Source organism: Enhydra lutris, unplaced genomic scaffold (genome assembly GCF_002288905.1).
Source record: "Enhydra lutris kenyoni isolate GAN:26980312 unplaced genomic scaffold, ASM228890v2 scaffoldscaffold78, whole genome shotgun sequence".
NCBI lineage: Eukaryota > Metazoa > Chordata > Mammalia > Carnivora > Mustelidae > Enhydra > Enhydra lutris.
This window is the reverse complement of record NW_019154162.1, coordinates 3,993,011-4,279,645: the sequence shown is the minus strand read 5'-3', so window position 1 is coordinate 4,279,645 and position 286,635 is coordinate 3,993,011. Positions and strand designations below refer to the sequence as shown.

Below are 286,635 nucleotides of genomic sequence, written 5' to 3'. Positions count from 1 at the left end.
TATCTGGCTTTTTTCACTTAATATAATGTATTTAAGCAGTTCTTTTTTTTTTTTTTTTTAAAGATTTTATCTACTTACTTTAGAGAGAGAGGGAGACGGAGGGGGTAGAGGGAGAGGGAGAAAATCTCAGGCTGACTCCCCACCGAGCCTGGAGCCCGATGCAGGGCTCAATCTCACAACCCTGAGTTGAAACCAAGAGTGGACACTAAACTGAGTGAGCCACACAGGTGCCCCCTTAACATAATGTATTTAAGATTTATCCATGTTGTAGCATGTATCAATGTTATACTCCTTTTTTTTTTTTTTTTTTTTTGCTAAATAAATTTTTTTTTTAAAGATTTTATTTATTTGAAAATGAGAGACAGAGATATCAAGAGAGATCCTGAGTGGGGAGGAGAGGGAGAAGCAGGCTCCCCACTGAGCAAGGAGCCTGATGTGGGACTTGATCCCAGGACTGTGGGAATCATGACCTGAGCTGAAGTCAGAAGCTTAACTGACTGAGCCACCTAGGTGTCCCTGGCTGAATAATTTTTTTTTAAAATTCTATTTATTTATTTGACAGAGATAGAGATCATAAGTAGGCAGAGACAGGCAGAGAGAGGCTTTACCCACTGAGCCACACAGGCGCCCTCTGGCTGAATAGTTTTTAAGCCTCTTTTGTTACGTGTAACTATGTGGTTTTTTTGTTTTGTTTTGTTTTTTGTTTTTTAAGTAGGCTCCATGCTCAACGTGGGCCTTGAACTCAAGACCCTGAGATCATGAGTCAGATTCTCTACTGACTAACCCCTTAAGTAAAAAAACTTAATTCTCATTTGATATCAGTAATGTTAGAAAGTAGATTACTAGGATGATTTTATTCTAATAAAGTTAGAAATTTGATGGTTGTAAAGGGAAAAAAATAATTTTAGGATATACTTTTCAAAGCTGTGTCTTTTTATTTATCTATTTTTAAAAATTTTATTAAAAATTTTTTTTAAGATTTTGTTTATTTATTCGTCAGAGATCACAAGTAGGCAGAGTGGCAGGCAGAGAGAGAGAGGGGGAAACAGGCTCCCCGCTGAGCAAAGAGCCAATGCGGGGCTCGATCCCAGGACCCTGGGATCATGACCTGAGCCAAAGGCAGAGGCTTAACCCTCTGAGCCACCCAGGTGCCCCTAAAAATTTTATTTAAGTAATTTGTACACCTCAACCATGGGGCTCTAACTCATGACCCTGAGATCAAGAGTCGGATGTTCTTTGACTGAGCCAGCCAGGAGCCCCAAAGCTGCATCCTTTTGGAATTACTGGCCTAGATATCTGAATTGAAGCCATTTGTTGAAATCTGGATGCTGAAACTTAGTTGGATTCATGGGATAGCTGAGTAAACAGACACCTTATTATTATTCTTCACCAACATTATGAGGCAAATGCTGAGTGCAGTTTGTACATTCTAATTTAATTCACACATAGCCCTAAAAGAAAGAAAGAATGCTTATCTCATTATAAATTAACATTTATGTGAAACCTTCTGGGATTGTTCCAGAGTAGTGGAAATAATATGTATTAAATGTATATTTTATCACACGACTTAATTTTGTTGTTTATTTCTCCTGTCTCCCCCCCCCACCCCCAATCCTATTATCATTATTAAATGGTTTCAGGAGAGACTAAAGTGACAGGATGAATGTAGTTAGTAGTACTAAGAATATATTCATCAAAGGAAATCATAAATTTTGTTCAGGTCCTTATTTAGTGTCTTGAATGAGGAAAGGCAAATATAAGACTATAGAAAAATAATGCAGAGTACAATCTCTCCTGCTGTCAAAACAAAAACAATTGCGGAAATTGCTTTTAACAAACACCATTTATGTGCTTTTTATCATCTGATTTTTATTTTTATTTATTTTTATTTTTTATTTTTCAAAGATTTTGTTTATTTGACAGAGGGAGACAGAGAGAGGGCATACAAACAGGGGGAGTGAGTGGGGAAGGAGCAGGTTCCCCACTGAGCAGGGAGCTCAATGCAGGGCTCCATGCCAGGACCCTGGGATCATGACCTGAGTCGAAGGCATACGCTTAACAACTGAGCCACCCAGGTGCCCCATAAGTCCGACTTTTTTTTTTTTTTTTTAAAGATTTTATTTATTTATTTGACAGAGATCACAAGTAGACAGAGAGGCAGGCAGAGAGAGAGAGAGAGGGAAGCAGGCTCCCCGCTGAGCAGAGAGCCCTACGCGGGACTCGATCCCAGGACCCTGAGATCATGACCCGAGCCGAAGGCAGCGGCCTAACCCACTGAGCCACCCAGGCGCCCCCCCCTTTTTTTTTTTTTTTAAATTTTATTTATTTATTTGAGAGAGAATGAGTGAGAGAGACCATGAGAGAGGAGAAGGTCAGAGGGAGAAGCAGACTCCCCAAGGAGCTGGGAGCCCGATGCGGGACTCAATCCCAGAAGTCTGGGATCAAGCCCCAAATCGGGCTCCTGCTCAGCAGGAAGCCTGCTTCTCCCTCTCCCACTCCCTGCTTGTGTTTCCTCTCTCGCTGGGTCTCTCTCTGTCAAATAAACAAAATCTTTTAAAAAAATGTGGTTTTCTGTCATGCATTTTTGTGTTATTGGAATATAAATTTAATTAGAGTTGAAAAATTGTAAGCTTTTGATATTTTTTCTGTTACGATTGTAGCTTAATGTTGCCTGTATAAATATATAAATATACATACTGAAAAATATGGTTCTGTGGTAATTTGATCCTGAAATTATATCTGTATACTTCTTAAAAATTTTTTTCTTCTTTTTAAAGATTTTGTTTGGAGAGCGGGAGTGTCAGTGGGAGAGGGGGCAGAGGGAGGGAGACAATCTCAAGTGGACTCTGTGCTGAGCACAGAGCCAGATGCATGGCTCCATCTCATGACCTTGAGATATATGACCTGAGCCGAAATAAAGAGTGGGATGCTTAACTGATTGTACCACCCAGGCACCCCTGGATATACATACTTCTAGCATTCATATGAAGTAGGATAGTTTATTCCTTTTTCTGCCCTATTCCTAGGAAAGTTAAATTAAAGGACAAAAAAGTCAGATTTAAAATTTTTGTAGCGACTCTTGCATAAATGAAATGAGATCTAAAACTAAGCTTAAAATTAGTTTTACCATTAAACATCTAATGAAAACTTCATTTAAAAAATGTGAAGAGGGGACGCCTGGGTGGCTCAGTTGGTTGGGCGGCTGCCTTCGGCTCAGGTCATGGTCCCAGCGTCCTGGGATCGAGTCCCGCATCGGGCTCCTTGCTTGGGAGGGAGCCTGCTTCTCTCTTTGCCTCTGCCTGCCTCTCTGTCTGCCTGTGCTCGCTCACTCTCTCTCCCTCTGTCTCTGACAAATAAATAAAATCTTTTTAAAAAAAAGTGTGAAGAGGTTTCAGTGATTCTGCCCTACCCCCTCAACACACAGAGTACATAGCACATTCACCCCATGTTATAAATTGTGTTTTTTCCCTCTACCAGGCTGAATTTTACCAAAATCTCATTAGCACTTATTTTGTGAATTGGCCTTTATCAAATGTCTAACTGGTCTCTACCATTAAATCTAATAGTTTGGGATGCCTGGGTGGCTCAGTCAGTTAAGTGTTGACTCAGGTCATGATCCTGGTGTCCTGGGGTCCAGTCCCGCATCAGGCTCCTTGCCCGGCAGGGAGCTTGTTTCTTCTGCCTGTTGTTCGCTCTGCTTCTGTGCTCTCTCTCTCTCTGACAAATAAATAAAATCTTAAAAAAATAATAGTTCATTTTGTAAATATGTAGACTAAAAGCTGGAAATGATACTTACTAGAAAATGGAAGAGAAGTATAAAAAATGTTCATTTTAAAATATTTTCAAGTAATGTTGCAGTGCTGATACTTGTAGTGAAAGTACGTTTTCCTTACTCTAGACTCCTAGAACGAATACATCACCATGGCTACAGAAATTGGTTCTCCTCCTCGTTTTTTCCATATGCCAAGGTTCCAACACCAAGCACCTCGACAACTATTTTATAAGCGACCTGATTTTGCGCAGCAGCAAGCAATGCAACAGCTCACCTTTGATGGAAAACGGATGAGAAAAGCAGTAAACCGAAAAACCATAGACTATAATCCGTCTGTAATTAAGTATTTGGAGGTAAGTCCAGTTAATGTGCTTCTGATGACCAGACTTTAGCTTTTTCAGAAGAAGAAAGTTTTTAGAATGCAGGGTAATAAGTATAACTGTGTTTCTTGAATTAGTGGGGTGAAGTGGAATTTCAAATGAGGCCAGTCACTAGTACTTTGTTTACTTTCTGCATGTATGAATCATCTTCTCAAAAATTATAAAATTTAAGCTCTGATTTACAGTTTAAACTTTTATTTTTTTAAGACATTTATTTATTTATTTATTTGTCAGAAAGAGAGAGCGCGCGCGCGAGAGAGTGAGTGAGTGCGCGCATGAAAGCACAAGAGCCACAAGCAGGGGAATACCAGGCAGAGGGAGAAGGCTCCCCATGGAGCAAGGAGCCAGAAATGGGACTTGATCCCAGGACCCTGGGATCATGACCTGAGCAAAGGCAGAAGCTTTACCAGCTGAGCCACCCAGGCATCCCATAGTTTAAACTTCTAGAGCAAAGTTCATAGCAGATCTCAGAAAATGGTACTTTAATCCCAAGGCCAGCCTTAAAACACTTGTTAAACTCACAGGATATTTGAAATGTTAAGAGACTACCAACATAGGACCGTTTCTGTGAGAACACATGTTCAGAATAGCAGTTTTGTGTGTCCAAGACACTGGCTGAAGGAACACTGATTTTCCAAGCTCCTAGTGGTGGATCACTCTGTCAGAGAAAAGGGCTCCACTTCCTTGACATTCAAGCATTTTAGGGGAGAGCAACCCTGACATGGCAACTAACGGCCAAGTAGGCATCTGTCTAAATCTCTGCTTGATATTTCTCCCTTTTGAGTTCTTTGTTTACTTGTCTTCACCTAGGAATTAGCCTCTGCAATTTGCTTTCATTACTAACGCTATTACTTTAATCAGGTTTTGATCTGCTCTGGCCTGCTATGAAGAAAATTTGTTTGCTTTTTCTTACCTGAGACTGTTGTTAAAGACCTGTTTGCATATTGGATAATTAGTATGTTGCAAACAACATAAGAGAAAAATATTCAGAGATGAAGACAAACTTAGGTTTTTCCAGGTAATTCAGGTGGAAAACTAATCTAGGAGAGGTTGAGAGGAATTAAGAAAACCAAAGGCAGGATACCAGGAATTGTTTCGTACTGAGGACTTTTTATTTATTTATTTTTTTCCCTGAGATTTTATTTCTTGATTTGACAGAGAGAGACACAGCGAGAGAGGGAACACAAGCAGGGGGAGTGAGAGAGAGAGAAGCATGCTTCCTGCTGAGTAGGGAGCCTGATGTGGGGCTCGATCCCAGGACCCTGGGATCATGACCTGAGCCAAAGGCAGACGCTTAACGACTGAGCCACCCAGGCACCCATGTGCTGAGGATTTTGAAGGAATTGGGAGACGTGTGCCTATCACTTATCCTTTTTCTTTTTATCAGAGCATGGTCAGTGAGAATGTGTTGGGGTCAGCAGTATCTTGGGTGATTGGTTGGGGATAAGGTGAGTAAAGAGAGAAATTCTAAATAATGTCAGTAGGATATGGTCTTTTTAAGATACCCACTGTTACCTTTGTTTTAGAACATAATGAAAAAGTTTTAATCCTGTTTTCTCCCCATTTGATAGTAGCTTACATTTTATTAATATTTACTTTAGTTTCCAAACAGAGTATAATTAGACCACATTAATTAATTTGTTTATTTTTAAACAGAATAGAATATGGCAAAGAGACCAGAGAGATATGCGGGCAATTCAGCCTGATGCAGGTTATTATAATGATGTAAGTATTAAGATATGTTATACTAGCTTAAGTTTGCTTGGACATTTGAATGTAAACGTCTTTGCTTGGATATTTGAATGTAAAACTGTGTGATCTCAAATGCAGACGTGGACGTTTCTTTTTCTTTCTTTCTTTTTTTTTAAAACATTTTATTTATTTATTTGACAGACAGAGATCACAAGTAGGCAGAGAGGCAGACGGGGTGGGGGAAAAGCAGGCTCCCTGACGAGCAGAGAGCCCGATGCAGGGCTCGATCCCAGGACCCTGAGATCATGACCCGAGCCGAAGGCAGAGGCTTTAACCCACTGAGCCACCCAGGCGCCCCTCTTTATATACATTTTTATAATTAAAACAAAACATTCCTAAAGAGAGAAAATAACATCTCTGTACTCCATGGGTTGTTATTATTTTTTTAATCTCAGAATTTTTCTTTTACTTTAATGGTGTAAGAACTTTTGATTTGGGGCTTAAAGAAATGTCCAACAGAAGATTGCACTGCCTCAGAGTCTGGAATAGGAAAGTTAATTTTAAATTTGGTTCATCGTGAACATGTTGTATTGTGTTGACCTTGAGAAGTAATTGGAGATATTGCATATTTGATTTTGTTGTTTGTTTAGTAATAATGGACATTTAACTGTCCTGCATCTCAGTTTTCTTCATTTAATTAATACAGACTGATTATAATCTATAATAATAGTTTTTTCAAAGTCATGTGTAGTCCTGAATTTGTCTTTAAATGTTGAAATAACTATCTTGTTCTTTCTCTGGTTTATGTCCTGTGTGTAGTCAGAAGCTCTTCAAATCCAATTTTCTCTTTTTGTAGCTGGTCCCACCTATAGGGATGTTGAATAATCCTATGAATGCAGTAACAACAAAATTTGTTCGAACATCAACAAATAAAGTAAAGTGTCCGGTATTTGTTGTTAGGGTAAGTATTCTGTTGGATATTTTTTTGAAAAATTAATCCTGAGTTAGTCTATACATATTTAACAGGACAAAATTAAATTATTTTAAGTTTATATCTGGGATAAAAATTGGTATGTTTGCTAATAATTTTATTTTGGAATACCCCACCATTTATCCGTTACATTCACATTTAGTAAGGTATTGATTTTTGGATTGTTCTTCATGATGCAATTTCCATAGAATTCTCTGAGCAGGCCATGGATCTATATTGTAGTAGGGCTCAGGCTCACTTTTGAATAGTAGGGTGGCTTTTGCTGCTGTTCGGAAAGCAGTATCTCAAAGTTAATGAAAACTGTTTGGTGTCACTAATAAGGAAAACACCTGAAAAGACCTAAGGCCAGTGGTTGACCATACTTTTTTTAGCTTCATAAAGGTACATAGTAGGTACTCAATACATTAGCATGAAAAAAAAATTTTTTTTAAAAAAGATTTTATTTATTTATTTGACAGAGGGAGAGAGATCACAAGTAGGCAGAGAGGCAGGCAGAGGGAGAAATGGGCTCCCTGCCGAGCAGAAAGCCCAATGCAGGGCTTGATCCCAGGACCCTGAGACCGTGACCTGAGCCGAAGGCAGAGGCTTAACCCACTGAGCCACCCAGGCACCCCCCAAAAGTTTAATTTTTAAATAAATAGATTAGCATGGTTTAAAATTGGAAAATTTGAAGGGGTTTGCAATAAAAGGCCTTCCCATTTTCATCTCCCAGGCGTTCAGTTAGTATTACCATTTGTGATAATATAAGCATTTTCTTTGTGGTTTGCTAAGAATATACTTGTTGGTTAGCAGTATTTCAAGTCTAGAAATGTAGGATGGAGTTAATAGATTTAAGCAAATAAAAATTGAAAAAAAATGGGACAGAGGAAAGATAATAATGGTAAACCTTGTGGCAAATGAGCAAAATAGGCAAGTCCTCGATATTAGGAAGGTACGGTAGAGAGCAGGGAGAACCAAAGGTCTGGGGGAAATATTGCAGTTTTAGGTCTCCTGTTTGCTTCAGAGGCCTAAAGCAGTAGAAACATTAGTAAAGAAACACTGGTTCTTGGTAGAACCAACCAGTATATAGTGTAATTTTGTTTACCAGGGAATTTGATTAAAAGGGTTGGTGTGCAGCTAATTTTTTATCTTCTTAGCATAATAAAGTTGTTTTGAAATGTATAAAATCTGAGCATTTTGTATCATAATACAGAAGGATAAAATTGTATTTGTTATAGTTCATTTGGTAAATTTCTCATTTGGGGATCAAACTGTAAGGTATCAGGAGACATTTGCACACAGTGGAGACAATAGTCCAAATTACAAGGTATCAAGATACAAAGACACAGTTCTGTTGCCTGTAGTATTTACTTGGTTGGGATCTATAGCAGATAACAAACTAGGAAAGTAGGAGGATTTTATTCATAATAATAAAAAATCATGTTGTGCAAGTAAGCAATAAAAAGTCAGGTTTTCCAAATAGTCTTCATTTACATATCTCATCCTGCTATTCCTATAACCACACTTGTATTTTTCAACTGTGTATGTCATAATTTTTAGTTAAATATATTTAGTTGCCCGGAAAAGTTTGATAACCTTGATGTCTTTAAATTGGTACTCAACTTTTTTCATAAAACACCAGTAACTTTTCTGCCTTAATTGGTCCAATAGCAAATGTAATCTTCCTTTGAGTTGTTTTGATGATTCACCATTTTATTTATGTTAGTCTGCTGTGTATTCTTAGAAAATACGGTCTTTGCATATTTTGCTTTTAAAGGTTTTTTAAAGTGTGTAGATGTGTGTAACTCCAACAGGTACTTTTAATGCATTTACTGTTTTTTTTAACGATTTATTTATTTTGAGAGAGAGAACACTTGAGGGCTGTGAAGGGAGGGGCAAAGGGAGAGGGAGAGAGAGAATCCCAAGCAGACTCCATGCTGAGCATGGAGCCTGACATGGGGCTTGATCTCACTCATGACCCTGAGATAAGGACCTGAGCCTGAAACCAAGAGTTGGATGCTTAAATGACTGTGTCATCCAGGAGCCCTGTGCATTTACTATTTTTAATTTAGTTAATGAGCTAAAATACTAATACAGGTTCTTTTCTGACAAAGTACTTGCTTTTAAGTCTGGACTGTGCTTAAGTGGAAGTCAGTATTGTCTGTTGAATGTTGATTATTGGATTATTTTATAAATACTTTCTAAGTGTTTTAACAATTAGCTAAGATTCTTTTTTTTCCTTCCCTAGTGGACTCCAGAAGGAAGACGATTGGTCACTGGCGCTTCTAGTGGAGAATTCACCTTGTGGAATGGACTCACCTTCAATTTTGAAACAATATTACAGGTAACAGTAATCATCAGAGGGTAGCATCCTCCTGTGGTACTATAAAGAACTAGAGAGATACAGTTACTTTATTGGCATCTTAAACTTAAAATTGGACAAATCATTCTTGTGAGTTAATATATGCTCCTGTCAAGCCTTCTGTCATATATTCTTTTACATAATGTTTACAAATGTTTTAATGTTTTCACAGGCTCATGATAGCCCCGTGAGGGCCATGACTTGGTCACATAATGACATGTGGATGTTGACAGCAGACCATGGAGGATATGTGAAATATTGGCAGTCGAACATGAACAACGTCAAGATGTTCCAGGCACATAAGGAGGCGATTAGAGAGGCCAGGTTTATACACAATATACCATTTTCTGTAGTCCCTATTGTCATGGTTAAATTATTCTCTAAGTGTATTCTGGGTGCAGAGATGCATGGGCTCTGTCAGATTCTGGGATACTTTCTGCACCCTATAAACACAATATTTTTCTTTGTTTTCACACACTCACCATTTCGCTGGCACTTTTCTGAAGTAGTGTTGTCCCGGTATCAGCCTTTGCAATATGTTAGAGATGTATTGTCTGCCGCATTTTGCACTGGTTTTCTCTTTCATTTTTGGTTAATAATGTGTATACGTTATTCCTTTTTACTACCTACTGTGTAAGACAAGAATCTTTCATTCCAAATAAAGAATTCAGTCTTTAATTATACAACTGAATAAAATCTAAAGCCTGCAGAAAACACCTTCAGAGTTCACACAAAATACAAGAAAAAAAGGCTTAAGTGAAGACCTGGTTGGCTTGGTTATGCCACGACTTCGAAAGGAAAGTATAGTAGGACTAAAAGCTCACAAGTAACTCTGGATGTGGCAAACATTAATGGAATAATGAATGGGTTCTTCAAGCTTTGAAACTGTAAGCAAACCACTGTCAAGAAGACTCTAGGACTTCTGATTCACTGTTGAGAACATCAGTTATGCAAATGTATAATAAGTGGAGTTTAAAATATTTTCAGTGAGTTGTATATTTTTACATATCAGTGAGATATGTATAGTAAAACTGGAAAAAAAAATCTTGAAAGCAAGCCTGAAGAATTGCTGCAGCCTCAGAATAAAGCTAAGCAGCATTCTTTACGGGTGTACCGCCCATGCGTGGAAGGAGGTTGACATCTTTATAGAAACATCATCCACCGCAGTCACTTGTTTCTACTTCCAGAATCTTAACAAAAATTGTTGGATAAACATGCTTCTGCAAAAACAGTGCTTTAGTGTCCTGCCCGTACATTGAGTTTCATAGTTGGTTCTTTGTTAGTTACAGGACTCCAAAGTTCAAGAGAGTTCTTAGAGATAGATGAGAAACTTGATGGTTTTTCATGACAGGGAGGGAAAGATGGCAAAAATCCTTTGCAGTAGATTATCTCTGGCTTCAAACACAGTCTGAATGTCTCTGTGTTCAAGTTTTCCCAAAAAGGTGCAACATCCATGGAGTAGCTTGTCAGGGAGAATGTGTGAGAGTTTCCCACAGACCATTCAAATAAATGAAAAACATTGTATGTAGGGTGTTTAGCAACTAGTCTTAAGTAGCTTGTCCAGAATTTTTTAGCTTATCATTTCATGAAGCATCTGAGGTAGAAGCTGATGCTCATTTTTTGAGTGGTATTCCTATGTGATTTAAAAGTGTTTAAGGAGTATTGCAAAACTACAATTCATTTAGTTTCTACACTAGTTCCACGTTTTCTGTTGGTAAGACAGGAAATACTGTACTGTGGGGAGTGTGGGAAGCATTAGTACTAATAATACATTTGTAAAGTTTTGGACTATTGTTGATTGAAAACTAAGAAGCAACTACTCTGTTGAATTCTTCTTTTGATGAGATGCATTTGTTAGCTGACAACGTTCTCTTTAAGGGCTTCTTCACTGTTGGAATACTTCCCTCTCCTGTTTATAACGCAGCACAGTGTTTTTATTTTTCCCTGTCTGAGAAGCACAGATAATCTGTTAAATGCTGACTTCTTTCCCCTGCTGTGTGTCTTCATGTAACAGTTTCTCACCCACGGATAATAAATTTGCTACATGCTCTGATGACGGCACTGTTAGAATCTGGGACTTTCTTCGTTGCCATGAGGAAAGAATTCTCCGAGGTACGTGTACTAACAGTACTGATTGGAATATTTAAATAGGGAAGGCATTTGTGGTTAAATCATCACAATACCACAATACCAGCTTACATCTCCATTCAGTTTTTTTACATATACACTGTCTCAGTCAGGCTCTTTAAAAAAAACCTGAACACTTCTGGTTCACAATCATTTTGTAGATTTTTACTACTACTGCTATCTTTGAGTTAGGTTATAAATTACATAAAAGTATTCCTCTTCTCTTATCCTGCCACCCCTGCAAATTACTTGCTTACCTGTACTGATCCATTAGGGCCATATTCTTTTCCTGTCTTATAGCCAGCATAGCTTTCTCCAACATAGTGGCACTATAATTTTATTTAGATAGCTCACATTCTCCCGGCAGTCCTTTTACAATATGGTTAACTGAGGTAGCAATAACTACACTTCTCATTATTGCTGTTTCTGAAAGCAGGTGTTGTGTTTTTGTTTTTGTTTTTTAAACAGTATACCACATTTGTGTACTACATGGCCCACTAGTTACTAAATTTTTTCTTGTTTGCTTTTATCAATTTCATAATTATAAACTAATGTCTATCAGTTACTCCCTCCTACAAAAAAATCCGTATTTTTTACTTGGATTAACTTAGTTTCAGACTTCATTAAGTGGAGCTGTTGAAAAACTAACAGTTTATCTCTACCGTTTATGTAAAGTCAGTGGGTGCTAGAGTTAGGGAATTACCTCTGTTTATATATGTAATACAAACATTGAAACAGACATTTACATTAATAAAAACATTTAATCTCATTAGTTCATTGTTAACTAGGAAGGTAGTGTTCTCAACTGCTTAATTTGAACTTGTACTGATTTAACAAAGAGTATATTCTACTCCATACTCTTGATTCCAGTATCCCATAAGAGTAACATCTTCCTCTCATATAAATGCTGGGTAGGCACATGGGTGCCACAGACACTGGGTGTCAAGTAATTACTATTCAGAGATTTCCCTTTCTATTCAAGAGAGTTGGTTGAATTTTTACAACATTCCAGAGCTTAATTTACAGCCTGTAGTAGTGTTGATGCTTTCTAGATAAGAAAGTAAATGCCCTTAATGTTTAACCCATATTTCAAGCCAGTTTTTTTTTTTTCCTTTTAATTCATGTTTGTTCACATGTTTCTGGCTTTGCACGTTTTGTGTGGGTTCATCCACAGTGCTTTATGATGTTAGCTAGCATAAGGATATAGTACCTGTCATTGAAGGAGTGTACTATGAACATTATAATATTATACAATTCAGAACTAGATGGAGTCTTTAGAATCATTTAGCTGGAATTACTTTATGGATGAGCATCATGACCCAGCGGACTTAAGTGACATGTTCAAGGTAAATAAGTTCAGATCTAGGACTTAGAATCTAGCCTAATGGTATGCTAATATTGCAGCTTTTCTCACTCTCAATGGAAGTCTTAGCTGTTAAGCAGAGATAAGATGGATAACTTTTTCTAGGTTTTGAAAATCCCAAGAAATATAGAGGAAACACAATAATTGTAGTTACTAAAAGCAATTCTAAAGTATCAAGACAATTATTTTTATAGTGGACTATAATAATTATGAAGTCTTATATAAAACTACTATGCATCTTGGATTAAATAAAAGAAAACCTGTTATGTGGTAACATTTTTCACTTCCATGTTCCAGTGAAATATTATTCAATTTTGGTAATGAAACTGTTTCTAGGTAGTACTTAAGAACTTTTCCTCTGAAATTTATGGTAATGAAACTGTTTCTAGGTAGTACTTAAGAACTTTTCCTCTGAAATTTAGAGTCTGTGTGTGATACTCTAGCAGTTAAATATTTTCAGATTTGAGTTGAGGCAAATTTGGATAAGATGAAATGGTTGCTAAAGTATTATTTGTTATTCCTTTGGCTTAAAAAAATAAACCAGCATCCTGCCTATGTTATTCAATAGCTGAATTTTATTTTTTATGTGGGGGGCTCTTTTTATTTTAATTTTTGCTATGGAATTTTCAAACATGTACAAAAGTATAATGAATCTCCATGTACTTCTAGGATGCATGTTATAGCTTAGCTTATGATTTTTGCTCCCTTTTTTCTTAGTACCTCAATGGGTATCTGGGACCAATATGAATATATAAGCCAAGTTAGTTATACCACCCAAATAGTAGTTCTAATAGGAAGTCTAGTATAGTAGATGAGTTATTAGATTCCAGTTATCCATTTTCTGTCATTCCTCATTTTTCTAAATTCTCTGAATTTTAGTGGTGATTATAAAACAGTGAAATGGTTGAAATTTTCCTTTCCTTCACTTGTGGATTCCAGTTGTCTCAAGCCTGATCTAAAATTCCTCACATAAAATTTCAAGTAAATTTAGTTGAGCTTTATACATAGAAAATTGGATCACAAAGTCAAACAGGTAAGGATAGGGGCTTCCACTATCTAAAATGTCAGTTGGTCTCTATAAAGGGATGATGTTCAGCTAGCTTACATAGACTTAAACATTGGACAGTTAACCATAGTCTTGCATAATGTTAGTGTTGTACATCAGACCAAAACTTGGGTTTAAGTATTTTTTAAAAGATTATTTATTTATGAGAGAGAGAGAGAGAGAACAAGCAGGGGAAGCAGGAAGGGGAGAGGGAGAAGCAGGCTCCCCTTGATCAAGGAGCCCTACGAGAGGCTTGATCCCAGGAGCCTGGGATCATGACCTGAGCTGAATGCAGACACTTAACCCACTGAGCCACCCAGGCACCCCATCTTGAGTTTAAGTATTAAAATCTAAGAACATTTTATTTTATTTTAATTTTTAAAAAAGATTTTATTCATTTGACAGAGACACAGTGAGAGAGGGAACACAAGCAGGGGGAGTGGGAGAGGGAAAAGCAGACTTCCCTCTGAGCAGGGAGCCTGATGCAGGGCTTGATCCTAGGACCCTTGGGATCATGACTCAAGCCGAAGGCAGGAGCTTAACGACTGAGCCACACAGGAGCCTGAGGAAAATCTAAGAACATTTTAAATGAAGGTGATGTTTATGATCATGTAGTTTAGCTCTTTTATCAAATACTTACCTTTTCTATGTCATTCCTAAAACCCAGTCATCTATTCATAAACATTTTTAGTGTTACAGTATTCACTACCTTAAGTGATTCTTTTTCCAATTTTTAGATAGCTTTAATTTTTAGAAAGTTCTTTCATTATGTCAGAGATCTGCTTCTGTATGACTTTTCCTACCTCAGGAACACAAAAAAATTGAGTTTATTCTTTCTTCATGGCAGCCCTTTAAGTGTTTGAAGATAACTATCATGTCTTCTTTTTTTAGTACGTTTAGTATGCTGAAGCGAGCACTCTGTCATGTCTTCTTAATGTAGACCATCAGCTGTAAGCATACAGGATCCTTGTGCATGGTGGAAGCCATAATACCATACTGTTGACTGCAGAATTTATAGTTGCTTTTTAGCGTCCTTTCTGAGATTGTTTGCGTGCTTTTTGGAAAAGGAAGAAGTTACACAAGAGAAAGTCATCAGTATTTTTTAAGGTTCAAATGAGTACAGATTTATTTTTTAGGAGATTTGCTACTCAAAAGATCTTGATTGGTCCACAGGTATGAAATTGAATATACTGAAAAATTGAGAAGTATTGTGTGCCACTCATTACTAAAACATATGCAGGTCAGCATAATTTATACACAGTTATCCTTTTTTCCCATTATTACTTAGAGCACTTAATTTGTGGGCTGGGAGTGGAAGAACATTTAAGAACCAGAAGTACATGAATCTGAGTGAGCTTCTAATGTATCGATATTTATTGCATTTGACTCTCAGTGAAATGGAGGCATTAAAATCCATTTATTTAATTAATGACCATATGCTATATGTATGCTACCATTAGTAGAAGAATCTTTTTAAGGTACGACACCTTCCCTCATGCTTCTTAAAGTTTAGTAGGGAAGTTATTTTCACACACTGAAGATGGTGGAGAATATGGGAGAAGAGTCTTGATAGTGTTAGAAAGATAGTTTTATCTATATAGAGTTAGAAGCAGATCACTTAAGACTAGCTGAAATGTACATGAGAAAGGTTGAAAACAGAATCAATAAGAAAACTGAAGTAAACTTTAGTGAGAAGCATAATACTCTTCAAAAGAACCCAGTTTACAAAGTTTCAGCATGCTTTCATTTTGTTTTACCTTCTTGGTTTTAACAATAGCTGATAGCTTACACTTGTATATATCAGGCATATTCTAAGAACTTTTTTTTTTTTTTTTTCTTTTACGAGAGAGCATGAGCCAGGGTGGGAGGGTCAGAGGAGGGGTAGAGGAGGAAGCAGAGAGAGAATCTTTTATTTATTTATTTGACAGATTGAGAGCATAAGTAGGTAGAGCAGCAGACAGAGGGAGAGGGAGAAGCAAGGTCTCTGCTGAGCAGGGAGCCCGATGTGGTACTCGATCCCAGGACCCTGAGATCATGACCTGAGCTGAAGGCAGCCTCTTCTTTCTTTCTTTCTTTTTTTTTTTTTTTTTTTAAGATTATATTTATTTATTTGACAGAGATCACAAGTAGCCAGAGAGGCAGGCAGAGAGAGGGGAAGGGAAGCAGGCTCCCTGCTGAGCAGAGAGCCCGATGTGGGGCTCGATCCCAGGACCCTGGGATCATGACCTGAGCCGAAGGCAGAGGCTTTAACCCACTGAGCCACCCAGGCACCCCTGAAGGCAGCCTCTTAACTGACTGAGCCACCCAGGCGCCCCTCAGGGAGAGAATCTTAAGCATGGAACCCAGCGTGGGGCTCTGTCTCATGACCCTGAGATCATGACCTGAGTGGAAATAGAGTCGGATGCTTACCCAGCGGAGACACCCAGGCAGCCCTGTTGTGATAACTTCATTTAATCTTCCTGGTAACCCTATGCTAAATACTGTTTGTTTGACATTTTACAAATGGGTAACCAAGATACAAAAAGTTAAGTAAACTTGCCTTAAGGTCAGGTAGCTTGTAAGAGGTGGGGCTGGGATTTGAACCCAGGTTTTTTAGGGCCAGAGTTGATACTGAACCACTATGTTAAACTGCCTCTTTTCTGTTTGAAAAGTAATATCAGCATGGGTGTAATGATGTCTTTCTGAGCTGTGATGACAGAATTATAGAGTTTTTTGGTGAGAGGAGAAGGGTGTAGGTAGAGGGAACTGATTTAGGCACTCAAGTTCATTTTATCATTCCTCTTTAAATTTGTCCATGTAGGTGGGACACCTGGGTGGCTCAGTCGGTTAAGTGTCTGCCTTCGGTTTGGGTCATGATCCCAGGGTTCTGGGATTGAGTCCTGAACCTTGGGGGGGTATCCTTGCTCAGTGGGGAGCCTGCTTCTCCCTCTTCCTGCTGCTCCCCCTGGTTGTGCTCTCTCTCTTTCTCTCTGATAAATAAATAAATACAGTCTTCTAAAAAAGCCCAAAACTGTCCATGTAGGTTATAGGAGCTCAATGTAGGATATATTTAACAGTAGAAAAATGATACTTCAATGAATAGTTCAAACTAAATGGGTTATAAGATATATGCTAGTTTATGTAAATAGAACATGGGCATAAGGAGTTATACTGAGATTTACTTAGGAGGTAAGGTCTGTTTTCAGTTTTCGGATATACCACTCATGGAGAGGAATTGAACCCCTGAGTATGCACAATTTAAGAAAAAGAATATTTTTAGTACCTTTGGTAAGTCTCTGTGTATCCCTTCCTTATTGCATTGACTGTGGTCTTTAATAAATGAGATCAACCCCTTTGCAAAGATCTTTTGGTTCAGCGGTGTGTTTTGAACTATGTGAAGACATGTTTATGAAGTTGAGTGTTGCAGAAATCTTTGATGCTTTTTACTGAAAATAATTTTACTTATTAAAGTAGAATTGGCAAGAGACATAGTTCATGATTAATGGACCTACTTGTACAGTGTTTACAAAACATCCTACATTTCTCCCTAAGAAAAGCATAGAAATACCCAGCTTCCTTTAAAATAGCCTATGTAGGAATAACTCCTTCCGCTAACATAGCATATATCAATATGAAAAGCTCTTCAAGCACATCTTACTTAATCATCCAAAGAATCATGCATAAACCTATTTTACATATGGATGCTGATTTTCTGTCTGTGTTACCTTATTTTGAGGAAGAGTTTGTTTTAAGGCTCTTTTCCCTCTGCTTTCCTGAGAAGACTGGATTATGGTAGGTTCTCATATGTAAAGAATCATCTGAGTATATTATGAGAAGAAAAAAAGACTTACTAAGTCTTAATAACACCCTGAAGCACATTTGAAGAAATTAGTGTGATAGGGTTCTGAAACGTTCATTTTATATGGTACATCCACATTTTTGCAGGAATTGTTTTAGATTTTTATATTGGGCTTTGTTCTTTCTATCTCAGTATTTATTTTAAATGCTGCACATAATATAGCAAAAACTTGCTGAAAATAGATTTATAGCTTTCTTGGGATGTCAGATCTGCTCACTGCTGCTGTCATAGTGTTTTAGTTAAGAGTCAAGAGCAATTCCCAGACACACTTGTATATAAAGATGCTGGTTTTCTGACAGTTACAAATCACTGTGAATAATAATTCAGGCATTTGATTTTTAGAAAGAGTCTGCATCTTTGCAGTAATTATGATTATCTGCTTCAGTTCATTTTTAGTGAGGCCAAAATTTCCATTTGCTGATGAATTAGTTACCTGGTTATATTTTTAGAGCTTCCCAGCTAACTAAGTTTTTAGTAGTTTTTCTTTTTCCTTAAAGATTTTATTTATTTATTTGACGGAGCACAAGCAGAGGGAGCTGCAGGGGGAGGGGGAGCTGCAGAGAGAGAGGCAGAAGCAGGCTCCCCGCTGAGTAGGGAGCCTAACCTGGGGCTCTATCCCAGGACCCTGGGATCATGACCTGAGCCAAAGGCAGCTGCTTAACCACCCGAGCCACCCAGGCACCCCCTTTGGTAGTTTTTAAAGCTAAAATTCAGAGCTTTGGAAAGAGCCATGAAATTAGATACATATGTAATATGCTTTTGGCTTTTTCATTTTTAGTTGCAACTAAAGTATGGTATCATCAAAAATAGTTACTTCTCGGGGTGCCTGGGTGGCTCAGTGGGTTGAGCCTCTGCCTTCGGCTCAGGTCATGATCTCGGGGTCCTGGGATCGAGCCCCGCATCGGGCTCTCTGCTCAGTGGCGAGCCTGCTTCCTTCTCTCTCCCTCTCTGCCTGCCTCTCTGCCTATTTGTGATCTCTGTCAAATAAATAAATAAAATCTTTGGGGCACCTGGGTGGCTCAGTGGGTTAAAGCCTCTGTATTCGGCTCAGGTCATGGTCCCAGAGTCCTGGGATCGAGCCCCACATCGGGCTCTCTGCTCAGCAGGGAGCCTGCTTCCTCCTCTTTCTCTGCCTGCCTCTGCCTACTTGTGGTCTCTATCAAATAAATAAATAAATAAAATCTTAAATAAATAAATAAATCTTTAAAAAAAAGATTTAAAGAAAAAAAATAGTTACTTGTCAATGAGGGCAGTTAAGTACCAAAACAAAGTGGTTTTTTTTTTTCTTAAGTCAGTTTTTCCCCTTTACTGTATTTTTAAAATTTTTAAAGTATTTTATTTATTTGACAGAGAGATAACCAGAGCAGGAACACAAGCAGGGGGAGTAGGAGAGGGAGAAGCAGGCTTCTCACAGAGCAGGGAGCCTAATGTGGTGCTTGATCCTAGGACCCTGGGATCAGGACCTGAGCCAAAGGCAGATGCTTAATGACAGCCACCCAGGCACCCCTTTCCCTTTACTTTAATGATATACTAGAAAACCATTTTATTTAAGGGGTGCGTGGGTGGCTTGGTTGGGTGTCTACCTTTAGCTCGGGTCATGGTCTTGGGGTTCTAGGATCGAGCCCTGTGTGGGGCTCCCTGCTCAGCAGGGAGCCTGCTTCTCCCTCTCCCTCTGCCTGCTGCTCCCCCTAGTCATATTCTCTGTCAAATAAATAAATAAAATCTTAAAAAAAAATTAAGTTTAAGTCATATCCCAAGAATTCGTAAGAAGCACCTATGGTGCTATGATCTCTTTAGTTACAGAGACCAGAAAAAGAAATTCTATTTAAAGAAAGAAATGGGGGGCACCTGGGTGGCTCAGTGGGTTAAAGCCTCTGCCTTCAGCTCAGGTCATGATCCCGGAGTCCTGGGATCGAGCCCCACATCGGGCTATCTGCTCAGCAGGGAGCCTGCTTCCCTTCCTCTCTCTCTGCCTGCCTCTCTGCCTACTTGTGATCTCTCTCTCCGTCAAATAAATTAAAAAAAAAAAAAAAAAAGAAAAGAAAGAAATGGGGGCTTCTGGGACCCTGGGATTGAGCCCTGTGTCAGGCTCTGCTTGGTGGAGAGCCTGCTTCTCCCTCTCCCTCTCCCTACCACTCCCCTTGCTTGTGCACACTCGCATGTGCGCGTGCTCTGTCAAATAAGTAAATAAAATCTGGGGTGCGTGGGTGGCTCAGTGACTTAAGCCTCTGCCTTTGGCTCCGGTCAATGATCTCAGGACCCTGGATCGAGTAGGGTGTAGGGCTCTCTGCTCAGCGGGCAGCCTGCTTCCCCCCCACATCCCCGCCCCCCGCCTGCCTCTCTGCCTACCTGTCTCTCTCTCTCTCTGGCAAATAAATAAATAAAATCTTTTTAAGAAAAAGTAAATAAAATAAAAAAGAAACGGTAGTCTCTAGGTGATTTATCCTTTTTTTATGGATTGTTTTATAAACTAGTCTTAATTTCTCCCAAGTACACTGATCAGTTTCTCAAAGCCAGTCTGCTGAACCCTCTGTTTTTTCCCCTTTGTAGATACTTTAATATAATTCTCTTTGAGAGAATGTTACCCTTATTAGGATGGTTTTAGAATATGACATGTTACTTGGATTATTAGCCCAGTGAATTGTATCTGCTTTAACTTGCTGATATTTTAAAATATTGTATTAGTCCCTAGGGAGTACCAGGAAGGCACAGCCACCACAGGGGGCCTGTGGTGCTTTTGAATAGGGGTAGGTAGAGTTTCTCCTGCTCAGAACCATCCATCTGTAAACGGAATGCCTTTTGTAATCTTCCTGACAGTTGTCAAGCTAAACCTCCCAATCTGAGCCTAGGAAGGCTTAAGAGCTCATACAACAGCTCTTTCTCTTTTCTTTCTATGAAAGAATTTCCATAATTAAATCCAAATATGATGTCTTAATATCCTCCCTACCCCCTTTATTCTAGATCTGTATACAGTAAATCTAACCATGCCTTTATACATAATCCTTTAAATATTTGAAAATGACAGAATTTCTCTTAAGTCCCTCTTATCCAAGTTGAATACTACATTTCCCTTTACTCTTTTTCATGATTTCCTGATCCTTCACCATTCTGAGCATCTCTCATCAAGAATTAAGGTTCACCATTCTGAATATCCATTCTTACTAAATGAGAGAGGGCACAACACCACATGAATTCATACTAATCCTCAAAAGCCTACATTTGTATTTATGTAAACTCATAAACCATTCTAGTAGGCTATAGAATTGAGATCGAAAACCTAAATACTAGACTTAACATTCGTCTCTGTTTAAAATTGTACGTATTACATTTCTGTTCATTAAATTTAACATCATAGTATCTTCTTGAATCCTAACATCTAGAGAACTCCCAGTCTTGGATCACCTGTACTTTGCCAAGCACGCCATCAAGATTAATTTAAAAATGTTAAATAGGACAGAGGCCAAGTAAAGAACCTTGCAGCTCTCTCAACAGATTTGCCTTACTGGTAACAAACATCCAGTGGAAACTTATGTTGGAAATGGTCTTCAGGTCATGTAGTTATAAAGCCATGATCCTCTGCCATGATCTTCAGACTAGTTCAAAAGATTGCCTATTATGGTTTGGCTGTAATTTTCTTGAACACCCCTCTAGTAGTTCTTTTTAAAAAAATTTTGTTTTAGAATGACTTACTCCAAACCACTGATTTTCAGTGGAGGCAATAATACCCTATAATGAGCATTTTGTAAAGAGTTTTCTCTCAGAGTGTGCACTGGTGTCTGTTTAAAAAAGCTTTATGCAGGTTGCCTGGGTGACTCAGTTGTTAAGCGTCTGCCTTTGGCTCAGGTCATGATCTCAGGGTCAGGGGATGGAACCCTGCACTGGGCTCCCTGCTCTGCGGGAATCCTGCTTCTTCCTCTCCTACTCCCCTGCTTGTGTTCCCTCTCTTTTTGTGTCAAATAAATAAAAATCTTTAAAACAACAACAAAAAAAGCTTTATGCATAGTGGACATTATCAGTGAAGATCTAGAATATTTACAGCACTCTAAAGATTCCTTCATACCTTTTCTCCATCCAACCCTTTTATTAGGTAATTTAGACATTCAAAGATACCTATTTTAATTAATTTCCCTTTTTTCCACTGTTTTTTTGAATTTTCTCTTTTGTCCTTTTGTGGTTTCTTTCATCTTCCTTTCCCTTATGTACAGTTGTCTTAATTTCCTTGACTTGCCTCATTTTTTTAAAATTAAACATCAATTTTTAAAAATTTCCCTTAAAAATCTTATTTATTTATTTATTTATGTAAGTAAGTAAACTCTACTCCCAGTGTGGGCTGTACCTCTAAACCCCATGATCAAGAGTTACATGCTCTATCCACTGAGCAAGCGAGGCACCCTGCCTCTGTTTTCAATGTTTTATTATTTTTTCAGATTAACTTCTTTTACTGGTTTCCTGCTACTTAAAGCAACACAACAAAAGTTAGTATATGAAGAGATAGTATTGTGTATTATTACAGTCACAGGCTCTGGAATCTGGATGTTAGGTCACAGCCCTTAGCAGCCATGGGACATTGGGGCATTACTGTGTCTTTGTTCCCATCTGTGTAATGGGGATTAGTAATAGTACTGACCTTCCTGAGTAGTTGTGAGAATTAAATAGGTTAATCCATGAGAAGCATTTAGTGCCATAAAGAATATTCAATTAATGTCAGCTATTACCTCATTTCCAAAGCTAATTTCAGAGCCTGCTTCCATCTTTCTGCCCATTTAAGGATAAAAGTGGTTTCTTCAGAGGTGTATTTTACTTTTCTCATCTGAATGTTTTTCAGGGGTGCGTGGGTGGCTCAGTGGGTTAAAGCCTCTGCCTTCAGCTCAGGTTATGGTCTCAGGGTCCTGGGATCGAGCCCTGGGATCGAGCCCTGCATCGGGCGCTCTGCTCAGCAGGGAGCCTACTCCCTCCGACCCCAGCTTCTCTGCCTGCTTGTGATCTCTTGCTCTCTGTCAAATAAATAAATAAAGTCTTTAAAAAAAATGTTTTTCAGCCATTATCATTAGTTGTTGCAATTGTACACGTTTCTGTTTTCAGGTAGTCCATAAATATGACCACTTGTTTAAACAAGTTGTCATGATTTTCTAATGTTTTCAGGTGGAAAAAATTCAACACTAAGAATTGGCCTTTTTAAAAAAGATCTCCTATGGAAGCATTTAAGGATTCTATTTTAATTGTTAGATGAATCAATTACTTAATAGTTACCATGTCAATAAAAATTCAAGGCATGGCCTTGTCCCTTAAGCAGCATTTCCAACATTTCCCTAGTTCTTTTATTGCTTCAGATACATTTTGTCAATTGGGCAAGCACCATGGTGAATGGGAATGCTGAATACACTGAAAATCAAGTCTTCACAGCTCATCATACTGCTACAGACTGTGGTCATTGGTGTCTAGACTGTTTCCTAGGGACAGCATTTATTTTTCTCTGGGGGAAGAACAGTTGTTTTCCTATTGACCAAATTTAATCACAGTAATTTCTAAATCCATTTAGTAATAAAGTTGGATTAGCTAGTGATAAGTCTGGTAGAATGTCGTTTCTCTTTGTGATCTTCGGCTAGTGAGGGATCAGTGGTAAATTAGGAATCTTGGGGGAACTGTAATTCTATGTATTTTCTGTCCCAGGGGGTGAGACTTAAGTACAGAAACCTTATATCATATGTTTGGACCTCCTGATCCACCCACTCTGCCCCATCTCATCAAACTTCTCAGCTGACAGCATACTAGCTGGGGTGTAACCTGTTCTAGCTCAAAAATCTTTGGTGGAGGTTGTTGGAGGGTGGGAGCTAAACCCTTACCTAGGATGTAGCAGATATTGGCCCAACTGATAAAGTGATTCTAAGAGCAAATAGGGTGATACTAAAGGAGACATTAGGAATTAAGGAGCACTGTAAGTTTAGTGATTCCTGAACTTAAATTCTGCTTTTTTGAGATCATACAGTATGGTGCCCAGTTGTCATGTTCTCTCTGTAGGCCCTGAATGTTAAATACTGTAGAAGTTGGGTGATACTAATATTTTATGTGTTTTTGGAATGGTGAAATTATCATTTTCTAGAAATTTATGGAAACTATTCCATTTGTATTTTTTAAAATGTATTATCTGATTTTTGAGAACATTTTTAGTTTTATAGATTTAATGTTTTAATGTGTTGTACAAATGTAAATTATTACCAAGGGTCTTCTGGGTAAAAATAAAATGTTTATTAAAAACAAAAATCCTTCACGAGAATTTGCTAGGCATTTTAAATTTGGTTTATTCTAGCAGAGAAGTTATTAAATCAGTTACTATAAAGTACTTCCACTCCTTGAATGGACTATTTTAAATTTAGGTTTCTTTATTTTTTAGTATTTCGGACTTCTGAAGATTTTATTTATTTATTTGAGAGAATGAGCACATGATGGGGCACAGGAACAAAGGGGGGAGAGAGAGGGACAAGCAGACTCTTTGCTGAATGTGGAGCCCAGGATGGGACTTGATTCTAGGACCCTTAGATCCTGACCTGAGCCAAAACCAAACGTCGGTTGCTTCATCAGCTGCGCCACCCCAGGTGCCTCTTGGATTTTTTTTTTTTTTTTTAAAGAAATAGCACATTTGCATTTTGGGGTTAGGGGAGAGGCAAAAAGAGGGAAAGAACCTTAAGCAGGTTCCACACCCGTGCAGAGCCCCTCCATCTCACAACCCTGAGATCATGACTTGAAACCGAAATCAAGTCAGATACTTAACCAGCTGAGCCCCCCAATTGTCCCTGGATCTTTTTTTTTTTTTTCTTAAGCTTTTATTTATTTGATAGAGCACATGAGATGGGGGGTGGCAGGGAGAGGGAGAAGCAGAGACTCCCTACTGAGCAGGGAGCATGACTTGGGTCTCGATCCCCGGACTGCAGGATCATGACCCGAGGTGCAGGCAGACACTCAACTGACTGAACCACCCAAGTGCCCCACCCCTGCACCTTTATTTAAGGGGAAAAAAAGAAAACTGCTGTCCTCCTGCAGTGAGGGAGTAAGAGAATGACACAGTTCTGATTTAGGACCTAGGTATTAGATATGAATGCTTATCAGATGAAAAGTATTTGAAAGAGGAAAGTTTCAGTGCTGAAGGAGGCACGCCATGGACTGTGATTCATCATAAAGGATAAAATTTGGGATTGTTAGGTTTACACTGTAAAGAGTTACCAACATTTTGGTGTTTTTATTATTGTAGAATCACATTTGAATTAAATGTGCGTAAGTTTACTGGGCCATAAAGCTCTTCTAAAAAAGTTGTAGAAGTGATTTACAGAGGGGGCTAGAGTTAGTGGAAAGGTCCTTCTTAACTGGATTACTGCTAATACCCTAATACAAATACAGGTGGAAAGATATATGCCTACTATAAAATGTAACTTAGAATATTTAGTCCATTCTCTGAAAGATCTAACACCTCCTTTACATGGATTCCCGGAGACCACAAACTTTATTTTTCTACTGTAAGTACACAGGCATTACTTGGTATAATATGTATTATCTTTGAACAAGCTTTTACATAATTAAAAAACTGGTTCTCATTGTTACATCGAAGCTATAGTTTTGAATTGCGTGTTGGCATCCCAAGATGAGTTTGAATCATTGCTCCTCCTACTTGTTGGCTAACAAGGTTTTCATGATCCATAAGAAGTAAGTGGTAATACCTATCTTAACAGGGAGATCAGACTGTAATGTATGTAATACTTTATGTGCTATACAGATAGTATAGTAGTGATGAAAATAGGGCAGTGGTAATGAAAATACTTTCTCTCTCAACCAAAACTCCCAAACAGTGCAGGTTCTAAGAAATTAAGTACCTTTGAAGATAATGACTCTTACGTGATGCTCCAAGCTTAACATCTTCCAGGTCCAGGAAGGACACAATAGGTACTTGGGGAAGTGACATATTATACCCCATGTCCTCACCCCCAGACATAAAAGTCTTTCAGTTTTATCTGAAAGGTAGGTAATGGGTACTTTATTTTCTTAAGTTTTTAAAAAGCTGATTATACAGTTGATAGTTAAAAAGGTGTTTTCTGTCTTATCTTTGGGGCAGAAAGGGGCTTTTAAAAAAATATTATTATTCCCCTCAAGTTCTTCAGGACTTTGTTAAACATAAAGTTATGAGTCATACTGGTATCAATAGTAGATTTGTTTGTGTTTTAAAAACTTGTTCGTTCTAAGTTGGCATTCCTTGTTTTTATACCTCTGATATGATTCCTACTTATAAAAATAACATTCAGCTGCTAAGTGGGAGATTTTGCACAGTAAAAAAAAAAGTCTTCAATGAAAGAATGTATACTAAAATCTTGCTTTTCCTTGCATAGCTAGCCTGTTATCCAGATTTTCCAATAGTTACAGTGAACACTATTTAAAGAAAAAGTTATCCTGTTCCACCTTTTCCTTATATCTTTGTCTTTATTTTTGGGTATTTTACTGGAGTCCCTGTTTTAAAATACTTCTCCATCTAGGTATAGTCCATATACTTGAGTATGCTTCCCATTGAAATGACTCTTGGTGAACTCCTCCTGCTCATTCTCCTAATTAACATTGCTAGATGGGCTTTTCCTTTATGCTTTAATGATTTTCAGTGTGATTGTCATTAATGCTTTTTATTTTATCTGAACTTTTCAACACAAATATTTTAGCATAGGTTTGACATTAAAAGCAAAGTGGAAGAAGTCTTGTACCAAAGTTATCCAAAGCTGCCCTCTCTGTGAATTTTGAGATGCGTATTAGTAAGACATATATTACAGTTATTTTGTAACCAATGTCAGCATGTAGTCTGTTTTCATTCCACCATTAGTATTTAAAAGTGTCAGTACCCTTCATTCAGAGACCACCAGGAGCACACTTATAATTGAACAAGATGGATTTATACCCTCTGCAGCGAAGAATTCAGACCATGGAGATTATATTATAGGATTTGGACTTTGGGTAATTTGGGGGAGGGTTCAAGGAAGTGAGGGCTGTCATTCATTTAGTATAAGAGAGATGTTTGGTATTTTGTGGGTTGTACAGTGACCTTGTTTTTGTTTGACTTCATCCTGGTCTCAGAGTTGTCTAGTGGGATCAGGGGAACAAAATGGTTAGCTATAAATGTCAGATCAGTCTGTAATAACATTGAGACTTAACTGTGAGTATCAGATTAGTTCTCAGTGGTCAGGGACTACCTTTTTTTTTTTTTTTTTATTACTATTTTTTTAATCTTTCTTAAAAGCATTTAAATCCAAACTGGCTTCTCACTATATAGGAACCAGTTGGATGGGGGGCAGAGTGAGGTTGGTGTTAGCTCAGGATTCAGTAGCAGTGACGTTGGGCATGTCACTAGAACAAGCTTCAGTGTTACCAGTAGTTATGTTTTTACAAAACGGCAATTGGGAAGCATGTCATGCATACCAGTTTTCAGCTGGCTAGGGCAGTTAATCGGTAAAATATGAGTATGTTCTTTTTTAATAAAAGAAGTAAGATGTGTGAGTTTTTGCGTTAGTCTGGGGGATTCTAGGGTTTATCCCACTAAATTTAGTGTCCAAGGATTGGTTCGTAGTGCTTCAGGAGTTTTTTTTTCATCTGGGAAGAGTCAACTATTCATTTTCTATGTTGTCTATGTTAATACAAGGCAGTAAATACCAAAGAGATTTTAAAGGTTTTAAGACTTAAGAACTCTGTCAGATACTTTGCAATTAAAGATTATAATAATTGTAAAAATTCCTTATGAATTATTAGATTGACTTAAGGCGAACAATGGCCTGTGTTTTCACAGCTCCATTGTCCGTCTTCGTCATGTTCATCAAAGACCATTAAGTGGAAATTTATATTGATTGATTTATTCAAACAGTAGTGTTTATTAAGTGCCAGGCCGTGGATATGGTGGAGGGTGTCAAATAGCCATTCCTGTCTTCATAAGCAGTACTATTGATTGCTGATTTTTGTTTTAAAAACATCAGTTTTAATAGTCTTTTCATTTTATATATATTCTAGAAAAAGCACTGCATTATTGTATTAATAGTACACTGAAGACTGCTCCTATGATTAATAAGGTAGTTTTATAGTTTTTATAACTTTAAAAGTGGTAACTTTTAAAAATCAGATATTTATGGAGCATCTGCTCAGACAAGTCCAGAGATACCTCTAAATGTGAAGGTATTCAGAAAAAAATTGATATGCTAGTAAACTGTAAGATAGGCTTCTTTTGTATCTTCATTTTGAATAGTAAGTTGAGGATATTCTCAATACTGAATCTTTTTATTATTTGGTAAAAATTGAGTAAGTTTTAGAGCCAGAAAAGTTATTTTTGTAGTTAAGACTTAACTATGAGTACTTATCAAAATTCTAGAGCACATTTGGGTAGGATCACAATATAAGAGAAAGCAAAATGTCCAGTTCTGTTAGACAAAATACATTATAGGCAAACCAGTTTTCTCCATGTGATACTACTAGATTTGCCATTGGTCTGTGGAATTTTCCTATAGAAATAAAGAACATAATCATATTTGGTCATGGAAGTCTTCATAGCTATATAATAGATTTGAATGTTTATGAGATGCTTTAAGAAAGGATTTAGACTATAAAACTTTTTACATCTTGGTGCTTTTGGTAGAGCAGTAGTAGCAAATTCTGAGTATGGTTGATTTGGACACAACTAAGGGTGGTAACATTTCAAAATTAGATTTTTCTCCTAAAGACCATTCCACTCAGAAGAATGTATATATTTTAAGTTTTAAACATACTATATTGGACTATCATTTAGATCTTACTTACCAAGTACAGTACATTTTGCATAGGAAAAAGGATTCCAGAGTTATCACAGGTTTCAAGATTAGTAGGGAACTTACCACATAACCATTTTTTATCAGTGTCTAAATTAGTGTAGATGCCAGGACATGTCTTCATATTATTTAGGCATGTAGGTTTGTGGTACCTTCCCTTGGTTAAAGTTCCTGGATAAGGTTTTGTATTTTGAAAGTAAATCTGTGCAGCAGCCCATTTTCATGATCCCCACAGAATTATTTATATATATTATTTATAATAACCAGTAGATTTGTATATATATCTTCTTTATAACTATCCATTTACCAGGAGGATTGATGTAGATTAATACCAGTTTACTATGTCTTTTTATAATTAATGATGACTACAAGTCTATTTGCATTGTCATTTTTTTCCCTATAAAATGGGATGAGTAAATTTTATTTTATATATTGTTACCTTCAAAATTTAATGATAGGAGAATATATTGTAATTGCTGTTTACAGTGGTAAGTGACAAGGAAGCAGAAACTTACTACTATCAAACCTCTTCTCCAGCTGCTCCAGAATTCTAGGTACAGTCGTAGTTTTTACTTGGGGCAGTCATAACTTATCTGAGAGTCAGCAGTTCTGGCTTTGAGTCCCAGCTCTGCCACTGGGCAAGTCAGTCTCTGAGTTTGTGTTTCTTCCTGTCAAGTGGGGCTAATGATACCTACCTCACAGGGTTGTTGTGAGGGTCCCAGAAGAAGTACACAGAAGATGCCACTGCTCACGTGGCAGGCATGAAGTAAATGTGTGTTGCTTAAGTTGCATATGTGCAAGGAAAGCTGGTGTAAAGAAAGTGACGTATTGAAGTGAATTTGACTTAAAAGGAGTTTGGAACTGATTAGGAAAGTTATTATAAAGGGTTTAAGAGGAGATGACTAGATCAAGTGTTGGGATGGGATATTATACACAATCATTCTATTTTCAGTAAGAGTTCTTAGGTTTAGAAGTGTCACTGATAAAATCAATTGTATTGTAAGCCACATTTAAATAAATAACATTGAAATATAACTATGACTTTTTTTTAAAGCTTTATTTGTACAAGTCCGCATACTTTGCTTCCACTGTCATATTCTAGAGCCACCGTATTCCCTGAAGGCAACACTTCACTCCCACCATTCCTCTTGCATTGTCCCCCAAATTCTGTTCTTTTCCTTTGTTTATTGCTTGCTTGTTTGCTTTTTGAATAGCTAACAATTTGAGTCTTCCTGAGAACCACTAGCTTTTTTTTTTGAGTTCTAGTTAGGTCAGTTGATACTCAGTGAGCATAAGTTATACTGCGTTATTCTACAGATCTGTAGCAGAATCTTCCTTTCATTGCTGCTTTTTACTAGGTTTACAGTATCCTGAAAAAATATAAAGGCCAAAAAAAAAATGATACATCTTTGTGGTGTGAGTTGTTTATTTGGGAATTTTTAATAGACCTTTTAAATTTAGATCAGAATCTACTATTTTATTGTTAGAGATATTTATATAACTGGCACTGTGGTCACATTGTAAGTCCTCATTTATTCTGTTGTTTAGTCTTCGATTTTTCTCCTTTTATTGTTGTCTTCTCTAAAAATAAGTAGTGAAAGAAAAACTCTTCAAGCACAGTTAAGTTTGCGAAGCCTTTACCTTGTCACGTGACTGAATTTTTATTCAGTGTGATGGCTGAAGATGGGAATTAACAGAAACTGAGAACGTCGTGGTCCCACACACCCCAACATCACACTACTCCCATAGAGCGTAGACAGGCAGTGTTGCTGCAGATACTTGGCTAACCAGCATTCTCTTTCTGGGAAACATTGATGACACAATTCAGTGACTATGGGCAGTCGACTGGCAAAGAAATGTGTAAACTGTGGTCATACATCTGCGCACATGTGTTCTTCAGAATACAACCATTAGACTGAAGCCCACTATCAGTGTGTTCCCATTAGTTAAAATGGATTTACTTTGTTCTTTCCACATCTTGTCCTGTCCCCAGGAATATGACAAATGATAAAAACAAAAGCAGACTGACCACATAACAAACAGTTAATTGATCTATGTGGGGATATCACTTGCAACCTTCGCTTAATTAGCAATGTCATTCTGTAACCAACCAGGCTGAAGACTAAATGCAGCATTAAGATACATTTTTTTCCCATCACTCATGCATGGCAAGGAGTATATTCTGTGTATCACATGGAAGTAAGATTCGGAGAGTACTGTAAGGTCTGGATTCACACTTTCCCACCATGTGCCGTATGGAAGGCTGAGATCTGTGGTACAACAGTGTTGGGGGAACGGAGGGGTGGAAAGGTAAGGAAAGAACTGGGTGAGATTAATGTGGAAGTTATCTTCTTGAGAATTTTCTTCCTTTATAAAGGTAATTAGTAAACATTCATAAAAAGTTCACACAAATAGAAATAAAAAGTCAGTGTCTCTCTACCCTTTTCCAATCTCACATCCAGAGTTCATCACTATTCTATTAACGGTGTGTTTGTTTCCACAGTTTTTAAACCTATACAAGAAGATACTTAAAAAAAAACAAAAATACATGAAATGGGATTATACCACATACATATATTCTTTGCTGTTTTGCTTTTCTTATAATACAATATATCATGGTCATCTTTTTGTATCATTACTACCCTGGACTTGTTTTGGTAATTACAACATTCCATAGCATGTATCTGCCATAACTTACTTAACCATTCTCATTGACAGACGTTTAGGATTTCCAAGGTTTTTACTAAGAGTTGTATACTAAGCTTTCTATACCTTTGTATTTGCTGCCACTCATGTAAATTTTTCTTTAGGATAGATAGCTGTGAACCTGGTGGATCAAAGAGTATGAACCTTTAAACTTTTGGGAGATACTTTTTAGTTGTCCTTATGGTTCTGGAGTCATTAATGATAAAGCTTAAGGATGTTGTTGTGGTCTAGCCAAAAACTAAAGATAATATAGGATTTTTCCACCACTTAAGAATGTAATCTTATTTTTAAAAATTATAATCTGCTCACATGGTAAAGTGTTTTCTCCAACATCATAACAAGATAGAATTTGAAATGTAAAATCTGCCAATCCTTGACCACTTGCCAGAGATAAGTTTTTAAACTAACTTGTTCTTGTTCCTGTGGTTACCATCAGAATTTAAAATAATATATTTCATGGTATATCTGTATGATTTGGTGTCTCTTTACTTCTTTTCATGAAGGATGAGGAGTTTTGTGTACTTACACCACCAACTGTGCCTTCTGCCTCCTGGGTTTTCTTATTACGAATTGTGGTGGTTTTGATTGTTTCCTATAGCTTTTAATGTTCTTAGTTTGTTAGTTTTTTGGGCCACCAACCTGAGGCAACTTCCCTTGACTTACTACCATTATGGTAATGAAGAAGTCCATGCCCCTCAGTGTCTCTCTAATTCTTTCTCCTCTCCCTTTACTTTTAGACATTGTCAGGAATTTTAGTTTTGCTTTAATTTTCCTTGCAATTTCTAATTACTTCCTCTTTTTTTGTAATGTCACTAAAAACTCTTATCATAGCTTTTATTTTTATTTTTATTTTATTTTATTTTTTTTTAAAGATTTTATTTAATTATTTGTCAGAGAGAGGGAGAGAGAGCAAGCACAGGCAGACGGAATGGCAGGCAGAGGCAGAGGGAGAAGCAGGCTCCCTGATGAGCAAGGAGCCCGATGTGGGACTCGATCCCAGGACGCTGGGATCATGACCTGAGCCGAAGGCAGCTGCTTAACCAACTGAGCCACCCAGGCGTCCCTTATCATAAATTTTAATTTTGCAATTATATTACATGGATTTTTTAAAAATTTTGAAGACATTCTGTAGCTGGTTCTCTGACTTTTTGCTCTGCTTTGAACTGTCTTCTGTGCCAGTGACTGCAGTCATACTGGACATAAAAATATTTCCTTTAAAGAAACAGTGCTTGGAAGTAAATTTCAAAATTCTTATGTGTGGCGAGATGTATAATTTGCGATCGTGCTTGACTGTTAGTTTGTTTGGGTTGTGAATTCTTGGCTCTAAATCCTTTACCTCAGAATTGTGAAGGCCTCCATTATCTATCAATATCAGATGCTGTTCTGATCCTCATTATTTTGTATATATAATCTGGCTTTCCTCTCTGAATGTTTTTGAAATGATCTCTCTACGAACTTCTGTTTTGCTGTCACCCACACTGAGGTGTAAGTATTTTAAACATCTGTCTTTTTCGGCTCGCTTTAATCTACAATTCCAAATCTTTATTTCATTCAAAGGGTTTTCTTTTTTCTTTGATTTTTCAGAATACTATCTTCAGTCACGCCTACCCTGTTATCTAGCCCTTCTGATGAAATTTTTATTTTAGCCACTGTGTGTTTAATTTCCAAGATCTAGTGGTTCTCTGGTATTTTCATTTTTCATAGTGACTTGTTTTGTTGTTTGTTTTAAATGAATATACCCCTTCAAACTTTTAGCATAAGAATTGAGGTCTTTGAGTGGTTTGGTTTGGTCTTGTTCTGATTTGTTTTCCCTTAATCTTTTTCCTGGTCTTTCTCTTTCTTCCTGTTTGACTTTTTTCAAATGTCTAGTGATCCCTGGTTGGTTAAATTTGAATGAAGATTTGTATTGGTAGATAAGTAGCTCTTTCATTTCTTTTACAGTTGAGTAAGGCCATTTACCCAAAAGGCTTTTCCCCTGGATAGTAGCCCTCACCATGGACTCTGTGTGTGTGTGTGTTTTAGTGAGCTGGGTGGGAGGAATATGTGGTAACTGCCACAAGCCACAGTTAAGTGGATTGTATTGTGAGGTGAAATGCTTGGTTTACGTCACTCTCAGATGGGATGGCTTTCTCCCTTCTCCCTCATCTTTCTCTCTACTGTCTCTTCTCTATTGCTCTTTCCTTCTCTTCTTCCTTCAGGTCTTAGCATTGGCACAAGCTTTATGCTGCTTTCTTCTCCAGTCTTAAATCCTATTCTTGGGTTTCTTCCAAGACTTACTTTTGCTTTGTTTAGAAGGCACTTGTCTGGCTTTAGCTGAGGGTAGCTGTTTTATATAAATGAGAAGTCAGCAGGGGCCTGGGCAAGTGGCTTTATGGAGGGTTCTGTAATTATCCTCATTACAACATCACAGCCTTTGTCACTGAGCTGTCATGGAGCTTAGAGCCTCCTCCCCTCCCCCCAAGTTTATCCCTTTTGGGGTTTAAATTCATCACCCTGAGATCAAGAGTCACATGCTTTTCTGATTGAGCTAACCAGGCGCTCCTGTCTTTTTAAGGCCTCTAACAGTCTTCTGTGTGTTTTGGATTTTATTTTTTTCCATTCTGGTTTATTCCTCAGTACTAAGCCCATTTCTTTTTGGAAAATGCTTACATTTGGGTTAAAATTTTTTGAAATTTAGTAAAATGAGTGGTCAGTATCAGTTTTGGGAAATAAGTACATCCACTGTAAACCTTTGAAAGTAACTTAGGAAGGGCCTTGCATACATCATTTCATTTAGTACTAAAATCATGATTTATTTCAAGACATAATTTCTTTTTCACATTAGTGACCTTGAAACAATTTCTGTTACTTTCCTCCTGGTATTCCTACTTGTATCACTTTTCCATTTCTTAAGAAATGATCCATATTTCCTTTTTTTTTTTAAGATTTTATTTATTTATTTATTAGAGAGAGAAAGAGAAAGAGAGCATGAGAGGGGAGAAGTCAGAGTGAGAAGCAGACTCCCCGCTGATCAGGGAGCTGGATGCGGGACTTGATCCTGGGGCTCCAGGATCATGACCTGAGCCAAAGGCAGTTGCTTAATCAACTGAACCACCCAGGTGCCCCTGTATTTAAGTTTTTTTTTTTTTTAAGATTTTATTTATTTGTTAGAGAGAGAGAGAGCATGAGCGCAGGCAGACAGAGTGGTAGGCAGAGGCAGAGGGAGAAGCAGGCTCCCCGCTGAGCAAGGAGCCCGATGTGGGACTCGATCCCAGGACACTGGGATCATGACCTGAGCCGAAGGCAGCCGCTTAACCAACTGAGCCACCCAGGCGTCCCTGTATTTAAGTTTTTAATCATGTATTTGAAGCTTGAAAGAATTCATGACAATGGGTGATTTAGAGGTAAGTAATTAATTAAAGTCACTGAAAGACACTTGAGTTAAACCTCATATCTTTCCTGTAGGTTTCTTTCTCCCTAGAAATGAGTTAATATTCTTTAAAAATAGAAAAAAATGTAGAGGGAATCATTGAACATTTACTCCATAAATATAAAAATAAGTCTGTTTTGGAGACTGCATTTTAGTCTAGTGGAACCAATAGTTACCTGAAAATATTACCCATCTTTCTTAGTTACTTAAAACATAGACAAAGTAATAAAGGCAATGGTCACTCCCATTTTAGATTTTCCAGTTCTGAGAGAGAAACGGCATTAGATCCAGGCTAATCTTGGATGGGTTGGATGTTGGTAGTTAGAGCTCAGTGTTCTTTTCTCAAAGGTCATTTGAAAACTGAAATTTAGCAAAGTCTTAAGAAGTCTTACTTTGTGGGAGTATTTTTAAATCGAGCCATTTTCTGCTTTCCTATCCTCTGTCATCGTAGGAACAGCTCTTGCTGGATAACTAACTATGGAAATATCTGTCCCCATGGTGAAATTTTTGAAGGCAGAGATTGGATCAAAATAAGAGCTTTTATTTATTGTCTATTCAAAATGGGTGCCAGGCATGACACTGAATTATTTATATATCTCATTTAATTTCTGAAACAACCTGTTAGTTGAGTAACCTACATTTTACACTTGAAAATATTAAGACTTAGCAAGGGTTAAATAAATTACAGAAGCCCATAACTGGTTAAATAACATCCAATGTTTAAATAGGTCAGGTTTAGTCCAAATTTTTTACTATCAAGCGTTGTATAGCACATGAGCACTAAACAACATACCAATATGAATTAAAGTATATTGAACATATCCTTTCTTTGATTTCAAATAATACTGTACCTGTGCTCCTATTGGACAAAGCTAATTTCATCTCTTGTTTTTTTCTTCCTATGAGAGGGAAGGTACAGTATAGTAGATTTTATGTAGAAATGAGAATATTTGTGAATCAGTCTTTCTGGTGCTCAGAGAGGAGGGCAGAATTAAACATTGATCTATTTTCCCTAAGAATATAGTTTTGATTTTTAATACAGTGTGCATAGATGTATTTTTTGTTCTTTTGGCTTTTCATTATTCATTCATTCATTCATTCAATAAAATACAAGAAGATGGCAGATTTTAGTCACCTCCACAAGGAAATGCTGGTATTCCTTATAATGTGTCAAGTTTAACTTAAGGTGGCCTGGATTTTCACATTTCCTAGTAAGTATTTATTACTTGGTTTCCATATTTGTAGAATGGTAAAGAGTTCTTTTTTTCTTTCTGAGATCTATGGAGAAATTAAAATATTGTTTATCTTCATTTCATGCTTTTGTTTATAATGAGGCATTGGCTGGGTAGTGAATTCAGTTTCCCCCCACTTTAGCACTGTCAGGATCTTTTTCCAGTCTTCTTGGAGCCAGTGTTTTGATGAGAAATTTTATGGTAGTTTATAGAATGTCATGCAATTGGGATTTATCTGATGTGTATCTCATGATTGGTTTTGGTATTATGGGAGTTGGGGAAGAAGATCACAGAGTAAAGTGTCATTTCATCACATCACAGCAAGGATATACATTATCAACATGATCTGATGACCTTGGTCACCAGGTTGAGGCCGTGTTGGAGTTCTCCAGTGTAAGGCTACTCTTTCCCCTTTTTTCATACTGTACTCTTTGGAAGGAAGTCATGAAGTAGGACCCACACTTAAGGGGTGTTCTGTTCCACATTCTTGAGGGTGAAGTAACTATGTAAGTTATTTGGAATTTTCATGCACAAGAGGCTCAACTCTTTTCCTCCTTCTTACTTGTTTTTATTCAGTTATTTATATAATTGTGAACTAATGGCTATTTATTTATTGTTTTTGCTATGATGGAAGCTAAGTAATATAACCAGCTCCCAGTTAACTTTATTTCTGCTTTGAAACATAAAGGGAAAAAATTGTCAAGATCCAATTAGAGTGTAATGCCATCTCAGATTACTTACGTATAGAAAAAGTTCTTAATAATAGCTTGAAATTACAGTCTTCTGGGAATCATGCGATAGACCCTGCCTCTAGCAGTTATTTAGGGGTTCATGTAACCTTATTCTGATACAGGCAAATTTCTTTAACTTTGCCACTGTTACCTTCCTTAGTAGTAGATGAATAAGATTATATAGGGAGCCACATTTCCCCCAAATGCAAATACACCCAAGTACATTCTGGCAAAACTCAGAGATTCAAAGTATAGTTGTGCATGGCTATGATTACCATGGGGGCTAATTAATTACTTCTAGTTTGGCCAGGATTGTGCGTTGTTTTCATGTATCTAAACCTCCAATTTTTAAAACACAGTGTCCTTATTCTGGCCAACTGAGGGTGATTAACCAGTTTACTGTTTTAATTTTTTTTTTTTTTTTTTCAGAAGGAAGGCTTTCCCTAGAAATGCCCTTAAGTACCATTTAAAATTTCTTGTTTTCCTTTTTGATCCTGCTTTTTCTTCTTTATTAAGGCTTTCTTTCAGTCATGGCTTCTTTTCATTCTTGGCCAAGGAATCTGCTGGCACTGATGACTCTATTGTTAATGTAGCATAGGTACTGCTCTTTTTGGTAGACTTGGTATTGCCAAACCTTCCCATCATTCTTTTAAAGTTTTTTTTGTTTTGTTTTGTTTTTACACTTTCTTTCTAGTTTTTCAAGTGATGATTATATGCTTCTTTTCTTGACTCTTTAAGACTGTTATACCATCTATATATTACTATTGAATTACGAATGTGTGCAGAAATGTTTGCTAGAAAACCTTGGCGTCTGATTACACACACACACACACACACACACTCTCTCTCTCTCTCTCTCTCTCTCTCTCTCGCTCCCACTCCCACCCTGTGCACACTTTCTTATAAAGGACTTTGTAGCTGGTTTCTACCTTGTGTGTGGGATACCATGTATTTCTAACCTCAGACTAATGGCTGATGTGCTCTGTGATACCTGGTTGTTAATATTTGGGACAGTATAATAACAATGAAGGTTGAAAGAACATTCAGTTGTTGCATTCCTTCCCTTTAAATGTCTTTGATGAATATTCTCCAAACTAGCTTTTTAAAAAAATCCTTTTAATGAAATTTTAAAAAAAAGGGCCACAAAGGGTAATTTGCTGTTGGGCAGGAAACATGCTGCAGAGTTAATTCTTTCTGATTATTACAACAGAAGAATATAGAGGATCAGCATTCATTCTATATACTCTCAGGCAATGGGTTGAGAAACAAATGGAGATTTTCCTGTTGTATCAGTCATCTGATTATTTTTCTCCCTTTCATAGTTTTCAAGATTTTTCTAAATACAATTTTAAAAATTGACTCAAATGGAAATTGTGCTTTTCTTTGTTATGTCCTCCCCCCACATTATTGTATAAGTTTAGTAGCAGTCCAAAATGTAAGTTTCGGCAAAACTTAACGGCTGCACATGTTTTTATTGGACTCAGGAATTATTTACATGTCATATATTCATTAAAAGTTTTCACCTTAATGCCAGAAGTAGTTACATGGCATTAATCTTATGAGATGTATGCTTACTTCCAGTTTTTTTTAAAAAAAGATTTATTTATTTTGGAGAGAGAGACAGAGCAGGGGGAGGGGAGGGGCAGAGGGAGAGAGGAGACAGAATCCCAAAACAACTCAGGCTCATCCCAGGACCCTGAGGTCACGACCCAAGCCAAAACCAAGAGTTAGTTGCTTAAGCGATTCTGGCACTCCTTAATTTCAGTTTTTAACCTACTTGACAGTTTCTTTTGGTTCAGCCTTTGTCAGTCTTCTGTGTAAATACATAGTACAGTTAAATAGAAACCATTTACTTGCATACGCAAATTACATGTGTGACTTAAGTAGGAATCTGGCAAATTTATTATGTTTCTACATCCTTGTTTCATTCGAGTTTTTATGTTTGTATACTGGATACTCTTCTGACAGCATACATTTCACATTTTTTTTATAACCTGATAAACACTTTTGTGTTACCACTCAACTGTGTCAAATCCTTACATTTTGCCATGCTTATTTCTGAAATTTTTTAAAAAGAAGAACCCATTACAGATATGGTTAAAAGTCCCTTTATGCACCTCTCCCTAGTGCCTTTCCTCTTTTTACCCAGAGGTGTCCACTCTCCTGGATTTAAGCTCTTCATTGCCAAACAAGAAAATAAGCTAGCATTTAAAAATTTCCCAGATTCATCTTCTGAGGGATTTGGAAGTGCTTTGAGGAAAAAAGACTCATGGTCACATTCTCACCTGCAGATTTGTAATCTATATTGAAAGCACTGAAGGCTCTCAGACATGGAAAAAAAAAAACCTGTTAATTTTTAAAATTCAGCACTGCACAACTCTTTGACCACAGAACCCCTTCACCCAAGATTTCGTGCTCTGTTGTGGCTTTGAACATGCTTCCTGAAAAACACTGCCTAGAGGTATACTGTTCCATGATTGACTTTCCATTTAATTTTATAGATTTTTACTAATGTCACTTTCTAGATTTGGATGACAAATACTAATAATATCACTTTCAGTTGATAATGACTGTTGGATTAAGCTTAAAATCACTTTGCAAAAAAGGGAGGTAAAATGATAATAAATTGCATATTCATTGGCCAGGGTACAAGTTAATTATGCTGTTTCATTTTTTTAAATTCTTGAGTGGGCTAATCTATTGAATACTGAAATGTCTGGCTGTGGACCATGGCAACAAATATCCTTTGCCTTAAACTGATCTGTTACATTTTATGTTTCTGTGGCTGGAAGTAGACCGAATTTGTTGTTAATGTTTGACACATTTTCTTGAATAACAGTTCTTCAACTGTTAATGTACAAGATGGTACTTGAAATCTTTGTTTGCTTTTTTCTTCCTGTATTAGAAAATCTTGGTGCTTTTTGTAAGTTATGTATAAAAGAAATTTTTCTTAAGGTTTGTTCGTATACTGGTCTGATCCAGGAAAAATAAAATGGGAAAATGGACACCATTTTTGACCTTCAAATAAAACTATATATTGGTTTTCAGACTGTTCACCGAGCCTCGGGGTCATATGCATTGTCTTAAGGCAGGACGTTTTACCTCTGTGGGATGATAGGTCCCTTAGGATCTCGTGAGAATGTGGAGGAGAGATGAGGTTCTTGAAAAATACACAGAGGGACACAGTTTTTACATACAATATCGCAGAAACCAGGGAACCTCTTCCTCTGAAGGAAGAGTCCAAAAACAGACCTCTTTCCCTTGCTGGCTTGTAACTCTCACTGCACCTTATGGTTCTGAGATAGGAAATGATAAACAGGAAGCCTCCACTTTCTACAAAAACACATCTGGAACTGTTCACCAAATATCTAAAGACTAAAACATCGGCCCTGTTTTTAGAATTTTAGGGTTTATTAAGGAGTCTCTGCACTTTATTTCTAGGATCTCCCTTAAAACACACACACACACACACACGTATCAAGCAGGTTTTGTTTTCATTAGTTAGGAAAAATTGTTTTGCATTCTGTACCTTGCTATTTTAGGCATAGTTGTGTAAAATTTTTATTTATTTTTTAGTTTTTAAAAAAATACTTTGAGAGTGAGTGAGCACCAGTGAATGGAGGAGCAGAGGATGAGGGAGAAACAGACTCTCTGCTGAGCCGGGAGCCTGATGCAGGGCTCCATCCCGGGACCCTGGGATCATGACCTGAGCTGAAGGCAGACCCTTTTACTTGACTGAGCCACCCAGGCGCCCAGTGTAACATTTTTTAGAAGAGATTTTTCTGTTTTTTTTTTTTTTTTTTTTTTTTTTAAAGATTGTATTTACTCATCTGACAGAGAGATCACAAGTAGGCAGAGAGTCAGGCAGAGAGAGAAGGGGAAGCAGGCTCCCCGCTGAGCAGAGAGCCCAATGCGGGCCTGATCCCAGGACACTGAGGTCATGACCCGAGCCAAAGACAGTGGCTCAATCCACTGAGCCACCCAGGCGCCCCCTGCACTAGTTGTTTTGTTAGCTTAATTCAGTCTTTATTCTGAAAATTTTTATTCCAGGTATTAACTTTCTTAAAAGTTATTGTACCTGGACTATATGATTCTACAAATATTTCCCCAGTGTTCAGTCTTCATTTTGTTTGGTGATCACATATTTTAGAGATCAAGCATCCAAAATAGGAGCCCAATGAAGGTTGCTGTTATGCACACTTATTTTGAATTAATGAGCCAGTGAAAGAGCACATAAATGAGCATGTGAAGGAATGATCAAGTGGAATAAGTAAAATCATTTTCTTCCCATTTGGTATAAATTCTAATGTACAATTAATTGGTTTTTTTTTGCAGTTGATTATTCTGACGTAGTAAGTTAAACAACCCTCAGACAGTCAGATACAGTCCACAAACCAATGCCACCAGCCTCCGAGAGATGCTAATTCTGTTACTATTCATTTAGCTAGGACCAAAGAGAGTGTTAGCTAGCTAAGAAATATGCAAAATTCACTCTCTCCAAAGCTTAATACCTGAAAGTAACCCCATATGGTGAGATTAATTTATAATTTCTTTGGGTGGGGTTGGGGCATGGTTGCCACATTCCTTTCTTCTTTTTTTCTCCTCACATTCCTTTATTTTTAACAAGACCCTGCTCTTCAGAATCAGTCTAATTACTTCTTAGAAAGGTAAAAGAAGTAATTCTTTTTTTTTTTTTTGGTCAATACCATTCAGCTTTATTTATTTATATTTATTTATTTATTTTTATTATTATTTTTAATTAACATATAATGTATTATTAGCCCCAGGGATACAGGTCTTTGAATCGCCAGGTTTACACACTTCACAGCACTCACCATAGCACATACCCTCCCCAATGTCCATAACCCAACCACCCTCTCCCTACCCGCCCCCCGCCCCCGCAACCGTCAGTTTGTTTTGTGATTAAGAGTCTAAAAGAAGTAATTCTTATTTATGTATTTATTTTTAAATTTTACCCCTAAATTCTTTTCTTATGTAGTTCTGAGACTTGGAAAGGTGTACAGAAGTTTGTCTACTACAACCTCCTCAGTTACATTTGATTAATAAATGAAACAAAAGGAACTACAGTTGACCCTTTCACAACAGGGATTTAGGAGTGCTGATCCCTCCACTGCAGTCTAAAATCCTCGTATAATTTTTGATTCCCTAAAAACTTAACTACTGATAACCTACTGTTGACCAGAAAGCCTTACTGATAATATAAATAGTTGATTAACACATATTTTGTGTATGTATTATGTGCTGTTTTTACAATAAAGTAAGCTACAGAAAAAAATGTTAGCAAGAAAATAAGAAATAGAAAACCATTTATAGTACTATATGGTATATCAAAAAATATTTGCATGTAAGTGACCCTGCACTGTTCCAACCCCTGTTCAAGGGTCAACTGTATTTTGCCACTTAATTTGGATGTTATATTTAGTGAGGTGAAGGGAAGATAGGAATAGGAAGAAAATTCGGGGCACCTCTGGGCATTGGCTTAGCCCTTTTAGGCCTCAGTTTTCTCTTAGATAACAATTTCAGGGCTGGATACCTGGATACCTTTGCAGGTCTTACCTAGTTCTAGTAGCAATTGAAGATACTTTTTTGTTGTTGTTCATTATGTAGCAGAGTAAAAATAATACAACCACGAGAGTGTAAGTAGAAACTTCCTTTAGAATGGCTAATTTTAGTTTAAATCAGTGTTGTCCAGTAGGACTTTTTCTGATGATGGAACTATTCTAGATCTGTGTTATCCAGTATACTAGGTAGTAGTCAACATGTGGCCTTAGAGCACTTGAAATAATGCTATAGAGAGTGAATGAGGAACCTAAATTTTAACTTGGATTAAGACAAATTTAGGTAGCTAAGTTACTGTATTCAACAGTGCAGGTGAGATTCTTAAGTATTTGTAAATATTTAAAGGGAATTCCACACATAGATTTATTATGACACTCTTGATCTTTATGTAATGATTTGCACTTGGAATCTCTTAATTTTAGAAATTGGCAGTTGAACCTCCAACTTTCAATATTTAAATCTTTGTTCTGGCATATCCTCCCTTTCTAATTTATGCAGTCAAGTATGGATAGGTACTATGACCTTTCCCAGGGATCCTGGAGTCTTGGTAGTAGCAATGCGTCTGTATTGCTAGCTTTTTAAAGCTGTTATCCTACCAAGAGTTTATGTGTTTGCCACAGTCTCCCTGTAGACTCCTGTCAGTTCCCTGCAAGGCTACACCTTATCCTGCGTTAGGCTTTGTAGTATCTGGAGAGGGTTGGATGTTGAGAATTTTATCTTTATATTGTCTTATGGGCTTGATTCTGAAATGTTTTAATTAAGGGCCACTTTACAAAATGTTGGGTCTTCCATTGACAAGCAGTTTTTAGTCTTAAAATCTTGAGCTATCAGCAAGATGTTGTTAGTACTAAAATATCTAGGTCACTGGGCCAAAAATTTACTTGAATAAATTTTGTAGTAAGTCTGTGTTAATTGCTTCAGTATTGCAAACACTAATTACATTCTTGAAATTTCCATGTTTGGGGGTCACAAAGAATTTTGAATGGTTCTATTCTGAACTTCTGGACCTTTGAAATGATAAAAATTAGTATAGAGACATTCTTTTGGGTTAATGGTTAAATTGATAAGCTATGTGTTTGGGTCTCCAAACAATTATTCTGTGAGAGAATAATTTGTGTAAAATTAAGTTTTTATATATGGCACTCAGCTCACAAAACCCATAATATTCTTGAAACTTCATTTAGTGATACTGAGTCTGAGAACTGTCTGAAAAAGTGCATCCCCACTGAGGCTTTGAAACACATCTTTCTGGGACCACAAGTACTGGTTCTGTATTGGCAAACAAGGACACTAATTAGTATCAGTCATTCTTGAGGTTTGAAATGAGAGAAACCAAAGGCAGTTGCCATTAATTAAAGTAATAAAAGAATGTGTTAAAAACTTTACGCAGTCCAAGAGTAAATGCTTTCTTATTCTCATAGCATTTTTTTCTCCCTAAAAAACTATTACCAGCTTAACTTTCCTTTTTTACAAATTGGATTAAATTACACCTTGCTTTTCTGTTTGTACTTTTATTTTAAAGATTTTATTTATTCATCAGATAGAGATCACAAGTAGGCAGAGAGGCAGGCAGAGAGAGGGAGAAGCAGGCTCGCCACTGAGCAGAGAGCCTGATGCGGGGCTCAATCCCAGGACCCTGAGGTCATGACCAGAGCCAAAGGCAGAGGCTTTAACCCACTGAGCTACCCAGGCGCCCCTGTTTGTACTTTTTAAAAGGCTTATTGAGGTATAAGTTACATGTGGTAACATTCAGCCTTTTCTTAGTTATACAGTTCAATGAACTTTGACAAATACATATACTGTAATAAAGATATGTAACATTTCAGTCCCTTCAAAAAGTTTTCTCTGCTTCATTTTTGTAACCACCACCATAATCAGGATATAGAACATTTCCATCACCCCCCAAAAGTTCCCTCTTCCTGCCTCAGTTTTAACAGCTATGTAGTATTCAGTTATATGGATTTACTTTAATATTCTTAAATAACCCCTCATTGGCTCAGGTCATGATCCCAGGTCCTGGGTTCAAGCCCCACATCGGGCTTTCTGCTCAGCAGGGAGCCTGCTTCCTCCTCTCTCTGCCTGCCTCTCTGCCTACTTGTGATTTCTCTCTGTCAAATAAATAAATAAAAATCTTAAAAAAAAAAAAAAAACAAAAAACCCCTTATTGATTTTTAGGTGTTTCCAGTCTTCGAATTCAAGCAAGGTGAAACAAACTATCTTTGTAAAATTTTGGTGTGATTTTACAGCTACAGACATAGGGTAAATTTCTAGCAGAATTAAGAGTTGTAACATTTTTTTTTTTTTTAAAGATTTTATTTATTTATTTGACAGAGAGAGATCACAAGCAGGCAGAGAGGCAGGCAGAGAGAGAGAGGAGGAAGCAGTCTCCCTGCCGAGCAGAGAGCCCGACGCGGGGCTCGATCCCAGGACCCTGAGATCATGACCTGAGCTGAAGGCAGCGGCTTAACCCACTGAGCCACCCAGGCGCCCCAAGAGTTGTAACGTTTTGATAGATATGGCCAGATGGCCTCCCTCCAAAATTGTACTAATTTACTTTCCAACCAGTTGTGGATGACATTGTCTGTTCCTCTCTTATTATCACTGTGTCACCAAATTTAATTTTTGCTACTTTGATGGAGGAAATATTATCTATCAAAGTTCCTTTTTTTCCTCAATTTATTTCTCAATTTAATTTCTTATTTTTTTTCTCATTTTAAAAACATCAGAGTTTATACACACACATAAATCTAACCTGTGTTATTTGTGATGATAAATACAATATAACATTAGAGAAAATGTGAAAACTTCACCTCTGTTTCTGGTATTTCAATATAGTTTTCATTTGCCACTTATTTGCATCTACATTTTTGAACCTATACATTTTTATAATCAGCCCCATGGCATATGCACGGTTTATGCATGTATTAGTTTGTTTGCTGTTTTATTATTTATTTATTTTTAAGATTTTATTTTTAAAATTCATTTATTTTTAAAGATTTATTTACTTATTTTAGAGAGAGAGTATACATGAGCAGTGGGAGGGGCAGAGGGAGAGAGAATCCTGAAGCAGACTCCCTGCTGAGTGTTGAGCCCTGAGCCCAGATGTGGGCTGATCACCCTGAGATCATGACTTCAGCTGAAATCAAGAGTTGGACACTTAACTGACTGAGCCACCCAGGCGCCCCTGAGATTTTATTTTTGAGTAATCTCTACACCCAGCGTGGGGCTTCAACTCAGAACCCTGGGATCAAGAGTCGCATGTCCCATGGACTGAGCCAGCTGGGTACCTCTTGTTTGCTGTTTTTTTTTTTTGTTTTGTTTTGTTTTGTTTTTTTAAAAATTTTATTTATTTATTTGACAAGGAGAGAGAGATCAAAGTAGACAGAGAGGCAGGTAGAGGGAGGTAGGCAGGCTCCCTGCTAAACAGAGAGCCCGATGCAGGACTCGATCCCAGGACCCTGAGATCATGACCTGAGCCAAAGGCAGAGGCTTAACCCACTGAGCCACCCAGGTGCCCCTTGTTTGCTGTTTTAAAATACACTTTAGGGGCGCCTGGGTGGCTCAGTGGGTTAAAGCCTGTGCCTTTGGCTCAGGTCATGATCCCAGGGTCTTGGAATCAGCCCCACATTGGGTTCTCTGCTCAGCAGGGAGCCTGCTTCCTCCTCTCTCTCTGCTTGCCTCTCTGCCTACTTGTGATCTGTCTGCCAAATAAATAAATAAAATCTTAAAAAAAAAATGCACTTTATTTCATGAGCATTTTCTTTTGTTCTAGAATCCTCATTTTAATAGTTTTTTGTTCTTTTTTTGGTCCATAACACAGTTCATTTAATTTATCCCACCTCTGAAATTTGTTTTCATTATTTTGAGCAAAGTTTCAACTGCCATCTTTTAAATATAAAAGTTTAAAAAAATCCTTTAAGTTACTTTCTTAGAATAAATTTCTATTAGTCTCATTGTTCTGGATCTAAATGTGACATGAGAGGGTACAGTTTTATTGTTTGAAATCGTTTTTCTCACTTCATTGGGAATTCAGTAACATTTTTTTTACTAAAGAAGAAAGCAGTTGCAAATCAGTGCAAAGTTGTGCTTCTGTGCCGGGTTAAGCTATTTATTTTTCCTCCTTTTCATTTGAAAAAATATAAAAGTGCTATGTGCTACTTGTAATGATTTCATATCCACTTTACAGAGCAATCAGTCCTTTGCTATTTAGTAAATTAATTTTTTTTCATCGAATTTTTTCCCCCAATGGATCATTCCTGTGTTTCAGTATTTAAAAATTACCAAACAGTATACAGTGAAGTCTTCTTACCCAGTTCCCTCTCTTGGGGACAATTAATGTGATGATTCTTCTGTTTTCTTTCTGTTTTTCATATTTTATGCATATTTGAGCAAATGTATGTGTGTGCTTTGTGTACGTGTGTGTCTCTTTTTAAGCCATAAATGTTAGCATGATGCACATTTTTTTGTACATACTTTCTTAAATAAGTCTTTTATTTGTATTTAATTTTAAAAAAGTAGATGACCCATGCATGTGGTTCAAAAATAAAATAATGTCAAGACTTGAATAGCTGCCCTCCAATCTGTTCCCTGTCTGCTATCTCTCAATGAGTCTTTGTGCATATAGAAGCAAATAGGAAGAGACTTATTTTCTTTTCCTCCTGTAACTCTTAGACTAACATTTCCACATCTAAGGAGGCAGAATAGAATGGGCATTAAGAGCTATGGATTGGGGGCCAGCTCCCTGCATTCAAGGTGTCTGCTCTGCCACATATCAGCTGTGTGATCGTGGGCAAATTGCCTAACCTGTCTGTACTTTGTAATTTTCATATGTAAAGTACTAGTCAGTATACATACTTTGCTTCGAATAGTTCCATACGTGTAAGAAGTATGTGTGCTCACTAGTAGTAACAGTATTTTTATTATTAAGGACAGTAACCAATAAAATAATACCCTAGAATCAGTACCAATTAGTTGGATTTATATTTAGTGATATGTATGGATTTGGGTAAACTCATTTAGCAGAATAGGATAGATGAGATTACTCACTTGCTTAGGTTCTACTTGAATACTTTTTATTTTATTTAAAAATTTTTTTAAAAAGATTTTATTTATTTGACAGAGACATAACACAGCAAGAGAAGGAACACAAGCAGGGGGAGTGGGAGAGGGAAAAGCAGGCTTCCTGTTGTGCAGGGAGCCCAGTGCAGGGCTTGATCCCAGGATCCCGAAATCATGACCTGAGCCAAAGGCAGTGCTTAACAACTGAGCCACCCAGGCGCCCTTATTTAAAAAAAAAATTAAAGGTTTATTTATTTGAGAGATAGAGGGTTAGGGGAGGGGCGGAGGAAGAGTGAGAGAGAAACTTAAGCAGTCTTAAGCATGGAGCCTGACACAGGGCTCCGTCTCATGACCCTGAGATCATGACGTGAGCCGAAACCAAGTGTTGGACACCTAACCTACTGTACCACCCAAGCGCCCCTCAAATACATTTTAGAAAATGTCAGAAAACAATTCAAAGCAGCTCAAATATATTTTTGTTGTTCCTTTTTTTAAATTTTTTTTTAATCTTTTTTTTTTTGCATATAGTTCTTTAAACTAAACACACTTTTATAACAAAAGCATCTCAGAAAAGGTGAGGGTAGAGGTGGCTGCTAAGAGTATGAATTTTTTTCCATAATGCATCACATTTTAAAAGTGTTTCCTCATGTATTTTCCAAATTTGCTTAAGATACACACATATCTATACATAATATTTAATTTTGGGTGATAGTGACCCATAAAGCTTTTTTTAAATTCCCTGGCCATATCTTTTTAGGATCAAATTGTTAATGGCATTAAAAGTTCTTAGGATGCCTGGTTGGCTATGTCAGGAGAGGATATGATTCTTGATCTTGGGCTAGTGAGTTCAAGCCCCACATTGGGTTTTGCGATTACTTAAGTAAATTAAAAAAACAGCAACAACCCTGAAAAAAAAGTTCTTAAGCCAAGCAAGGGACTGGAAGACTGAATTGTATTTCTATTTAATCTTTCCATCCTCGGTTCTTTTTCTTGATAAAATCAAAGCAACACAAAACCTCTTTCCCTTTTTGCACCTTCAGATCCCAGTTATAAAATATATGTTCACTGTAGAAGATATAAAAACAAACAAAAAACCCCAAAAGAAAACTTAAAAACAGAACAGGGAAATAAGAATAACCATATTACCTCTACTCAGCTTAGTATTATTTCTGTTTAACAGTTTGGTGTCTAGACTTCTTGCATTTTTCTCTAGATAGGTGTGCCTGCACACTCATGGTACTGATCTCTCTTTTACAGTGGTGACATCAGGAATGCTGCACACACTGGTGTTTTTCTTTTTTCAATCGTATCATGAATATTTTAATTAACAAATTACTATAGTATCATTTATAACTGGTGCATCATATTCCATTGAGCACATATGCCATACTGAAATATATTTTGTAATATGTTTCCTATTCAAGGGCATTTAAAAATAAACTATCATTGAACATTTGTGTAGGCAGATCTTTTTGGACATCCATTATTTCCTCAGGATAAATTCTGAGGCATGAGGTTCTCAGGTTGTAGGATAATGCATGTTTCTCATGCTTTGGCACACATTGTCAAACTGTTGTCCAGGCAGTTGGTATCTCCCTACATATTTGCCAGCATGGGGTCTTTTCTTAAGTCCATGCCTATTTGAGACACAAATTACTCCCCTTCTGAATTGGTGCAGATTCACTTCCCATTGCCTCTAAAATCATCTCTTCACTCTTCCCTTCTTCCCTCTCTTGCTATTCTTCCATATCCTTCCTCCTTCCCACCTCAGATTTCATAGAAGCTGGATTTGGTCCTGGTTGGAGAGGGACCAGTTTCAAATATTCTTCACCTCACTTTTTACCTGCATTGTAGGGCATTTGCTGTATAAAATCTTTCTGAGCCTTTTTCTGGACAGCACTGATTTTTCAAAAATTAGTTACTAATCTCTTTCAATTGTAGAAGTTCTGATTTTCACTTTTGTCAGTTAATGTGTTCTATTTGTTAAGTGACCCTATGCATTAGCACAGTGATTGAGAGAACTGTTTCTGGAATCCTGTAGATCAGGTTCAGATTCCAGCTCCTGTTCTTGTTGACTAGCTTTAGAAACTAGGACGTCTTAACCCCTGCAGTCCTTCTGTTTCTTTTCTTCACTTGTAAAACAGATAAAATGATAATACCTTCCTCAAGATTTTGTGAGGATTTAAAAAGGTGATGCTTTTAAATATTCCATCATGCCCTAACATATTAGTAAGCACTCCACAGAGTAGCTCTTACCATCATCTCATCTGGTGTGTGTGTGTGTAAATGAAGCAGGAATTGTTTTTCTCCTTTTGCATTTTAGTAAATGGAATTCCATCAGAAAGATAGAATATTTTTCCTACTGCCACATCTAGAAAGCGCTGGCATGTGAACCTGAATTTAGGACTTTTGATCTATAAGGACTACTTCAAAGTGGGAAAACTATAGAGTGAATGACAAGAATTGTGCCTAGTAATTAGGATCATCCAGAAAAACATGACAAGCTTTAAATATGGGGCTTGAGTGACACAGCTTCTAAAAAGCTTTGGCCAGCCAGAAGTAGGCAAGAAGTTGAGCTTATTGCCTGAGAAGAGGAACTGTTCCTGTGCATCTTGACCTCAAAAGAGGTTGCTCTATTCAAAAGTCTTCCCCACACAAAACCAAAAGAGTCTTTTCAAAAAGGTGAAGATGATGGAGTACTAGGATCAAAACGTTTATTAAGTTTGTCTGCTTTGGTTTAAATTAGAATGGAGTGCTGCTTTAAATATATGACTGATTAGGTTTTATTTCTACTTGTTTCCAACAGGGCATGGTGCAGATGTGAAATGTGTAGACTGGCATCCAACAAAAGGGTTAGTTGTTTCAGGAAGTAAAGATAGTCAACAGCCAATCAAGTTCTGGGATCCCAAGACTGGGCAGAGTCTTGCAACACTGTAAGTGATAGGAACCACACCTTGGTCCCTAAACAAAGGGGAACGAGACTGTCTGTACTTTTTAACTTTGAGCCTTCTCTCGTCCTGTGTATTCATGAAAAACTAGGGTACACAACAGATGAACTTGTACCTAGGGTCTTCTTATTAATTAAATATGATTTTTGTTCTTCTGTATGTATCTAAATTTAATTTGGATATCCTTGGGAGTGGGGGCAAGGACAAAGATGAAGAAAAGGTGGTTCTCACTATCCTAGGTTGTGGTCTCTCCTTGTGATACATTTTGGCACTCTATGTAGCTAAGGTGGCACCCACTTACTTACTAGACACAGCCCAGTCTTCTCCATCTTACCACCTCTATTTGTAGAGGAATTTTGAATTCCTCAGTTTCCCCAGTTTTGAATCCGTTCTCATTTTCTGTTTGAGGTGCTTACTTACGATGCAGCCTCATAATAAAGTTTTGTCTTTTTAAAATTACCTATTATTATATTTTATATTACAACATATATTTTATATTATTATATTTTATATTACTATTTTTTATTATTATCTGTCACTATTCATAGTTAAATAAACATATTATTAACATGTGTTTTGATCACACCTCTGCATCCTGGTCCTTCTGACTGGAAAGTGAGCCAAATCCAGAGTGAGCTGGTTGGAGCAAGGCTGCCTTGTTACATAACTCCAGTGGCCACAACCAAATAGGACACATTGTGACTGGTGCTCCTTGGAGATGTGCATTTTGTAGGCCTTGATTTGTAGTGTTTTTAGTTCAAATTAACCCTCAAACTATCCTGTGCTCTTTTTTTAATGCTTGTCTTAATGAGAGGAGTGTCACTGAATTTTGAAAATTTAATGAGCTTTATTGAATATTAATTTATGTGTTCAAGTGCTTCCCCTGCTTCACAGATAAGCTTTTCTATACAGTTGAAGCTCTGCTGCTGTTTTCATTGGTTAATGAAAACTGTACTTAGATAATGGACATTAAGAAGCAATAAAGCTTGTAACATAACAAGACCACATTAAAAGTAAACTTGAAAGAAATAGGTCAGCCACAAAAATAATGTCCAAACCTCTTGCCAGGAGGCCCAACCTCTTGTGTCTTGACCCATGTGCTTTTTAACAAAAATGGCCATTGTATTGATTTATCCTTGTTTTGAATTCTGACAGATTATTTTCTTGGTACTTTGTTTCTAGTCATGCCCATAAAAACACAGTAATGGAAGTGAAATTAAATCTCAATGGCAATTGGCTACTCACTGCATCACGTGACCACCTCTGTAAACTTTTTGATATCCGAAACCTGAAAGAAGAGCTTCAAGTCTTCCGAGGTCATAAGAAAGAAGCCACAGGTCAGTGGTTGTGGCATGCTTCTCATTCTATCACCTGTAGTCTGTTGAGATCCTAACAATTTTGCCTTTGCCCACGTTTTTGTTTCGCAGCTGTGGCCTGGCATCCTGTTCATGAAGGACTTTTTGCCAGTGGAGGGTCCGATGGCTCTTTGTTATTCTGGCATGTGGGGTATGTGATACTTACCATGTAAAGAAGTTGTATATTTTATGAAGAGAGCACGCAAAAGTGTAAAACATAATGTCTTGTCTTTTTCCTGAGTGTTCCTATGTCCTATATCAGAGACTTCCTGCAGTTTTCAATTCTGTAAACTCAGCTTGGAATAGAAAACTTAGCACCTTTATTTTCGGATCTAGAAGTCATCAAGGGAGATTAAAGCAGATTTCTTTGTTTCTGATTGGTGAATTCATTCTCCAACCATTTTTCCCTCTGAAGTACTCCTCAGTAAAAGAATATATTGTTGATGACCAAATGAATACCCCTGAAACACATGGAACTGACCAGATTCAAAGTAACAGGCTTTGGTAGATTTGTGTTACAGCAAAAGAAAATGACCCCCCCCCCCTTTTTTTCCTTTTTGGTAACTTTTGTGAAAAGACTTCTTTCTGTGATGCTATTACAGGGTAGAGAAGGAAGTGGGTGGGATGGAGATGGCCCACGAAGGAATGATCTGGAGTCTGGCTTGGCATCCTCTTGGACATATTCTCTGCTCAGGTTCAAATGACCATACTAGGTAAGCTTTATATAAAAAATAACAAGGACTTACTCTCTTCATGGAGCAGCAGAAAATGAAGATTTATATTTATTGATAGATTAATATATTTGTAGTCCAACTTCCTAGGAACATGTAGTGGTTTATTGATACGTATGTAATAATAAGAAATAGAGTATTGAGTATGACTTTGTTACTTGAATTTTGGTTTGCCTTCATATTTAAAAAATATTTTGACATCTTAAATTTTTAGAAGAAAGTCACTGTAAAACTTTGTTATGTTTACTGGTGGGTTGTTTGGTACTCTTAAGTGCCCAGGAATATACTGAAACTGTCCTCCTCCCCTCACCCCTCCAATCACTTTTATTTTAACAGCAAATTCTGGACCCGAAACCGGCCAGGTGATAAAATGCGAGATCGATATAATCTCAACCTATTGCCTGGAATGTCTGAAGATGGAGTAGAATATGGTAAGATTCACATATTTATCCTTCTTTGAAATCTGATATTCTCTTATTAAAGCATTATGGAAAAGATTATATGAAACTAAATTTAGTTTCATAGTTTACTGATTGATTAAGGTTTCATTTTTATAAAGTGTTCGTTTATTGGGCCACTATGTTTATAAAATCTCTGTGATAATAGATGTATTCCTATTTATAGATGACCTTGAACCTAATAGCCTGGCAGTAATTCCAGGAATGGGAATACCAGAACAACTAAAATTAGCTATGGAACAAGAGCAGATGGGTAAGAGACATTGTACCTATGTGTTTTATTTTTATAAAATTTTGGGGGGCGTCTGGGTGGCTCAATGGGTTAAAGCCTCTGCCTTCGGCTCAGGTCATGATCCCAGGATCCTGGGATTGAGCCCCACATCCGGCTCTCTGCTCTGCAGGGAGCCTGCTTCCTCCTCTCTTTTCTCTCTCTGCCTCTTTGCCTACTTGTGATCTCTGTTTGTCAAATACATAAATAAAATCTTAAAAAAAAAATTTTTTTTTGTAGAGCTGTTAATAACTTTCATGATACTAAATTATTTTAAAAATGCCAAAATAGTTTATGTTGAGACATGTTGATAAAAGTGATATAAACTACATATTTAAAGTCTGTTCTTTAAAAAATGTGGTTTTTTCTTTTTTCTTTTTTTTCTTTTCAGTGTTCCAGAATTCATTGTTTATGCACCACACCCAGTGCTCCATGCAATACGTGCCCTCCTTAATACCTACCACCAGGCTCACCCAACCCCCCACCTCCTCCCCTCCAAAATCCTGTTTGTTTCTCAGAGTCCACAATCTCTCATGGTTCATCTTCCTTCCAGTTTCCCCCAACTCACTTCTCTCCATCTCCGCATGTCCTCCATGTTATTCCTTATGCTCCACAAATAAGTGAGACCGTATGATAATTGACTCTCTCTGCTTGACTTATTTCACTCAGCATAATCTCTTCCAGTCCCGTTCATGTTGATACAAAAGTTGGGTATTCATCCTTTCTGATGGAGGCGTAATATTCCATAGTGTATATGGACCACATCTTTTTTATCCATTTATCCGTTGACAGTCATCTTGGTTCTTTCCACAGTTTGGCAACTGTGGCCATTGCTGCTATGAACATTGGGGTACAGATGGCCCTTCTTTTCACTACATCTGTATCTTTGGGGTAAATACCCAGTAGTGCAGTTGCAGGTCATAGGGAAGCTCTATTTTTAATTTCTTAAGGAATCTCCACACTGTTTCCAAAGTGGCTACACCCACTTGCATTCCCACCAACAGTGTAAGAGGATTCCCCTTTCTCCACATCCTCTCCCACACTTGTTGTTTACTGTCTTGTTAATTTTGGCCATTCTAACTGGTGTAAGGTGGTATCTCAATGTGGTTTTGATTTGAATTTTCCTAATGGCTAATAACGATGAACATTTTTTCATGTGTTAGCCATTTGTATGTCTTCTTTGGAGAAGTGTCTGTTCATGTCTTCTCCCCATTTTTTGATGTGATTATCTGTTTTGTGTGTGTTCAGATTGAGTTCTTTATAGATCTTGGATATCAGTCCTTTGTACTGTCATTTGTGAATATCTTCTGCCATTCTGTGGGTTGCCTCTTTGTTTTGTTGACTGTTTCCTTTGCTGTGCAGAAGCTTTTGATCTTGATGAAGTCCCAAAAGTTCATTTTCACTTTTGTTTCCTTTGCCTTTGGAGACATATCTTGAAAGAAGTTGCTGCAGCCGATGTCAAAGAGGTTACTGCCTGTGTTCTCTAGGATTCGGATAGATTCCTGCCTTATCTTGAGGTTTTTTTTTTATCCATTTTGAGTTTATCTTTGTGTATGGTGTAAGAGAATGGTCGAGTTTCATTCTTCTACACATAGCTGTCCAATTTTCCCAGCACCATTTATTGAAGAGACTGTTTTTTTTCCACTGTATATTTTTTCCTGTTTTGTCGAAGATTATTTGACCATAGAGTTGAGGGTCCATATCTGGGCTCTCTACTCTGTTTCACTGGGTCTGTGTGTCTGTTTTTGTGCCAGTACCATGCTATCTTAGTGATCACAGCTTTGTAGTAAAGCTTGAAATCAGGCAGTGTGATGCCCCCAGTTTTGTTTTTCTTTTTCAACATTTCCTTAGCAATTCGGAGTCTCCTCTGATCCCATACAAATTTTAGGATTGTTTGTTCCAGCTCTTTAAAAAATGCTGGTGGAATTTTGATCGGAATGGCATTGAAAGTACAGATTGCTCTAGGCAGTATAGACATTTTAACAATGTTTATTCTTCTGATCCATGAGCATGGAATGCTTTTCCATCTTTTTGTGTCTTCTTCAATTTCTTTTATGAATGTTCTGTAGTTCCTTTACCTCTTTGGTTAGGTTTATTCCCAGGTATCTTATGGTTCTTGGTTCTATAGTAAATGGAATCGATTCTCTAATTTCCTTTTCTGTATTTTCATTGTTAGTATATAAGAAAGCAATTGATTTTGTATCCTGCCACATTACTGAATTGCTGTATTACTACTAGTTTGGGAGTGGAGTCTTTCGGGTTTTCCATATAAAGTATCATGTCATCTGCGAAGAGAGAGCATTGACTTCTTCATTGCCAATTTGAATACCTTTTATTTCTTTTTGTTGTCTGATTGCTGTTGCTAGGACTTCTAATACTCTGTTGAACAAGAGTGTTGAGAGTGGGCATTTTTGTCGTGTTCCCGATCTCAAAGGGAAGGCTGTCAGCTTTTCCCCGTTCAAAAATGTGTTTATTGATGACGTGGCCATTTGCTCTCATTTCCTTGGCTAACTGCTTCTTTTTGTGGTTATAGGGAAAGATGAATCAAATGAAATTGAAATGACGATTCCAGGTTTGGACTGGGGAATGGAGGAGGTGATGCAAAAGGATCAGAAAAAAGTTCCTCAGAAGAAAGTTCCTTATGCAAAACCTATTCCTGCTCAGTTCCAGCAGGTGAGTAACTAGCAGCAGTCCCAACTTGTCCATGCACCGTGGTGTTCTGCTTCTTGAGTGCCTCTTGCATTGTCTCATCTATGGAAAGTATTTCTATACTACAGACTTCTTTGGAGTATTCTTCGACAAAGTTCCCATCTGCTGCTCTGCAGTTAATGCTGAGTTGGTCATGATTCTTGTAGCTCTTCTTTTATTCTCACCTACCTCTTATTATCCAAGCTATCAGAGGAAGGAGAAGAAAAAAGCATGGAGCAGAGAGAGTATGTTGACTCTCTTCTTCGTTTGTCTGTCTTCTGCTTTATTTGTCCCCTCAACACAAAGTGCATGTGCCCTTTCAAAGAGGTGGGCAGGCTTTTCATTCTCAATAACACGTAAGATCTTACAGTGTTTATCAGGTTAGTAGTTTCTACCCGATATTGTGCTTTCCTGACTCATTCTCGTTACAGGAAGGAGCATTACAAATAAAGACAGTCAGTATACAAGGCTGGCTGGCTTGTATTTGGCAAGTTGGAATGAGCCAGTGACATTACAGAATTTTTTTCTCATTCTCTCACTGTAATATACACACTTAGGGTGTATTTTAATATTCTCTTCTTTCCCAAGGCTTGGATGCAAAATAAAGTTCCAATTCCTGCCCCAAATGAGGTACTGAATGACAGAAAAGAGGACATTAAATTGGAAGAGAAGAAGAAAACACAAGCAGAAATTGAGCAAGAAATGGCCACATTACAGTATACTAACCCACAGCTTCTGGAGGTGTGTGATACTCTTTAGGGGGTTCAAGATGATCCAAGAAAATAGTGATATTTTTTTATTGATATGCTCTTACAGAGAAGGGAAGGGCTTCTCAGATGGGTCTTATGAACACCACCATTTCTTTATGTTTTTCAAATTTTCTTAATTGAAGTATAATTGACATACAATTTCATAATAGTTTCAGGTGTGAAAGAATTCTGTTTCTAACACTTTTAAAACCAAATCAGAAAAAAAAAATAAATAAATAAAACCAAATCAGTCAAGCAGTGAGTAGAACTAAGTTAAATATACATTTTATTTTTTTTTTTTTTAAGATTTTATTTGTTTATTTGACAGAGAGAGATCACAAGTAGACAGAGAGGCAGGCAGAGAGAGAGAGAGAGAGAGAGAGAGAGAGAGAAGCAGGCTCCCTGCTGAGCAGAGAGCCCGATGCGGGACTCGATCCCAGGACCCTGAGATCATGACCTGAGCTGAAGGCAGCGGCTTAACCCACTGAGCCACCCAGGCGCCCCTAAATATACATTTTTTAAAAAAAGATTTATTTATTTATTTGAGAGAGAGAGAAAGAGAGAGTGCGAGCGAGCAGGGGGAGGGGCAGTGGGAGAGGTTAGAGAGAGAATCTGGAGCAGACTTGACACTGAGCACAGAGCCTGATGCCGGACTTGATCCCACAACCCTGAGATCATGATCTGAGCCAAAATCAAGAATCAGACACTTAACCTACTGAGCCACCCAGTCTCTTCTTCATATACATTTTTTTTTAAAGATTTTATTTATTTGTTTGACAGACAGAGATCACAAGTAGGCAGAGAGGCAGGCAGAGAGAGAGAGAGAGAGAGGAGGAGGAAGGAGGCTCCCTACAGAGCAGAGAGCCCTATGTGGGGCTCGATCCCAGGACCTTGGGATCATGACCTGAGCTGAAGGCAGAGGCTTTAACCCACTGAGCCACCCATGTGTCCCCTTCATATACATTTTTTAATGGGAAAGATAAAACCAACATAGTTTTAACTTGGATCATGTATTTATTGACATATAAAATAATTTTTCTGTCAGCTCTAGAGCAGGTGGTTTGCTCTTATTTTTGTTCATCTTTGACAGTTAACCAAAAATGAGAAAACATTAGTAAATTTTTGAATATAATAAGATGATTATAAATAATCCTGACTTCTGTTTTCCCAGTATTTAAAAAGAAGGAGTCTAGGGAGCCTGAGTGCCTTAGTTGGTTAAGTGACTGCCTTCCAGTCAGTTCAAGATCCTGGGGTCCTGGGATCGAGTCCCATATCAGGCTTCCCCTGCCCAGTGGGGAGCGTGCTTCTCCCTCCCCTTCTTCTTGCCACTTCCCCTGCTTGTGTTCTCTCTCTCTGTCAAATAAATAAATAAAATATTTTTTAAAAATATAAGAAGGCGTCTAGAGTGAGTCTGGAAGTTTGTGTGCTCTCAGAATATCTGAATGTTATATGAATTCTTGTTACTGTGGAGTGTTGAAAGGTTGATGCCTTATGTTTGTCTTGAGGCTCCCCCAATGAAATAAGTGATAGCAGTATGTCATCTTCAAGGGTTCTGGTGTATTTATCATTATGTTTTTTTTCCTTTCTTTCCAGCAACTTAAAATTGAAAGACTTGCACAGAAACAGGCTGAGCAAATTCAGCCTCCTCCTTCATCTGGCACCCCTCTCCTCGGACCCCAGCCCTTTCCAGGACAAGGTCCAATGTCTCAGATTCCTCAAGGTTTTCAGCAGCCCCATCCATCTCAGCAGATGCCAATGAACATGGCTCAAATGGGGCCTCCAGGTCCACAGGGACAGTTTAGACCCCCTGGACCCCAGGGACAAATGGGACCACAAGGTCCTCCGCTGCATCAGGGAGGTGGGGGGCCACAAGGATTCATGGGACCACAAGGGCCCCAGGGCCCGCCCCAGGGGTTGCCAAGGCCTCAGGACATGCACGGGCCCCAAGGAATGCAGAGGCATCCTGGACCTCATGGCCCTTTGGGACCTCAAGGACCACCTGGACCACAGGGTAATTCTGGTCCTCAAGGTCATATGGGTCCTCAGGGTCCACCTGGCCCACAAGGTCACATAGGCCCTCAAGGCCCACCTGGTCCCCAGGGTCACTTGGGCCCTCAGGGGCCTCCTGGTACTCAAGGTATGCAGGGACCACCTGGTCCCAGAGGAATGCAAGGACCTCCTCATCCTCATGGGATACAAGGTGGGCCAGGGTCTCAAGGGATCCAGGGTCCTGTGTCTCAGGGACCTCTGATGGGATTGAATCCAAGAGGAATGCAGGGTCCTCCAGGCCCCCGAGAAAATCAGGGTCCTGCTCCCCAAGGGATGATGATGGGCCATCCGCCTCAAGAGATGCGAGGACCTCACCCTCCAAGTGGACTGCTGGGACATGGCCCTCAGGAGATGCGAGGCCCTCAGGAGATTCGAGGCATGCAGGGGCCTCCAGCCCAAGGGTCCATGCTGGGCCCCCCCCAGGAATTGCGAGGGCCTCCAGGCTCACAAGGTCAGCAGGGGCCGCCCCAGGGCTCTTTGGGGCCTCCACCCCAGGGTGGCATGCAAGGGCCCCCTGGACCTCAGGGACAGCAGAACCCGGCAAGAGGGCCACATCCATCTCAAGGGCCAATACCATTCCAGCAGCAGAAAACAGCTCTGCTAGGTGATGGGCCCCGGGCCCCCTTCAATCAGGTATTATTTATTTCTAACTTACAGGCATTGCACATTGGGAAAATATGCTCTGCACGGAGGTGGCACTTCCAAATGCTGTGGAAAGCAGTCACAGCTTGTATCAGTGTCTCTCAAGTAGTCATAGTGGCTTGAGAATAGCGTCATGGCTGAAGAAGGAAATGAGAATAAACAAGACCATTGAATATATTGTAATATGAATCTTTTCAATAGAAATCATTCCAGAAAAGATCAACTTTCAGTTGAATACCATTCATAATTGTCCCCAGGCTCTAAAAGAGCTGTGGCCCTGAGGAGGAAGCAGGGGTGGCCCTAGGCCTGTCAGATCCCCCTTTCCTGGGCTCTTTAGTTTGTAGCCCAGGGTTTCATGGGCTAATCCACCTGCCGGCTCTACTCTTTAAGATAGGATGGAGTATTTAACTCACAAGTGTATGGTAGACTCTGATCTCACTATTTTCATTTCAGCAAATGCTTTTAGAGTTCTCTGAATCCAGAATTGTGCATTCTCAGATGGTGACCCCCTGGACAAAATGCTGTTCAAGTTGTTTTCCACTCACATGTAAACTTATTTACTGGAGGGAGTAATTCTGTAGAAATTGTCTTGGTCCATTTCTGAGGATTCTGTTTTTGTTAGTTGAGTTTTATTACCCATTTGCTGGGCTTGTGCTTGAGAAGTGGTGTGAGGAGGGTTCAGGTTTTGTGTGGGAATTACAGAAAGACTGCATGAGCATGAATGGATTTACCACTCTTTGGCTCCGTGGTTTTGATATTTTTTTCAGGTTCATAGTCTGGAAGCATTATTTGGGTATGAAGCACTGGGTTTAGAGAGGATATGCTGCATGTGAAAAACAACAGTCTGTTTTTGCATTTTCCAACACCTCTGAGAATCTGTCCTGTGAAGATGACATTGGGTTTACCAAATTAAAATAACCAGCAGAATAAGTAGGTTAGGCATTACTATTCCATAGATCTTCCAGGACTTACAAGTGTCATAGCAATGAAGAGTAGTTGAGTTTATTTCCAAAATCTGTTGGACACTTTTTAGAATTTAGGGTGAGAGGAATAAATCTAGGTTTATTGTCCTGAACTGCCCTAAAATGTGCAGTGTTGTATGTTTTATTAATACACAGCATTTGTGTATGTGTACAGTATCAGTTCCCTAACCTTACAGTAATGAATTAATAGCTTTCATTTGGGAGGACAAAAACAGTGATGAACTTTAGTTACGTTATGACTGAAATTAAAAACCTGTCAGATTCAAGAGGATAAGCCTGAGTTTCTGGGACAATTCAGTTAGAGTTTTTATTATATTAAGCAGTAAAAGATATTATACATGAAAAACACAATGGCTGTAAAGATTTAGTTGACCTATAGAATGAGTATAAAGGTTGATGCATTATAGGACATTTCAAATCTCAAAGAGTTGACTGATGAAATCTTTACTCCTATTTTTTATGTGCTGAAATCTGACTTTCTTCACTTTGATAAGGCTAATTATTTAAGCCAGTTGTTTCAGTTGGTTTAATTTAGCGGAATTGCTTTCTGGTGTTAAAGTAATAGCATGAAAGATGTTGATAAGAGCAGTCCTTGGGTGAAGAGGACAGGAACCAAAGGAAGACAAATTACAGGTATTGAGTTAATAATAGTCATTTGTAGCTACAAGCTGGGTGTCCTAACAAGGCTGCTCTTTCATGTAGCTAGTTTGGAATGTGCAAGCCATTTTGCTATGGATGGTTTTGAAACTCTTCTATTTTTATAGTAGGCCCAGTTACCAAGTACATTTTTTTAAGTAAAGAAATGTATTTTTTTAATTTTATTTAAAGATTTTATTTATTTATTTGACAGACAGAGATCACAAGTAGGCAGAGAGGGGGAAGCAGGCTCCCTGCTGAGCAGAGAGCCCGATGCGGGCCTCAATCCCAGGACTCCGGGATCATGACCTGAGCCGAAGGCAGTGGCTTTAACCACTGAGCCACCCAGGCACCCCAGAAATGTATTTGTTAAGAGACCTGATCCAAGGTCACTGGACAGTGTGGAGACTCAGAATTTAGACATGGCTAGGTTAAAAAAAACATAATCTTAGAGATAAGCTGGGATGAGGTCTGGGGTTCCAGAACATGGAGACACAGAAGAGGTTTGTATCTGCAGGGACCCAAGGGATCCAGCTGGATCACAGGCAACTCACCTGGGAATGAGCCATAGGGTGCTGAGGATGGGGAAATGCTGAGGTATAGAAGAGGGAGATAAAGCCAGTGTGAACATCTCATCTTGAAACCCTTTCATGTTCTTCTGCCTCTTCAAACCCAGCCCTAGCCTCTTAAGAGGAGTAGCTATTTTCTGTAGCTGGAAAAGAGTCCCAAGTGTGAGAGCCAAGTTTACCTGTCCTGGCAGATTTCCAGATCTTTACTTTTGCCAGAAGTTCCTCCTTTGTGCAGAGTGTTAATGTTATGATTTTTGACTTTCCATTGAGGTTCTTACTTGGCTTCACAGGTAAAGATCTAGCTTTAAATAAAACCTATCATCAGGTTTAAAATAAAAGTGTTATCTTTTGTTATGGTAAGAGAAGTATCTCCTTCCCCCAATTTAAGGATGATTTTACTATAATGTCACTAGGTGTATGTTTACTGCTGGAGGCTTTGGGACAAATTAGTGTTTTTTATCTTGTCACATTATGATAAAATTGCTATTTATGAAGCACAAGCCTATGATTTCACACCCCCGCTTTAAAAACATCTTTTCAGGAAGGACAGAACGCAGGCCCCCCACCCCTGATACCAGGCCTAGGGCAGCAGGGAGCACAAGGTCGCATCCCCCCTCTTAACCCTGGACAAGGACCTGGCCCTAACAAAGGTAAATATCTGCTCGGCTGAATAAGAGTTGTATTTTACCACCTCTTGGTAAATCTTACAATAAATAGTTTATTGGTAAGTAATGGATAGAATGGTCATTTGAACCCTGTAGGAAAAATAGGAGCACTGTCATTTCAGGTAAAGGCTTTGTCGTCACGTTGTTTTCACAGACTGGCTTTAGTTAGCTAAAAATGCTGCCCTGAGGAGGTAAGCTCCTCACTACCTGAAGCTGGCGGTGAAAGTGCTGGGACAACCGCTAGTAGCAGGGCCTGGGCCACAGGCTGGCCTTATCCATGTCTGGGGAGTGGGAGTGGGTCCTGTGCTCACTGAATGCAAGTGCATGTCATTCGTATTCTGGAAATCTTCCACTTAGTTTTTGATGAGATAAAGAATTTAGAGATTTTAATAGTGTTTTTAGTATTATCCCCTTCTCCCCCCAAATTGTGTCATGTATTGAATTCTTTAGCTGGTTATATTGTTCTGCATAATTTGACAAGAAGAAAGCAATGTACTGATGTATCCAGTTCTTGGTACTATGGAAAGCACAGAGATGAGAACTGTCAGTATTTAGATATGAGTCTGTTTGGAAGTTGAGTTAATCTCAGGAGTTGAAAGCACAGAGGCAGTCCCTTGTGCTGAGGTGTTCTGCTATCACAGGGGAAGGGCTGGAGCAGGAGTGAGGGGTGGTAGACTGCTGGCTAGAGAGGGGAGGGCAGGACTGAGTGATGTGGATGGAGGGAAGGTTGGAGATGGAGTTGTTCAAGTCGGTGCACTGTTTCTTACAGGGAGGACACAAGCCAGAGATCCAGGAGTATTGTGGAGGTTGCACTTCAAAGAATTTAACTCCTTTTAATTTTTAATTAGCTGAGCCCACAGCACTCTGTGGCACATGTTACATTTCTTGCCCTCTTTTGATCAGATTAAGAAGAGTTTTCTTTAGCATTTTGTAGCCCTAGGACTTTGGGAGAAGCAGGACATCCTAGGAAAGGGAACAGAAAAGGAATTAGGAGAATCTTTATTATAGTCTATTGCATGAAAGTGGTGGCCAATAGGGAAAAAGAGAAAGCAAGAATCCATCTTTGGAATTTGGGGACCCTAAGAAAAGAAGAGTCTGTTACCCACAAGGTATAGCTATCAACAAACTGAGAGCCTGCCTCTCTTCCTCTCCCCTACCTTGTGTCTGTCTCCACCTATTTCCCTCTCCACCTTGCTCTTCCCCTTTTCTCTTTACCTCTCTCTCTCTCTTCCTCCTCTCTTTCTCCTCCCAGGGACCAAAGGGAGAAGGGAGAGCCGAGAAAGTGGCCCTGCCATCCCCTACTGGATTAACCAACGCCGCCGCCCCATCACCGGTGGCCACATCCCTTCTAATTTGTAGTGGTGGGTTTCTTTCCTTGGAGGAGCCAGGGTACTTTTAAACAGATAGAGGTAATGGGAGGATTATTATTCATAGGTAAGTCCAAATGGAATGTGTTCAGCTTCCTCAGGTCAAAGTCTGCTGTGTCTGAGATCACACCAAGTTCAAGCAACATAAAGTCAGAGAAGAAGTCACTAGCTGCAGGAACCCACTGAGGAGTGAGGAGCCCTCTTTACCACAAGGAAAGGGACCTGGGATATTTGCAAACTGACTGAACAAAGAGGCAACTTAGAAGGTGCTTTCCTCAGCTGGGAGAGGACTGGTTTAATGAAGGAAAGACTAGGAGGCAGAAGGCACAGGAAGAGCTTGAGAGAAGAGAGATACCTTCTAATGGTGTTTTTTAATACTGACATTTCCAACTTTTTTATATTTGTTGAATGGTGAGGAGGAATTGAAATGGCCAAAAGAAGGGAATAAAAAGGGAAGAGGAAGGGCATTGGGAGGGGAAGAATCCTGGCTGACTGTGACGTGAGGGAAGGAAGTTTGTCTTTACTGCCAAGGGAGAAGGAGGGAAAGACAAGCGGGGCAGGTGGAGGAATTTCATCTTAAAAATGTAGTTGTTTTAGGGCAGGAGGGTCCCTTTGCTACCTACTTTTAAAAAGTGCTTGAATTGTATGTTGACGGAAAATAGGTACATATTTTCAATGGCTGCACAGTAGCCAGGAGAGCAAACCCCTTCAAGGTTCAGAACTAAGCTAAGTTAACCATCACAACTCTAGTTGGCCTGTTTCTAGTTTTATTCAGGACTTGGAATATTTTACATATGTTAAAATGTTTTCAAAAAATCTTTAGCGGGTTTCCAAACACTGTGTGCAGTGAATAGTGATAATTTTTATAGTTGAGGGATATATATCATTCATTCATGCAAAGGGGTGGAAAATATGTTAATGTAACCCCGAAACTAAATTTTAAGCAAGGGCTGTTTGGTCACCAAGCAGTTATTAGGCCCGTGGTTCCATGTGCCTTAGGAGGATTTTGTTAAGAATCAAAATGTGCTTTGTTACAGACCCAAGCTGTCCATTTCTCTGAGGGGTTTGAATAAAGTATTCCCTGTCTTAAAAAAAAAGAAAAAAAAAAGAAAGTGTGAGTTAACAAATCAAGTTGAATGAACTAGGGGTTAAAGGAGCAGCATCAGGGATGGTGGCAGCATAGCCTCAGCGCCCGATGGGCTTTGCAGGCCTTTTCAGGTGCAGAGGTGAATTGCCTGTGCGTGGCTTCCTGGCCAGCAGCATGAATTTTCTCTGCTGTCTCCTCCCTGGCTATGGAGCAGACAGGCCTAATGAAGTCCTAGAACAATGGGGAAAGGGAAGGGATGCTCATTCTTACGCCTGTGAGACTGTTGCATGTTTTCTCAATTAATCCTCACAGCAGCAAGTAGTTGCTAATCTCATTTGAGACTAGTAATTTGCCTGAGGTGGAGGTGCTTAGTGAGTGGGTGATGAGGTTGAAATCTGCACCCAAAACCTGTGTTTTTCCATTAGATAGTGCCTTAGGGATTTGTCTCCTAAGTATGCTGAGAACTAAGGAGGGAAAACATTCTAAATACAAGAATGCATTCTCAAATTGTAAGATGCTGAAAATCAGACCTGTGCTGGTGGGATTCCTGGAAGACAAGGTAAAAATCAGCTTTGTTTCCTTTAGGTGACTCACGCGGCCCTCCAAACCATCACATGGGCCCCATGTCAGAGAGGCGGCATGAGCAGAGCAGCGGCCCTGAGCATGGGCCTGAGAGGGGGCCTTTCCGGGGCAGCCAGGACTGCAGGGGTCCCCCTGATAGGCGTGGCCCTCACCCCGACTTCCCTGATGACTTCAGCAGACCAGATGACTTCCACCCGGACAAGCGCTTTGGCCACCGATTACGTGAATTTGAGGGGCGAGGAGGACCTTTACCACAAGAAGAGAAGTGGAGGCGTGGGGGCCCCGGGCCTCCGTTTCCACCTGATCACAGGGAATTCAGCGAGGGGGATGGCCGGGGAGCAGCCCGGGGCCCTCCGGGGGCTTGGGAAGGCCGCAGACCTGGAGATGAACGATTCCCCCGGGATCCTGAGGACCCGCGTTTTCGAGGGCGCAGAGAAGAAAGGTGGGACAGATACTTTGTGGGTCTAGTTCTTCCCTGGAGCTGTTGAACTGTTCTACAAAAGTCTCTTTCCTCTTTTGCTTGGGCAGAGGGCACTATATTGATTACTAGCTCTGTCCAATCTAAGTTTTGCATTTAGACTTTTAGCAAGTATTATGCTTTTTAACATTTTTGTGCCTTTTTACCTTTACAATTTAGATATCTTTTTATTTTTGCTTATTTTTTGGTCCTTTGTGAGGATCAGTATAGTATGAAGTTCCTGGAACCTGATTAGAAGTCGCCAGATTCTCTTGGTTAGAATGATGTACTATGACACACCTAGGTTGAGAATAAAAGAATTATGAGATAGTTTTTGTATAATTGCCTAAAGATCTTAACACAAGTCAAACTGAAAATTAGTCTTGCTGTTCAGTTAGGTCAAGGTCAGGGTTAAAAACACTTAGCTTGCCAGGGGTAAAAAAGGTCCTGAAGAAATGAGAGGAAACAAGCATTAGTGAATCTCAGAGGAGACTGAGACTCCTCTGTGGTGGTGATGATTATTTCTATGTGCCAGTGAATTATGAGACCTGTGTTCTTGTCAGCAGTTTGCAGATGAGGGGCGATGATGAGGATCTGCACAGTTGACTCTCGGTCAACTGGAGGTGTGGGAGCGGCTTCAGGCGGGGCTGGTGGACCGCCGTGCACATGCCCATGCTGTGCGGCGCTCCCACTGTATGGCCACAGCGTTGCCTATCCCATCTCTCTTGACTGTTGCTAGTGGTGGGGGACTGAGTTCAGGGCTGGAATTCCCCAATCCTCATGGGATTTGTTAGAAAAGAAGGGCTGATAACATGGCCAAGGGTGGTGAAATCAAGGGGTTCAAGAAAGCAGCTTCCAGAGGGGTGTTTTTAAAGGATTTAAGGGCTCCTAGTTTTCTCAAGGGTCTCTCTCAGAGGTATCCAAGGATTCACTCTTTGAAATGTCTTTATTTTAGTCTGCAAGAGCCTCATTTCCGGTGGCTCTGGCATCAGTGTAACTTTCATTGATTTCTTGAACCTTTGCATCTTGTGCAGTTTCAGATTTTACCGTGCCTCAATGTTATAGTATTTCCTCTGTCAGTGACAGACCCACAGCCCAGACTCTTGTGCTGTTGACAGCTTTCTGTTGCTCTTCGGATATGCCCAACGTGTTTCTTTTCCTGTTGTGCTTGCTGTTTTCTCAGCCCAGAACACAGTCTCCCAGACGCTTGTGGCTCACTCCGGTTAGATCCCTCCTGTTAGCCCAGTTCCTTTATCCTGCTTCTTATTTCTTCATAGCACTTAGCACTGCTTGACATTAAGCGATGTGTATATTTCTTTATTACGTGTGTCTGCAAGGAACATGATGGCTTCCCTAGGGCACAGGGGCTTTGTTTCTTTACCTCTGTGTCCCCAGGACCCAGAGTGGTAGTGGAGACACAGTGTAGGTGCTCAGTAACAAAATGAGTTTGTTAAATGGGGAAGGGGAGTCAGTTTATCAGGAGATGAACTAGACAGCTTGGACTGCCATAACAAGGTACCATGGGCTGGGAGCGTGAAACAACATGAATCTATTTTCTCGAAGTTCTGGAGGCTCGAAGTCATGGATCATGGTCCAGCAGGGTGTGGTTTTGGTCCGACTTCTCTTCTTGGCTTGTGGGCAGTCAGCTACTTTCTCCCTGAGTCCTGGCCTGGTGGAGAGAGAATGCCTCTTCTCATCAGGGTACTAATCCCATCACAAGGCCCCCACCCTCATAACCTCTTCTAAGTTTTTTCCTCCTAAGACTTTATTTATTTATTTGAGAGAGCGCAAGCTTGCACATGCATACACATGGGGTAGGGGTGGGAAGAAGGAGAAGCAGACTCCCCACTGGGCAGGGAGCTGGATTGGGGGGTTGATCTTGGGACCCTGGGATTATGACCTGAGAGGAAGGCAGACTCTTAACTGACAGAGACATCCAGGTGCCCCATGATCTCCTCTAAACTTAAATTACCCCTCAAAGGCGCATCTCCATATACCATCCCATTGAGGACTAGGGCTTCAACATACAAGTTTAGTGGGGGACACAAACATTTAGTCCTTAATAGAAGCCACTTTTTCTTTTCTTTTTTTAAGATTTTATTTATTTATTTGACAGACAGAGATCATAATATAGGCAGAGAGGCAGACAGAGAGAGGGGGGAAGCAGTTGCCCTGCTGAGCAGAGAGCCTGATGTGGGGCCCCATCCCAGATTGTGAGATCATGACCTGAGCCGAAGATAGAGGCTTAACCTACTAAGCCACCGAGATGCCCCTAGAAGCCACTTTCTAATGAGGGCACGATAGATTCTCTCTTTCCTTTCGAAACTAGGACGATCATGTAATGGATGCCTTGACAAATGAGTCCTGTTGTGTTTGCAGGGGCCTGGGGAATGCTCCCTGACTCTGTCCCAGGAACACAGCGCCCCCTGCTGTTCTCTTCCTGCTCCACTCATCTCCTTTCAGCCAATTCCACCTTTACCTTAAGTTGTTATTTTAGTCGGTGTCCTTGTAGGAGCGTGGGTCATCATGGTACCTCAGGACCAAGAAAGTTTTAAGAAGTTAGGTGGAATGGTGGAGTGAGAAAGGGAAAGCTCTTTTTGTAGTAAAATACCAAGTTATCAACGTAGGAGGGGGGATGGAATTAGAAAGTCACTTCTTTTATAAGCTGTCAGTGTCCTAATTGATTCAGGCCAGGATTATCAGTGGATGCTAAAATCACTGGTAGAAGATCGTGGGGAGGGACGCCTGGGTGGCTCAGTTGGTTAAGCAGCTGCCTTCAGCTCGGGTCATGATCCTGGTATCCTGGGATCGAGTCCCACATCGGGCTCCTTGCTTGGCAGGGAGCCTGCTTCTCCCTCTGCCTCTGCCTGCCACTCTGTCTGCCTGTACTCACTCTCGCTCCTCTCTCTCTGGCAAATAAATAAATAAAATCTTAAAAAAAAAAAAAAACCCTTAAAAAAAAAAAAAGAAGATCGGGGGGAAGTAGGATATTCTCATTGTGCCAAAACATAACCCACAGATTACTTAATTGTGAATGAAACAAAGTATACCTTTGCTACAGTGAAATTTGGTCCCCACATCACTTTTACATCATAAACAGGGAGACAGACTGGCATCTGTGAGAAGGTATAAGCAGTTTTGTTAAAAAGGTTTAACCTGAGTCTAATCATGAGGAAATAATCAGATAAATTCAAATTGTGGTACATTCTTTAAAATAGCTGCATGGATCCTTCAAACACATCAGGGTCATGAAAGATAAACTATAGAAGGGTTCTAGATAAAGTAGACAAAGAGACATGGCCATTAATAACAGTATATGATTGGGATTGAAATCTGTATTTAAAAACAACTGTAAAGGACATTTTGAGGACAACTGGAGAAGTTTGAATTGGATTATATTATATAATATGTTATTCGAGTAGTAATAGTATTATGTAGGAGAAAATCCTTGTTCTTAGAAGAAATGTACTGAGGTATTATGGATGAGGTTCATGTTGTTGGCAGCTGATTTTGAAATGGTTTAGAAGCTGGATTTGTTAAATAGATGTGAGAGAGAAGAGGCACGTGTGGTAGTATATCTTAAGAACTGATTAAACAAACATACATAGATGGACACATAAATATTTGTTTTTCTCTTCTTTCAACTTTGCTATAAGTTTGAAATTTTGCGAAGTGAATCATTGGAATAAAAGATGACTAAATGGAGACTCAAGAAAAAGCGGAAGGCGTGGCCACTTGCGCAGACTGGCCCCATGCCCTTGCTCCTTCTGATCCTTTCTCCAGCCCCAAGGCCTTTCTCTTTGTGCTCATGTACCTTTCCTACTTGGAGGCCCCTTTTCTGCTTTCCCAGAGGCCTCCTCTGGCTTGGGTGCTCCCTCGCAATGGCTGTGCTTTGGCAGTACTCCTGGCCAATTCGGCCTCCAGTCTAGAATCCTGAGGGACAGTGAACCTGACAACCAACCAGGGCCCCAGGCTGCCAGCTAGCCAGTGGGGGGACTGCATGTATACCAAGTGCCTGCCTGTACAGCAGTCAGCTGTGGAGGGGTTCTTTGGGTGAAGTTCATGGCCAGCCCTGCTTGCAGGCTGTGAGCTGGGCAGATGGGAGAGCAGGTGCTCCCGAGGGATTTTGGTATAGTTGGCAGGTATGAATCTGTACCCCGCTTTTTTTTTTTTTTAAGATTTTGTTTATTTATTTGACAGACAGAGATCAGAAGTAGGCAGAGAGGCAGGCAGAGAGAGAGGAGGAAGCAGGCCCCCTGCTGAGCAGAGAGCCCGATGCGGGACTTGATCCCAGGACCATGGGATCATGACCTGAGCCAAAGGCAGAGGCTTTAACCCACTGAGCCACCCAGGTGCCCCTACCCCGCTTTTTCTGATTATAACTAATAAATGTTCATTATAAAAATGTAAATGATAATGAAAAATATTTGGGAGGCAGTGGTAAAAAGCCTGGGCTGGAGTCAAGACTGGCTGAGTTCAAATCCCAAGACTTATTGTGTGTCCTTAAATAAATGACTTCACCTCTCTGTGCCTCAGTGTACTCATGGGTAGAATGGAGTTAATGATGTGGTGGTGGTGAGGATAAAATAAAATAATATATGTGAAGCACTTGGCATGATTATCAGCACTTAAAACTTACTGACTGCTATTATTATTCATAAAAGCTTTAGGAGAAAATGAACACAACCCTACATTTACCTTCCTGCCTGTTTTTGCCTGTAATATTGGGATTATAATATGTGTGCTTAAAAAAATACATAATTTTTTCTCCCATTTACCATGAATATCATATTTTCTTATACTATATGCTTTTTTGAAACAGGAACTCAGAGCTGTATTCCATTAGGTGGGTATTTTGCTGTTTTTTTTCCTGACAGCTTTAGAAGAGGAGCACCCCCAAGACATGAGGGCCGTGCCCCTCCCAGAGGAAGGGACAGTTTTCCTGGTCCTGAGGACTTTGGTCCAGAGGAGAATTTTGATCCTTCTGATGAAGCAGCCCGAGGAAGAGATCTCAGAGGTCGAGGTCGGGGTACCCCACGAGGTGAGCGTGTCCTGAGGACACTGATTCTAGCAAGGACGGGTTGTTGGGGACATACATGAAACAGTCTGTGAGTGTGGTGTTATGTTGTTGTGTTATGTAGGAGGAAGGAAGGGTTTACTCCCCACTCCTGATGAGTTCCCTCGCTTTGAAGGAGGACGGAAACCAGACTCCTGGGATGGAAATAGAGAGCCAGGTAAGGAAGGACAACTGCTATGGCTTCTGGAGATTTGAACCCAGCAGTTCCCAGAGTGTGGTCCAAGGACCCCTGGGGATGGGTGTTCACCAAAGTCCTCTGTTTTCTGACTTGTATCTCTGTGAGTCCACATCTCAGCTGGACTGTCCGCAGATCCTCTGGTCAATAGCAATTTATTATGGTAGACTGAATGCAGAAATAGCTGGGAGAGTCCAGGTTTCTTCTTCTGAGCCAGACATCAGACGGATTTGCCTAAGTAGAAAACAGTACTGCTCCTTTCACTAAATTATTTTGTTCTTGGAAAGTACAGTTAAAAGAATTGAAGTTTTCTCAGTTTTAATTGCTAATTTGGCAAATATTATTAGATATGTCTCATAAATTAAATCTCAATAATTTTTTTAAAAAGATTTTATTTATTTATTTGACAGAGAGAGAGAGAGAGAGAGATCACAGGTAGGCAGAGAGGCAGAGAGATGGGGGAAAGCAGGCTTCCCGCTGAGCAGAGAGCCCGATGCGGGGCTCGATCCCAGGACCCTGAGATCATGACCCAAGCCGAAGGCGGAGGCTTAACCCACTGAGCCACCCAGGCGCCCCTAAATCTCACTAATTTTTAAGAGTATAAAAACATTCTAAGACTAAAAAGTATGAGAATACTATTTTGGACCTTACCTGTCTCTTATTTTAAGAGGTCTTTTGATTTCTAATCAAGTCTTGACCTTTTTCATGTACTCATGATGTGACTTGACCAGGCCTCTGGTGGGTTTGCAAATGTTTCTTGCATGAATAAACATTGGTTCTCAAGTTGCTATTCTATTTATCTATTTAATATTATTTTTTACACTTTTATTTGTTCTAGAGAGAGATAGAGTATGAGCAGGAGGGGCAGAGGGAGAGGGAGAGGGAGAGAGAGAATCCCAAGCAGACTCTGAGCTGAGTGCAGAGCTCTATGCCAGGCTCAGTTTCACAGTGCTGAGGTCATGACCTGAGCCAAAACCAAGAGTCAGATGCTCAGGTGCCTGAGCCACCCAGGCGCCCCATGGCTACTTATTCTTAACAATATAATCTATCTGCTTTTGGTCACACTGTACTTCAATATAGGATTGCAGATTCTTAGCCTTGTGACCTTGTGTTTCCTGTTTCAGGTCCAGGTCATGAACATTTCCGTGATGCTCCTCGCCCTGATCATCCCCCTCACGATGGTCATTCCCCAGCTAGCAGAGAACGTTCCTCTTCTCTCCAGGGCATGGACATGGCATCCTTGCCACCCCGAAAGCGTCCCTGGCATGATGGGCCAGGGACCTCAGAGCACAGAGAAATGGAAGCCCCAGGGGGTCCTTCTGAGGATCGAGGAGGTAAAGGTAAGTGGAGGCCAGTGACACAGTTCCAGGAGCTGTGGATGCCACAGTTCTGCCAAGAAAGCTGCAGGGACCATGCGAGGCCTCATCGCCAGGACACCTGCATCCCTGTGATCCTGTTCCATCTGTTACTGACAGGATATCCAGGGTCCTTTCTCCATTTCTACCCTGTAGGGCTTAGGCTGTGCAATGGCGCATGTTCCCAAGTATGGTGCAAATGCAGCTTGTTTGGGCTCACACCGTAGCCAGTCAGACCCTTTACTCAGGTGACTATAAGCTCAGCCTCCTCCACATGCTTCCAAGAATTCCCTTCCCTGGTTCATTCAAGTGTTCCTTTCCAACTCTTTGTCAAAGTGCCCCAGAGCAGGAGAGAGACTCCTGCTCTCATTGGCACACATGCTCTTCACCACTGGCTACTCTTAGCCCTCAAGGGTGTCCTCAGTGACAGGAAAAACTGTCTTCCCAGGTGCTATGTTTTGTTTTAGCCTGGGTCCAGGAGGAACTGCTAATGCCCAGAGTCACAAAGACTTTGAGGAATATGGTCTGGAAGGGGTTGTTTTTAGGGGGGCAGTAGATTATTTTTACAGCTTGAGACTTTGGATCTTTTAGAGGTAGCACTAACTTCCAGCCAGGAGCAGGAGCCACCCTGTGGTCTCAGGTTAGGCTGGGCCACAGCCTTTATCTTAGTTTGGAGGCTGCTAGAAAGCAGGCCTAGTTAACCTGCCTCATGTTTATAATCTCTTCATTACAAAGTTTTGCTTTTCATTTTTGGTGATGGTTTGGTTCTTCTCAAAGCAAAACTCTCAGAAACTACCTCATGTCACCAGTAGATCTTACCACCTAAGCATACACATGTTGTCGCTGGTCAGTATGGGCACTCAGGACACCTGTGTAGGTCCTAGCCAAGGCCACATGGCTGGTGTGGAAGTGACTTCCTAGGTGACATCTTCTCTGCCCAGGTATCTTCAGGTGGGCCTAGGCTACCTTTATAGGAAAAGCAGTCAACATTTTTCCTTTGGCTAGCTTTCCTAACCACCTTGTTTTACCTAGATTCAAATTCCACTCAGAAAGTTAAGACATAGGGCACCTGGGTGGCTTAGTGGGTTAAGCGTCTGCCTTCAGCTCAGGTCATGATCTCAGGATCCTGGGATCGAGGCACATTGGGCTCTCTGCTCGGCAGAGAGCCTGCTTACCCCTCTCTCTGCCTCCTTGTGATCACTCTCTGTGTCAAATAAACAAAATCTTAAAAACAAACAAATAAACAAGTTAAGACAAAAATAGGGCACCTGGGTTGCTTATTTGGTTAAGCATCTTACTTTGGCTTGGGTCATGATCCCGGGGTCCTGGGATTGAGCCCCATGTCAGGCTCCCTGCTTGGTGGGAGCCTGCTTCTCCCTCTCCCCCACGCTTGTGCTCTCTCTTGATATTTGTCACTATTTGTTTCTCTCTCTCAAATAAATATATAAATAAAATCTTAAAAAAAAAAGGTTAAGACAAATAAAGTCAGCAACAGTCTTCTGGTAGTATATTATGGGAGATACGGCCAAATCCTGTTAGCTCATGAGAAAATTTTAAGTCAGAATTCTAATATACTTAAAAAGATTTGTGTGTCCAAGTGTGGAACAAATAAAACTGTCCCTGGGAGAAATAATTCTAAAAGCTAGGTGGTTGGTTTTTTTTTTTTTTTAATGCTTTTGTGTTTAAAGAAGTACTTTATTTCACTATTTGAAAGGAAAACAAAAAATGCCACATGGTTGTGGAATAATGATAGTAAGACCCATTGTAATTAACACCAGCAGTTTGTTTTTTAATTTTTTCAGTGTTCCAAGATTCATTGTTTATACACCACACCCAGTGCTCCATGCAATACTTGCCCTCCTTAATACCCGCCACCAAGCTCACCCATCCCCCCACCCCCTCCCCTCCAAAGCCCTCAGTTTATCTTAGTTGCTTCCAAAGTCCAGTCTGTGCTTTTCAAGCCTTCCCCCACAATAGAGTAACACCCCCCTTGCCCACCCCCCCCACCCCCCCACTGGCATAGGAGGTTGAAGATGCACTTGCTCAAGTAGAGACATGGCCCCGTGTGGTCTGTGACTCCCAGAGGTGCTCCAAGTTCACTTCTGGGTTTCCCATCATTTCTATCACAGCCTCTGGGAACATGTCTGGTCACCTGGGTGGGAATGAGATAGTCATTGACTAGAGGGTGGAGGCACAGCTGTTAATGCTCTGAATGATACTGCTGATATCCTCAGAACTATTTTAAGACCCAGAACATTCCACTGTGTTATTGAGCTTGTGCTGGGAGTTACTAATTAACAGTTTCTGATATAAAAGAAAGTAACATGAAATTATTTTGATTCATTTTAGGCCGAGGGGGCCCAGGACCTTCCCAGAGAGTGCCAAAATCTGGGCGTTCCAGCTCGTTGGATGGAGACCACCATGACAGCTACCATAGAGATGAACCTTTTGGGGGCCCTCCAGGCAGTGGTACTCCTTCCAGAGGGGGCCGAAGTGGCAGTAACTGGGGTAGAGGGAGTAACATGAACTCTGGCCCACCAAGGCGAGGAACTTCAAGGGGTGGTGGAAGGGGTCGGTAGAAGCTGATTCCCACGAGGCCTCTCCGGACAGTATTTAAGAACTTCTTGTGGACTTACCAAGACAAACAAAAGGAAGCCTGCACCATGTAGCCCTGAACTTTTTCTGGGGCAGCTGCATCCCAGGAGCCCCTAATGAGGTCTTCAAGATGAAGAGACTGCTGCTGGCTACCCAGAGTAGCTGGCTTTGTTCTGTCCTGTCCACCCTCACTGCCCTAACTCCCATTGTTTTGTGAAGATAAAAGCTGGAATCTTTTTTTTTTTTTAAAGTGTCATGAGACATGGAGCACCTCCACAAATTTAAGTTCATGTCCAATTGGAAATTTGTTTCTATATGTACAGTTTGTCAGAGAAAAAACATTAAGTTGTTTTTGTATGAATACAGAATGTGATTTACGCAAGAATTAACAGAAAACTAGTTGTGGCGTGCTTGCCTTAAGGAAACCCTTAGTTTCCACTGCATCCGGTCAGCTGAGGAGGGGGGGTACAATTATGGCTTCTATTTATGTGCACAGTTGGTGGGTACCTCTGAGCCATCTAAGTTAATTTCATCCCTGTACTTTGTCTTCAATTCTCATCTACCCATTCTGTTACACTTATTTTTGTAACAAAGTGAGATACTTTGAAACTATTAACAGTTTAAAGTAGATTCAAAGCCTTAGTTACCACCTGCTATGGCAGGTGGGAAATTATACTCTGAAGAAAAAAAATCTTCTGGCTGTCCAAGTGGGGGTTCTCCCTTAGGTGCATCTCCTCCTGGTAATCACACCTTAGACTTGAATTCCCTTGTTTCTGATGAGAGGAACCTGAGGTAAACCAGAAATTAACTGCATGCACCCTACTGATTGATTACATCATGTCACAAATTAAGTTGAGAAGGAATGAACCAAGGAGCTCCTAAAACAATTCTGCAAAACCTTCTCTTACACCAGCATTTAAGGACAAGGATAGTTCTAGCTTAAAGCCAGGAAGTTCTCATCCACAACAAATTTCTTTAGTTTTAAATAAATGTAACATTTGGTCCAGTTTGGACTGGAAGCCAAAATTCAGTTAGATAATCCTGTATTTTCTCTACTGACTCTTATTTTGTTAAGAAAGCTTTTATTATTCAAAGGATATTTCTGTGGCCACTCTAACATCTTTAGCACTGGAGACAGGTTTACCTGGCAAATGTGGTGGAAGTCTCACAGTTGCTTAAGATAAGGGATGCTGGCACAGGTGGACAGCATATAAAAACCTCTTAATTAGTTCTCTATTAATACAAAGCATGGTAAAAGCTAAATTATTTCTGCAGTGAGAAAATGTCAGCCACACACACAGCTTTTTAGGGTGTTAAAACCTAGAGACTACAAGTGAATCATTTTTTTAAAAGATTTTATTTATTTATTTGAGAGACAGAGATCACAAGTAGGCAGAGAGGCAGGCAGAGAGAGAGGAGGAAGCAGGCTCCCTGCTGAGCAGAGAGCCCGATGTGGGGCTCCATCCCAGGACCCTGAGATCATGACCTGAGCTGAAGGCAGAGGCTTAACCCACTGAGTCACCCAGGCACCCCCAAGTGAATCATTTTCACTTTGTTTTGAAATTAAAAACATTTATCAGCATGTCAGTATAAACGCATGATTAGGAGGCTCAAGAAGGCTTCAAATTTGTGGAATATTCTTTATTTGCCCTCCACTGGCACAGCTTAAAAAGTTGTAATCAGGGGCGCTTGGGTGGCTCAGTGGGTTAAAGCCTCTGCCTTCAGCTCAGGTCATGATCCCAGGGTCCTGGGATCGAGCCCCGCATCGGGCTCTCTGCTCAACAGGGAGCCTGCTTCCCCCTTCTCTCTCTGCCTACTTGTGATCTCTGTCTCTCAAATAAATAAATAAAATCTTGAAAAAAAAAAAAAAGTTGTAATCAAATTCTGATTAAGGTAAAATGGGATCCAGGGACTGAACCCATATGGACATTAGGCTCCTTTTTCTGAGACTGATGTGTTAAGAAATTTATCATGTTAACTTTTAGGCTTCAACTTTAAAAACAGTACCTCAGCAAGCAGATAACCAGATCACATTTTGAGAAACAATTCCTTTAGGAAAAACCTGAAATCTCTACACTGTAATTTATTATTTAGAATATTTTAAAACATCATTACCAAAATACATACAAGGCATTGTGCTTTGAATTTTACAAATGCTAGATTTTCAGTGTTTGAATTCTTGAGACAATGTTTGGAAAACAATTTAAAAAATGTAAGAGCATCAACATAAAAATGTACTGAACACTGTAAAATCTTCCATTGTGCAAATTCTAGAGAAATGGAGAACTAGAACAGATATTTAACTGAGGGACAGAAGGAGCAGTCAATGGCCCAAGTCTTTCCAGTTACAAAAGTCAGTCACTCCCTGAAAACAGTACATTTGCTTTTACTACAAACACCCTCTTGGTTTTCCTCTTGAGGTAGGTAAGTAACCCTGTTTACTGATAACAGAATAGGGCAGTAATTAGAGAATACTGGGTTGGGGGCCTCATGAAGTTGGGGCAGGGCTTAGGACACTGATCAGGATCCAGGAATATAAATAACTGTTTTTTAACAAAGAGGCAATGCTCCATTGCTGCCTGACACACCTGTTTAGGCAACAGTGAACTCCAGCCCCAGAAAATAATTATTTTCAAATTGTGCAATCCAGTGCACAGAAAAGTGGTTCTCAACTTTAGCTGAACATGGAATCATCCGGAGAGCTCTAAAAAAATACTGATGCCTGGGTCTGCCCCCCACCCTACCACCCACCCCAAAGATTCTGATTGAGCTGATCTGAGGTTTTGCTCTTCAAGTAATTCTGATGTGAACTGAGAACCACTGACACAGAATTTAAAAATTCTAAATACTCCACTCTCTAATATATAACTACTAACAAAACATGTAGTTTTTTGGACTCATCAGAATATCCAGTCCGAACTTTCTGGCAATACATTAACATATACAATAAAGTCAGAGACAAGAGTCAATGCTGAATTTAAAAGGAACCTAAAAGGAAAAGCATCTTACGGTGCATTGGAATTAGCCTACAAGATGTAAATTATACCTTAAAAAGCAGGTAATAAAACTAGGAATGATAATTAGGCTTTATAGAAATCCATGGTTTCCGTCAAATACACAACTTTGGATGTAGAATTCTTTCGTCCAGCAGGAGTCCCCAGCCCAAGTTCTGCCCAGGGACCTCTCATAGCACTGAAATGTCCTACTTCTTGGGGAAGACATTTCCCTTTTTGGTCCATTGCTTTCATGGTCTAATACAGAGCCAATCTTTAATTTTGTAAGGCACCATATTTACAATTTCACTAAAAAAATGAAAAAACCGAGGTAAACCGTCTTAACTAAAGTACTTAAATAAAAGCCGGTGGATAAATTTAGTGTTTCATTTGATACGCTTAAGAATCCACTCAATGAATGAGGAAAAAATTTCTAAGCCAAAGAAAACAAAAGCGTATTGTAGCTAACCTACTACAATCTACCACTGGATTTTTTAATCGACAAAAGGTAAAAGAAGTCTGAGGAAAGCCACAAGAGCAGCTAATTAAAACTGAGGAGCCATTCTTTTTTTACTGCGCTCAATCTGAAACTACGGTTAACGCAAAAGCAATTTACCATAAGTTTTTCACAGCATATCCCCAAGTCAACGACAACACCTCGTTTTATAGCACATGCTACCGAGTAAGACAGGAAAACGCTGAAACCGAAGAGCTTCCGAACCGGCTCGAGTCTCAGTTTTAGGACGGCCGCTCCAAGACGCTGACAGGTTCGCTGGCACAATAACGGAGCAGCCTTTACCCAGCGCGATTGAGAAACTGGCGGGTGCAGTGCTCCGCTCGGTCCGCGCTGCACCCTGGGCGGGCTCCCGGTGGTCTCCCGACGGCGCATCCCGGGGCAGGCTTCGCGCTCTCCCCCGACGGCAGGTCCCGGGGCAGGGCTCCGCACCATCTCCGGCGGCGCGAGCCCTGGGGTTCTCACACCGGCAGTGCCTTGGCGAGGCCGGCGCCGGGAGCCAGGCGTCCGAGCGCTACTCGCAGCGCGGTGCCTGCGCCCCAGGGCAGGAGCCCGAACAACACGGTCAGCAGCGCGCCCACCTGCACGCAGGCGCCCAGCGCCGTGAGCAACGTGCTGCGCAGCCCGAGCGCCGCGTATAGCGTGGCGCCCAGCGAGGCCACGTAGAGCAGCGCAGGCCGCGACGGCGTCTCCTCGCCGCGCAGCAGGCGCCCGCACGCCGCGCCGCCCCGCAGCAGCATGCCGCCCACTAGCGCCAGCGCTGAGCCCAGAGACCAGAGCAGCGCGAACTTGCGAGCGCGCAGCAGCAGCACCGGCGCGTAGAGCGCGGCCAGGCCGAAGCAAAGCGCGGCCAGTAGCAGGCAAACGCCGCTGGCCGCCAGCCGCTGTGTGCGCGTCACACTCGGCAAGCATGCTGGGCCTGTCGCCACCGTTGGCTCCGCGGGGCCCGGCGCCCAAGTCCAGCGCAGGCCCGCGCGGCCCAGCCACGCCCCCGTCGGCCCGCCCCCCGCCGCGGGCTCCTCGGTCTTTTCCGCAGCGAGCAGCGGCTCGGCGGCCGTCAGCCCGCCGGCTTTACCCTGCGCCAGGTACTCCTGTAGCTGGCGGTGGAGGTCCGCCATGCTGGCCGGAGCGGCCGCGGGACGCGAGGGCTAGTGCCCACTTCCGGTTTTCCTCGGTCGCTGGCGGAAGCGGCTAGGCCCTCGGCGGGAGGGGTGGGACCTGCGGCCCTTGCGGAAGAGGCGGGGCTGCCTTCCTGCAGACTTGGGGTGGCTCGGCTACCAGCAGACGGGTTTACTGGCTTACGGTCCCCCTGCATTGACCATCTTTGGGGGACTCTCTGCCTATTCTTAAAACTGTACGCTAATCTGCAGTTCCTCTCAATAAATTTAGTCTTTTAAAAAGTTCAAATCTGCAGGACTTAAACGTGGTTTCTTTGGAAAGGCTACTGAAGTTGATCAAGGAGTTAACCCCCCTCCCCCAACCAGCTTATCTTCTGTTCCCCCTTTCAGCAGAGGCCTGGCAATATTCTTGACTCCTTCAAGCCCCATGTACAAGACTTGTAGGTGCCCATTTTTTACATTTTTGGTTCACCTTTTTGTGCTCCTGACATCTCTGGGTCCAGTGACTCGGGCAGATCACTGATAAGCTTGCCGGATCTCCAGTCAATTCCTGATGTGTCCTGATGTGGCTCCCAGGGATCCTGCTCTTACTTAGAGCCTTTTTGAGGTCTCCTCCAGGGCTTCTGTGTCACTTGTTTGGGCCTGGGTAGTTTCTACTCCTGGAGATTTAGGTGGAGCAGCGCCTCCAGCTACTTCTGATGTTCTCACCTTTCCCAATTTGTGAAAATTTACTTGTTTATGTATTTGCCAGCAACTTGAGCACAGGGTCTCTTTCATGTCCCTTTTCCTAGGACCTTAAAGGCCGCTGCAAATACATGGAGCTGTCAGTTCCAGTGTCGTAAAGGTGCTTGAAAGGCTCTAGATCCTGCCTGAAGCCATTGATTGAAACACCTTTTTTGCTTGTCTTTATAAATGCCTCTTGTGAACTTAAATGTGATGGCACAGGAGTCCTTTTGTATTATGAGGTGCAATACAGGTAAGTTGCACAGCAGTCTACTGTTGTATAGGTCTTTGGCTTCCTTGCTCCAGAAGACCGTTCCTTCCTTTGTCCTGGGGATGGGAGGCAGTGCCTATCGCTGCAGGCTGTTTCCAGTAATCCCCTGTCACCTGGCTTTGGAGACACTGCCACAAAGAGGCCAGGGTATATTCTTTTGGCTCTTCTCATCACCTTGGTACTGGCTTCCCCATGACAGCATGACCTGGTACCACCCAGTGGGCAGGTGACATTGCTTTGTCCTCTACCCTTGGAAGAGGTAGGTGTTCTTGGCTTTCTGCTATTGTCATCTCTGGCTTCTCAGCCTTTCTGTTATCCTGTGTAACCACTTTCCCCATTAAATTCCCCTGAATACCTATTTCCTGGCTGAATCCTGACATACAGTGTTCTTTTTCAACATACATTACGGTTGTTATCTCACTTGTGGCAACCTGAAGAGGTAAACTGAGGCAAGCTTGAATTACCAGAAATTGAGTTTATTTGGGAATGGCGTAAGAACTACAGTTTGGGAAATGCAAACTATAGCAAGCTATAGGTTACTCCCATTGAGGATTTGGGGGTGGGGAGCTGTATTTATGGTAAGGAGTGCAAAGATGGGGGAATTCAGCCATAGTCCAAATGGTAAGTTCACTGGCCTCTGGATAAAGAGAGATTCTTTTTTTTTTTTTACCTTAAAGATTTTAAAAATTTATTTTAGAGAGAGAGTGTGTGTATGTGCATGAGTTGGGGAAGGGGCAAAGGATGAGAGAATTCCAAGCAGACTCCATGTAGAGCTCAGAACCTGGTGTGTGGCTTGATCCCAGGACCCTGAGGTCATGACCTGAGCTGAAACCAAGAGTTGGACACTTCACCAACTGAGCCACCCAGGCACCCCAGGAAGAGATTCTTGGTGGATATTCATTGGTCAGGAGATAAGTTTCCATCTTCTGTGAATCGAGGATTTATAGGAAGTCAGCTTTTCAGTTTTTTTTTTTTTTTTAAAGATTTTATTTATTTGAGAGAGAGCGAGCACAAGCAGGGCGAGCATCAGAGGGATAGGGTTGAGCAGGGAGCCTGATGTGGGACTGGATCCCAGGACCCTGGGATCATGACCTGAGCCAAAGGCAGACGCTTAACCAGCTGAATCACCCAGGTGCCCTTCTTTTTGGTTCTTAAGTTTTGCTGAGGGCACATCCATTTCGTATCCTCTGGTTCCATTTTAGATCGAAATTCTTTTGCACATGTAATAATAGTGCTCATCCTGATCACTTACCATGGGCAAAGCCATTAGTGGTGGCTCCTGTCAAACAAAACACAGACAATAACGAGTGTTGACCTGGAAGTGGAGCAATTGCAGCTATGAGATGTAAAAGTCAGGATTGTTCTGCTCATTGTACAGATGAGGGAAAACTGAAATATGGGGAAGTTAACCTACTTGAGGTCACCCCAAAAGTTGGTGATAGAGTAAGAGTAAGATAGAGTAAGACAAGTTGTGAGATGGAGTTTTAAACATAAGGAGATCCTCCCTGGGAATAGAATTATATAAAACCAGAAAACCTGTTCAGGGTTGGTTCCCACACTGATAGAAGGACATAATAAAACCATCTCTAGATACCTGCTCCCCTCTAGCTACTACAGCAGAATTCACTTAAAGAATCTGAAACCCCATGTCTCCACTTAACCCTATTCTTCCTTGAATCCCCTTCATCCCCTTGTGCCCGCAAAATTGTTCGCAACCAGGTCACCAAATATTTCTGTGGCCAAGTGCAGTAAAATTTCAGTCCCTAGCCTCCTTAAAGTCCCAGCAGGACATGACACAGTTGTGCCCTCCCTCCTGAGAGCATCGCTTCCAGGACAGCACACAGTACAAGCAGCGGGGCCCCAGCTCTCCTGGGTTTGCTCTACATGGAGTGCCCAGGCCTTCCTGCTCTTTCGTATGTGCCCTGTGTTGTTGCAAGCCATCTTATGCAGGCCCTTGGGCAGATCCCTCCCTCACTTCTCCACTGGATATCCAATAGACATCTTGAAGATGACATATAAAATGAAACTTCTGATTCCCAATTTCTCCTCCAAAACCCCCAAAACCTGTAACTGCTACTCTGCTCTTCCTTCTTGTTTCAGGAAGTCACACACCCTCTCGCACCCTGCAGCTCTACTTGGGTAGTCCATGTGGTGTCTGGGCGTCTGCTCCATGATTGACCCTTCCTCTGGTCTGGCCAGCTGGCCAACACCTCCCTGCCCCAGGACTCTGTCTCAGTATCCCTTTTGGTCCAGGCCTCCTAGCTGTTCATACAATAGCTGGGGGCTCCCTCACTTCCTCTGATGCTTTCCTGCTTTCACAGGAACCATATCCTTTTGTTGCTTCTGTAACCCCCTCCCACCCGCCACACCCTTCTACCACCTCTCCCATGACGCTCCCCTCCCTCATTCTGGCCCAGATACAGTGGTCTGAGTTGTTTCTAGATATGTCAAAATCATTCCACCTCAGTGCCCTAGAGCATTCCACCTAGTGCCTAGAGCATTCCTCCCCACACCCCATCCCCAAATACTTTACAGCTTACACCCTTTGTTCAGGTCTCAGTTTGAATGTCCCTCTTCAGGGTGTCCTCTGACCATCCTAAAACAGCACCTCCCGTCACTCTCTACCCTTGATGCTGACAAACAAATGTGTAATTACTTCCTTGGTAGTGTAATGCATCTGAAGAGAATCAAAAATACAAATCCCACAACATCATTCTGAGCACCCATTTGCAGTAGATGGTTGTGGATTGAGATAGGAAGCAGCAAGAGACTCTGACAAACACAAGAGATCCCTGGAAATTGTTACTTTGTTTTTAAACCAAATCCTTGTTCTGAAGCCCTAATCTGTGTTCTCTGTGGTGGCAGATAACCTTGCTTCACGTGGTCAGAGGCCAGACAGGGACTGACGTCATCCTCGTGGAGGTATCAGTCCCAGAAGTACTGGGAAGGGACCTATTGTCCAGTGTTGGTCAGGTGCCTGTCACACATCCAGTAGGTGGGCGGTCTCTCTTTTTTAAAAGATTTTATGTATGTATGTATGTATGTGAGAGAGAGCAGGGGAAGGGGCAGAGGGGGAGGGTAAGGGAGAGGGAGAGAATCCCAAGCAGACTCTGCACTGAGTGGTGGAGCCTGATGACACAGGCCTTGATCTCATGTCCGTGAGACCATGACCCAAGCCAAAACCAACAATCTGATGCTTAACTGCTGAAATTATTGAGCCACTCAGGCAGCCCTCGGGGTGTGGGGGAGGGGTCCCTCAATGGCTGCACTTCCCTTCCCACTGTAGTCAATCTCAGTACAATATCAGGTGGATCCCAGCTCCCACCACCCAGAGGGGGAAGGGGATAGAGTAAGCCTTTTGCTTTGTTTTATTTTATTTTATTATTTTTTGTGGAGAGATGGGGGACGGAGAGCCCAGCATGGAGCCCATTGAGGGGCTTGATCTCATGACCCCGAGATCATGACCTGAGCCAAAATCAAAAGTCAGGTGCCTGACTGAGCCATCATGCAAGTGCCTTTTCTTCCAGAACCAGGCAGTTCCAAGTGTTAATCCATGGCTCCTTCTAGGTGTTTTCAAGGTGGCATCTCCCTTCCTTCTCTGTTTTGGCCATCCCTGCTCAGTAAGGTCCTGCTTGACATGGAACTTGATCCCATAACCCTGAGATCATGACCAGAGCTGAAATCAAGAGTTGGATGCCCAGCCGACTGGGCCATCCAAGCACCCCTAAAAATTAAATTTCAAATTCCTTATCTGGCATTCTAGGCCTGCCCCTCTAGGCCCCAGCAGCTCTCACCCTGCCGTATGGAGCTCTCTCTGGGGCCACTGGGCCCTAGCAACAGGGTGACTCTGCTCTTCTGTGGCTTTGCTAATGCAGGCCCTTCCCTTGGGCTGACCTCCTCCCCCACCTGCACACATCTGCCCTCCTCTTCCCTCCTGAGTTCCCCGTTTCGGGGTCACCCCTTCACAGTCCACATAGCACAGTGGTCCCTTGTGCAACAACTGTGACACCTCCAAGGCCTTGAGTTTCCTTTTTCATTTATTAAAAGTAATACCTGTCTAGATGCTTATCTTCTCAAGTCTTATTTCTTCACATCCTGCTCCTTGGCCCCCAGTACTCTGTCCAGCTTGTGTTGGATTTTCTGGGGACCTTGCATTGGTTAGGCATAAGGCTGTGTGACACAAGAGGTGCGTTGCACAGCGTCACTGGGCCATACCATCACCTGCAGGTCACTGTTCAGAGCCGAGGGCCTGGCCCTGCTCACATCCCCCAGGCAGCAGGGTAGAGGACTTGCCGATCCATTCTGGTGGCCCGCAGCTGGTGGCAACAGAGCCTCTAGGGGCATGTTGTCCATAGACCTCATGCTGTAATTGTGGAAATGCTCCAGACCTGTGCTGTCCAGTTCAGAGCTGCTGAACCACCACGTGTAGCTCTGAGTGCCTGGAAGTCTGCTGGTGAGACTGGGAAACTGAATTTTTAATCTTAATTCATTATTCATAATATGTTATGATTTACACATATTTTTGTGGTAATACATAAAATATAGTATTACTTCATAATGTATTTTAATTTCTATCTACTTACATAAATGTGATCATACTATATTTATAGTAGCCGCAAGTGGCCGACGGCTGCTGTTTTGGATGGGGCAGCTTGGGCATGCTGGAAACACTGGGGGCATTTTGGTCATCATGACCTGGTATGGCTACAGACGTTGGTGGGTATTGGGGAAAGGCTGAATGTCTGGCTTGCGGCTTGTTCCCCCCACAAGGGGGCTCTAGCTGAGCATCCCATCTGAGGGTGCTGTGCACTTAGCTCTGCAGACGCTGCTGCCTGCCCCCAGCACAGGGGCTGCTTTAATAGGGACCTTGCCTTTGGTTTGTCTCCTTAAGCTTCCTCGGGGAAGCCAAGGAAACAGACCATCTCACACAGGCGTTCCCTTGGTCAGGGCATAACTGAAGGACCTCTCATGGGATTTCTCACTGTTGAGCAAGGCCTTGTGGTGTTTGGCTTGCTTAACCTAAGGGTGTCTGCGCTGTTGCCTGTGGGGTCGGGGTGGGGGGGTTGCCTGGGGCACTGACACCCTTGTGGGGGGACCTGGGAGCAGTGAGGCAGGCTCTGGCTGAGTGGAAACACACAAGCTAAACTGGGGAGGCCTTTCTATTGGCCAAACAGTGAACATAGCAGATCTTGTGTATTGAACTTGCTGTTTTTAGAAGTACACATTGTCCGGACGCCTGGATGGCTCAGTCGATTAGGTGTCTGCCTTCGGCTTAGGGTCTTGGGATCCAGTCCTGGGATCAAATCCCATGTCAGGCTCCTTGCTCAGTGCGGAGCCTGCATCTCTCTCTCTCTCTCTCTTTCTGACAAATAAGTAAATAATAATTAAAAAAAAGTATACATTGTCTTCTTATTTGACAATATTATTATTTTTTCAGAAACGTACACATTTTACATTTTTTATATACAACAAATCTGTCCAGCAGAAAATTCATCAGTTCATCTACAAAATGGTTTATGACAATGTCCATTTCTCTAAAACCTCACCAACACAAGGTAGTATCATTCTATTAAGTTTTGACAGTCTGATACTCAGTCAAAAAATATTTACTGAGGGGTGCCTGGGTGGCTCAGTGGATTAAAGCCCCTGCCTTCGGCTCAGGTCATGATCCCAGGGTCCTGGGATTGAGCCTCACATGGGGCTCTCTGCTCAGTGGGGAGCCTGCTTCTCCCCCTCCGCCGCCTGCCTCTCTGCTTACTTGTGATCTCTGTCTGTCAAATAAATAAAATGTTTTAAAAAAAAATTTACTGAGAACCTACTGTAGTGCAGTCTCTAGTCTAAGTTCTCAGAATTATCAGTCATCATAATCTCTGCCTTCAAGGAACTTACATTCTAGTAGAGAGAAGCTCATAATAAACAGATAGAAACTAGAAAATTTATATTATAATATGTTAAATAATACATATAGTATGTTGGAAGTTGGTTTCACTATGAAGAAAAATGAAATAGACAATAGGGAGTATGGTCTTAGTGGTGGGACTTTTCTGTAAAAATGGTATCCCACACACTTCTTTTTTTTTCCCTAAAGATTTATTTATTTATTTTACGGAGAGACAGAAGAGAGAGTGCATAAGCTGGGGGAGGGGCAGAAGGAGAGAGGGGAACCAAATTCCCCGCTGAGCATGGGGCCCGATCTAGGACTTGATCCCAGGATCCTGAGATCATGACCTGAGCAGAAATCAAGAGTTGGATGCTTAACCCACTGAGCCACCCCGACATGCCCCCCGCACACTTATTTATATACATTCCTTTTATTGCTTATTAGGTCTCATATTCCCTATGTTGTACTTTTCATCTCCACAACTTCATTATTTCATAACTGAAAGTTTATACCTTTTAATCCCCTTTATCTATTTCATCAGTTCCCTCATCCATCTCCCCTCTGGCAACCATCAGTTTATTCTCTGTATTTTAAGAGTCTGTGTGTTGGTTGGTTTTCTTTTCTAGATTACATATACAAGTGAAATCATATGATATTTGTCTTTCTCTGATTTATTTTACTTACCATAATACCCTCTGGGTCCATCCATGTGTTGCAAAAGGCAAGATTTCATTCTTTTGATGTCTGAGTAATGTTCCATTGTCTATATACCACATCTTTTTTCTTTTTTTTAAGATTTTATTTATTTGTCATAGAGAGAGAGCACAAACAGGCAGAGAGGCAGGCAGAGGCAGAGAGAGAAGCAGGCTCCCCACTGAGCAAGGAGCCTGATGCAGGACTCGATCCCAGGACCCTGGTATCATGACCTGGGCTGAAGGCAGCCGCTTAACTGACTGAGCCACCCAGGCGTCCCTATATATCACATCTTCTTTATCCGTTCATCTGTTGGTAAACACTTGGGTTGCTTCCGTATTCTGGTTATTGTACATGATCCTGAAGTAAACATAGGGGCGCATATTGCTTTTCAAATTAGTGTTTTTGTTTTCTTTGGATAAATACTTGGTAGTGGAATTACTGGATCACATGGTATTTCTATTTTTAATTTTTTGAGGAAACTCCATACTGTTCTCCACAGCAGCTGCAACTCTACATTCCCAACAACAATGCACAAAAGTTCCCTTTTTCCACATTCTTGCCAACATTTGTTATTTCTTGGGTTTTTTTGTTTATTTGTTTGTTTTAATATTAGCCATTCTGGTAGGTGTAGGTAGTATCTCATTGTGGTTTTGATTTGAGTTTCCCGGCTGCTTAGAGACATTGTGCATCTTTTCATGTGTCTGTTGGCCAGCTGTGTGTCTTCTTTGGAATATGGCTATTCAGGTCCTCTGCCTATTTTTTTTTTAAAGATTTATTAAGAGAGAGTGAACAGTGGGAACAGGAGAGGGAGAAAGAGAAAGAGTCTCAAGCAGATTCTGTGCTGAGCGGGGAACCGATGTGGAGCTTGATCTCAGGACCCTAAGACCAGACCCGAACAGAGATCAAGAGTCAGACACTTAACTGACTGCACCACCCAGGTGCCCCCTCTGCTTCTTTTTAAATCAGATTGTTTGTGTTTATGGTGTTGAGTCATATAAGTTCTTTATATATTAAATATTTTGGATATTAACCACTTACCAAATGTATGATTTACAAATGCCTTCTCTCATTCAGTAGTTTTGCCTTTTCATTTTGTTCATGGTTTCCTTCACTGTGCAAAAGCTTTTTATTTTGTTGTAGTTTGAATAGTTTATTTTTTCTTTTTTTTAAAGATTTTATTTATTTATTTGACAGAGGGAGAGATCACAAGCAGGCAGGGAGGCAGGCAGAGAGAGGAGGAAGCAGGCTCTCCGCAGAGCAGAGAGACCAATACGGGGCTCGATCCCAGGACGCTGGGATCACGACCTGAGCTGAAGGCAGAGGCTTTAACCCACTGAGCCACCCAGGTGCCCCCTTTTTTTTTTTTTAAGATATTTTTTCTTTTATTTCCCTTGCTTGAGGACACATATCTATAAATATGTTGCTAAGGTTGATGTCCAAGAGATTACTGCCTATGTTTTCTTCTAGGAGTTTTATGGTCTCACATTTCAGTCTTTTTTTTTTTTTTTTTAGATCACATTTCAGTCTTTAATCCATTTTGAGTTTACTTTTGTGCATGGTGTAAGGAAATGGTCTGGGTTCATTTTTTTGCATGTATCTGTCCAGTTTTCCCAACACCATTTATTGAAAAGACTGACATCACCCCATTGTATGTTCTTTCCTCCTTTGTTATAGAGTAATTGACCATATAAACATGGGTTTATTTCTGGACACTGTTTGGTTCCATTGATCTATGTGTGTGTATTTTTGTGCCAGTACCGTACTTGTTTGATTACTGTGACTTTGTAGTATCTCTTGAAATCTGGGATTGTGATACCTCTAGTTTTATCTTTCTCAAGATTGCTTTCACTATTTAGGGTCTTTTGTGGTTCCATGTAAATTTTAGGATTTTTTGTTCTATTTCTATTAAAAATGCTATTGATATTTTAGTAGGGATTACATTGGATCTGTAGATTGCTTTGGGTAGTATGGGCATTTTAACAATATTTGTTCTTCCAGTCCATGAACATGGAATGCCTTTCCATTTATTTATGTCATCTTCAATTTCTTTCATCGATGTCTTACAAGTTTTCAAAGGAGAGGTCTTTCACATTCTTGGTTAAATTTATTCCCAGGGTGGGGGGGTGCCTGGGTGGCTCAGTAGGTTAAGCCTCTGCTTCGACTCAGGTCGTGATCCCAGGGTCCTGCTATCGAGCCCCAAGTCGGGCTCTCTGCTTGGTGGGGGGCCTGCTTCTCTCTTTCCCTCTGCTTGCCACTCTTCCTGCTTGTGCTCTCTCTCTGTCTTTCAAATAAATAAATAAAATCTTTAAAAAAAATGATTCCCAGGTATTTTATTTATTTTTTTTAGGTGTTTTATTCTTTTGGGTACAATTGTAAATGTGATTGTTTTCTTAATTTTCCTTTCTGCTACTTCATTATGAGTGTATAGAAATGCAGTAGATTTCTATATATATTACTTTTGTATCCTGCAACCTTATTGAATTCATTTATCAGTTCTAATAGTTTTTTTTTTTTTTTTTGGTGGAGTCTTTAGAGTTTTCTATATATAGTATAATGTCATCTACAAATAGTGATAGTTTTGGTTCCTTCTTGCCAATTTTGATGCCTTTGATATATTTTTCTTCTCTGATCACTGCAGCTAGGTCTACATCTACTTTTTTTTTTTAAATCCCAAACTGTTACTATTTTAGCATTTAACATTTTATTCTAAGGTAAATAAAATCTATTTATATTATTTTTATTTATTTAATTTAAAGATTTATTTATTTATTTATTTGACAGACAGAGATCACAAGTAGGCAGAGAGGCAGACAGAGAGAGGAGGAAGCAGGCTCCCTGCTGAGCAGAGAGCCCGATGTGGGGCTCGATCCCTAGACCCTGAGATCATGATCTGAGCTGAAGGTAGAGGCTTTAATCCACTGAGCCACCCAGGCGCCCCTAATATATTATTTTTAATATATATATGTTTGTTTTTAAAGATTTTATTTATTTGATAGAGAGCGCATGCACCCGTGCAAGCGCACAAGTTGGGGAGTGGCAGAGAGAGAGGGAAAAGCAGGCTCCCTGATGAGCATGAGCCCAATGTGGGACTCCATCCCAGGACCCTCAAATCATGACCTGAGCCCAAGGCAGATGCTCAACCAACTAAGCCACCCAGGCACCTATGTTTTTAAATATTTTAAGATGGATTTTTGGCTTAAAAATAGATTAGAAGACTTGTTTTCTCAATCCACAGTTATACCATCTACATTTAAAGAGGCTGAAAAAGAGGAAACTGACATGTCACAGAGTTTTTGGACTCATGAAAGTGAGGGATTGCTCCATAGAACTGGGCAAAACTATAACTTAGCAATGAAAATATGACAAGAGTGGAAGATATGAAACTGACCTAGATACGTACCATACTGAACTTTATCTGTGCCCTGTGCTCCCGGAAAGCAGTGACAGTTGAGAAATTCCCCTGACTTCATGTTCTGGTAAGAGACCACCCTATCCTCACATACTCTGAGATAGGGCTCACCTCCACCTTTCATCCCTCATGACCCTTTGTCTACCTGCCTCTATAAAATGCCAGACTCCTTCCTTTTTGAGATACTCCTCATTAATGAACATTCTCCCTACTGCAATATTCTGTGTTGGTGCATTTTATCTTTTTTTTTTTTTTTAGATTTTTATTTATTTGTTAGCATAAGCAGGGAAGCTACAAGCAGAGGCAGAGGGAGAAGCAGGCTCCCCGCTGAACAAGGAGCTCATTGTGGGACTCCGTCCCAGGATGCTGGGATCATGACCTGAGCTGAAGGCAGACACTTAACCAACTGAGCCACTCAGACACCCCATGTGGATTTTATCTTTGATAGTTTTGATGCTGTGACTTGTATAGGAGCAAAGCTTGTGGTGGGATCCCTAATTACCTCACCCATGTGATGAGCCTCTCTGTTCCTGGCTGGTGATCTGAAATCAATGCTGTGTCCGACTTCTGGTCCTGCGCTCTGAACTTATATCACTCAATAGCATGGTAAGGATTCTGTTTTGATTCTTTTTGAGTGCTCACTTGATTTCTGGAGCTGGCTTCTTTTGGTTTCATGGTCTGACCATTTATGTTATAGAGATGTTGTCTTTGTTGTGTAAAAGATGACAGTGAATCTTGTTTGTTACTGTTTTCTGTTTGTCTGCTTTGAGCTGAAATCAGTTAAGGATTCAAACCCACTGGGAAGAGAACAGTTCTTGACATGGAGCAGTGAATTCCGTTAACCTGTATTTACTGTTGACCAGGAATGAAATGTTATTTAATTGATTTATTTTTAAAGATTTTATTTATTTGGCAGAGAGAGAGACAGCAATAGAAGGAACACAAGCAAGGGGAGTGGGAGTGGGAGAAGCAGCTGAGCAGGGAGCCTGACGCGGGGCTCGATCCCAGGACCCTGAGATCATGACCTGAGCTGAAGGCAGGTGTTTAACCAACTGAGCCACCTGGGTGCCCCCAGGGCTGAAATTTTAGAAATGGAGCTATGAGCAATCTGTCTGTGTCTGTCTGCCTATTGATATATGTCTCTGCAATTCAGAAAGGCCTTTACTTCTCACTGGGTGAATGTGTGATATTTTTCTATCTCTGGATGGTATTGCCAAATGAGATTATAAAATCACCTAAATTAAAGGAGCTCTGTTCTGATTGGCTGAGATATTAACAAGCACCTTATATGAATGGAATATTGTTAAAGATTCCCAGAAGTTAAGGAAACTGAACTTTTAATACTTTAAAACAGCAAAAAGTGAGAAAAAAAATTTATAGAAATTAACTCAGAAATATTTTAAGAACAAGTTCACACTATTTATGCAAATGAGACTACTTTAATATTTTTGAACTAATTTAGTATTTTTGGCTTAATAAAAACATTTGTGTCTTCTCTGAGCATTAAGTGTTATACAAGCTTATATTTTTATCTATTTGGCTATATTCTTCCTAAGTTTATGCATATTTGGTGATCAAATAAGCTAGCATTATTTATACTACATGTTTAAGATTATGAGACATATATATTTGTATTTAACCAAGTCAGATTATCATTCTGACAAACTTGATTTTAGCAGTAATTGTGTTTCCTGGTAGGTCCACTTGAAGATAATTGCCAAGATGTTTGTGTAATTTAAACCCCTGGAGTTATACTACACTGGGTTAATTAATGGCCATTCACTAGATAGATACCTGGATCATCTCCCAAGTCAGAGAATGCTGAATCGTTGGCTACTGAGCATAATTTAAATTTTACATTCATTTGCTTCTTACTTGTATTTGCTCCAGAGGGCTGTGTCTGTGGGCCTGTAACAAACATGCTCATTTTGGTGGCTTTGAGAAGTGTGTAAGGGAGGGGTGAGGCTGGACAGAACTGCGCTGCCTGTGTTCGCGAGTTCTGCTAGTCTGTCTGTGGCAAAGTGCTGGTGTGTAACAGCGCAGTGATTCCCCCTCGACTATCTCTGCGAACCAGAAGTTAGCCACTTTGGTTAAAATGACCACTAGTATGTGGTTTTCATTACACATGAGAGAAAGAGTTTTGGAGAAACACAACTGACTGTGAATTTCTGTTTCTCAAGGAAAACAGTAGTTTTGTCCCAAAGAAGAGGTGTGGTTCCCTTTCTGCACTCTTCAGGTTACTGAAGACCCCAAAAGCTTTCTCTGAGGTTCTAACTATTGATATTTAATATATTGGCAATTGAAACCAATAAAACCTTTAAGTGCTTACTTACTGATTCATCTGGCAATGGCAACAATGAACACACTTCATGTTAAGAACGTCTCAGAAGGGGCAGCTGGGTGGCTCAGTGAGTGAAGCCTCTGCTTTTGGCTTGAGTCATGATCTCAGGGTCCTGGGATCCAGCCCCGCATCCGGCTCTCTGCTCAGCAGGGAGCCTGCTTTCCTTCCTCTCTCTCTGCCTGCCTCTCTGCCTACTTGTGATCTCTGTCTGTCAAATAAATAAATAAAATTTTTTAAAAATAACAACAACAACAAACCAAGAACATCTCAGTAATACCATGAGATTAATTCTGACCACATGGACCCCCTGTGGTATGGTCTGTGTCCCCCCTGCCCCCAACATTCCTACACTGAAATCCTAAAATCCTCCAAAAATGGTCAGGGCATTAGGATGTAGGGTTTTGGGAGGTGCTTAAGTCATGAATGGGGTTAGTGCTCTTACAAGAGACTCCAGTTGTTTTATTCTCTTTTAAAATTTATGTATTTCTTAGAAAAAGAGAGAGAGCAGGGGAAGGGGTAGAGGGAGAGGGAGAGAATCCCCACTGAGTGTGGTGCCTGACGCAGGGCTCCATCCTAGGGCCCCGAGATCATGACCTGAGCTGAAACCAAGAGCCGGACCCTTGACTGACAAGCCACCCAGGCGCCCCTTTCTTTCTTTCTTTCTTTCTTTTTTTTTTTTTAAACTTAGAGTATTATATATTAGTTTCAGGTGTCCCATATGTGATTCAACAATTCTGTATATTACTCAGTGCTCATCATGGTATGTGTACTCTTAGTCCCCTTCCCCTGTTTTACACATCCCTCCCATCATATTCACATATATATACATATATAGTTGAGGACTGAAAAGACACTAAAATAAAAGTTTCCTCTTAGTGTTGTGACTTTAAAAAATAAACAAAATAAAATAGGCTCTGGGGAGATTCCTAGCCCCTGGCACCCTGTGAGGATAGGAGAATTCTGACCCAGACGGGGTCCCCCACCGTACTGTGCTGGCACCCTGATCTCAGACTTCCCGTCTCCAGAACTGTGAAAAATAGATGTCTGTTGCTTATAAGCCACTCAGCCCATGGGATTTTGTTATAGCAGCCTGAACAGATAGCCTGAGGTTGGTCTAAAGCATCTGTTTGTCCCATAATATAAAAGAATGAAATGAAAGGCAAAATTTGGAAATGAATTGTGCCTATTTTTATAATACTCAAGTTTGAAAAATTAAAATCTTAGCAAAGTTCTTTCACTCTGATGGGATGTTGCCTTGGTTTACTGCTGATGCCCTCACCTATAAGATACAAGATTACTTATTCTGTTATTTAATGTACCTGGGCAACAAAAAGGATTTATCTCACCACGATAGCCTTCTCTGGTTTATACTGATTAATATATCTTTGTTAAAGATATATTAAAAATTAAAAGTTTCTCATTTGGGAATGTGGGCCAAGGTTCTCTGCAATCATATTATCTTGAAGGTTTATTTCTAAAAATGCTTTAATGTTTTATCATCACTTTGAAATGAATAGTAAAATATTGTTTCTCAGGCACCCCATGATTTGATTCCTATCTTAAGTATTTAGATCTGGTAACTCTGATTTTGCCTTCCCAAGATTGAATCCTAAGGATAAAAATAAATAAGATAAAATTTCCAAGGTCTAACCTGGAATGTTCTGTCTGAGAATGATGCTCCATCAGGGTATCTTCTGTGCCTGAACTTGTCTTTGAATTTTCCAGAGGATACCTAGAAAACCACAAAACATTTGTTATTGCCTAGAATAATATATAATATTATTAATAATATATAATATTATTAATAATAATAAAAACCCTTTGAAAATAGGGTTAATTATGTATATAATTATTTTGTCTATATAATGAGCTCATTTCTCTTTTCTTTTAAGTTATCTGCTACTTGAAACAATTTAGTAGACTATGATTTTACAAACAGAAATCTTCCGTTTATAAATGACATCTTTTTTTTTCCCTACCTATCCCCCCCAGATTCAGAACTCTTACTGAGCACTCTAATTCTCTTAGCAGTGTAAGTTATTGTCATAAAGTCAGTAAGAATCTGTCCTCATTAACAGGATGTAATTGGAAATAACGGCTATGGATCCGAAGTGTTGTCTGGAATGCCATATTTGAAAACGATGAGCATCTAATCATACATGACAAGACACTTTTAAGAAGCTAAGGTTGACTTCGTGGAGCCAGTGCTGACAAAACTCTGGAACACTGGTCTGGTTCCTGGCTTTGCAGGTGAGTAGGGAAGGTCACCTCTTGGCAGGCCCAATTGCTTTAGGATATTTTGCAAGCCTTGAAAAGAGAAGATTCCCCCAAGTCTGTAGATACTGTAGATGAAATCTGGTGCAGGTTCTTTTCTTGATTTCTTAGCTTCTAGAAGCTCTTTTTTTTTTTTTTTAAGATTTTATTCGTTTATTTGACAGAGATCACAAGTAGGCAGAGAGGCAGGCAGAGAGAAAGGGGGAAGCAGTCTCGCCACTGAGCAGAGAGCCCGATGCGGGGCTCGATCCCAGGACCCTGTGATCATGACCTGAGCTGAAGGCAGAGGCTTTAACCCACTGAGCCATCCAGGCGCCCCACTTCTAGAAGCTTTTATTTTATTTTAAAATTTTTATTCTTTTTTTTTTTTTTTAAGTAGGTGCCCCATCCAGCATGGAGCCCACGTGGTGCTTGAACTCATGACTCAGTTCAAGACCTGAGCTGAGATCAAGAGTCGGTCGCTTAACTGACTGAACCACCCAGGCAACCTCTTTATTTTTATTTTTTAAAAAAATATTTTATTTACTTATTTGAGAGATAATGACAGAGATAGTGAGAGAGAGCACAAGTGAAGGGGAGAGGGAGAAGCAGGGAGCCCGAAATGGGGCTCAATCCCAGGACCCTTGAGCTGAAGGCCCAAACTTAACCAGCTGTGCCACCCAGGCACCCACCTCTACTTTTATTCTTTTTTTTTTTTTTAATAAGTTTATTTAAACAAGGCACTTGGGGCACCTGGGTGGCTCAGTAGTTAAGCCTCTGCCTTTGGCTCAGGTCATGAACCCAGGGTCCTGGGATCGAGCCCCGCATCGGGCTCTCTGCTCAGTGGGGAGCCTACTTCCTCCTCTCTCTCTGCCTGCTTCTCTGCCTACTTGTGATCTCACTCTCTGTCAAATAAATAAATAAAATCTTAAAAAAAAAACACTTTAAACAAGACAATTGACTTGAAGGGAAAGCTGATCTAGGATTCATTTCTCTTGGAGTAATTTATTCCTAAAGACAGATTTCCCTACAAGAAACAGCTATGTAAAAAAAGTTATTGAATTGTCCTTGATGTTACAGTGATAAATGAAAAACTTTGAAATTCTCCAAACAAGGTATATAAAGATTTTTGTGTTGTTCTTTTATTGTTAAACAGTGAGCGCAAAATAACTTAGGGAATATAGAGATAAGAGCTGGATGAACATGCCCCTAATGGAGAGAAGGGGGTATTCTCACAGAACCCGTATTTTCCCCATCCCATCTCCTTTTGAGGTCAATCCAAAAATACCATTGGCCATTTAGATTTTAAAAATATACAGTATGCTTGTGCACACACACAGTTATTTCATGTACGATGAAGGAATGGGGAAGGGGAAAATGAAAGAATTGAGAAAACTTCTACTGTAGTGGTCAGGATATGGTGGAACCAGATTGTGGTTCTCTCACTGAGAATGTCTTCTTGGTCTGGAGTGAAGCAGTAGGTTCCCCTTGTGGCAGATGCTCTGTCTCCTTCTGGAACACATCACCTACATCTTAGTCCCCCATCTCCAGCTGTGCAGTGACCTCTGTTTCGTTGATTGGCTGCCCATCCAGTCAGAATCTGATCTGCCTCCTTGACAAACCCTGCCGTGCACAATAGGCTTTCATCAGTTTACTAAGTGGTGTCTCTCTCTTAATCTTAAACTGTGCCACAGAACCATCCTGTCCTGCCACCTTCACATTAATGTGTTCGTTGTCCTTGTCCTGACTCCTTGGGCTTTTTGTCAGCCATGGTGAGCACTGGAGTCTCAGCTGCTGCTTCACAAAAGAGGTTCCAGGTCTGCACTGGATGAGTGCACCAGAAGCTTCTGGAAGTATGACCTGAGGTTTCTTATGAAGACTTGCAGCAGAGCAAACTCAGGAAGGCCTGTGGTAAACGACCATCCTTTTCTTTCTTTTTTAAAATTTTGATAGATTTTATTTATTTGAGAGAGAGAGAGAGAGAGAAAGAGTGAGTGGGGGAAGGAGCAGAGGAGGGAGAGGGAGGGGAAAGAATCTCAAGCAGACTCCAAGCTGAGCTCAGAGCCCTACACAGGGCTTGATCTCATGACCCTGAGATCATGACCTGAGCCGAAGCCAAGAGTTGGACACTTAACTGGCTGGTTCACCCAGGCACCCCTAAATGACCATTCTTGCTGTACCTGTGACAATATCCAGGTCAAATCTAATGAGACCAGCCTTACTTTGTGGTCAAGACTAATCTCTCTTTGAGATTATTTTTTGACCAAAAGTGAGGAGAAGATGGGGCACCCGGGTGGCTCAGTGGGTTAAAGCCTCTGCCTTCGGCTCAGGTCATGATCCCAGGGTCCTGGGATCGAGCCCCACATCGGGCTCTCTGCTCAGCAGGGAGCCTGCCTCCCCCCCTCTCTCTGCCTCTCTGCCGACTTGTGATCTCTGTCTGTCAAATAAATAAGTAAAATCTTTTAAAAAAAAGTGAGAAGAAGGAAAAAAATTGTTTCAATGGAAAATTCTAAGACAGTCCATAGTACATTCTTCTAGGTATTCAGAGTCTAGTGCTGTTCATTGTCTTTGAGCCATTTTGCACCTTTTGGTAAGTTGCAGGTAACTGATGAAGATGCAAACTCTGTCTGGTCTGGTAGACATTGAGTTGACTTCCCAGACATGGTAGAAGAATCGATTTTGATACCTACTTGCACTTTGGTCTGGATCCTGCTACCTATCCCAAATTGTCAGTCCCTACTAAATTTTTAATTCCTCCAGTTTCCATCAACATGTGACCCCAACTCCCTGATGAATGTTTCCAGTTTCTCTCTCTCCCACCTGACTTGGGATCACCAAGACCAAAGCTTGACCACCCAGATCTGTTTTGGGTCTCTAGGTCATCTGGCCATTTCCCCAGGCTCCAGAGAACCCCTGTGAGCTGAAATCTGGTGGCTCATTATAAACCTGGAAGGACTCCCCACTACAGCAGACCCTTTGTGAGCTAGATTTGCCTGGACAAGTGGGCAGAAGGCTTGGGTCACACATGCCTGCTCTAGGTGGCAACCAAGGCTAGGAGCAACATCACTAGGAGCATTGAGATGTAGTGTGGGAGTTTTCAGAAACTCAGTAAGCAGTGCTGCTGCATAACTGAAAGATTTTCCTCCACCAACTTCTTGGAGTTTATTGAATTGGATGTTTTTAGGGTTCAGCTCTTGGTATGTTACTTACAAAAAGCTTTTATATTAATATTTCCCTTTCCTATTTAGGCATCCCTCTTTTAAGATGTCTGATCTACAGAACCCTGCCACCTGACCTTTGCTACCACCTTCCAAGAGATGGTTCAACTGGTTTTATAAGAACCACACCATCAAGAATCCATGGGATACTTTTCTTTTTCATTATCTTTTTTTTATTGGAGTATAATTGGCAAATGATATTATATTAGTTTCATTTTTAAAAATATTTATTTATTTATTTGAGAGAGAGAGAGAGGGAGAGAGAGACAGCGAGTGCGCAAGCCTGGGCAGGGGCAGAGGGAGAGAGTCTCCAGCTCTCTGCCTCCAGACTGCCTGCTGAGTGTGGAGCCTGACAGGGCGCTCTGTCTCATGACCCATGAGATCACAACCTGAGCTGAAACCAAGAGTCGGATGCTTAACTGACTGTACCACCCCAGGCGCCCCTGTTGCATTATCACTTTAAGATCATTAGTCCAGAATTTAAAGAAAAAGGAATTGAATGATTTAAATAATTTAAGAATTTAAATAATTTGAAAGACAAAATTTGTTTCTCAGTGCTTTAAAATTAGATATGAAAAAAACTGTTAGACCATCTGTAAAGGGTAAGTTATCAGCAACCTTAATAAGAGAAGTGCATCTAATGGCTGAGGAATCAGTAAAACTTATGCATTGGACACTGGATGAAAAGTCATAAAAGGAATCACAGAGGTGGCTCTATTTCTGGAATATTGGAGTAAAGGGCATGGTGGATTCAATCCCAGACAAAACAACCATTTAATGGGAGAAAATTATTAAAAACAATAATTTAAAGTCCTAGAAATTATCCTAAGTGCATATAGCAAGCGGGGAAACAGTTATTCAGGAAAATCTACTAAATATCAATAAGAAATCTGTAGCAATTGAGTCATAGCCCATTCTTCCCCTGCCAGCTCCATCTTATAGAAACAGTATTCCAGGTACTCTACTTGGGGCACCCAAGAAGAGGAGAGCTTCCCCTTCCCAGACTTGACCTGTAGAGTAGAAGTTCTACTACAGGTAGAAGTTCTACTACAGCTGAGTGAGCCTGGGACCTCAGTCCCTACCTTGCTGGATTGTAGGGGCAGGCTCTACAGCAGGAGGGGCAAGCCAAGAAGACAGGAGCACCATCACCCTAGAGATCACTTTTATAGAAGTGTTACTCTGAGATAGGTGGTTTGCTGTCCACATGTCTAGATCCTGTGCAGGGTACAGAGATTCTCTCCAAGGGAGAGTCAGGCTATAAGGATTAAGAGATCCCAGCTCTGACTGAGGGAGACTGACTATTTTGAAATACAGGTGGGAAATTCTGTTTAAGGGTGTTGTTGAGAACTGTGGAGATTTTGGTGAAGAGAAATTAAGACAGTGCCTATAGCTCCATTATAATAGTGGCAACAAGCAAAATGACAGCAACCAGAAGTTTAACAGAGAGAACCAGAGAAGGAGATACCAAGATGAATGCTCCTCAGATCACTGTCAACCTTGGGTGTCAGGAAGTTTGTATAGAGAACATTCACCCACTGAGAAGAAATCACAGCAGGACATGGAGTGGACTTGGAAACATTCCCCAGGCTGCACAAAGACCCATCAACACAGGGAAGAAGCCTTGCTGATACAAGGGCCTTACGTGCAACCTCTGACCAAACACTGGTTGAACGATAAGCTACTCTGATGCAGGACGCTGGGCTTTAACATAAAATCACACAAATCCTTTGGAGTCTGGAAGACTGTGTGCATGGCCAAGGTTGACCGTTTTGGGAAATGATTGGAGGGGGAAAATCCAAGCCCCTGGTCTCTGCCTGAACATAGGCAAAAACCAATTAGCCAAGCAACCAACCAACAAATAAAACAATTCCTTTAACTGTGATAGCAGAATCTACACACACACACACACACACACACACACACACACACACACACACACACACACTTTCAGTGGTAAAGGGAAAAGAATCTTTGACCAAAATGGCTTATATTAACTCAGGGATGACCAGTAGGAAGCTAGGCTAAGAGATCAAAGCAAGACAAAATCTATCAGAAGGGGAAATTGGCTTTACAGAGTTAGTTCAGCAAGTCACTAAGGAAATAAATAAATGACCAAGCAAGCAACAGCATCAAACTCTGGGGGATGTAGGGAATTTGTATCCAGAGTTTCTACAGTATAATATCTAAAATGTCAGTTTTCAACCAAAACAAATTTTTTAAAAAGATTTTATTTGAGAGAGAGAGAGAGAGAGAGAGCCAGATAGTGACAGAGATAGCGAGAGAGAGCACAAGCATGGAGGAGAGGGAGAAGCAGGCTCCCACTGAGGAGGGAGCCCAATGCAGGGCTCAAGCCCAGGACCCTGGGATCATGAACTGAGCCGAAGGCAGCTGCTTAACTGACTGAGCCAACCAGGTGCCCCTCAACCCAAACAATTTTGAGACATGCAATAAAAGAGGAAATTGTGATACATACACAAGAAAACAACCGAAACAAACTGCTTTTGAAGGAGCTCAGATGTTGGACTTAGTAGACACATACTTCAAAGCAGCCATTGTAACTATTCTTTTTTTTTTTTTTAGAGTTTATTTATTTTTGACAGACAGAGATCACAAATAGGCAGAGGGGCAGGCAGAGAGAGAGAGAGAGAGAGGAGGAAGCAGGCTCCCTACTGAGCAGAGAGCCCGACGTGGGGCTCGATCCCAGGACCCTGAGATCATGACCTGAGCTGAAGGCAGAGGCTTAACCCACTGAGCCACTCAGGTGCCCCCATTGTAACTATTCTTGAAGAACTAATGGAAACCATACTTAAAGGAAGAATTGATGACAATATCTTGTGAGATAGAGAATATCAATAAAGAGATAGAAATTATAAAGAAGAACCAAATAAAAATTCTGGAGATGAGAAGTACAATAATTAAAATGAAAAAGTTATTGGATTTGAGTTGGCAGAAGAAAGAATCAGTGAGTTTGAAGACAGAGTAACGATGCAATCTGTAAAATGGGGGGGAAAAAAGAAGAAAAATGATCAGAGCTTCAGAGAAATCAGAAACACCATTAAATGTATCAACATATGCATAATGGATAGAAGAGAGAGGGGGCATAACAATTATTAGAAGTTGTGGCTAAAAATTTCCCAAATTTGGTGAAAAGCATTAATCTCTACATCCAAGAAGAATGAACTTCAACTAAGGACAAACACAAAGAGATCCATGCCCAGACATATCATAGTCACAAGGTTTGAAACCCAAAGATAAAATCAGCGAAGATAAAAATAGCAAGAGAAAAACAATGCATCACATATCAGGAAAGTGCATTAAGAGTAAGAGCTGATGCTCATCAGAAACAATGGAGGTCAGGGGCACCTGGGTGGTTCAGTCGGTTAAATGTCTGATTCTTGATTTCAGCTCAGGTCAAGATCTCAGGGTTGTGAGATCAAGCCCTGTGTCAGGCTCCACGCTGGGCATGCAGCCTGATTAAGATTCTCTCTCCCTTTGCCCCTGTCCCCACTGTCCTCTCTCACTCCCTCTCTAAAAATAACTAACTAACTAACTAACTAACTAAATGCTTTAGAAACAATGGAGGCCCAAAAGACAGTAGTATGACATATTCAAAGTGCTTAAACTAAAAACCTATCAACCAATCATTCTATATCCAGCAAAACTATCTTTTAAGAAATAAAGAGAAAATGAAGGGAAGCTGAAAGAACTTATTGCTGGCAGGTCTGACTTATAAGAAACACTAAAACTTCCTCAGACTGAAAGCAAATGACACCAGATAATAACTCAAATCCACATGAAGAACAATGTCAGTTAATTATAAAAGACAGTAAAATTGCTTATTTTTTCTCCTCTTAACAGATTTAAAAAGTAATTACCCAAGATATATGTATATACTTGTATAGCTAGACTTTTTACATATAGAAATATACTATGTGTCAACATTTTATACAAATGTTATTTGACAATAATAGCACAAAGGAGGTAGATGGGAACACAGCAGTTTTTGGAGTAAGGTAATGACACCAAGTGGTAACTCAAATCTATAGGAAATAGAATCAGAAATGCTAAATAAGAAGGTTAATATAATAAACTCTATAAATGTATAATTGATTCAGTTTCATCTCAGATATTTAAAAAGACATAAGATTATGTATAGTAATAATTAAAGCAATGTATTTTGGGGTTTACAATGTGGATGGATATAGTATATATCACAATAACACAAGAAAGGGAAGGAGACCTCTCTAGACCAATCCACCCAACAACTGCAGAATGTACATTCCTTCTCATGCACACATGAAACATTGTCCAGGATAGATCATATGCTAGACCATTAAAACAAACCTCAATAAACTGAAGATGATTGATATTACACAAAGTTCTCTGATCAATAATCAGAAATCAGAAACTCTTGATTACAGAAATCAGAAACTCTGAAATCTATAATGAAGTATATTTGGGAAATTTATAAAATATGTAGAAATTAAGTAACACATTCCTAAAGAACAAATGGGTCAAAGAGTAAAAACAATTAGAAAATATGTTGAAATGAATGAAAATTAAGACAAACATACAGGAGCTTACAGGATGCAGCAAAAGCAGTGCTGAGAGGGCAATTTATACCTATAAAAGTCTACACTGAAGAAGAAGAAAGATCCACAAATCAGTAACCTAACTTTTTACCTTAAGAAATTAGAAACAGATAAACTAAGTCTAAAGCAAGCAGAAGAAAGCAAACAATATAGGTTAGAGTAGAAATAAATAGAGAAGAGGAAAAAAAATAGAAAAATATCAATGAAACCAAAGATTGGTTCTTTGAAAAATCCACAAAACTAACAAATCTTTAGCTGAACTGACAAAAAAAAAAAATACTAAAAAAAAAAAAAAGAAAAAAAAAAAAAAAAAAAAAAAAAAAAAAAAAAAAGAAAATAAAAAAAAAGAAAAAAAAAAAAAAAAAAAAAAGAGAACACTCAAATAAATAAAATCAGAAATGAAAGAAAGGATATTCCTATCAATCTTATAGAAGGAAAACAAGACTGTAAGAGAATGCTATGAACAATTCTATACTGGCAAACTAGTTAATCTGGACAAAATGGACAAATTCATAGAAACAATAAACTACCCAAACAAACTAAAGAACAAACAGAAAACCTGAACAGACCTGTTACAAATAAAGAGATTAAATTTGTAATGGGAAAACTACCCACAAAGGGAAACCCAGGACCAGAGGCTTCATTAGAGAATTCTACCAAATGTTTAAAGAATTGACACCAATCCTTCACAAACTTTTCCAAAAATGGAAGAGGAGGAAACACTTCCCACCTCACACTATGAGATCAAGGACTTGATTCTAAAACAAAAGAAGGACATCACAAAAAAGAAAACTACAGACCAACATCTCTTGTGAATATACACAAAAATCCTCAACTAAATATTAGCAAACCAAATCCAGCAACATACACAAAAGTTTATACATCATGACCAAGTGGGGTTTATTGCAGGAATGCAAGCTTGGAATAATATATAAACATCAACCATTAATCAAATTGACAAAGGTGATATGATCTTTCTATCTTTCTGATTTAGGGAAAGCATTTGACAAAATCCAACACCCTTTCACAATAAAACATGCGAACAACCAAGAATGGAAGGGAAATTCCTCAACATGGTAAAGGGACTTATGAAAAACCCTCAGCTAGTATACTTAATGAAGAAAGACTACTTTCAGCTTAAGATTAGGAACAAGACTTCTATTTAGCAGTGTACTGGCTGTTCTAGTCAGGAAAAATAGACTGAAAAATAAATAGAAGTCCTCAAGATTGGAAGGGAAGAAGTAAAACTCTCTATTTGCAGGTGACATCTGGTGTGTAGAAAAATTTAAGAAATCCCTTATGAAACTACTAGAAACAATAAACAAGTTCAGCAGGGTTGTAGGACACAAGATTAATATATGAACTTTAAATATATTTCTGTACATTAACTATGAGAAATCTCAAAAGGAAATTAAGAAAACAACTCCTCTTAGAATCACATAAAATACTAAAATATTTAGGAATAAACTGTCTAAAGGAGTGTAAGTATAAGACTTGTATGCTTAAAACTACAAACATCATTCGATGAAATTAAAATCTGAATAAATGGAAAGAAAGCCCACGTTCATGAATCAGAAAACTCTTTTATAGTCACACTTACTATCTGTCCCAGTCATTCCAGTTCTTGGCAACAACTCATCTGTTTTCATTCTCTATACTTTTGTTCTTTCAAGGATGTTGTATGAATGGAATCTGTTATAGTTTATAATCTTTTTCCAGTAGGCATAGTGACCTTGAGGTATGTCCAGGTTGTGTGTATTGATAGATCATTCGTTTTTATCCTGCCTCCTTACGTAATTCTCGAACATTTTTAGAATTCCACTTTGGTTTATCTGTAGTATTTTTTTTTTTTGTATACCTCTTTGCATAGATTTTTTTTTTTAGTGATTGCTCTAAAAAGTCATATTATACATAGCTTAAACAAATTGCTACTGTCGACATTTTACTCTTTTGAGATATTGTTACAGGTCCCTGAGATTTTCTTCACTTTTTTCAGTCTCTTGCTCTGTATTCAGTTTGGGTAGTTCATAATCTATGCTGGTATTTCTGAATATGGTGGAAATAGGCATTATTCTTTGCCTTATGTGAGTGCCAGGCACTATTTCCCTGGATTCTTCCAGGTATCTCTTTCCTGTCCAGGAACACATGCATGTGCTTATCAGTACTCAGTTGAAGACTGGAGGGGGATCCCCTAGAGATCTTTGGAGCTCTCTCTTTGTGTAGCCTTCTCCTTCCCAGTACCAGTCCTGCAAAGTCTAGCTGCTCTGGTCCCCTGGACTCTCAGCTCCATTTCTTTGACTACGGGAGTCCACTCACCTCCACCCTCTTCTGTGGACGAAGGCCTGGAAGTGCCCTTGAAGCACTGAGCTGGGACAATCGCAGGTTCAGTTGCTTGTTTCCTGTCTCTTATGATCATTGTCCTTGGCTCCCTGATGTTCAGTATCTTGAACACATTAGTTTTATGTATTTTTGTTTCATATATTTTGTCTGGTTCCTGCTGCTTTATTGTGGTTGGGTACAGATGTCTCCATAATTATTTTTCGTTTTGGAAAATTGTTTCCCTAAAGATACATCATGTTAATATGTCATAATTTTCTTATTGATTTTTAAATGAATTATAGCTAATTAAAAAAATGTTTCATTTTCACTTCCAGTGTGGTAAATATTGATAGATGTAAATAAAATCTCTTTGGTATCCTCAGTATTTTTTATGAATGTAAAACAAAGTCCAACATGTTTGAGAACTGCTTGCAGAGATGAGTTCATTTAGTCCCCACAAATCTTTATGAAGGAGGTACTATTATTATCTACTCTAGTTTATAGATCAGGAGACTGAGGCCCAGAGTAGTGAGGCAACTGCCCAAGATGATACGGTTAGTAAATGGGAGACTGTCTTTGAACCTGAGTGGTTGATGCCACGGTCTGTGCTCTTCAAACCAGCATGCCACACTCCCTTTAACTGTGGGTTTTTCAACTTGTTTCATGTCTAAGCTTCTCAGACTAATGTTAATCGGAGGCCCCTGTTCTCCCAGTCTCCTCCACCTGTTTCCTATCCAGCAGAATCCCTGGGCTCCGAGTATGTTCATGTTGCCAACTTGGAGTGTCCCCAGGGGAAAAGATGTGTGGTTGATCTCTACTGTGCCTGCAGGCTTGGACTTCACACTAATGGACCGGAGCCTGATAGATGTGACAGAGGAGCTGCGGCTTATCTGGGTGGGTCTTGTCAGAGGCCCCCAGCCTCCTTTTGCACATTTATTTATTTATTTATTTATTTATTTTTGAAGATTTTGTTTATTTATTTGACAGAGATCACAAGTAGGCAGAGAGGCAGGCAGAGAGAGAGAAGGAAGCAGGCTCCCCGCAGAGCAGAGAGATCTATGCGGGGCTCAATCTCAGGACTCTGGGATCATGACCTGAGCCAAAGGCAGAGGCTTTAACCCACTGAGCACCCAGGCACCCCTGCACATGTACATTTAATGGAACAATGTCTATGCTGCTCAAAGTCACTCTGCCTCTGGGGCCCCCAGACCTGCCCCTCCTGGGGCCAGTTGTGGACTAGCGTACAACTATAAAAGTCTGGAAATGTAAGATGAGTTTGAGCACTAGTTGCCTTTTCCAACAGATTCTCTTGTTGTTTTTTAAAGATTTTATTAGTTTCTGAGAGAGAGAGAGCGCACATGAAGGGGGAAGGGGCAGAGGGGGAAGTGAGAAGCAGGCTCCCCAGTGAGCAGGGAGTCCAATGCAGGACCCGATACCAGGACCCCGGGATCATGACCTGAGCTGAAGGCAGCAGCTTAACTGACTGAGCCACCCAGGTGCTCCCAGATTCTGTTTTTAAAAGAATTTTTTCCCTCAAGATTTCTTCATATTATGGATTCCTTAGGTGTAAATAAACTTTTTTATTTATACCAGTTCAGTTCAGAACTAGCTGTGATGAGTAAAACGATATCTGAGATGCTTGAGCAACAGAAGTGATATGTACTGTACATTCAGGCAGCTCATAGGACTATGAAACTTAGAAGAAAATGATGTTTGTTGAACAAATATTTACTGAGCTCTGAGTAGAGGCCTGTTCTTGGTCCAGCAGTGCAGTGAACAAGGCAAGAGTCTGTCTTGGAGAGTTTACATTCTGGTGTATAGCATATTTATAACATGGAAGCAGGTTATTTTAAACAACATGGCAATCTAGCATAACATCACTGGTTCCAACAAAGAGTTGAGTGATTTTGTACATCTAGCCAGCCTTCCGTCGGGAGCTGTGTTGCATAAAGTAAACAGTTTCAACCTTAAGGGGTATAAAATTTGACTGAAAAACAAAACCAGGGATGCCTGGGTGGCTCAGTCGGTTAAGTGTCCCCCTTTGGCTCAGGTCATGATCCTGGGGTCCTGGGGTGGAGCCCCAAGTCTCCCCCTGCTTGTGCTCTCTCTCTCTGACAAATGACTAAATAAAAATATTTTTAAAAATAAATAGAAAGAAAAACATAACCAGTTATCTTCAAAAGTTGAATCTACAAGCTGTATACATAGCGCCCGTGAATGCCAGCACCCTCCTCACCAAGTAGCACAGGTTGGAGGAGACCTAGGGATAGTGTTTATGTCCAGCACAGTGTGAGTGATGCCCCGGAGCTGGACGGGCGGGCAGCTCTGGTAGTGGCAGCAGGGGCATCTACTGTGAAGAAAAATGTGAAATTGCCAACACAAAAGGACCACAACTGCGTACACAGTAACTGCGCACAGATAAGACTGGAATCAAAGCGTTGTTGGCACCCGTCTTCGGTGGTGAAATTCAAAGCAATTTTCTTCCTTCCTTCCTCCCTCCCTCCCTCCCTCCTATTCTCCCTCCCTCCCTTCTCCCTCTCTCTCTTTTTTAAAGATTTTATTTATTTATTTGAGAGAGCAGGGAGAGCAGTAGGCAGAGGGAGAAGCAGGTTCCCCACTGAGCAAGGACCTGATGGTGGGTCTCAATCCCGGGAACCTGAGTTCATGACCTGAGCCAAAGGCAGATGCTTAACTGACTGAGCCACCCAGGTGCCCAAGTTTCTACTTTCTATTTTTGGGTATTTCCCAGTACAATGAAATTTTTCTAGCAAAAGATTAGAAAATAACTTAAAATTGTATCAATAATCCTGAGATTTCTCTCCTCTCAGGGAAAATAACTGGCAAAAAGGTGTCTTAGTAACTGTTCTTGGTCATTCAAAGTAATTGCGGGTTTTCTTTTCTCTGTGCCCTTGTAGGGCTCAGTTTTGGCCTGTGTACATGCTGTAAACATCAGGTTTCCCCAGGGGCTTATGAGCTCAGGAGTTTAGTAAATGCTCATTTTAGCTGCTGCCAAATGGGCGCCCTCCCCCCAACCCACAGCGGCTCCCCCTTTGCTGGTCTCCCTGGATGCATGGGGCAGCTGCCGCTCCTTTGTTCTGTTCTCTTGGCTCCCTGGCCCGCAGGGGAATGGGCTTTCAGTGGCCCGCCCCGCAGGCACCTCCCCAGGGAGGCCAGCCTTTCCTTCCTGGCTTCCTCCACCCTCTCCTGACCCCAAGGTGCCTCCGGCCCACCCTCCAGCTCCAGCCAAACCTCCTGCCCAGGGAGAGGTGAGGCTGGAATATCTGGGACCCATGGCAGCTGGAGACTCCCAGCCGCTGCTCAGTCCTCCAAGCGGCTGTGCCAAGCAGGCCTGGCAGCTGCTATTTCCCCCAGAGAAGTTGCTGGCAGCGCTCAGGGAAGGAAGCAGCAGAAGGAGGTGGAGTGGCGACTCAGCCCCCTGAGGTAGAGACTCTGTGTGGCATTGGAGTGCTGCTTTTTTTGCTCTCAAAATGGGCAGGGGGCCCAGTCCCTGGTTCTCCTTGCCATTCACTTTATGTCTTCTAAGTGGTCATGCTAATGTTGGGGCAAGGGAAAAGCCGCAGGGTGGTCTGCCTTCCGGTGTAGCCTCACATACCTTTAGGTGGCCTGTGGGTGGTAGAAGCCCGCTTACCTTGCTAGGCCCTCTGCAGGTGAGGCTACGTCTGGACGGTTTGGGGTTGGGGAGCATGGCAGGGGGGCACAGCTGGTCTTTATTCTGCACAGAGGTTGGAGATGCTCTGATGGGAAGACTGGTGGGTTGGCTATTCTAATGGGAAAGAGGAAGCAAAATAAACCCCAGCATGTGGAAGAGAAGTGTCCTTAGGAGCAGAGAGGCTGGCGGCCCTGCAGGTAAAGAACTCTGTGGTCACGGTGCTCAGGTAATTCTTGTTGGATGACCCACACTGGTACGCTTTAAGGTACAAGAATGTGGCATCCCTGAATGCTCTCTGGGGTGCTCTAGACTGCTCTTGTTCCAGACCCATGAGTTGCATCAAGCCTGTCCCAGAGCTAAGGTAAAAGAGAAATGGCATTTTCCTTTTCAAAGTCCAAGGCTAGCCAGCCTTTGCAAAACAGGTGTGAGCTCCGTGGCCCTGTTCTAACCCTGGGTAAACCAGACTCTCAAGAAGGGTTCTGTGTTCTCCACAGACTAAGAAAACCTCTGAGCCTCTTGTTGTTTGTTCTGCAAATGCTAAAAGAATTAGTGGATTATGATTCCACCATAATCGTAATCAGACTTCTTTCATCGAGCTCTTCTTAGGCCAGGAAGAAATAAGGTCATTTTGGGCTGGTCAGATGATGTGTATGGGTAGATCTCCGTTCTGAGGAAATGCTCACATTTTACAGTAGAAACATTTAGTTGTTAAAGCAGCAAATGTTCTGCTGTCTGGGGGTATATAGAGGTGGGTGTGCTGTCCACCATTTATTTTCGGCTAGGCTCCAGCTAGAATGGTCCAGCTTCTCCTCTGGGTGGTCCAAGTGCTTCCCTGACCTCCCTGGGGATTCTCACAAACCACTTCCAGAATTAAGTTTGGATTTGAAGGAACTGGTTAATTCCAGTTATGCACTACTGCTTAACAATGGCCCAATTGGGACATTCCCAGTGCCCTGAGAGGGAGATGCCTAAGCAAGATCTGGGGGAAGAGACCCTTTGGGCAGAACTGTGGGGGAGCCTTCGTGTCACATGGACCATCATTAAACAGGCATGACACTAGTCCTGCATACTGGAGAGGCACTCTGGCTTCTGCTGGGGGCTGGGCCATGGTGAGAGACCCTGAGATTTCCTCAGGGCTGCAAGGCCTTCTTGGTCCCCACTGTCACAATGGGGAGGGGATTTAGCTCTAGACACAGGAGGAGGCCACTTTAGGTAGCCTTCATGCTACTAATTAGGCCAGTCTGATCAAGGGAAGCCCAGACCCTCCCTTGGCCCCCATGAACCATCACCCCTGCCTTAGCACCCCAGGGCACTGGGCTGGCTCAGGTGTGGGTGTCAGCTGGAGGGGGTGGTGAGAGGTGGTGTGGGGTGACTATGCAAACACGCTGTGAACGGGGTGCTCATAGCTCCCTGAGCCCCAGAGGGTGTTGTGTCTATTTTTTTTTTTTTTAAGATTTTTATTTATTTATTTGAGAGAGAGCGCAAGAGAGGGAGGGTCTGAGTGAGAGGCAGACTCCCTGCTGGGCAGGCAGCCCAATGCTGACTCCATCCTAGGACTCCAGGATCATGACCTGAGCCAAAGGCAGTTGCTTAACCTACTGAGCCACCCAGGCATCCCTGTTGTGTCTATTCTTGCTTAGAATCTCCCACATTTCTTTTCTTTTTAAAGATTTTATTTATTTGACAGAGCACAAGTAGGCACAGCAGCAGGCAGAGGGAAAGGGAGAAGCAGGCTCCCCACTAAGCTGGGCCTGTCCAGTGAGGAGCTTGATCACAGGACCCTGGGATCATGACCTGAGCCTAAGGCAGCCACTTAACCAACTGAGCCACCCAGGTGTCCCAATCTCCCACCTTTCTAAGGGTGGAATCCAAATGCTAGTGTGGCCCTCGTGCTCTGGCCCCCTGGCCCCTCTCCCTTACTTCCCATGCCCTCTGCCTGCCTGTTCTCCGGATACACTGCCACCTTTCTGATCCTTGAGCTCCCCAAGCCCATTCCCACCTCAGGGCCAACTGCCCTTGCTGTTCCCCCTGCTGCTCTTTTCCTCATTCTCGTTTTAGCTCAGATGACACTCCTCAGAAGCCTTCCTTGCCCCTCCAATCAGCCCCTCATATTGTCCTTTTCTTTGCGGCACTGTCCCTGCCTAAAGTCACGTCTATGTTTTATTTCCTGTCCGTCCCCCACCCTGTGTCCTCTGGCTCACTGCTCTGCCCCCGTGCCCCAAATAGCATAATCTCCATTGAATGAATGGGTCTGGGTGAGTGACTGTGAGAATGACCACTGCTGGGTAACTGCAGCTCTTTCCTGCTGATCTGACCTCTGGCTGCACTGTTGGAGGCTGGCGCATGGCTCCTTGGATCCTCCATACCTCCAGGAGAGCTGAGCGATGCCCACAGATGCCAGCGAGCTCTTGCTGAGCGTGCCCATGGCCCAAGGATGAGGCTTGCTGAGTGGTCAGGTGAGTGGCAGAAGGCTCTGGAGGCTTTCAGCCTTTCAGGTAGACATGGGGTCCCCTTGAGGCAGGGAACAGGTCCCTTTGGTATTCTCCTTTCTACTTTTCATCCTTTTTGGTTCCTTTTGATCCTTTGGTTCCATCCACCAGTATTTAGTGAACCATCCAGCTGGGCAGTCTGTTTCTGGGGCACAGTCTTGTACACCTGCTCCCTCTGCATCAGCAATCGGGAAAAGCATTTCTTCTTAAAGAGGCAGATGAACCAAGAAATCATCCATATTTTAAGCTTAATCAGCCATCGAATTACAGTTAAACACTATCAGCTATGACACAGCTGCAAAAGAACAAGTGCAAACTGCACAGGTTTCAAGACACCAGCTACTTAGGAACAGATGCCTTTTCCCAGCTCAGTTCTGCAGATGTAAGTCTGCATGGTGCTATCAACTCATCATTCTGAATTCCACTGCTTATTTGTGGGTTGCTACTTCGCACTGTCATTTCTAGATAGTCTTTATCTGTTGCCAAGCTAGAGGTAATATAATGTTCAGTAGGATTAACATATGAGGCTGCTCGGTCCTGGCCTCACAATGTGGTATTTGGGCTGCTTGCAAGCACAAGCTATGCTCCACAGCCCAGCTATAAAAATACCTGCCTGTAGGCAGAGAGGGTGAGGGTTTTTTTTTTTTGTTGTTATTGTTTGCTTGTGTAATGATTTCCCCAGAAGAGATTCCCTAAATGGTTTTGTATCACACAGTCACTTTAAACAGCTCTTCTCTAACTTGTCCATAGTCCTTCATTATAAAGAGGAGTACTTAGTTCTCCTCCCCAACTTGGGGGGTTGATTTTTTCATTGTAAAGTACCTTTTGCTAGGTGAGGGGTTGCTCACAAACGGTTATTTGCCCCTGGGGGGAGGGCACCGATCTGGCATCTCAGTAGGCTGTTGGGCTCATGACTTGGAGGGGCGCTGACTTGGAAGGGCGCTAACTTGGAGGGGCGTCGTTGGACCTTGGTCTCCCTAGGGGCAGGACATCGCGGACTGGGGTTCCCAGGGCCCCGCGCCCGGGAGGTAGTTGGCGCCCAGAAACGTCACTTTGAGGAATGAAAGCGTGAAGGTGATCCCCTCTCTGGCCCGGGCCGCAGAAGGAATTCAGAGCTTGGAGCCAGCAGGGAGGTGGTCTCAGGATCGTCCCTCTATGTCCTCCAGTTCCTCGTCCCCCGCCGGTGTTCGCGTTCCTGGGCAGCCCGGGACAGCGGAGGGGAAGCGCCAGGCAGGGCGTCCCGGCGGGACTGGGGGGCTTGTTCGCGGTTATTATAACTTCACTCCCTTTAAAAGGAAAACTATGCCCGGAATCCGGGGAGGTGGCGAGCGAAGCCCTGGAAGGGAGGACGTGACCAGTGCTCGCCGCAGGCCAAGCTCGGGTATCCCCAGAGCTAGGACCGCGCGAGTGGCGGGGCCTGCCCCTCCGCCCCCACTTCACCCCCACAACCTCGCGGGCGGGGCGGATCCTACCCTCGCCTCCCCTCCGCCCCCACCTCGCGGGCTGGGCTGGGCTGGGCTGGGCGGCGGGCGGAGCCGCTCTTGGCCTTTTTTGGGCGTCTCCCTGCAACTCGCCCGGGACCTGCTGGCTGGTGCTCGTCTGGTTGCTGAGGCGGCGGAGGGGGTCCCGAGGCGGCGGAGGGGGTCCCGAGGCGATCTCGGGCTCAGCGTGCGCGGCTACCATGACGGGAAGGTAACAGCCCCCCACCCACGCCAAGGGCCGGGAGGGCGCCTGTCTGGGCGGGACTGCGGACCGGACCCCCGCCCCGACCCCTGCCCTCTGCTCCGGGGAAGCCGTCCCATCCACCTGCCGCGCCTCCGGCCGGGCCCTCGACCTCCGCTGGCTGTCAGGGTAGCCGCGCCTGTCAGTACCGGGATGCCCCTAACCCCTGCTGGTGACCGGCCGGCCGCCCCACCGCCTACCCCTCCAAGATGGACTCAGTGAACCCCTTACTAACGGAGAACCAGGGCTCAGAGGGGCCGGGACTCGCCCAAGGTCACAACCAACTAAACAAGGCTTTAAAACCGGACTGTTAGCTTCTATCAGCTTCCTTGACCCCCAGCTGTGTGATCCTGCAGAGATCTCACCTTTGGAGCCTGGGTTTCCTCCTCTGTAAGCCAGGAATGGTAAACATTTAAAAATAGTAAAGGGTCTATGTGGGGGCCCAGCTGGAACTCTGTCCAAGCACAAGCTGTTTGGGGTGGGGTGGGGGCAGGGCCACGTGGCCCAGCCTGGGCTCTCAGGCCCTGTTGCCATTTCACAGATGAGGTAACTGAGGCCACAGAGGCTGAGTGACTCAGGAGGCTGGTCACATGTGCACTAGTGTCTGGCGAGTGTTGGCCTCTGCAGTCCTTTCTGGAACATGGCTGGGTACAAGTGCATGACTCACGACTAGGTGGGAGGGAATGGACTCTGAGGCCCAGCAGCCCCCTTCCAGCCAAGTCCTGGCAGGAGGATGCTCTTCGACTTGTGGCTTGTGGACTAAGAAAACCCTGTGTTTTTGGTAGGGAAAAGGGCTCGGAGAGGCAGTGCCCAGGAATAGGGAGCAGCTACAGAGGGCAGGGTGGTGTCCCCAGACCTGGGTGGCATGTAGAGTGGTCACCAGGAGGGCAGAGGCACACTGGCCTGGAGCAGGAGGGCAGCTAGGACACCCAAATGGCACGTATCCTGTGATCCAGCAAGAACTGTGCCTCCGATGCACTTGGCTGCCTGCTCCCATTGTGCCAGAGTCTGCAGACGCCACTGGCCTTCCAGAACTCACCCTTTTTGTGTGCTTGGCAGCACCCGGCTTTCCAGTCACCTTCAGGGCTTGACTGTCAGCGGCCTGGTTGCCCACCCAGAGAAGGGAGGGAGTGAAACTGGGACAGCGTCAGGAGTAGCACAGACCATGGTCAAGGTGGGATGTATGCGAGGCGGAGTCTCAGGCACAGCCAACACCCTAATGAGGCAGAGCCACACGCTGTGCTGCCCGCTTTGGCAGCAGCTTCCACCCCTATAGCCTGCAGGATGTGAGGCAGAGCAGACACCTTGGCAGGGGTCCTGTCGCCCCTGAGTCTTCCAGGCAGATGGAGGCCATCAGGTCAGCTGCCCGACAGCCCAGCGAGAGAAGCGGGGAAGGCAGGTGGAAGCAGGGGCCAGCCTGCCTTGCTGCAGGGGTCCAGAGAAATGCCAGTCATCAAATGAAACAGGGATCAGAGTGCACCTTGCAAAACACTGGGCAGAGTTTTTCCTTGTGAAAGTAACATTGCTCATCTCAGAGAGTTAGAAAAAACCCAGATACAGAAAAGATGACGGGAACAGAAAAAGAAGGAAAGAAAGAAAACACCCACAGTTCCACTCCTTAGAGATGCCTTTGGGAATATTTTGGTGGCTTGCTTCTTTTCTCGTGGTGTCTTTTCCTGCTCATTTGCTTTTCGCAGCTGTGAGCTGTCTGGAAGCATTGTTTGACACCCTCCCTTGAAGTCTGCTTTCCACATAACAGCGCCCAGGCCAGGACTGGCTTGCCTCCCCCTCTACCACAGGCGTGGGGCCAGGCCAGCTGAGAAATGGGTATCCAACCCAACCATTGGGGTGGGTGAGGGTTTTCCTGTCCCAGAAGCTATGGAGTTTCATTTTTGCTCTGTTGCGTGCCACCTTGACCTCTGCATGTCTGCTGCCCCTATGGGACGTCAGGATAGTGCTCACACCCGGATCCTGGTTCTCTCCACACCTACCCACACTGCCTAGAACCAGGCCGACCTTTGGAAACAACCCTCTCACCATACACCTCACACACCCCCTGGGGCTCTCCCTGCCATCTGTGTAAAGTGCTAGCCCCTCACAGGACCAGAGTGGGCAAGGCCAGAGGAAGGGCAATGGAGAGCCAGTGAGGGGACCTAGAGGGATGTACACAGCAGTGCACTTTGGAAACACCCCTCTGGGTGCTGCTGAGGTAGAGATGGGTTAGGAGGCCCACAACAAGGGGGCTTCTCTTCAGCAGCCATGGGGATGGGGAAGAGGAGCTGGACTCAGGAGGTCTGGGAGGTGGAATTGGAGGACCTGACCAAGAGAATGGAATCCAGGAGGATGCCCAGTTGTGGTGGCAGGCGTGGGTGCTGAGCTAGTTTAGGCCATGAAGGATTTGAAGAGCTGTGACAAGTCCAAGAGGAAGCATGGGAGGCGACTGGATAAAAGGGTCCAACGCCTGGGAGAGGACTGAGCTGGGGCGGAAGGGCCGGTGAGGTCTTGAGCATGGGTGTAGTTAGGGAGGGGCCATGCTGTGGGATGGAAGCTCAGCCCTGGCCTGTGGCCAGAAGACTCTGGATCTTAAAAACACCCTTGTCTTTGTCCCAACTGAAGGGACCTTTGATATCACCACTGATGTACAGGGAGGATGTTAGGACCCAGGCAGGACACACCCCTGCTTGGGGATCCAGCCTGTTGGAGGCCCTCCTCCAAGAGCAGCCTGGGACATTGCACCCACAGTGGGTGAGCTCAGCAGCTTGGCCTGCTGTAGAGTGCAGTCCCACCCACCACGTGACCTGTTGTCTGCTGAGGCTTCTCTGTGCGGGACCCAAGCTGGGCCTGTGCCGGCTATGGTGCAGAGTGGGGCTGCTAGATCCCTGTCCCCACATCTACCTGCACCCTGGCCCTCCACAGTGCTCTGCGCTGCTCCCCACCTTCCCCAGGAGCATGCCCTGTGGCCTCCTTGACAGAAGGGTGGCAACCAGGGTTCTCTGCACAGCACATGGAGCTGTGTGAAGCAGATGACGAGGGCCACACAGCTGGCCTCTGAACCCCAGGCCAGGCCTGGTACCACCCATGGCCCCTTAGCTCCTCCCTTTCCCTCTCTTCCAATGTTGACTCTGACCCTTCGAGGGCAGTGCCATGGGGACAGAGGGCCTGATTTTTAGTGTGTCTAATCCAAGGCTGAAAATACTCCCACCTCAGCTCACTTTGCATATCAACATGACACTAACTGGTTCACAAAACTCCTGAAAATTTAGCAGTCAGCACTTGGGACCCCCCTGGGGAGAGGGGCTGGGCTTTCCAGGCACAGTGGCTGCCCTGTCTCTGGAAATACACTGCTTCACTCTGCTCCATCTGCCACGTATGGACTCATACTTAAATGTTCCTCAGGTCTTCATCTCTGGGTAGGGCGGACAGAGGGAGACACCTTAACGCTCCTTGTTCTGGTTATTCAAATCTTTTAAATTTCTGATGATGAATATTTGCTCAAGATGATATGATAAGGGAAATGTGTTAATGAGATACACAAGAGGACAATGGGTGACTAAGATGACATGACTGATGTATGTTTGTATGTATGTAACACCAAAGATGTGTCCACACTGATGCTGGAGTTTTATTTTATTTTTTAAAAGATTTTTTATTTATTTATGAGAGAGAGAGAGAGACAGATAGACACATAGCATGAGCAAAGGGGAAGGGCAGAGGCAGAGAGAGAAGCAGACTCCCTGCTGAGCAGGGAACCCCATGTGGAACTTGATTCCAGGACCCCCTGAGATCATGACCTGAGCTAAAGGTAGTTGCTTAACCAACTGAGCCACCCCTGATGCTGGAGTTTTAAATGAAGAAAATAAAATTGTTCAAAATCAGATTTCACGTGGGGTAAGAAGGTTGGAAAAGGTTATCCATCTGAGGCATATGGAAGGCCCTGGCCTCCCAGGGAGTCGAGGCGGGCAGTGTGGGTGGGGGAAGCTGGCTGTGGTGAAGGGGTTGTTTGCTGTGGTGATGCTGGATACCCTAGGGATGGCACTCACGGCTTAGCCACAGGGGGTGACAGCCCTCCCTCACAGCTTGCTGGTGGCCCTGGCCTCTGTCCCTGCCTCTAGTAAGCTGTGTAGTATTCTTGTATTCTTCACTACACGTGTGCTTTTTAGACATTTGTGATATAATCCACATACCATAAAATACACTATTTCAGGGTGTATAATTCAGTGGGTTTTTAATACAGCCACCAGTTGTGCAACCGTCACCACTAATTCTAGAACATTTTCATAACCCCCACAAGACACCCCATACCCACGTGCAGTCAATCCCCAGCTCCTGGCAGCCATTAATCCACTGTCTCTGTAGATTTATCTGTTCTGGATATTTCCTATAAATGGAAATATACATTGTGTGGCTTTTTTTTTTGGCCTGGCTTTTTTCATTTAGCATAATATTTTCAAGGTGCATTTATGTTGTAGTATGAGTCAGTATTTCATTCCTCTTTTGGGGGGGTGTGCAAATAATATTCCATTGCATGGCTATACCACGTTTTGTCTATGTGTTCATTTGTGGTGGACATTTGAATTGCGTCTGCTTTTTGGCTTTTATGAATAATGCTGTGGTGAACATTTCCATATATATTTTCTAGTCTCTTGAGCATATACTTTGGAGTGGAATGGCTGGATAATACGGTAATTCTATGTGAAATTTTTTGAGGAATTGCCAAGCTGTTTCTGAATAACTGCATACCTTATATTCCCACCAGGAAATGTATGAGGGTTCTAATTTTCCCCACACCCTCACTAACACTTATTGTTTGTTTCAGTGAGTGTGAAGTGGTATCACATTGTGGTGTGGTTTTTTTTTTTTTTAGATTTTATTTATTTATTTGAGAGAGAGGGAGACAGAGATAGCTACAGAGATAGCGAGAGAGAGCACGAGTGGGGAGGAGAGGGAGAAGCAGGGTCCCTGCTGAGCAGGGAGCTGGACTCAGAGATTGATCCCAGTACCCTGGGATCATGGCCTGAACCAAAGGCAGACTCTTAAGTGACTGAGCCACCCAGGTGCCCCACATTGTGGTTTTGATTTTCATTTCCCTAACAACTTGTCATGTTGGCCATCTTTTCATGTGCTTGTTGGTTGCTGGTATATCTTCTTTGGAGAAATGTTTATTCAGATTCGGTGCCCATTTTTAAACTGGGTTGTCTTTTTACTGTTGGATTTTAAGAGTTTTTTATGTGTTCTGGATATAAGACACTTATATGATTTGCAAATATTTTCTCCTATTCTGTGGGTCATCTTCTAATTTTCTTTTTTTTTTTTAAGATTTTATTTATTTATTTGATAGAGAGAGATCACAAGTAGGCAGAGGAGAGGAGGAAGCAAGCTCCCCACTGAGCAGAGAGCCAGATGCAGGGCTTGATCCCAGGGCCCCAAGATCATGACCTGAGCCGAAGGCAGAGGCTCAACTCACTGAGCCACCCAGGTGCCCCTGTCTTCTAATTTTCTTGATAGTGTTCTTTAATGCACAAAAGTTTCAAATTTTGATGAAATCCAATTTATCTATTCTTTGATTGCTTGAATTTTTGGTGTCATACCTAGGGAAGTGTTACCTAATCCAAGGTCATGGAGATTTATACCTATGTTTTCTTCTAAGAGTTCATACTTTCAACTCTTAAATTTTGGATTTCGACCCATTGTGAGTCAGTTTTATACTTGGCCTGAGGTAGGGGTTTAAAACCATTCTTTTGCATGTGGCCATCCAGTGGTCCTAGCATCATTTGTCAACAAAACTATTTTTCCTCATTGAATTGTCTTGGCAGTCTCATTGAAAATCAGTTGATTATGGATTATGGAATTATTTCTGGACTCTCAGTCCTATTCCATTTATATATGTGTCTGTCCTTGTGCCAGTACCAGACTCTTTGATTATTAACTACTGTAAATCTGTAGTACATTTTGAAATTGGGAAATATGGCTCTTCTGACTTTATTCTTTTTCAAGATGTTTTGGTTATTCTGGGTCTTTTGCACTTCCATATGAATTTTAGAATCAGCTTGCCCATTTCTGTAAAAAAGGCAGTTAGAATTTTGATAGTCTTTGTATTGTATCTATAGGTCAGTTTTATGGGGGGAAGGAACTGTCATTTTAACAATATCAAGTTTTCCAATCCATGAACATGGGATGTCTTTCCATTTATTTAGGTCTTCTTTAGTTTCTTTCAACAATGTTGTATAGTTTTCAGTGTATAAGTCTTACCCTTTCCTGGTTAAATTTATTCCTAGGTATTGTATTTGTTATGATGCTAGTGTAAATGGAATTGTTTTATTAATTTCATATTCATATTGCTTATTGGTTGTGAGTTTTTTATATTGATTTTTTTAATCCTGCAAACTTGATGAACTTATTAACTAGCTGTAGTGGTTTTTCTTGGGGTTTAGGCTTTTTTTTTTTAAGATCTTATACATTTATTTGATAGAGAGAAACACAGTGAGAGAGGGAACACAAGCAGGGGGAGTGGGAGAGGGAGAAGCAGGCTTCCCGATGAGCAGGGAGCCTGATGTGGGGCTTGATCCCAGGACCCTGAGATCATGACCTGAGCTGAAGGCAGACGCTTAATGACTGAGCCACTCAGGCGCTCTGGGTTTAGGCTTTTCTGTATATAAGAGTATGTGGTATGGAAATGGAGATAGTTTTACTTCTTTTCCAATCTAGATACATTTTCTTTCCTTTCTTTCCTTTTATTTCTAATTGTCCTTGCTAGAACCTCCACTATTATGTTGAAAAGAAATGGCAATACTGGACATCTTGTCTTGTTCCTGACCTTAGAGGGAAAGCCCTCAGTCTTTTACCATTAAGTATGATGTTAGCTCTGGGTTTTTATCTGGCTTAGGAGGTACTCTTCTATTCCTCATTTGTTAAAGGTGTTTTGTTATTGTTTCTAATCATGAGAGTGTGTTGGGCTTTGTCAAATGCATTCTCAGCATTCATATAATGTAATCAATTACATTGATTTTGGATGTTAAACCAACTTTATATCCTGGGATAAATCTCATTTGGTCATGATATGTAATACTTTTTATAGGCTGCTAGATTCAGTTTTGTTGAGGACATTTGCATCTATATTCATAAGCAATATTCATCTGCAGTTTTCTTGTGATATGTTTTTCTGATTCAGGGCAGGGTAATGTTGATCTCATTGAGTGAGTTGGGAAGCATTCCCTCCTGGTAGATTTTTTGAGAGTTTGTGAAGGATTGGTGTTAATGCTACTTAAACATTTGGTAAAATTCACCAATAAAACCATTTGGTCCTGGGCTCATCTTTGCAGGAAGATTTTTTCTAAAGATTTATTATTTTTTTAAAAGTAATCTCTAGACCCAGTGTGGGGTTCAACCTCACAATCTCAAGCTCAAGAGTTGCATGCTCCATCGACCTTGCTAGCCAGGTACCCTGGAAGATTTTGATTATGGATCCAGTCTCTTGTTGTTGGCCTATTTGGATCTTACATTTCTTGTTGATTCAGTTTTGGTAGTTTATGTCTTTCTAGGTATTTGTCCATTTCAGCTAGGTTATTTGGTTTGCTGTAATGTAGTTTGTATATAACTGTTCACAGCATTCCCTTACAGTCCTTTAAGTTTCTCTAACTTCAGTCCCTTCTTTCATTCCTTATTTTGGTCATTTGTGTGTTCTTTTTTTTTCTTGGTCAGTCTAGCTAAAGGTTTCTTAGTTTTGTTGATCTTATCAAAGAATCACTTTTGGTTTTGTTGGTTCTCTATCTTTTTTTTTTTTCTAAACTCTTTTTCACTTATTTCTGCTCTGATCTTTATTATTTCCTTCCCTATGCTTACTTTGAGTTTAATTTATCTTTCTGTTTCTGGTTTTTTAAGGTGAAAGTTTAAGTTATTGATTTGAGATCTTTTAAAATATATGACTATAAAACTATTTTATACTATACAACTATTTAACTATTACACAACTATTTTTTTTAAATAGGCTCCGTGCCCAACATGGGGCTTGAAATCATGACCTCAAGATCAAGAGTCACGTGCTCTACTGACAGAGCCAGCCTGGCACCCCTATGATACAACTAGAAATAACTATAGTTATAACCATACAACTATTTAGAAATATAAATTTCCCTCAAACACCACTTGAGCTACATCTCATAAATTTTGGTGTGTTGTGTTTTCATTTCAAGGTCTTTTCCAAATTCCCTTGTTTTTTTCTTTGACTCAACAGTTCCTTAGGAGTGTGTTGTTTAATTTCCACATATTTGTGAATTTCCTTCTCTTATTGATTTGCGATTTTATTCCATTGTGATCTAAGACTGTGCTTCCTATGGTCTCAGTCCTTTTAAGTTTCCTGTGGCTCTTTTCATTGCCCGGCATATGGTCTATTCAAGAATGTTCCATGTACCCTTGAGAACATATGTTCTGCTATTAATGAGTAGAGTGTCTCATGGATGCCTTTTAGGTATAGTTGGTTTATAGTGTTGTTTATGTCTTCTATATCCTTGTTTAGCTTTTGTGTAATTAGTCTATCCATTAAGAAAGTTGAGTTTTGGGGCATCTGGGTGGCTCAGCATCAGCTGGCTTAAACATCTGCCTTTGGGTCAGGTCATGATCTCAGGGTCCTGTGATCTCAGGACACTGGGATCAAGCCCCATATTGGGCTCCCCACTCAGCAAGGAGTCTGCATCTCCCTCTCCCTTTGTCCCTCTGCCCCTCCCCCTGCTTGTGCATGCTCTCTCTCTCTTTCTCAAATAAATAAACAAAAATCTTTTTAAAAGTGGAGTATTAGAGTATCTAGCTATAATTGCTAAATTATCTATTTTTCTCTCATTCTACCAATTTTTCTCCAAGTATTTTGAGTCTATTGTTAGGGTGCATATATATTTATATTTGTTATTTATTTTTGATGGATTGATGCTTTTATCACTATAAAAGATCCTTTATCGCTCTTGTAACAAAGAGCGTCTTAAAATCTATTTTGTCTTAAAATCTATTTTGTCTGATGTTAGTATAGATAGCCACTCCAGTTCTTTTTTAGTTGCTGTTAGCATGGTATATATTTTCCATACCTTTACTTTCAAATTATTTGTGTTTTTGTCTGAAGTGAATATCTTATAGAAATCATATAAGTAGATCATGTTTTTTAAAAAAAATTCCATTTGCTAATTTCTGACTTTTAATTGGAAAGTTTAATCCATTTACATTTAATGTTATTATTTTACATTTACCATTTACTATTTTTTAAAATATAACTCTTATGTATTTTTTGTTTCTCAATTCCTACAGTATTATTGCCTTCTTTTGTATTAAATTATTTCATTATGCTGTTGTTTTAAAATCAGATGGGAAAAATAGGTTGATAAACAAAAAGTACATTTATATATTGTTTTCTATTTTATCTATATAGATAGATATACTTTACTTTACTATTTAAGGTTAAATATACTTTGCTGCCTTTTATTTCTTCGTGTGGTTTAAATTATTGCTTAATGTCCTTTAATTTCATCCTGAAGGACTCTTTTTAGTATTTATTTTCAACTGCAGAATTTCTATTTGGTTCCATTTAATAATTTCTATCTCTTTATCAATATTCTCCATTTGGTGAGCTATCCTTCTCATACTTTCCTTTAGTTTTTTTTAGACATGGTTTCCTTTAGTTTTTTAACATATTTAAAGTCTGTCTAGTAAATCTAATATTTGGGCTTCCTCAGGAACAGTTTCTGTTGATTGCTCTTTTTTTTCTGTGGAGGGTCATACTTTTTCATTTCTTTGTGTGTCTCATAATTTTTTGCTGAGAACTGAACATTTCAAATAATATGTGGCAATTCTGAGATCAGATTCTCCCTCACTCTTTGTTGCTACTTGTTTGTTTAGTGACTTTTCTTTTTTTTTTTACTTTAAAAAACTTTTTAATTTCTATTTTATTTTTTTTTAATATCTTATTTATTTGAGAGAGTGAATAGGAGAGAGCACAGAGGGAGAGGGAGAAGTAGACTTGCTGCTGAGCAAGAGCCTGATGTGGGGCTTGATCCCAGGACCCTGAGATCATCACCTGAGCCAAAGGAGACGCTTACCTGACTGAGCCACCCAGGTGCCCCTTTAGTGACTTTTCTGATCTAATTCTCTAAAGTCTGTATCTCTCTCCTTTGTGACCACTGAAGTCTCTGCTTGGTTGGTTTAGTGGCCAGCTAATGACTGGACAAGGTTTTCCCTCAATGCCTGAAACCAGTAAGTCTTTCAGTCTTTGCTGAGAGCACATAAGCCTATGTTGGGTCCCACCTTCAGCATTCAACTGGGCAGTTTACAACTCTGCCTTAGCCTTCACTTCTGCCTTACACAAGCCTGAAGGTCAGTCAGAAGTGAGAGCTTGAGACCTTAGTTCTTCCCTGAGCATACAAGCAGTCCTGGGCTTTTGCTTGAACTTCTAGAATCCCAGGAATATATTGGTCCTTTTTGAAGCCCCTGAGGACATCTCATTCCTCAGTTTTTCCTTTTAAGCTTTTTGATTAGTTTATCGGCACCCCTACAGTTATCCATTGCCTATGGCAATGACAGCTATGCTACCAGAGGCAGTTAAAATAGTAGTACATTTGATAAATACCCCCCAAGAGAGGCCTTTAGCATTGGGTATGTGTGAGTGAGGTCACATAAAGACAAGATTTTCACATGGAGTCTTCCAGGAAATGAAGGTTTAAAGGAGCTCCAGCCCTGTCTGCTTCTTAGTAATTGGGAATGTGGGATGTTATTTTTCAAGGCAGCCATGGAATTAGGGTATAGGGTCATGGGCTAGGATAAGTTGAAACACCACAAAGCTCACTCTTCTTACCAAAATTCTTGACCAAATGCCCCTGGGTTACTGCAAAACTGTGGTTAATTTACAGAGTTCTGAAAAAGTAGATTCTGACAATTTTTGCTGGTTTTTTCATTGTTTTTATGGAGGGACAAAATTTCAAGGGTTCTTACTCTGCCATTTATGCAGATATCATTCTTACTATGTTTTTGCAACTTTGTCCTCTGGGGCCAGAGTGCTGGCTGGGGACACCTGCAATGCTCTGACACGCACTTCTGCCAGACAGGTTGTAGGATTGGAGGGCTGGGGCCCAAGGCTGTGCAGAGATTTGGGATTTGGGCTTAATCAGACTCTAATTTCTGTTCTCAATTTCTAGCCCCTGGTGCTTCCTTTTACAGCAAATATTTGTTGAATTGATTAGTGCTTGGTAACCTTGGACTTGAACTTCATTTACAAATTATGAGGCACAAAACACTTGTGGTTATGTCCTCCCTCTCTGGTCTATCTGTAATTGCAGAAACCCTAAATAAACGTTCCCTCCTTAAATGAAACAAACTGTGGCTTCAGGTGAGTTCTGGTTTCCAGAGCTCAGAATTTCCCCATGGGAAGGGCTTACTGGGGCTGGTAGGAGGGACCCAGGCCCCAGGGCATGGACTTCAAGGCGCTATAACAGAACTTTCTAATAAGCTTTCTTAAGCTTTCAGCTATCCCCATCAGAGAGGGAGAGGTCATCTTTGTACTCACTGGCTCCTACAACCTGAGTCTTTCTATGCTCTTTTGCCTGTACAGCCACCTTTAAAAAAATATTTGTTGAATTGATCAGTGCTTGGTGCTTTTGGCATCAAATGGCATTTACAAGTTATACTGCACCCAGTGCTTGTGATCATCTGGCTGTGTTTTGGAGCTGACCCCCAGGGTGGTTAATGAGTTGAGATTTGCTGGATGAGGTATGCTTCTTGGTATGTGGGCCCGGCATCTGAGTGCCAATGGATCCTCTCCAAAGTTTCCCTCCACCCCAGTGTAGGAGGACCAGCACCCCGCTGTTCAGGAGAGCTACTGTTTTTTTTTCTTTTGAAAGGCAGAGGCAGATACTGCTTGTGCTTTCGAACTTTACTAGAAAGTTTCTTCAAGGAAATGGAATCAGTGTTAAAGATCTCCATGAGTGCTCTGGATCCTTATTTTATTGCTGACCATAGTGCCTGCTTAGCCAGCAGTGGCCACTATTCAGAAGCTGACCTTGGGTGTTTGCACTTGGATCACAATAACCCTGCTGGTCTCTTTAGGTAAAAATGCATGGAAATAGTGCCTTCCTGGTGGTCTTCTATCAGACTCTGCTCCTAATGCTTTTCCTGACATGTTGGGGGATAACCTGTTCTCTGAGCTTTGACAGCATGGACTTCTTTTGGGTGCTTGGCCAATTTGTTGGTCGGATCCAAGGGACCAAGGCTGCCCTGGTCTGGGTCTCCAGGTGGCATTTGCAGCGCAGGCTCCCAGGGAAGGGAACAAGGCAGAAGGTGGGCATGTGTGGGACTTCCTCACCAAACTGTTTTTTAGGATTCCTAAATTAGGTCTTAACTGTTTTTTAGGATTCCTAAATTAGGTCAGCCAAGAGTCAGGTGGCTTAGGGTTCCCTGTTAGGCTCCTCTCAGCCTGGGACCCCCAGGCATCCTGGCCTGACACTATGGACCTTAACTCAGTGCTGTTTGGGACCTTCCCAGCGAGTCCTCCCCCCAGCCTGGACCCAGCCCCACCAGCCTCTGCTTTCACTGTGCTGCCCCCGCCGAGCGAACAATATCCTTTCTATTTGGAGTTGACTCTGCTGCCCTTTGGAGATCCCAGTGTGTAACGTGAGCTCCTGTCCAGAGGGGGTGGGGGGAGAGGCGCCCCCTGCACGCCGGTCTGTCCCGTAGCCGCCCTAGCGGCGCTTGTCCGGAGGTGGCTGCCGGCGGCCCTGCGGCTCTCGCCACCGCCTCTGACCCCCGAGGTCGGGGTTGTAGCGGTACATCGGAGCAGGGCCGCCCCGCCACGCCAGGAGGAGGCCCGCACCATGGCAGCCCGGCTGGGCGCGCTCGCCGCGTCGGGGCTCTACCGGCGGCGCCAGCACCGGCAGAGCCCGCCGCCCGCCGCACTGGGGTAGGTGGCCAGGGCTGGGAGGGGTCGGCAGGGACAATGGCCGGAAAGCCGTGGCTGCCGACCTTTCCTCGGACACCCGGCTTGGCCCTTCCGATGGCAGGAGCCTGTCCGCCCAGGGCGTGGGGATAGCGCCTGGGCTGGCGATATGGTTGGGGGTAGGGCGGGATTCATGTAGTGGGTTTGATGTCATCCTGGATCAACGTTCTTGGGTGGGACGCTGAGAATGGGGTGTTGGAGTTAGGCTGTCCCATGGAACTCCCATTACTGCTTGCAGACTGGGATCACTGTGTTGCCACTTTAGAGATGAACAAACAGTGGTGGAGGAACCTGCTGGACATCACCCATCCAAAAATGACTAGGCTGTGATCTGAAGCCAGTTTGGACAGACTCTAAAATCTGAACTGCTTTATCCCATGGAGAATTGCCAGTGTAGACAACTGATGAAAGCCTCTTTTGGGGCAGGAAGGGGAGCCTGTGGGGCTCAGGATGCAGCTCAGTGCTTGGGAAGAGATGAGTTAACTGGGGGTGAGGCGATCCGAGGGGAGGGTCCAAAGGGGCATGGAGATGGTGGTACAGCCACTGGTGTGGGTCTCAGGGGCTGGGGGCTGGGCTTCAGGGGCCATCAGGTAGAAACTTGTAGCAGAAAGTTGGGGAGAGAGTGATGAGGACTGTGAATGTGGGGTCATTGGCATGAAAGTGCCAGGTATAGCTCCAGAGGAGAAGGTGAGTGAGGAACAGTGGCAGAGGACCCTGAGGTTGGGAGGAAGGAGTGGGGAGTCAGGGAAGAGACAGGGAGTCACAGTGACAGAGGTGAGGGGGATCTGGAGGACCCAGGGATTAAAGGAAGTTGGGGGTGGCGCTAATGCTATGCTGGGAAAATCCAGCCTGCTCTGAGCTCACTGTGTCCCTATGATCAGAACAGCCTTCCGGAGAGGTAATGAGGAATGAGCGACCGGAGACATCTGGGGTAAATGACAGAGCAAGGAGCAGAGCATTGGGTGGGGGTGGAGGGGTGCAATACAGGCTGTAGAGCTGCCCCTGTTGCACACTTGGGATGGCAGTCCCCTTACACACCAGGATGGGGACTGGACAAGCCCATTGCTCAGGTGGGGAACGTGAGGCCAGGATGCCAAGAAACTCACCTGAGTGTGACAGTGCTAGAAGGGGAACCCTTACCGGTAGGCCTCTGGATGTCCTCGGACATGCATGGAGTGAGGTGTGGTGCAGGGAATGGCTCCCAGGGCATTGAGAGGCCAGAGACCATTCTGGAGAGAGATTTCACAGTATAGACAAGGCCAAGATGCAAGGAGGGCACATGGGCATGGTCATAAAAATCAGGCCTCAGGAAAGTCCTCTGCATGCAGGCACATACGTTTATATATACTTGTCTTTATTTTTCTGTGAATTTCTGGCTCATGCCCTCCTTCAGCCCTCTGTTATCAGTGGGACGGTTTTAAAGTGCACCTGCTTCCAAGTCAGAGAAGGCGCTGGAGTGAAGAGGTATGGCTAGGGCTGCAGGAAAAGCCATGTAATCTCCCACAAGCTCCAACCAGCCTGGGAAAATGTTCCTGGTGGGGTCAGTGCATTGTGTGGAGCAGCCCAAGGCGGCATTTCATTTTCCAGCGTTCCCCAGGCTGAGGGTGGAACTGGCTTGGTGGAAATTCTTGCAGCCAGGTACCCTCATGAGGGAGGAGGCCTGGGCGGTGCCTGGGGCAGCTTCCACTCAAGCTTCAGAGGTTATGCTGCTATGGGATCCCCCTTTGCTCCCTGTGCCAGGAACAGTGCCTGAGCACAGAGGAGGTTCTCAGTAAGGAAGTGTCACATGAAGGAGGGAAGGAATGGGACTGGCTGCTGTGATAGAGCCGTTCTGGGCTGTGCTTGCAGGTGTCACCTCACTGAATCCTCCCAGCTACCCATGAAGGTAGCTGTAGCTTCCTCGATGAGGAAGCCCTGGCTAAGGGCTTACTTTGAGCAAATAGCACAGCCAGGGAACACCTGAGCCAGCTCGGCAGCCTAGTTTGCCTGGCCGTACAGCACGTGCCTTGGACTCGTTGCCACTCAGCCCGATGTGGCCTCAGTAACACTGACTCATTCTCAAGTGTGAACGGACCACTTTGGCCAGCCTCTGCTTATTCCCAGCCCTCATCTTATCTTTCTAGGCTCAGATGGGTGGGAGGCTCGTGTGGGGCAGGGTCTAGGGTTGTTATTCTCTTCTTTCTATTTTTTTTTAAAGGTTTTATTTATTCACTTGAGAAAGAGAGAGAGAGTGAGAGAGCGCGCACAAGCAGGGGGAAGGACAGGGAGAGGGAGAAGGGGGCTCCTTGCTGCACGGGAGCCTGGCACAGGACTTTATCCCAGGATCCCAGGATCATAACCTGAGCCGAAGGCAGATGCTTAACCCACTGAGCCACCCAGGGGTCTAGGGTTGTTATAAAACAAAACAAAACAAAACAAAAAACAAAACAAAACAAAACAAAAAACAGAGTCTTGAATGGCTGTGCCTGTATAATGCTACCAGGAGCTAAGGGGACAGGAGAGAACATGGTCCAGTCCTGTGAGACCCTTAGCAGGTTACTGACCCTCTCTCTACTTCAGTTTCCTTATCTGGAACCAGCAACCTCTCCTCACAAGAAGTGGGCACAAAGAGGGCTCCCCCCACCCCAGCCATTATAATGTTCAGTGCCATCTCATCACCCAGTGAGCTTACAAACTGGCTTGTGTCGGGCTTTCAGGATTGAGAGTGTTTTGGGGTATTGGGAAGGGTTGGCGAAGAGGCACAGATGATGTGCTCTTGTACATTCTCTGGGCACCAGCTCTGCCTTCAGCAGCATTGAGTGTCGTCCAACCGGGGCAGGATGGTGATGTCTCCTTGGGGGATGCACTCAGCTGACTTGGTGCTCCCGTTCTTGGTTGGAATGTGTGAGGGAGGACGTGGAATGTCCATGTCTCCCACCCTTTGCTCTCTGGCAGGGAGTGCAGGCAGGCTGCAGGCCTTCTTCAGCACTGGGCTGGGGAGGAGGTGCTCTGAAGTCTCCCAGAGTTGCAGGGAAACAACAGCTCTCTTCACACAGTGCTTAGCATGCCTGGCCCTGGGCTTAATGCGCTGTATGCTGTGAGCTCTTCACCTTGGCTCTGTGAGGAGGTAATTGCTACTCTGGCACAGTTCTTTGCAGGTGAGGCGCAGAGAAACTGGTATCCTTTTCCAGGTCCCCCAGCTGATGGGGGGAGCTATTATGATTCAAACATGGAAGGGTGAGCCCGGAACCCCCTCTTGTGTCATTGCCTCCTGCAGGAGATGGCTGGCCATTCTCTCATGGTGACATGGTTTATTTGCTAGGCACATTTGCCTGTCTGTCCATCCCTCTGTCTTAGGCCAGTGGGTTGGAGTGTTGTCTGTGATCCTGAACAGGATGGCATGGGGATGCGGTCCCAGGAGTCCCTTGGGGGTGCTGCTGCCCCCCAGGACTTGGGCTGGAGCAGCCAGTGGGTGTGAAAGGTAGGTGGTCCCCTCCACACCCCACCTTCCACTGCCAGGGCTTGTGCAAGGCATGCGGGAGATAGACAGCAAAATCTTCAACCCGAGGCACCCAGGGACCCAGCCAGGGAACTAGACTCAGACCAGTTAAAGATCAGCTGCTCTGGCTAGGGGACCAGGTGAAGATGAACAGGAAGGTAAGGTGTGGCCAGCTGCTGTGGGGGTGCTGTTAGGGTCCTGGCCAGGAACACGGTCACCATGAGATGGAATCACAGAGGAGAGTTTAACAGAGGGTCTACTTAGCAAGGGCGGAATGTTGAAGTTTGGTCAAGTGCCTGGGCTAGCAGCAAGCAAGTGACAGTGGCTGCTGGGTGGGTCACCTATAAGGTGTGGCTTTGGCTGAGAAGGCAGCCGTCTGGAGGCAGTGGCTGGAGGTGGGAGTTGGGTGTGCCCCACTGGAGGCTAGAGGGCAAGGGGCCTTGGGAGGCACTGGGGCTTTAAGCTGCAATCCAAGAGCCTGGGGGCTGGACTTGAATCCTTGTTTTGGCTTCATTTTCTGGGTCCTTTGGGGAATTCCAGATCCAGGGTCACAGGATTTCCTGTTGATTTCTCACTTCTCCAAGACCAGTATGGTCTTATGCACAGCCGGGAGTTGGAACTTCCTCCCACCACCGTGGGTGTGTGCTGTAGGAGGGCAAGGCTGCGAGGCTCCCAGTGTTCCCCAGTGGGAAACCATGCCTGTGGTGATGAGTCCAGCCCAGCCCTCCATGGCGGCTTAGGTTGTCACTCCTCTGAGTCTCTGGCCCACCTTATGGAGACCTGCAGGGGGCTGCGGTGTGTATTGGGTTGGGGGCTGGTTGCCGCACGCAGACAGTGCCTTGCGTCTTGGGCTCTCCCTGACCCTGCCACCATCCTGCTTCCTTGCACCGGTGACCGGTACAAGGACAGAGAAAGTGGCTTTAGTCCCCAAAACACAGCTGAGGGCAGGCTGAGACATGCCTGGCAAGACTTCTGAAGAGCCCTCTGGCCCAGCCCCTTCCTGCCACATGGTTTCTAGGCTGAACAGAGAGGGAGTCCTGCCTGGAGCCCCCAGTCCAGCTTCAGCCTGTCTGGGTGCCAGCAGCTCCCCGTTAGACCCACTGTCCCTAACCCACCCCCAGACCCTGACCAGCAGAGCCCTCTCCCACCTCCTGCACTCATCCTGTTTAGGTAACCTTCCCTGTGATGGACACTTGAACACCCCAGCCAGAGCTTCACTCACTCGAGAATTCTTCTCATAATGCTGCAGCAGCAAGGCAGGGATGGGATTCATACCCTAGAAGGCAGAACAGGCTGGAAGGATTCTCAGGAGTAGGCAGCTTGTGTCTAGTCACTCTGTATGTCTACCTGATGTTGCTGGCTGCTTGAATGTCTCCTTGCTGAACATGACTGTCCTGCTTTGCCCAGATATCCAGGCACCATCCCAGCCCCCGCCCCACCCATCTGTCAGAGCTGACAATTGAGACAAAACCTATTTGCTGTCCTTATTGCAGAAGGCCTGGACGTCAGTATTTGGGAGGTCATAGAGGCTGTCAGTCTGAGACAGCTCTTCCACGCCACATCTCAGGGCCTTTCAGCATGGGCTTGGCTCAGTGTGGGCATTTCCCCCTTGTGGTTCAGTTTGGACTTTACTCCTTCCAGAAGGAAGCCTACCACTTACCCCAGGGGTGGTGTTGCCTACCCTGGATGAGGACATCTGCTCCCAGCCTGCTCCTATCCCAAAGATTCCCACTCTCACTTGCTCCATGGTAAGGTGGTTACATGTTTTTTGAGGCAGGTGGTTTGCAACTGGCTCCTGGTGCAGAGGAAAGAGCCACTGAAGTCTGAGCAATCTGGATTCAAATCTGGACTCTGTCATCTGCTGTGTGAGCTTGGGCAAGTTACTTAATCTCTCTGAGCCTTAGGTCTCTCATCTGGAGGGCAGGGTTGCCTCAGGGATTAAATGAGTGGATTACAGAGCTACCGATTTATGCCTGGGTGAAGTTCTATATCTGGGAGACTCTGGTTCCCTGAGAAGAGGCGATAGGAGGTATAAGAGGGAGCTGAGGTGACCACAGATACCCCAACACGTGGGCCAGCATGATGAAGACCGAGCCTAGGAACCAAGCACAGATGTTGGCAACTACTGCACTGTCCTTGTGGGGGCTTACTGTGGGCCAGACATGCTGCTGGGTGCTGGCACATGCCCCTCATCTAACTGGCCTGTAGCCCATCTTCTGGTATTTCCATGGCTGGGAGTCTAGACCCAGAGAGTGAGGTCAGCCCAGGCCACCATGAGGGTGCTGGTCTTGAGCCCTCACTGCTCTGACGGGTGTGTGCCTGGCTATGTCCTGGCCATGTCTGATGCTCCATAGATGTGCATGGGGACTCTAGGGCATCCGAAAAGATGGGGGCTTTAGAGTCTGGAGGGGTGCTGGTTTCTAATCCAGGCTTTGCCTCCACCCACTGTGGCCCTCAGGAAGAACACTAACTCTCTGCAGGCCTTGGCTGGTCCATGTATAAAATGGGGATGCTGCATTGGCCTGGTAGGGTTGTCGTCTGGGAATACATACTATAGACTGGTGTGTGCTGGCACTTAGGATGCCCACAGGACACAGAAGCTTCGATGCATGTGTAGGCCAAGCCACTGCCAGGCAGCTCAGCCCCGACTGCATGTTGCTGAGTCCCCACAGTGCCAAGACTGTCATTAGGGTGAGGACAGCAAGTTCCCTCACTCTGGAGAGCATTTTAACTTTTTTTAAAAAAAGATTTTATTTATTTGACAGACAGAGATCACAAGTAGGCAGAGAGGCAGACAGAGAGAGAGAGGGGGAAGCAGGCTCCCTGCTGAGCAGAGAGCCCGATGTGGGGCTCGATCCCAGGACCTTGGGACCATGACCTGAGCCGAAGCAGAGGCTTTAACCCACTGAGTCACCCAGGTGCCCAAGCATTTTAACTTTTTAAGGAGGGAGGTGTGCCCCTTGAGTGCAGCTCCCCAGGCTTGCTTGTCTTTGCCCCTTCCCAGGCCTGACCTGTCCACCCCTTCTCCCCCCAGCAACATGTCCAACGCCTTGGCCAATGCGGTGTGCCAGCGCTGCCAGGCACGCTTTGCCCCTGCCGAGCGGATCGTCAACAGCAACGGAGAGCTGTACCACGAGCACTGCTTCGTGTGTGCCCAGTGCTTCCGGCCATTCCCCGAGGGGCTCTTCTATGAGGTGAGCACACGGCCAGAACCCTCGGCCAGACTGCCGTATTGGAGCCCGAGCCCCCCCACCAGCTCAGAGCATGCTTCCTAGGAGCCAACGGGCTGTGCCAGCCATGGTCCCAACCAGTGACTGATAAGCAGTCAAGCCAGGTCTGCCCTTTGTGGGCGTGTCTTCACTTGTGAAGCTGTGAAGGAGAGTCACTATTCATCCAGCTTCCTCTGGGTAGACTCTGGGAGGCCATGGGACGCAAACACCCAGCTCTGGCAGCACATACCCTCCTTTGAGAGCAGACAGTGAACACAATAAATATATGGTATATCAGATGGTGCTCAGTGCTCTGGGTACAGGGAATCGGGCTGCGGAGGGAGGGTGGTCAGGGAAGATGATGTTTGAGCAGACCTGAAGGAGGTGAGGGAGCCAGCCTACATTTGCAAGAAGAGCATTCATCAGAGAGCACAGTCAGGTGCAAAGGCCCTGAGGTCAGCGCATGCAGGGTATTTGAGGGTTGCCAGAGGCAGTCTGTCTGACAGCTTGAAAAGGACCACTCTCCTTGCTGTGCTGGGGAGAGACAAATATGGGCAGGCACAGAAGCTGGAGAACAGGTGGGACCAGAAGCTGGATTACTGAAAAAACCCTGATCAAGTGAAGTGGATCTAGGCTGGGTCACACTGCCTCATAAGAGCAGATTATTTAAATTTTCAATAATCTTTCCAACTAGTGGTTAAACATAACTCTTATTAAAAATTAAGTTATATAAATGTATAGTGAAATAAAATTTTATTGGAAACAAGGGTAACACATACTCAAAACTCACCACTTCCTAATTATTTTATTACATTTTCCTATCATCTGTGCCTTCGAAGTTATTTGTCTCTTGTACCTGGGTGGTGGAAATGTACCCTGATGGCTGCCGCACGATATGTGCTGATGTTGTGTTGGGAGCCTGACATTGTCCGTGGCAGGAATTTTCACACCATAGAAACTGGTAAATGCTACAGAGCAGATCCCGTCTTCCAAAGGGCTAGTTGGTCATCATTTACCAGTGTGCCACTGGTGGTTGCAGTGGAGGTGGTGACCAGGTCTCAGAGACCAGAGAGGCTTCGAAGGTACAGCTGACGGGATGGACAGATGGACGGCCGTGCAGTGTGTGAGCTCCTATTGGCAGCATTGGAGACTTCCAGCCTCTTGGGAAATGCTGACCCACTGTAGAGGCAGGGGGAGGAGAGGCTGAGCTCTGTTTGTGGTGACCATGTGCCTAGAACAAAGCCTGGCACACAGTAGGTGCTCAGGAAAGAGTCGTTGCTGAATGAAGTTCACGCCCTGCTGCCTCTGCGGGCCACTGTGTAGGGCCATATTCAGTTGCAGATTAATAAGATGCTCATTTCAGAGAAGAGGACAAACCAACCTTTTTTAAAAAGAAAATTGTCAAGGGAGAAGAAATCAGGGGCAGGGCTTGGCCACACTTGGGACCATGGCAAGGCCATCATTGTCCAGGCAGATGGGGACAGTGGCTGGTGCCTGGAGTGGCTCCTGCTAGCTGCAGGACTTGGGGTGGAGTCCCTCAGGCCCCCATGTTTTTCCTGTGTCCCTCTTTCCATCTCCCTCTCCGGGTATCTTGTGGCCTCTGGGGGAAATGGACTTCTCACATAGAGAAGATACACAGGAAATAGGGCCAAGTGACATTTATAAACCAGACTTGGTCCCAGCCCTCGGCTCGCTCCCAGGACCAGCAGGGCCAAGGTCTTGTGCAAACAGCAGTGGCTTTTAAGGGCTGGCCTTGCCCAGTTCCCAGCTTCTTGGAGACCCCTTACTTTGCACGCCCGCCCTGTGGTAAAGGCCCATTCCTGCTGATTCCCTCCCATCTCCAGGCCTTGGCCCAGCTGCTCTGGATTGCCCTCCTCTCAGCACTCCAACCCCTGCGGTCTTCCAGCTCCTTACCACCTCCTCTAGAAAGTCTTCTCCGCAGGGAGGGTTGGGTGCCGCACCCAGTTTCCTGTCACAGTAGCAATTGCACAAATTCGGGTGCCTTTCTAGCTTTCCTGAGGGTGGGTCCTGATCCAACAAAGACCGGCCAGCTGGAGGGGAATGATGGAGGTTTGCTTGAACATTCTCTGCTGGTCCATTTGCAGTTCGAAGGCCGGAAGTACTGCGAACATGACTTCCAAATGCTGTTTGCTCCATGCTGTGGATCCTGCGGTAAGGGCTGGATGTAGCGCACTCCTCTGCATGCCTAGGGGGTTGGGCCGGTAGGAGGGAGCACAGGTGCTCTTCCCCATCCCCTCTCTGAGCACCAGCTTTCTGGAGGCATCACCTCCCTAAGCTCTGGGAGGGGAGCCCTGGGATCAGGCTGAGCTCAGGCGAGTGCCAGTGTGGGCAGGGCTTCAGAGGGAGCTGGGAGGGGGACACGTGCCTGCCTCAGTGATCTGGGACCCTTGTCTTCCAGGTGAGTTCATCATTGGCCGTGTCATCAAGGCCATGAACAACAACTGGCACCCGGGGTGCTTTCGCTGTGAGCTATGTGACGTGGAGCTGGCTGACCTGGGCTTTGTGAAGAACGCAGGCAGGTGAGGTGGGCCGGATCCTGGCTAGGAGGTGGACCCTCACCAAATGCACTGCTTAGTGCCTTAGTGCCTTAGTGCCAGGCCCTGCAAGGCCTGGGCCCATCTGCAAGGCAGCTGAGAGACCCTGGTTTATAGGTGAGGGCTGGGGCCAGAGAGAGTAGGGGGTGACGAGTCAGGGACTGCCTCAGGCCTGGGCTTGCTCCCAGAAGCAGGCTGACAGCAGGCAGTGAGGAGGTAGCTGGCTGGGGCAGGGGCCATCAGAGGCAGTGGATGGATAAAGAGCTTTGGGTCATCACTATTGCCTGGCCAGCCCTTGCTGCTGAGCGGAGCTGCCTGCCTCCTTCCCTGTGCCCCTGACTAAATGCTGCTGGAGAGAAATCACTCAGCCAGGGGGCCCGAACTGACTCTGGCACTCTGTGCTAAGTTTCCTTTGTAGACTGAGTTCCCTTCTTCCTGGAGGACTGGCTCTTTTCTCCCTGCACTGTCTCTTTCCCCTCCACCCTTCTAGAGTGAGGACCTCCGAGGACCGAGGGGAAGGCTCCCTGCCCTGGTGCTGCCCAGGCCTCAGTCACAGTGCCCCATGGAGGCCCTGTCCCTGCTCCACCTTCTCCAGTGGATCTCTCCGCTGCAGTCTGCGCTGCTTCTCCCAGAGCTGTCCTCCCATTGTGGCTGTCTGCGGCATGTTCCAGTGTCCTTGCTGGCTCCTCTCACGTGCCCCGCACTGCCAGTCAGGTCCATCCCCATGACCTTCCTCCTCATTGCCAGACCCACGGGTCACCACGGTCCTCTCTTGACCTCTCAGTGGGCTTCACGGCAGCTTTTTCTTCTTGCTGAAATGCCTCCTCTCCAGGCACCCAGGACCCTGTGTTCTCGTGGTTTCCTCCTGCCTGGTGGCTGTGCTGGGTCCTCTCCTCTTCTGACTTCCCTCCACCTGTCTCTCCATGTTGGCTTGCTGGGGGCTCAGCACCTGGGCCTCATCTCTGTCCAATGTCCCAGAACCCCGACTGGCATGCATGCACTGGATGATTCAGATGTCCACCCCCACTCCAGACCTTTCCCTCCGGTTCTCAACCACTTGGCGCCCACTGGGCATCCCAAAGGCAACAGGCCCCAAACAAACGCTGGCCTCTCCTCCGCTGACCAGCAGGTCTCCTCATGCAGTGAAGGTGGCCGCCTACCCTAGCTGAGAGTCCCCCGCCCTCTTCTACCTTGTCACCTCTCTGTTCTCTGCCACTGTACCGTTTGCTCTGGGTGCAGCCTGCAGTGATCTCTCCCATTCTCCTGCTGCGTGTTGCCTGGTGTCGGTCTTGGTGTCTGTGGGCCGCTGGGCAGGGGTCCCTGTCATTGTCTACAGAAGGGGCTGTGGAGGGGAGGTGGTGTCCCAGCGGTCCTGCGCCGATCGGGGGTTGCCCGCCAGGTATGGGCCTGAGCGAGTCCTCTCTCCTGAGCTCCAGCTCACATGGAGCTGCCTGTGGCAGGAGAGGCTGGGAAAACCCGGGAGAGGCTGGAAGCGCTCCGAAGTAAGGTGCTGCTGTGAAGAAAGTGTGGCCGCACCGCAGAGACCCTCCTCGCCCGGGGCTGCCCTCTGAGGCCTGTGGTGCAGAGTGTGAGTGTGCACGTGGGGCAGGCTGCGGGGGCGTCTGATCCAGAGGCAAAAGCAGGTGCTGCCTGGCCTCTCCAGTCCTCACCTCGGCTTTGCCACTCTTGGGTGGGAGGGAGGAGTAGTTCTGGGAAGGGAATTATGTCAGCCGAACACAATAACCTTCAGAATCTTAAAGTACAGTTATGTTTACAATCAGTGTGATCAGGTACAAAAGGGGACCTGGGCCTCGCCATGGCAGGTAGAACCTCTCAGGAGGCAAAGGACACCGCTGCTGGTCTCGGTTAGTGGGACACAGGGTCCCATGCCAGGCGTGGGCTCCCTGCTGGAGGTGTCCTGAGACGAGGACAAAGCCCGGCTGCCCCGTCTGTCCACCCCTGCCGGCTGCTCAGCTGACTCAAGAGGGATCAGGCAGCTGCTGAGAAGCCATGGGGATTGTCAGGCCTTGCGCAGCGAGCAAGGACCCAGCCCTGAGTTGAGGAGCCCAAAGGCCGCGCTTGTTGGATGTCATTTGCTGGCCAACCCGAAATGTACCTGAAACACTCAGTTACAAGTTACCGTCCATGTCCCCTGAACTCAGGGGTCATCTGGCAAAGGTGCCACCCAGGAAACTCATACTCCTTCCCCTCCATCAGGATTCCCACACCCCCTTCTCTTGAGTCATTCGCAGCTGCCGTCTGGGGTTCTTTCTGCAGAGCTCTGCTGCTGTGTGTTTCTCGGGAAGGAGATTGGGAGTCTAGCAAGCAGCCCTTGGGGAAGAAAGACACTCATTGTTTGGGAACTGTTCCTCTGGCCTCCTTGCCCCGCCTTGCCATGGGGTGAAGTCACTGAGTATCCAGTAACTGTAAGTGAGCAGGGCCAGCACAGTCTTTGCAGGGGGTGGGTGGCTGATTGTTTCCATGGAGGGGTGTCCTCTTTTAGGGATTTGCACATGAGATAAGACAGAACCAGTTACTGGGTGCTGAGTTCCGCCCTTGGAGAGACTGGGCTTCTTCATCACGAGTCTGGTGGCGTGCACCCTGAGGTGGGGTGGGGAGGTCCTTCTGAGGACAGTCTGTGGCACTGGGGCCCAGGGCTGGCGTCCGGGGGCTCACAGCTCTGACCTGGCACTCAGTGAGCTCTCATTGGTTTTCCCTTCAAAGCTGGGGGGTGGGCCTGAGAGCCTTTTGCCACAGACCAGGTTGCACAGGGCATCGCGGAACTTCTCAGCCACAAAGAAGTACATGACTGGGTCCAGTGCCCCGTTGAGGCTGGTGAGGCAGGAGGTGACGCGGTTTCCCAGGGCCAGGATGCGCTGGGTGGCACATGAGGTCCCTCCGCCGTGGTAGCGCAGCACGTAGACGGAGCGGTGCACGTGGTAGGGCACGAAGCAGACCAGGAAGATGGCGAGCACCACGGCGATCATGCGGACCGCCTTGTTCTTGAGGCGCTTCTCCACGCGAGGTCCCTGCCGCAGGCTGCGGATGATCAGCAGGTAGCAGGTGACCGTGGTGACAAACGGGAAGGTGAAGGCCACAGCCAGGGACACGAGGGCGTGCTGGGAGGCCTTCTCCCGGTACAGCTGCAGGCAGATGACCGTGTGGTTGGTCTGCACGGTCTGCGGGCTCACCAGCAGCGGGGCCATGGCTACGGCCACTACTACCCAGAGGAAGGCGCAGGCCAGGTGTGCATAGAGGGGCCTGCGGAGCTTAAGGGACTTGACGGGGTGCACGATGGCCAGGAAGCGGTCAGCGCTGATGCAAGTGAGGAAGTAGATGCTGGCGTACATGTTGAGGTAGAAGAGGAAGCCGGTGAGTCGGCACGGGATTTCCCCAAATGGCCAGTGGTTCCCAGAGAAGTGGTAGACGAGGCGGGTGGGCAGGACCAGCACACAGGACAAGTCGGCCACAGCCAGATGCATCAAGAATACGTTGGCGGGGGTGCCTGACTTGTGGTCTCGGATGAAAAGCCACAGGGCCAGGGCATTGCCAACAAAAGCCAGGATGAAATCCAGGAGGTAGAAGGAGGCGAAGAGGACGTTCTCCAGTGGCGTCTCCTGGCCACATTGCTCTGAGATGACCAGGGAGGAGTTGGCGGTCAGACCTGGGGAAGCCACCTCCAGGCCATTCATGCTTCAGCCGGAAGCAGAGCCAGGGGACAAGCCTGGAGGGAACAAGCAGACAGGTTCCAGAGCCTGGGACCTGTGAAGCGTCTTAGTTTGTCATCACCTTGGGGACTACTGACAGCAGTCCCTGTGTTCATCTGGGGTGGGTAAGTATCAGAGGCTTTCTGAAGCTCAGCAAAAAGCAAAAACAAAGCCAGGGCCTAGAGCTTGCTAGCCTGCTGCTGGGGCCGGCTTCCCACTGGCCACTGCATCCCTGCCATGTGCACAGGAGCCTGGGTCCCCCTGGGTGTCATCCCAAAAGTCCACTCTCTCAGACCATGGGGACAGTGGAGAGTGAATCCCATCTGTCTGGGCTCTGAGGTGGAGGGAAGGCCCCACATTTTCTGCCATGCTCCCCAGGTGTGCTTTCTGAATGCTAGGGGGTGGTGCGAGAGGCCTTTGAGCTCCAGTCCCGATGGGCATGGTAGATCGCCCCTTCCCTCCCTCCCTCCCTTCCTTCCTTCCAGATTGATTTATTATTTGAGAGAGGAGAGAGAGCCCAAGTGGGGGGAGGGGCAGAGGAAGAGAGCCCTCAAGCACTCGCCCTGCTGAGCTTGGAGCCCAGTGCAGGACTTGATCCCGGGACCCTGAGATCATGACTTGCCTGGGCAGTGTCTACAGAGGGGGTGGATGCCTGGCAGACTCTCACTCGCAGGGCAGCTTCTGAGGCTCCCCTGGAAGGCCCACCTGTGTGACTGCCATGCAGAGGGGCAGGAGAGGGGCTTGTGGGAGGAAAGCTACAACCCAGCTGCTGGAGGAGGAGCACCGGCTGTGGCCATGGCATGGTCAGGGCTGTTGTCCTGGCTGAGCCTGGCTCTGTACTGAGCGCTCGGGGAGCCAGAGCAAGTTCTCTGCAAGCGTCCCCTGGCTTCGCTTCCCTCAGGAAGCCTGGTGGCAGCTCTGTCAGCACAGCAGCCCCTCGAGGATGAGGAGGCTGGGCATGGCTGAAGAGCAGATGCGTGTGGGGAGGGCCCGGCACACCCGCCTTTAGTAGACAGAGCAGGGCAGGTGGTTGAGACTGTGGGTGTGCTGGGCTGTCAGGCTGGGCAGCGGCTTGACCCTCCCCATCAGGCTTCATCAACCACCACTTGGGTCCTGTAGGGACCCCGCCACCCCCGACAGCATATACATGAAAGGGAGAGGGTGGCTGCCTGAGCAGGAGAGAGCCAGGGACAATGTGGGGGAATGGCAGAGAGCCTCTGGCCTATAACCATCCTCAAGTAAAGGGGGTTACTTTCCTAGTATTGAAGGGACCCAGGAAGTTCCCGAATGATCTCCCCTGCTCCAGAGTGGGTCAGGATGCCTGAGATCCAATACAGAGAAATTATTTTCCTGCTGTTTCCAAGTACATGTGACCTGAGGGGTTGTTGCCAGGGAAGCCCTGGCTGCTGGGAGAGGGGATGGGGCCAGGCAAAGGAAGGGTGGTATGGAACACGGGGCTGGGTTTGCTCTCCTCTGGGCTGCCCCTCACACCTGGACTCTGCCCCTCAGGGCAGTTGTCACCCAGCCCCTCCCTGAGGGCTGCTCATGGGTACTGGCTATCCACTCCAACACTCCTAGGAGGCAGGCATTGGTAGTCTCCTTTTATAGATTAGGGATTAAGAAGTCAAGGCTTAAAGACGGCTGACTTGACCCAGGTCATTTGGCCAGAGACAGTGGCCCTAGATTTGGAAGTAAGCTCAGGGACACCTAGCAGGGACACCCAGCACCTCCCGGAACACTGCCTTGCCTCTGTGGGTGGCTGGGTGCCGGGTGCCAGTGCTGGGACTGTGGCTCGGCCTCAGGGCTCATGCTGGAATTGTCCCCCAGGCTCAGGGGCACCTCCTTGGGGTCTGGCCCCAGGACTGGTAATGTAATTTTTGGCACCCAGTGCAAAATGAAAACGTGGGGCCCCTTGTTTAAAAAGTAGGAGTTTCAAGATGGAGATAGCAGAGCACTACATCGATTGTGGGGCCTGCCCGGCTGCACTGGTTGGTGGCCGTGCCAGCCCCTGGCTGTTGGCCTCCTGCCCGCTGCCCTCAGCTTCCCACTAGTGCCGAACGCCACATGCATGGTGCTCTATCTGGGATCTAGACTCAATTTTAGAATGCTTTTAGGCTTGTTTCTGGTTTGTTGAGGTTTCTGTAGCTCTCCCATTTTGGGATTCTTGATACTGATTTTTGCAGCGTGGTCTGAAATGGGCCCCTCTCTGCATACCCCAGACCTGCAAGCTTCTGCCTGCCGTCGCTGGCTCTCCCTGTGGCGCTGCTCAGAACAGGGTGGTGTGGGCACGTGGAGCATGCCTGGGCCTGGACATTGGGGGCTCTGGGGCTATGGGAAAGCCATGCTTCAGGGGACAGGTCTTGGGCCTCCATGAAAGGGAGGAGTGGGCAGGCGTGGCCTTAGGAAGGGGCCCAAGGTAGCTGTGGTAGGTGGGCATGGCTGTTTCCTCGCATGGCCTGAGACCTCTTCTTCCCCGCTTCTCCTTCCGGCTGCTCCCTGTGCTACGGTATGCTAGTGGAGGAGAGCATGGGTACTGATTCCAGCTGACTGTCATCGCAGTCGCAATGCTGTGCACGAGGCACTTGCCCTCTCTGTGTACCTGACAGTGCAATGGGAGTACCACCTAGAGGGACCACTGTGACTCAGACCAGGGCAGCCTTTGATAAATAGGTCATGCTATTATCCCAGAGAGTGCCTCAGGGACAGAGATACTGCCCATCCCTGCCCGCGCTCTGAGTTTGCCTCTGCTTGGCTCCCGAACCCCCTGCCTGCCCGTACCGGACTCTGGTCCTTACCTCTCACAGCCGGGTCCAGGTGCAAAGGCAGGAGGGCTACAGGGTGGCAGGTGGGCTGTGGCCAGTGGCTGGGGGTGCTGGCAGTGGGCTCCGTGCCGCTATGGTGGAAGGCTGGCTATTTAAGGAGAGGAAGGGAGGCTGCAGCCCCTCTTGGCCCTGAAAGGCCGCTTCATTCCGAGAGGTTCCTTGTGTGATGGGCCACTCCTACGGCTGTCTCTGCTGCCACTGGGTCGTGAATATTCCAGTGTGTCCCAGCCTGCAGTCACCCCCCCACCCCGGCCGACCAGCTTGGCCACTAAGCGTCACAGAGGCCAAGTGTGTGACTATGTTCGAAGCTGTGGAGTGGGCGCGGGCTGGGCGGGGTGGAGGGGACTGGCTGGGACGGACAGAGACAAGAGGACGTTTCAGCACAGGATAATTTCCTAACAGTGGGGGCAGGGAGGGGCTGGCCACCATGGCAACGGGCCTGGGCTCCCAAGCCTGCTGGGGGACAGTAGAAGGGGTCTTGTGAATGGGGAGGGTGGGAGGCTGAGGAGACTCTTTCAGGACACTTGCTGTAGGGTCCTTGTGTCTTGCCCCGTATAATTAGGCTCCGTTCGGACGTGCGGAATAAATCATGGCCTTTATCTTGAGCAGGGCACAGCTGCAAGCCGCCTCATAATGGGGCGCTGTCTGTGCCCGTGGGACGCGGCTCAGCCTGCGAGGCCTGGCCCTTACCTGTGCGGGCTCCTCCTCTGGACAGGAGGCCTGTGAGGAGGGCCACAGTGGTCCACTGCCTAGGAGTCCCCAGGTCTCCTCCTGGGGGTGGCTTGAGGCTGGGGGCGGGGGTCGGGGTGTGGGCAGTGGCTGCTCCTGACACTGAACAAGCAAAGCTCATTTGTCTCTGTCTTCCCCCAAGTGATGTATCCGGTAACACGGGGAACCAAATCAGCATGCCTAACCTCAAAAGACCTGTACATTTTTTAGTTAAAAAAAATGTACTTAGCTATCGTTGGGGAGTAACTACCATGTGAACTATCTTAAATTTGTTTTTCACACAGTCCCATGCAGTCGGGATTGTTGCCCATTTTACAGATGGGAAAACAGGCTCAGAGAGGTGAAGTCACTTGCCAGGAAGTGGCAGAGCCGGGATTTGAACCAAGTACATGCCACTCCAAAACTTACGATTTGTGTGGGTTAATGTTTTGGTTCATTCTGGTTTTTCTTTTGTACCTTGATGCTTGAATTCTTAGGTACTGTCTTCATTCTACCTAGAAAAAAATTCTGCAGATTGTCCTTAGATCTGGTACGGGGATCTAGTCTGTTGGAAAGATGTTTCCCTGTGTGCCTGGATGGCTCAGTCAGTTAAGCGTCTGGCTTTGGCTCAGGTCATGATCTCGAGGTCCTGAGATTGAGCCCCACATTAGGCTCCCTGCTTAGCGGGGAGCCTACTTCTCCCTCTCCTCCCTCTCTCAAATAAATAAATAAAATCTTAAAAATAAAAAAAAAAAGATGTTTCCCAGATAGGGTTCCTTGTGGGGCACTGGGCTCCTCAGTTTGTTCTCGGCTGGGAGTCAATGACCAGGGCCCGGCCCCTCCCCTACGCTGCCTCACGTGGAGGTCCGGAAGGACTAGCTCACATCCATTTGACGCGAGGGTGTCTGGCTTCTTCTGTTGTTGGGTGATTGCTGACAGTAGCTGTGAGGGCATGATTGTTGCAGCAGAATTGTGGGGGGTTGGGCTAATTTCTATATCTTTGGAACAGAAGTCATTCTGTATGGCTTGAGTGATGTCATAACGCTAATAGTAGTTACCAAAATTGGGATTGGGGTCGTAGGGCATAAATGCTGTGTCTGTGACAGAGGCACAAGCTGGTGGCAGGTGTGGTGTGGAGAGCGTGAGCCACGGTAGTCTGGTGGCTGGGGGAGCATCTCTGCTCAGACCTGCTGTGGCAGAGGGTCTGGGGGTCTGGGGGAGGAGGTGGGGACAGGGATCTGGGGACCGAGGGGGCAAAACCTTAGTCAGGGAGATGAAGACTGCAGCGACAGGCCACATTTGTATCCCATGGGTAGGTGGAGTCGGGGCCCTGGTGAGGGGCCGGCTTCCAGTACTGGTCTGGCTGTACTGTCATGGGAGATGGTACCCACTGTCTCTCCCTTCCTCTCTTCTACAATCATTCATTCACTCATGTACTGGAGACTCAGCCTGAGCTGCTAACCTGATTGGGCACAGCCTGCAGCCTGTCAGCAAGTGGCTACCGGGCACTCATTTGGGCCCCTTGGCCTTCCCACCCACCAGGGAGATAAAACACAAACAAGGCAAGCAGACAGCAGTGTTGTACTGCGGGAGTCCAGACCCCAGTGAGGTGGCAGACATTGGGGTCAAGGCCATGGATAGTCAGTGGGGCTTCCTGGTGTCTAGGATCTGCCCATCACACCTGGTTGGAGGATCCTGAGTCTGAGAGTTAATCTCTTAACTAGAGTTCTTGATCTGCCCGTAAAAGAGGCTGACTGTGGGTGTCAGGTCCCTGTGGAGGCTGCTGAGGGGTAGAAAACCTCCCTGTGGATGGGTGCCTGGGAAGACAGGAAGGGAGGGCCCGGATGCATCAAGAAGGCTTACAGACTGGGGCGGCAGGTGGGGGATGGGAGTAATGGATTGGGGCCTTTGTACATCTTTGCTTGGGGACCCTGAATCTAAATTCCCGCCACCTTTGAGGCACAAGGAAACAGAAACCATGTTGATTTCTCTCTCAGTAGAGATCACAGCTGTTGCCCAATGCAAGGAGTAGCATCAGAAATTACTCTGAGTTCTTTACAAAAAAGACTCTGTAATGATAGTTCCTGGGTTTGGGGGCCTCTGTCTGACACAGCTGTGCTTGTCTTTGGAGACAGAAAGCCTGTAGAATTACGGTCCCTCTTTGTCTGACAGACCCCAAAGGAAGGGGTTGTGTAGGCCAGATGGACCTGGCCCTCTGTGGTCTTCTGCTGAGCACAGCAGGGTTTTCAAGCTAACAGTCACGATTCAGTTACACGCCCACGTTCAAAGATATTTGAAAATGAAATTTTATCTGCAGCAAATGGCAATGAAATGTCTATTCTATTCCATACAATGTCCTAGGCTCAGAAAAAGTGGGGAGAAGAAAACTATCACATTTGCTCTACCATCCAAAGTCGGCAAACACCAACATTCTGGTGTATTTTTGTTTTCCAGTGCCAGAGTCCTTTTTGGTAAGGGCACGGCTGTAGGCTTCATGGCCGCAGGATTAGTTAGCTTGCCTTTCTGGACCACTGGCTGAGCCTCTTGAGGCTTATGGGCACTGTTAAAGCTGCAGGCGGGAGCCCAGGGACCTCTTCTCCCAGGAGGTGAACCATGCTATGTGGGGAGGAGAGGGGGAGTGGGCAGTTGGCACCTAACACTTGCCTCACTTCCCACAGGCACCTGTGCCGGCCTTGCCACAACCGGGAGAAGGCCAAGGGTCTGGGAAAGTATGTCTGTCAGCGGTGCCATCTGGTCATTGATGAGCAGCCCCTTATGTTCAAGAATGATGCCTACCACGCGGACCACTTCAGCTGCACCCACTGCGGGTACGTCCACAGTGGAGTTCCTGTGCCAGGGGCAGGTGGTGAGGTGGGCAGGACCTGCACCCAGGGCAGTGAGGGGACAGGAGGGGTGGACCAGTCTGAGAAAGGTGAGGGGCAGACATAGAGGGCATCGCTGCAGGAAACGGCTCCCTCTGGGCCCCCATTCAGGGAGCCCCTTGCATGAAGTCCCGCTGGACACAGGGTGAGGGAGGGCTGGGCCCCTGGAAGCTGGGAGGAAGGAATCAAAGGCTTTGAGGGCCAGGGCAAGGAGGAGGGGTTGGTGCTGGTGTTGGAGAGGGGAGGAGAAAGGAAAGAAGCTGCGGAGGATTCCCTCATCCCTGCCCCAGACACCCAGTCTGGTGCGGAGGGGCCGAGAACAGATCTGCTTCTCAGAGGGCCCGACAATGCACAACACAGACTGCCTTCTGCGAGGCCCTTGCGGGAATCTTGTGCCCTGGGGCCTGTCTGGGGCACAGGAAGTCCCTGAAGAGACCAGAGATCAAAGAGCTGCCCACCCTGGGCACTGTTTTGGACCAGAGTGGGTCCTCTCTGGAAGCTGCTCCCTGGGGCTGGAGGGGCTGGTGGGACCCACCAGTGCCAGGGCGGGCCCTGCAGCGGGGCAGCGATGTCACCTGCGGCTCTGCTCTGTCTCCCAGGAAGGAGCTGACTGCAGAAGCCCGAGAGCTGAAGGGCGAGCTCTACTGCCTGCCGTGCCATGACAAGATGGGTGTCCCCATCTGTGGGGCCTGTCGTCGGCCCATCGAGGGCCGTGTGGTCAACGCGCTGGGCAAGCAGTGGCACGTGGAGGTGAGCAAGGCCAGGAGGTTGGGGGGTGCCCCAGGCTCATTGTTATATGTGGAGTCTGGCCCTGCAGCCCTTCCACGCTCCCACCCCCAGGCCATGGAGCTTGCTCCCAGCAGGGACCCTCCTCCTTGATGCTGCCCCTCTTCATGCCTGGCCTACCCTGGGAGACAGGAGACCTGAGTGCACAGACCACGGTCAGGCAGCTGTGCCCACCTACTTTCCTCCCCCTCTTGGCCTTCTAGAGGATTCCAAAGTCATGAGAGAACCTCAGGGACAGTCTGCTCAAGACACCCCGTGGGGTTATGGTTGGCAGAACTGGCTGTGTCCGGCCGCATAGAGACATGGAAGCTGGGCACACCTGCTGGCTTAGCTCCTCGGGTGTGTCTGCCTGGGTCACCTGGAGCATTCACCTCTACCCTGCGGGCTCTCACAGTCTTAAAGATACTAGCTGGAAGGGAGGCTTCTGTTCCCTGATGCCCTGGCTAGGTCTGTGTCCCAGAAGCTGTCTTGGGTGGCCTCTTTGGAAAGGTTCTGATGCAGGCCCTGTCCTGGTCCCCAGCCCCCTGTGAGGAGGGCAAATCCCCACACACCACAGGAACTGGAAGATGCTGCTCAATGACCCGGGGCCTGCAGGGGATGCCCACGGGAGGCAGACACATGCGGTCTTCCGGGGAAGCACCCTGCGTATAACAGAGGAGCCCCCGTGGGGAGGTCCCACCACGCCCCAGGCACCTCACCAATGCCTGACAATATGGGCGGAGTTTGGTGGCCTGGGGGGCAGCCCTGGAGAGGATGGCAATGCGTGTCACTGTGCATTGGGGAAAGAGTGGGACCTGCTCACTCATGGGAGGTCCATGGTGATATCGATCCCACTGCCCAGTGGGGAGCCCACTGAGGCACTCCATCCCATGGGCCACTGTCTCCCAGGGTGGCTGCTCCAACCTTAAGCTGCCCTGACTTCCCCCTGTCCTCTCAGCACTTCGTCTGCGCCAAGTGTGAGAAGCCGTTCCTAGGGCACCGGCACTATGAGAAGAAGGGTCTGGCCTACTGTGAGACCCACTACAACCAGGTAGGGCCTGGGAGCAGAGAGTGGATGGCTGGGGCCTGCGGAGGCCCAGGTGTGGACAGCAGCTGTGGGGCTGTGGGGAGCCCTCAGGGAGGTGATGTGGTGTGAGCGCCTGGAACGCTGCATGCACCCATCTGGGCAGGAGAGGACGAGGGCAGCCCCTCAGAGCCCTCGGTGGGTGTGGAGGCTGGGCTGTGTGCTCAGTGTCATTTGAGACACTGACCCAGACCTGCCATGGGAAGTGAATGAGAGGTCTCTGTGAGGTCCTGGGCTCATGGGGGTGACCTGTGCTGCCATCCTTCTCTCTCCTGCCAGTCTGGCAGAGCTGCCCAGTGGCTGTGGTCCAGAAGTTGGGGGTATGGCCCTGGCCCAGCCTTCTCATGGACACCAGCAGGAGCAACGGGCCCACCCTGGCAGGAAGGGCCCAGGAGTCTTGGGAGGATGCCTGAGAGCAGCTGTTTGGGGTGGGATGGGGGCCAGGTGTCAGCCTTGGCCCCGAGCTGGGGCATGACTACCTGCCACAAGTTTGACACCTGCTTTCTTTACAGCTCTTTGGGGACGTCTGCTATAACTGCAGCCATGTGATTGAGGGTGATGGTAAGGCTCCTCTGTCCCTGTGCCCCCTCCCCCCTGCACGTGCCTGCTCTCCCTCTGGCATGTTGGTCCTGCAGCTGCAGGCCCAGCTGGTCCTGGGCCAGCCTGGGCCTGCTCAGCCTGCTCGCCCCTGCCCCCACAGTGGTGTCGGCCCTCAACAAGGCATGGTGCGTGAATTGCTTCTCCTGTTCCACCTGCAACAGCAAGCTCACCCTGAAGTAAGTGGTGCTGGCCTCCTGGGGGTGCCAGGGCAGGGTTGGCGGAGTGGGACCTGCCCAGCATCGGCCTCCTCCTGGAGCCTGTCGTGGGGGCTCCAATTTGAGAGCGCTTCCCCTGGTTTCTTCATCAGGCTTTCCCTGGATGCCTGCTGTGGTCAGGCCCTGGGGGTGCAGTGGCAGCAAGGGGCAACCCCAGCCTATGGAGGCAGATTGAGGGGCCCCTTGGGCAGGGTGAGAGTGGGAACGATGTGAGCCTCCAACACACCAGCAAAGACACTGGGCTCTGAGGAGGGAAGGGCATTCCAACTCAGGGAACAGCATGTTCAAAGGCAAAGGAGTCAGACCGCTGGCTCCTCCATGAACCACAGGAGGTGCAGAAGGGCTGGATCTGTGAGGTGAAGGGGAGTCCAGGTTTCTGAGGACCGCAGGGAGTCGTGGACGGTTCTGGAGTATCAGAATCTCCTGAGAGGGAAAGGAGGCCTGGAGGCCTGTTTCCTTGTCTACTGTGACCCCTGGCCAGAAGCTCACTCAGGGACCTGGACTGCTGTGGGCTGAGTTGGTGGGGCCTGGGGCTCTTCTGACTGCTGGACTTCTTCCCCAGGAACAAGTTTGTGGAGTTTGACATGAAGCCTGTGTGTAAGAGATGCTATGAGAAGTTCCCACTGGAGCTGAAGAAGCGGCTGAAGAAGCTGTCGGAGCTGGCTGCCCGCAAGGCCCCCCCCAAGTCGGTGGGCCTCAACTCCGCCTGAGCGGCCTCCTGCCTGCCCTCCACCTTCATCTCCCCCTTCCTGCTGGTGCCCCCTTCCCTTTGCTGCCTCCAGTCCTCATCTCTGCTCCTTGTCTGTGGCCTCCCCCTCCTTCCTTCCCTCCTTCCCTCCTTCCCTCCAGTATGCTTCTCATCCCCTTCTCTCCCTCCCCCATCTCCTTCCCCTGCTCTCTTGGCTCACCACCCACTCTTTTGGCCCCTAGTCCCTCATCTCCACCTCCTCCCCAGGCCTCTCTTTTCTCTCTTGCCATGGGCTCCTCACTTTCCTTTTATGTAGGCATGGGGCAGAACAGGGCCCTGGAACCTGTGACAGGCCTGTGCCCACAGCCTTAGGTCAAGTCCTGCAGGGATATGAGCGAATCAGGGCCTGGGGTCACCTGGCCATGGGGCCCTGCTCATCCTGACCTGTCCCATTCCTGCAGGGGCACCTGGCAGCTCACATCCTTCTGTGGGAGCTTGGCCAGCCTCCACCCAGAGTGGTCCCACTGTGCACACATGGCTCTGGGGAGGCCACAGCCAGGCAGCTGCTCCAGCCCCGTGACCCTGGCCATGCGGATGGGGGCCTCTGGGGAACCACCTTTGACCCTTGGACACACACACACTCAACCATGTAGGATCCTTGTGCATAAACTGCCACCGCACCCCACAAATCATCAGGGGGGATACGGACCCCCTCCCATCATCACTCAGGAGACCTCCTTCCTGAAATCCAGTCTGGGCCACGGGCCACTATGGTTCCCCCAAGCTCCTCTGTGGTCCCCGTAGCAGCTCGGGTTCCCTGTGTCCTCCTCCCCCCACAAGGGCACATGCTGATCCTCTGGGTGCAGCCAGCCAGGGGCTAGAAGGTAGTGGGGTTGGGTGGGTGGCTCACTCCGAACCTTCAGGGACCACACTTCCTCCGTGGCCAGCACAGGACCTGGTGCTTGCATAACGAATGAAGGCTTATTTACACGACCACTTGGCCTGTGTGGTTTCTGTCGTGAGAGTGAGGAGATAAGGCAGCCCCTGTGGGCATACTGCTTTGGGGTTGTGGAATGCTTAGAGAGATGGACACCAAATAGGACAGGTGAGAGAAATGTCCAATTAGGACCCAGCTCTTGTTGCCCTCAGGCTTTGGAGACCAGTCCAGCTGGAAACCCTCAGTCCATGAAGCCTGGCCAGTTGGGGAAGATGGGTAGGATGGCGCCTGCCAGCACGGTGGGGATGAACCCAGGCCACTAAGGCCCTGCGTCCAGCTCTGCTCCCACCTGGGCCCAGGCTGGCCTTTGTGGGAAGCCAGCAGCCAGAGAGGGAGGCCTGGCCTGCACCCCCACCAGGCCCTCCCACAGCAGTTATATGCCCCAGGGCCCTGTGGGGGAAGGAGAAAGGTGTGCCAAGGGGCCTGAGGGAAGAGGCAGGAGGGAGGGGGAAAGCAGACAAAGGGAGGGGGAGAGATCAATGAAGTCATTCCCTGAGAATGGAGTTGTCCTCCAGGCATACCTCAGAGGAGTCACCATGCTTTTTGCTTTCTCTGGAAGAGATCTTTTGCCGGCCAGTGCCTCCTAGGCCTCCTGCCCACCTGCCCACCTGCCCACCCCCGTCCCCGCTTCTCTAGCACATTGCACAGTGCTTCAGGAATTTTTATTTTACATTCTTGGGGGAGTCCTTTCAGCCATCCACCCATCAGCCTGGAGGCCTGACATTCCGGGCTCCGCACTGGGCTCCGCACTTTGTCCTCCATGGTCAGCCCCTCAGGAAAGGAGGCCTGCCTGGTATGCTGAGGGTTGTGGGGGTATGTTCTGGGGAGAGGGAAGCATGAAAAGCTGCCTGCAGAAGGCAGGCCCTGGGCCTTTGGAAAGGGCCACCTTTCCAAAGGGCCTTTGGGAAGTGCCACCAGGGTAAGGGTAAGGGTAAGTGAATGGATACACCAGCTCCCGGTGCTAAGGATCAGCCTGGGCTGGGGCCTGGGAGCCCTGCTGCTTGTTCATGGTGCTCAGGAGCTGCTGCACATACGAGGTCAGCAGGTCATCCATTTTGTAGCCCTGGACAGGGAAGGGTGGGGTTGGAGGCTGTGAGGGGCCGTGGTGGTGCCCTGCTTCTGCCTCAAGGACACACTGCTGAGAACATAGTCCTCCTCCTTCCTCAGAGAGGCCCAGGACCACAGGGGGCCCACACCAGACCTTGCCACTATGGTCCCTGGATGACAGTCCCAGGCTTTTTCTTGCTGGTCCTCCTTCCTGGCTCTGTTGGCCCAGCCTGGCCTAGCCCACCCTGGGCACAGGAAGTCAGGCCCTCAGTGTAAGCCACTTGCCTGGTGGCAGTCCGGGGCCAGGTTTGGGGAAATGTACTCCCTGGTGCCTCCGTGTCCTGTGTGTCTGGGTTGGGGGAAGGGACCAGAAGGCACCCAGGACTGGGACTCACCAGAGAGGTCTCACACAGCAAGCGGCTACCCCGGGCCAGGCTCCCCAGTGCCATGTGGAAGTAGGTGCTGCCACTGCTCCAGCTGGAGATCTTGGTGAAGGGGTAGGTGGTGAGCAGTTCCTGAGGGCAGAGTGGGCAGGGTGGGTAGGACCCAGCTCCAGCCCAGGGAGCCTAGGGACCCTAGGACCTGAGCTGCTGCTCTGGGGTCCTCCAGAGTCCATGGGTCATGGGAGTGGGCATAGAAGGGCAGGGGGGTACCACCTGTGCAGGGGTGTGGGACCCTGGCAGCTTCCCCAGCCCTGCTGGGGCCCTGCTGCTACCTTGGTCTTGGGGTGGATAAGCAGAACCCCGTGCCGGTTGATAGCAATGAGGATGATGTCCGGGTATGAGGTCTCCGAGGTTTGCTGGGGAGGAGGGCACAGTGGTCACAGTCAGCCAAGGAGGCCAGGGGGCCACTTCCCTGAGGCACACATGTGCACACATGCTCCTTCCAAACCAGCTGGCCAGGCCTGCCCCTAGATGTGTGTTTAAGGAGGAGCTCAGGCTGCTGGGGCCAGAGCTGGGTGAGGCTTACCTTCACTTCAAAGAAGGCAGATCCAAATGTGGGCCACCGGCAGATCCACTGGAGGAAGGCCACTTTGGCCTCCTCTACTGTCTTGTCCTTGTGTTTGTCATAGGCCAGAAGGATGTTCTAGGGGAGGTAAGGGCCAGTGAGGGCCTGAGCAGGCCGACCACACAGGGTCCCCAAGGCCCCTGTCCAGAGCAGCGCCCGTGTGCTTGCAGCCAGCCTGGAGGGCACTTAGAGTCAAATGTGTCCTCTGCACACAGGGAACCCATTTCTGGGGTGCTGTGAACAGCATGGGGAAGGGGTGACAATCATAGACCCAGCCTACCCTCCATGCCCAGAAGGTGCTCATCTTGCCCAATTGGGGCCCGGCGCCCTTGTACCCCAGGGTCCCCTCCCCAGCCCCATCAAGGACCTTTCTCCATTCCTCGGATGACATGAGGCGTGTGAGGTTCTCAGGCACAAGATCCCGCAGAATCTTGGGGATACTAGCCAGCTGGGACCGGTCGTTATTAAACTGGGCCTTGTAGATGAGGCCGGCCAGGTGGATGGCATCCTCCCGTGAACACTTGTGGAACCCACGAAGGTACTTGGGCAGCTCCTGAGTGATGGACATGTTGGCTTTAGGCTGCTGCCCAAACCCTTCATGCTCAGGTGGCAGAAGTATTAGCTCTGGGGACAGCCAGGAGACAGAGCCAGCAAAACCCTAAGCCCTCAGGGAGGGTTTCTGGCAGGGGCAATGGCCATCAAGTCAGGGCACGGCTCCCTGACATCTCACCATGGAGGTGGTGGCCTGCCCTACCCTTATGTAGTTGGGACCCTCTGTTCCTCCCTCTCCCAACAATTACTCTGCAGGGGCTGGTACAGTCAGTGTCCCCAAAGGCTGCTGTCCCTCTGCTCCTGGCTGTGGAACCCTCAGGACCTCAGCCCACCCACCACATGGGGCCTCAAGGGCCTCCAGAAGCCCCTGGAGAGGCTAGGTGACCCAGAGCAAAGCCGCAGCTGGCCTGCTGTCTCCTCTACCATCTCTCAAGGCAGGTGTGGGTGAAGTGATGGTGTGCCCAAACACCCACCAGGAGTGAGCCTGCCCGGGTACCTGGTGGTAATGAAGTATAGTGTCTGCATTTGTGTCCTTCCCTGGGGTCACGCTGAGCCACAGTTTCCGCATGAAGTACACCTGGTAGGGGAGCGTCACGGGGGCCCCTGGGCAGGGCGGGCAGTGAGTGCCAAGGCTGTCCTGTGGTCCAGCAGACTCCTGGACCTGTACTTCCCACCCCCTCTAGTGGCCAGGGCATTGCCACCCACCTCCTTGGAGCACATGGCCTGCAGCACGTGTATCCTGAGTCTCCCCCCACACCCCTGCCATCGCTGCTGTGGTTGCTCCTGACGCCTCTTCTACTGAAAAGCCTCATCCCCTCTTCCTCCCTGACCACCGACTCTTTCTCATCCCTCAGGAATAGTGCAGAAGCCACCCTCTCCAGGGATCTTCCTGGACCTCTCTGTGGGGGTCAGGCCCCCACAAAGCCTTCATCACCTTGCAGCCCAGCCATCTGTTCTAGGCCTGACGCCATGCCCTCCCCCTGCCCGCTTGGCCCCAGCTGTAGCCAAACCCATGACCCAGGAGATTTAAAGGGGAATGAATGAATGAATGAATGGGCAGGGACCATGCAAGAAGTGCCAACGGAACATTCTGTCCCTGGCCCCGGGAGGCAGACTCTCCTTTCCCCCGGACCCCTCCATCCCAACCACATCCCTCCTTTGTCTCCACCCTGCTCCCCTTACCTTCTTTTTGGGGCTTGTTTTTCTTCACCCAATCAGACACTTGCCGCAAGGAATCAAAGAAGAAGTCTCCCTCCTTCTGGCTGATGACCTGGGGTGGGTGGGGAGGAAGGGAGAGGGTAGAAGGGCTTCCAGGGGAGAGCCCACCCCGGGAGGCGCTAAGGGCCTGGGTCTGGTCAGCCCATCTATGGCTGGGGAGGCTAGGCGCTGCTCAGAGCTGGCTCTCACTTGCTCCCACACTGTGCTGCTCCATAAGCCCACCTCCCTTCATCCTGACAGCCTGTGTGTAGTGAGGGACCTGGCCCAGTATGCAGGGGAGAATGCCACGTACATCAGACATCCACCCACCCTTCCCGCCACCCTGGCCTGGCCAGCTGAGCGCACCTTGTCTGCGATCTTGATGAAGAGGCTGCAGCCTTCCCAGGAGGCCAGCTGGAGCCTGGTGGCGACGCTTTGGCATACGTCCCGCACCCGGGTATTGGTGCCCACCTCCAGCATCTGGGCGGAGAAGCAGTGTGTGCTCGTCTCAGGACAAGGCTCAGCCTGGGACCACCATGCACAGACTGGTACTCTTCTTCTCAAGACTGGTGGGAGCGGCGCCTCAGTGGCTCACTCACTGAGCGTCCACCTTGTGATGGCCGCTCAGGTCATGATCTCAGGGTCCTGAGATTGAGCCCCATGTGGACTCTGTGCTCAGCAGGGAGTCTGCTTGACATTCTCTCTCCCTCTCCCTGTTTCTCTGCCCCACCCCTGCTCCTGTGTGCTAACACATGAGCTCTCTCTCTCTAAAGTAAGTAAATAAGTCTTTAAAAAAAAAAAAAGATTGGCTAGACATGCTGTAGCCTGAGAAGGAGAAGCCTTCCCTTGTAGAAAACTAACCAGATGCTTACGTTGTTCTGTCAGAGGTCACAGTCTTGGGGGCCCAGGAGGCCTGGCCTTTGGAACTTGCTTTGAGAGCCCTGTGGACAGACTGTGGGAACTTCCCCTGTGGGACCCATAGTCTCCAAGACTGCAGAAGCCACACTGCTCTGGGAAACACTGCAAGGGAGCACGGTCCTCTGCCCTTCTGCTCTTCACTGCTGCCACGTGGCTGGGGGCCTCTCTGCAGGCCGGGGCCTCCTGTTTCCCCTCCCACCTGTCCTTTACCATCCCCAGCAGCCAACAAGGGCTCTGCCCACAGGTGCCCCTAGTGGCAGCACCTCTGCTCCCATGCCCCAGGGCAGGGTGAGAAGCCCGTAGGGGTCCCATGCCCTGGGACTCAGCTTCATTGACCACCCTTGTGGCTTCCTCGTGGCCACCCCCGAGGCCTAGGGTGGTGGGAAGTCCTGCCCCTTCAGGACTTCCCACTACCCTAGGCCTCGGGGGTGGCCACTCCCTGTGCTGGCCTTGAACCCCTGAGGGTGGGTGGGGGCACTCAGTTAACCTCTGATGGTCCAGGTAGGAGACAGAGGGTGGAAGGCTCCCTCTAACTCTGAAAACAGTGTCAGTCCGCTTGTTTTGGCTCTCCGTGGGTAACCACGCTGCAGAGGGGCTTTGTGGGGGTGGGGGGCTGCAGGAGGGGAGCCTGGGAGGCCAGTCCCTCAGGCGGGGCGGGGCTCACCTCGCTTGTGTCGTTGGGGAAGTAGATCTTGTGGCAGATGCGGGAGATGTTCTGCTCCATGGCCTCTACCTCCACTGGGTGTGGGGGCTGCTTCCGGGGCCCCGTCCTAGAGTAGTAGAGGGCTGAGCATGCCCCGCCCCCACTACCCCCAGCCCAGCCCAGGCCCCAGCTACCCCTTCCAAGCTAAACCTTGTGCCAGAAACAAACAAGTAACTCTGCACCCCCACTGGAGGGTGTAGTACTCAGGGGCTGCCCCTGCCTGGGGAGCTCAGCACCAGGCCCAGAGCCAGCCTGGAGTCACCCTCCAGGTGCCCCCCTATTCTGAGGAGGTGGCAAGGAGAAGGGGCCCCGGGCTGACCAGAGCCTCCTGGGTGGGGCACTGGTGGCCAGCAAGAGTTGGGTTCTCATTCTCACACAGCAGGGGCATTAGGTGGGAGTCAAGGACCCCCGCAACTTCTCTGAGGACCTTCTCTGAGGGCACCCACCTCCCTCTCCATGACCACGGCCAACCCACACTCTTCCACAGCCACAGGAGGCCGAGCCAGATAGGGCAGGTGGTGCGGATGAGAATCAAGGCAGACCCAAGGGAGAAGTGCCCCACGGTGGGAGGGCTGGCCACAAGGATTGGTAGGGACTGGCCTCAGATCTTGGTCACTCTTGCCTGGTTGGGTGGGATGATGGTGGCTTGGGGCACCAAGATCATACTGTGGCCTCCAGGCTGTTGTGCCCTCTGTCCCTGGACAGGCAGCCACTGGGGTAGGGATACGGCTAAGACCGAGTCTGCCAGCCGCCCCTACTGACCATCCAGGCCTCTCTGAGACCTTTAGAGCCTCCCTTTCCAGCTTCTGCCCAGCTTGCTGGGAGGCTGGTCCTGCTTCCTTAAACAGACACCAGCTTCTGGAGAGGACACAGAATTTGGCTCCACTGACAGGTGTCCCCACTGGACCACGAGCTCTGGAAGGGCAAGATGAGTCAGCACCCACATGCAGACGCTTTTGGGTGTGTGGGAACAGGCAGGCTCACCTCAGGATCCTCTGGAGGTGGCGGCTGCAGTCAGGGGCCAACAGCTTCTTCCTCCGTGTGTCGATGAACTTCTGAGTGTGGGGCAGCAGTGCCTTGCCAGGTGGGAAGAGGCCAGTGCAGAGCCACAGCAGCTGCCAGCCCCGCTCCTCGCTGTACCTGGGGGTGGCAGCACCCATCAGCCCAGAAAGGGCCCTGTTAGAAGCCCGGGCCAGCTAGGCACCTTGGGGAGATGGGGACAAGGAAGCCTGCTGCCCAGTGACCTGCTGCCTCAAAAAGGTTTTACACGCATAAAACGGGGAGGGGTACCATTATGCCCATTTCAGGGAGGAGTGCACTGGAGTTGAGAGAGCCCATGGTGTGCCCAGAACATAGGAAAAAGGATGCGAGAAGGTAGGGACCAGGGCAGGTCCATTTCCCTCCGTGCTTTCACCACCCCCAAGAGGTCAGAGGGACGGAAGAAGGTCCCCGCCTTCCCACAGCCGCTGTCAGCTCCTGAGCAGGCTGGGGAGCCCCCATGAGCTAAACACTGGGCCCAAGCCCTGGAGGCTAGGGTGAAGACTGAAGGGGCCTGGGCAGGGAGCCTGGTGCCCTCTGGCCCTGCCCCGTCCCCAGCAGACCTCTTGGTGTTGTGTGTCAGCTGCTTCAGGATCTGGCAGTAGACCTCATCCTGCAGGGCTGAGTCCTGGAGGGCCGACGAGAAGATCTGGTCGGTGAGCTCCACAGAGGTCCAGGCCTGTCGTGAAGGGTAGTCCCCCATGTACCTGAGGATAGGTGCTGCTGTCAAGGAGAATGTGCCAGCGTGGCTGCCTATCACCACCAACCGTGACCCCACATTGGCTCTTGACCCGCCTCGCGAGTTGCACGCTGCCTTGGCCCTGTGCTCCATGGGGCTGGTGCCCTTCATAGGGCAGCCATGGGGCCAGCACAGAGCTGGGCCAGGCTGGCTGGGGAAGGATATCGATGAAGATCTGACAGGCGAGGTCCCGGAGCTCGGCATTGGCATGGACACGCTTGAGCAGAGGCTGCCGCAGTGGCTCAGATGAGTGGGCCCAGAGGTGGCCCCGGGTCCGGGCCAGGGGGAACATGGCCCTGCTGACTGTCTCCTTTTCTGGAGCCCTGTCCGGGAATGGAGGCTTCTGTGAGGCCCTTCTCAAGCCCTCTTTGTCCATGTTTCTCCTTCCTCTCCCCACCCGCCTACCGTGTGTGCACTGTGAGGGGAGAGACCCAGGCTCACTCCCCTTGCCCTCCCGGGGTAGCTATGGGAGGGTCAGAGGGTTCCCTTTCCCCGGGAGGCCAGGTGGACACAGCACCTCCTTCCATGGCCTCCCTATAACCCTCAGGGATCACAGAAGGGCTGGCAGGGCCTGCTGGGGGCCTGAGTGGGCACCTAAAAAACTCGTAGGAGAACTCCTCCAGGGTGTGTGGCTTGTCCTTGGGCTGCTCCTCAGGCAGCGGCTCTGTGGGCCGCCCCTCCTGGGTGGCCATCTTCCGCTTCTCTGGTGACATGGCCAGCAAGCTCTGTGGAGACACAGGCCCGTGGGTCCCACTGCCCACACGGCTCTCCCCACGGGCTCCTTCCTGACCCGGTTGTCCAGGGCCATGGGAGGGGCTGACCACAGGGCTGCACAGGTCCTCCCGTGTCACCTTCTGTGTGACCCATGACCAGTGACTCAATGTCTCTGACCTGTTCCTTTTCCTTAGGAGGGCTGCTCAGACCCATGAGGGTCCCCTTGCCCCGGGCACCCCTCAGGGCCACCTCTCACTGGATGCTGTCTGCTTCGTTCCCTACCTCCCTCAGGCCCCAGCACAATGTCGCTTCCTCAGGGATGCTTTCCGGACAGTGCATGCCCCTAGCCTATCATTGGCTCCTAGAATGACCAGTGCTTCCTCCTGGTGACACTCTGTGACAGGCAGTGTGCCACATGCTCCTTGAGGGGTGAGTGGCTGTTGTGCTCAGTGCTGTCCTGCACGGGGCACACAGCTGGCACTCAGTATGGAAATCCTAGAATGCCTGTCTGTCCTGCCTCTCTGTGGGGCTGGTTTGGGGGGCCAGGGTGGGTGGAGACCTGGGCCCCCTTGGGTCAGGTTTAAATGAGTCTGACAGCAGGGAAGGACAGGTTTGTTCCCAGGATGTGCTGGGGTGGGAGAATCTATAAGCACTGGGCAAGGCTGGGTACAGACACTGTGCCAGCTTCGTGGTCACCCCAGAGGGATGACAGGGCCGGCAGGGTATGCCTCCTGGCTCTCTGCAAGGTGGCGCATGGGCCCCTGAGCTAGCAGCTGGGCTGTTTCCTCCTGTGCCCATGGGCACCCGGGCTGAGGACAGACAAACGTGTGTTACCAGCAGATGTGCTGAGGGCTTGGTGACCGCTGGGATGGCATAGAGGCAGGCCGTGGGCACCAGCCCCGTCTTGCCCGTCCTGTCGTTCTGGCCCAAGGTCCAGTTCTCTGAAGCCAACAGCCCCTGCTTCTTTGTCAGGATCAGCAGGTCCCCCTTCTTGAAGGGCAGGAGGGTGATGTCATCTGCGATTCCAAGTCATACACAGGGGCAGAAAAGCCACCACTTATCAAGGGCTGGGCAGAGGCCAGAGACTGTGCTAGCACCGTGGTCTGGCTCCTTTGGCAGGTGAGGAAAGCAAGAGACAGAGTGGTGGGCCCAAGGCCACAGCAAGGCTGAGTGGTGGCTGGATTCCCAGGCACACAGCCCCTGCAGGCAGGGCCGGGGAGCTATGGCTGCAGGCTGAGCCTCAGGGGATCTGCCCTCTGTGCTGTGAGGCCTCCTGAGCCTGTGTTCTCCTCTGTGAGTAGACAATAATCCCTCCCTCTTGGGCAGTTTGGGGGGTGGAATGGGCAACAGGGATGACATTTCTTCCTGCTGTAAGACCGCACACATAGCCTCTCCTCTCTGTCCCTGTGAGCGTCCCCCACCCCCAGGCCCCTGCAGTAACTACACTGCCTAATGCCCAGGAGTGCTCAGCTCATGCTGGAGTGCTGACCTGCAGGGACGGTGTGGCCAGCAGCTAGACTGCCCTAGCGGTCCCCCACCCCTGAGCTGTGTGACCCTAGACAAGCAGCTCCCCTTCTCAGGATCCCGGTTCCTTGTCTGTAAATGGGGAGACAGGGTGGCTATGGGGACGGGATTCAAAGCTCAGGCCGGTGGCCTGGCTATTCTCTGCAGGGGGAGGGAGGGGTGCCCCTGAGCTTCCTCAACTAGCTTCACCTTGGGGGCTTTGAGACCATCTCCTTTAACCCCTCATTTTGTAGAAGGGAAGACTTTGCCTAAAGCTGCCCCCCATGGTGCTTCACGGCCCTCTTTCCCTCTCTCTGCTCAGGTCCCTCCTGGAGTCCTGCTGCATGGCCACTGAGACATGGGGATGAGCCAGCCAACCTCCCACTGACCACACAATCTGCCCCTCCCCGCCTGACTGGGCACCTGTGGCTTTCCTGTCCTGCAGGGCCATGGCGAACACAGACCTCTCCTTCAAGCCCTCCAGAAACATGGCTACCAGCTCGGCGATGGCCACACTGCTGGGTGACATGAATTCGTACTCCTCTGCGTGCAGCGTGGAGAGTACCAGCCTCTGCCCACCCTGGGCCTCCCTGAGGGGACAAAAGATGCTATGTGACCAACGCCCTCTCCCGCCCTCCCTGTTCCAGCCCCTTGACAGCCTCAGAAGGGGTGGTCCTCCTGAGTTACAGACGACTTGACTGTGGGCACTGGTAGGGCCAAGGTCTGAGCTTAGGTCAGCCCACCTCCCAGGCACTACTCTGTATGGTGGGCAAATGACAGCCAGAGCTCAGGGTTCCCAGGGTGTGGGCTCAGCTCTGGGTGGGTCATGAGGTGGCTGGTGTGCAGGGCCACCACAGGGACATGGCAAAGAATGTTGGAATTGAGAGGAGGCACCGGTCTTGGCAAGCTTGGGTGAACTACCTCCTGTCTTAGTTTATTCCCCTGCATGCCGTGAGTACAAGTGCCCAGCATGGTCAGCCTGAGGAAATGGTGGCCACTGTGCGACCCCCCACCCATGCAATGGTAATGATTATCATGTCATGGCACCCAGAGGTCTGCTTTAACCAAGGGGGGCTCTGGCAGGGCACAGGTGGGCCTTCCCAAAGGGCTGGGAGGCATTCTCCGAAGACAAGAGGCCTGCAGAGCTATGGCGGTGGGGGTGTCTGAGGCCCAGCCTGGCCTGCAAGGCCACTCTGCCACACACCCAGCCTCCATCCCTTACTTCCTCTCTCAGATGATCCACACTTTCCACATGACCACTTCTCGCCCACGAGAAGGGAAGGGGCCTGTACCTAAATGCACACCCAAAAGGTTGCAAGCTTTCATGGCCCCTTCCAGGTCGATTTGGGTTTTAAAGTGAAAACTGAGAGAAGGATGCCTCAAGCGTAGATGTAGTACTTAATGGGGAAGTGCCAACCTGGTGGCCAGAGAGGGTAGGGTGCCAAGTTCAGCAGCCGTCACACTGTACCTGTCCATCCTCATCCCTGCACCCCAACCAAAGGCCAGGTACAATACGCCTCCCCTCTCCCTGTTCCTCCCAGAGCCCCCAAGGACTAAGGTTGAGTGCAAAGCGAGATTCCCTTTGGGACATCTTCCCTTGGGACACCCACCTGTTGGTGATCAGACTCATGACCTCTGGGAAAGAGAGTTCTAGGAGCATCTTCTCCTTCTGGTCCAGGAAGTATATCCCCTTCCAGTTAACAGCCAAGATCAGCTGAGTCTTGGGCAGTCGAGGGCCTGGCCGGGGGAGACAGAGGTGTGAAGCTTAGGTTGGCCCCACAGGAGACCCTGCCTACACCCCCTCACCTCCATCAGATCCCATTACCGGAGAGTGTGGTGACCTCAAAGAGCTGAGAGAAGAGCAGCGGCCACTGCAGGCGGGCAGCATCCACCACCTGCTCCTGCACGGCCAGCGGCTTTGCCTGCTTCTGGGTGTACCATGCCTGCGGGGGAGTCACAGCGGGTCACTTCCATCACTCATCTCTCACTAGACCCCGGCTTCCCCTTAGTGAGCTAACAGCCCAATGCCCACAGTGCTCATTTGCTGGATCATTCTGTGAAGCCTCTACCTGAAGAGAGGTCCGTGCCAGCGAGGGCTGGGGGGTAGGCTCTGGGGGGCTGGGCAGGCCTTTTTTACCCACCCTGGCGGGGGACCATTCATGGATGGTTTTGAGAGGGGAGGAAGGCTTGCCCCCTCTTTAGCATCAGGAGGCCAAAGGGCTGTAGATCAGGCTGTGACTCACTGCCTCATGGAAAGCTATGGAAAGCTATGAGTTGGGCTTATCCATGCGGGCTTGGGCCTGCTCCTGCCAACACGTCTGTGCCTTATGGGCCTATGTCTTGCTCTGTGCAGGATGCCTATCTTGCTGTGCATCTGTGTCCTTGATACCTCGGTCTGTCTTCTCTGGAGTTCTTCTGCCTATCTGCAGGCCACTCTCAGGGACCTTCATCTCAACCTGCCCCCAGTCGACTTTCCTTCCTCCCTCTTTCTTGGCTTCTTCTCCACCTCCCCAGCTCCTCCCCGTCTCCACTGCTCTGGGCCCATAGCTGGCTATGGTGTCCAATTGAACTTTCTTTTTACTGTTTGTTGAATAAAATGTTATTTCTCTTGTTGCCAGTTTAAAAAGTGGTTGGGAAACACTCATAGCCAAGATCCTGCAGCGTTAAGTGATGCCTCCTCTCTGAGGGGTGATCTGGCAATGGGTATCACGTACCAGGAACTGTGGAAAGTTCCTGTACTCTGAAATCTCTCTAGGAATCTATTCTGGAGATATACTGTGGAGCATATAAAAGTTGGCATCTACTAAGGGGTTCACCTGTTGTATTAATAGTGAAAAATGGAGAATGGCCTTACTGTTCATTGATAAGAAGCAGTAAATTATAATTCATTACTGCAGTACTATGCAGCCATTAAGAATGAACATAAAAAAAGAAGAAGAGGGGCGCCTGGGTAGCTCAGTGGGTTAAAGCCTCTGCCTTCGGCTCAGGTCATGATCTCAGAGTCCTGGGATTGAGCCCCACATCGGGCTCTCTGCTCAGCAGGGAGCCTGCTTCCTCCTCTCTCTCTGCCTGCCTCTCTGCTTACTTGTAATCTCTGTCAAATAAATAAATAAAATCTTTAAAAAATTTAAAAAAAAAGAAGAAGAAAAGAGGAAGAAATGAAAGAGGAAAAAAAAAGAAATGAACACAAAGATTTGTATTTAGTGACATGGAAATACGGCCCCATGCTATGTGATTAAGTGAAGAAACAGGCTGGAAGTTGCTATATGATACAATCCTGTGTTTATTTTTTAGAAGGTGTACGATTTATCTCTCTCCAGTCATATCTCAGTTGTGTAAGCATGAGTTTGGTCTTCTATATCACAATGTTAAGAACAGTGATCTCATTGATATGAGATTATTGGTGATTTCACTTTTCTCTGTCTATATGTTCTGATGTATTTGGTAATGTACATGTTTTAAGTGGTTTAATGAAAAAAATCTGTGTAACTATGTTTACTTTGGAAAAAAGTGGTTGAGTAACATTTCCTAGTTCTTTTACCCTCACCCCAACTCTCCCTTCCCAAATTACAAAGACCCCTCTTACCCATGTTCATTTGGGTTCACGTGTGCCTCTGGTCCCTCCCTCATATGAGTCCTAAAATCCCATGGTCTCTCTCCTGGGAGAGAGAAACACCCAAAACGACCAAGTGGGGTTTCCTTTCCCAAAATCCAATCACCAAGAACTGTTTCCAAGAGATGCCAATGAGCATCTTGTGGAACAAAGCTTTGTTAGTCACTATATCTGGGAAATGTTGGGTAAGACAATCAGGCTTCTCTACTGCAGGACTTGTCAGAACCTTTCATTAGCAGTTAGGCACTGTGAATCCCTAAGAGCAGGACATGGAAAGCTGCATTTTCCAAACCACAAGTCCACAGAACCCTTGTCCATGGCCCCTTTGGGGCACCCCCTTCTCGTGAGGCAGAATGGAGACTGTGTTGGTTGGCCATCCTGACCACCTTTCTCTGAATTTGGATGGCCCCTGCTGCCTGAACCACTCACTTGGGGTTCATCTCCCTGCCACTGGATTGTTAGCCCCTAACAAGTAGGCACGGTGCTACTTCTTCTTCCCTGCTCCCCGTCCTGCCCTTTCTCAGTCCATGGTGCCACGGGGATAACTGAGGTGGGTGCAGGTATTAACCAAAGGGAAACCCCCATGCACAGCTCTCCTGCAGTAGCAGCAGCAGTGAACAGTGAGCTATGCCCGGAAGCTCAGGCCATGCCACTGAGCTCAGCACCCTGGGAGAAAGGAGGCTCTGATGGGCAGCAGGTTTGGGGACAGCTGCCCCTGTGGCAAGGGAAGGGAGGCAGGGGGACTGTGACTCAGATGGTGCATCTTTGCTATCCCCTTGCGGGTGAAGTTCAGGGAGCAGGGAAAACCCCCACTAGTCTGGGTATTCTTGAGGACATGGGTGTGTGCTGGTGGGGAGATGGAAGCAGGAGCCCCTGGGAGGACCATGTTCACATGGTACAGGCTGACCAAGCAGGAGCAGAGGATGGGCAGCCATCCCTGCTGTGCAGAGCCTGTGCTGAGGGCACAGGCGTGGTGTGCGGTTGGCAGCTGTGGATTCCCACTCCTGCCAAAAGGCTGAAGCCCAGACAGACGCTGCGGTAGAGATGAGCACGGGGATGAGCTGCCCTAACTCGCCTGAGATGCCGACTGGAAGGGAGGAGGCACAGTAGAGTGGGCCTGTGATAGGGAGCTGGACTGAACGAGACTGTTTAAATCTCAAGAGATAGACCTACACTAACTGGCAAGTCAAAGTCTCCCATTCCCCAGTGGGAGACCCCCTGCCCCAAAGGAGGCTGCAGAGCCCAAGTGCCCAGGTTCTGTGAAGGCTGACCTTGGTGTGGGCAGCAGTGACGAGGCTAGCCCACCGCTCTGGCGGTTTGGTCCTGTACAGCTTGGAGGGGATGCAGCTGGGCAGCAGTTCCTGGACAGCCTCGCTCCCCACCGAGGTGCCGAGCTGCACGTAGCAGTGCTGGGCCAGCAGCTGTACCAGCTCTTCCTCCTGTGCAACCCGGGAACAAACATGGGGGTGAGGGGGGGGTCCACCTCCCGAACGATGTCCCTGCCACGTCCTAGCACAGTAGAGATGACCAGCCCTCAGACAAGAACCAGGAATATGAGCGGCAGCCACCTGTCCTGTCACCTCTGTTAGGCTGGATATGCCCCTTCCCCAACATCCGGAACCACAGCATGCCCAATGGGCCCCCTCGGCTGCTGTCCTGCTGGCAGGCTGGAACTTCCCAGCAGCCTTGGCTTGAGCCCTGCAGGTCTTCTGCCCAAGGTCAAGGGGTGATCCCCCGTGCCACTCTCCCAACTCTCAGGGAGACAGTGAGTGTGGAGGAGGCAGCTCTGAGGCCTGGGTAGAACCCTAACATTGCTGTCTGAGTGGGGGAATGTACACGAGGCCTTTATCCTGTCTTCCCCAGCACTCACTTGTCAAGGGTGACAGTGGCCACCCCTGTGCAGCTTCTGCAAGGATTCATTTGGGCAGGATCCTGTGTAAGGCACCAGTCTGGCCCAGCATGGGGCAGGGCTTTCTGCTCCAGGGCCCCGTGGGTGCCGGGCAACCCTCTTCTCTCTGGGAGACCAAAGCCTGCAGAGATACCTAGCTGCCTGCCTCTTTGGGGCCCGTCTCCTGCCTCCCCTTGCCCACTGCCCCATTTCAGGCAGGCCTCCGGGCTTGCTGCAGCTTGCTCCAAGCCTGAGAGCCGTGTCCTGACTCAGGCCCAGGAAGTTCTGCAAACACAGGTGCAGTGCTGCTCTGAGGACCAGGAGCACGAGGCCCTCCCTGGATGCTTACCACCTTCCACAGAGCTCTGGCTCCTCTCTGTGCTTTCCAGAGGGTCTGAGCCTCAGGGGTGACATAATGTTCCCAGGTCCCATTGCCAGGAAGAGACACAGGTAGGACTGGAACCTGAGCACTAGGGCTCTAAGGCCACCTGCCTGCTACCCCAAGAAGAGCTGCCGCGGTGAAGCCAGGTGGGCCTGGGGCTGATGGGAGGCTTCCCCTGCCTGCTGCTGGAGTGTCGGACCCCAGAGGCCTGAGCAAACCTGTAGTCCAAGGGAGGAGGAAATGGGGGCCAGACTGGGAGGGTACAGCTTCACATCCAGCATAGGGGGCCAGGGACCTGCACTCTGAGAACATGTTCCTGGCCTTTGCCTCCTGCCTCTTCCTTCTCCACATTCCTCACACCCTGTTCCGTGGGGTGCTCCCTGATGGCCACAGCCCCGACCTGCCCTGGAACACGGTGCTCCCCCAGGTTGTCTGATGGGTCCTTCGGGCCCTGGGGGCAGTGGGGTCCCCTCACCTTCTCAAAGCTATACTCGCCAGACCAGACCCCGTGCAGCACTTGGTGGTAGATGAGCTGGGTACTGATGGAGTCCTCCTGGGAGTCATGCCAGGGCGTGAAGAACTCCTTCCGGAAGTAGATGCACCAGGGTGCCTGGCGCTCATTCTCGCCCCTCGCCCGGGCCAGCTGCTCGCACTGGGCAACTGCATCCATCACGTGGTCGCGCCCGCTGCCCAGGGACCAGAACTGAGGCCAGAGTCAGGGGCAGCGGGGGGTTAGTGACTGCTGTGTGCTGGGCTCCACAGGGACACCCACCCTCAGAATGCACGGGTGGAATGGTGTGCTCAGCGGGTCCTCCGGGAGACTGAGGGCTTCCCCCACATGATGGCATGGCCTGCCTGTCACTCTAAACATGCTTCCCTGCAGACCCCTCCCCAAAGAGGCAGGTTGATATCCAAGGCTGGCATGCAGAGATTGTGACACTTGGATGGGTTGGCCGGCATAAGCGTGTCTGGGTTGGAGGCTGTGGACATGGGGGTAAGAGCGTCTGGGTGGGGGCTGTGCTAGTGTGACCCTCTGATCTGGGCACAGGAGTCTGCAGCTCCCTGGCACAAGGGGGCTTTTAGCGAGATGTGTGAGTGCCTGGTCTACATGTGGGCAGATTAGGTGTGGCAAGGGACCTACAAGTTGTGTGTGACACTGGGGCCAAGGTGCAGCCACTAGGCTGAGTATGTGGGGGTTCGGGCAGGAGAACAGGTTACCTGTGTGTGTGTGTGCATGTGTGGTGTGGTGTCTGACAGGGGCTGTAGTGGCCAGGTTGGTAAGAGGGCTCGAGTTGGCCTGGGAGTATGAGAGAGGTGGGAGATGGACAGGCCACCTGGCGGTACCTTGTCATACACAGCCACCTGCAGAGAAAAGCCCAGGTAGTCGCTGAGGCCCTGCTTGTGGGCAATGTGCCGGCAGACTTCCCAAGATGTCGATGCAGAGTCAACCATGACAGTCAGGCTCTCTCCAGTCACCAAGATGACATGGATCGGGATGTGCTTCTTGGACTTGACGGCCTGGGGACAGATGAAGACTCAGGCCCTCTGTCCTGGAGGCCTACCCATCACCCACCACCAAGCTGATGGACCCAGTGGGGGTGAGGGCAATATTGTCTGCGGTGTGTTTGGTAGTTTTGTGCCTCTCCAAGTCGGCTTCGGTGGTCTGTGGACTGCAGGCCTGAGCTGTGGTGAGGCTGTGTGTCAGAATCACAGGAGGTCAGAAGAGCTCTTGGAAATCTCCAAGTCCTGAACCCAGAGACAAGCTGGGTCCACGGAAGCTACTGTTCTCTCTGAGCACACCCACACAGCTGCGGCAAGTTCACGTGCAACTCCAGGGCCCAGGTGCAGAACAGGTAGAAAAGGGAGAAGGGGGGCCTGGATTTGGGTGGCAGAGCGAGAATGGGAAGGGGTGCAGCAGGAGGTGAGCCCCAGCATAGGGCACCATGGGGCACAGGAAGTGAGTGACTTCCAGGAGCTGTGGGTCCCCTCAGCCCTGCCTGTGTCTGAATGACCCTTCCCGAGAACACAGATGACACAAACAGCAATGACACCAAGGATGTTCACTTTGGAATGGTCACTGCCTTCTTAATAAGAAGCAAATGTCCTCGGGGGGGTTAACACTTTACCCAGTTAGCAGTCATTCACACCATAAGGATAAGATTTATTGTTCCCTTTAGCCAGTAGGCCCTTAAAGATGTGGGGAGGGCACTTTTGAAGCCTGGGCATGCACAGGGTGGCTGAGCCCAGGCGTGACTCATATGGATCACAGGCACAGAAGGCCCCAAGAGAGGTAGAGTGGCCCAAGAGCACTCGCTTCCTGCTGGCAGGTGCTGGAGGAGCCATGGGGGCTGGCAGCATCCCACACCGTTTGTCTCCCAACCCTACTGGCCCCTACCTGCAGCTCCAGCCAGGTGGGGGGCTCCATGCGCACCCCGTTGGCATAGGTGCGTCTCAGGCGCTCTGCACAGAAGGGGCCGTAGCCAGCTGGCCCTTGACCAATGAAGTTCATCAGATACTGGTGGGCGAAGGAGGGGAGAGGAGGGGAGGAAGATACTTAGAATGGAGGCCACTTTCCACTTCCTGCCCCAATTCTAAAAATCATAATACTCATGGTAATTAAGCAAGGTGATGAATGTGTTAACTAACTTTATTGTGGTAATAATTTTGCAATATATACCTATAGAAAACCACTACACTGTACACTTTAAATCTGGAAAAAAATAAAAATAAAATAATAATATTGAGTGTTGGCAAAAGTCTGTTGAGATGGGCACTCTCTCACCAGCATTTCTGAGGACCAATTTGTCACTATGTTTTAAATAGTGCATAGTTGAAAAATGTGCACAGTTTTGACCCAATAATTCAGACCTGTTTTTACATATGGTATGTAAGGTGGTGAACAACTGGAAGATGGGCCCTAAATGTCCATCAGCAAGTTAAATATTCCCTGGGATAATTATATATAGATGGCATTTGGGAAAAGTTTATGCCACAAGAAGACACAGAGGTAAGTGAAACATGCAGGAGAGTCAATATTTAAAACATGTTTGACAAAATCTTTGAAAATCTTTTTGTCTCACGGAGAGACTTTGTGAGGAGATGCGGCCCAGAAGAGTTTGCTGGTGTCAGGAGTGGCCCCTGGGGCCCAGGACAGATGGCCCCATGACCACACCTCTTGCAGTCCCTCCTGAGGTCCCTGAAGGGACACAAGAGGAAGTGAGATTGTTTCTTGTCTGATCACAAGTGCAACCCTGTAACACCACAAAAGGCCCGGAACAACAGAAGGTCCCTCTGGGTGTGGGGATGACTTTTGTTCTCTTTATAAACTGGCTACATTTCCCACATATTACTCCTACAATCAGAACCAAAGCTCTGTTCAAGGAGAAGGCCTGGGGCTACTTGGGAGCACCTGTCAACACCCCACCTCCAGTTTTAGTTCTGAGGACTAGAGAGAGATATGGCAGGTAGTCCCCAGTAGGTGCCCACCCCTGGGACACTTCTTTCTTTTCAAAGCATATTTCACTGGCCACCTCACTACTCTCCTCAGAAGAGTTGTCTTGGGGCCTGAGCCCAGACCTGAATGGGGGCTGGAAGGAGCCAGGTCCAGAGTCTTCTTTTAAAGACAGGAAAACTGAGGTCTAGAAGGCACAGCTGCCACCCTGGCCTGCAGAAGCAGGGCTGGGATTTCTGGACCTGCTCCAGAGCCCAGAGCCAAGCTATGCTTGCTGTAACCCACCCCCTTCAGCCCCTGCCCTGGTTTCTCCCCACCTTCAAGAACCTCTTGGAGGGTGGGAAGCAGCCCAGGCAAAGGCTGAGCAGGATCCAGCCCCGGGCCAAGCTGCTTGTTTTCAAGTTCTCCGACAGCTGCTTGCAGATCTGGCAGTAAATCTCGTCCCTGAAAGACACACACCCCTGGGAGGCCAGGCTGGGGACTGGCTCCCAGTAAGGAGACAGAGGTGCCTAGGCACACAGCTCCTTCAGTGCCCCTGGGTGGGGTCATGTACACATGGTGACCTCCAGTCTCCTCAACTCCAACTGCCTTTGCTGGGCTCCACTGAAACATCCCTGGCCCACCCTGGACCCTGTCATCTCCTAGGACTGTGCCACCTCCAATGTTTTTCCTGGGCTTTGTGCACCCACTCTCATTGGACCTCATTTTCTACCTCACCCCTCAGGCCTTTGCTCCCTCCCTCACCCACCCTGCTCACAACACCCTGGCCCTCCAGCTGGGGGGGAGTGTCTGCATGGAGTGCCCGGGGGTCTCCAGTCATGCTCTGCCTCCAGTGGCCCTGCCCAACCAAATCTGCTCCTTTCCCCAACTTCCCTATCATTTCCAACCTTCTCCTTCACCCTGAGACCCAGTTCCTCCCCCACCCCCAATGCAGCTATCCCTCCAACTACAGAGAGGAGTGGAAATCCCATGGATAATCCCTTGACTCCTCCCCTCCTGACCAGCTCCCATTCGCACAGGCTCATGAGCCTCTCTTCTCTACCTTCTCTTGCAGAGGGGGCTTTCCTGGTTCCTTCCTGCTGACCCAAGCTCTATCATCTCATACAAGGGTCCTGTTAGCCCCTTCAACCTCGACATATCCAGAGGCCATCATCTTTTTCCTAATTACTCAGTGGTGTGATGATGGTAAATGTTTAACAACAAACTCTCCTAGGGAAAAGGCTCTGATTTATTGCACTTGCCAATTTCTATGGTGTAAATATTCCCACCAATGCCAATTTCAAGCCACTAACACAATGTCATTGAACACAGAGTTGAGAAGAGACGTTTACCATCTGTTCTCATGGGCCAGTATAGTCAGCTCTAGCCATCTCCTCTTTCTATAGTCAGTACAGACACCACCAGCAAAACACTTCACTCAAATTGGAAGTCTAGAAGGCCTTGGAACTCCTCCCATCAGCCAGCCACCCACCATCTGTCTCTTGGATATTTTCTCTGTCCCTGTTTCTCCACTCCTGCTCCCTGGGCCATCCCTCATCAGCTTTCTTGGGACCTCTGCAGCAGTCCTCTCCTGGCCTCCCATTGCCAGGCTCTGTCCCTCCATGTCATTGCCAGGGAGACCTTTCTGGAATTCAGATATGATCATGGTCTTCTCTTTCTTAAAACTTTTCCTTGACTACTCCTAGAATTGAATTCAAACTCCATACCCCAGCAGTGACAAATCACTTGGAATTCCAGAGCCATAGGCTGTTTCAGGATTCTGTGACCCTGTTCACCTTCTCCCTTTGTCTGGTGAACAACTTCCTCCTTCCTACCCCCGCCTAGGAGGGTATTATGACTAGTCCTTGGTGTTCTCACTGGACCCCTATCCCAGCACAAGCAGTTATTGTGGGGCTCTGTCTTCTCCCATGCTCCCCACTAAAGAGTGAGCTTCCAGAGGACAGAGACCTGTTGCCCTCATCTCTGCATCCTCAACCCTCAGGCTAAGGCCTGGCCCTGAGCAGGTACGTAATAAATGCTTATTGCCATTTGTAACAACATGAATGGACCCAGAGAGTACTATGCTGAGCAAAATAAACTAATCAAAGACAAATATCATATGATTTTACTCATATGTGGAATTTTTTAAAAAAGATTTATTTATTTATTTGTTTGACAGAGATAGATCACAAGTAGGCAGAGAGGCAAGCAGAGAGAGAGAGAAAGAGAGAGAGAAGAGGAAGCAGGCTCCCTGCCGAGCAGAGAGCTTGATGCGGGACTCGATCCCAGGACCCTGAGATCATGACCTGAGCTGAAGGCAGAGGCTTAACCCACTGAGCCACCCAGGCAGCCCTTGTCTTGGAATTTGATTAAGATGCCAGAGCCAAGGACAAACAGATGATAATACTCAACACCCTAAAGAGATACATTCTTGTAGAATTTATCAAAGATGGCAGAACCAGTCTAGCTACTGCCATCTCCTGCATAAGAGAAGATGAAAAATTTGAAAGGTGTAGAAGTAGAGAGATCTTTGGCCTATCTCTATTCCCTCCACATGATGAGGTGCTGGGGGGACCCCAGGAAAACAGTTACTAGAAATGGGGCTGTCTGCCAGAGAGGAGATTCATTTTGCTCCCTATCTGAGGCATGCTGAACCCCAGAAGCCCATTGGTCTACCCCAGGGTACCAGAATGGGGCACAATGACAGAGTTCTTAAGAGTACTTGACTTATGTATGCCGCAGAGACACAAGTTGGGGGCCTCCATGAACAAGAACCTAGCATCTGCTTCTTTCTGGAGAATTCTAAGCTACCCCTGATGGGAGAGAGAACAGACAGGAGCTGGGAGTTATGTTTGGTGCAGCAAGCATGGACAGGCTTCCTATTGAATAAGAGGATGCCATAGAAGAAGTTGGGGCTCAGGCATCTTGATGGGATCCCACACAAGCAGGCAGCGCATCATTCCAGAAGATCCCAGCACTAAGAGGCTGTGGTATGTTCAATTAGGGGCTAGATTTGAGAGCAAGTCTCAATGATTCACTGAGAGTGTCAGCATGGTGTGGAAGTGCCTCTAGAGGTATCTTAAGAACCCACAGTGCATCACATTTGACACAGCTTATACATGCCTGCCATCTTGGAGGGTATGGTGGCCAGTGAGGATTAACTATGAGAGAACTACCAATAGGACTAAGTTAGAAGGGTTGCTGGGTTGGTGTCACATAGGCAGCTAAAACTGAGGTAGGAACCCTATAATGTTATTGGCTTGAACAACCAGAGGACAGAGTTTGTGGTACCCAAACCCAACAGCTGAAAGTGAGAAGGGAAATCCTGGAATGAAGAGAACCAGAGAAGAAGAGTTCTCAATTTTGCATATAAAAATCTTCCTAAATCTCTGGCTGGCCCCTGATCCACACATATGTAGGGCAGGCTCCAGGAATCCCAGCAAAGAAAAATAACTGACCAAGGATTCCATCTGCTACTCACTACAGGAGACAAAGTTTGAATCCAGCCAAATTAATTGCCTGCCAAAACAAAAGTCAACACTCTTTGAAAGAATATAACAGATTCCGGAGTCTCTAAACATATCACCTTCAGTGTCTAGGATACAACCCAAAAGTAATATGATAGGGAATAATAGTCCAGTACTAGATGTGTGAGGAAACAGAAAAATATGACCATTCCCAAGAGGAAAGGCAGCCAATGGAAACTGACCCCAAGATGACCCAGATATTGGATTTAGCAGAAAACGTTTCAAAACTATTGTCACTGTTCGAGGACACAAAGGGCACTATGCTTATAGTGAATGAATGAACAGGAAATCTTGGCAGAGAAAGAGAAACTATGTAAAGAACCAAGTGCAAACCCTAGAACTTAAAAAAAATATAACATCTGAAATTTAAAAAAAATTTTTTTACCTGGGTATAACAGCAGTTAATCTGAAGATAGATCAATAGAAATTATCCAATCTAAAGAACAAAGAGGAAAGAAAAGAAAAAGGAACAGACCCCTAGGGGACCTGAGGGATGATATCAAAGAGTCTTACATTATGTTTAATTGGAATTCAAAAGAAAAGTGAGAGAGAGAGAATAAAACAGAAAAAAGTACCTGAAAAGCTATTGGCCAACATTTCCCAAATTTGGTAAAAAAAATAATAACCCAAAATATATAACCTCCTAAAATATAAGTCTGTATCTGAAAGCAGTATACGTATTTCTTAAAATTTATATGAAAAGACATTCTTATAGAGCAATATATTTATATTTATATAGAAAGAGCAATATATATATAGAGAGAGAGCAATATATATATATATATATATATATTATATAAATGGGCAATTTATTCATTTACAGGGCCCTGCATTAAAGTCTATTATAAAATGAATCAGGGGTGCCTGGGTGGCTCAGTGGGTTAAAGCCTCTGCCTTCAGCTCAGGTCATGATCTCAGGGTCCTGGGATAGAGCCCCGCATCGGGCTCTCTGCTCGGCAGGGAGCCTGCTTCCCCCTCTCTCTCTCTGCCTGCCTCTCTGCCTACTTGTGATCTCTGTCTGTCAAATAAATAAATAAAATCTTTAAAAAAAATAATAAAATAAAATGAATCACTGGGCGCCTGGGTGGCTCAGTGGGTTAAAGCCTCTGCCTTCAGCTCACGTCATGATCCCAGGGTTCTGGGATGGAGCCCCACATCAGGCTCTCTGCTCAGCAGGGAGCCTGCTTCCTCCTCTCTCTGCCTGCCTCTCCACCTACTTGTGATCTCTGTCTGTCAAGTGAATAAATAAAATATTTAAACATAAATAAATAAAATTAATCACTACCCCATGATAAATCTGTTCTCCTAAAATTTGCTTTTACCCATGAGTTTTAACACAGAGCAAGTGGAGAACCCTTAATGGTTATAATATCTATTGCACTCAGACACTCAGACCTAGGCTACAGGCCCCAGGCCAGGGAGCAGGGAGAGGACAGGGTGTCTTAGAAGGCAGGCAGAGGAGGAGGCTGTGGCCATGCGGGGTCTGGTGTTCTAGATGGGGTGAGGTGGGAATGGGGACTGACCTGAGGTTGGGCCGTAGGATAGCATAGCCCACGATGAAGTGCACCTTCTCCAGGTTGGACATGGGTCTGTCTGAGATGGGGCCATCAGGCTCAAATGCCTCCTCTCCAATATTCAGCTGGCTGGTTACCTTGAAACCCAAAGGAGGCTGTCAGGAGAGCTGTGATGCTCCCCATTTGCAAAAGAGGAAACCAGGCACAAGGAGGGAATCCAAAGCTTGGGATCCTGTGGCAGGCCAACAGCAGGGCTGGAAGCAGACTAAGGCCCCATTACCCTGAACTCACCTGGCCTGTGATCCTGGAGGACCGTTTTAGCTTCATGGAGGAGATGTCCTTGCTCCCTCTGTCCCTGCGGCTGGGTCTCTGTGGAAGGAGACAGTTCCTGAGGGAAGGTGTGCCAGGCCAGCACTTAGATGCTGCTGCTGACCCCACAGTCACCTAGACAGAGCTAGTGTCCACCTTCCCAGCCATTTCCTGGTGCAGTTTACAAAACTGCGTGCAGTCCTCTACATCTTGGCTGAGCTTTGCAACACTTACAGATGCCCACCTTCTTCTTCACCTCTGGGTCAGGCAACAGAGGCAAGGGGAGGTGAGAGGCTACACAAACCTACTCACATAACTGGCCCTCAGGGAGGGCTCAGCACCATTCTGATTCCAAAGCCCATACCTCTTGCCAGTAAAGCCCTCCAAGGTAGGGCCGGGTTTGAGCCCAGGTGTCCAGGATGGCTCTAGGCCATGGTCATGCTCAGTGAAAATTTCATGGAATTGGGATTGGATTTGGAATACCCTCTGCCCATTGCAAGGTGGGAGCTCTGCCAGAGGATCAGGAGTCCCACCTTGTCCTGAGGGCATCATGGGAAGTTGCTGCCAAAATTAGAGCTCAGTGTGGGATTGGGCTTGGGTTGGGATCAGTGGGGGTTGGGGTAGAACTGGTTTGCTACACAGGGATGGGCAGCGAAACACACTAGCTGTCAGGTGAGGGTGGGCAAGGCTGGAGTGGCTCACTGCTCCTGTGGGAGGCACACAGAAGGTGCTTAATAAATGTGCATAGGAAGAAAAACTTGGTATGTCACTCCTGGGAGGTCCGTCCTGCTTCCCACTGTGCTCACTGTCCAGAGGTGCAGAGTGGCTGGACTACCACCCAGGGTCCCTTTCCTGAGTGGCCCCCAGTGATTAACACCCCCTTGCAGTCCCACCCACCACAGTATGTGTTTTATGAGATTAGGCACTGCAGTTTCCTCTCTTAGATCTCTTAGGCTGTGAAAGTCCTATTGTGAGAACACTGGGGCAGCCCTGTGGGCAGGCCCATGTGGCAAGGACCTGAGGCCTCCTGCCAGCAGTTGTGTTAGGAAGCCATCTTGGAAGTGGGTGCTGGAGCTCCTGTCCAGCCTCGAATGACAGCAGTCCTGTCTGTGGCCTGACTGCAATCTCATGACAGACCACCAGCTAAGATGAACCAGCTAAACTGCTCCTGACACTCAGAAACTGTGTGAGATAATACATGTGTACTGTTTTAAGCTGCTAAATTTTGGGGGGGGTGATTTGTTACCCAGCAATAGATAATTAACATGCTCTGCAAAGCCAATGCTTGTAGAGATCAGGGCTTAACTTGGGCAACTTCCCGTGTAACTCCTGGACCAGGTCTGGCCACGTGATCTCAAGCTGCAGACTCCCCTGGATTTCTGTGCACTTAGTCTGCACACAAGACCCTGCAGGTGTCTGAGCAGAATCCCAGGCACTGAATGTATGGGGAGCTGTGATATCATGATTTATAGTAAGAAATATGTATTCCTGCGCGGAGCTCCTGAAACCCTTGGTATTTCCTGCAACAAAGGCGTCTTTTGTTATGTTAATGGACCAACTTTCCTAAACACCAAAGGATGGGGGTTGGTGGTCAGTTGAACCAACAGTGATTGGGGGACTGGAACTTTCTGTCCCTTCCTTCCCACCTCCACCTCCGGGGAGTGCAGAGGGGCTGGTGATTGAGTTTGATCACCAGGAGCCAATGATTTATTCTTCATGCCTCTTAGTAATGAAGCCTCCTTAAAAACCCTAAAGGATGAATTCAGAAAGCTTTGGGTTGGTAAATGAGTGGGAATTTGGGGAGAGTAGAAAGCTGGTAGAGAGCATGCAAGCTCCACCCTCTGCCCAATCCTTGCCCTTTTCATCTCTTCCATCTCGTTGTTCTTGGGTTATGTCCTTCTATAATAAACTGGTAATCTAGTAATTAAAGTATTTCCCTGAATTCTGTGAGTCGCTCTAACAAATTAATCAAACCCAAAAAGGGGGTCACGGGAACCCCTGACTTGTAGTGTGTGGGTTAGAAGCACAGGTGGCAACCCAGACTTGCGACTGGTATCTGAAGATGGGGGTGGTCTTGCAGGACTGAACCCTTAATCCAGGATCTGACACTGCCACAGGTCGATAGCATCCCACTTGAGTGGAATTGTGGCACACCCAGCTGGGGCTGGAGAATTGCTTGGTGTGGGGAAAACCCGCCCACACTGGAACTGTCAGAATTATAGGCCGTCCTGGGGCTCCTGCTGCTGGCGGGTCCCAGTGCTGTCACTGCTGTGTAATTCCTTTGAACTATTCTTGGTGAGTTCCATTAAGATTACATCATGCAACTGAGGCCTTGGGAAGGACTTCTGACCAAAAGTGGATGTGAATGACCATTCCATCAGAGGGCAGGATAGACCACAGGTCAAGAACTTGGTCTCTGAATTCACTAAAATGGATTCAAAGCCCAGTTCTGTCACACATACTCACTGTGATCTGGGCACAAGTCTCTTCACTTCTTGGTTTCTTTCGCTGTAATAAACTCACTAATCCCTACATCATAGGGTTGGCTCCCCCGGGGATTAACTGAAAAGGAACAACTGGCAGACAGCACGCTGTCCATCAGTAACACCACCAGTTGTTACCACTGCTCTGTGTGTTTGAACTCTGTTCACGTCAAACCCAAGACCCAGAGCCTGGATGGCCCTTTCCAGTACAGACTGTATCACTCAGGACTCCTGGGTGTCATGCTCAGGAGGTCCTGAGCTCAAGTCAAGGGTTCAGTGGATGACACTCACTCCATGTCTTGCCCACTTCCAGAGCAGCTTCCACGGCGCCTGGGGCCAGGGGGTCACCTGGGCTCTGCCCTGCCCCACCCCCTCACACCTCGCACCTGTGTGGATCCGTGGAGCTGTGGAGACTGGGTGCTGTTCTCTTTGCCCAGGGTGTTGTGGATCTGCTGCATCACTGAGCCCCCACGCAGGCTGTTCCTGGTGAAAAGCGCTGGCTCTGGAAGGTCCCCCATGAACCTCAGGATGATGCTCCACACGGCCAGGGAGGCCTGTGGGAAGGGAGACCGAGGGCTCGGCTAGAATGAAGGGCCCACAGAGACCCCTCCCCTTCCTCATTGCCTCCGAAGCAGGGGGTGGCCTGAGCCACTAGAAACCAGAGAGCCACTGGGTACCGAGCAGTCAGCATCATCCTCGTGGTAGAGCAGCGGGTATCGGAGGGGCCGCCGGATGTGTGTGTGGCTGGCTGATTTCTGGAAGTAGGTTGCAGCAAACTTGGGGAAGGTGTATTCGGCCAGGCCGTCCGTATCGTCCTCCGGTTCCTCCACCATGGGGACCGTGTCCAGGTCAACCTCGGGCAGCTTCTGGGTCTCCGTCTCCAGGTCCTGTGTGCCAGTGAGAGGGAAGGCCAGAGGTCAGCTGTCCCTTCAGATGCTAGCTGGCAGGGTGTGCCTCTCTGGGGACCAGGGAGCCCCAAGCTAGGTCTGTCTGATTATAGGCTGGGTACAGCAGGAACCACTCCCCCCTCGTGTCTAAGACCTTTTCTACCGCCTCACATCATCAGTGGGCCCCTGCTGGGCTTCTCCTCCTGCAGAAGTGGTCTCAGCTGCCCCAACTGTGCAGCCTGGTGTATGTGTGTGTGTGTGTACATGCTTAGGGGAAAGGCATGAGCACCTGGAGGGGCAGTGGTGGGGGTACCTAGTTCACTGGGTCTCAGGGCCCAGAGCTGAGTGTGGCAAGAGCTCTGGGGACCTGCTCCCCTCCTGCCCTCCCCTCCCCCCGCCACCCCTCCCCTACCCCAGACACCACTGTCAGTGCTCATTAGTTTTCAGTGTTCATCAGCCCCCAGGTTACAGTCTGCAGAGCAGCAGCTGCAGAGTGCTCTGAGAGAGGGGGTTGAATACAGGGTGGGAGATGCTGCCTGGTTGAAAGCCCCAAAGCATTTGCATGTTAAAGGTTCTTGGAAGTCTCCTAGGTAAGAAACTTGCTTAATTTGGAAGGGTCTTCACACAGAAACTCATGCTCCCCTTTCCTTTGCTTGGTCACCAGGCCAACAGAACACACTTCACCGTGTCTTCTGCCAGTTCCCCTAGCTGAGTCTTGGCTTCTCCGTGAGCCTGGAGGCTGACCGCAGTCAGGGACTGAGCAGCATCCTCGCATCCCCTGCCAGGCCGGACCCCTGAATGACAGGGCCCATCTTACCTCAAAGCGCTGTGGGGCCGGGCCCTCCTGCCCACCGATCATGGAAGGGAGGAAACCGAACACTTGCTCCACCATCTCTGTGTCCGTGATGGTGTCGTAGATTGACTTCCGCTTCCTGGTGGGGAGAGCACTTGGGCTCTTCTGCTCTTCAGCTGGGATGACCAGAGGCCCCTGTGCATACACCCCATGGAGCAAGGTCACCACAGGGCCAGCAGATGCAAGCACCTCACTGACCTCCTCCTGACGTCATTTGTTCAAATCAGTTAAGTTTACCTCTAAAATCCTAGAATTTAATAGCTAGTATGACTAGAGATGAACCACCCTGGGCTTTTTGATTCCCATGGAGAATCAGAGGTCCAGAGAAGTAAGGCTGCCTGAAATGGTCCCTGAGCTATTGCCTCAAGCCCTAGGGACCCCTAGAACCTAGCTGCCCACCTGGTCCCTTCATTCAAGGCTCCACTGGGACAGATCCCTGGGCCTGTACTAACTAACGCACAGGTGAGGCCGATCTGTGATGTGTCTGGTGCTACATGGGAGCAGAAGCCTGCTGTGCACATGTCTGAGGGTCTGTTGTCTTACTTGTCCTGACCACTGCATGCACTAGTAATGTGCTCAGCAGACCCAACTTTCATCTCTAGAGCAGGCGTAGACTTCATCCTAGCCTTTTCCTTATCACAGTTTCCAAATGAGCAAGTACTGAGGAAAGAGGTTGACTCTCAGGTGCCCGTTGGAGGAAAGGAGATCTCAAGGGTGAAATTTCAAAAGGCAGGGATGTGCACCTTGTGCTGCTCCCCTGCTCCCTGCCCATCAGCCTCTCCTGCCCAGACACTCCAAGGCCCCTCTTGGAATTTCTCTAACCCAGAAATGTCATGCCATGGCCCAGTCACCCAGGGGCCTTTGCCCTCCTCCACGGAGCTGTGGTCGCCTACAGCTCATCTGGCCCTGGTTTCCTGTGTCATTCAGGGAGGGACCAGTCCTGCTGAGAAACTGTCCCCAGGGCTAAAAGGAGGAGATCAAGGGTCTCAATTTCCAGGTTCCAGGTATATTATTATATGTGCTGCCGAAGTGAGCACCAGGTATAAGACCATCCTGCTGACATGATGCCTTTTCTACGCCAATTCTTCATGCTCCTGGGGATGACCTAGGTGTCCCAAATGGCGTGAGGACCTGCTGTGGCAATAACTCTGGACATGGAGGGGATAGGAGTGTCTGGTGAGAGCTTGATGTTACTGCTCATCCCTCCTGACTGTCTCCTGCTATGGGCCCCAGTCAGCCCTCACCGTCCTAAGAGTGCACCGATTACCTACATTGGCTTTCTGCTGCCGGAAGTTCCGCCGGGCAGCCATGCCCCTGGCATGCGCCTGTATGACCACCACTGCCCTCCTCTTGGCCTGGACTTGCTGACGCACAAGGTAGCCCCTGCACAGCGCCTGCAGCTGGACCATCCTCTGCCGCATGGTCTGGTACTGCTTTGCCAGCAGCTGGCTCCGGGCAATGGCCTGCAGGCGCTCAAAACCCAGGAGGATCTGTGGACACAAGAGGGACAGAGGCTCAAAAGGAGGCCTGGGCCCAGCAGGGCAAAGAGCAGGGAGAAGGCCTTCCCAAAGGGATGGAGAGAAAGAGAGGCAAGTCATATGCCCCGGGAGACCTTACAAATAAACTTCACAGTTATCTGCTTTTTGGCAAAAGGCTAGTGCTAAAATTTTATGCACCTACAAGCATAAGCATATTAAGTGAGTTATTACTTGCAAAGCACTTAGAACAGTCCTTGGCATGCAAATAAGTGTTAAATAAGTATTGTTAAACGGCATAGACAATAAAGTGCTCTTCTGGTGGTCAGTGATTACAGAATTGGTTTGGAGGTCACATGAGTAATGGGATTCCAGGGGACTTGCTTATCACACCTAAAGCTAAGTCCAGCCAAATTGTCAGAAGCTAGGGTACCTGTGTAGAGGCCTATGGCTGGCTTCATTAAGCTAATCTCTGGGATCTTTAAAATTAAGAGGAAATAATAAATTGATAAACACCCATTTCTATGCTGCAAACATGCTTTGGTGCACAGTAGTCCCTGAGCCCCTGGAAGAGTCTTGCTGGCTTCTCAAAGACCAACCCAATGGGTGCCAGGTGTGTGGGGGTCATGCTTCAGCCTCCAAGCTTGGAAGTTCCACAGACCTGCATCCAAACCGAAGCTCTACTGTTTACTCACTGTGTGCTCCTGGGAAAATTATTTAATCTCTCTATGCCTCAGTTTCTTGACACATGGGGTCGGTTTAAAAATAAATAAAACAATGCATGCAAAGCAATGGTTCTAAGTAGCTTTTCCATCCATGTCCAGCTGCCATTACATGCTTTGTGAGCACAGTACATGGGCAGGCCTGGGGTCAAATTTCAAAATGCAAAGATGTGCATCTTGTTGCTGTTCCCCTGTTCCCTGCCCTCCAGCCTCTCCTGTCTGGACCCTCAGAGGCTCCTCTTGGTATTTCTCTGCCCCCAAAGCATCATTGCACAGTCCAGTAACCAGGGGTCTTCACTTTCCTCCACAGAACTCTAGCTTCTCATAGCTCATCTGGTCCTGGTTCCTTGAGCCTGGTTTCCTGGCCCTGGTTTGTTGATGTCACCACTGCATGTCCCAACCACAGTCATATCCTTGACAAAGTCACGCGGTCAGGTGAGGCCCAGTAGGGCGTGGTTAAGGTTGCTCTGGTTCTTTTGCTGAGCAGACACTCACTAGCGTGACTGTGGTTAAGAAAAAAATTAGAAGAGCTCGAAACAAAGAATAATCCATCAACCTACTTTGCTGCCAACAAATTGAGAAAAGACAATCACGATGTGATTTTAGAACAGGCTACCTCATTCTAGCTCTAGAGACACCCAAAATTCTGTAAAAGAACACACTGAAGCCCACAAACCATGTGACCTGAAATGATGCTAAACAGGGAGTGTGTGGAGCACTGAGGAAACAATCTGAAGTCTGTTGTAATGAGTCAGTGATGGGATCCTCCCTGCCTGAGCTCTCATATTCACATGAACAAACTTTCAGTGGAGCAGCCTCTCCAGTGAGTTCTCTCACCTGCTTGAAGTTCCGCCTGTTGTAGTGGGCTCTCCATCCAGCCTGGAGGGTCACAGCTGCCCGCCTCTGCCTCAGGAACTCCTTCCTAGAAGGGAAAATGCAGGAATGTGTGTGCAACAACCTCAGACATTTCAAAGCCTTTAGGGGAAAAATGATTTGAAGGGAAGAGGGATAATGAAATGCCAGGGAAAATGAATACTTACATTATTTCTTTCCCAGAAGACTTTATAAGCCAAAGACACACATGTTAAGAACTTAAAATATTGCCAACTACTCAAATTTGTGACTTAGGACAGTCTAGTTTTTAGAGCAATCAGGAAGTTTTTCCTCACTTTTTGCAAAGGTCTACGAAAGGATAAAACTCATTTCTAACTTTTTACTCCTTGCCAGACTTCTCCTGATACTCTGGCCAGTAGCCCAGGTGTCTGCTGGGAACCAGGTCAGAATCCCAGGCCAGAACTCATCTCTGGAGGCAGGTCAAAGCAGGAGGGCAACCCCCGAGGCCCTGGTAGCCTGGGTACCCCTCTGTACGGTGGAAAGCGGGCTGAATACGGAGAGGGTAACCTGAAACTTGACCTCTGGGGAAGTGAGCTTGGATATAGAAGTATCCTATACCTCATACTTATCTGAGTTTCCTTAGCACTTTTAATAATTTCTCAGGATATTTTCTTAGGCTTAAGACAGTAGATCTCAACTATATTAAAAACCATCTAGGGAACTTCAATATTTATTGATGCCTAGGTTCTACCCAGTTTAATTAAGTCAGAATCTTTGCTGATGGGTCTTGAGAATATCTATCTGTCTACCTATCTAATATTTTTTGGTATACAGGCACATAGAGTATAAATATCTCCCTAGGTGATTCTAATATGAGGCTGAAGTAAATAATTATCTAAAATAAAGATAATCTGTTTCCTTTCTAATACTTATACTAGTGGTTCTCAAATGGGGGTGATTTTGCCCCTCCCCAGCACATTTGGCAATGTCTAGAGATAATTTGGGTTGCTATGACTGGGGCATGGGGGAGGAGGGTGCCCCTGGCATCTCCTGAGTAGAGGCCAGGAATGCTAAACATCCCATTATGCCCCGGACAGCCCTCACAACAAAGATTTATCTAATCCAAAACGTCAACAGAGTTGAAGTTGAGAAACCCTAATTTTTTATCTTTTCTTTACTATTCTTATCTAATTGTATTGTCCAGAAGAACAAGAACACTATCAATTATCAATGATGATCACTTCTGGGAAGATGGAGTAGACATACTTTTTCCTATTTCTCCTGCTGACTACAACTAAAAACCCTGTACATTTATATAAAACAAATATAAGAAGACTGAAATGTGGAGAGAAGAAGGCAGGCCAGTTAAGGATCTCAGATCCAAGGAGTGACACAATGGTAACTTCTCTGGGTTTTCTCTTTAACCTCAAATTCCCCAGAGCAGGAGCTGACGAAGTCAATAATTCAGAAATGACAATGGAAACAGATCAAAAAGCCCCAAGGAAAGCCTTCTCTTTCTACCAGAAGGATCAGGGAAGGGGCAACTTAGCAAGACAGAAAACTTTTAAATAAAAACCATTCTACTCCAGTGAAAAGCCACAAAACAACTGTAGTCCCAGCCCCACTTACGCCAAAAAATACCAAGTAGGGAGCCTAGATTTCTGCCCTTGCCAGGGTCATGTCATAGAACGCTGAGTGGGAAGCCACCCTTGATGAGTAGTAATAAGCCCCGTGTCAGTGAAGACCCCTGGGGAATCCTGGATTTCCATCACCACTTGGCAGTAATGGGCTGTTCTATTAGAAACTCAATTGAAATACAGGTTGAAAATAAAAGGATGAAAAATATATATCAACTCTGTTGACATTTTGTAAATAGTAACCAAAATAAAACAGGAGTGGCTGTATTATTATCAGAGAAAGTAGACTTTAGAGCAAAGAAAATAACCAGAGACAAAGGGGGACATAGCATGATGATAAAAGGATAAATCCACTAAGAAGATATAGCAATCCTAAATGTTTATGTACTAAACAACACAGCTGAAAAATATATGAAGCAAAACATGATAGAACTAAAATGAAAAATGGGAAAATCCGGGGCGCCTGGGTGGCTCAGTGGGTTAAGCCTCTGCCTCCCGCTCAGGTCATGATCCCAGGGTCCTGGGATCAGCTCTCTGCTCGGCAGGGAGCCTGCTTCCCCCTCCCCCTCTCCCTGCCACTCTGCCTATTTGTGATCTCTCTCTCTCTGTCAAATAAATAAATAAAATCTTAAAAAAAAAAAAAAAGGGAAAATCCACAATTATGCTTAGAGACTTCAATACCTCTTTCTCAATAATTGGTAGAACAACTAGGAAACAAATTAGCAAGAATATAAAATTCAATATCACTATCAACAAAGATCTAACTGACACTTTTAGAACATTCCACCAAAGAGTAGAATATCTGGGGCGCCTGGGTGGCTCAGTGGGTTAAGCCGCTGCCTTCGGCTCGGGTCATGATCTCAGAGTCCTGGGATCGAGCCCCGCATCGGGCTCTCTGCTCTCTAGGGGAGCCTGCTTCCTCCTCTCTCTCTGCCTGCCTCTCTGCCTGCTTGTGATCTCTCTGTCAAATAAATAAATAAAATCTTTAAAAAAAAAAAAGAGTAGAATATCTATCCTTTTCAAGCGCTCTTAGAATATATAACACCATAGGTCATATCCTGAGCCATAAGGGAGATATCAACACATTAAAATAATTAAGCTCATAGAGAGTGTTTTTCTAACCACAATGGAATCAAACTAGATATCAATAATAGTATGATAACAGGAAAATCTCCAAACACTTAGAAACTAAACAACATACTTTTAAGTAACACATGGGCCAAAAAGAAAGTCTCAAAGGAAATTGTTTTAAAAATGAACTGAATAAAAATGAAAGAACAATATATCAAAATGAATGAGACATAACTAAAGCAGTGCTGAGGAGATTTGTAGCATTTTACACTAGAATAGAGGGAAGGTTTTGAATCAATTATCTATGTTCCCACCTTAATAATCTAAAAAAACAGAGTAAAATACACCTGAAGCTAGAAGAAAAGAGACAATATAAAGAGCAGAAATCATTGTAATTGAAAACAGAAAGAAAGAAAAGCAATAGAGAAAACAATGAAATCAGAAGCTCGTTCTTTGAAAAGATCAATAAAATTGACAAACGTCTAGCAAAATAAAGAAAAAAATACACAAATTGTCAATATCAGGAATGAAACACGGGGTATCATCATAGATTCTGCAGACATTGAAATGACAATTATAGAATACTACAAATAACTCTATACATATAAACTTGACAACTAAGATGAAATGGACTAATTTCTCAAAAAGCACAAATTACCACAAATCATTCAATATGAAATAGATACTTTTGATTGCCCTTTAACTATTAAGGAATTTATAATTAAAAACTCCCCAGAAAGAAGTCTTCAGGCCTAGATGGTTCCACTGGAGAATTCTAGCAAACATTCAAAGAAGAATTCACATCAATTCTGCACAATCTCTTCCAGGAAATACAAGAGGAGGAAACACTACCTAATTGATTTTATGAGGTTAATGTTACTCTGATATCAAAATCAGACAGAGACATATAAGAATAAAAGGAAAACTATAGATCTCATAAATATAGATGTAAAAATTCATAACAAAATGTTAGCAAATAGCATTCAGGAATATATAAAAAGAACTATATACTATGACCACGTAGGGCTTACTCTAGGGATGAAAAGCTGGTCCAAGATTCAAAAATTGATCAATGTAATCTACCATATTAAAAGGCTAAACAAGGGGCACCTGGGTGGCTCAGTGCGTTAAAGCCTCTGCCTTCAGCTCAGGTCATGATCCCAGGGTCCTGGGATCGAGCCCCACATTGGGCTCTCTGCTCTGCTGGGAGCCTGCTTCCTCCTCTCTCTCTCTCTCTGCCTGCCTCTCTGCCTACTTGTGATCTCTGTCTGTCAAATAAATAAATAATATCTTAAAAAAAAAAAACCTCAGTGGGTTAAAAGGCTAAACAAGAAAAAAAATCACATGATCATATCAACTAATACAAACTTTCTTTAAAATAAAATTCAATACCCATTTCTGAGAAAAACTCCCCAAAACAGGAAACTTCCTCAAGTTGATAAAGGACATTTACCAAAAAACCTACAGCTAACATTATACTTAGTGGTTAAAGACTGAGTGCTTTCCCCCAAGATCTGAAACAAAGCAAAGTTGTCTTCTCTTACCACTCTTATGATACTGGAAGTTCAGGCCAGTGCAATAAAGCAGAAAAGTAAATAAAAGACATAAAGATTGGAAAGGAGGAAGTAAGACTGTCCCTATTCACAGATAATGTAATTATCTACATAGAAAATTTCAAGAAATCCATAAAAAGTAAGGGGTTGTAGGAAACAAAGTCAACACATGCAGATCAATAATATTTTTAGACTAGCTGTGAACATATCAATGCCAAAATTAAAAATACAATACCATTTATAATGTCTCAAAAAAACCCCAATCTATAATGTCTCAAAAAAAAAAAAAAAAAAAAAACACATACAGAACATGTATACCAGAAACTAAAAAACATTGGTGAAAGACATCAAAGAAGATCTAAATAAATGGAATTCACAGGTTAGGGAACTTAACATAGGAGATGTCAATTCTCCTCAAATTGATATATAACATTAATTACTACCAAAATTCCAGCAAGAATTTTTTGTAGGTATAGATAAGGTCTTTCTAAGATGTATATGGAAAGGCAAAGGACCCAGAACAGCTAAAACAATTTTGAAAAAGAAGGTACGAGGAATCAGTCTATACAATTTGAAGACTTACTATGTAACTACAGTCAACAAGATAGTGTGGTACTGCCAGAGGAACAGATACATGGATCAATGGGACAGAACAGAGAATGCAGAAACAGACCTGCATATATGCCCAACTGGTTTTGGACACAAGTGTAAAATCAATTCATTGAAAGAAGGATGGGCTTTCCAATGAATGATGCTGGAGCAACATCCACTGGGGAAAATTTTTAAAAAGAACCATAGCCCAAGTCTCATATGCTAGACAAGATTTAACTCAAAATGAAAATAGACCTAAATGCAAACTGTAAAACTATAGAACCTTCTAGAAAAAAGACTGGAGAAAACCTTCAGGCAAAGATCTTAGATGTGACACCAAAAGCATGCTCCCTGAAGGGAAATTGGATAAACTGGACTCCATCAAAATTAAAAATTTTGCCCTGCAAAAACCCTCTTAAGAGAACTTAAGGAAAAACTATAGACTGGGAGGAGATATTTGCAAACCACACATCCAAGAAGGACTAGTATCTGGAATACATAAGTAATTCTCAAAACGCAACAAAGAATCCAATCAGAAACTGGGCAAACAACAAGCACAGATGTTTCACCAAAGAGGATATATACATGTGGCAGACAAGCCCATGTATAGATGTGGGTGTGTGGGTTGGGAGGGGGTTGGGGAGGGCCAGCACCTCCATTTGTAGCCTCGTAGGACTCTCTGGATGTTGACTGCTGCCTTGTCCAGGGCCTGGCTCCTTTGTACCTCCAGCAGAGTGTCCTGGTTATCCTGGAACAGAGGAGATCCCAGCATGTAGCTGCCTCCACTCATCTGCACACCCTACCCGGGGCCAGGACCCTAGCTCCAGAAGGAGCATATGTGCTCCCAGGAGGGCAAGAAGGGGAAGGGGCCCTCAGATTGATCCTGATGTGGCTCAGACACAGGAGCTGTAACAACACCCCTAGTTCTCAATACAAGAACTTCCCATTTTAGTTCTTTCTTCTTGTTTATTTAATCTGGCAAATTTATTTCTACTCTGGAGTAGAAATAACTTCTTCTTGTTAATTCTACTTGGTACTTCTTGGGTAACAAGGGGGCAAATTTTCCCTGAAGGTGTGTTTCATTTTCCAAAATTCATGTGAAATATCACTCAACTTGTAATACAGATTCATGCTTGTTTCAATAGAAATATATTTCCCCCAAGTTTTGAGTAAGATTCAAAGTGAGCTGATGAGCCCCATTTGCCCCTGAGCTGTGACTTTCTCTGGCCTCCCTTTGTACTTCACCTGGATCGCTGCTTCCTTGGGATTGCCATGCTAGTCCCTGTAGGAGAAGGACCATCTTTGTAGAAAAGAAAGCAGCTTGGTCCTTTGGTGAGTGGTGAGGAGAGGCAGGAGCTTGGTGGCCTCTCCCACCTCCATCAGTCTTGCATTAGGCAAGCACTGAGCCTCTTCCCAGGTGGGCACAGGGGACAGAGAACTACATCAGACCTCTGATGGTGACCTCAAGAAGCAGCCAGGGAAGGAGAGAAGTGAAGCAATGGGCACTCTCCTCCTGCCCTCCTTGACCACCTGCCCACACTGACCTCCCCCCTGTGGCCCTCAACGTCTGTCCCAGCTTCCTGGACAGCACCCTGGGAATTCTCCCATGTCTTCCCTCTGCCAGCCTCACTTCCCCAGTGGAATCTGAAGCCTTTCTGCCTTTTCCTTCTTGTCTAAGTCCAGAGCCCCAGCACAGGCCTGGCTGATGCATGGACAGATGAACAGATGGACTGACTAGAGGGTCAGGGCAGGGAGGTCCCTCTGGGAACAGAGAGGCTGGGTAAGCAGACTCTGTGTGGAAGTAGAGGGAGTGGAGGACTTAGGAAGGGGTGGTAGGGATGGGGTGGGACTTGGGTGGCTGGCAGAGCATGCTTCTGGCACTGATCTTCTCTTCTCCCTCCTCTTTCTCTCTTTGCTCACCCACCCACAGCTTACAAGGTTAGCGAATGTGGAGTTTCTCTTCTCGGTCGCTCTTGACCCAACCTGTGGTCCTGGAGGGCCCAAAGGCCAGGTTCAGGGGCTAGAGGCTGTCAGCCACAAGCTGTTTCTGTGTGACTTGGGCCTCCCTGTAAGTCGTGAGAGGTGGAGGTAGGAGCTGGGTGGTACTGCCTGCACATGACTGCCCAAGGACAAGCTCTTCTGGGGTGAGGGGGAATCAGCAAATGGATTCCTTCCACTGAAGGACTAGCTCCCCAGGGCTCTAAAGAGGTGGAGCTTCCCCCAGTCTGACTTCCCTGGTCCAGCTCCTGGCACAGAGAAGGAGGCCTATTCTCAGGGACTGTGGGAGCCTACCTTGAGCTCCTTCTTGCTTCTGCTTGGTGGTTTGGAGCAGCTCCTCCTTATCCTCAGGTCTGGCCTTAGATGCCCCACTCTGAGAAGCCTCCTGGACTTCTGTAGGCTGGGCTGAGCCCTCCCCACACTCCCCCTGCCTTCCTTCCTGCCTGCCCCCTGCATGGCTCCAGCATGGCTTTCTACAATGGGGATGCCTCATGGTGGGGGCCAAACCTGGAGCAGTCTTCCATGGCATTGGCTCAGGGTGGGTGAGGGGATGCTACCTGGTGGGCATGGGAACAGCCCCAAGGAGGAGACTGAGGACCAGCACATTCTGAAGCTCACCTTCAGGAAGATTTTGGTCTTTCCCACTTTCCACTCTTTGTCTGTTCCCAGCCACATTTCAGCAATGTGCAGAGTCATCTGGCGAGCTTTGTCTCGAAGCTGCCAAAGAGAAGACAGGAGTGACTCAGGGGAGTTGGAGCAGCCCCCCAACCTCACCCCAAGGTGGGGGGTGGAGGGTCCCTTCTCAAAGGCTTTCTGGGATTCAAGTCTTCCTTCTCTCTTGGGCTTCACCATCAGTGTTGCTTAGCAAGGACACAGGCTCAGGCACTTCCAAATAAGGATGGGGCCCAAGGGAGCACCCAGGACCTGGAACATCAAGGCCACCATGCTTTACAGGCCTGGAGACTCAGTGTGGCTGTTGGGTACTTGGGCAGTCCAAAATTCAGGATGGTTGATATTTGAGGAAGGATGGGAAGGACCTCCTGTCCCAAATAGCAATCCAGCCACACATCATCTCCCCAGCTTGCTACCATGTGATTTAAATCGCAGACACCTCCTAGAACCAACATATCCAGCCACGGGCCTCATCCAGTGAGTGTGACCATGTGAGCCTCTAGAGGCTCCCTCACTTCCAGGACACCCAGGGAGTGAGACCTGGGGCGGGAGGAGGTAAGAAAAAAGGAGGAGCAAGGGTCATTGCAAAGCTTGGAGTCTGGGAAGGGGCCCTTAGCCTCAGGAGGGCAGCTCCAGGACCCCCTTGGGACTGGAGGTTGGGGTACCTGGAGGTGGCAGGGGTTCTGAGGGTGACCACTACTGCCTCTTAGGGCCAGTGTGCTGAGGCAGAGGGCAACAGGCACCTGCAAGCGCACAGAGCTGGGCAGCACCACGCCGAATCTCTGCGAGAACTCCTGGAACGTGTACCGGAGGGGGAAGCCCGACTTGCGGATGCGCACAGTCTCCATCATGCCGGAGTAGCGCAGCTGCCGGATGCACAGCTCCCGGTCGAAGAGCTGTGGGGGCAAAAGTGGGAGGCCCGCTCTCTGAGCCCTGGCACGTGTTGGCCACATGTGCGAGGACAGCCCGCCCAACCCCAGCCCTGCAGCCATCCCCAGATGCGAGACAACTCAACAATGCTTGGTTTGACCAAAAGTCTCTTTTGAAGAGAGAGGTATTTGGTCTGAAGTCACTGAAAAGTCCTGAAAGTGTTTCTGAGGAGATAAAAGTTGATAACATACAACTGTGGCATCCACGAGAACACTAAATACTTCCCTCATTCTCAGGATAAGCAAAGTGCTATGAATATAAAAGTCATTTGCATTTGTCATGTTAAATGTTTCCTCCTGGCCTTGCCTGTGTTGGAGTGCGCACCCCTGCAGCAGTTCCAGCACCATTCTGCTTCCCACAGTCTAGCGCAATGGAGGAATACATTTCCCACCTGGAGTCAGAAACTATTCTAGCTTTGTCTCTCTCCCCCTCCCCCTCCCACCCAAAGACGGGCGTGGCCAACGGGACTATGGGCCTGACGCTTTTCAACAGGGGTATGGGGACTCAGCCAGGGCCAGAGACTCTACATAGCTTAGCCTCTAGCGAACCTCCTCTCAACCTCCGAGCCAGGAATGTCTGGGAACTAGGGGCACACCTTCAAATCTGGAGCTCCACCAGGAGCCAGTTACCCACCTGGAAACACTGAGAGCCACAGAAACAACTGCTTATGGCATTTAGTCTTTGGCAACTAATTGGTTCCGATTTATTGAGCATTTCCTGTGGGCTCAGTGTTTCTCATTTAATCTTTACAACAGCCCTACCTGGTGGAGTACTTAGCTCCAGTTTAAAAACAGATACCTGAGGCTCAGGGCCAACACTCCCAAGTGACTGAGCCAGGTTTAAACACTGAGCCTGCCAGCCTGCCCCCGCTTCCCTCCTCCCCCTCCCCTCCTCTCCCCTCCCCGCCCACAGCAGCCTTGGTCTCAGAGAGACTGGTAGAAACAGGAACATCAGCCTCAGGCCCCGCCCTCCTGTCTCACAGCTCGGCTAGCGGGAGATGTGGGTGTGGGCAGAGAGCCTCCCGGAGCACAGTTATTATCTAAATATAGGTATTGCGCCTCTAAGGAAGATACATTCTGGATTTCCTAGGCCAGTCCCAATTTTCTATAGTTTCATTCTATTCAAAAATATAATTAATGTAATATTAATTTTTCCCCTTATAAAATATTTTGAGTCATTTTATCTCCCTTGAGATGACATCTCCCAGTTTGGGAGTCTTGAATTTCAGCCTCTGGGTGGGATCCCCAAGCCCACAGATTTTGGACTCCTGGGGTAGGCACCTGGCTCCCACCCCACACTATGTATATGCGGATAAAACCACTCTTCAAAGAGCTGCTTGGCCAAGAGCCGCTTGGCCTCAGGTCTTGGTGACAATTAGCTTGCCAGCCTCTGACATTCTAGTACCAGTTGCCGCCCCTTAGCGCCTTATTGAGTAGGGTTTACACATGCAGATTTGCCAGAACATCACGTATAGTTCTTGCTGCTTCTGCCCCCTCCCCCCCGCAGGCACAATTCTGACTTTACAGAAAACAGACTCAAAGAAGTAAATCACCTGGCCAAGTGCACACAGACTGAATGGTGGACTGAGACAGCAGAGCTCTGGATTATCGAAAGCCTAGCCAGTCACTGATCTTTCAGTGGTCTAGACTGGTCACCTTTCTTCAGTGTCCCATCTCTAGAATGGGGGCAGAGAGCTCTCATGCTGACCAGGCCCCCTGAAGGGAGAGATGTGACCCTAGATACCATGAGACTCATCTAATAGATGCCCCCTCCCTCCCCCGCATGCCCCTAGCCTCCCCACATTACCAGCGGCTTTTTGTACTCGTTGGGTTTGATGCAGCGGACGAAGTAGGGCTGGCAGCTGGTCAGGATTTTCATCAGCTGGTCCAGGGACTTTTTGAACTGGCTGGCCAACGTGGAGGGCCGCTTGCTGGGGTCTGTGGACTGCAGGCAGAAAAACAGGCATAAGTGGGGGGCTGGGCAGCTCGGCCTGGGGCACAGCTGACCCAGGTGAGGGCTTCTGCCAAGGTCCCAGATAGGCAGGGCTGCATTCTTTCAGCCCCTCATTACACTGGCCCATCATAAGTTCTGGTGGGTAAGATGAGGCAAGGTATCCTGTCCAGGGGTGGGGTCACCCAAGTGTGGTGTGCAAGATGATACAACAGAGTGGGAAAGAATGTGAAAACTGGCAACATTCACTTTTTACCTCTACCCTTCAATGTTTTTAGTTTTTGTATCGGTTTTGTATGTTTTTAAAAAAATGTTTTATAGTGCACATTTTAAGATTGTAGTACATGTATATTGTTTTATTTTATTTTTTTAAAAAAGGTTTTATATGTTTATTTTTGATAGAGAGAGAGACAGCGAGAGAGGGAATACAAGTAGGGGGAGTGGGGGAGGGAGAAGTAGGCTTCCCACTGAGCCGGGAGCCCTGACAAGGGGCTCGCTCTGATACCAGGACCCTGGGATCATGATCTGAGCTGAAGTCAGATGCTTAACGACTGAGCCACCCAGGCACACCCATGTGTATTGTTTTAAAGTAGATGTGACAAAATTACGGATGCAAGAGGAAGCCAGCGCAAGCCCCCAGCTGGCTCAGTGTGTGCTTTGTGCAATGCTGATCTTGGGTGATGCTCTCTGATCAAACCCTTCCCAAGTCAAATGCACCCTAGCAAAGGTATGTAGTGCCAAATTGCATTAATTGGTGACACAAGTCTTAACACTTCTGAGAAGAGGATGCAATCATCAGCACCTTGTAATACCAATGGGCAGCATTTTCTTGTTGTCCTGGTTTGTAAAATAATGTGCATTTCCCTTGCTGTCCTCTTGTACCCTGAAATCTCCAGGACATGCTCTGCACCCCCCCCCCCCCCCCCCTCCCCCGCAGAGCCAGGACAAGCCTGTACTCTGGCCTCAGATGGGGAGAGTTTAGCCTAGCTCAGTGAGACACAGGGTCCAGCCTGGGCAATTCCTGCCCAGCCTCATGGCTCCTTGGTGCCTCCCCAGGTCCGCTCTGCACATGGTGGGTTCTGGGCACTGAGGTCTCTGGAGAGGCCTCCTCCAGAGGTCGGGTGGAGCACAATGAAAGGTCAAGGGCACCTCACTGTGGCCAATGCTGAATGCAAGGCACAGAGTGCAGTTTCCTCGGCCTATACCCCAATTCCTGAACCACTCAGCTAGCCCCGCTTCACTGGCCAGGGCTAGAGGAGCTCCTCACTAGACGATGCATGGGGCTTTTCTGGAAGTCATTCTTAAGGGGTAGAAGCATGGCAAGGAGTGGGTAGGCAGACCCTCACCCTCCCAGGAAATCCTAGGCTGCCCTGAGGAGAACTGGGGGCTCTCTGTTGCCCACCATCCTGGTCAGCAGCCCTTAGTGCTTCTGCTGCCACAGCACACACCCCGTACCCACCCACACACACCACACACACCACATACATCACACAAAATACACCCCCAACCCTAATCCCCACACACACCAAATACCACCTACACCACACGTACTCCCCACACACACTGCACAAAACACACGCACTGTACACACATACCACACAATACACACACCACACACACACACAACATATGCACAGAGACCAGTATAGAAAAATACAATTAACGAAAGCAGATGTGCCCCCACCGGACCACCACACACTCAGAAGTAGGCACATCCACAGGCACCTGTCCCCTTACCGCCAACCACACAGCAGTAGCAGCACCCCACTCCTGTTTTACACTCACTTCTGGGCCCTGAATAAATAACCGAGACCCCAGGTGATAGGTCTTATCTGTGCATGCATGTCTGACCCCCGAGGCCCTAAGGGATGAGAGACCCAGGAGGCACTGGCAGAGCACCCATGGGAGCCCACCTTGAAGAGCTGGCTCCCTGTCTTTGCCTTGATGATGGTACCATGGCCCAGCTTGGTCTCTGCTGACTCCAGCTTGAATATCTCCCTCAGGAACTTGTTTTTGGAGGAGTAGACCAGGGTGAGGATATCTGTGCTCAGTACATCTCGATTCTTCTCCAGGAAGCCTGTGGGAGAAGGAGAGCCCATCTGCAAGCCCAGTTCAGCCATCCCCACTGACCCACAGGGGAATGGAAGGCAATAAGGTGGGGACTCTGGTTACCTCAAGATGCCCAGAGGAGCCCCCACCGAAGCTGCCCTCTCCATCCCTCCCTTGATCTCCCTGTCCAGTCAGCAGAGCTCCTTGCACCTGGGGCCTGAATTCAGCTCTTCCCGGCACCAGTGTGTCACACCTACATTTAAACTCTCCAGCCCCTGCACCCACCATCCACATCACAACCCCCTGTCTAAGCCATGGCCATTTCTTCTGCTTGAATCACAGCCCACCCCTCTGCTCTCTGTCCCACACTTCCAGGCTCATGGCCCGGGAACCGGACCATCCTGGAGCTGCACGCTGCTGTGTCACCCTGCCTGAACCCATTCTCTGCTATTCCGCCATCAGAGCATGACTTCCTCATCCCCTCCCTCATCTCCTGGGGCCCCTGTGGCCCTGTACCCCACTGGTGCCAAAGCACCCCAGAGGCTCCAGCTCTCCCACACCTCCAGCCCCCACCAGGTGCTGCTGGACACTCTTCCCTGCTTATCCAGCCAAGCCAGCTCCAGCTCATTCTCAAGACCAGCTCAAGCATTGTCTATTCCAGGAGGCTCCCCAGGGCCCTCCTGGGGATCCCCTGGTCTCTGTGGGACCTTTCTCATGGGCCCTACTACTCAGGTCAGGGGGTGGCCTGAGGACTTTTCCTCCTCTTTGCCAGCTGGAGCCCTCCCTGGGTGCACCATGGACAGGAGTGGCTCAGGTCCGACACCTCCAGCCATAGCCATCACAGTAACTGCCAAGTACACAGCGACCAGCTCCAGAGCCGACCAGTGGCCATGGCAGATGGTGCATCCCTTCATGATACAGTTTAGATCTCTCTGCAGTGAGATGCTTGGGGGCTCTCATGAGGGCTCTGGCCCACTAAATTACTGGGTGACCTTGAGCAGGTCTGATTGGGGCAACTACTTATTCATATAAAGGAGCTACAAAGAAAAGAAGTTAAAGGACAGAGTGAAGAAGCCTCCCGCCCCCACCAATAAGACATGAAAATCTGGCAGCCTGGTAATGTCCAGAGAGCTTGCAGTCTGGAGAGGGAGGCATGGCCACTCCTGCCTTTGCCCCTGAGCCCAGACGCAGCTCTGGGAGTATCTGCACACAGCCCCAGCCAGCCAGTCTGTGTGTGTGTGTTGGGGTGTGTGTGTGTTACTTCCAATGTCCTGCAAAACCTGCATGGGGGGAAGCTACTCTGCTCTTTCTGGGAGCCCAAAATGGAAAGAGGGAAGGCATTCACACCACTTGTCTTACTAGCTGAAGGATAGGTTTGTGGCTCTGATTAGGAGGTCCTTAGGGCACATTTCCCTCCTCATTATGAGTTCAAACTGCACAGGTCTTGGGACAGAATGTATCCCTTTAGGCAGTGTGTGAATGTGTGTGTGAGTGCATGTGTGCTCTCTAACAGAATGGGTTTAGGAACCAAACATATCTGTACTTGCTAAGGAGGATCTGAGGGCCTGGTAGCCCTGGCCCCTCCACCAGCCCTGCTCTGCAGTCCTAGAAGGTCCTGCTAGGGCCAGGGGTCCCTCCAGCCTGAAGACTGAGCATCCAGAAATTGAGTGGGGGGCATTGTTATGGGGCTGAGTTGCATCCCTCCCAAATCCATATGTTGATATTCTAATTTCCAGTATTGCAGACTATGACTATATGTAGAGATGGGACCTTTACAGGGGAGATTAAGTTAAAATGAGGCTATATGGGTGGCCATAATCCAGTGTGACTGGTGTCCTATAAGAAGAGATTAGGACACAGATGGATAGAGACACTAAAGATGCCAGAAACATCAGAAAGAACCAACCACACCTTAATCTTGGACTTCTGGCCTCTAGAACCATGAGGAAGTGCATCTCTGTTCCCACCTGGGAAGATTTGGTATGGCAGTCCTAGCCAACTACTAACAGAGGCATGATTCTGGGCATGGGTAAGAATGGACATGTCCTAAAGTGGGACACAGGATCACCGAGAAGATGATGAAGAAGAGCTGCTTCTCAAAACCAGGCTGGTGAGGGTTTGGGGTCTGCTGTAGGGCTACACTCCTGGGACATCTAGAGTTGAGCCCACAAGGGCATGACCCTGAGTTTCCTCTCCCACTGTGCCCCTTTAAGTCATCCCACCTTTTACGGGGGTGCTCTGTGCAAACCTGCACAGCCTGGTCGGGGATTAGGGAGATTGAGTCAGGGGGAAGGAAGCCGATTTTCCCCACCTCTGCCTCCAGTGCCTGTGGGGGGAAGGCACTGTACCAGGAGCTCCAGGGCACCAAGAGGACTCACAGAACTGGGGGTGACAAGAGTGAGAATGTGCTGTGCACACAAACGCTTTTCCCAGCTGCATGCTGGGGAGGCTGCCCTCTGCAGATGGAGGATGAGCAGACACTTGGTGACACTCTGTGCCTCTCTAGGCTTAGGCAAAGCCTCCCCAACTTGGGGTGTTCTCAAAGGGAGGGGTGCACTGAGGCACCCCAGGCTCAATCCCCCAGTAGGCAGAGTAAGTGGGGCTTAGTTCATCAGCACAGCATGATGCCCAAAGAAAAACTAGCAGGCTCAGCTTTAATGAACATTAATAGAATTTTCCATTCAGGAAGTCTACAAAGAAGCTGTCTTAATCATAGCATACACAACAATAGTTTTATGTCACTTCAAATAATAAAAATTGGCCTTGAATTGTCGATGGAGGTTGGGAGGGACTCAGTGTATTATGTTCTGGGACCTTGCAGGTCCCTCTAGCTCTGGTCTCTCCCTTTCTGAAGAGCCCCAAATCCAGGGCCAGGTGGGGACAATGAAGGAGCCACCACCTTCTCATTCTACAACAGAAATGATCCCCTGACCTCCCAACGCCTCACCTCTTCTAATGTGAAAGTGTCAGTCCCTCCTACTGCCTTGTTTCTCCAACTGAAAAGTATGCACAGATAATCCCTGACTTTGAGTTTCCAGTTATACAGACCAGAGCTCCTCCTCATTTCTCCATATGAGCCACAGAGATGCTGCTATGGCTTCCTGACCCATTATCCTGACCACAGCTGCACCCTGACTACCTTTCTCATTTTTCTAAGAACACCAATAGATTTAATCACCCCTTTATTTCTCCAGTCAAAACCATGCCTGAGCCTATCTTAGCATAAATAAAAATTAACTCAAAATGAATCAAAGACCTAAATAAAAAGTTAAAACTAAAGAACTCTTGGAAGAAAACACAGAGGTAAATCTTGGGTCAGACAGCGGTTTTTTAGTCATGACACCAAAAGCATGAACAACAAAAGAAAAAACAGATAATTGGACTTTATCAAATTGAAAAACTTTTGTGCTTCAAAAGACACTATCAAGAAGTGAAAAGATGACTCAGAGAGCAGGAGAAAATATTTGCAGATTACATATCTGATAAGGTACTTATATCCAGAATAAATAAAGAACTCTTATAACTCAACAATAAAAAGACAACTAATTAAAACATGGGCTAAGGGTTTGAACAAGACATTTCTCCAAAGATGATATACAAATGAACAATAAGCACAAGAAGAGACACTCAAGGCATCAGGGAAACACAAACCAACACTACACTGAGATACCACTTCTAATCCCCTGGGGTGGCTAACATAAAAAAGACAGGCAATAGCAAGTGTTGGTAAGGATTTGGAAAAATTAGAGCCTTCATACATTGTTGGTGGGAATGTGAGCTGGTGCAGACACTTTGAAAAACAGTTGGGTCGGGGTGGAAAACAATTTATCATGCTAATGGACATCAGAAGAAAGCAGGAGTGGCAATCCTTATATCAGATCAATTAGATTTTAAGCCAAAGACTATAATAAGAGATGAGGAAGGACACTATATCATACTCAAAGGATCTGTCCAACAAGAAGACCTAACAATTTTAAATATCTATGCCCCTAACATGGGAGCAGCCAACTATATAAACCAATTAATAACAAAATCAAAGAAACACATCAACAATAATACAATAATAATAGGGGACTTTAACACTCCCCTCACTGAAATGGACAGATCATCCAAGCAAAAGATCAACAAGGAAATCAAGGCCTTGAATGACACACTGGACCAGATGGACATCACAGATATATTCAGAACATTTCATCCCAAAGCAACAGAATACACATTCTTCTCTAGTGCACATGGAACATTCTCCAGAATAGATCACATCCTCGGTCCTAAATCAGGTCTCAACTGGTATCAAAAGATTGGGATCATTCCCTGCATATTTTCAGACCACAATGCTCTGAAGCTAGAACTCAATCACAAGAGGAAATTTGGAAAGACCCCAAATACGTGGAGACTAAACAGCATCCTTTTAAAGAATGAATGGGTCAACCAGGAAATTAAAGAAGAATTGAAAAAATTCATGGAAACAAATGATAATGAAAACACAACGGTTCAAAATCTGTGGGACACAACAAAGGCAGTCCTGAGAGGAAAATATATAGTGGTACAAGTCTTTCTCAAGAAACAAGAAAGGTCTCAGGTACACAACTTAACCCTACACCTAAAGGAGCTGGAGAAAGAACAAGAAAGAAACCCTAAACCCAGCAGAAGAAGAGAAATCATAAAGATCAGAGCAGAAATCAATGAAATAGAAACCAAAAAAACCAATAGAACAAATCAACGAAACTAGGAGCTGGTTCTTTGAAAGAATTAATAAGATTAATATAATATATATAATATAATTAAATTAATATAATAAATATATTTTATTTATTTATATATAAATATATTTTTATTTATGTATATTTATTATTATATATATTTTAATATATTTATTTATATATATTTATATATATTATTTATTTATGAATGAAAGAGGAGAGATCACAACTAACACCAAAGAAATACAGACAATTATAAGAACATACTATGAGCAGCTCTATGCCAACAAATTTGACAATCTGGAAGAAATGGAAGCATTCCTAGAGACATATAAACTACCACAACTGAACCAGGAAGAAATAGAAAGCCTGAACAGACCCATAACCAGTAAGGAGATTGAAACAGTCATCAAAAATCTCCAAACAAACAAAAGCCCAGGGCCAGATGGCTTCCCGGGGGAATTCTACCAAACATTTAAAGAAGAACTAATTCTTATTCTCCTGAAACTGTTCCAAAAAATAGAAATGGAAGGAAAACTTCCAAACTCATTTTATGAGGCCAGCATCACCTTGATCCCAAAACCAGACAAGGATCCCACCAAAAAAGAGAACTACAGACCAATATCCTTGATGAACACAGATGCGAAAATTCTCACCAAAATACTAGCCAATAGGATTCAACAGTACATTAAAAGGATTATTCACCACGACCAAGTGGGATTTATTCCAGGGCTGCAAGGTTGGTTCAACATCTGCAAATCAATCAATGTGATACAACACATTAATAAAAGAAAGAACAAGAACCATATGATACTCTCAATAGATACTGAAAAGGCATTTGACAAAGTACAGCATCCCTTCCTGATCAAAACTCTTCAAAGTGTAGGGATAGAGGGCACATACCTCAATATTATCAAAGCCATCTATGAAAAACCCACTGCAAATATCATTTTCAATGGAGAAAAACTGAAAGCTTTTCTGCTAAGGTCAGGAACATGGCAGGGATGTCCATTATCACCACTGCTATTCAACATAGTACTAAAAGTCCTAGCCTCAACAATCAGACAACAAAAGGAAATTAAAGGCATCCAAATCGGCAAAGAAGAAGTCAAACTATCACTCTTTGCAGATGATATGATACTATACGTGGAAAACCCAAAAGACTCCACTCCAAAACTGCTAGAACTTGTACAGGAATTCAGTAAAGTGTCAGGATATAAAATCAATGCACAGAAATCAGTTGCATTTCTCTACACCAATGACAAGACAGAAGAAAGAGAAATTAAGGAGTCAATCCCATTTACAATTGCACCCAAAACTATAAGATACCTAGGAATAAACCTAACCAAAGAGGCTAAGAATCTATACTCAGAAAACTATAAAGTACTCATGAAAGAAATTGAGGAAGACACAAAGAAATGGAAAAATGTTCCATGCTCCTGCATTGGAAGAATAAATATTGTGAAAATGTCTATGCTACCTAAAGCAATCTACACATTTAATGCAATTCCTATCAAAGTACCATCCATTTTTTTCAAAGAAATGGAACAAATAATCCTAAAATTTATATGGAACCAGAAAAGACCTCGAAAAGCCAAAGCAATATTGAAAAAGAAAGCCAAAGTTGGTGGCATCACAATTCCGGACTTCAAGCTCTATTACAAAGCTGTCATCATCAAGACAGCATGGTACTGGCACAAAAACAGACACATAGATCAATGGAACAGAATAGAGAGCCCAGAAATAGACCCTCAACGCTATGGTCAACTAATCTTCGACAAAGCAGAAAAGAATGTCCAATGGAAAAAAGACAGCCTCTTCAATAAATGGTGCTGGGAAAATTGGACAGCCACATGAAGAAAAATGAAATTGGACCATTTCCTTACACCACACACGAAAATAGACTCAAAATGAATGAGGGACCTCAATGTGAGAAAGGAATCCATCAAAATCCTTGAGGAGAACACAGGCAGCAACCTCTTCGACCTCAGCCGCAGCAACATCTTCCTAGGAACATCGCCAAAGGCAAGGGAAGCAAGGGCAAAAATGAACTATTGGGATTTCATCAAGATCAAAAGCTTTTGCACAGCAAAGGAAACAGTTAACAAAACCAAAAGACAACTGACAGAATGGGAGAAGATATTTGCAAACGACATATCAGATAAAAGGCTAGTGTCCAAAATCTATAAAGAACTTAGCAAACTCAACACCCAAAGAACAAATAATCCAATCAAGAAATGGGCAGAAGACATGAACAAACATTTCTGCAAAGAAGACATCCAGATGGCCAACAGACACATGAAAAAGTGCTCCATATCACTCGGCATCAGGGAAATACAAATCAAAACCACAATGAGATATCACCTCACACCAGTCAGAATGGCTAAAATTAACAAGTCAGGAAATGACAGATGCTGGCGAGGATGCGGAGAAAGGGGAACCCTCCTACACTGTGGTGGGAATGCAAGCTGGTGCAACCACTCTGGAAAACAGCATGGAGGTTCCTCAAAATGTTGAAAATAGAACTACCCTACGACCCAGCAATTGCACTACTGGGTATTTACCCTAAAGATACAAACGTAGTGATCCGAAGGGGCACGTGCACCCGAATGTTTATAGCAGCAATGTCTACGATAGCCAAACTATGGAAAGAACCTAGATGTCCATGAACAGATGAATGGATAAAGAAGATGTGGTATATATACACAATGGAATACTATGCAGCCATCAAAAGAAATGAAATCTTTCCATTTGCGACGACGTGGATGGAACTAGAGGGTATCATGCTTAGTGAAATAAGTCAATTGGAGAAAGACAATTATCATATGATCTCCCTGATATGAGGAAGTGGAGATGCAACATGGGGGGTTAAGGGGGTATGAGAAGAATAAATGAAACAAGATGGGATTGGGAGGGAGACAAACCATAAGTGACCCTTAATCTCACAAAACAAACTGAGGGTTGCTGGGGGGAGGGGGGTTGGGAGAAGGGGGGGTGTGGTTATGGACATTGGGGAGGGTATGTGCTATGGTGAGTGCTGTGAAGTGTGTAAACCTGGTGATTCACAGACCTGTACTCCTGGGGATAAAAATATATTATATGTCTATAAAAAATAAAAATTAAAATTAAAAAAAAAGAAAGAAAAACAGTTGAGTCATTACTCAGAAAGATAAATACAGAATTACCTATATCAGGATATATACTGATATAGTATATATCCTATATCAGTATATATATATACAGTATATATACTGATATACCACAAAGAAGTGAAAACATTTGCCTACATAAAAACTTGCATGTGAGTATTCATGGCAGCAATTTTCATAATAGCCAAAAGGTGGAAACAATGCAAATGTTTATCAATTGACAAAGAGATAAATGAAATGTGCTATATTCACACAGTGGAATATGATCATACTACAATAGAAGGAATTAATTTTCTGATACATGCAATGTCATCGATGAACCTTAAAACATTATGCTAAATGAAAGAAGCCAGCCACAAAGACCACACAATGCACTGGGTCCATTTGTATGAAATGTCTAGAACAGGTAAATCCATAGGGATGGAAATTATCAGTTGCCCAGGATTGGGGGAAAATGCAGACTGATGATTAATTGGAGGTTCATTTTGGAGTGATGAAAATCTTCTAAACTTATGGCAATGGTTACCCACCTCTGTGACTACACTAACGACCATTGAGTTGAGGCTACAATGGGTGAATTACATGGTATGTGAATTATATCTCAATAGAGCTATCACTGATAGCTATCACTGCTATCACAAACCATGCATGGTCCATCCCATCCCCTCCATCACATCGCTTGCTCTGCAAAATGACCATGTTCTTTCAAGCTTTCTTCCCATGGCCTTTCTGGAATGATCCAGATTTGGAAGGAAGGGGAAGTAGAGAGGAGCTGCACGTACCTTCTGTCTGGTAGTACACCTCACCCGCAAAGTGGGTGATGCCAAATCTGCCATCGTGGATGTTCCTGGGCTGCAGGTAGGCCTTGTTGTTGGCATGGACGTTGTTGAGTTTTTGCAGCATGGTGGTATCTGTCCCCTGGAAGAACACAGACACCCTATGGGCTGACATCCCAGAGTCCAGCCATGGGGAGGTCAGCTGGCATATCCACAGGGCTCAGGGGCTTCCTCACAGGGAAAAAGCAACCAGGCTCAGAATGACTGAGGACCCTTCTACAGATGGGAAACTGCTGTTCAGGGATAGGCGACTGCTCAAAGTGAATGGGGACCAAGCTGGAAGCAGAGAATGGGTCTGCCAACTTCCAGTGCCAGCTCTCCCCGTCCAGCCTTCCTTACAATTATCTAGGTACCCTAACCCTGGTTTCACCCTTCTCTGGACTCTGAACTCTTACTATTTTGAAAATTTACTGCCCTAAGGACAGGCAGAGTTCCTTGAGGGCGAGCAGGTAAGCATTTCCTTCTCTTGCACCCCTGCAGCCCTTGGTCCATGGGTGCGTTCTTAGAGTAAATAATCAGTGACCGCGCTGTCATGCTGCTGGGGAGAGGGAGTGAGGGTGGGGTTGGTGAGCCTCCAGGCGAGGAGGTTGCTTAGGCTGGGGCTGGTCTGCTAATCCCTGGCAGAGTTTTCAGCAACCCAGGGACCCATGGGCCACCCCAGGGGAGTTTCCCAACCTTGAGGGCAAGAGCCTTAAGCAGGGGTCTCCACCCTCATGAGAGTCTGCAGGCTCAGGGGCTTACCTGTGGGAAGCGGCTCTCTTCGTCCAGGAGGGAGATGATGCTCATGGGCTTGAGGGCCAGCAGGTCCAGTGTGGGCCGATTGTCATTGTAGTGGATGTAATCCCAGGTGATGTTCTCTGAGAGGTATTCCTCCTGCTCCATGGTGAACACGTGCTGCACAAAGAACTGCTGCAGGTGCTCGTTGGCAAAGTTGATACAGAGCTGTTCGAAACTGTGGAGGGAATGCACACCCAGAGGTGGAGTGAGGTCAACTCGCTCCCTGTTGGAGCTGGCTAGAAGCGTTGACCACCAGCCATTTGCATCTGGCCATGCATGCATGCCCACGGACACACATCCCCATACATGTGTACTCCCTCTTTGCTCTGTCTCTGCCACCATCATCTCCTCCAGCCCACGGCAGACAGACTAGGAGAATGTCATCATGAGATCATCCTTAGGGGACTAGGTGTCCTGTAGCAGCCCCAGCCCCAGGGGCAAGGGGTCTTGGTGTTGAGATGAGATTTTGGAGACCAGGTAACAGTAATGACTGCTGGGCTGCTTTGCATCAGTCAGACATACTCCTTGCTCCCGCCCCATCCTCCAGCTGCTCTTCCTCCTGGACACCCCACCTCCAGAAATGATCCCTCCACTCACCACCCCTGGCTCAAGTCACCAACCAAGGAGTCACGCTTGACACCTCTCCCTGCCTCCTCCCCAGTTCCAGTCAGCTGCTGAAGTCTGGTTCCCACTCTCTCCATCACAGCACTCTGACCTGTGTACTCTCTTCTACTCCCACGGCAGAGGCCTATGTCCAGGCCCCCTTATTCGCGGGGGGGGGGGGGGGGGGGCCCGGGGGCGGCCCCCTCCCTCCCCCCCCCCCCCCCCCCCCCCCCCCCGCGGGGGGGGGGGGGCGGGCCCCCCGCGGGGGGGGGGGGGGGGGGGGGGGGGACCCAGGGGTGGCTTCCTGCTGGCTCCCTGCATCCCCCCATCTCCACATGCTGCTAGGGGGAGCTCTTTGGAGTGCAGGCTCCGCTTGTTCCCCTGCTTCCAATCCTCCCAGGTTTCCCGCTGTTTTCACATTCTCCTCAGACAGAGACACAGTACAAAGCCTCCCCGCAGCTCCCAGGGAGTGGCCTGGGTCACCGTGGCCTCCTTCCCATGGCGTTGTGAAGGCATCCACTTCTTCCGTGCCTTGGAGTGGTCTCACGTTTGCTACCACCCTCCTCTCCTTCCTCATTGCCCAGCTCGTTCTGTTCAACCCTTGGCTCTCACTATCTTCCTCAGGATGGGTTGCTCATATATGCAAATCCTCATCATACCTGAGCCTGGTCATTCAACACCTGTTAACCCAAGAGGTGAGGGGACAGGTCCACCATGTCCCCCACTCCCAGCACACTGCCTGGAGAGTGCTCAGTGGCCACCTGCAGGAGGGGACTGCAGCCCTGTAGCAAAGCCAGCTTGTGGCTCCTTCAAGGAAGGGCCCTGTATAAATGACCAGATGCCCCGCAACCAATTATTCGTCCACCTCCAAGCTGTCTAACGTGTGTGGTCTGCTCAGCTGTCCCTCTTGGGAACAGAAACCAATGATCTGAATCACACTTGAGTTTCTGTGCCTTAGAGCTGCCCTTACACTGGGCTGAGTTCTACCAGCCCTGCCCATCCCCCAGCATCCAGTGAGCAGGCCTTTGCCCTGCCCCCGCCCCCCAGATGGCTGGGGATTCTGCAATCCCAGAGCGCTCCTGTTTACTTGTCCCAAGGTCCTTATTTTCCTGATCCGTCATCCTCCTGCCACTTGATAATGCCCCAGGGCATCACTTGTCCTCATTCAGCTCCACTGCCTGACTCTCTTCAGCACCCTGTCTCCTCCTCTCCCCAGCCTTCATCACAGTCCCAGCTAGGCACCACTTTTCTGACCTGCCTCCTGCCTCTGGCTCTTGGGCTTCCCGTCTGGGGTGCTGGGACACTGGGATGCAGGATCAGAGGTATCCTGCCTTGTCTTACCCTTGCCAAACTCCAAAGTCAGGGATGGGCACACGTCCCCTGCTTTCTGCCACTGCCTAGTATGACAGTTCATCTAAAGATGCAGTTCACCCCAGCCTCACGTGATCATTCACTTTAGTTCATTAGGAGAGCAGATGGCTCGAAAGAGGTGATAAATGCTAGGGCTTCAGCCTTGCGCTTGGGGATGCTTGTAGCTCGCTGTGGGGGGGTGTCAGAGGGGTGCACAGACCATCTCACTGCAGGCACATTCAGGCCTGCAGAGCACACTCACATCTGTGAGAAGGTGGGAGGGGTCCCTGCTTCTGGTCTCATGGTGGGGGCAGAGGGGGGCAGAATGTTTACCTTCCAGCTTGCTCAGTTAGAGAGGAGCTAAGCTGATCTCCCATTCTCTGAAAGCAGGTGAACTGAGATCTTCATACCTATTTTTCTGGAAATTTTCAAAGCCAAATATGTCCAGGAGGCCAATGGCTCTTTGTACATTTTTGGGGTCCTGGGCAGGTGGAGTGAAAATCGCAGTGTTGATCTTCTTGACAATCCACAGGAAGAGGTGCCCATAGATGCCCTGAGGAGACATGGGGTAAAGCCCACGGGCTTTGAAGCGTAAGAGGAATGCAGCCCCTCATTGCTAAGCTCACCTACAAAGGCTGCACGCACGCGGATCTCATGGACCAACTGAGGGCACTATCCCTACTTTAAAGGCAAGAAACTGAAGGCCAGAGAGGCCAGGAAGCCCACCGTCACCAGACTGGTAACTGGCAGTGTCAGGACTCACTCAGCCATCTCTGCTCTTTCCTACTCTCCCCCAGCAGGGCAAGAAGCCATGTTCAACAGAGAGATATATGAGCCCCTTCTCCCACAACTCTGTACCTTGACAAAGGCATCCCTCCTGTCTGCAGCCTGGGTGATGTTCAGGGGCCTGGTGACAGACTCCCCTCGGATGATGATGGAATGCTTGATCAGACAGTCCCGGAGCACCTGGTACTCAACCTGGAAAGGTGGGTGGGAACTCGCATCACAGTTAACAGGGCAGGGTCTGGCTCCGTGCCTAGGACTTACTTAGGTCACGTCTTGTTCTCTTTTGTGACTGGACACTCTATGCCCGAGGCCTGAGAGGGTGGGAGACGCCTGTGGGGCCATCCAGCAGGGTCAGGCCAGATGAAGGTTTGGGTCAGCATCTGTCTGCCCTGGCCCAGCATCTGTCTAAGCACCAGGGTGTCAGAATGTTCAGGAAGGATGCACAAGCTGAGTGGGTCCTGGGCATGCTGGCTGCTTGGTTTAACAGCTAGCTCTATGCTGGTCTTCTGGGGTCTGGGGAAGGGGCTGGTGCCATAAGCAGACCTGGGAAAACGATGGGCAGGGAGGGCTCTGAGTCCAGGCCATTGGCCTCTGGATATGCCCCAATTGAAGCCACTCCCGCTTGGAGTCTGAGGCCTAAGGGAGCAAGAGGACTCTGGATGGGCCTGTCCTTCTCACCATGCACGAAACACTGAGCCAGCAAGAACCCAAAGAACCGTGAACCAAATAAAGAACACCAGCAGCAAAACGTGATTGCTTTGCTTGTTTGATTCTGATGCTATCAATTCCCCACCAGAACTGTCAATGGGGTGTGATATGGAGGATATTATAATGTCCCCAGGGCAAAAATATCTCTCTGTCCAGTGCTGCCATTCTTCCTCCAAGTCCAGGCTCCATTTGGTCTCTGTAATAACCTGGAGGGCTATTGATATGAGCACATCCCACTTTCCCAGAACAGCACAACTCAGGTGGAGGCTTGTTGAAGGGAGGTAGAGAAGGGCCACGTGTAAGGGCCCCAGGCTATGTGGCCTTGTGGGGGGGGAAGCTTGGGGACTAGGTGGGGTGGGGAGTGAGGATGCTGAGTGAAGGCCACTGGAGAGCAGCGGGGACACAGGAATTGGGAAGAAATGTGTGTTAAAGCCAGGCTGATCATTTTGTTGCTTTGTTAAAGAGTAGCTCACACTGCTTCCCACCTTCCTTGCTGCCCTCAGTGCCTGCAGTGCCCAGATGGGTGCAGGGATTGAGTTGAGAGATAGGGAGACGGGTGGGGGGCAGGAGTGGGAACCTGGGAAGGGTTAATGACAATCAAGTGTTGGGGGGCTGTGAGCCCAGGCCTCTGGGACCCCTCACAGAAATGGAAGCTGGACGTCACAATGGCCGGGCTACCTCCAGTAACTTCAGCACAGTGGGAAAGGCAGGTGTGTCCATCACGTCAGAGGAATCCAGGTTCTCGAAGACTGCAGCTGGGGAGAGAAGCAGTGACCCTGAGTGGGAAACCTGAGCCTGGGGGAGCCCCAGATCCAGCGATTATGAGCACTTGTCCCTGGGTGGGTGGCACTGCCTCTCCCAGACCTTCTCTTGGGCAGGCAATGTCCCTGGGGTTTACCAGCCCCTTAGCAGTGAAGGAATGTAACAGACTGCTTCCCCTCTGCTCAGCGAGATCATGGTGTTCCTTCAGTCAGTCAAGTAAGTGGGCATCAACAGAGCACAACTATAAGCCAGGCCCAGCCCTACTGCAAGAGTCTCCTGATTGGTCTCCCCATTTCAGTCCCCATCTTCCAGGATCCTCCACCTCAGGTCTGCCAGGCCTCGGGAGAGAGAAAGTGTTGTTTCTGTATATATAGTTTTTCTTTTTCAAACTTGAAAAAATTATAAAATAAAGCATATAGATTAAAAAAAGTATATAGAATCCAAAGGCATGTTATAATAAAACAATGATTCCGTGAATATGTAATAGTGAAACCACTGTTACAGCCAAGATATGGAGCCTGGCCCACACTGAAGCCCTCACGGTCCTTTCCTGCTAAGACCGTGTTCCTCCCTACTCACTCATGGAAACCACTTCCTTGGTTTCCATTATTCTTTCACTACCAAATATTGATCCTGAAACAGCATTTAATTTCAGCTGTTTCTAAATTTTGTGTTAAGGGGGATCTAATTGAATGTCTGATCTATAAGATCTGCATTCTTCGGTGCCTGGTTTTACTCTCAACATCACATTCCTAATACTCTTCCATGTTCCGATGCCCCTGTGTGCGTGTCAGTGCCCACCTGTCACCCACAGAAGTGCCCGGTTCAGTTGATAGGTGCTATGGGTACAGCAACAACTCACCTGGAGGAGATTTCCTGATGTGATGTGAGAGAGGGGTCCAAATTTATGGACCAGTTTACTGAAAAATCTGTCCTTTCCTCACTGCTCCGTGAACTGGTGTCCTTCATGAATTCTAGAATCAGGCATAGTTCCTTCCAGTATTGCCTTTGCCCCATCCTTTCTCTCTTTTCCTTTAGTATGTCAATTAAAGGTATGTTGCTGCTTCTGACTTGTCCTCCACATCTCCTACTCTCTTATACATTTTCCACCCCCCTGTGTCTCCATGCTGTGTCCTGACTTTTCCTCCATTTACACATTCCTTCTCCATGTGTATAAAACTGGCTGTTTGGGGCACCTGGGTGGCTCAGTAGGTTAAGCATCTGCCTCTGGCTCAGGTCATGATCTCAGGGTCCTGGGATCCAGCCCCACATCAGGCTCCCTGCTCAGTGGGGAGTCTGCTTCTCCTTCTCCCCCAGTTTGTGCTCACTCTTTCTCTATCTCTAATAAATAAATAAAAATTAAAAAAACTTGGGGCGCCTGGGTGGCTCAGTGGGTTAAGCCTCTGCCTTCAGCTCAGGTCATGATCCCAGGGTGCTGGGATCGAGCCCCTCATCGGGCTCTCTGCTCAGCAGGAAGCCTGCTTCCGCCCCCCCCTCTCTCTGCCCACCTCTCTGCCTACTTGTGACCTCTGTCTGTCAAATAAATTAAAAAAAAAATCTTAAAAAAATTTTTTTAAAAAACTGGCTGTTAAAATCATCCATTGAGTTCTTCATTTTTTTTTAATTTTAGAATTTCTATGTGGCTCCTTAAAAAATCTATAATGTCATGTTTTCTGTTTCCAGTTTCCTGTCTAAATCTTCAAGCTTAGCTTTTTATTTCCTTGAACATAGCCAAGTGTAGATGCTTTGTCATTTGTGTCCAATAATAACAATTTGTAACAATAATAATAATAACAACGTCTGAAATCTTTGTGGCTCTATTTCAATTGTCTATTATTTCTGATGGCTCTTGCTCAGGATGTCTTATTTCTTTGTTCCTATTTATCTTTGGCTGCATGTTGGATGTTGAATTTAAAAAACTGTCCAAAGGAATAATGTATAATCTAGATTGATGCTATTTTCCTCCAGAGAGGAACTTCCATCGGATGCTTGGAGGCACTAATAGGCCAGAATACCCTGATGCCCAGACCACCTGGATGCTTACAAGTGGGTTTGCAACTTCATGCATGGCTTTGTTTACTCTGGTTCACCTTACCCTAAGGGGGTAGCCCTTTAGGGTCCTAACTAAACCTGGGGGATGATCAGAGTTTTCATCTCTGGAGGGCCTTAAGCTTTGACATCTTTCCTCTAACCCTGTGAGACCTCCAAAATCATAACTATAATTTTCAGTGCATTTTCCAGGACAGGGTTAGACCATGTGATTCTTGGCAGGCTCTTGAGCTGAGAACTCCCAGAGATTTCTTCCTCCTCCTGTCACAGTCCCCCACTCTTCCTCCCCAGGGGGTACAGTTTGGGTGGAAACAGCATTACCCATAAACTCCACGTTGCCTAGGTGGAGGATGGCTGCCAGCAACTTGCTGAGGTCCCAATTCTCAGAGTCGGAGAACATGAGGATCTTCATGGCGGAGCGGACGTGGGCATAGTCCTTGGCGTCATCGAGGCCCTCACAGGAGGTGCAGTTTCCCTGCAAGACCAGGCACTTCAGCATTCTGGGGGCCACCCCCCACCCCACCTCCTCCATTGTAGGGCTAGCAGGGTAGAGACATGTCAGGGACTCAGCCAAGGGCGCCTAATAACTTCATAGGCTCCAGGTAGACTCTGAGAGGCCTCCTGGAGGCTCCAGCTCCGAAAATACACGAAAGTACTTCCACAGGTGGAATCATGCTGACATAGCCACAGTATGCCTGGGCTTTGCAGCCAGCACTGGCATCATTCAGTTTCTCTCAGCCTCCATTTGTCACCCATCCCCAGTAATGCCTGCCTTACCCTCTCTGTGAGTTCTTTCCTTTCACGAGCACCCTCCAAGGCTCCTGGGTGCCAGGCCCTGTGCTACTTGCTGGGAATTCCATACACGGAGAGACCTGACCCTGCTTGGGGTGCTGTGCATCCAAGAAGGGAGGCAGGAAGCAAAGGATGGTGTCATATGCTCTGACAGGTGCTGAGACCAAAGGGGGCCAGGACCAGCCCTACTGGGAAGTGGGGAAAAGCTTCATGGAGGTGGCGCCTGAACTGGCTCCACAGCAGCACAGGGAGAGGGTGATCTAGGCAGTGGACAGCTGGAGCTGGGCCGTGAGGTGGAGACAGGGACAGGGCTTGCGAGGAAGCTGCGGTCACAGTGGAAGGGGAGAGGTGGAGGGATGATGGGATCTGGAGGCACTTAGAAACCATGCCACGGAGCCACAGGGAGCCCCTGCACAACTGTACTCCAAGACATGACCTGTCAGACTTGAGCTGTGGAACGTCGGCAGATTGGGTGCTGGGTTAGGGGTCAAGTCTGATGACAGGGAGGATGCAGGAGGAAACTACCACCATGATCTGGGCAAGAAACGAGGAAGGCCTCCATATGGGGTAGGCAGGAGAGATTCCATCCCCTTTAACAGAACCTTGAGCTGGATGGCCTCTCGCATCACATTGTTCCCAGCGTGCGGATGCAGCCCAGAGGAAGAGCAAGGCCCCTGCTTTGCTAGAGCTCAAGTTGTACAGGCACCTACAAGGATGGGCAACTAGAATGAAACCGAGAAAGGAGAAGCATGGCTAAGACTCTCCATCACCTACTGGAACGTCTGTCTGCTGCAACCAGAGAAGGCTGAGGTTTGTCGGGAAGGATTTTGCGTTCAGAAGAAAATAAGGAAGCACATGGACAAGGGTAAGTCTCTGAAAGTCATACGAACAGAAGGGTGGAGTGGAAGATGGAAAAGGGGAACCCTCAATTCCTGCCTCAGGGCTTTTCTGGGGCTGTAAACCACAGCTGCAGCAGGAACCAGCCTTCCTCTTTCTCCTTTTGCTATTGAGAGATGCAGCGTGGGAACAGGTAGAGGCTGAGCTGACCGGTGTGGCGCCGAGAGCTGGAGGGAGGAGGCGGCACTGGAAGGGTAAGGGCGGGGGCGGAGCGAGGCAGTGAGGGGCAGAGAAGGCGGGACGAGGAAGGCGGGGGCGGGGCGAAGAGAGGTGGACCGGAGGGAGACCGGGTGGGGAGGACAGGGGCGGGGTGGGGAAAGGTAGACCTGAAAGAGGAGGGGCGGGGAGGACAGGGGCGGGGCGGTGAGGGCTCACCATGGTAAGGTAGTGGTACTCAGAGGGTGTCCCCAGGCTCAGCAGCTGCTTCTCCTCTGCGCTCATACCCATGAGCATGGAGTAGAAGATGTGGTAGTTCCGCTCCTCTGGGGCCTGATGGGAAGGTGTTCCAGAAAGCCTGGTAAACACTCCCCTAAGGCTGCCAGGCTTCAGAAATGCCTCCCTCCTCCAGCCTTGTCCCAGCTTCTGCTCCAAGGTCTGTCAACCAGATGTGGCTCTGGCATTGACCCAACGGTTGTTCGGTTCTGTCGATGTCCTCATTCTGGTCCTCCAAGCCAGCTTATGCCCACAGCCCTGTGCTATAGGCCACCCACCATGCGCAGCAAACACATGGCTCCCAGGATTTTCCTTGCATCTCCACTGCTCTTCCCAAACCTGAGGACATCTTGCCTAAAGTTGTAAGCTGGGAATGAAGCCAGGATCCATTTCCTTAGCTGGTGACTGGCCTGGCCTTAAAATTAATTCTGGTTAAGGTGGGTAGTAAGCACCAAATGATATAGAACATGATATGGATGGAAAATTCAAAACAGAAAATGCTATCATTTCTTTTTCTTGAATACTGGGAAAGGACCATCATTATCCCATTCTAGGGGTCCTTGGCCCATCTCAGGGTAAGGCCAGGGTTCAGTGGCAGCAAACTAAGACCAATGAAGGCATGAGAGTGATGGAAGGGAACCTCTGTTGGAAGCCTTCTCATTCCCTGGCTCCTGGTCCTGGGGTGGGTGGAGGTTTCCCCAGGACCAGTGCAGCAGAGGGAGGCCTTACCTGCCGGCAGACCCGGGACTTCTCCAGGAGAAATTGCTCAATGCGTGCACCCTCGATCACTCCACTGGAGTTGAAGTAGATGTCAATATACTTCCCAAAGCGGCTTGAGTTATCATTTCGGATTGTCTTGGCATTTCCGAAGGCTGAGGGCCAGAGGGTGATGCCCATGATGGGAGCAGAGAGGAGAGAATTTACTTTGAGTGGGATCATCTGGGAAGGCTTCTGAGAGGAGGTGGCTGAGCCCAGAGTTGAAGGATGGGTAGCATTGCATAGAAAATGGTGGCAGCCAAGAGTATGCTGAGAGGAAGACAAAGTACAAATAAAGGCACAGATGCCAGTAAGCATGGGGTGTATTTGCAGAGGGGCAAGTTTGGTTGGAGCATAAAATGCAAGAGGAAAGCAATGGAAGATAGATAGAACTAGTTAACACAACACCTTGAATGCCAGGCTAAGAAGTTTGGAATTAGTCTGTGGGTGATGGGGGAGTCAGGAAAGCTTCTGAGGGAGTGTGGGATCAGATTTGTATTTTAGAAAGGTTGCTTAGGCTGAAGTGGGGGCCTGGTTGGAGAGGGGAAGCTTACAGGGAGAGTAGCAACAGCTGGTAGGGACCAGGCTCAGAGGAGGAGGTCAGACCAGAAGACTCTTGGATTGCAGCATGATCCAAAGTGCATTTCATAGAGCTGTTTCTGCAAGCTTCTCTGATTCGACCCACAATAAGAAAGATCCTTTGCGTTGTGTCTTAGTGCACACCCTCCCCACCTGTACACATCAATAAAAGGAAATATTCAGTACTGGTTCTGACCAAGAGCAATGCCCTGGGGTGTTTTCTATTCTATGCAATTTAATTTATCCTAAAAGACTGATTTCATGACCCTTTGGTGGGTTGGGATGCAGGTTGACAATACCACCATACAACATACCGCATACATAGTCCTATGATAAAAGGAAAAGGGTTCTTTGGTCTCTGCCTTGAGGAATCCCAACAGACAGCAAAGGCTCCTACAGAGGCTACCTATGCTTGGGAAACCTACTTCACGTTGTTGAACCCAGTGGCTGATCTCTCATCAAGAAAGAGCCTGAGGTAGGTTCCTTTTGGTAGAAATTGGCAACCTGATTCTAAAATGTATATGGAAAGGTAAAACACCTACAATGGCCAAGTTTGAAAAGGAAAAGCAAAATTGGAGGTTGTGGGCTACCTGACTGAAAAACTGACTAAGCTATGGAACTAAGCTACAGGAATCAAGACAGTGTGGCACTGGCAAAAGGGTCTGAGAGAGCAACAGAATGGAATAGAGAATCCAGAAACGGACCCACACATGTATGGTCAACTGATTTTAGACAAAGGTGCAAAGGCCACTTAATGGAGAAAGAATAGTCTTTTTGACAATAGGGGATAAAATTATTATGAAAGAAAAGAAGAAAAGAAAGGGAAGGAAAAAAAATTGGAAAAAAAGCAGAAACTCGACTTATACCTTGCACCATAAAAAAAAGCAAAAACAAAAACCAACAACACAAAATAGATCATGGACCTAAATGTAAAAGCTAAAACTGTACCACATCTAGAAGAAAACATGAAATCTCTGGATTAGGCAAAGATTTCTTTCTTTTTCTTGGGGGGGGGGGGGGACCCAGGGGTGGCTTCCTGCTGGCTCCCTGCATCCCCCCATCTCCACATGCTGCTAGGGGGAGCTCTTTGGAGTGCAGGCTCCGCTTGTTCCCCTGCTTCCAATCCTCCCAGGTTTCCCGCTGTTTTCACATTCTCCTCAGACAGAGACACAGTACAAAGCCTCCCCGCAGCTCCCAGGGAGTGGCCTGGGTCACCGTGGCCTCCTTCCCATGGCGTTGTGAAGGCATCCACTTCTTCCGTGCCTTGGAGTGGTCTCACGTTTGCTACCACCCTCCTCTCCTTCCTCATTGCCCAGCTCGTTCTGTTCAACCCTTGGCTCTCACTATCTTCCTCAGGATGGGTTGCTCATATATGCAAATCCTCATCATACCTGAGCCTGGTCATTCAACACCTGTTAACCCAAGAGGTGAGGGGACAGGTCCACCATGTCCCCCACTCCCAGCACACTGCCTGGAGAGTGCTCAGTGGCCACCTGCAGGAGGGGACTGCAGCCCTGTAGCAAAGCCAGCTTGTGGCTCCTTCAAGGAAGGGCCCTGTATAAATGACCAGATGCCCCGCAACCAATTATTCGTCCACCTCCAAGCTGTCTAACGTGTGTGGTCTGCTCAGCTGTCCCTCTTGGGAACAGAAACCAATGATCTGAATCACACTTGAGTTTCTGTGCCTTAGAGCTGCCCTTACACTGGGCTGAGTTCTACCAGCCCTGCCCATCCCCCAGCATCCAGTGAGCAGGCCTTTGCCCTGCCCCCGCCCCCCAGATGGCTGGGGATTCTGCAATCCCAGAGCGCTCCTGTTTACTTGTCCCAAGGTCCTTATTTTCCTGATCCGTCATCCTCCTGCCACTTGATAATGCCCCAGGGCATCACTTGTCCTCATTCAGCTCCACTGCCTGACTCTCTTCAGCACCCTGTCTCCTCCTCTCCCCAGCCTTCATCACAGTCCCAGCTAGGCACCACTTTTCTGACCTGCCTCCTGCCTCTGGCTCTTGGGCTTCCCGTCTGGGGTGCTGGGACACTGGGATGCAGGATCAGAGGTATCCTGCCTTGTCTTACCCTTGCCAAACTCCAAAGTCAGGGATGGGCACACGTCCCCTGCTTTCTGCCACTGCCTAGTATGACAGTTCATCTAAAGATGCAGTTCACCCCAGCCTCACGTGATCATTCACTTTAGTTCATTAGGAGAGCAGATGGCTCGAAAGAGGTGATAAATGCTAGGGCTTCAGCCTTGCGCTTGGGGATGCTTGTAGCTCGCTGTGGGGGGGTGTCAGAGGGGTGCACAGACCATCTCACTGCAGGCACATTCAGGCCTGCAGAGCACACTCACATCTGTGAGAAGGTGGGAGGGGTCCCTGCTTCTGGTCTCATGGTGGGGGCAGAGGGGGGCAGAATGTTTACCTTCCAGCTTGCTCAGTTAGAGAGGAGCTAAGCTGATCTCCCATTCTCTGAAAGCAGGTGAACTGAGATCTTCATACCTATTTTTCTGGAAATTTTCAAAGCCAAATATGTCCAGGAGGCCAATGGCTCTTTGTACATTTTTGGGGTCCTGGGCAGGTGGAGTGAAAATCGCAGTGTTGATCTTCTTGACAATCCACAGGAAGAGGTGCCCATAGATGCCCTGAGGAGACATGGGGTAAAGCCCACGGGCTTTGAAGCGTAAGAGGAATGCAGCCCCTCATTGCTAAGCTCACCTACAAAGGCTGCACGCACGCGGATCTCATGGACCAACTGAGGGCACTATCCCTACTTTAAAGGCAAGAAACTGAAGGCCAGAGAGGCCAGGAAGCCCACCGTCACCAGACTGGTAACTGGCAGTGTCAGGACTCACTCAGCCATCTCTGCTCTTTCCTACTCTCCCCCAGCAGGGCAAGAAGCCATGTTCAACAGAGAGATATATGAGCCCCTTCTCCCACAACTCTGTACCTTGACAAAGGCATCCCTCCTGTCTGCAGCCTGGGTGATGTTCAGGGGCCTGGTGACAGACTCCCCTCGGATGATGATGGAATGCTTGATCAGACAGTCCCGGAGCACCTGGTACTCAACCTGGAAAGGTGGGTGGGAACTCGCATCACAGTTAACAGGGCAGGGTCTGGCTCCGTGCCTAGGACTTACTTAGGTCACGTCTTGTTCTCTTTTGTGACTGGACACTCTATGCCCGAGGCCTGAGAGGGTGGGAGACGCCTGTGGGGCCATCCAGCAGGGTCAGGCCAGATGAAGGTTTGGGTCAGCATCTGTCTGCCCTGGCCCAGCATCTGTCTAAGCACCAGGGTGTCAGAATGTTCAGGAAGGATGCACAAGCTGAGTGGGTCCTGGGCATGCTGGCTGCTTGGTTTAACAGCTAGCTCTATGCTGGTCTTCTGGGGTCTGGGGAAGGGGCTGGTGCCATAAGCAGACCTGGGAAAACGATGGGCAGGGAGGGCTCTGAGTCCAGGCCATTGGCCTCTGGATATGCCCCAATTGAAGCCACTCCCGCTTGGAGTCTGAGGCCTAAGGGAGCAAGAGGACTCTGGATGGGCCTGTCCTTCTCACCATGCACGAAACACTGAGCCAGCAAGAACCCAAAGAACCGTGAACCAAATAAAGAACACCAGCAGCAAAACGTGATTGCTTTGCTTGTTTGATTCTGATGCTATCAATTCCCCACCAGAACTGTCAATGGGGTGTGATATGGAGGATATTATAATGTCCCCAGGGCAAAAATATCTCTCTGTCCAGTGCTGCCATTCTTCCTCCAAGTCCAGGCTCCATTTGGTCTCTGTAATAACCTGGAGGGCTATTGATATGAGCACATCCCACTTTCCCAGAACAGCACAACTCAGGTGGAGGCTTGTTGAAGGGAGGTAGAGAAGGGCCACGTGTAAGGGCCCCAGGCTATGTGGCCTTGTGGGGGGGGAAGCTTGGGGACTAGGTGGGGTGGGGAGTGAGGATGCTGAGTGAAGGCCACTGGAGAGCAGCGGGGACACAGGAATTGGGAAGAAATGTGTGTTAAAGCCAGGCTGATCATTTTGTTGCTTTGTTAAAGAGTAGCTCACACTGCTTCCCACCTTCCTTGCTGCCCTCAGTGCCTGCAGTGCCCAGATGGGTGCAGGGATTGAGTTGAGAGATAGGGAGACGGGTGGGGGGCAGGAGTGGGAACCTGGGAAGGGTTAATGACAATCAAGTGTTGGGGGGCTGTGAGCCCAGGCCTCTGGGACCCCTCACAGAAATGGAAGCTGGACGTCACAATGGCCGGGCTACCTCCAGTAACTTCAGCACAGTGGGAAAGGCAGGTGTGTCCATCACGTCAGAGGAATCCAGGTTCTCGAAGACTGCAGCTGGGGAGAGAAGCAGTGACCCTGAGTGGGAAACCTGAGCCTGGGGGAGCCCCAGATCCAGCGATTATGAGCACTTGTCCCTGGGTGGGTGGCACTGCCTCTCCCAGACCTTCTCTTGGGCAGGCAATGTCCCTGGGGTTTACCAGCCCCTTAGCAGTGAAGGAATGTAACAGACTGCTTCCCCTCTGCTCAGCGAGATCATGGTGTTCCTTCAGTCAGTCAAGTAAGTGGGCATCAACAGAGCACAACTATAAGCCAGGCCCAGCCCTACTGCAAGAGTCTCCTGATTGGTCTCCCCATTTCAGTCCCCATCTTCCAGGATCCTCCACCTCAGGTCTGCCAGGCCTCGGGAGAGAGAAAGTGTTGTTTCTGTATATATAGTTTTTCTTTTTCAAACTTGAAAAAATTATAAAATAAAGCATATAGATTAAAAAAAGTATATAGAATCCAAAGGCATGTTATAATAAAACAATGATTCCGTGAATATGTAATAGTGAAACCACTGTTACAGCCAAGATATGGAGCCTGGCCCACACTGAAGCCCTCACGGTCCTTTCCTGCTAAGACCGTGTTCCTCCCTACTCACTCATGGAAACCACTTCCTTGGTTTCCATTATTCTTTCACTACCAAATATTGATCCTGAAACAGCATTTAATTTCAGCTGTTTCTAAATTTTGTGTTAAGGGGGATCTAATTGAATGTCTGATCTATAAGATCTGCATTCTTCGGTGCCTGGTTTTACTCTCAACATCACATTCCTAATACTCTTCCATGTTCCGATGCCCCTGTGTGCGTGTCAGTGCCCACCTGTCACCCACAGAAGTGCCCGGTTCAGTTGATAGGTGCTATGGGTACAGCAACAACTCACCTGGAGGAGATTTCCTGATGTGATGTGAGAGAGGGGTCCAAATTTATGGACCAGTTTACTGAAAAATCTGTCCTTTCCTCACTGCTCCGTGAACTGGTGTCCTTCATGAATTCTAGAATCAGGCATAGTTCCTTCCAGTATTGCCTTTGCCCCATCCTTTCTCTCTTTTCCTTTAGTATGTCAATTAAAGGTATGTTGCTGCTTCTGACTTGTCCTCCACATCTCCTACTCTCTTATACATTTTCCACCCCCCTGTGTCTCCATGCTGTGTCCTGACTTTTCCTCCATTTACACATTCCTTCTCCATGTGTATAAAACTGGCTGTTTGGGGCACCTGGGTGGCTCAGTAGGTTAAGCATCTGCCTCTGGCTCAGGTCATGATCTCAGGGTCCTGGGATCCAGCCCCACATCAGGCTCCCTGCTCAGTGGGGAGTCTGCTTCTCCTTCTCCCCCAGTTTGTGCTCACTCTTTCTCTATCTCTAATAAATAAATAAAAATTAAAAAAACTTGGGGCGCCTGGGTGGCTCAGTGGGTTAAGCCTCTGCCTTCAGCTCAGGTCATGATCCCAGGGTGCTGGGATCGAGCCCCTCATCGGGCTCTCTGCTCAGCAGGAAGCCTGCTTCCGCCCCCCCCTCTCTCTGCCCACCTCTCTGCCTACTTGTGACCTCTGTCTGTCAAATAAATTAAAAAAAAAATCTTAAAAAAATTTTTTTAAAAAACTGGCTGTTAAAATCATCCATTGAGTTCTTCATTTTTTTTTAATTTTAGAATTTCTATGTGGCTCCTTAAAAAATCTATAATGTCATGTTTTCTGTTTCCAGTTTCCTGTCTAAATCTTCAAGCTTAGCTTTTTATTTCCTTGAACATAGCCAAGTGTAGATGCTTTGTCATTTGTGTCCAATAATAACAATTTGTAACAATAATAATAATAACAACGTCTGAAATCTTTGTGGCTCTATTTCAATTGTCTATTATTTCTGATGGCTCTTGCTCAGGATGTCTTATTTCTTTGTTCCTATTTATCTTTGGCTGCATGTTGGATGTTGAATTTAAAAAACTGTCCAAAGGAATAATGTATAATCTAGATTGATGCTATTTTCCTCCAGAGAGGAACTTCCATCGGATGCTTGGAGGCACTAATAGGCCAGAATACCCTGATGCCCAGACCACCTGGATGCTTACAAGTGGGTTTGCAACTTCATGCATGGCTTTGTTTACTCTGGTTCACCTTACCCTAAGGGGGTAGCCCTTTAGGGTCCTAACTAAACCTGGGGGATGATCAGAGTTTTCATCTCTGGAGGGCCTTAAGCTTTGACATCTTTCCTCTAACCCTGTGAGACCTCCAAAATCATAACTATAATTTTCAGTGCATTTTCCAGGACAGGGTTAGACCATGTGATTCTTGGCAGGCTCTTGAGCTGAGAACTCCCAGAGATTTCTTCCTCCTCCTGTCACAGTCCCCCACTCTTCCTCCCCAGGGGGTACAGTTTGGGTGGAAACAGCATTACCCATAAACTCCACGTTGCCTAGGTGGAGGATGGCTGCCAGCAACTTGCTGAGGTCCCAATTCTCAGAGTCGGAGAACATGAGGATCTTCATGGCGGAGCGGACGTGGGCATAGTCCTTGGCGTCATCGAGGCCCTCACAGGAGGTGCAGTTTCCCTGCAAGACCAGGCACTTCAGCATTCTGGGGGCCACCCCCCACCCCACCTCCTCCATTGTAGGGCTAGCAGGGTAGAGACATGTCAGGGACTCAGCCAAGGGCGCCTAATAACTTCATAGGCTCCAGGTAGACTCTGAGAGGCCTCCTGGAGGCTCCAGCTCCGAAAATACACGAAAGTACTTCCACAGGTGGAATCATGCTGACATAGCCACAGTATGCCTGGGCTTTGCAGCCAGCACTGGCATCATTCAGTTTCTCTCAGCCTCCATTTGTCACCCATCCCCAGTAATGCCTGCCTTACCCTCTCTGTGAGTTCTTTCCTTTCACGAGCACCCTCCAAGGCTCCTGGGTGCCAGGCCCTGTGCTACTTGCTGGGAATTCCATACACGGAGAGACCTGACCCTGCTTGGGGTGCTGTGCATCCAAGAAGGGAGGCAGGAAGCAAAGGATGGTGTCATATGCTCTGACAGGTGCTGAGACCAAAGGGGGCCAGGACCAGCCCTACTGGGAAGTGGGGAAAAGCTTCATGGAGGTGGCGCCTGAACTGGCTCCACAGCAGCACAGGGAGAGGGTGATCTAGGCAGTGGACAGCTGGAGCTGGGCCGTGAGGTGGAGACAGGGACAGGGCTTGCGAGGAAGCTGCGGTCACAGTGGAAGGGGAGAGGTGGAGGGATGATGGGATCTGGAGGCACTTAGAAACCATGCCACGGAGCCACAGGGAGCCCCTGCACAACTGTACTCCAAGACATGACCTGTCAGACTTGAGCTGTGGAACGTCGGCAGATTGGGTGCTGGGTTAGGGGTCAAGTCTGATGACAGGGAGGATGCAGGAGGAAACTACCACCATGATCTGGGCAAGAAACGAGGAAGGCCTCCATATGGGGTAGGCAGGAGAGATTCCATCCCCTTTAACAGAACCTTGAGCTGGATGGCCTCTCGCATCACATTGTTCCCAGCGTGCGGATGCAGCCCAGAGGAAGAGCAAGGCCCCTGCTTTGCTAGAGCTCAAGTTGTACAGGCACCTACAAGGATGGGCAACTAGAATGAAACCGAGAAAGGAGAAGCATGGCTAAGACTCTCCATCACCTACTGGAACGTCTGTCTGCTGCAACCAGAGAAGGCTGAGGTTTGTCGGGAAGGATTTTGCGTTCAGAAGAAAATAAGGAAGCACATGGACAAGGGTAAGTCTCTGAAAGTCATACGAACAGAAGGGTGGAGTGGAAGATGGAAAAGGGGAACCCTCAATTCCTGCCTCAGGGCTTTTCTGGGGCTGTAAACCACAGCTGCAGCAGGAACCAGCCTTCCTCTTTCTCCTTTTGCTATTGAGAGATGCAGCGTGGGAACAGGTAGAGGCTGAGCTGACCGGTGTGGCGCCGAGAGCTGGAGGGAGGAGGCGGCACTGGAAGGGTAAGGGCGGGGGCGGAGCGAGGCAGTGAGGGGCAGAGAAGGCGGGACGAGGAAGGCGGGGGCGGGGCGAAGAGAGGTGGACCGGAGGGAGACCGGGTGGGGAGGACAGGGGCGGGGTGGGGAAAGGTAGACCTGAAAGAGGAGGGGCGGGGAGGACAGGGGCGGGGCGGTGAGGGCTCACCATGGTAAGGTAGTGGTACTCAGAGGGTGTCCCCAGGCTCAGCAGCTGCTTCTCCTCTGCGCTCATACCCATGAGCATGGAGTAGAAGATGTGGTAGTTCCGCTCCTCTGGGGCCTGATGGGAAGGTGTTCCAGAAAGCCTGGTAAACACTCCCCTAAGGCTGCCAGGCTTCAGAAATGCCTCCCTCCTCCAGCCTTGTCCCAGCTTCTGCTCCAAGGTCTGTCAACCAGATGTGGCTCTGGCATTGACCCAACGGTTGTTCGGTTCTGTCGATGTCCTCATTCTGGTCCTCCAAGCCAGCTTATGCCCACAGCCCTGTGCTATAGGCCACCCACCATGCGCAGCAAACACATGGCTCCCAGGATTTTCCTTGCATCTCCACTGCTCTTCCCAAACCTGAGGACATCTTGCCTAAAGTTGTAAGCTGGGAATGAAGCCAGGATCCATTTCCTTAGCTGGTGACTGGCCTGGCCTTAAAATTAATTCTGGTTAAGGTGGGTAGTAAGCACCAAATGATATAGAACATGATATGGATGGAAAATTCAAAACAGAAAATGCTATCATTTCTTTTTCTTGAATACTGGGAAAGGACCATCATTATCCCATTCTAGGGGTCCTTGGCCCATCTCAGGGTAAGGCCAGGGTTCAGTGGCAGCAAACTAAGACCAATGAAGGCATGAGAGTGATGGAAGGGAACCTCTGTTGGAAGCCTTCTCATTCCCTGGCTCCTGGTCCTGGGGTGGGTGGAGGTTTCCCCAGGACCAGTGCAGCAGAGGGAGGCCTTACCTGCCGGCAGACCCGGGACTTCTCCAGGAGAAATTGCTCAATGCGTGCACCCTCGATCACTCCACTGGAGTTGAAGTAGATGTCAATATACTTCCCAAAGCGGCTTGAGTTATCATTTCGGATTGTCTTGGCATTTCCGAAGGCTGAGGGCCAGAGGGTGATGCCCATGATGGGAGCAGAGAGGAGAGAATTTACTTTGAGTGGGATCATCTGGGAAGGCTTCTGAGAGGAGGTGGCTGAGCCCAGAGTTGAAGGATGGGTAGCATTGCATAGAAAATGGTGGCAGCCAAGAGTATGCTGAGAGGAAGACAAAGTACAAATAAAGGCACAGATGCCAGTAAGCATGGGGTGTATTTGCAGAGGGGCAAGTTTGGTTGGAGCATAAAATGCAAGAGGAAAGCAATGGAAGATAGATAGAACTAGTTAACACAACACCTTGAATGCCAGGCTAAGAAGTTTGGAATTAGTCTGTGGGTGATGGGGGAGTCAGGAAAGCTTCTGAGGGAGTGTGGGATCAGATTTGTATTTTAGAAAGGTTGCTTAGGCTGAAGTGGGGGCCTGGTTGGAGAGGGGAAGCTTACAGGGAGAGTAGCAACAGCTGGTAGGGACCAGGCTCAGAGGAGGAGGTCAGACCAGAAGACTCTTGGATTGCAGCATGATCCAAAGTGCATTTCATAGAGCTGTTTCTGCAAGCTTCTCTGATTCGACCCACAATAAGAAAGATCCTTTGCGTTGTGTCTTAGTGCACACCCTCCCCACCTGTACACATCAATAAAAGGAAATATTCAGTACTGGTTCTGACCAAGAGCAATGCCCTGGGGTGTTTTCTATTCTATGCAATTTAATTTATCCTAAAAGACTGATTTCATGACCCTTTGGTGGGTTGGGATGCAGGTTGACAATACCACCATACAACATACCGCATACATAGTCCTATGATAAAAGGAAAAGGGTTCTTTGGTCTCTGCCTTGAGGAATCCCAACAGACAGCAAAGGCTCCTACAGAGGCTACCTATGCTTGGGAAACCTACTTCACGTTGTTGAACCCAGTGGCTGATCTCTCATCAAGAAAGAGCCTGAGGTAGGTTCCTTTTGGTAGAAATTGGCAACCTGATTCTAAAATGTATATGGAAAGGTAAAACACCTACAATGGCCAAGTTTGAAAAGGAAAAGCAAAATTGGAGGTTGTGGGCTACCTGACTGAAAAACTGACTAAGCTATGGAACTAAGCTACAGGAATCAAGACAGTGTGGCACTGGCAAAAGGGTCTGAGAGAGCAACAGAATGGAATAGAGAATCCAGAAACGGACCCACACATGTATGGTCAACTGATTTTAGACAAAGGTGCAAAGGCCACTTAATGGAGAAAGAATAGTCTTTTTGACAATAGGGGATAAAATTATTATGAAAGAAAAGAAGAAAAGAAAGGGAAGGAAAAAAAATTGGAAAAAAAGCAGAAACTCGACTTATACCTTGCACCATAAAAAAAAGCAAAAACAAAAACCAACAACACAAAATAGATCATGGACCTAAATGTAAAAGCTAAAACTGTACCACATCTAGAAGAAAACATGAAATCTCTGGATTAGGCAAAGATTTCTTTCTTTTTCTTTTTCTTTCTTTCTTTCTTTCTTTCTTTCTTTCTTTCTTTCTTTCTTTCTTTCTTTTTTTTTGTGGGGGAAGGGGGCAAAGGGTAAGGGGAGAGAGAATTTAGCAGAGCTGGACACAGGACTCGATCTCATGACCCTGAAATCATGACCTGAGTCAAAATCAAGAGTTGAACACTTAACCAACTGAACCACCCAGGTGCCACAAAGATTTCTTAAATATGACCTCAAAAGCATGATGGATAAGAGAAACAAAGATAAATTGAACTTTATGGAAATAAAAAACTTCTGGTCTGTAAAAGACACTGTTAGAAGAACGAACGGGCAAACTACAGACTGGGATAAAATATTTGCAAAACATATCTTATAAGAGGCTTGTATCCAGAAGATATAAAGAACTCACAAGTCATTAATAAGGAAACAACTCAATTTAAAAATGGGTAAAAGGTTTTAATAGATACAGAGAAGATACACAGATAGGAAATAAGCTCATGAAAAGATGCCATTAGCCATTAAGGAAATTTGAATTAAAATTATAGTGAGACACCAGTCTGTGCCTACTGGAGTAGCAAGCAACCACCATCACAGGCCCACATGCTGGTGACAATGTGGAACAACCAGGACTCTCGTATTTTGCTGCTGGGAGTGCAAGATGGTACAGCCACTTTGATAGACACTCTGGCAGTTTGTGACAAAGGTAAATGGCCCACCATCTGACCCAACAGTTTCACACCTATGTGTTTATTCAGAAGAACAACATATGTTCACACCGTAACCTGTACGCAACTGTCTGTAAAGCTTTATTCATAATCACTAAAACCTATAAACAACCTGGGTGCCCTTCAGCTATTATTGATGCAGAAAATAACATGAAAAATCCCAGGTGCATTATGCTAACAAAAGTAGCCAGACCCAAAAGATGGCAAACCATATGATTTCCTTTATATAACCTTCTGGAAAAGATAAAACTACAACTGACCCTTGAACAATGTGGGGGGTAGGGATGCTAACTCCTCATATAGTCGAAAATCTGTGTATAACTTTTGACTTCCCAAAACTTAACTACCAATAGACTACTGTTGACCAGAAGCCTTACTGATAACACAGTCAATTGACACATTTTGTATGTTATATGTATCATAAACTGTATTCTCACAATAAAGTAAGCTAGAGAAAAGAAAAAATTATTAATAAAATCACAAGAAGAGAAGATGTATTTATAATACTGTGTCCACATGTCAGTGGACCTGCACAATTCAAAGCCTCATGATTCAGGGGTTGGCTGTATTAGGGCTGTATTATATATATATATATATATATATATATATATATATATATATATATATTAGGCTGTATTATAAGACAAACTGGTGGTTGCCAAAGGCTGGGGTTGGGAAGGGAGTTGACTACAAAGAGGCATGAAGGAAGTTTGGAGGTGATAGAACATTCCATACATGACTAAGATGGAACTAAAACTATGACCATGAGTTTGTCAAAATTCATACTCTACATCGAAAAATGTGAACTTTCACTGTACATAAAACACACCTGTGTTATAAAGAAACAGAGAAAATGCACTGACCATGGCTGGTCACTGGGGAATCCAAGTCACTCATTTCTGGTCTGCCCCCAGCAGAGACTGAGCGAGGAGGTTTATGGCCTGCCATTGCACCCAGTGCAGGCCTCCTCTAATGGGCACTTTGCTCTGAGCTCCCCCTCAGACCCTGGCAGATCTGCACACAGCTTGAAACCTCATCCTGCCCATTCCACTCTCCCCTTTCCTGTGTGTCCCACAGGTATCCTAGTCAGGATGCTTTTCCTGCCTGTTCCTGCTACTTCCCCCTTGGTCTCGATCAAGGGTACCCCTCAGCCAACCTCTTACAGTCTTAACACCAGCTTCGCAATGCCCCCCCAGGGGACTCAAGTGGACACACCCAGCATTTCCCAAACCAGCTTCATCTCAGAGTCCTTATTTAAAAGGAATACTTGTTTTGATCCCATGGAAAACACACTTAGTGAAAGCTTGTGATTCCCGGGAGCCCCCACACTACCATTCGCCACGTGCTCACTTTTCCTGTCCTGAGGGATCCTGTGAAGTCACAGAAAGGGTACTATCCTGTCCCTCCCTTTGGGCACCTCCTGGCAGGAAGTGCCAGGAAGCCCGCAGGGCCGGGGAGGAAGGCCCGTCCTAAGGGTGACCACTCACCTTCCAGGATGGGATTGGCCTCCAGGACCTGCTGCTCAATCCACGAATGCTGGCCGCTGACGGTGGCCAGGAACTGCAGGATGAGCTTGGTGGTTTCTGTCTTCCCTGCCCCAGACTCACCACTGCAAAGAGGGCACTCAAGATGTCAGTCAATAAAGCAGCCATTTCTTCAATATCCTCAACTCTTCTGCAAATCCACCACAGGCCCACTTTCAGGTCTGAACAGGGATACCCCCTCCCTGTGCACAAGTCCTGCCACATTTCCCCTGTGGGTCTCAGCTGTCTACTTTGTATCAGTTATTGGTGTGTTCATCTTTTCTGCCCTGCCTTGGATGCTAGACCCTGGAGCATGGTTGTATCTGGTTTATTCCAGTGTCACGGGCTCAGTGCTCAATAACAACAGATGAATGAACAGGACCAGATGATGCAATATTTTGATGTAACATTCTCTCTGTGAGCTGGCCAGAGGGGAGACTGAACCATTCACAATTACCCTGCCTTTAGCCTAAGAAAATGATCCCCAAATCAGAAAAAGCTTTCTCCACAAAGCTTTGTGCTCATTAAAACATTTTTTATTGATCATTACAATTGCAGGTATCAGGGGCACCTGGCTGGCTCTGTTGGTGGAGCGTGCGACTTAGGGTATAGGTTTGAGCCCCACATTGGGTGTAGAGATTACGTTAAAAAAAAAAGTCTTAAAAACAACCAACAGCTGTGGAAAATCAGAAGTAACACAAAGGGGGAGATTTGTTATGTTCCCTTGGGTCAAAGAACATTATGCAACCATTAGAACGAAACCTATACAGAGCCTTCAGTGAGGTGGACAATGTTTATTAGGTACATAAAGTGACAAAAGTCCCTACTATTTAGTATAATTTTAACTAAGTGGATAGGGGAATCCTTTTCTTCCCAAAGTATCTAGAAATTTTTTTCTGAGAATATTTTCCTGAAATTTTGTAAAATTTTCATAGTGAAGCTATATTAATTTCATAATGGTGACATATGAAAACTAGTTTTTAAAAGTTTCTTAGGGAGTTTAACAAAATTAAAAATATACTTGTGTTTGGCATATTGCACACACTCAGGTTTGTGGTGATTACTATTACTATTATTGAGGTTTGCATGGCACTTTTGGGTAAATTATTTTTCATTATGGAAAATGTCAAACATTACAAATGGAGACTCAATAGTGTCTTGCTAATAAAAGCAATTCTTGTCACCTGGTTGGGAATGCAGACTCCTAGGCCCACCCAGCTCTGCTCAGTCAGAATATGCATTTTCACAAGATCCCCAGGAGATTTCTGCACCTTAAAACAGTTTGCATTACGAACTCCCACAGTTCCATCCCAGCTCCAACTGCTGGCCCATTTTGTTTCCCATCCTGTGCTGTTTTGAAGCAAATCCAGAACAAATACTGTTTCATCTGAAAGTATTCTTTTAAAGAAAAGTTTTGATCAAATATGTTCACAATTACTATGCCAGCCAAGACAGTCCAGTCAACAAACCTCTGCCACCTGCCACGAACATGAATTCCCCAAACAACCCTCCAAGGTAGAGACAGGATATGAGGGCAGAACAGGGGTGACTTGCTTGTGGCCTTTCTTATGGCCTTGAGGGAGGCGAGGGCAGGAAGAGAAGGCAGTTTAACTCAGAATGATCTTCTGCTCATGCAAAAAGCCACAGATCAGGGTGCTCTGCCCTCTTCTTGAGGCACTGATGTCATGGAGGTGAAAGCTGGCCCAGTGAACTTCCAGGCCAGCCTCGGGGCCAGCTCTGCTCAGGAGGCCTCCTGTGGTGAGGCTGGTCCTCCCAGTCCTGGGAGGCATGGGAGTGGGAACACATGGAGTAGGCAGGGAGAGCCTGGGAGGGAGACAGAGCACCAGCCCTCCTTGGCACATTACTCTGTTCACTTCCTGAGAAGTGGAAGTCACCCCAGGACACCTCTCTGTCTTCTTTCCAGTGCCCTGCATTTGAATTCCCTACTTAACAGTTGTGTGTCTCTGGAAAAGGATCTCAGCCTCCCTGGTGCTAAATACCACCTCCTGCTCCAACAGTAGAAAAGGAAAATGAATATCTACTTCAGAGGGTTGCTGAGAACAGTGATCATCAATGCTACGGGACTTCATTTCGGTCTCTGTGCCAACATCACATTCAAAGAGGCCACGCTTCATCTGCCCTCCACCTAGAGCAGTAGCCCCATCACTGTCTTTTCTCTTTCCCTATAGTGCTTTTCTTCAAAGCTTTCATTACCTGCCTTTAAAAATTGGCTTATTTATTGCCTGTGTGTCTCCCCTTTTAGAATGTAAGCTCCATGAGGCGGGAATTTTAGTCCCTTTCATTTGCTGCTGACTCCACACAGTAGTACAATGCGGGGCATACAACTGGAGCACAGTGGAGCCTCGAATGAATGAGTGAATGAATGAATATATCTTCAAGCAATGTGCCCTGGAGGCAAATTCTCCCTCCTCCTTCCTTTCCCTTTCTCCCTCCCTTCCTTCCACACCAGGAGGGCCTGTGCAGGAAGCAGGGAGGCCAGGCCAAGCAGAGGGTCTTTGAAGCAGGGTCAGGACCTGGACTGGAGGAGGACATGTCCCTCCTGGGCCTCAGCAACCTGAGAGCTGGCCACTGGAGCTGTTGCTACTGTCTTCATCTGAGGCCTGCCCAGAGATTTTTTTTTTTTTTTTTTTTGAGTGAGACCTCATCTCTTTGACCTTTGAGCCCCCAAGCCTCTGTTCCATTAAATGTGCCCATCACATTTTTTCTTCCTTGTCTCAGGAAATACTCACTGAAAGCTGGGCAATCAGGCTCTGCTCATACAGTGGAAGAACAGGTTCTGCAGGATGGAAGACTTGGAGGGAATTGTCAGGGTGAAGGGGCAGTAGGGGCCAGGTGCAGGTGAGCTAGGGTGTTTGCAGTTGAATGGGAGCCCCTAAATCAAACAGGCTTTGTAGGCATGCTGGATGGGAGGGGTTTAGGGAGAGGAGGGGCTCCCTGCTTTACTGGATGGTCAGAGATCCCCACAGGAATTCGGGGAGCCCTGAGCCCCACCTGATGATGCAGCACTGGTCTCTTTTGTTCCTCTTCAGGTTGAAGTAGCAGTTGTTGGCAATGGCAAAGACATGTGGTGGGAGTTCACCCATGTGGTGGCTGTAATAGAGCTGCACCTGCTCCAGGCTGTAGAGGGGCAGCACCTGGAATGGGTTCACGGCCACCAGGATGGAGCCTGTGTAGGTCTGGGGAGGGGAACAGATGGTTAGTACCCTCTGCTCTGAAGGCCAACACTGCCTGGTCCTGACCTTGGCCTTGGGTGCCCCCACTGAGGTTTACCAGGCCTGACAGAGTCTAGCAGAGAAGTGGGGTCTGATTCTGGGCCAGGGAGACAAGACACGCAGCTGCTCGGATCCTCCCTTCCGGAAGACAGGGGCGTTCACTATGAATAGGAGCTGGGGGTGGGGGGCGAATGTTTTTACAGAAAGATTAAGTGCGGTGCTCTATGTTAAATGTTTAGCATTCTGTCCAGTATTTAGAATAATAAAATGCTCAATAAAAATTGGCTGAATTTATGACATGAGTTTTCACCTGCCTCCCACAGGGGCCTCCTCTGTGGGGCTGGCCAGCAAGGGTAGCCTCCACTGATCCCTCCTAGGATCCCCCGCCCCCCAGTCAGGACCACCTGCTCACCCGAAGCCCCCAGGATGTCTGACTGTCCCTCTGGGAGCAGAACAGGGATAGCCACATCATCAAGTCACCTGATTACCCATATCCTAGCTTTCATTTTAGGAACAGAGAGTTCAATCTCTCTTACTCCAAGGACTGTGACAACCAGATAAAAGAAGGCAAGCATAAGCTCTTTGGAAAGGATAAAGGATAAGCTCATTTTAGCTTATTGGCGTTATCAGTTCCAGGAGCTCTGACTCACATTCAGCCGGAGTGGACTCAACATGCTCTGTCCCCTCTCTCCTGCAGGGCCTCCTCAGTCTCCTGGCTAGCCTTCCCCTTTATTTGGGGTCCACTGCTCATTCTCCCACTCCTCTTAGCATTCTAGAAAGTCTCCTCAGAGCCATCCCAGCCCCCTCTCGTCAGGAGAGGGCCAGGCAGTGGCTTCCTAGGCCATACCCTGTTAGGGCAGGGCTGGTGTCAGTTCTGAATGTTGGCTCTACTGAGAAAATCTGCATTGGAACAGGGATGCACGGCTTAGGGCTGGGGTGAGCCTCCCATCCACTGCCAGGCTTTGGGAGAAGGACCCACATCTACCCACATGGCCCTCCTGGCCATCCCAGGACTCGCTTCATAGGGGGACAGAGGTCTTCTGTGTGGTGACTCTGTCTCTGCCACATGCGTAGGAAGGGTCCAGGCAGACGATGTCTAATCCTATGGCCTCTGGTCCATTTGGCCATCAGAGCAGGCCTTCCACTGAGCCACAGCACTAACTGAGCACCTACTGTGTACCAGGCACTGTGCTGGCATGCTACATGTCAGTTTTCCAAGACCTCAAAGGTGGTATTATCACCCTACTTGTTTTGGATTGGGGAGCAGAGATGGAGAAACATTAAATTCCTTGACCACCTCAGGCAGTGAGGGCACAGGGAGTGGGGACTGAACCACGTATGCTTGGCTCCAAACCCACAGTGCCTGTTTTGTTTGTTTGTTTGTTGTTGTTGTTGTTGTTGTTGTTGTTGTTGTTGTTTTTTACACAGCCAAGAGGTCAATGTCTGTGGACCGAGTCCCCTGGGTAGGAGGTGGAAATAGGGGACTCACGTAGATCTTGTGCTGCTGATAGCGGATCAGGAGGTTGTGCACCATGCCTGCCTCATTCAGGTCCCCCAGGCGGATCATGTCATCCACACCTTGCACAGAGATGGGGTGCATGGGGCTGAGGGTGTCAAGGTCCTCTGCTCGGATCCAGTGTTCCTGGAACAAAGGACACAGACTCCCCTGAGGCGCAGCCAATCCACAGCTCCTCTTCTCCAAGTTCCCAGCAGATCTACTGACCTGGTGGCTTGACTAGTCTCTGGCTGAGGTCCAGGGAAACCTAAGGCAGGATCAGGGTAAATTGTGGTTGGAGAAAGAATGTGTGCTGAGTCAGAAGTCAGTGTGTAGCTGGTACTAATTTCAGACCAGGGTCAGAGGAGCTGACTTCAGAAGTCAGATTTGGCTGTGATTAGGATCAGGGACAGTTTGCAGCTGGGGGCCTCACAGATTGTTGGAATGAATAAGATCATGCAAGGAAAAGTGCTTTTTAAACTGTAAAACATAGAAATTTTGCAAATAGAAAATATTATTGTTCATCTTTTACTATCTCCCCTAATATGGAGCTCACAGATCACAGATTAGAATCTTCTCCCTGGAGGCCAAGTTTCCACATGCCCCGTGCTGTAGCACCTCAGCAAAGAGGTCCCCCTGATGAGACTGAAGGGACCAGCTGGACCCTTCACCCTGCATGTCCTTCCCCAGGGCGCCATGCTTGGCCAAGCTTGCTCCCCCAACCCCCAATTGGCTGAGCTGCAACCCTCAGGTCACCCCAGCTTCCCACTTTTCTCTCACTTAGGCTATTTTGTTCAGGATAAACTGAATCTCATCCCCTTCCTCCTCACATTTTGGAGGCCCTCTTCTCCATGTTCCTTTCTCAAATACCTTTCCATCTCTCTTTTTTATCCTTCCAGCTCACCTTCCTTTACTTTGCAAACCGGCTTTCAGCTGCCTTCTCCTCTCTGCCACAGACCCTTCCCCACTTCACTCCTTCCTGCTCCCCTAATTGGCCTAATTTTCCAACTATCAACTTGCTCCCTGCTCTTTGACTATAGAAACACTCCCCAAGACAGACATGTGATGTTTACCATGACAGGACCCCACCGTGGTCTCTTCTGCCAGGTAGGTTCCCCCCACTTGGGCTCTGGAACCCCTAATGTTGGAGAGAAGCACCAGAAGAGGAGAGGGGCTCAGGGACCTGGAGGGATGGGGAGGTGAGGGTGGGCCCTGAGCTCCTGGACAGCTTGGTCACACTGACCTTGCCCTCATCATCTTCAAGCAAGATCTTGCCAGGCTTTGTTTCTTTGACAATGCACCCAATGGCCACGCTGTTCTTGTTGGCAGAGAGGGGGTTCAGCCACACATGGTCACCCTGGAGAGCAGAGAGAAGACAGTAGTCAGATACTTGTTCCTTGTTCTCCTTCCTGCTCAAGAAATACACTTTCCAGGGGGCTGTCCCTTCTAACCAGGACCCCCCAAGGTGGCTGGGGTGCACTCTCTCTCCTGCCCCTTCCTTCTGCTCCTCCTCCTCTTTCCCTCTCCTTCTTCTTCTCCTCCCCTCTCTCCTTCCCTGCCCTCGCTTGCTCTTGCCAGGATGGTAGTGGGAGGTGGGAGGTAGCTGTGGAAGATTCCCTGGTCTAGCTTGGTTCTAGGAAACAGACAAGCCATATTTGCAGGGAAAAAGTTGCACTGTGAGGTGGAAAAAGTCTTTGCCCTATGAATAGCCCTATACCACCCAAACCCTTTGGGTGGAGAGAAGCAAAGACTAAACCCTCACTAGGTTTCTGCTAGCCTGCAGCATGGCATTGACCCACATGAACTTCCTTCTGACCCGAGAAAGCTCACCCCATTCAAAGAGGAGTAATCTGAAAGGAATCAGCGCAGGTCTATGTGCAAAGATACCGAAATCCAAAAGGAGGAAAGGAGAAGGTGAATTATACTCACCAGGGAAAAACCAACCAACCAATCAACCAACCAAACAACAAAACTGCCATACAACATTAGAAAGTTGTGGCCAAGTATTTCCCCATGGTTTCCAAAATCTTATTGAAGGGTAGAGCAGGAGAAATATAAAGGATGCCTGGGTGGCTCAGTTGTTTAAGCAACCGCCTTTGGCTCAGGTCATGATCCTGGAGTCCTGGGATCAAGTCCCGAATTGGGCTCCCAGCTCCATGGGGAGTCTGCTTCTCCCTCTGACCTTCTCCCCTCTCGTGCTTTCTCTCTCACTCTCTCTGTCTCAAATAAATAAATAAAATCTTCAAAAAAAAAAAAAAAGAGTAGAGCAGAAGCAAGAGCTCAGAAATTAGATGCTGAGACAACTGAAAAGGATGAGACATGAATTGACAAAGCTGGAGAAAGAAATGGAAGAAAAGAGATGAACATGGACCAGAAACAAAAGCAGAATCAGAAACAGCAGGCAAACAAGCACTGCTGAAAGCACAGGGAAGATCTCTGATGATAGGAGGAGAGAGTGAGCAGAATGACACAGAAATGTTTAAAGCAGGTATTAGGAAGAGAAAGATAGATATGGAAGATTGACAAAAATACACATAAGTGCACAAAGAAGGTAACTAGAAATAAAACCCAGGAAGATTAGTTAAAGATATAATTCAAAATAACTTTCCAGAAATTAAGGAATCCTTGCATCTGTGGATTGAAAGCACACTGGGTCCCAGGAAATAATGACAAAGAAAAATCAACTCCAGGACACAGACTAGTAAAGGTTATTGAACTAAAAAATAAAAAATAAATTTTGGGGGGTGTAGGCAGACAAAAAGATAAGTTCACTTATAAGGAGAAAATTCAGGGCAAAGTCAAATCCTATTCGAGGGCTGAACCATTCCCACAAAGATCTCAAGAAAAGAACAACCCACCTATTAGGATGACCACTATCAAAACAGCAGAAAACAACAAGTGTTAGGGAGGATGCAGAAACAATGGAACTGTTATACGCTATTGGTAGGATTGTAAACCGATGTAGCCACTGGGGAAAACAATATGGAGTTTCCTCAAAAAATTAAAACTCTAACTACCTTATGACCCAGCAATCCCACTTCTGAGTATATATCCAAAGAAATTCAAAGAAAGATCTTGAAGACATATTTGTAGTCCCATGCATTGCAGCATTATTCACAAAAGCCACATGTGAAAGCAACCCAAGGGTCTATTGAAAGATGAGCAAATAAACAAAATGTGATATATACATACAATGGAATATCATGCAGCCTTAAAAAAGAAAGAAATCCTGCCGTATGGTACAATGTGGATAGACCTCTAGGACATTAAGCTAAGTGAGATAAGCCAGTCACGAAAGGACAAATGCTGCATTATTCCATTCATAAGAATTATCTTAAGTAGTTAAAATCATAGAAACAGAAAGTAGAAAGATGGTTGCCAAAGGCTGGAGGAGAAGGGAGGGAAAACAGTGTTTAATAAGCACTGAATTGAACTTTGCAAGATAAAAACTTCTCAGATCTGTTGTACAAGAATGTGAATATACTTAATACTGAACTATATGCTTAAAAATTGTTAACATGGTAAATTTAATGTTATGTGTTTTTTACCAGAAAGGAAAAAAAAAATCAAAAAATTTTTTTACCCAGCCAAATTGTCAATCCAGTATAAAGGTAACAAACATTTTTTTTTTTTTTTTGACAGAGAGAGAGATCATAGGGAGGCAGAGAGAGGAGGAAGCAGGCTCCCCGCTGAGCAGAGAGCCTGATATGGGGCTCGATCCCAGGACCCTGGGATCATGACCTGAGCCGAAGGCAGAGGCTTTAACCCACTGAGCCACCCAGGCGCCCCAGGTAACAAACATTTTTGAAGATGCAGTATTATTCCCATAAACCTTCTGGAAAAAAAAATGGGGGAAAAAACTTCAGCTGATAGTACAAGAAATGAAAATAGATCCACACCAACACATATGATCATGAAGTTTCAAAATACTTGAGGCAAAGAGAAAATCACAATAGTTTTCAGAAAGAAAAAATAAGCTTTATACAAAGGCTCAAAAGTTAGAATGGTATCTGATTTCTCAACAGCAATGTTGGAAGCCAGAAAACAACATGGAGTAAACATCTTCACAATTCTCAGGGAAAATTCTATCTAATATGGAATCCTATGCCAGCTGACATTCACACTTGACTAAACATAATTTAGACATGCAAGTTGTTAAAAAAACATTTACCTCCTATGTACCCTTTCTCGGAGAGGTATTACAGGATCTGTTAGATCAAAATGACAGTATAAACCAAGAGAAAGACCTCAATTGCAGGCAAAGGGATTTAGTACAAAGGAGAGGTGAAAAGCATATTCAAGGTGGCTGTGAAGGAGACCCAAGATGATGTCAAGATGTATGCCTCAGAAATAGAAGATACAGTTGATCTATTGCAAGTCAGCAACTGGGAGAGATTTCCTTCTGAAGATGAGACCGGCTGAACTCCATATGAATCAGAACATTTTGAGAGTAGACTGACAGATGTTGGAGAAAGCCGGGGGTTAAAGGCATAATAAATACACAGAAAACTGAACAGGTGGAAAAAAGATAATGATAAAATCTAGCAAAGGAAAGTACAGTGCTAGGGGTACAGCACAGGCTCAACTGGGAGTAGCATTTACTTAGATATAAAAAGTAAACTGGGTATGCATTTCTGATCAAAGCTAGGTTTAACAATTTGGGGAGGACAAAGACACAGGTAGTATACTTGTGAGTGCCAGGATGAGGGTAGGCTCAAGGAGCTAAGGTCTTCTTTCATGGTGGGAAGTCAATAATAGATGATGCCTTAAATAAGAAAACTCAAATAGCACAGCAGGCATGTTCTTTCCAAACACAGAGGGAAATATCAAAGAACCAACTAGAAGGTCCAATAGCAGTCACCTCTGAGGAAGAGGAAGTGGGGGACTGATTCTTTAAATGGTGTGTCTATATGACTTTATAAAAATGAAAACTAAATTAAAGCAAGGAACAGTTGCTGTAGGATACAGAAAACCAGCATGAGCAACATACTGAGCTAAGTGAACTAAACAAATCACACCAGAGCCCTCAGAGGCCCAGGAGAAGCTTTCTTACAATGAGGATGGAATTGCAGTGTGCAGCTAAAACAGCTGGCAGCTCACCACAGTGAGAAGATTACAAGTCAAAGGTAGAAGATGGGCATCTGACAGCAAACTTGACATTAACCAGAGATGAAAAGGAGAGACACCATTTCTGATCCAGACTGGGTGAGGAGGTGTCAGCCTGACATGGGCTGGAAGAAGATATCAAAGAATGTGATTTCTTTTCCCTCTCTTCAGCCAAAGATCTCCTAAGAAACAAATGAGAAACCAGGTAGCAAAAACAGCTTCCTCATGACCTCTATCAGCACAGAAACCTGTACAAGAGCAGCCAAATCAGGAAAAGAATGAAGAAGAGAAATAGCAGCAGCTGTTAGCTGCAAAGAAAGTAGGAGCCTCTACTGAGATGTAAGGAACAGAGGAGGAGTTCCAGGGAGCAGGGAGATCTGCAGGAGTTCTCAGAGTCCTCGCGCTCTTCGTGGTTGGGAAATACCAGACAGCTAATGGCAGGAAGAGCTCTTGCTGGAGAGAAGGTGGGAGTGCCCCAGCCTGAGACCGAAATTACTACAAGGAAGCTCAAAGACCCGAAACCACGAACAATCCGGTTCCTGGAGACCTGGTCCTTCACACTAATGTCTTTAAAGAGGGTGGACTGTTGGCCTACTCACCAAAACAGTCATGGTGCCCTGATACCATGTGCCCACCTGCCACGTCTTTCTCTTCTCATAGTGGAAGAGGAGGGCCTAGAAATGGTCTGCGTCTGTGTGCACTTCGATAAATGGAAAGTCATATGGGTCATTGAGGGATCTCAAGCAGCAGGTCTCTGATCTAAGTTCCAATACAAGCCCATCAGTAGACCCCCAGAAGCCAGTCCCTTCTATGGGGACAGATGGCATGGTTGCTGCTGGTGCCAAAGACCCTGTTTTACCCAGGAATGTCTCCTGGTGCCTCATCATTGTGCCACCTTCCCATCTGATAAAGTATGGTTGAGGATAAGTTATGATCGATTTACCTATCATCAAGCAAACAAATGTTTATGGCTTCCTGCATTGGGACTGAGACAATCTAACAGAGAGGGCTTTGAATTTCAAAATATTTCCAACCAGTCTTGTGTATTGAAGGGTCTCCAGCCCCTCTGCCCACAGATATGTAAACATAGTCCTTATTTGGAAGGAAGATGGGGTTGTCATTAATGTGACCGAAGACCATACTCTGCCCAGGACCTTAGGGAGGCTCAGAATGTGTGGCAGCACCAGGCTCTGGGTTTTTTCACTTGTCCGTAGGGTAGGGGGTAGAGAACTGGTGATCATGGCAAAGAGAAAGGTCTATCTGCATGTTCCTCCTTAAGTCAGCTACCTTGTGTGTACATGCATTGTGATGAAATCCCCAAAGCCAAAATCAGGGAAAATCTAATGGTTGAAATAATACACTGGCAATGCAAGATCTAATCACCTTCTTCAAAAGACTTCCACTTTTGTTTGAGGTCTCCTCTCTCCCCAGTTCATGGAGTTCTTGGGGAATACCATCCCTTCCACCTCAGAGGTGGGGCAAGTGATCCAGGCCAATCCCCTCATCCTATCCTCTCAGCTGTCAGAAAGGAATGCTGAACACAACGCACAATTTGTAAATCCTTAGTGTGTGGTCCAGGCCAGGGCTTCCAATAGTAACTGAATTCAAACCACACATGAAATTGAATATGTTCAAGTGGTCACATTTACATTAAAATGTAAAGAGAAACGGGTGAAATTAATTTTATGAGTGTTGTTATTTAACCCCAAAGATTCAAAATATCATCATTTAAATGGGTAAGCAATGTAAAAATTGTTAGTGAGATGTTTTTCATTTTTTTCATGCTAAGTCCTTGGATCAGGCAGCACATCCCAGTTTGGAGCAGACACATTTGCAAAACTCTGTACAACTTGGGACTCATGACACCACTGTATACAAAGCAGATTTAGCCCTGACACTTGCCACCTACTCTTGGTACTTTCCCAGATGCTCCATGGCCTGATTCCCTCTGGGTCTTTGCATGTTCTGTTTCCTTTGCCTAGACCATTCTCCCCCACTGTACGCATTCAGAACATCTAGTGGTCCTAAAGTTTTTTTCAAAGTTTGGGATTATATGTGACTTCCAATGACCCAGTGTAACCCTCACAACAATGGTATCATTATTCTTATCTCACCACAAAGATGGAAGTGGTAGTGTGGGATTTGAACCATGGCTGGTCTGACTCAGAAAGATAGCCTGAGAGGGCAGGAAGAGGAGGTTGAAGCAGATTGGAGGAAGACTGGGGGAGTGGATGTCAAGTGACAGGGGCAGCAAGTGTGGTCTTTGTATCTCAGAACCTGTAGCTGTGTCTCTCCACCCTTGGGAAGGATCATCAGGTCACAAAGGGCACTACCGCTGATGTTCTGAGACGTCTCGGACAGCCCCACAATCATCTGACAGATGATAAAACTAAGGTATAGAGAATGGAAAGCTTGGCCAAGGTCACACAGCAAGCAATTGGCAGAGCTTCCCAGAGCTGCAAGTTAGCCATTTTCTTTGAGAAAGGAACCCTGAGCTGCTCCTGGAGAAACCCCCACCTCACTCCTGGCCTGGGTCTACTTCTGAAGTGTGAAAATCAGATTGCTCCAACTCAAATCCCATTTTAATTCTATTAGAAGACTTTACAAACCTGGGGCCAGTTGGCAGGAGGTAGAGGAAGTGGGGAGCGGTGGGGAGGGGATCTGCTGCTAATTGCTTTCAAAAAAATAAAGACTTTTTCCATGATGTAGTTATTCAACATGTTTGGATTTTCTTAATAGAGATTAGAGTAAACATTAAAGCCTATTATAGACTGAATCATGTCCTTACCAAATTCATCTGTCAAAGCTCTATCCCCCAATGTAACTGTATTTGGAGATAGGGCCTTTAAGAAGGTAATTAAGGTTAAATGAGGTCAAAGAGGTACAGCTGCAACCTGGTAGGATTGGTGTCTTTATAAGGGGAATAGACACCAGCGCACACTCTCTCCCTTCCTCCCTCTGTGTGTGTGTGTGTGTGTGTGTGTGTGTGTGTGTGTGTGCGTGCGCGCGCGCGCGCGCACGCAATGAAGGAAGACCATGAGAGAAGGTGCCTGTGTGCGTGCCAGAGAGGTCTCACCAGACACTAACTCTACTGGGACCTTGTTATTGGACTTCTAGTCTCTAAGACTGTGAGGGAATAAATTTCTGTTGTTCAAGCCGCCCAGTCTGTATGTGTTATGGGATTTTGTTATGGTATAGTTTTGCGGAGCAGACTAAGAGCCCCTTTGAAGTCAGACAGACCTGGGTTCTCATCCCTACTCTCCATTCCAGAGCTACATGGGCTTGGGCAAGTCACTTAACCTCTCTGAGCATCGTTTTCTTCATCTGTTGAACAGGGCAGTGTCACTGAGCTGTTGTGAAGATGGAATGTAACACAGGTCAGGAGCCTGCATAGTGCCCAGCACAGAGCAGCCCAGATGGACGATACATCAGAAATAAGCATAGTAGGGTTCCATGCCTTATTCAAGAAATCACTAGGACCCACTGAAGGGATCACCGATGAATCAGATTTTTACCCTCTTTCCAAGGAAACTGCCATCTTAGAAGACAGAACAGGCCCACAATTGCGACTGAGAATAATATGCCTCCAGGAGTTATCTTTCTAAACTCTGCTTGAAGTTAGTCATGTTCCCAATGGGACCCTTGGGACTAGTGCATCCCAGGAGTGTATTCCTTTATGAAATAAGCCTGGCTTTGCCTTACAGCTTGGGCTCCTCATGCTCCAAAATGGTGCCAAGTTCTAATGTTTTTGATTACTAAAAGTCCTTGCAATTTGAATTTTGAGACTGTGTGTCCTCTCTCCAGTCTAAAACTGCCTGTCTCTTCTCTGAAAAAAAACAATGCTAGCCACACTTCTGTGATTCAGATAGTTGGGAGGCTTGGTTTCAGGAGCCCTTGGTGGCTGGGGGATGCTGCCCCATTCAGCAGTGTAGATCCAACAGCCAGAAGGAGACAACGGCTACTTTCTGGCTTTGTAGGCAGAAGAATATTTGGGGCATCTTCTTACCAAAATGGAATTTCTGCCATCTGGATTTCCCAGGTTTGGGCTGGAATTCAGGGTGGGTTGGGCTACTCCAGCTCCCAAGGTTCATTTGTCCTGCATGCATCACCCCAGCTGCCTGCATCCCAACCCCAGTGCAGGGCAGGGTCTCAGCATTTGCTTCCTTCCCCCATGGAGCCAGCTCGTGGCCATTGCTATGCAGCAGGCACTTGTATGCCTGTTGAGCTGAGGGAAGATGGTGCAGAGCCCAAAGTGGAGATCAGACCCAGTATTTGATTTCCATTCCCTCTGAGTAAGCTCCCTGCAACAGTTGCAATGAGACTACAAAAGAGACATCACTTTGTCAAGGCATTTAAGCCTGAGATATAAGTGAAGGCTTACTGTGCAAGTGTGGTCATCTGCCCAGGCCCAGAGGTTGGCCATATTCGTTTTCTTTAGGTAATATAATCTGTCTTGTTCCTCGTGTTCCCTTGTCTCTGATGTTTTCCTTGTGGCCCTCATTGTTTCTCACTGGGTGACTTGAGTTAGCCTTTAGTAACTCCCCACATAAACCCTAGATGGAATAGATGCAATTCTTACCAGCCTGAAGGCCAACATCCTGAGGCAGCAGCTCCTCCCAGCCTGCATGCAGAGAGAAAGCAGAACGTCAGTCCACATGGCCCTGCCTTGGAGCTCCCGGAGGGCAGGGGCCATGTGTGTACATAAGAATGTCCCTGAGCACCAGACATCGGCTCTGGCTCAAGAAGTGAATCTTGACGACATGGACGAGTAAGTCATAGTCCCATCCAGGTGTGAGAAGATGCTTTCTTGGCTTATTCTGTCTTATCTCATCTTTATTGGTCATCTATTTTGCACTCAGTACTGGGCTGGACATAGGGAGTGTGAGTGGTTTCGAACATCCTTCAGACACCATCACTCTCCTCCAGAAGCACAAATTTTGTCTGCTCAGACATACGTGAAAACCAATCATCACCCACACACCATGGGCACTGCTGAGGTAAGCAGCCAGTGTAGCTAGAGACATGTGATGTACTTTATCCAAACCTCATAGCACCCCCAAAACACAGGTGTTCCCCTATTTCTTACAAGGGACCCCACAGAGGGAAGGTGACCCAGTTAGTTAGGAGCTCAGCTGGGAATCCAACCCTGAACTGCTTCTTTTCAAATGGGCCCCTAGGACCTTGCTGCTCCCCCACCGTCCTGGGGGGCTTTGGGAGCACTCTGTTAGGCCTGATTAGCTGCAGCAGGCCAGGAAGGGAGACTGGGCGGTCCTGCCTGCTGCTATCCTGACATGGAGAACAAGCACTTCACCATCCTCTGCAGTGAGCAGCATGAGGTGAGCTGGATCTGTTTTGTTCATCACTGTGCTCACTGCATCTGGCACATGCCTCCCCCCAGGAAATACTTGTTCAATGAAACTGTGAATGAAGCCCTTGGAGAGGCTTTGACACTGACTTTAAAAGATGAATAAGAACTCACAATGGAAGGAAGGGAGGATCCTCCCCAAGGGTGGTGCAACTTTTGCAAAGTCAGAGGGAAAAGTGCAAATGATGTTGGGGTCAGCATGTTTGGGCTGAGCAGAGTAAGACGGGAGGTAAGAGGAAAGTAGTTGTGTAGGCAGCAGGTGAATGTGACAAAGAGCCTTTTTTACTCTGTCCTGGTGGACAAAGAATTTTCTTATTTCAATTTGAATTTAGTGTACGGGCATTTATATGTTTAATGATAATCTAAACCTTCCTCATTTGTTGAATACCTACAGTGCAAAAGGGAAAATCAGATTATAGATTCCTTTTTAAGGTCTGAGCTTATATTTTTCTCTCTAACCCCAGAGGAGCATGGTACCTCCTGTCCTGGTCTTTTCCCCATTCTCCTGGGCTGGGATGTTTGTGGGTAGACAGAGGCTGAGAATCTAGGAAAGGTGTCCTTGGGGGCACTGCAGCCCAACCTTCCCACTGATGCTCAGGCCCTGAGCCACCCGCCCCCTTCCCCTGCCCCTCAGGGACTTGGGGAGGTGGTGGGTGGTGGGGGTGGGTGGGGAGGGCAGTAAGTTTGGCTCTGCCATCTACCAGCTGTGTGAGCTAGAGCAGGTCCTGCAAGTGATTTAGCGTGCTCCTCCCTGAAAAAGAAACGGCTTGACTTTTGCAGGGTCTCTGTGAGGTCAGAGACACACACGGAGCACTCACGAAATGTTTGTTTGTGCCTCCAGCCCTTCTCTGGGATTCCCTTCCCTGGGATGCCCTTTCCCCCCTTCCCTGGGAAGCACTCCTGAGGTTCCTGGGGGATTATGGTGCCCAGGCATGAGGCTGCTGACACTTGGGCCACATTTCCACTCCTTTCTCTTGTAGAGGTAGGCCCACCTGCAGCTAAGGTGGAGCCAGCCAGGCACGCTTTGGAATCTGTTTATCCCCATTTAGGTGGTAGAAACCTTGACATTCCAACAGGTAACAGCTGCCCTCAGGGAGGACTTCCCACTGAGCAGACACTGCTCTAGGAGGAGATGCTGCTATCCCCATTTAATGGGTAGAACAAAAGAGGCCAAGAAATAGAAACTTTGCCCAAACTATTCAACTGGTCAGAGGAGAAGGGGGTTCTTTCCAGCTCCAGAATCCATGCACTTTGCCCTACTGGCTCTGCTTTGGGAAAGTTTAGGGGTCTGTATAAAAGTGCAAAGCAACTCTCATCTGAATCCTGGCTTCCAGCAGTTCTCCCAAGAGAGGCTGGTCCATCTCCCAGCCTCACATAATCAGTGAGAGATGGGTTGGAAAGATGCAGAGGGGCACTGTCCGCCTCTGGCTCCCCACTGCTGCTCTGACTCCTTGCTTCCCCACTCCAGGTAGAAATTTTAGACCCACCCATGGTCTCTGGCTCTGTCACCCTCTGCCCCCTCACTCATGGCATCTGACCTCCATGTACATCACAGCATCCCTCTCCAAACACCAGGATGTGTCTCCCCTTGTGTCCCCCTGCCCATCCTGGACTCCCACTACTCTGACTCCTAGACTCCAGTGATGTCCACTCCCCCGCCACTGCCCTGGTCTTCCCATGTCCCAGAATTGCTCCGCCTCAGAAACCATGTCCTCCAGTCACATCCCAGCCCAGCACCATGCCTCCCCCTGCCCCCCCACCCCGTGAGGAACTATTCCTTTGTTTCATTATGACCCCTCAGCCCCTTTGTTTCTCCAGGTCTGTCAGCCTACAACCTAGCTTCATTCCCTTCCCAGCCAGTCTGGACAGTGCCCTACCTCTTTTTTGGGAAGAAAGCGGTTTTATAATATCCATAAACGTAACACAAATATAAAGTACAATAAACTTCATGACATGTGTACCCCTCTGGTCTATCATACTCCTGCTCTCACCTTGCAAAGTCCCAGCCCAGAGCCAAGCACACCAGTGACATGTCATACCACCTTGAAGACAGGTCAGGGTAGTTTCATGGCCTGCGCCTCTTCTAGGACTCTAGAAATGCCTGAGACCCTCCCATGGACCCTGGTCAGCTCTTTCTACAAAAAAAAAAAAAAAAAAAAACTTACAAAAAAAAAAAAAAAAAAAAAAAAACAACCAAAAACCCAAACCAAAACAAAACAAAAACCAAAAAACCCTATTTCAAAGCTTCCCCCACTACTCACTCTGCAGAAAACCTTGATCTGCATCACTGAAAAAAGAAAAATGACCCTCAGCCTCCAACTCTGCTTACTCCTTGCCAGCTCCTGCTTACTCCTTTCCTTCTACCTGTGAGCACTTAAGGGACTGCCCAGGGGAAAGGATGTCCTGATGGCCCCCATTAACCTTTCCAGAAGTGCATTCTCTGGCCTCCTCCACTGGGGCTTTTGCTTTATCAGTTACTGTAGTGGTTAATATATGTCCACAAATTCTTTGTCACTCTTTTTTTTTTTTATTTTATTTTTAAATTTTATTTTTTATAAACATATATATATTTTTATCCCCAGGGGTACAGGTCTGTGAATCGCCAGGTTTACACACTTCACAGCACTCACCATAGCACATACCCTCCCCAATGTCCATAATCCCACCCCCCCAACCCCCCTCCCCCCCATCAACCCTCAGTTTGTTTTGTGAGATTAAGAGTCACTTATGGTTTGTCTCCCTCCCAATCCCATCTTGTTTCATTTACTCTTCTCCTACCCCCTTAACTCCCCATGTTGCATCTCCTCTCCCTCATATCAGGGAGATCATATGATAGTTGTCTTTCTCCGATTGACTTATTTCGCTAAGCATGATACCCTCTAGTTCCATCCTCGTCGTCACAAATGACAAGATTTCATTTCTTTTGATGGCTGCATTCTTTGTCACTCTTTACTTCAAAAGATGGAGACTCGGGATGCCAGGGTGTCTCAGTCAGTTAAGCATCTGCCTTCAGCTCAGATCATGATCCCAGAGTCCTGGGATTGAGTTCCATATCAGGCTCCTTGTTCAGCAGGGAGCCTGTTTATCCCTCTGCCTGCTGCTCCCCCTGCTTATGCGCGCGCGCTCTCTCTCTCTCAGACAAATAAATAAATACAAATGTTAAAAAAAAAAAAAAGATGGAGACTCATTCTCTTATCCTTGAGTGTGGACTTATTGATTCACTTCTAACAAGTAGAATAAGGTGATGGGATGGGGTATAGTTTCCAAGACTAGAAAAGGTTTTGTGGCTTCTCCCTTGCTCTCTCTAAGGTTGCTCAGCTCAGCTTGGGGAACTTTGCTGCCATGTCATGAGGACAAGCAGCCCTAGGGAATGGGCCCATGTGGGGAGGAACTGGGTCTGCAGTCAATAGCCAGTAATCTTAGAAGCAGATCTTCCAGCCCTGGTCAAGGTTGTAGATGCCCACAGCTCCATCCAACATCCTGACATTTACGGGCTAAATTGCGCATACCAAATCCTAACCCCTAGTCCCTCAGAATGGAACTGAATTTGAAGAGGAGGCCTTTAAAGAGGCGATGAAGGCAAATCAAAGCTATTAACATGGGGCCTAATCCAACAAGACTAAAGTCTTTGTAGAAAGAGGCAGAGATGCTAGAGGTGTGCGTGAGTAGAGTGATGACCGTATGAGGACAAAGCAGCGAGAGGGTGGCTGTCTGTAAGCCAAGGAGAGAGGCCTTGGAAAAAAACCAACCTTACCGTAAATATCTGTTGTTTAAGCTGCTTGCTCTGTGGCATTTTGTTATGGGAGCCCTAGAAAATGAATGCAAACCTCAAAACAGTCCTTGGTGAAGAACTGCCCAGCTAAGCTGCTCTTGGATTTCTGACACTTGGAAAGTGTATGAGATAATAAACATCTGTCGTTTTAAGCTGCAGGATTTTGGAATCATTAGCTATGCAACAATAGATATCTCATAGTTACCCCTCACACTTACATTTACACCCATTCTCACTGGTCTGGCCTTTCCTCTCTGCATAGAGATAAACTCAGGTCTCACCTGAAAATGAATTTTCTTGGCCTCATGACCCCCTCCAGCTGTTGCCCTCCTCCTGCTTTTGCTCCTCCGCAGAGCTCTTTGAAGGAGTTGTCTCTCCACACCCATGCTTTCTGTACTCTCTCACCCTCATGCCTTCCCCACCTTCCCTTTGGCTCTGGGGCTCCCTTGATCTCCTGCCAAGGCCCTTTCCTTCACCTTGACCTCTTCCTGTCTGAGGGAGATGCTGATTGTTTTTGTCTGCTTGAAATGCCTTCCTTTGTTCCCCTTTGGGGTAATTCTCCTTCCTTGGTTCAAACTGTGTTTCTAATAAGGACTGTAAAAGACATAAATCACAGTAACCCAGAGTCAGCCTGTGACCCAAGCAGGGACCAACCACAGCTCCCCCTGAGAAGTTTTAATTGGAACTGAGGATTGGTTTTCCTCTCTAGCCATAACGTTTTGAAATGTGATTCCAGAACTGACAGGAGCTTTTGTTCTAGTGTCCTGAAAATAGATGACTTGAGAGAATAAAGTTGGTAACTGGGAAGGAAGGAGACAAAAGACAGAAATTCTGTCTCTGTCTTTTTGCACTTTAATTATTTGAGCTAAGGCATTTGGATTCTATAATTGAAACCAAAGAATTCTCACTGATCTGGTGGCCCTAATTCTGTTCTTTTTCAGCTGTATGTTTCCCCTGTGCATTCCCACCCTCTCCCAGGGCCACCATCAGGATCGAAATGCTTCCAAGTCCAAAATCAATGTCTCCAACCCCCATCTCCATCCCGAACTCCAGGTCCATCAAGCCTCTATTTTTCTGGAGGTGTCTAGCACACAGGTGGACTCATTAAACTCAGTATGACCATAGTAATTCATCTCCTCTGTTCCCACACCTGCTTTTTCCCATGCATTCTTTATCTCAGTGAATGAAACTAGCAACTGTGAAGAAAACGCTTGAGTCATCCTATTATCCCCATCTCTAAATGATCACTAGGATCTGAAGATTTCATTTGTTTAAAACATAAGCCTCCCAACTATATGTTGTCTACAAGAAAACCACTTTAAAAATAAAGACATGTGGGGTGCCTGGGTGGCTCAGTGGGTTAAGACTCTGCCTTCGGCTAAGGTCATGATCTCGGGGTCCTGGGATCGAGTCCTGCATAGGGGTCTCTGCTGGGCAGGGAACCTGCTTCCTCCTCTCTCTCTGCCTACTTGTGATCTCTCTCTGTCAAATAAATAAATAAAATCTTAAAAAAAATAAAGACACATATTAAAAGTAAAGAAATAAAGAAAGATATATCATGAAAACAAAACAAAGTTGGAAAAGGAGGAGCAAGATGGCAGAAGAGTAAGAGACCTAAATATCATTGGGTCCCAGGAGTTCAGCTAGATAGTTATCAAACCATTCTGAACATCTACAAACTCAAAGGGAGACCAAAGAGAAGAAGAGCAGCAATTCTAGGAACAGAAAATTGACCACTTTCTGGAAGGCAGGACGTTCAAAGAAGTGAATCTGAGGTGATAATACGGGAAGATAGACTAGAGGGGGAGGGGTTGCTCCCAGCAAGCGGTGGAGCAGCAGAGCACAAAACAGAATGTTCAGAAGTCCACTCCACTGAGAGACGTCGCTCCAGAGGCTAAGCGGGGGGTGGAGGAGTGGGAGCCCTCATGGGGACAGTGTGGTCTCAGGACTTGCAGGATCACAGTAAGACCAGGGGTGCCTGAATGTGGCAGAGCTCCCAGGTAATGGAGCTGGGAAGCCAGCTACAGAGTTGGAGCTGAGGAGAGAGCTATCAGCTTGGGGTTACCTTAAACCATGATTCAAGCAGGACCCCACAAACAGCAGATCCAGGGAGACTCCCTCCTTCCTCCTCTGGGAGGAATGGTGAGGGAGCATGCTGCAGGAATCTGCTGGGTTTGGAGACTCCAAACAGGGCCTTGCACCAGAGATAGAAACGCTTGGTCACAGGCCAGGTGAGCACAGAGTGTGGCCAGAGACCAGGGAGATGGGGGTGATTGACTGCTTTTCTCTGAGGGTGCACTGAGGAGTGCCCCGAGCACTCAGCTTCTACCGGCTGGAGATTTGGAGGCTGCCATCTTCATTCTCCTCCTCCAAAGCTGTGTGGAAAGCATTCAGGGAACAAAAGCTACTGAGAGCAAAACAGAGCAGATTACTTAGCCTGGCCCCTGGGAAGGGTGGTGTAATTCTGCTTTGGGCAAAAACATTTGAGAATCACTGCAACAGGCCGCTCCCCCAGAAGATCAGCAAGAACATCCAGCCAAGACCAAGTACACCAATCAATGAGAACTGCAAAACTTCAGAGCTACTGGAATACAGCACATAGACTTCATGGCTTTTTTCACATGATCGTTTAGTCTTGCAAAGTTAAATTTTTTTAATTTTATTTTTTTCTTAATTATTTAAAAATTTTTTTCCTTTTTCCTATTTTAACATTTTAACTATTTTATCTTATTAATACCTTTTTAAAAATATTTTAAAATTTTCATTGTTATAGTCATATTCTATCTCTTCATTGTATTTAACCTTATTTTTTGTATACATATAGGTTTTTCTTTCTTTAAAATTTTGGGATACAGTTTCTTCTAATAGATCAAAATATACCCTAGATCTAGTCTCTAGCCTGATCACATTCTTTTCTCTCTTTTTTTTCTTTCTTAAACCAACTTATCTTATCAATTCCTTTCTTAGAATCTTTTCTTAATTTTCATCTTTACAGTCATATTCCATACCTTCATCACCTTTATATATTCTTGTATATATATAAATTTTCCTTTCTTTAAAATTTTGGGAGGCAGTTACTCATAACAGACCAAAATATATCCAAAACCAAGAGTGTGGCTCTCTTCTATCCACCAGGCCAGTGTGTGTGTGTGTGTGTGTGTGTGTGTGTGTGTGTATTTCTTCTCTCCCTGGTTTCAGGACACTTCTGATTTAGTTAGTGTATATTTTTCTGGGCTTGTTGCTACCCTTTTAGTATGTTGTTCTCTCATTCACTTATTATTATCAGGATAAAATGACAAGGTGGAAAAACTCACCACAAAAAAAAAAAAAAAAGAATAAGAGACAGTAACGATGGCTAGGGATCTAATCAATACGGACATTAGTAATATGTCAGAACTAGAGTTCAGAATGATGGTTATCAAAGTGCCAGCTAGGCTCAAAAAAGCATAGAAGATACTAGAGAATCCCTTTCTGGAGAAATAAAATAACTAAAATCTAACCAAGTTGAAATTTTAAAAAGCTATTAATGAGGTGCAATAAAAAATGGATTCTCTTACTACTAGGATAAATGGGGAAGAAGAGAGAATTAGTGATATAGAAGACCAAGTGATGGATAATAAAGAAGCTGAGAAAAAGAGACACAAAAAACTACAGGACCACAAGGGGAGAATTTGAGAGATAAGTGATACCATAAGATGAAACAATATTAGAATAATTGGGATCCCAGAAGAAGAAGAAAGAGAGAAAGGGGCAGAAGGCATATTGGAGCAAATTATAGAAGAGAATTTCCCTAATTTGGCAAATGAAATAAGCATCAAAATCCAGAAGGCACAGAGAACTCCCTCAAAATCAATAAAAATAGGCCCACACCCTGTCATTTAATAGTAAAACTTACAAGTCTCAGTGACAAAGAGAAAATCCTGAAAGCAGCTTGGGACAAGAGGTGTGTAACATACAATGGTAAAAATATTAGATTGGCAGCAGACCCATCCACAGAGACCTGGCAGGCCAGAAAGGACTGGCATGATATATTCAGAGCACTAAATGAGAAAAACATGCAGCCAAGAATACTATATCCAGCTAGGCTGTCACTGAGAATAGGAGAGATAAAAAGCTTCCAAGATAAACAAAAGCTAATAGAATTTGAAAACACCAAACCAGCCCTACAGAAAATATGGAAAGGGGTCCTTTAAGCAAAGAGAGAACTTAAAAGTAACAGACCAGAAAGGAATTTAGTGCCATTGTATTGCCTTACAGGCAATACAATGGTACTAAATTCATATCTTTCAATAGTTGCCATGAATGTAAATGGGCTAAATGTCCCTATCAAAAGAAACAGGGTATCTGGATGGATAAAAAAAACAAGACCCATCATATTCTGTCTACAAGAAACTCCTTTTAGACCCAAGGTTATCTCCAGATTTAAAGAGAAGGGGTGGGAAACATTTTACCATGCTAATGGACATTAAAAAAAAAAAAAAAGCTGGGATGGCAATCCTTGTATCAGATAAATTAGATTTTAAGCCAAAGCCTATAATAAGAGATGAGGAAGGATACTATATCATACTTAAAGGGTCTGTCCAACAAGAAGATCTAACAATTTTAAATATCTATGCCCCTAACATGGGAGCAGCCAACTATATAAACCAATTAATAAGAAAATCAAAGAAACACAACAACAATAATACAATAATAGTAGGGGACTTTAACTCCCCCCTCACTGAAATGGACAGATCACCTAAGCAAAAAATCAACATGGAAATAAAGGCTTTAAATGACACACTGGACCAGATGGACATCACAGATATATTTAGAACATTCCAACCCAAAGCAACAGAATACACATTCTTCTCTAGTGCATATGGAACATTCTCCAGAATGGATCACATCCTGGATCACAAATCAAGTCTCAACCAGTACCAAAAGATTGGGATCATTCCCTGCATATTCATATCACAATGCTTTGAAACGAGAACTCAACCATAAGAGGAAAGTTGGAAAGAACTCAAATATGTGGAGGCTTAAGAGCATCTTACTAAAGAATGAATGGGTCAACCATGAAATTAAAGAAGAATTTAAAAAATTCATGGAAACAAGTGAAAATGAAAACACAACGGTTCACAATCTTTGGGACACAGGAAAGGAGGTCTTGAGAGGAAAATATATGGTGATACAAGCCTTTCTCAAGAAACAAGAAAGGTCTCAAGTACACAACCTAACCCTACACCTAAAGGAGCTGGAGAAAGAACAGCAAAGAAAGCCTAAACCCAGCAGGAGAAGAGAAATAATAAAGATCAGAGCAGAAATCAACAAAATAGAAGCCAAAAGAAAAGTAGAACAAATCAACAAAACTAGGAGCTGGTTCTTTGAAAGAATTAATAAGGTTAACAACCCCCTAGCCAGACTTATTAAAAAGAAAAGAGAAAGGACCCAAGTTAATAAAATCATGAATGAAAGAGGAGAGATTACAACCAACACCAAAGAAATACAAATAATTATAAGAACATATTATGAGCAACTCTACACCAGCAAATTTGACAATCTGAAAGAAATGGATGCATTTCTGGAGACACATAAACTACCAAAACTGAACCAGGAAGAAATAGAAAACCTGAACAGACTCATAACCAATAAGGAGATTGAAGCAATCATCAAAAATCTCCTAACAAACAAGAGCCCAGGGCCAGACAGCTTCCCAGGGGAATTCTACCAAACATTTAAAGAAGAACTAATTCCTATTCTCCTGAAACTGTTCCAAAAAATAGAAATGGAAGGAAAACTTCCAAACTCATTTTATGAGGCCAGCATTACCTTGATCCCAAAACCAAAGACCCCATCAAAAAAGAGAATTACAGACCAATATCCTTGATGAACACAGATGCAAAAATTCTCACCAAAATACTAGCCAATAGGATCCAACAGTACCTTAAAAGGATTATTTATCAAGACCAAGTGGGATTTATGCCTGGGCTGCAAGTTTGGTTCAACATCTGTAAATTGATCAATGTGATACACTACCTTAATAGAAGAAAGAACAAGAACCATATGATACTCTCAATAGACGTTGAAAAAGCTTTTGACAGGGGCACCTGGGTGGCTCAGTGGGTTAAAGCCTCTGCCTTCGGCTCAGGTCATGATTCTAGGGTTCTGGGATCAAGCCCTGCATTGGGCTCTCTGCTCAGCAGGGAGCCTGCTTCCTCCTCTCTCTCTGTCTGCCTCTCTGCCTACTTGTGATCTCTGTCAAATAAATAAAATCTTAAAAAAAAAAGAAAAAGCATTTGACAAAGTACAGCATTCTTTCTTTTTTTTTTTAAGATTTTATTGATTTATTTTGACAGACAGAGATCACAAATAGGCAGAGAAGCAGAGAGAGAGAGAGAGAGAGAGAGAGGAGGAAGCAGGCTCCCTGCCGAGCAGAGAGCCCGATGCGGGGCTCGATCCCAGGATCCTGGAATCATGACCTGAGCCGAAGGCAGAGGCTTTAACCCACTGAGCCACCCAGGCACCCCAGCATTCTTTCTTGATCAAAACTCTTCACAGAGTAGGGATAGAGGATACATACCTCAATATCATAAAAGCCATCTATGAAAACCCCACCACGAATATCATTCTCAATGGGGAAAAAGCGAGACCTTGTCCCCCAAGGTCAGGAACATGGCAGGGCTATCCACTATCATCACTGCTATTCAACATAGTACTAGAAGTCCTAGCCTCAGCAATCAAACAACAGAAGGAAATAAAAGATATCCAAATTAACAAAGAAGTAGTCAAACTCTCATTCTTTGTAGATGATAAGACACTTTATGTGAAAAACCCAAAAGACTCCAGTCCAAAACTGCTAGAACTTATACAGGGATTCAGTAAAGTGTCAGGATATAAAATCAATGCACAGAAATCAGCTGCATTTCTATACACCAACAAACAAGACAGAAGAAAGAGAAATTAAAGAGTTGATCCCACTTACAATTGCACCCAAAACCATAAGATACCAAGGAATAAACCTAACCAAAGAGGCAAAGATTCTGTACTCAGAAAACTATAAAGTACTCACGGAAGAAATTGAGGAAGACACAAAGAAATGGAAAAACATTCCATGCTCATGGATTGGAAGAAAAAATATTGTGAAAATGTCTATGCTACCTAAAGCAATCTACACATTTAATGCACTCCTTATCAAAATATCATCAATTTTTTTCAAAGAAATGGAACAAATAATCCTAAAATTTATACGGAACCAGAAAAGACCCTGAATAGCCAAAGGAATGTTGAAAAAGAAAACCAAAGTTGGCGGCATCACAATTCCAGACTTCAAGCTCTGTGACAAAGCTGGCATCATCAAGACAGTATGGTATTGGCACAAAAACAGGCATATAGATCAATGGAACAGAATAGAGAGCCCAAAAATGGACCCTCAACTCTATGGTCAACTAATCTTTGACAAAGCAAGAAGGAATGTCCAATGGAAAAAAGACAATCCCTTCAACAAATGGTGTTGGGAAAATTGGACAGCCAAATGCAGAAGAATGAAACTGGACCATTTCCTTACACCACACACAAAAACAGACTCAATGGATCAGTGGTTTAAAGACCTCAATATGAGACAGAAATCCATCAAAATGCTTGAGGAGAACACAGGCAGCAACCTTTTTGACCTCAGCCACAGCAACTTCTTCCTAAAAACGTCACCAAGGACAAGGGAAGCAAGGGCAAAAATGAACTACTGGGACTTCATCAAGATCAAAAGCTTTTGCACAGCAAAGGAAACAGTCAACAAAACCAAAAGACAACCAACAGAATGGGAGAAGATATTTGCAGATGACATATCAGATAAAGGGCTGGTATCCAAAATCTAAAATGAATTTATCAAACTCAACACCCAAAGAACAAATAATCAAATCAAGAAATGGGCAGAAGACATGAACAGACATTTCTGCAAAAAAGACATCCAAATGTCCAAAAGACACATGAAAAAGTGCTCCACGTCACTCCGCACCAGGGAAATACAAATCAAAACCACAGTGAGATACCCCCTCACACCAGTCAGAATGCCTAAAACTAACAAGTCAGGAAATGACAGATGTTGGCGAGGATGTGGAGAAAGGGCAACCCTCCTACACTGTTGGTGGGAATGCAAGCTGGTGCAGCCACTCTGGAAAATAGTATGGAGGTTCCTCAAAAAGTTGAAAATAGAGCTATCCGAGGACCCAGCAATCGCACTACTGGTTATTTACCCTAAAGATACAACTGTAGTGATCCGAAAGAGCACATGCACCCTAATGTTTATAGCAGCAACAACCACAATAGCCAAACTATGGAAAGAACCTAGATGTCCATCAACAGATGAATGTATAAAGAAGATGTGGTATATATATATACAATGGAATACTATGCAGCCATCAAAAGAAATGAAGTCTTGTTATTTGCAGCAACATGAATGGAACTAGAGGGTATTATGCTAAGTGAAATAAGTCAGAGAAAAACAATAATCATATGATCTCTCTGATATGAGGAATTTGAGAGGTAGGGCGGGGAGTTGCGGGGAGATAGGGAGGGAAAAAAATGAAACAAGATGGGATCAGGAGGGAGACAAACCATAAGAGACTCTTAATCTCAGGAAACAAACTAAGAGTTGCTGAGGGGAGGGATGGTGTGGCTGGGTTGTGGATATTGGGGAGGGTAGGTGCTATACTGTGATTCACAGACCTATACCACTGAAGCAAATAACACATTATATGTTAAAGAAAGAAAGAAGGAAAGAAAGAAAGGAAGAAAGAAAAAAAACTGGAGTAGCTAAAGTTATATCAGACAGAGCAGACTCCAGTGTAGGGAGAATTAAGAGGGCAAGGTGGAATAAAAACAGGCATTACATAATAATAAACAACCAATAAAACGATAAACCTCTAGCCAAGTTAACCAAGAAAAAAAGAGAGAAAATGAAAATTTGTAATACCAGAAATGAGAGAGGAACATCTCAAGAATAATTAACTTGATCTCATGGACATTAAAATGATAAAAAAAGGAATATTATGAGCAACTAGATCCCTACAAATTTGGTAGCTTAGATGAAATAGACCAATTCCCTGAAAGACAAAAACTGCAAGAACTCACACAAGAAGAAATAGACGATCTGAATAAGCCTATACCTATTAAAGAAATTGAATCAATAATTAACAACCTGTCAAAAAAAAAAAAAAAAGCACCAGCCCTAGATAGTTTCACCAATGAATTCCACGAAACATCTAAGGAAGAAATGAGACTCGTTTTCGTTTTTCTTTTCATTTTTTTTTAAAGATTTTATTTATTTATTTGACAGAGATCACAAGTAGGCAGAGAGGCAGGCAGAGAGAGAGAGAGAAGGGGAAGCAGGCTCCCCGCTGCCCAGAGAGCCCGATGTGAGGCTCAATCCCAGGACCCTGGGATCATGACCTGAGTTGAAGGCAGAGGCTTTAACCCACTGAGCCACCCAGGCGCCCCGAGACTCATTTTCTATAATATCTCCCAGGAAACAGAAGCAGAGAAAACACTTCCTAGCTCATACTATGAGACCAGCATTACCCTACTACCAAAGCCAGATGAAAGGCATTGAAAGAAAGGAAAAACTAGAGGCTCTCTCCTGTCCTGCCCATCCCTTGATCCCCTGTCATGCTTCCCCTGGGAGACTAGAAGCCTCGCAGGTAGACTTGCTGCTTCTGGTCTCTCTAAAAATTATTGTTCATTCCACCAACTGAGTGATCTTTACAAAGATGCAAATAATTGGCACATCATGCCTCTCCACAAGTAGGAGTGTGTCATATCTTTTTTTGGCTTGTTTTTAAGTAGGCTCCACACTGTTTCAGGCTGCAGTGTGGGGCTTGAACCCAGGGCCCTGAGATCAAGACCTGAGCTGAAATCAAGAGTCAGATGCTTAACTGACTGAGCACCAGGCACCCCAGGGTGTGCCATTTCTCTATCACAGTCAGGTCCTTCAGGATCATGGTCTGCCTGGCGTTTCGCTTCATATCTCACTTCTTCTCCCACAGGGTGCCCTAAATTTCATGCAGTGCACAAAATAACCCACATTCTCTCTCACTTGGGTGTCTGTGCACTTGATCTGATGTGAGTTTAGCAGGAACGCATATGCACTCATGTCTGTATCCACACACAGGCACCCTCTCATGGTGCAGCTGTAATTTCCTCTCTCAGCACTTACTCCTGTTTTTATGGTCAGTATGTGTATCTCTCCCACATTGGTGAGAATCTTAAGACCAGAACTGTGCCCTACTCATTCCAGTAGGGGCTCACAATATTCTTGCTGAAAGAATGGAAGCAAGGATGAGTGGGTTGGTGGGTAGATGGATGGTTGGCCACCAGGAAGATGAAAACATCTTCCTATCCCAGGAAAGCAATATGGCATTGCCTCTGAGGGAAAACCCTGGGTGTTCACAAGTTCCTGCCTCTTGTTAGTGAGATGATCTCTTCTTAGCTCAGATGCCTTTGCCCAGCCCTAAGGCAGGTCAGTGTGTTGCTGAGCCCACTGGGGCAGTGTCATGCACTGGCCCCAAGGTCTACCTAACTTCAGGCACCAGAATGGGGGTGACAATCATCTGATGGGAGAAGGTTGAGGTACTGCTTCCCAAAGTCCTTCTCAGAGCTGCAGGATGTCTAAAGCTACACATACCACTGTCATGGCCTTCTGGGCATCATTAAAGTGGAGCATGGAAGAAGTGGTAAGAAAATGCTGAAAGGTGAGTGAGGAAAGAATCCAAATGTTGCTGGGACTAGAAGGGGCTGTGTGCCATGTGGTATATGGGGCATACAGGAGGAGACTGGAGTCTGAGAAGCAAAACCCACACTGAGTCTCTGGTTTATGGGAAGCTAGTCTAGAGGGAGATGCTACACTGGAGGGCTGAGAAAGCATTGCCCATGGAAGTGGTACAGAAAGTTGTCTGGGGCTCAGACTGGGGGAGGGACTGAGAGGCTTGGAAATTACCCTATGTCACCAGCAAAATCCTCCAGAGCTGAGGGCCCCTGATGTGGAATCTGTTGTCCCAAGGGGAACAGAGGCTGCACGGTTGGGCATAGGTCAGAAGGGCTACCACCACTCAGTGGAAGACAGCCCTGTCTAGCAGGTGATAGGGGCCCTGGCTAGACCATCCCACTGCAGACACTCAAAATAGTCCAATATTGGTGATTTCAGATGGTTTGATCTAATATATGTGCTGATATATGAATATGTAAAAAAAAAAGTTACGTTTTATAGTATTATGCAATTTTTGTGTAAACATATAGAAGGTATATATATATAAAGATGGATATATATCTTTTTTAGAGGTAATTGTATTGAACTGTTACCAGGGGTTTTTTGGGGAGGTGAGGACTGGGGTGAGGAATAGAGGGATGGAAGTGGGGGAAGACTTTTCCTTCACAAGTTTCTCCTTTCAGTCATGTTTGGCGTTTCAATATCCATATATTTTTATTACTTATTTTGTTGTCTATGGCCTTTCCTGGATGCCTGAAATCCTACCCTTTTCTCACCGGTACAACCATCTGCAAGGATCAGCTACCGAGTTCATGACAGGGAGGAACGGGAGGGGCTGACCCTGCACTACTGAGGTGGGAGCTCTCCCTGGTGCTGGGCTTAGCAGCCCGGGCAGGGATAAGCCCTGTCAACCCAGATTCTGAGCCTCTACATGTGTCCTGATCCAGCCAGGACGGCTCAGCCCCTCTCTGCAGCCCAGGGCCAGAGTGACACACCCTCCATTGAAAAGGAATCCCACCCAGCATTGCCTGGCATTTAGGATGATGTCGGTGGGGTCACGGTCATGTGTGGTCATGGGTATTCCCATGAATACCATGTGACTGGCAATTCAGGAGATAGATGTCCCTGAGAGGTACCCCTGGCCCTGAGACATGATGCTCTTGGGTCCTCACCAGGGATCCCTTCTCTTTTGCCCAGGTAAGTCCAGGTTGAGGATGTGAAACTATAGTCCTCCATCCCATCCTCCCCTATTGGGCACAGGGCCTGGCTACCCCCACTGTCCAAAACTGTGCAGTGTGTGTTGATGTAGGACCAAGAGACCCTGCTTCCTTAGAGCCTTGTTCCTAGAGTCCTGGGGAAGTCAGTGATGGCAGGATGGCCTCAATGAAGAGGCTCTAGTGGGAGAATTTTTCCTTCCAGTAGGGCTCTGTTCCCCCTCCAGAGGGGCAGTGCAGCTGCAGGGAATTCAGCCGGGGCCCTGTTCCTCCACAATGTGGTATGATGAACCCCTTAAGCTAAGTTTATCCCTCCCCCACTCACACCTAACACACACACCTGGATTCAGGTGCTTTAGGGCTCTCTGCTGGTACAGGTGAAGTGCCTGCTCGCTTCTACAACCTCATCTCTGGCCCACTCAGACCTGGCTTAAGTGTCCCCTTGCAAGCTCCCTGACTTTGTCTTCACCCATCCTAGCTAATGCCTGCCTTCTTTGGTCCCAGAAAACCCTGGCCAGTCCTCGGGAAGGGCATTCATGTCCTGTACTGAACTCATGGCTTACCTTCACCCAGAGATTGCCTTCTCCCAAGCTTTGGTTTGGCAGAGTGCCTTTGGCCTGCCCAGAGACAGCTTGGAAGACAGGGCCCTTGAGAAGTCTTCTTGACTTTACTGTTTTTACCAATGGTATTTCCTTGCTCGGTATTCCCTTTATGGCATCCCATCAGGAAAGATGGGCTCCTTCTCAGAAACTGGTTTGTTCTTAACAAGGACATGTTTGAACTTGTCCCTGCTTGTATTTTGTTTTTGCATTGCCCACCAGGAATCTCAGAGTAAACTTGGTGGCTACGTTTAAAAATACACTGAGCCTTCCTTTACTAAACTTTCTCTAGCCAAATTGTACTTTCCTACCTTAATTTTCCCTTCATCTTGCTTTCTCATTTTTTTTTTATTCTTTTGCATTATAGGTATCTCTGAAATTTGCCTCAAATGACTGTCTTTTGTTTACTTTTTGTATAAGGCAGGTGATCTGTGAGAGAGATTTACAGATACGTGTGCCTGGGGGTATCAGTCTATTCCACAGCACTATAGTTCCTTTGCCTACCACGAACATTCCGTCCATAGGCCCCAGAACAAAGCAGGGCCTCAGACTGTACTCAGGCTCCATGCAGAGAGTTTTCCATTAGCAGTTCATTAATTTAATCTGTACAACAATGCTACAAGGTGAGTGATATGGTCTCATTTGACAGATGAAGGAACTGAGGCTTCAGGTCCCACACCTGGTAGGTGACTGAGTTGGGATTTGAACCCATGCTTGTCTGGCTGGGAAATTCTTGTTTATTTCACTTTACCCCTCTCCTTGGTCTGACATGCTGTACTCTCTAGGACTGGATTGTCCAATGTGGCAGCAACTAGATATATGTAGCTACTTACATTTAAATTCATTTTAGTTAAAATTAAAAATTCAGAGGCGCCTGGGTGGCTTAGTCCATTATGCATCTGCCTTTGGCTCAGACCATGATCCCAGAGTCCTGGGATCGAGCCCTGCGTCAGGCTCCCTGCTCAGCGGGAGTCTGCTTCTCCCTCTCCTCCCTGCTCCTGCTCTCTCTCACTATCTCTGTCTGTCTGTCTCTCTCAAATAAATAAATAAAACCTTTTTAAAAAATTAAATATTCAGTTCCTTGGTCACCCCAGCCACACTTCAAGTGCTCAGTAGCCACATGTGTGGCTACTGGCTACTGTGTTGGACAATGCAGAAGAGAATATCTCTATCAACATGGAAACTACTGTTTCCCTAGTCCCACACTCAGTTTCTGCTAGGAGGCAGCAGTGCCCAAGCTGGACTTGTACTTTCTTTCCTCTGCAACTATGTGATGTCCTTTCCTTAGCCTGGAACATCCCAGCTCTCCACCTTGTCATCGAGCCATCCTTTCCTATGCCGCGCATTTGTCCCTCTGCCTCCTTCTCTGTCACCCTTCCCCCTTCCCACCCTGTCCTCCACCCCAGCAATATCCTCCTCTAACTCTTGATACCTATCAGGCCTGCATTTCTGGTTGGGTCACTTTTCTTTTGCACAGACTTACCTTACCTGTCCAGTGGTGAAGGAACATGGTACACACTGCTTAATTGAGGAGATAGACAAGAGAGTCTAAATGGCATTGGGTAGAAAACTTGACTTCACTCCTAGCTTAACCTATTCCATTCCTGGTCTTTCAGAGGTGAGTAACACGATTGTCTGCAGTTGGCCCCGAAGGTACACAGGGGAGACAGAGAAGCCTGGGCTTTGGAGTTCCGTCTCAACTCTGCTTCTTTCTGTGGCACCCCAGCTGTCCATACATACTTGTCCATACATATTTGTCCATACTGGTAATATCACTAGTGTGCTGTGAGGATGCAGAAAGGTGGCACATATAGTGTACCTGATATCGGCCAGGTGCCACAGCATTGGCACCCAGTCTCTCCCTCATGCCTCATGATTCCTTGGTGAGTCCTTATGCTATGAGAAGCCTGCTGGCTAGAGTAGCCCCGGCCCTCCATCCCCCCTGCCAGTGAGTCTGCCTTCCTACAGCAGAGGGCCAGGGCAGCTTTTCCTCGCCTTCCTCGGCCCCCCAGTCCGGCCCTGTGCTGATAGAACAGGTTTCTGGGCTAGGGTTCCTGGTTTCCCAGCTCCTGAAAGCAATCTCTGGCTCTCTACTTCACAGGCCTGCCCTGCCTTGTTTCCAGATGAGCCCTGCAGTGCTTCCCCAGATCTGTGCCTCCCACCTTCTATCCAGCCACTTCCCTCCTGAGAGGTGACTCCCTCACCCCCTCGTCCCATCCCAAAGGCCCTGGTGCATCCAGCGGGCAGAGAAACCTCTGGTTCTCCCTTACCTTCTCGGGACAGGCGTCTCACTGACTCCCTTCTCCTCCACCCCAGGCACTCTGAAAGAGCAGGGAAAGGAGGCAGTGCCAGGGCTCCAGGCCTGTCAGAGAGTAAGGGAGAGGAGGAAGAGGCAGAAGGGCCCCAAGAGGAAATGGCCTAGCAGTCTGGGCCCAGGTAATTTATTACAGGACTTTGTCCTTGGGCTCCAGGCATATCCACTCCCACATGGCTGCCGTGGCCCTAGCTAGCAGAGCCTCACAGCAGCGTGATCTTTAACTCTGGCCTCTTCAGCAGACAGTCCCCGCAGGCCATCAGAGTCTACTCTCCACACACCTATTGCTGGCCACCAGCCAAGCCCCATGGTGACAATCAACTGATCATCCAGGGAGTTCAACCTATTCCCAGGCATCAGGCAGGCTCCAAGAAAGCCCATGCAGGACCTCTGCTCTCAAACACCCCATGTCCTAATTGGGGCACACACAGAGGAGATGCTAGGAAGCCTATATCAGAGCTAAAGGCCATCAGGGCATCTAGATTTTCAGTAGGGTCCCTGGAAGCAGAGGCAGCTGGCTCGGGCTGGGGCTCAAATGCAGGGGAATTTTTTCAATGAGGCAAGTACAGACATTTCAGGTGGTGCACCCTGGGAGATACCCAGCTGGAAGGGACGGGCAGTCCCTGGAGGTATGAGGGTGATGGCTCTGAAGGCAGGTGGAATATAAGTCCACAGCAGGTAGCTGTTCAGCAGTAGCGCTATCCTTGGGTGAAGAGACCTTGCTTGGTGGTGCTCACGGCTGGCCCAACTAGAGTCAGTTAGGTTTCTTCCTGGGCCAGGGCTTGGGAGGGACATGGGAAATGCAGACTGAGGTGTGGGAAGCAGCTGTTATCTTTTAGATAGAATTGAGGCTCCAGCAGGGCAGCAGCCCTGACCTTGGCCTCTTTTGGGGACAGGAACCAAGTACTGGTAGGAGAGAAAAGGGTAAAGTAGGCTCTTCCCTGTCACACCTGTGACCAAACTTGGCTTTCCTGTAGCCTAATGTGACTGCCACAATTCTCCTCAAGATGCAAATATTCTGTTAACCTTTAAAAATATGTTTCTGAAGGGCACCTGGGCAGCTCAGTAGGTTAAGTATCTGACTTTGGCTCAGGTTATGATCTCAGGGTGCTGGGACCAAGCCCTGCCGTTGGTCTCTGTGCTTGGAGGGGAGCCTGCTTCTCCCTCTCCGTGTGCCACTCCCCCCTGCTTGTGTGTGCTTTCTCTCTCTCTCTCTCTCTCTCTCAAATAAATAAATAAAAATCTTAGAAAAAAAATGTTTCTGAGCTGAGCCAAATGCCTCCATAAGACAACTTATGTGTCATTCCATTTCTGCCCAACCATCCAGAGCCCATTGTAGTAACACCATAGCAAAGAAAACAGAGGCTAGAGAGCTCTTCATTTCACCTCTACCAACACAACCTAGAGCAACCTGAAGTTGCTTGTTTCCTGGTGGCCTAATTTTCCCCTCTGGCCTACAGCACCCAAGTTATCCATTAACACTGTAAAATGGCACAGCTGGCAGCAAAGGGCTCTTCAGAGAGTTTCAGAATTCCCAGGCTCAGAGAACTAGCATTTAACTAGTGTTTGTAGGTGCTGGGCTCTTTGTGGGTACCATCTCATATCTTCATAAAAACCCACAAATTAGAAATGCTTATCCTCATCTCATAGTGAGGAAGTTCAAACTGAAGAGGTTAAGAAACTTGCTTATGTCACACAGAAGTGGCAGGGACAAGATTTGAATGGAAGTCGACCTGACTCCAAGGCCTGGGCCCATCCTACTTGATACCACATCTGCCCTTTACAAACCTGGACTCCCTCCTCCCTTATCCCTAAGGGATGGATGAGACATCATGTTTTTAGTAATTTTCAGGGAAGGTGCTTGCCTGATCCCTTGCCCAGGATCAGAAGAGCCTTTCACTTCCAAGGTCAGAGGTCTCTGAGATTCCTAGGGCAGAGGAGTATCTAGGAAGGGGTGGAGCTTAAATGCCTTCTTGCAAACACACTTACGCACAGGATAGGAATGTATATCACAAGACACATTTTATTGGTGCAGTCCAGGGTTTCTCAATCTTGGTATTACTGACATTTTGGGCTGGCTTATTCTTTGATGGGAGTTTGGGAAGAGCTGTCCTATGTACTGTAGGATGTTTAGCAGCAACCCTGGCCTTTACCCATTAGATTCACTCCCCCAGTGGTGCAATCAAAATGTGTCCACATACTTCCAAATATCTCCTGGGAGACGAAACCATTCCCAGTTAAGAACCAATGTATAACTCATTGGTCCAGGTGCAGCTGAGGCCGAAAGAGAACATCAAAGTCCAGGAGCGGACATATTCTTGGAAGAGATGACACTGCGCTTGACCTCCTTGAATGACAGGAAGATGTGCTTAGAAGATATGGAGGGTGCAGAGAAGGGGCTATTGGACTGGTGCCAGCCCAAGTACTTCATCCTTCAGGCCAGCCCAAGTACTTCATCCTCCTTGGATCAGCAACTATGAGATAGACATTGCTAGAGTGGGCAGAGCTCGGATCCAAAGTCCTGATGAGCCAGGGAGGCATCCACCACCTCGGTCCTGGAGGAAATGACTCATTTCTGATTGTGCTTTATCATCATTACCTATCTGAGGGATCCACCCAGATGTTTAGCCAAGGCAGCAGGAGGGGCAAAGCACAGACACAAAATGGAAGAGTCTCTGCCTCCCCTCTGGAGGGCTGTGGGAAATCCAAGGGATAAATCTCAGTCTTGGGTCCTGGCATTTAAACCTGGAGCACTGGTCATAAACAGGGGCCTCTGCCACATGACCAGGGTCAATAGCATCCTGGTGACTAATGTGATTGCCCTGGGGAGGTTGAGATAATGGGAGGAGAAGGCAAAACTCGAATGTGTGGCAGTTCAATAAACCAGAGAACCAGGGAAATTATGTTGATGATGTTAATTATGGTGATGGTAATGGTATCTTGTCTAACTCTTGGAAGAGGTTGGAGGTGAGGACCTTGTGAAGGTCTTGTTAAGGCCTCGTGAAGGGCTTCCTTTCTGAGAAAAGAAACATCGGGTTAGAGCTCTTACCCTTGACTGGAATGCTCTATGTGCAGCAAGACCAGTTTCTTTTCCTTTTGGTCCCATAGCTGAGATACTCTTTTCAACCTCACTCACAGGAGTGGCCAAAGAATGAAGGTAAGTACTATGCTTCATTTTCAGGTCCTGTGATGTCCTGTGACATCCTGTGCTCTCTTCTTCCCTCTGCTGGTGACATGAAGAGCATCCAACTTTGGATTCCGAGGCCCTAAGGAATGAAGATGAAATATGGAAAGAGCCTGGGTTCCTGGACGACCCGTGGGAGCAGAGTACCATCTCCAGCCCACCACCAACCTCACTGACCCCATTTACAAGAGCAAGAAATAAATTTTTGTGTCAAGCCGCTGAAAGTTGTTGTTATAATAGTTTGGTTTTGTTTTTTAAATTTTATTCATTTGAGAGAGAGAGAGTGAGAGAGAGCACAAGCAGGGGGAAAGGCACAGGGAGAGGGAGAAGGCGACTCCCCGCTGAGCTGGGAGCCTGATGTGGGGCTTGATCTCAGGACCTGGAGATCACGACCCGAACCAAAGACAGACACTTAGCCATCTGAGCCACCCAGCCACCCCTGTTGTTGTAATAGTTAACCTACAACGATTAAAACATGATCCCTCGGGGCACCTGGGTGGCTCAGTGGTTAAAGCCTCTGGCTTCGGTTCATGATCTCAGAGTCCTGGGATCGAGCCCCTCATGGGGATCCCTGCTCGGCAAGGATCCTGATTTCCCGCCCCCCACACCTGCCTCTCTGCCTACTTGTGATCTTTGTCTGTCAAATAAATAAATAAAATCTTAAAAAAAAAAAAAAAACATGATCCCTCTCTCACCCAAATCTGCTGTTGTGTTTTAAATACCAGCTCAAATACTCTTCTTCCAGGAAGTTGACCCCAAGAGCTTCAGTTCACTCTAGCTTTTAATACCTATGGCACCTGTTACTCAAATCACACAATTTACCTCTTAGCATGTATTTTTTTTTTTTGAAGTAGGACTTTATGATGGACTGTAAGCTTCTCAAGACAAGAATCATATGTTAGATTTCTTTGCATCTTCACAGTTCCTAATAAAAATAGTAACTATCACATATATTATTTCCCTGGAACCATTATTTATATATAAATACATTTAATCCTCATAACAACACTATGAGATAAATACTACTGTTTCCCCCAACTCATAGATGGGGACATTGAAGCACAGAGAGGTTAAGTAATTTGTCCAAGGTCACACAGCTAGAAAGGGATGGAGCCAGGACTCAAACCCATAAACTGGGGGAACCTGGGTGGCTCAGTCAGTTAAGCACCTACCTTCAGCTCAGGTCATGATCCCGAGGTCCTGGGATCGAGTCCTGCTTCAGGTTTCTTGCCCAGCAGGAAGCCTGCTTCTTCCTCTCCCCCTTCCGCTCCCCCCTGCTTGTGTGCTCTCTCTCTCTCTCTCATGCTCTCTCTCAAATAAATTAATAAAGTCTTTAAAAAACAACAACAACCCATAAACCCGAGTAATGAATGAGCTTCCAGTAGTTATACCATCTTAACCATAATTGTTCCAGGGATGTTACCTTGTATGTCCAGTTGAAACTGCTGCCTCATTTGGGCAGGGACCAGCAGTGCCAATCCCATCTGTTCTAGTACCTGAAGCTGGCTAGATGCAGAGGAGCTGTCACCCACACCTGTAGACTGAGAGAACTGCAGGCCAGCTGGAAACAAATTGTGCAGGTAGGGCAGGGCAAGATTTGCTCTTATTGCTGGTATGTGTTCACTACCCAGAGCCCTGGAAAAAGTGTCGAACGGTCCAAATTTTTTTTTTTTTTTTTTTTTTTTTTTTGCCTAGTCCCTAAAACTAGAGATTACAACCCCTAGTAACAAAATTTCTCCTGAATCTGCTCTTGATACAATCCTCTTTCCAGGAGACCCTGGGTGGTTCTGTTGGTTAAATGTCTGACTTTGGCTCAGGTCATGACCTTGCAGTCCTGGGCTTGAGCCCGGCATAGAGCTCCATGCTCAGTGGGGAGTCTGCTTCTCCCTCTCCCTACATCCCTCTCCTCACTCATGCTCTCTCTATCTCAAATAAATAAATAAAATCTTTAAAAAATTATTTTTCCAGCTTTTCATTTCCTGTTAAACCTAGGCCCAAGAATATCAACTATCTTCAAACAGAGTTTGAAGTCAAAAAGAAGGCCAGGATCTCGGGGTGGTCTGTTATGCAGCTATCTCCCTGACATAGTCACTCAGTCACTTGCTTAGTGGGTGTTTACTGAGGCCCTACTCTGCAGCAAATCATTCTGGGTTTTAGGGTATGGGGACTCACACAACCCCCATGCCACAGACACAGGACAGATGGAAGGAACTTGCCAGGATATCTTCTGTTTGCTTGTTTGTTTTTAATAAAAGAATTCCACACATCTCCCCTGCCAGCTGGACTTAGTGACTTGAAAAAGGAAAAGAGAGAAATAGTAACTTAACATCAAAGATACCTAGAAGATACAACCCTAACTAACCCCAAGTATCATGGGCTGAAAGGTGCATCAAATTTCATATGTTGAAGTTCCATCCTCCCAGTACCTATGCACTGTATTTGGAGATATGACCTTTAAAGAGGTAATTTGGGTGGGTCCTAATCCAATCTGACCAATGTCCTTATCAGAAAAGGTCAGGTCAGGGCGCCTAGATGGCTCAGTACTTTGAGCTTCTGCCTTCCGCTCAGCTCATGATCCCAGGGTCATGGTATCAAGCCCTGCATCCGGCTCCCTGCTCAGTGGGAAGCCTGCTTCTCCCTCTCCCACTCTCTCTACTTGTGTTCCTTCTCTCACTGTCTCTCTCTCTCCCTGTCAAATAAATAAAATCTTTAAAGAAAAAAAAAGAAAGAAAAGGTGAGTGTGGAGGCTGAGAAAAATTAAGGCCATCCCACCTCAGGTTTAGCCTTAGCATAAGTACAGCCATCTTAGCTCCAGCAGCCATCTCAGACCCCTGTGCCCAAGGGCTGAACTTTCCCCTACTTTACTTTAGTTCTAAGGACCCCCACTCTGCTTTGGTTCCAGAGACCCCCACCCTGCTTTAGTAACAGGAAGCCCCACCCTGCTTTAGTAACAGGAACCCATAAATATCCCTGCCTTAACTAAGCTCGGGGTCCAAGTCCCTACTCTGCTGTGTCGGGTATACTTGGGCCCAAGCTTAAGCTTGTCGAATAAACCCTCATGTGATTGCATCGGTGTTGGCTCCTTGGTGGTCTCTTGGACGCGAAAACTCGCATACAACAGTGAGGTCACAGATCTGCACAAAGGAAAGACCATGTGAAGAGGGAGAGAGAAGGTGGCCATCTACAAGCTAGGGAGAAACCACTCCTTAGGAGAAACCACCTGTGGCCACATTGATCATGGACTTCCAGTCCAGACATGACAGTTAAATGAAGTGTGGCATCCAAGATGGGATCCTGGGACAGAGAAGGGGCATTTGTAGAAAGACAGTTGAAATCTAAATAAAGTCCACAGTTTTGTTAATAGTATGTGCCAGTGTTGTTTTTTTGATTTTGACAAATGTGATGACAACTGGCAATATAAGATGTTAATATCAGGGACACTGGGCAAGGGATATATGAAACTACATTATCTTTGCAAATTTTCTGTAATTCTAAAATTGTTCCAAAATTAAAGGTGTTTTAAAAAACAAAGACTCCATTGATCCCCTATTTTCAGTTCTTTGGGATGTATATCAAAGAGTGGAATTGTTGGGTCATATGGTAATCCTATGTTTAACTTTTTGAGGAACTGCCAAACTTTTTCACAGTGTGTGCATGATTTTACATTCCCACCAGCAACTGTATGATTTCAATGTCACCGGGTCCTCGACACTTGTTAGTTTTCATTATTTTGATTATGGGCATTCTAGTTGGTGTGAAGTGGTATCCCATTGTGGTTTTGATTTGCACTTTTTAAAAATGACTGATGATGCTGAGCATCTTTTTGTATGCTTAGTAGCCACTTGTAGATCTTCTTTGATAAAATGTCTATTCAATCAAGTCTTTTGCCCATGTTTAAAATTGGGTTGTTTGCCCTCTTGTTACTACTGAGTTGTAAAAGTCCTTCATGTATTCAAGAAGCCCTTATCAGATATGTGATTTGCAAAAAATGTTCTTCCATTCTGTGGGTTGTCTTTTCACATTTTTTGAAAAGATTTATTTTAGGGAGAGAGCGCATGAGCAGGTTGTTGAGCAAAGGGAGGAGAGAAGCAGACTCTCCACTAAGCGCAGAGCCATGCTGGGCTTGACATGGGGTCTCCATCTCAGGACCATAAGATCATGACATGAGTCGAAATCAAGAAATGGTTGCTTAACCAACTGAGCCACCCAGAAGCCCCTCTTTTCACTCTTCATAGTGATCCTTTGATCACAAAATGTTTTAGTTTGGAGGAAGTCCACTTTATTTTTTCTTTTGTTACCTATATTTTTGGTGTCATATTCAAGAAACCATTGCTAAATACAAGATCATGTAGAGTTGTTTCTATGTTTTCTTTTGAAAGTTTTATGGCTTTATATCTGACATTTAGGCCTCTAATCCTTTTTAAATTAGTTTTTGGTAATGTAAGGTAAGGAAACAGCTTCTTTTTTTTTTTTTTTTCGTATGTGGATATCCAGTTTTCCCAGCACCGTTTATTAAAGAGACTGTTCTTTTCCCATTGAATGGTCTTGGCACACTTGTCAAAAAATCTGTTGACCGTAGATGTGAACTTTTATTTCTGGACTCTCAAGTCTGTTCTATTGGTCTATCCTTATGCCAATGCTGCATTGTTTTGATTAATGTAGTTTTGCAGTAAATTTTGAAATTAAGAAGTGTGAGTCCTCCATCTTTGCTCCTACTCAAGATTACTTTGACTCTTCAGGAAATCCTTGAAATGCCATATGAATTTTTGGATGGGTATTACTGCAAAATAAAAATGCCATTGTGATTCTGATAGAATTGCACTGAGTCTGAAGATCATCTTGGGTTTTATTACCCATCTTAACAATATTAAGTCTTCTGATCCATGAACATGAGATATCTTTTCATTTATTTGTATCTTCTTTAATTGCTTTTAGCAACATTTTATAGTTTTCAGTGCACAAGTCTTGCACTTCTTTGGTTAAATTTATTCTTAAGTACTTAATTTACTGTAGTATTATATTTATTTATTAATTTTGATGCTATTGTAAATGGGATTATTGTCTTTTCTTTTCAGATTGTTCATTACTAGTTTACATAAATAAAATTAATATTTGTGTGTTAATTTTATCTCCTGCAACTTTGCTATCCATAGCAGTATTATTCACAGTAGCCAAATGGTGGAAACTTTTCAAGTGTCTGTCAACAGAAGAGTGGGTTTTGTAAAATGTGGTATAGACATACAACAGAATATTATTTAGCTGTAAAAAGAAATAAAGTCCTAACACATGCTACAATGCTGAAAAACCCTGAAAATATGCTAGGTGAAATAAATCAGTTACAAAAAGAAAAATATTACATGATTCCATGTATAGGGAATATCTAGAATAACCAGATTCACTGAGAAGAAAGGTTAGAAGCTACCAGGGCCTGTGGGAGAAGGGAAATGGGGAATTATTGCTTAACGGATACAGACTTTCTGTTTCAGGTGATGAAAAATTTGGAATTAGATAGGGGTGATGGTTGGATAACATTCTGAATGTAGTTATTACCACCGAATCATGCACTTAAAAATGACTAGAAAGGCAAGTTTTGCTTTTTTTTTTTTTTAGAAAGGAAAGTTTTATGTCATATGTATTTTGCCATACTTTTTAAAAATAGTTTAAAAAATCTGTGAAAGTCACTCGGTGCAACCATGGTTCCAAAGCAGAATTCTTTTCTGACACACAGGCAGTCTCTGCTTACACATTTTCGCTGTGGTGCTCACCCCAAAAAAACCCAGACCCCAAACCAAAACCAAACCAAACCAAGAATTCTTTTGTAAGAATTTGAATAATTATTGAGAATAATTGAGAATTGAATAATTATTCAACCACACACACATAATTACATATTGAAGTGGGGCTTTGCTCAGGGCAGGCCATACATCTATGGTTTCTATACACGGTGAGACCAGAGTGAGTCCACAAAAACATCTTTGCTTGGATCATTGGGTGGAGATGAAGCCCCATTATAGCAAATTGACCTAGGTGGCTTCCACACCATGGGCAAGTGAAGACTGGCACTTTCAGTTTTCAAATTGTGGGTTACCTATTAGTGGGCTGTATCATTTGATATAACATGATAATATTAAATAGAATCAAATAGATGTTATCATGTGGATCAAGAGCAAGGACTATGTGTTATGGAAAAACTTAACGGCTTATTCTCATCTTCTCCCTCCCTCCCCCAACAGACAACAAATACGTTTTTTTATACTACTTTTCAAATTTTAAAAATATAGTTACAAGCAACAACAAATGTATGTTATCCTCTCCTTGTCATAAAACATGGGATACTCTAACACTGTTCTGCATTTTGCATTTTTTTTTTCTGAATCCAGCTTAGATATCTTTTTGTATCAGTACATAAGAGAGTTTCCTCATTTTTTTGTTGTAGCTACATAACATTCCATTGTACAAATGTATCATAATTTTGTGATTCTTCCTATTTGGATATTTTGGTTATTTCCAATATTTTGCAAGCAGTGCAGCAATGAATAATTTTATAGATATGTAATTTGTACATGGCCACGTATATTTGTAGGATACATTTGCTGAAGTGAAATTGGCCCATGTGCTGGGCCAAAGAGCATATGCATTTGTAATTTTTATAAATATTTCCAAATTGCATTCTGTAGAGAACTATACCAGTATACCCCCATAGCACCTTATGAGAAGGCCTCTTTCTCTATGGCCTTACCTGTAGAATGTTAAAGGATTTTTGCAATCTGAGCAGTGAAAATAATATCTCAATATAATTTTAATTTTTTAATTTTCTTTTAGGGTGAATACCTTTTCATGTGTCTTAGAGCTATTAGTATTTTCTTTTCTGTGAATTGTCATATTAGTTACCCATTTTTCTGTTATTAGTTTCCTTTTTTTTGAGATTTTATTTATTTATTTGACAGAGAGTGAAAGAGTGAAGGTGCAAGCCAAGAACAGGAGTTGGGGTGCGGGGGGGACAGAGGGAGAAGGAAAAGCAGGCTTCCCAAGGAGCAGGGAGCCCTACACAGGGTTCAGTCCCAGGACCCTGAAATCATGACCTGAGCTGAAGGCAGCCGTTTAACCAACTGAGCCACCCAGGCGCCCGAGTTATTAATCTTCTTATTGATTTCTTCTATAGTCTTCCCTAGGGAGATTAGTCCTTGGTTTCTAATATGAGTTGAAAAAAAAAATTTTCCTAATCATTTATATTTTGGTTGGGCTAATAATGTATTGGTTTTGCCATGCACACATTTAAGTTTTCATTTCTTTTTTTTAAGTTTTTATTTTAATGTCAAATGTTTCAGTTTTTTATGGCTTTTGGCTTTTCAACCTTTGCTAGAAAGTCCTTTTCTCACCATATTTACTAAGGAATTGTTAGTTTGGGTTTTGTATGCTGTTTTAGTTGTTCACATAAATAAAGTTATACCATTTATAGTACTCTGTAAGTACTTTTTTCTACTTAATCTGGATATCCATGTGAGAGCTAAAGATTCACTTCAGTTATATTAGTGTTCTATGCCATGAAACTGTGATTCAGTGATTGATTATCCACTATTAATGGCTTTCGAGTGAGTTTCAGTTTTCAGTGTTACAAACAACCAGTCAGGACAAATCTTTCATATATCCCAGTGACTTGTGAGGCTGGTGTGTGTGAGGAAGAGCCAGGGGTGCAGCCTTAGGACATACTTGTTCCATTTGTTTTTTTTTTCACTAGCAGGGCCCCCTAGTGGCTCAAGCGTAAGAAGGAGGGTCAGACTTTGGAGCCTGGACTTCTCTGATATAGAATAATGAAACTAAGGAGCCTTCAAATCTTCTGATTCAACACTCTCATTTGACATACAAGGAAACTGAGACGCATATAGGAGGCCGGTAGCTCATCCCAGCTCAGCAAGCCCAATAAGCCCAGAGATTGGCCCAGAACCCAGATCTCTGAGCCTCAGGTTGCAGCTCTGCCAGTGCCAGGTTTTTCCTGGTATGCTGTGACCTCTCATTCCTGACACATTTTTGGCAAGGTACAGTCTCTCAAAAGACTGGCTGAATAAATCTTGTATTCACTTAGGGAACCGTCTTTGGGTTATCAGTTAAGGGGAAAAGTGAACTGCTTCAAGCCCTCCCTCCATCTCTTCTCTGTCCTTAGTATCTTTTGCGGGTAAAAAAAAGCCTTCCTTTTGGGTGCCTTTCCACTACCACCAGCATGGACCAACTAACTGTGCTGGGGCTGGAGTGGGGCATGGAGATTGGAGAGATGCCAGTCCTTAAAATGCAAGGTAGCTAATGGGGTGCCTGGGTGGCTCAGTTGGTAAAGCAACTGCCTTTGACTCAGGCCATGATCCTGGAGTCCCAGGATTGAGTCCTGCATTGGGCTCCCTGATCGGTGGAGCACCTGCTTCTCCTTCTGATTCTCCTTCTGACCTCCCTGCCGCCACTAACCTCATGCTCTCTATCTCTCTTTCAAATAAAAAATAAAATCTTTTTCTAAAAGTAAGGCAGCTGAGACTCAGAAAGACACACCTGTGCTGCTCTAGCATTTCTCTATTGGGGGTCTAAGGGACAGTCAGTTGGTGAAAAGGTTCTGGGGAACTCTCAGGGACCTGTATTTGCATTGACAAACATACTGCTTTAACTAAGACTCTGTTTAATTCAAAAAGTGTGTCCTGTTTTTCTAAATACGTTGTTGGCTTCCTGAGTACAAAAACTAGATTTGATGCTTCTTTACAGCCTTCAGGATCTCAGCACATTGCTGCATGTTCAGTTGCCTTCTCTCACTCCATTCTTAAAACCACTGGAACAGTTAGAATCTTTATGTTAAAATTCAGTAATTATCTTCTTGCAATTGCATTGTTGAGACCAATCACTTTCATGGCTGTTGGTCCTATACCTCCTATGAAATTACAACCTCTTTGTGGCAGGATTTCCACTGGGTTCCCATCCACTGAACATCTTCATGGACTTCTCCTCTATTCATCTTGCCTAACTTACACAGGTATACTTTCACCCACTCTCTTTGGAAGAAACCTTAGATCCTAGGGTCTCCTTTCTCAAGTGAAAGGAATTTAATACTTTATTTTTATATCTTTGGTTTCAGACACTGTTAATTCCTTGTTCTTAGGATTCTTGTAATATTCCCATAGTAGAGGCAGGCTTAGATTTCAAAACTGTTTCTATTACTGGGGAAAGGAGTGACCTGTCTTATAAGAAAATGAGAATTTCTAGAGAGAAACCACCCCTCTCTCTTCCTTCCCTTCCCATGTCGATTTCTGGAACCCAGAACTGGGTTCTGCCAGCATATTCTGACTGGCTAAGAAAGGGTTCAAGGAATATCAAAGCAAGGATGTATCTTGACTAAGGGCGCTTTGAGAATTTACAGCAGAGATGGCATCAGAGAATCCACATCTCTCAAGCCCAAGGTAGGAGGTGGACTTTCTTTCCAGGGCACTAAATTAGGCCTTACAACAGGCTAGACATACCTAGAAATCCAGTCTATGTTTTGCTAACAAAAGGCCCAATGTATGCAGGTCTATACATGCTGGGGAATCTTTGTTTACCTCTACTGGCCCTCCTCTAATCAAAAGGCAAGAACATTTTCCACTCTGAGACAAAAGCAAACAAGTAAGGAAATGGATTTTATTTAGATTGTAATAGGGATTGTAATAGGGAGAGCACTCCAGATATGAAGATCAGAGTGCCTACCCAGATTGTTTTTTGCCTTAGACTTTCATAGGGAGAAAAGTGGGAGATTTGCAATCAGAAGTTTCAGTCAGGTGAACAGAAAATGCTTATCTGTGTCTAGCTTCTCAGTGTGGAGGGCAGACTTTTAATCTCAGCCAATAATTCATGAAACAAAGAACAGGAAGTTGCAGGGTCAGAGTGACCCTTAGAGCCAGGCTCAGACACAAGGGAAAGATTTTCTTTGTCTGGTCTTGTTACAGGCTAACAAAAGGGCCATGAAAGATGGAGAGTGAGTTTTATTTAGGCGGGAGGGTGGTTCTTTACAGAGAGCCCTTCAAAGATACCTGATAGGTCAGGAGGTTTCTTAGCCATTGCTCTTCACCAAGAGCATGGGGCTCAAGTAAAGTTTAATAATGTTTTTCATCAGGGGGCCCCTTTGGAAGTAGAAACTTGTACTTCGTATTACTGACCAAATGGCTTCTTAAGATGGGAGTTAAGTCATCATTTTTTTTTTTAAGATTTTATTTATTCATTTGACAGAGAGAGATCACAAGTAGACAGAGAGGCAGGCAGAGAGAGAGAGAGAGAGAGAGAGAGAGGGAAGCAGGCTCCCCGCTGAGCAGAGAGCCCGATGCGGGACTCGATCCCAGGACCCCGAGATCATGACCCGAGCCGAAGGCATCGGCTTAACCCACCGAGCCACCCAGGCGCCCAGTCATCATTATTTTTAAGCAGGCTCCATCCTGAGGCGTGAACTCACAGCCCCAAGGTAGGGCTTGAACTCACCTTTCAAGACCTGAGCCGAAAAAGTATAACACTAACCCACTATTCACCCAGGCGCTTCAAGTTGTTATTTTTAGACGACAAAAAAAAAGGAAGAAAAATCAAATCACGCCAGTTAGAAGCGCGCCACAGCTGCTGAAACTTCGAACTACAAGTCCCAGAGAGCAGTGCACCACTTCCGTCCCGTACTAAGGGCGGGAATCAAGCGCCTCGCTGCATGACGGGAAGCATTCTTAATTTGCCCTATAGTGAAAATGTAGTTGTAGCGCGTCTTCATTTTCCAGAGGCATAACTCAAGAAGATTCTCAAACAAGGAGCACGGGCAGAGAACCAATAAATTAACGTTATAATCTCCGTGGGGAACATAACTGGCTCCTCCAAAGGAAAGTATTTAACTGAAGCTGGAGCTCCCGCTCAATTTACCCAGTAGTCTCTTTCCGGCCACGCTGTGCGTCATTATCGTTGCATCTTCTGATTGGCCAGATGATAGGAGACAGCACCTGCGCGCTGCATTCCTTTGAGGGTCGTGGGCAGACGCCATTTTGGCCCCAGAGGTGCTTCTGGGAAGTAGAGCGCGGATTTACACGCCTGCCCGCCTACCCGGTACAGCTTCTTGTGCCGGGGATTTTAGGTCGAAGTGTTTGTGCCCACCGCTGCTGCCGTTTTATGCTACACACCCCCGAAACCCTCTAGTCGAGCGGGAGCCCCTGAGCATCGGGCCGCGCCATCGGGGGGTCACATCTCCAGGAAGGTGGTGACGGGGGCGGCGCGGGGCGCGGACACTCCCCGCCGAGAGCCCGCCTGCCATGGATTCGGAATATTTCAGCGGCGACCAGTCAGGTGGGGCAGGGACTTGGGGGACAGGGCTTGGGAGGCGGAGCAGTTATTCAGTGGGGCTTGGCCTCTCACCCTCGCCGGGTAGGGGAAAGAGGCCCCGGAGACGTTTCCTCCCCCGACTTGGTCCGTCGTGGGCTGTGAAGCGGCGCGCGAAGAGCCCGCCGGCCCGCTGCGGCCCGGAAGTTAGAACCTTGGAGAGGGGATTCTAGACCGAGAGCTGTCTTCGGAATTGGCAAGTTTTTTGCTGAAACTGGGAAACCACTTCATATATTAAGCGCTTCTATGTGCAAAGTCCTAGGGAAGGTCTCTCCTGTTACGGATTTTTTTTTTTTCTTTTTTCCTGTAGTTGCGAGTCTTTTGCGAGAATTCAAGGGAGAGGTTCAGTAGGGGGTGCGGGATCTTTCCTAGACCTTTCACACGGAGTTGGGGATGGTTTCCTAGTAAAGAAAACGTAGGACCCTCGTTTGAGTTGTATAAATATTTTAGAGTAAGGCGTGTACTTCTGGTACTTATTGGTGATTTTGTACTTTTCCTTGACCTTGAGACCTTTCCTCTTTCTCCTCACTGAAGTTTGATCTTCTTTGTTTCCCGTTTATTCGGTAAACACTGAGCGCCCCTTCCTAGCTACAAGGACGAATAAGTCGTGTCCTAGTGGGGAAGAACTTTACCGTTTCCTTTCACTTTGTGTCCTAGTCCCGTGAAGTGTTACCTGTCAGGAGTGCCTAAATGTCTGAATGTTAATCTCTTTTCTGTTTTGAGTTCACTTCGATTCGCTATATGATAGCGAATAGTGATAACTACAGAACGCGTTTCCAGGCATGCCCTGCTGTTTCGTCTAGAATGTTTGCTTGATATTTTCAACAGTTTTCAGTTCTTTCTAAATTATTAAGTTATTTTTCAAATAAATAATTGTATGTAATACATGTCTATGGGTTAAGTGCTGGAAGACTTGAAAAAATAACAGTTCCCTGACTTTTCATTCTTTTTGCGGTTTTTTTATATTTACTTTCATATTCTTAATTTATGCTCTTGTTGCATATTTTTAGGCATTCCGTAATGATTCCCTTTGTGTTAGGACAGGATTTTAGCCTCTTATGTGCCCTTTCCCCCCCATACTCTTACTGTTGCAGCATAATTATTTGTTACATTTCAAAATTACTTGTAATTTGACTGTATAAATATTCTTTACTTCTCAGCTGAGTAGAGTAGCTCCTTCGAATGATAGTGATTTCATTCTTAAACTTTTTGGTTTTCCTGTAGTTGACTGCTTCATTTTTAAAATTTCGCTTATTTTTATTAAACTTCTAACCAAGTCTTCCCATATCCTCCAACAGCCCTAAATCCCTCTCACAATACAATTTTACTCTATATTTTTAAAGTATCGGTTAAAGGTAGGTAGCAATTCAATTTTACCATTTTGTAACAGTGCAGTGTATGCTTTACTTTAAGGAATTTATACTATTTCTGTACTGGAGTTCTTGTGCTCTGCATTCATAAACAAATATTTACTGTGCTGTACCAGTCACTATTCTGGGCTCCAGGGAATCAGCAGTGAACCAAAATCCTTGCTCTTTTGGCCCTTTCATTCAAGTGAGGAAAGACCCATATTAAACAAATAACTTGGTAAGTCATGTAGTACATTAGAAGGTGGTAAGTAAATTCTGTGGAGAGAAGAGACTCAGGTTTTAACATAAGTTTGAAGTAGCTAAAGAGCACACTATTATTTAGAGGTTGATGATTGGGTCCTTAGTGATGTTTCTTAAGCTTCACATTTCTTTTATGACGTATTTTTTGCTGCCACATATGTCATAATACGTGTTCTGATTGTTGGTATTTATATATAAGCGTTATAGTGTTGTCTTATTCACGAATTAGCATCATTAGTCATGCTTCATCAGTGGTAACCTTTGCTCTTACATTATTCTTGATTCATTGTGTTCATTTCAGTTGTAGATGTCATCCATCTTACACCTTAAGTGGGTTTTTGTTTTATTTTTAAGCAGATGATGGTGGCGCTACCCCAGTACAGGATGAACGGGATTCAGGGTCAGACGTTGAGGATGATGTAAATGAGCAACACTCTGGATCAGACACTGGAAGTGTAGAACGTCATTCAGAGGTATTGGCTAAACAACATCTTTGGGGAGGCTTTTCCCTTGCATTCTGTGAGACATGTTTTTATTTAGGAGTTGTAGAGATCCTGTCACATGGTATAGGCTTCAAACCCTGGGAGTAAAAGATTTTAAATTTAAATAGAGAACTGCTTTAAAAAATAAACAGGGATAGCCTGGTTTCTTAGGAAATCACAGGGATAGAATTTCAGATTGGGGCCCTCTTCAAATAGTAGACAGTTCTCATATGTTCATACTGATTCACAAAATGGGCCAGGCCTTTTGGTATTTGAGTAGACCTCCCCATTCCCAAAATAATGTCTGAAAGAGGCAATGAGCATTTGCAAGCTGAAGAAATATCAATTAGGATAGAAAGTTATGGGATTTATCACCTATCAGAATTCTTATCAGGATTTGACTTTCTCAGTATGAACTGTCCAGTGTATATAGTGTATGTAATGACACCAAATAGAATTTTAAAAGCTGTTTTTAATTAATAATACAGAGTACTGTTGGATCTTGTGTACAGCATTTCAACATATTTGGCCTAATAAATATTTTAAAAACTATTTAATTTGCTTCCCTGGTTACACAGTCTGTACTACACAGTGTTAACAAAATAAAATTGGGACATTTTTAAATAATTCAGGTATACGTTTTTGTTAAACAAACTGAAACCCATAGGAATGATAAAGATGATGAGATTTTCTTTTAAGAAATTCATGTGCCATATATTTTGTTTGATTACACAGGAACAGAAGATTGTCCGATTTTAAGTAGTAGATAAAATTACTAGAGATTGTTATTGATTTTGTCCTTAGATATGTCATGAGTGTACTTAGACATCCAGCAAATATTTATTGAGCATCCGCTATGTGTCAGGTTCTTTTGAAGTATCAGGACTAAATGAGGTCTCACCATCACCAAAATGTTTCTCTTCTTGGATTTATTTTTCATAAGGGGGTGAAAGACATTAAACAGTATTTTTTAAAATTGTGTAGTTTGTTAGGAGATAATTGCTGTGCAGAAAGAAGAAAGTTAGGAAGGATGGAGGGTGACAGAGTAGAGGGCAGGCTCTGTTAAATAGGGAGGTACACATAGACTTTATTAAGAAAGTGACTTTTGATCAAGACGTGAAGGGAGGTAAAGGAATAGCCATGTGGATGTGTAGAGGAACACACACAGACACACACATACACACACATATCCCAGGCAAAGACCCTAAAGTGTGCTTGTACTTAGTTTGTTCAAGGAACACCAAGGAGTGTGGCAAGAGGGGAGTTAGTAGAGGGCACATGAGATTGGAGGCTAAATGAACTGGGAGAAAGGCTTATCTTTTAGTTATTTTGATGCCACTCAGTTTTTGGTATGCTCTTAAGTATTTAGACTAAATCCTAATAATAACCAATAGATAGAAATTATCTCATAGTGTAAACCTTATTACAGTTTATTAGTGTGTAGGGCTTTATTAAAATTTCCACTTTGGAAAGTGGGATAAGATGATTGACTCAGGGCTTCATCATTCAATTGTAATTGTAATGTAGGCTTACCTTTAGGTCTTCAACTACTTTTTTGTAATGAGGTGGATTCTAAATAAATAAATAAATGTGCATGCTAAAAATTTGGAAACTATTAAAAACTTAAAGAAGAAAATTAAAATCAGCATACTATTATCACAGAAATGACTATTAACTTTTTATATTATTTGTCCTGCATTTTTATTTTCTCATATATATAACGTGTGTACATTTTAAGTTACTTGAGATTTTACTGTATATATTTTGTATTTATATAAAATTTTTTTCTGTTCACTTAAGATTGTACCTAAGAATTTCCCTGTGTCATTAAGGATTCTCACTAAGCATAATTTTTAAGGCTTAATATGATATTTCTTAAAATGAATGCACCATTAATTGTTCAACACTTTCCTGACTTTTGACCTTTAGAGTGTTTAGGTATTAAAAATGAAGTCTGCAGTGAACGTATTTTTGTTCTTTTCATAGATAATCCCTTTCAGGAGGATTATCCATATTTTTTAAACTACTAGGTTATAGTTTGAGAGTGCCAATTTTACCCTTATTAATTGTTGAGTTCTGCATTTATGCTCCTTTGGCTCTTTAAAGTGGCTTCTTTTGGATCATTTTCATTTGAAAAATATTTTCTAGAAGACAGTGGGATGTTAGAAGAGTACCAGTGTATTAAACTGAACAATGGAGATGACAGGCCCAAAACCTAAAAAAATATGTATTAGTTTCCTATTGCTGCCATAACAATTTGACATGGATCTAGTGGCTTAAAAGAGATTTATAATTCTGGAGACCAGAAGGCTAAAATGGGTCTCAAGGGGTTAATGGGCTAAAATTAAGGTATTACCAGGGCCATGTTTCTTCTCTAAGGGAGAATCCATTTCTTTGCCTTCTCCAGCTCTGTAGATCAGTTGCATTCGTTGGCTCGTGGTTCCTTCATCATCAGTGTCTGTACTGTAACATCTTCAAATCTCTCTGACCTCTGCGGTCACATCTACATCTCTCTCTGACCCTCCTGCCTCCCTTTTCTAAAGACCTTTGTAGTTATATTAGGCCTACTCAGATAATCCAGGAAAATCTCCTTATCTCAGGTTCCTTAATTACATCTGTACAGCCCCTTTTGCACGTAAAGTTAAGAAGCACAAGTTCGGGGATTAGGATGTAGACATCTTTTGGAGAGGCATTATTTTGCCTGCCACAAGATGGAACTCAAAACATGGTTCTCCAATAGAGAAAAACAAAAAGGTTTTTCCCATTTGCATTTTAGATTTTAGGCTGGTTTTTGAAAAAATTCATTTCACGTATGATATTCACTCTGTTTGTTTAGAGCTCTAAGGAAAGTTTTGAAAACTCAAGGTAATATTTTTAAAGTTAAAATTAATTTAAAAATGTAAGATAATGAATGTCAAGATAAGTAACAGTGCTTTGCTGGTCCATATTGGAGCCTGAGACAAAAGGAAAAATAATACCGTATTTTTAAAATCTTGATATTTTGTTCATTGTGGATTTTTCTCCGTCATCTGATCTTGAAAATTATCACGTCTTTTTTTTAAAAACTGCTTTATTGAGATAAATTTGCATGCCCTACGATTCGCCCATTTAAAATGTGCAGTTCAGTTGTCTTTAGTATATTCACAGTAGTCACCATAGTCAATTTTAGAATATTTTCATCACTTCAAAAAGAGACTTTTTAGCTATTAACCTGCTTATCACTCACACTCCTCCCCCTTCCCATCCTTCTGCACATTCCATATGAATGGAATTACATAATATGTGGTCACTTGTGACTGGTTCTTTCACTTAATGTTTTCAAGGTTTATTCATTGTAAACCGTGTATGTTGGATATATGTATACACCATACCCATGTATGTTGTAGCATATATCGGTACTTATTTCTTTTTTGTGGTAATATTCCATTGTATGGATAAACTACATTTGTTTATCCATTTGTCAGTTGATGAACATTTAAGTTTTTACCTTTGGCTGTTGTAAGAAATGCTTCTATAAACATTTACATAGAAGTTTTTGTGTGTTACTTCTCTTGGGTGTGTGCCTAGGAGTGGAGTTACTGGCTCATATGGTAACATTATTCTTTTTTTTTTTTTTTTTTTTTTTTTTAAGATTTTTCTTTATTTATTCGACAGACAGAGATCACAGGTAGGCAGAGAGGCAGGTGGGGGGGGGGCGGGGGGAGCAGACTCCCTGCTGTGCAGAGAGCCCGATGCGTGGCTCAATCCCAGGACCCTGAGATCATGATCTGAGCCAAAGGCAGAGGCTTAACCCACTGAGCCACCCAGGCGTCCCAGTAACACTAATCTTAAATGTTTGAGGAACTCTCAGGCTGTTTTCCACAGTGGCCGTATCATTTTACATTCCCACTAGTAGTATATGAAGGTTCTGACTTCTCTATATCCTTACCAACTCTTGTTATTGCCTGACTCTTTGATCATAAACATCTTAGTGGGTATGCAGTAGTATCTCGTTATGGTTTTGATTTGCATTTCCCTGATGAGTAATGATGTTTGTTACACTTATGTAGGTATTGGCCATTTGTTTAACTTCTTGGGAGAAATGTCCATTCAGATCCCTTGTTCATTTTTTAATTGGACAATTTGTCTTTCTTATAGACTTTTAAGAGTGCTTTAAATAGTATGACTACAAGTCCCTTAGTAGATGACTGATTTGCAAATATTTTCTCCTATTACATGAGTTATCTTTTGACTTTAATGACTTTTTGACACAAAAAAGTTTCTAATTTTAATGAAGTTCAATTTATCTATTTTTTCTTTTGTTGTTTGTACTTTTAGTGGCATGTCTAAGAATTCCTCACCAAATCCAAGGTCATGAAGATTTACCCCTGTATTTTACTTTAAGAGTTTCATCATTTTAGCTCTTATATTTAGATTTTTTGGGCTCATTTTGGGTTAATTTTTATATATACTGTGAGGTAATAAAACTGGTAAGAGTCCAGTTCCATTCTTTTGTTTGTGGATATCTAGTTGTGTCAGCACCATTTGTTGAAGAGATTTTTCTTTCCTCATTGAATGGTCTTGGCCCCTTGTCAGAAATCAGTTGGACATAGATGTAATGGTTTATTTCTGTATTCTCTGTTCTAATTGATTCTTGTTTGTCTGTATTTACACCAGTGCTATAGTACCTTGAGTAAGTTTTGATATTACGGAGTGTCAATGCTGCTCTGTTCTTTTCCAACATTGTTTTACCTCTTCTGGGTCCCTTGCAACTGCATACATATTTTAGAATCACCTCGTCCATTCCTGCAAGGAAGTTAGCTGGGGTCCTTGAAGGGATTGCAGTGAATCTATAGATGAGTTTGGGTAGTGTCATCATCTTAAGAATGCAAAGCTGTTGATTCATGAATATAGGGTATTTATTCATTTATTTAGGTCTTCAGTTTCTTTCAACCATGCATTGTAATTTTCAGTGTACAAATGCTGCGTATTTTAAATTTATTCCTATGTTTTTCCCTTTGATGCTTAGCAAGTGGCATTCTCATATTAATTTCATATTCAGATTGTTACCATTTTTCCTATTCTAATTAATTGCATTATGATCTGAGAATATGCTTTGTATAATATCTGTTGTTTTAAATTTATTGAGGTTTGTTTTTCGGCTTAGTGTATGGTCTGTCCTGAAGAATGTTTCATGTGCAGTTGAGGAGAATATATAATCTGCCTTTGAAGCCACAGTGTGTCTCCTATAGTCAATGTATCGTTGGATATGTATTTTTTTAATCTGATTTCTGTCTCTTTTTGAGTGGGGAGAGGCAGAGGGAGGAGAGAGAGAATCTTGAGCAGGCTTCAGGCACAGTGCAGAGCCCAAAGCAGGGCTCAGTCTTTCAACCCTGAGATCATGACCTGAGCTGAAATCAGGAGTCGGATGTTAACCGACTGAGCTACCCAAGAGCCCCTCTGGTTTCTGTCTCATGATTGACTTGTTTAATCTATTCACAATCTAATGTTTTGGTAAGAGTTGCAGTCTGCCATTTTAATGTGTGTTTTCTATAGTCTTATCTCTTATTCCAGTCTTTGGTTTAAAATCTAATTTGTCTGACATAAGGATTGCCAATCCAGCTTTCTTTTGATGACCATTGGCATGATAAATTGTTTTCCACTCCCTCACTTTAAATCTGGGTCTAAAATGAGTCTCTTGCAGATAGCATATAAATGGGCCTTACTTTTTTTTATCGAATCTGATACCCTGTGTCTTTTGATTGGGAAATTTAGTCCATTTACATTCAGATTAACTATTGAAAGATATGAATTTAGGGCCATTGTATTACTACCTGTAAAGTCACTGTTTCTGTATGTTGTTTCTGTTTCTTTCTGGCCTATGTTGCCTTTGGACGCTTTCTTCCCTTAAAGGATCCCTTTTTACTTTTTAAAGATTTTTTTAAATTTATTTGATAAAGAGAGAACACAAGTAGGCAGAGAGGCAGGCAGAGAGAGAGGGGAAGCAGGCTCCCTGCTGAGCAGAGAACCTGATGCAGGGTTCGATCCCAGGACCCTGAGACCATGACCTGAGCTGAGGGCAGAGGCTTAACCCACTGAGCCACCCAGGCTCCCCAAAGGATCCCTTTTAATATTACTTGCATGGCTGGCTTAGTGATCACAAATTCCTTTAGTTTCTGTTTGTCCTGGAAGCTTTTTATCTCTCCTGTTTTGAATGAAATCCTTCCTTGCTGGATAAAGTATTCTTGGCTGCATATTTTTCTTATTTAGTACCCTGAATGTTTTCTCATTTAGTATCCTGAAAGTTTTTCTCATTTAGTACCCTGAATCATGCCAGTCCTTTTTAGCCTGCCAGGTCTCTGGCCTAGGTCTGATGCCAGTGTAATGTTTCTACCCTTGTTGGTTACGGACCTCTTGTCATGAGCTGCTTTCAGGATTTTCTTTTTGTCTCAGGTTTGCAAGTTTCACTTTTTATTATGTCAATTTATTATGTCAGTTTTTTATTATATGTCAAGGTACTGACCAATTTTTGTTGATTTGGCGGGGGGGGGGGCGGTTCTCTGTGTCTCCTGGACTTGAATACCTATTTCCTTCACCAGATTAGGGAAGTTCTCTGCTATAATTTGTTCCAATACATCTTCTGCTCCTCTGTTTCTTTCCTCTTCTGAGATCCCAATTATTCTAATATTGTTTAGCTTTATGGCATGGCTTATCTCTTGAATTCTGTCCTTTTCGTGATCCAGTAGTTTATCTCTCTTTTTCTCAGCTGCTTTATTTGCCATCATTTGGACGTCTTTATCACTAATTGTCTCATCTGCCTCATTTATCTTAGCAAGAGCCTCCATTTTTATTAAATCTTATTAATAGCCTTTATTTCTACTTGATTGGATTTTTGTTCTTTTATTTCTCCAGAAAGGGATTCCGTAGTGTCTTTTGTGCCTTTTTCAAGCCCAGCTAGTATCTTTGTAATCATTCTGAACTCTAGTTCCAACATCTTACTTTTATCTAGACTGATTAGGTCCCTGGCATTCAGTACTGCCTACTGCCTATTGTTCTCTTTTTTGAGGTGAGTTTTCTGTCTTGTCATTCTGTCCAGAGAAGATTGGATGAGCAAGAGAACAAAGTCCTAAAATGGCAACAACAACCCCAGAGACATATACCCTAAACAAATCAGAAGAGACCTGAAACTGGAAATGAATGAATGAATAAAAAATAAATAAAAGAGAATATAATCAGCCACGTGAACAGAATAGAGCAATACACTGGATCCTGGATATTTTGTTCTGTTTGTTGGAAAACTAGATCCCAGGGGTGCCTGGGTGGCTCAGTTGTTAAGTGTCTGCCTTCGGCTCGGGTCATGATCCCAGGGTCCTGCTCTGCGGGGAGCCTGCTTCTCTCTCTCCCACTCTCCCGTTTGTGTTCCCTTTATCACTGTGTGTCTCCCTGTCAAATAAATAAATAAAAATCTTTGGAAGAAAGAAAGAAAGAAAACTAGATCCCGAAATTGTAAAGAAAAGCTTATATATGTACAAGAATAAAGTTAAATACAATAAAAGGATAGACTAACTGTAATCTTCGCCATCTGAGCAGCTTTCAGGCAGGGAAGTCCCTTACCAGAGCAGACTTATGAAAGTTGTGATTTTGCGCACCCTGCTATATCACTTCTGGGTAGCCACTTACAGAGGCCCCCCATCTGCATAATTTATCTTCCCATATATCGCTTAGGATTCACTTTTCCGCACCTCCTACCTTGCAGAAAGTGGTTGCTTTTCTATTTGTAGAGTTGCAGCTATTCTTTTCTTAGCTCTCCAGTTGAGTTCACAGGTGTTCAGAATGATTTGATAGCTATCTAACTGAATTCCTGGGACCAGATGAAACTAAGGTCTCCTACTCTTATGCTATTTTGGACTAGTTCTCTTTCACCTCCTTGGTTAAGTTTATTCTTAAGTATTTTATTCTTGTTGATATTAAAATGAGATTATTTCTCTTTTTAAAGTTTTGTTGTTAGTGTATAAAAATGCAGCAGATTTTTTAATACTGATTTTGTGTCCTGAAACTATTGAACTCATTGATTAGTTCTAACAGTTTTTGGTGGTCTTCTGTGTATGACATGACATCTACAAATAATGACAGTTTTACTTCTTCCTCCCTGATTTGGATGCCTTTTATTCATTTTTTTCTTGCCTAATCGCTGTGGCTAGGACTGCCACCACTGTGTTGAAAAAAAGTGTTGAGAATGGGCATCCTTGTCTCATTAGAGGAAACGCTTTCCCCATTGACTATGATGTCATCTATGGGCTTGTCACATATGGCCTTTATTATACCAAGATATGTTCCCTCTTTACCAGTTTGTTGAGAAGTTTTTTTTTTTTTTATCATAAATGGATGTTGGATTGTGTCAAATGCTTTTTCTGAATCTGTTGAGATGATCATATAATTTTTAGGTTTCATTTTGTTAATGTGGTATAAAGCGTTGGTTGTTTTGTTGAGCTTACCTTGCATTACTGGAATAAATACCATTTAGCCATGGTGTACTGCTGAATTTGGTTTAATAATGTTTTGTTCAGGATTTTTGACCTTTGTTCATCAGAAATATTACCCAATAATTTTCTTTTCTTGTTGTATCTTTGTCTGGTTTTGTTATCTGGGTAATGATGGCTTCATAAAATGAGTTTGGAAATATTCCCTCAGCCCTCTCTTCTGCTTTTTAGAAGAGTTTGAGAAGGATTAGTATTAATTCTTCTTCAGATGTGTGATAGAATTAAACTATGACTTACTAACATCTTTTTGACTAGGTTCCTAAAAGGGATATACATATAAACATCAGTGGAATTTTCATGAAATGTATTTGTTCTTTGTAGAGCATGTTGAAAAATCAGAATCTTCACATAACTTTTGTGGTCAGGCAGATAGTGAAAAGGGGAAAATTTTTTTTTAAAATATTTTTCAGTAGTTATCACCAAAGCCACACATTTTTAATAAAGCAGTTTGAGTACAAATGTGATTTGGTTATTACTAGTTGCCAGTTCTAATTTTTGTTGCTTTACTTGAATATTTTCTTGGACAGCATGAAATTGGCTTTGTGGTTAATGGTCAGCTGGTTTTTGTTCCATGGAAAATATATTGAAGGAAATGTGTATTTTAAAATCTAGAAGTCTGTAGATTTCATCTGCGAAGAAGGTAGAAGAGGGTCTCACACAAGAAAGTAGTATGTGGGACTATTGGTGTAGAGGTTGTTTGTAAATGGAGCCTGGCTTCTCATTGTTTTCTAACTGTAGGCAAAGCATAATGGGCACATCCATCTGCTCTTGAAGTTGGGGACAGTCCCATTAACCCAGCCTCATTTTAAATTTCATAAAGGTGGCAGGCTACTCTTGTTTGGATCTTTCCACCAAGGAAAGTATTTTTAAGGAGAGTACATCAGGGCAGCTAGAATATTCTTTTTGGTACTGCTGTCCTTGCTTACCCTATTTCTTACCAGTTCTTTGGTTCCATCTACATTTTCTTTTCTTTGTGTTAGGTTTCAGGCTTTGTCATTGAGCCTGCCAGGTTGAGGAGAAAAACATTATTTTGTGTTCTTTTCTGTTAAGCATTGTCTTATGGCGTTCTATTTCATTTTGGTGAATTTAAGTGTCTTCTGTATACTAAAGGTAAAAGATAACATTTTTTAAAAAGTGGTCTCTGATTTCAACGTCAGTGTATTTCACATCACCTTTCAGTAAGGTAGAGGTACAAGATGTTATGGGGTATGAAGAAAGGAATGGTTGATCAGCCCAGCCTTTTCAGATGATGTGTTTAAGCTGAGTCTTGAAGGTTTAATGTTTTGTAATTAATAATAAGGTGTTTTGTTTTGAATGGCTAATAGCATCTACTGGGTGATCACAGGCACTGTGCTAACTACTTTTCATTCATTTGATCCTCAAAACATCCCTCTAAGGTATTAGTACTATCCCTAACTCCACTGAGGCTTAAGAGAAGTTAAGAAAATTTTCCTAGATGACAGAAAAGGAAGTGGCTGAACTAAGGTTTGGACCCAAGATCTTTATGATTCTAGAGTCTATGTTGTTAACTCTTAAAGTTAAGTTGCACACAATCCATTCTATCTAGAGAGGAAAATGGAAGAGCCTTTAGGAAGAGGCTATTTTTGCCCAGTTTTGAGGTTTAAAAAGGACAAGGTGGGGGGGAAGATACTCGAGGCAAAAGAAACAACATTTGTAAAGGCATGGAGGTAATGAAGTAAGTAGTTGCATGTGTCTGCGGTAGAATTTTAATGTGTGGTTAGAATCACTTGGATTAGATGTCAAAATGCAGATTCTGTGACCTCTTCTTCAGACTTACTGGATTAATATCTGGTGCTTTTTCACCAGTGGCTCCCCAGATGATTCTAATGCACATGGGAAGTTTGGGAACTGCTAGTGCAGTGCATAGGGTTGATATTAGAGAGAGGGCAGAAATGAATCTGGAGAGGTAGTAGGCAGGAGTAGGAGTTTGCTTCATTATTATGAACTCTTATGAACTCTTTTTTTTTTTTTTTTTTTTTGACAGAGAGAGACAGATCATAAGTAGGCAGAGAGGCAAGCAGAGGGAGAGGGGGAAGCAGGCTCCCTGCTGAGCAGAGAGCCTGCTGCAGGGCTCGATCCCAGAACCCTGAGATCATGACCTGAGCAGAAGGCAGAAGCTTAACCCACTGAGCCACCCAGGCACACCCCCATTATGAACTTTTAAGCTTTGTGTGCAGTTTGCTCTTTCTT

The 286,635-nt window shown here is 45.4% G+C and overlaps 6 protein-coding genes and 1 pseudogene across 12 annotated transcripts in view; 3 read left to right on the top strand and 4 right to left on the bottom strand.

The window, feature by feature from the left end:
- Positions 1-74,900, top strand: part of LOC111160874 (WD repeat domain 33) — a 123,418-nt gene extending 48,518 nt beyond the window's left edge. The window contains exons 2-22 of one of the 4 annotated variants that reach the window (XM_022524261.1): positions 3,899-4,125; positions 5,809-5,877; positions 6,701-6,805; positions 9,063-9,158; positions 9,349-9,500; positions 11,191-11,288; positions 49,886-50,012; positions 51,210-51,364; positions 51,455-51,533; positions 51,985-52,095; positions 52,450-52,544; positions 52,738-52,824; positions 55,373-55,512; positions 56,116-56,268; positions 57,870-58,958; positions 61,697-61,805; positions 64,860-65,298; positions 70,191-70,354; positions 70,455-70,547; positions 71,690-71,905; positions 74,270-74,900. In XM_022524261.1, the coding sequence (XP_022379969.1) occupies positions 3,922-4,125; positions 5,809-5,877; positions 6,701-6,805; positions 9,063-9,158; positions 9,349-9,500; positions 11,191-11,288; positions 49,886-50,012; positions 51,210-51,364; positions 51,455-51,533; positions 51,985-52,095; positions 52,450-52,544; positions 52,738-52,824; positions 55,373-55,512; positions 56,116-56,268; positions 57,870-58,958; positions 61,697-61,805; positions 64,860-65,298; positions 70,191-70,354; positions 70,455-70,547; positions 71,690-71,905; positions 74,270-74,499 (4,011 nt within the window). In that variant the 5' untranslated portion in view covers positions 3,899-3,921 and the 3' untranslated portion in view covers positions 74,500-74,900. Of the gene's footprint in view, positions 1-3,898; positions 4,126-5,808; positions 5,878-6,700; positions 6,806-9,062; positions 9,159-9,348; positions 9,501-11,190; positions 11,289-49,885; positions 50,013-51,209; positions 51,365-51,454; positions 51,534-51,984; positions 52,096-52,449; positions 52,545-52,737; positions 52,825-55,372; positions 55,513-56,115; positions 56,269-57,869; positions 58,959-61,696; positions 61,806-63,072; positions 65,299-70,190; positions 70,355-70,454; positions 70,548-71,689; positions 71,906-74,269 lie in introns of those variants that run through there. The other 3 variants (XM_022524262.1, XM_022524263.1, XM_022524265.1) reach the window with 3 other exon arrangements.
- A 1,678-nt stretch (positions 74,901-76,578) lies between these two features.
- LOC111160871 (SFT2 domain containing 3) lies at positions 76,579-79,280 on the bottom strand. Its single transcript, XM_022524260.1, has one exon. It carries the CDS (start codon positions 79,138-79,140, stop codon positions 78,484-78,486), a length of 657 nt encoding a protein of 218 aa, XP_022379968.1. The 5' UTR covers positions 79,141-79,280; the 3' UTR covers positions 76,579-78,483.
- A 16,844-nt stretch (positions 79,281-96,124) lies between these two features.
- LOC111160856 lies at positions 96,125-96,485 on the bottom strand (annotated as a pseudogene).
- An 11,753-nt stretch (positions 96,486-108,238) lies between these two features.
- LOC111160883 (LIM zinc finger domain containing 2) lies at positions 108,239-148,569 on the top strand. 4 transcript variants are annotated; one of them, XM_022524281.1, is made up of 10 exons: positions 108,239-108,284; positions 132,198-132,357; positions 134,478-134,544; positions 134,792-134,912; positions 144,843-144,992; positions 145,646-145,796; positions 146,770-146,862; positions 147,408-147,456; positions 147,596-147,671; positions 148,273-148,569. In XM_022524281.1, exons 2-10 carry the CDS (start codon positions 132,202-132,204, stop codon positions 148,418-148,420), a joined length of 1,011 nt encoding a protein of 336 aa, XP_022379989.1. In that variant the 5' UTR covers positions 108,239-108,284; positions 132,198-132,201; the 3' UTR covers positions 148,421-148,569. The 4 variants fall into 4 exon arrangements, with proteins under 4 accessions (XP_022379989.1, XP_022379988.1, XP_022379985.1 ...); XM_022524280.1 differs by lacking the exon at positions 108,239-108,284 and adding an exon at positions 112,583-112,694; XM_022524277.1 differs by lacking the exon at positions 108,239-108,284 and adding an exon at positions 124,586-124,799.
- On the bottom strand, positions 136,211-138,619 carry LOC111160884 (G protein-coupled receptor 17). Its single transcript, XM_022524282.1, has one exon. It carries the CDS (start codon positions 138,617-138,619, stop codon positions 137,600-137,602), a length of 1,020 nt encoding a protein of 339 aa, XP_022379990.1. The 3' UTR covers positions 136,211-137,599.
- A 1,474-nt stretch (positions 148,570-150,043) lies between the features above and the next one.
- Positions 150,044-259,383, bottom strand: LOC111160867 (myosin VIIB). The gene is made up of 47 exons (XM_022524252.1): positions 259,237-259,383; positions 239,858-239,899; positions 231,416-231,529; positions 230,167-230,319; positions 228,457-228,641; positions 225,409-225,530; positions 221,596-221,738; positions 220,810-220,923; positions 219,067-219,220; positions 216,613-216,689; positions 215,299-215,418; positions 214,851-214,993; positions 202,609-202,819; positions 201,814-201,949; positions 193,047-193,210; positions 190,990-191,127; positions 188,997-189,149; positions 188,200-188,298; positions 186,237-186,331; positions 180,735-180,819; positions 178,972-179,190; positions 177,665-177,835; positions 176,638-176,847; positions 176,347-176,514; positions 173,178-173,305; positions 168,466-168,592; positions 167,093-167,212; positions 166,042-166,215; positions 165,173-165,400; positions 163,699-163,866; positions 160,640-160,757; positions 160,425-160,551; positions 159,238-159,404; positions 158,146-158,327; positions 157,192-157,322; positions 156,763-156,920; positions 156,422-156,575; positions 155,805-155,960; positions 154,782-154,887; positions 153,566-153,679; positions 153,185-153,272; positions 152,499-152,605; positions 151,818-152,003; positions 151,412-151,528; positions 151,158-151,241; positions 150,838-150,957; positions 150,044-150,458 (listed from the first exon to the last, which is right to left on the bottom strand). Exons 2-47 carry the CDS (start codon positions 239,873-239,875, stop codon positions 150,357-150,359), a joined length of 6,354 nt encoding a protein of 2,117 aa, XP_022379960.1. The 5' UTR covers positions 239,876-239,899; positions 259,237-259,383; the 3' UTR covers positions 150,044-150,356.
- A 14,092-nt stretch (positions 259,384-273,475) lies between these two features.
- The window catches only part of LOC111160865 (IWS1, SUPT6H interacting protein), a 39,184-nt gene continuing 26,024 nt past the window's right edge, over positions 273,476-286,635 (top strand). Inside the window, exons 1-2 of the mRNA XM_022524249.1 lie at positions 273,476-273,780; positions 275,781-275,896. Of these exons, the coding sequence (XP_022379957.1) occupies positions 273,747-273,780; positions 275,781-275,896 (150 nt within the window). The 5' untranslated portion in view covers positions 273,476-273,746. The remainder of the gene's footprint in view (positions 273,781-275,780; positions 275,897-286,635) is intronic.

Bases quoted from the DNA above. Each gene is read 5' to 3' on its own strand.
- LOC111160871 (XM_022524260.1), bottom strand. From the start codon at position 79,140: ATGGCGGACCTCCACCGCCAGCTACAGGAGTACCTGGCGCAGGGTAAA.
- LOC111160883 (XM_022524277.1), top strand. From the start codon at position 124,651: ATGGAATCAGTGTTAAAGATCTCCATGAGTGCTCTGGATCCTTATTTT. The intron at 134,913-144,842 runs GTGAGGTGGGCC...CACTTCCCACAG, and splicing joins TTTGTGAAGAACGCAGGCAG to GCACCTGTGCCGGCCTTGCC. The intron at 147,672-148,272 runs GTAAGTGGTGCT...CTTCTTCCCCAG, and splicing joins AACAGCAAGCTCACCCTGAA to GAACAAGTTTGTGGAGTTTG.
- LOC111160884 (XM_022524282.1), bottom strand. From the start codon at position 138,619: ATGAATGGCCTGGAGGTGGCTTCCCCAGGTCTGACCGCCAACTCCTCC.
- LOC111160867 (XM_022524252.1), bottom strand. The intron at 179,191-180,734 runs GTGAGAGAACTC...TTGTGTCCACAG, and splicing joins ACAGGCGGAACTTCAAGCAG to ATCCTCCTGGGTTTTGAGCG. The intron at 150,459-150,837 runs GTGAGTCCCAGT...TTCCCTGTCCAG, and splicing joins TGCTGTGTGAGACCTCTCTG to GGCTACAAAATGGATGACCT.